The 225,500-nt window shown below is 40.0% G+C and overlaps 1 protein-coding gene and 1 long non-coding RNA gene across 4 annotated transcripts; both read right to left on the bottom strand.

Annotated features, from left to right (window-relative positions):
* Positions 1-9,302: 9,302 nt before the first annotated feature.
* Positions 9,303-13,688, bottom strand: LOC149318580 (uncharacterized). The gene is made up of 3 exons (XR_016279820.1): positions 13,454-13,688; positions 12,481-12,597; positions 9,303-11,778 (listed from the first exon to the last, which is right to left on the bottom strand). It is a non-coding gene; the product is annotated as an uncharacterized LOC149318580 (long non-coding RNA).
* A 1,491-nt stretch (positions 13,689-15,179) lies between these two features.
* Positions 15,180-222,148, bottom strand: TACC2 (transforming acidic coiled-coil containing protein 2). 3 transcript variants are annotated; one of them, XM_089510070.1, is made up of 22 exons: positions 222,054-222,148; positions 201,995-202,074; positions 187,484-187,671; positions 184,423-184,551; positions 171,617-177,223; positions 123,601-123,741; positions 78,124-78,272; positions 68,708-70,022; positions 59,447-59,507; positions 56,683-56,890; positions 50,979-51,040; positions 50,609-50,724; positions 47,599-47,770; positions 46,575-46,715; positions 45,033-45,122; positions 34,988-35,131; positions 33,937-34,013; positions 30,449-30,492; positions 20,021-20,181; positions 19,169-19,275; positions 18,040-18,160; positions 15,180-15,693 (listed from the first exon to the last, which is right to left on the bottom strand). In XM_089510070.1, exons 2-22 carry the CDS (start codon positions 202,025-202,027, stop codon positions 15,628-15,630), a joined length of 9,132 nt encoding a protein of 3,043 aa, XP_089366196.1. In that variant the 5' UTR covers positions 202,028-202,074; positions 222,054-222,148; the 3' UTR covers positions 15,180-15,627. The 3 variants fall into 3 exon arrangements, with proteins under 3 accessions (XP_089366196.1, XP_089366197.1, XP_089366198.1); XM_089510071.1 differs by lacking the exon at positions 45,033-45,122; XM_089510072.1 differs by lacking the exons at positions 123,601-123,741; positions 171,617-177,223; positions 184,423-184,551; ... (1 more) ...; positions 201,995-202,074; positions 222,054-222,148 and adding an exon at positions 104,225-104,516.
* Positions 222,149-225,500: the final 3,352 nt, after the last annotated feature.

The raw sequence follows: 225,500 nt of genomic DNA, 5'->3' as shown, positions 1-225,500 counted from the left end.
CGACCAGAACACTTAATGTTCCTCAGCACTGAATGGGGATGGTTTGGCATTGGGGGATTGAATGGGGGCCCTTTTGAGGACAATTTGCTGTGTGATAAAATCTGTTTTTTCCCGGTCATGCACGTCCCCGAGAGTTCCCATAACGGGGAAAAAAAGGTGTGCGATAAACTTCTAACTTTCTCTAAAAACTGGGACTCAAGGTGACTTATCAAGATTAAAAACAGGTACACATAAAAATATGAAAATTATCTCATGTTAAAACAAAATTAGACAAATTATAATATTAAAATAGTAGAAATAAAAACAATGAAAAACAGACTGGGTTAAGATGCACTGCACATACTTGTTGTAACCCCATTCCTTTGTTGCCAGTTTCTAAGAGCCCTCCCAAAGAAAAAGGCCTTTGCTTGCCAGTGGAAGGGTAACACAGAGGCTGGTGCCACCCTACAGAAATAAAACAGTTTGATACCACTTTAACTGCTATGACTCAATGCTATGGAATTCTGGGATTTGTAGTTTTGTGAGATATTTAGTGTTCCTTGTCAGAGAGCTCTGATACCAATGGCAGCACTAGGGCTGGCATCACCCAGTGTGGTAACTCATGGTTTCACCCCCATCCCATTGACCTACTCCCATATCGAACCATACAGAAGCCTTAGTAATGTTTTTGTACTAATGTTACTCATAGATTGTCATTCCCATATATATCAATGAATATAATGCTAATAATTGTGACATAAAAACGAGCAAAATTTAAAATCTTTAAATTACAATATCATACACACAACCTAAATGTATTCACATGTACATAGTTTCATGTGGTTAGAGTGAAAATTTGGGAAGATGTGATGTTTAAAAGAAAAATTTAAAAGTATTTAAAACAATTAAATAAAAAAATATTTTTTTTAAAAAACAAACAACCTGGGGCTTGTCCTTTGTCCTCCCACTGGACTTTGCCACATTCAGACAATCTCTTCAACATTTTAAAGGGACACAAGTGACCTCTGCAGCCTGTTTCTGCCCAAAGGTTGTTTGAGAAGCAGTGGTGTCACCTCTGCCCTTTGGGTGTCACCTGGTGTGAGCAGAACCCACCACACCTAGTGATGCCCCTGTCTGATACTACACCAAACTACAAATCCAAGAATTCTATAGCATTGAACCATGGTTATTAAAATGGTGTTAAATTGTTGTATTTGTGCAGTGTGGCAGCAACCAAAATGGGGGCAAGCTAGCTTCCCTTGGAACGGAGTTCCACTGCTATGCAGGAGCCACTGAAAAGGCTCTTTCTTATATTTGCATGAAATATGCCTCTGAAGGTGAAAACAGGGTAATCAGATGTCATAACGGCAAAGGAGGACAAGGTACTGTGAAATGGAGGACATTCAAGAAAAAATGTAGGATACAACCAAAAAAACCTAAATGCACTAATATAAATATAAATTCATGCTTCTTGGTCATGCTCATAATGGAGGACATTTTGGGTTCCCTCCTGGACAGACAGCTGAAACGTAGGACATGTCCTGGAAAAGAAAGCCATCTGGTCACCTTGGGTGAAGAGCTGAAGAGAAAGGACTTTCTCAAAAATTTCACAGCTCAGGTAGGCTCCTGTGGGAGAATATAGTTCAAGAGGGAGAAGAACTTTTCCCCTTTTCACCTTTGGCCATGGTGGCTGGAGCTTATAGGAACTGTTGTCAACGCATTTGAAGGTCAGGGGAGATGTACTGCCCAATTTGTTTCCTTGTTGTAGTTCTTGGTGTGTGTATGATATGTATGTAAGCTGGTTTATTTGCTTGTTGCTTAAAATCTGTAGCTTATTTGTGACATGTGTTTGCTCTGTATGTGTAGTTTACCTGGGTTGAGGATATTTTTTTTATGTGTGTGTGTGTGTATGTGTGGGTGATATGAATAAATGTATATTTTGCTTGTAAGAATGTTCTTCACTCGGCAACATTAATTTCTTTATTGCAAAATGGGCATTTTGGTGTGTTGTCATATATGATATAATGTGATATGTTTGATTTATATGCAATTTGACTTTTGGGATTTGACTCCATCTCTGCCTTGTGCTCACTTGCTTGACCAAGATAGTTGTCTCTGAGCTTTATCAGCAGGATTTTTGGGAAATATGTGCTGGAACACAAACCTGATTCAAAAGAATGGTTTTGTTTCCCCCCACTGCCCCTTGCGCTTACATTCTTAGGCAAGCAACCTTCCTTTTAGTGCCCCCTGCTTGTATTCCAGGAATAAATGTTTTGTACCCAATGTGACAGCCATTTTTGAGAGCATCCATAACACACACTCAGTATTCCATGTACACTTGCAAGCAGTGATGGAGACAGATGGGAGTTTCAGGTAGACCTTCATGGCAAATCTAGGGAAAGAGGTTCAGCTGCAGTAGCTTGTTGTTGTTTGCCTTCAAGTCATTTCCAACATATGGTGACCCTTAAGCAAACCTATCACAGGGGTTTCTTGGCAAGATTTGTTCAGAGGAGGTTTGCCATTGTCTTCTCCTGAGGCTGAGAGCATGTGACTTGCCAAAGGTCACTCAGTGGCACTGGGGCCTAAGGCAGGAAGAGACATCTGGGGTGGGTTGTTGGACGTTTGTGTGTGTGGAGTAGACCTGAGCTGATGAATTTTAAATATTGGCTGCAAGTCTTTAGTATGACAGTGATTGTCTGTGATCCTCCCCTTAAATTTGTACGTTAAGTTGCTCAGATTTTAATGTCTTTAAAATACCTAAGCCTGTGTACCTGTGGAAATAGCACAGCCCAGTCTGCACTCCTTGGATGTTGCTTAAGTTGTTACACCTACCTTTGCTATCTCCTTCTCATTTGGTGAAAGTCCCCCCAGAGATACAAAGGGAGCTGACAGCAGATAACTGGAGATTTAGAAAGACATGATCATTATTAAATATGTGAAGGAAGAACATGAAGGGGGGGAAATCACTGTAAAATGTTCTTGTATTATCTCCCTTTCAAAATGGTGTCTAATTCTTTTCTGACATGGACATTTTGAAAAACAGAAAAATAAATGACAGTTTAGCTTTTCATATGTTTATATATGGGCCTAAAAATCAAGATATTCTTGCCAACTTGAATAGCCATAAAGAATCAATGTGAACTTGGTAAATCAACATTATGAATCATTCCATTGATTCAGCTGGTCTACTCTGAACCAAGAAGTAGATGTAGGCCATTATGGGTCAGTACAAGCTGACAAAAAGAGCTGGCTTCCTCGCGGTTTGGGGCCGTGGCATCCGCACGTTGCATGCCCCAACTCTGCCCCCAAGCTGGCAACACACAGCCTGCCTGCCCACTGCCCACCCAACCAGGCGGCAAGTAGCATTGCGGCAGCACAGCATTTAAAGGCTGCACACTGCCAAAATGTGGAAAAACCGCCACCACAGTGGCAAAGGCACCTTTTTCCTGGCACAAAAAGGAGTGGCTTTCTGTTGCTTCTTTTTGTGTCAGGAAAATGCCAGATCAGGGTTTTGGAGTGTGGCCGCCACAACCCTGATCCAGCACTCAATGGGGTGGCGTTAAGCCACCCATTTACCACCATCTGTTTTCAGCCTATGTTAAAAGTGTACCTTGGCATTGCAAATTATTTTCTTTTTTTTATTTGTGTGTAAGCATACGGGGACCCCATCTGCCTTAAGCCCACTACACACATGCAAGGAAGGCTTAAACCCCACCCACCCCAGTTTTTTTTTACCTACTGCCCAACGTTTTACAGATGGAAACCAGAACATGTTTGAGAAAGCAACACCAGAGTGTGATTGAGATAGCAAAAATTATTGATGAGGAAGAAGCATAAGCTAGGAGAGGCCACAGCAATTTGTTTTTGCCTGTGTCTGCAGGAAAGGGCAAGATTTTGTCCTCCCACTCGTTAACTATTTTTGCATTTCAAACTCAATTTGTACCAAATGAGGTAAACTGAGAAAAAAGAGGGAAAGTGGGAGAAGGAGAAAGAAACTGGAACATTTTAAAAGCATATGAAAAAAATGGAACAATGGAAGATTAATTTGGACTATCCCAGCCCAACAGACAGTTGGAGGATATGCTTATATAAACAGTAGGAGCTAAAGCAGGGAGGAGGAGAGAATTTTGGCACCAACTGAGCATCATTTCCCCATCTAGGTAAATTTAGCTTTAAAAACATGTTAGGGAAGGTTAACTGTTCCGTACCTACATCAGGCCTGATCCAGTTTGGGATGCCTGTGTGTTTGTGAGTTAAAAAGAAACAACTTTCAGCTGTGTGTCACAATTCACTGTAGTGTGGGGTTTAATCCTAATTTTTTAATCCTTTGGCAGCTCTACTCAAGGTGGTAGTCCAAGGACTGGTACCAGTACCTAGAGAGTTTTCAGGGATGAAAGAAGCAGTTTTAGTCAATGGACTGAAAGAATGTACTGGTCCCTGGCACACTGGTGAAAAAAACTGCTGGTTGGCTACATCAGTTAGCTTATGAAACATTGCCATAGCAAGTAGGGATAGTAAGTTATTAGTAACTATAAGAAACTGAAGTAAATAGAAAAATCCTTATAAGGAACAAGGACTTTATAAGGGTGTCATATACATTTAGAATCCTTTGTTTCCCCCCTTCCTTTAAGATCACAGCCCCTTTCTTATGGAATGCCTGGAAGCTACACTGTAGGCTGTGGATTCTACAGATCTCCAGTTTCTAGAAGCAAACAAAGATTCATCTTTATTAGCAAAAGTGTCTTTCTTTCCCTGCATCACCCATTTGCCCATTCCAAAATATATAACTAAAAACATGAGCAGTTACTTACAGGTGTGCTGTGTTTTCTAAAGAGTGTTTTTCAGTAGGAAGAAAAGAAGTAAGTGGAACTAAGTCTAGGGAATTTCGAGTTCTTGCATGGAGTCGCTTGTAGCGGGCCATGTTGGTGGCATTCAGAAATGGTGCACTGGCTTAAACCAGTACTCTGTTGAAGATGAATAGGGATTGGTAAAGGAAAGCTTACAGGCCCCTTCCCATTCCCCCCTCTGCTTTTCTCCTAGAAATAAAACATGACTTCAGGCCTCTCTGGCAGCAAGAAATGGTGATGTGTGCATAGAAAGGGCACTGTGATGTCATTTTTCCTCTGACTATGTCATCACAATGCAGTCTCTCCATACTCCAAGATCCCTTCATTTCAAAGCCAGAAGAGAGTATGAATGCACAGATGTATCATGCAGAACAAAATGTGCAACTAGTCCTAGCTATGCAAGCTGTTCTTTTCATTTGTTTGTTTTCTGCTGAAAAATAATACAAAATGTAATCACTGTATAGAAAACCATAGTGATAAAATGGCAGTGTACATTCAACTCCTAAGATCTATTAAGGCCCTATGCTGATGAGTTAGTCACACTTCTGTTTTAATGAGATCAGGGAAACTTTAAAAAGTCATTGCTGGAGTGCTGCAATGGGAGCCAAACAAAAATAAGTTCAGATGGATTCCAGCTATTGTGAGTTGTTGTTGTTGTTATTATTATTATTATTATTATTATTATTATTATTATATTTATACCCCACCCTTCAGCCCTAATGGCTCTCAGAGCTGTTTACAATTATTATTTTTAATTGGACGGTTCCCTGCCCCCAGGCTTACAATCTAAAAGACACAACACAAAAGGAGAAGGGAATGGTGGTGGGAAAGGGGATGAGGTCCACTGGTTATTCTCTCTCTCTGAGACCTGGACCAAGGCAGATGGACTGGAGGGAGGGTTCTTCTTCTTCAGGCTAGCCCTGGTAGAGCTGGGCCTGCCTGGTCACTCCCTCACAGGCTGAAGGATGACAGTTATCATGGCGGGAGAGCTCTTCTTCTTCAGGTTAGCCCTGGTGGAGCTGGGCCTCCTGTTCACTCCCTTGCAGGCTGGAGGATGGCAGTTATGGAGGGAGGGCTCTTAACTGTCATATGGTATAAGTGAATCTACTCAAATGGATTGAAATCAAAATCAGTACAGTTTCTTATTTCAGTTAAAAAATAAGAACAGAGAATGTGAATGGTCTCATTTACATATACATTATCAAATTCAATTTAGCCCATGAAATTCATTTTGACTGCCCTGGGGGGCACTCTGTATTTGTACAGAGTAGTGGGGCATCTTACCACAACTGTGAACAAAAAAATAAAGGTTCTGTTTCTACCTCATGAAGAAATGGCTGGCATTTGGATGGTATGTGATGAACACAACATTCATGTTGACTGTGTCAGGGGGGTGGACTATCTAATTATTTTTTAAATCACATAGTAGAGTGTGGTGGCTTCTTGGGGAAAGCATGCTCCAGAGCAAATGAGAATGATATGTAACACAAGGAACATTGGAGCACACACAGAATCTTCCAGAGCAGCTGAAACTAAGCAATCATTAATTATGGTTAGTGCTGTCTCCCAGTCTTTGTCTGATCCAACTCTATAGTCCTTTTGTGATTTCAAGTTTTGGCCCTGAGATTTTAGGGAATGGGATGCTGCTGAGTTGGCAATTCTCTGCAGGCTCAATCTGTAGTCCCAAGTGCATCTCCCACTGGAAGCAATGACTGGCACAACAGTTACAATCATAGATGTGTTCTTCTGCTGGAACGGTCCTTTCTTTTATGATGAAGATGATTTTGAGTCTCCTGGATTAAAAAATTCCTGACCAAATTAGCCTATAAAGGATGATTTCATTGTTGGAAGGACGTCAACTAGCTAATCCACATAGAATCTGAGTGGGTGGCCAAAAGCACTAGATTGAATAATGCATACAATTATTATCATTTCAAGTTCAGAAATAGTACAGCAATACTACATTTTCATATATAGAATGCATTTATTTCCATTGCAAAAGAAATATACTGTAAGGCTGCAGTGTCATCTATACTTATATGGGAATTAGTTTCACTGGTATAAATAAGGTTTGAGAGTAAACCAGCATAGATTTCTTTATTTATACACACACACATACACACACACAATGATCTGAGTACAGATTTCCTCTATAGGGATTTATGAGAGATGCTTAAGGCTGCTAAATGCATTGCTATGTAGAAATGCTAAACTACCAAATAGCTACACAGGAGTCAGCAAGTACAAACATGAGTGGTAAATAGCTATGGGATGAAAATATGTGTGAAATATTCAGTCAGGATTTTGATTCTGTGCACTGTTAATGAGTTATGAAAAGAAAGCAAGGGAACTTGTATATACCACTTTGTGAAGGATCACAAATCAGATTGGTAATTTTTGCCAGTACTATCAAGCCCAGGGCCTACACATGGCCAACATCTTAACACAGCTTCCCCTCAGTTGTCTCCCTCCAGATGTGTTAGCTGTCTGGAATGATGACAGTTTTGGTCTAACACATCTGGAGGGCATCAAACTGGAGAAAGGCTGCCTTGATGGTAGACAGGGCAGGCAGCTTTCTGCATGTGTAAACTTGACAGTTTAAGAAACATTGCAAGAACAATAAATTAATCCAATGGATTTATTATCTGTATCAGGTTCAGGGGGTTTAACTGATTTCTTCAAGATATTTGATCAATTAAACTTGTAAATATTTTAAAACAGGTATGTGTTGGAACTTATTGTCACAGGTCTACTGAGTTCCATTGGAATGAAGGCTAGGTTGGACCAGAAAAATCTATATTAAATGCTAAAGGCATCAGTTGTTCTGTTACAGAATGCTGAGCACCTGCTGTTCCTGACATGTCAAAAGCACCTGTAGGATCTAATAAATAAAGTAATTGTTTCTTTATAAATAAATTGGGACCACTGTTTAAGAAACCCACACCTAGTCCAGGCTAAGTCTGCAAGTCTGGAAATCTCTGCATTTTTACTGGGAAATTACATAAAACACCAAAGGACTTTCAGCTAGACATAACTAGGATTTCACTGTAAGACTGCAGTCTCATTTATTTTTACAGGGAAATTATTTCCATTAGTAGCAATAAGGGTTACTTGAGAGTAAACCAGCATAGATTTTGTGCTGTAAGAGGTAATGAAAAAAAAGTTCAAGCTCCAATTCTGTTATTAGTGGTTTGTAAAATTAGTATGGTACATCAAAACACACATGGCTGTTAACGTATGTGTAGAGAACTGAATAATTTAAACAAGGGTGCAGGAACAAAGCTCAGATATGCTAACATATATCATGTACTTTCTGTCTGATTCTTGACTTTCAGTTGACTATACAGTCGGCCCTCTTTATCCACGAATTTTTTATCCATGGATTCAAGCAACCATGGCTTGAAAATATTCCCCCAAAAAATTCCAAATAGCAAACCTTGATTTTTTCCATTTTATATAAGGAACATCATTTTACTATGCCATTTTATTTAATGGGACTCGAGAATCCACTTATTTTGTTATCCATGGGATTTCCTGGAATCAAACCCCAGCAGATAACAAGGATCCATTGTATTTTGTTTCTTCTTAATCCAGAATAATTTATTAACATTCTACAACATACTTGAGAAATAAAGAGGCTTGAAGAAGCTTGAAGCTTCCAGGGCTGGATTAAACCATGCAGAGGTCATAATCACTTAAAAGATTTTGGTGCCTCCATATATATCTTAACTCAAAATATAAACAATAGTAAACTGTAAAATAAAATTTTATTTTTTGAACTGAACCAGTCTATGATAAAATGGATTACCAAATTCTAATTTTGTTGTATTCTCAAGATTAATGTATATCATTAACCTCTATTATTACTATTGTATTATTTTTGTTGTTGTTGTTGTTATTGTTGTTGTTATTATTATTATTATTATTATTATTATTATGTGCGTGTATGTATTTCATTTATTGTGGAAAATCTTTTTTGTTTGGAACCTGGTTCAGCTGAACTTTTTCAGTTTTGCACTATATGGTCCATGGTAAGTCCGACAATGGAAAATTTCTATGGTGCTCTCCTTCCCTTGATGCCTTAAGCATGTGCTTATTTTGCTTAATGATTAATCCAGCCCTGGCAGCCTCCTAGAATCTGTAAAGCGGGAATGGGGAATCTTTGTCCTTTTAAATGTTTAGCAATACAGCTTCCATCAGCCTCGCCCAGGAAGGCTAATAATAACAAACTATAAGAGAGAACATCTAGAGGCCCAAATGGTCTCATGAAACCTGATATAAAATATACATGCTTTTTCTGAGTGGGACTTGTGCTTTGGCAAATGTAATTTGTGTAATCCATATTAGGTTTTGACTGAGATTGCTCCCATGAATCAGTCTTCACAATGTAAATCTAAACTGTCATTATGTATATGCACATTTCAGAATATGTATCTGAAATATCTGAAAAAATCTGAAATACAAAACACTTCTGGGCCAAAGCATTTTGGATAAGGGAGACTCATCCTGTACAAATGCCTAAAAACCAGCTTGTTTGGAAGATCAGACTGAAGAAATTGGGACAATTTCACCTTGTATATGAATTTGCAGGCAGAGGTGGGCAACATATATCTTTCCAGATATTGCTGAACTTCAAATGCCATCATCCATTACAACTGGGTATACTGATGTGGGCTTAGGAAAACTGCAGTTTATTCATGACATAAGTATCCACTGTTTATATGACTGATGCACAGGACATTTCGATAAGCAGACTGTCTTGCTGAAATGAATTTGATTAGGAAGACCTTGAAAGTAATTATCTTATTCAAATATGGATAGTTAGGAACATCAGGTTAAGTTGATGGTTATGTAGGTTAAACTTAAGATGGGAATTTAAGATGGGAATTAAGAACACAACCTTGTCTCTACTCATATGAAAGTCCCCTTGAGTTCAGTAAGACTTATACCACCTTACTCTGGGAAAGGACTGCAACCTAAATCTACCATCTGGAAATGGTATGATTGCTTAATCTTGTTTTGCGGCTACAACTGCAGGTACTATCGTACACAAAATGATACTTCTTCCTCAACTATGTTTGTAATGAAACACACTCAGTACAAGAAGATCATTTCCAAATTCCTGAATTAACAACACTCTAAATACCGTGCTGTTAGTTATGCAGAACTATGCCAAAGTTGCAGAACCGTACACTGTGAAACCAAGATACGTAACTAAATAATCCAGCTCTAATTTATCTTCTAAATTACTGGATTGCTTGCTATTCCTCCCTGAAACATAATGAACTGGCTTCCCCTGCTCCTCTTTGTCCACACTTAGAGCACAAATGTCTACAGCACAGAAGTCTTCATGCACACAGCTGAAAGCATTTGTCCAGCATTGGAATCTGCACTGTGTAGGTTCCAGATTACATGGATGCTTTCATGCATGCAACTCGAATCTAGATTAGGGGTGAGGGGAAAGTATGGCCTGTGGATCACATGTGGCTCATGGATTCCACTTTTGTGGCCCTGAAACCTATCACAAGTCCCCCTTTAAAACAATTTTAGTGTCATTTTCAGATGACTTTTGCCCTCAAACTATACAGAAATCCATCAAACCCTACAATAACACACACTCCCCCTCTTAGTTCCTCCAGTTTCACTGGAGAACTTCTCAAAAAGGTGACAGGAAGTGACAAGACACCACATCTGCTCATCATTCTGAGAGGGACTGAATAAAAACGGAGGTATTTTGGTGTGCTAGGAAGGTGCATCCCACAAAGGAGTAGTGTGGGGAATTAGCCCTTGGCACCCATGCAGTTACCCACCCTAATCTAGATGCACAATGGCTTCCTCAATGCAGATGTTTGAGGTACAGACACATATGTCAAGGATGGGACTAATCAGTACATTCTCACTTCCCATTCATGACTTGCATTAACACATCAACATTTTTGTTTGAATTAACAGGTCTTCATTTTCTTAGGACTCCTCCAGATGGAGATGTGTGTCAGGAGTTTGCTGGAGTTTGCAGCATTTCTTGTTATAGTTGTCTTTTCTTTAGAAAAAAATAACCGAACAATGTTTCTGTTGTACCAGACCATTTTCTGGCCATTCCTGCAACAAACCCATCCTTAAGTGGTTTTCTTTCTAGTTCCAAGACATAACTTAACAAAAAAACTCTTCCCCTCCCTCTTTTTAATTTTTTTTAGATTTATATTGTAACAATTAAATGGCTCTTTTGCACTATAACACTATAAATCTAAGAAGAAAATTGAAAATTGAGAGGAGAAAATTTGTCTCATGTCATAGCATTGCCTTAGAACTCCCCACTACATATGGTCCCCCCAAAGGGGCACATTGTCACAGAACAAACAGGTGCAGAGGTGACAACAGCCAGTACAACTGGAAAAAACTCAAGATGATACCATGGGAGAATACCTACTTCTTAAGAGACCAATTTGGAAGGGTCCTTAATTTGATCACATTTTTTCATTTAGTGAACAGTACAGGCTTTATGAGAAGCAACCGTACAATGTCATTTGCCAGTTACTTAAATCCCTGTATGCAGACACAGAAGCTTAAAATTATTTTCAGCATGCAGATGTACTTTTTTCTCCCTGTTCCTCACCAACATCTGATGGCACTGATTTCTGTGCTATGTTCACAAGAAAGTTTGATCTACCCTCACCCGGATTGTTTGAAATTACACTTTATAAGCTCTGGATTAACAGCTTTTGCTCCATCCTACCCAGTTCATGTTTCACTCTGCGTTAAAAAAACAACTGCCAGAGGATGGCAGAGAAAAGTAGACAGAGGGAGCCGGTAGAGAGAACGTTTCTTGAGCCCAGGCCTTTGGCATTGCAGTTGTTTGAGTAGCAGCAGTGAACACGTACTCCTGGTGCACGGGAACCTTCCCTCCGTGCCCGTTCACAGAACGACTTGTAGGAACAAGACTTCATAATGCCACCTAGAATAGATTCAGAGGCAAATCCAAAACATGTTACGCCATTCATGCTTATCTACTTCATCTTATTAGCTTGAATTGGAACATCTAGGCTCACTTCCTCAAACCTCTTACCCCTAGGCAAAAGAGATGGACATCTTAAGAAACAAACCACTTTTGATTTGGCTATATGATAACATTTTGCCCTCCGTCTTTTTATTTATGGCAAATCAAGCAGTAATGTAGAGCTAGGTACCCCTGCACCTGCTAAATGTATTATTTTTGCCTAAGTACTGTCTACAGCATATTTACGACTTGGCTGCTGAAACTAGAATATCACCCCAACTTCTCACTGGAGTCTTGTGGAATGGCATTTGCACATAGATCTTTGAGAACACAAGTTTATTTCACTCCCAAATAAAGGGAAAGAATAGAAGACATCCATCATACCCAGGATTCAAGCGGTCCCCAAAATGCAGGGAAGAATTTTTTTCAATGTTTGTTGACAATTAAAAATTCAGTGGTTATATATAACTGCCTACACAAAAGTAGATGGAAATACAAGTGATAGGTCATGCTAAAAATTCAATATTGTTCCCCGATCTATAATTTTTGATCCACGTTTTTTCTTTTTTGAACATGACAACAAAAGCCTTCTCAAAACCTTCTTCCTATAAAAGCAGCCAGCCAAACCCTTTAGATTACTACTGTTTTATAGGCACTTACTTGACTGTCCTCTGATGATTGCACATGCATCCGAATAGCCTGGACATTGCTCCGTTCCTTGTCTGTTACATTCTTCATCACTTGTGCCTACACATGTATAGCACTGCAGCGCTTCACCTGTCATCATTTAAAAATGAATGAAGGACTTACTTGCAGAAAATTAATATTATCTCTGATCCCATCTTAACAAGGAGGTCATTTTTAATTACACTACACATAGACTTTTCCAGATGATCATAAAAAATATATCCAATTATGAGTAAGTTCATTATGTTTCGGTCATGTGAATACCTATGTAGAAAGGAAAGCCAGCCCATGAACACTGCATTTTTCTTCATATTTATTTTGTATGTAAGAGAATTAATATTTTTGAAGTTTTATTTCCTCTTTGCCTTCCAATAAAAGCGAGCTCTTGCAAGAAACCTTAGAAATGATAATATACAGTTTTTCTTAACTTTATTGGAACATTGTCAGCCGTAAGAAATAAAAATATTAATTCCTAATCCTTTAAATTTCTGAATCTCAACAAGAACCTGAATTTCCTTACCCTTCCTTGGAAGCTGAATTCTGGGAATGGACAACAGATATTCAGAATCTAATGGGGGAATACTGCAGAGTATAAGACTTCTAAGCTTTGCTCTGAGTAGTAAGGATATTTGCTGGGGTGTGTGAGTTAAGGCTGCAATTAAGCAACAGTCATACTGTTCTTAATGTTAAAATGCATAAAAAAGATAAATCACGCTGCCCTTGTGAGCTCTGGTAATGTACCAATTGAAATCCCTGTAACGCACATTAAAGAACTGACCATAAACAGCAATATCTTAAACTAACCCCAAACTAGTGTTAGTGGTTCCATACCCAGCAAATGTTTGATATTAATGAAACCATTAGAATTATACACAACTGATGAGATTAAATGCTAAATATGCTAATTTTGCCACAACAGTGAGACAGAATGAAGAAAATTACTCACTTTGGATGGCGAAAAGCAAGCTGAGCAGGACCAAGCTGGTGAATGGCTTCATCATGCAGAGCCAAGAAATGTATCATTAGACAAAGCAACTGTTTGTCATTAAAGCTCTAATGCTTATTCAGCATAGCTAATCCTCTATAGAGGATGATGCAGAGGATAAAGAGGTGTGCAGAATGCTACTTATCTAGCTTTTTATGGCTATCTTTCCAGTCTGATGTACCTCCCCATCTTCACAACATTCTCAGGAAATGCTTTAAATCGTCATCTAAAAGAAATTTTCTCAGAGCAAGTTAATAAATAAATACATCTCTTAAGAGAAACTATTTGATGCCAGTTGGCACCTGATACCATTTGACATAGATTTCAAGTCCTTCAGATTAAACATGGGCCTTAATCCTGCAAGGGACTAAGTGTTCATCCTCATTTCAGTAATATCTCTCCACAAGCATGACATTAGTTTTTGCTGTTAACTTTTTTGGAAAACAGTGGCTAAAAAAAGTAGCTCCCACCATGATGAATAGGCCTACTCCAAACATTATGTTTTTTATTGCTTTGTGGAACTCACCATCTATTCCATACACATTCTACAGACTGGGGAATGGCCAACAATGGTTTTTCAATAGCTAGTTTTAAATAACTAATTTTTAAATGCTACTTTGTTTTTGTTGCTGTGTGCCTTCAAGACATTTCCGAGTTATGGTGACCCCAAGGCTCACCTATCATAGGGTTTTCTGGGGTTGAGAATGTGTGACTTGTCCAACAACACCCAGCAGGTTTCCTTGGCCCATCAGAGAATCAAACTCCAATATCAAGAGTTCTAGTCCTATGCTCAAACCACTATACCATGCTAGATCTGAAATCCTGTGTACAGTAATTAAAATGACCATAATGTAATGCAGTCTCCTTCCTTAGAGATCTTTAAACAGAGGCTGGATGACCATCTGTCGGGGATGCTTGAAGAGGAAGGTCTTCATCTGTTGGCGGAAGGCCATCAAGGAAGGGGCCATTCTGGCCTCCCTGGGCAGGGAAATCCAAAGCCTAGGGGCAACCACAGAAAAGGCCACAGTAGGCTGCACTACAAGTGGGTTGATTCGATCCAGGAAGCCATGGCCCTGAGTTTACAAGACCTGAGAAGGGCAGCTGATGACTGATTCATAGATTTTCTGTACGTCAAAGTCAACCTGATAGCAAATAACAAGAATAAGAACATCATCATCATCATCAACAACAACAACAACAACAAAAACATCTCTGTAATCTGGAAAGCAGTGAGCAGGCACTCATCATGACATTGTCTATAGCCATAACCATAGAAAGAATAAAAAAAAAATACAAGCAGCTGCATTGATCCATAGTAACAAAATACTTCTAGCTGTTTTTATCCCCATAGGGAGCAGGCCTTTTGTATAGCTATTGAGTCTAAAAAGCTCATTCAAAAGAAGCCACGTCAAAATTCTTTGCTTTGTTTGGAACTGCTCATAATAATATACTGTTGCTGGGATCCCTTTAGGGCCTATCACAGTGGAAATGGTAGATCCATTCTTTGTTTTACTACCACTCCTCCTGCAGCTGCTCTGAATTTAACAGGAGCTTTGCTTGTGCCAAACCTCTGAAACGACAGTGTCTAAGAAAAAGAAGCAGATAGTGAAAGGAAGCCAAGTGATACTTGCATCTACAGTGGAAAGCAAAATGTATTTACCAAAAAGATGAGAAAAGACAGGAACACTAATTTTCCAAGTTTTGATTTTATTTTACAAATCAGTAAATGCAGATCAAATTTACACTCCTTAAGGCAAGAGTCCCCATGCAAGTAATACACATTTATATTAAATCCAAAAAAAGACATCCAACATGGGAACTCATGTACAAAGGGAAGGGCTAGGATGAGCAACTGTAATTTTTATTAACGAAATTGACAAATCTCCCTGATACAGGAACTTTTGAGATCAACTTGCTATGGATTATACTAGGAAAAAAATTGCAAACAATAGCAAGGAATTTTGATAGTCTTCTTAGTACTGCATACAATCAAATCAACATTATTTAGAAAGGGGAAAATACAGTAGTGCATACAAAAAAGTGAAAATAGAATCCTGTTCACATCAAAGTGTGGACATCAGTGTGCCAATGGTCATATTGCACTCAAGGTTGAACTCCAGGATTTTGGTTAAAAGTTAGCTTTTCCCCATTTTGGCAATCAGTTCATCACAAATCTTTGTCAGTTCTTCTATTTCTTTATTCTGAAAAAGAAGACACGGAAGAGAGTAAACATTTGTTAGTGTACAAATGTATTTAATCTTTTAGGCAACAGTACAACAAACAGCTCTCTGATCCTGTGTATAGCTGTACCAGTAGACAAGTTATAGTATTGGGGATATAGTTCTAAAAGTGAGAGGTGGGCAGAATCCTTATGTAATTGTTATTGAGATTCCATTTATGTGCCAATACTGAAGCAGTAGTATCCATTAGTACTGTTGTAGAAGTGTGACCTTTCAAATCTCCAAGGATTCTAGGCTGAACTAACACTCAGCAGCTGTCATCATTTGCATACATTTGGATTTTTACTTAGAGATAAGAGGCAGTTCAGAGTTGCAATGACAAGGTGGGTCACAGCTAAGAAACTCAGAAAACAGTTTACAGCTTTATGAGGTTTTGTACTTGCAAAAGGAGAATTCTACAAATTTTAAATGAACGATGAACTTTGCTTAACCCTGTCTCTAGAAAATGAGGTGTATGCCAACCAGCTGTTTGCATAAATGAAGTTTCAGACTATACTTTGGATCCAGACTTAGCCCCGTTACAGAGTGCCCAAGAAGGGTGCTCTGCCGCCACCGCCGGTTGCTGCGTCTGCGAACCGCAGCGGCTAAACCGCGCGGTTCCCAGATGCAGCCGAAAAGAAGCGCTGAAATGGCACTTCTAACTGCGCTCCAGAAGTGGCGCCACGAGGCGCTAGTCACGCACTTGCGGCATCACTTCCGCCGTTATGCGTCCGCGACGTCAAAATGGCAGCCCCCGTGTGGAACGGGCACCACCATTTTGTACAGACTCGGTCCGTATTAGGGTTAGGGGCATCCGGAAGTGACACCCCTTTCTAACCCTAGTACGGACCCAGTCCGTACTATAGGCCCGTCTGTAATGGGCCTTAGTCTGAATAGGATTACTGAACTCACTAGGTCTATTCCAAGTGTGACATAGGCGCGTTACAGACTGCCTAAAACGGGCGGTCTGCTGCCGCCGCCATTTGCAGCGCGGAGGAGCCCCAGCGTACAAACTGTGTGGTTCCTCTGTGCTGCAAAAAGAAGCCCCAAAATGGCAGTTCTCTTTGCGGCGCGGTTATGACGCCGCGAGACACCAATGGTGCACTCGCGGCGTCATTTGCGCCACGCGATGTGCATCCGCAATGCGTCCGCTACGTCAAGATGGCGGCCCCCATGTGGACGGGCGCTGCCATTTTGTACGGACTCGGTCCGTGCTAGGGTTGAGGGGCGTCCGGAAGTGATGCCCCTTCTCAACCCTACTACGCCCCTTCCTAACCCTAATACACCCCTTCGACATGTCTGTAACGCGCCATAGTCCCAATACAGATGGGCAAAAATGCTGTCCTGGGGCCTAAATTAGGGCTTGGGAGAGTGGAGCGTCCGCATGCTCCGCGCTCTCTGGATGCCATTTTGGTGTGCGTGCGTCCACACGGCATGCACACTGATGACGTCTCTTGTGTGCTGTGTCTAAATGGGGCAGCGCACAACAGACATCACCACGCCGCTCCAGGGTGCTAATGGTGCCTTGGCAGCAGTGCAGAAAGGAGCTGCATTCCTTTCTGCACTGCTGCCAAGGCACCATTAGCACCCTGGAGCAGCGTGGTGATGTCTGTTGTGCGCTGCCCCATTTGGACACAGCACACAAGAGACGTCATCAATGTGCATGCCGTGTGGACGCACGCACACCAAAATGGCATCCAGAGAGCGCGGAGCATGCGGACGCTCCACTCTCCACTTTTTGGACTGGATTGTTGTTGCGCCTGTGCGGTTGCTGCCACAATGATCCAAGGGAGAAAGGGGCAGCATCTCACAGCCCCTTCCTGCCCCTCTGTACAGGCCCTTAGTCTAGCTATCTGTGTAAGCTAACTGTTGTGCCCATAATGTGGAGCACCCACCAAAAGAAAGCTCTTACCATCAGCTCCCATTAGGTATTCATAATATGCCTACCACATTTAATATTAATCCGGGACAATTTTTGCATCCAATTGTTAGTGCTAATGTGAAAGGGTAGAAGTCACCAGAGATGCTGCTTTGCCTGCTCACTATTCCCTGGTCTCAATACTAGGCACTCCTGCAGATCTACCTGAGGGTGTTCCATAATTCACAATGGTGAGACGCTGATGCTACTGGAATATTAACTCACTCTACTCTTGATAGGTGAATCATGAAGTGTGACTTGCATTTACTTCAGAAATAGTTATATAATCAAAGAATGAACCTGAATTCTCCTGTTAGAGATTTGCTTTAGGCAAGTATTCATTGTGTTTGATTCAGGACTCAAAGATACCTTCTACAAGCAGCTTTAAGGTACAATTCACACCAAGTCACCTTTTGTTCCAGTGTTCTTTCCAACGCATCCACTTTCAGCTGTTCTTTACGGAGGCTGGCTTGGTAAGCTGCTTGTTCTTGCTGAGCCTTGCCACGGACTTGTGCAATTTCAGCATTGGCTCTGTGAAAAGACAAATCGCTGGAGTGAATGCCAAGGACAGATTGTCTTGCTTTTGGTATATACTAATAACTTGAAATCTTGGATGAGGGGGAGTAGGGAAATTTGATTGCTTGGACTAGACCCTAAGGAAAGCTGGATTTGAGAGCTATTAGCTGTTAGGATATATTTCAGCTATATTATTTATATGTGTGTGTGTGTGTGAGAGAGAGTGTGTGTGTGTATTTTACCTTACTGAAATACCGTGACAAGCAACCATTATTTTATTTGAAAAGCATTATAAATTAGGCATAAATTTAGGTGATATTGTACAATTACTGTATACTATGCCAGTACCAAATTTGATGCTGATTGATACTTGATGTGGAATTTTGCCAGAACTGTCAGGTATTGGCTGGTAGCATGTTATTGGCATTAAATCAAGATACACAAGTGTGGTGATGTATTCTGATGACATTAATAGAAACAGAGAGATATATCCAGCAACCCTCTGCATTATGCACAGCAGTTGCATATTGTGGCTGTGCATTACACATTGCCTAACAGCACCCAACTATTTACAGGGGTTGTACAGTACAATGTTGATAATCTGCATGGGGGTCATGTAGTGCTGCTGTTACTTATCTCTGATTGACATTTATGAAACGAGATTGGATTGTAACCATCATTTAAAAAACAGCAACAACAAAACACCCTGTTTCTAGGTTGGGAAAATAGTCTTCCCTAGTATGGTGATACATAAAGAAGGGAAGGATGGAGAACAACTGAGTAGGATTCCCAGGGATTCAGTTGCATATGCAACTCCCTACCCTTCTCCTCATGACTAGCAGAACATATAATGCGAATTCAGAAAATAGATGCCAGTTAATTTAATGAGAAAAGATTGTACTCTTTACACAATCTGCTTCTCTTGGCACAGAGAAGCCTCTGATGGGATCAAAGTTTAGAGAATTATACAGAATCTTGTGGTTGTAATTACAAGGCCCAAGCTCCCACCCACTGGTCAAATACCTGTCCAGTTTTTCCTCTGCATGAACTTTGAGGGCCTGATATCTTTGCTCTTCTTTTTTCACTCGTGATAGATATTCTTGTGCACATTTCTTTAGTACTTCTTCATTCTTCAATGGAAAAATTAAGGACAGTTAATTACCAGTGGAGGCAAGAAAGCATTTACAGCATGCTGGTCAAATTCAATGGGTTTAAATGTCTTTATTTCTTTATAATATTTGTATGCTGCTTGGTAACTGTGAGACTTCTAGGTAGTTCACAATATAGACAGACAGACAGGACAAACAGAAAGTACAGAAAACAGAAAATACGACTAATATTTAACACACCACAGTTAATGTGCAGTCTGGATATTCCTGTTTTACAACAGTCATTCTACAGAAATTATTGCTTCTGCATGTACATCTAGTAACTTAGAACATGTATCAAATACAACAAAATCCTAGTTTAAGAAAGTTGTTTTGGATCATACAAACCTTCTTGTTAAGTAATCACTTCGGGCTACTTCTAGCTGAGGCTAACATAAAGGCATCTTACAAGCTGTTCAGCTAATGAGCAAGTCTGACCCCGAAGCTTTCATATGTGATACAATTCTGGCAAATAGACCATACATGGTTACAATTCAAAGTGTTTCACAAACAAGAATGTATAACCACCCAGTTATGGTCTACTGGTGTAAGGAGGCTGCCTTGACTGGTCTCACTACAGTTATCTACTCTGACTAAAGGTGGATAGTGGTTATTAATATTCTTCAAGTTACCAGAGGTCTATTCAACAGATCCAAATGTGCACCTGAACATGAATGAACCTCTGGGTTAAGCATAAGCCTACAAACATTTCTTCGCAGGGACTTACCTTCCTAAATCCCTCAAGAACTTCTTTCATTTTTTCATATCTTCTAAAGAGATCTGCTAGTGATTTTTCCACAGAATTAAGGTCTGCTAATGCTTGCTCTTTTTCGATAATCAGCTGCTGGACAGTATGATGGGACACAGATTTTTCTCTCTGCTCATCCTCTGTGGGAGACAATTATACAAGGGACTCTGTTAAAATATTTTAATTAGTATTTTCTAGTGTGTCTTATATAGGATATTAAGCATCGGAATGAGTTTGGCCTCTCCTTCTGTATACAGAAGCAGACACCAAAATTTCTATGAAGAAATGAACTTTTCTGCCAGTGTTTAGGCCATTTCCAGATATTTGCTTACTTTGTGCAGGTCTGAATTCAGCAAAATTGGGATTCATAAAAATGAAAAATGAGTCAGAAAAGCTGGAAGACTAAACAAAGCAATCAGTGTCAGAAAAGCCTTGCATCATGCTTCCTAGCATCATGCTTCCCTGCAGTGCCCAATGAGATACCTATGGGAAATCTCACAGTAAGACACAAAGGCAACACCACCTCTTTTTTCTTTCCTTCCTCAGTGACTCACATTTAGAGCTTTATTGCTTCTGATCTGGAGTCAGTATATAGTCATTTTCTATGTTGGGGTAGGCAAAGTGCAGCCCATGGGCCACATGTGACCCCTAGACCACACTTTGGTGGCCTCTCAAACCCCCAGCCACTCCCTCTAACCTACCCATTAAAAAAATCAATGTGATTTTCTGGTACTTTTTGCCCCTAAACCACACAGAGAACCCCAAACATTTGAAAATACATTAAAAGAACCCAACCCAACTTCCAAATAACTTCAATTTCCTCTGTAGTGCAGTTCAAAATGGTGACAGGAAGCAATGAGAGGGACTGCAAGGAAAATGGAGGGATCTGGGCTTGCTTTGTGGGAGGTTCGGCCCATGGGAGGGTTCGGGGGGAATCCATCACGGCCATCGTGCAGTTGCCCACCTCGGCCTGTACAGCAATTGGATTTTCTTATTTTCCATGAATTTTGTCTAACTCACTTTTAAAGCAGTCTAGTTGGTCAGTCACCACATTTTGAGGTAGAAAATTCCATAATTCAGCAGTGCAAAGAAGCCCTTTTGTCTTTTTAAAAATTTCACTAGACAACCCTTTTCTAGTGACTGTGACAAAGAGTTATTCTTCCTATCCCCCTTCTCCAAACTATCTATATTTTTATATCTCTCTATCACATCCCCCTCTTTCCTGTTCTTTTCTTTAAACTAGAAAAGCCACCAAAGTTGCAGTCTTTCTGTTCTTACCAAGCATTTACTTGGCGAGCAATCCACACCTCCCTTGTGGTTATCTCGGTATAATACACACATTGGTAATATATGCTTTCATGTTTATACATTGCAAGTCTGTGCTCACATGCAAATCTTTTAAGTCCAACCTTTAAAAGGTAACATGAAGCAGTACCACCTGTACTGTAAATCAAACAATTACCTATTTTTTAAAAAATAAAGGATCCCTAAGTAACAGAGGATGCATTTGCACAGCAAAAATGAAGTAGTCTGACACCACTTTAACAGTCATGGCTCAATGTACAGAAATCTAGGATTTGTAGTTTGTTGTGGCACCAGAGCTCTCTGACAAAGAGGATTAAATAAATAAAACTACAAATTCCATAATTCCATAATATTGAGCCATGACAATTAAAGCGGTGTCAGATTGCATCGTTTCTGCAGTAGAGATTAGCACAGAGTCTACTGAGAATGTCAATAGAAATACTAAGAGCAAAGGCCTGCAATTTTCTCAGATTTTCCTAACAGTAAGAAAATGAAGGAACATGCAACCTGCTGGCAGTGCCTATGTAAAACATATGAAGGACACCATACCCAGCCTTTCTCTGCATCCAAAATGCATGTTTTTAACTCTCAGGAGCACCCCTTCAGCCACTACCGGAGTGTGCCACACTCCCAATTTACTATTGTAAGTTTCCGTCTGCAAATATCTCTCTGAAGCAAGGTAAGGTAGCTGTTGTCCTCCAGATGTTTTTTAGCTTATAATTGCAAGCAGCCCTAATCTACACTGGCAATGGGAACTGCAGTCTAAAAGGATTGTGGTATATTGCTATAAAAATGTGTTGCCAAGATTTATAGCTAGAATACACATGTCTTGTGTGAGGAATTTTAAAGTCATCACTTCATACATTGCATGAAAAGATCACAAGGAAGTAATTTGTTCACCCATTTTTAGTGCTCCCTCAACCACAGTAAACCCACTGAAGGAATGGGATTTCCATAAATGTTCACTTTGCACTCGGTAACTGATTCAATAGTTGGAACTCACAAATGGATTAAAAACTCAGAAACTAAGAAGTTTAGACCATGGGAGGGAAGCATTCACACCCCACGGATAAAAAGCGGGATTGGTTTCGGACAACATCCCCCAAAATCACCATTATCCCGCATTTAACCTATTAATTAAAGTGCGGGATTTGCCCGCTTTTGGCCACATTTTATTTTCAGGAAAGGCCCGAAAGTAAAAAGCAGTGTGTTTTGCCCACATTATTCACGGGTTAAATGTGGGATAATGGCGACGTTAGGGGACATTGTCTGAAAACAATTCCGCTTTTGCAGGATATTCCTGGATTTAATTCCTGCTTATCCACTTGTTCTGAGTGCTTTGCCTCCATGTCATAAACTAGTAAGACTGAACAGGAAAATCCTTCATGAAAATTTTAAATCCCACCCTAAACAGAATTAGTTGGAAATAATTCTCAGTGCGTTCAGTGGGATTTACTCCCAAATTAGAGAATAGGATAACATTGTTAAAAACACCAGCCCTTGTATAATTTATTAATTAACAAAAAGTAATACATGCAAGGACTATGTTTTCCTATTACAGTTGGTCCTCCATATCCATGGGACCTATCCATGGATTCAACCATCTATGGTTTTAAAATATTTTACTATGGCCTGTTACAGACATCCAAAATAAAGCTGCTTCGAGTCACAGTGGAGGTATGGTGTTTCAATGATGCATGCGTCCTAAGAGTCCAGAAGCCACACCAAAGCCACACTCCAGTGCTTAGGGCTGGAGCGTGGCTTTGGTGCAACTTCTGGACTCTTAGGACGCATGCATCATTGAAACATCATCCCTCCACTGTGACTCGAGCAGCTTTATTTTGGCTGTCTGTAACAGGCCTATGTCACTGTATTTAATGGAACTTGAGCACCAACAGATTTTGGTATCCATGGGGGGTCCTGTAACTAAATCCCTTGTGGATTCCAAGGGCTTACTGTAATTTAATTTCACTTTTCATAGTAAAGCATTTATTTGATTAGGATTTCTTAAGAAACCCCTGATAGAAAAGGATGTCAAAAGCCCATATCCTAACTGTGCAGCATAAACTACAGGTACAATATTGAACTGGAAATGTTTCTCTAGCTTTCATTTTTAATCTTACACAACCTTAATTGTGAGCTAAAATTAAGATGTAGTCAATACTGCATAGCATAAAATATTTATATACACTTGTGCAAATTATTAGGAAAACAGCAACATTTATACATTTCATTGTGCAGAGTAATTGCTAGAGACAAGCGACAGGGTAAAAAGCTGACAGTGTTGTCTGGATTTTAGATTTGGAGATAAGATGAAGAATGATTAACAACTTCCCACATTGTCATTTTTAGTAGTCATATTAATTTAGCCATAAAAATTACACTGAACTTTTAAAAATTTAAATTCTGATCTTCAATGTGCTTTTAAAAAGCTTCAGGGCAGCTAACAACAACAAACCACATACCACTCCCTGTCAACAAACATCATTAAGAAAAGGTGGTTGAAGACAGAGGCAGGGAGAAAATCTCTGTGATAATTTCTTCTCCTAAATTTTTGCAGTAAGGTCTTCCTTGTAGGGAGGTCAGCAGCTTTCTTGAGCAGCAGCAGATCTAATCAGCAGATTCCAGGAAAGGATACCTGGCATGATCTATCTGATCTATCTTATGATAGGAGTCTCTAGACCAACAGTTCCAAATGTGATCTGAGTAGGTTGTAAGGTGAAAATAGCTATGCAATTTTTTTTTTAATCCCACATGGCTAAAATCAGCAGGGAGTGAATGAGCAACTATCCTAAACATGTAAGCCTTTTTAACTGTTTCATATAACACTGAAAACTACACATCCATCCTAAGAGAATCTTCCCAGTTTCCTCCTAGCAGCAGCCTCTAACATCTCATGAGATGTCACTCCTGTGGGGAGCTACTACACCCCTGTGTGCAAATGGAGCACCACCTTTCCACACTTGGGATTTCAGACCATGCTGACAGTTTGTGTGGGTTTTCTGAACAGGAAGATGTATAATTGGGATTCGTAAAGCTTGGTCTCTTATTTTTCATCTGTATTTTATTGTGATCTCAGCCATTTTAGGATGGAATTTCACCACACCTTTCTGATCATAATTACCTCTTATAACCCCTACATGTACTGTAACCTTCTAGCAATTAATCAACTCAAAATTGAGGATTTTTTTTTGATACAAAGTGATAAAAATCAAAACCTGCCCAGATACCACACTGAACAACTATGGATATCATGCCGAACTGGTAAAAAAAGTCCACATTCAAAACTCAAATACTTTTTGTGCAATAAAATGGATGGGTTGTCTGCATAAATGAAGTTGGGGGTCGGATTTTTGGTTTAGACCAAAAACAGATTATTACTGCTTTATTAAAACGTGCATGGAAGAAGATATTGGGAAACTGGATATCAATGGAAGAAATTACTCCTGTCGACACAGTTTATAATGCAGAATTATTAATGCAAAAGCTTTGGAAACAATTAGAAATCATAGTTAGCCATTAATAATGCTATACCATAATTAAGGAGGTAAAAGAGAACAATGAATCTCACTATCTAGAATTTGCCACTGCTTTCCAAATGTATTGGGTATTAATGTCTTGTATTCCTATGAGGATACAGCAAATACAAAGAATACAAGCAAAAGAAAAAATGCAATATGCAGGTGCCAAAGTCGGCAAAAGCATTACTTACCAGGCTTGCCTTTGTTTTGGATTTGCAAGCAAAGAACAAGAAGCAACAAAAATGGAAGCAAAATAGAAAAATCAGGGAATTTATCAAGGAAGCAGAAAAAACTTAAATGCAACAGTCTGTAATGCAAAGAGCACAATATTCCTTTCATTCTGTGATGGTGACCTAAATAGCAAAATTGTCTTGTATGAATGAATTTGGTTTTGGCCGACAAATATAGGGATGATAAGCAAGCATATGAATGAATGGTTGAGTGAAGGCAGGGAATCAGGTTGTAAATATGGAAACTGTGAAAAATGGGAATGCTATATATGGAATTTACCCTCACAAAATATCTGGGACAAAGGGAGCATTCAAAGGGAACCTGCATAATGTGTGGAGCATTTGTTTATCAGAACAAATGGTATTTCACTCTATAATCTTTACCATCAGTCTATGTTTTTTAAAAATATGTCTCTGACAGTGGATGGCACTCCAAGCTACAGTGTGACAAACACACGGGCACAGCCAAAAACCAGTTTAATTATGTAATGCAAAAAGCATGCAACAGAGAGGAAAAGTGGAAAGATTCTAACAAAGGAAATAATTTGAAGATGGATAATAACTGAAGAATACATGCCAAAGGATACTGGCAGCCATACACAGACATAGTCAGATGAAGCTCCTGCCTCACAGCTCACATTCAGATCTTTTTGCATCTGTGTCACAGCTATTGGCAAGAGTACTGAGTCCTGTTTTACTTAAGCCACTTCTTTAAAGCCTTATCATGACTATTTGACCCAATTCAATGTTCCATCAAAAGAGATTAGCAGAATACATTCAGCTGCAGGCTTATGAAGCGCTCAGAAGGATCTCTCCAAGTTATATGTGAAAACCAGTATGATATTTTCATTATTCTTTTCCTGTGGGATTTCAACATTGGTATACCACACATATAATATATTTTATATACATGCACACCATATGGGACTCCCACATATCTAATCAGGCAGTATAGGCTGATATATGAGGATTAGAAGAAGCCCACTAAGTATATAAAATCTTTTTCTTTTATAAGTGGAACTTGAAATCCCATTGTTAACATACAAAGCATCAGGCTATTCAAACATTTAAACCATGCAAACTGAACTTTAGTAATTCTGACTTTTATGTACCAAGTCTTAAAGCTGGTGTAGGTCTAGCAACCCAAACTGTACAAGACACCTTTTGAAGACCAAAACCATTTGGAATTGTTGCCAATGTCCCATGGGCTCCGCTTCTCCAGATTCAGTCCTTCTACATAAAAGATGTATATACCCCTTTGTGTCTCAAACCTCTCCTATCTGAGAGAACTCAATCAGAGAAGAATTCCATGCTTTCTGAAGGAAAAGAATGGTGTCAGTACAACCTTCTATTATGTTTATTTTGTGGCAGGAAACAGAGGGGAGCCAGCATGATGTAGTGGTTTGAGTGTAAGATTTAGGAAAACTACTCTTCAAATCCCCACTCAGCTTTGGAAATCCACTGTGTGACCATGAGCAAGTCACACTCTCTTAGCCTAAGATGAAGGTGATGGTAAACCTCCTTTGAATAAATATTGTTAAAAACCCACCCCTATGGTAGTGTCAGCAAAAGTCTGTGCTGACATGAAGGCACATGACAATAACAAAGGGAAGGAGCACATACTGACTTCTGCCATGTGGCAAATCAGCCAATACCTCTGTCTCCAATTGGTTGCTTCTTGAAAACAGCAGCCAAGCATGCTCTGGGTGACCTTCCTAAAGGTTTCACCAACATTAGTAACTTTGTCAAAGAGCATGAATCTTTGACAAAGCTGTAGGAAACTATGAGTGTAGTCCTAGGCACACCGATAATATGGAATTGTGCCCGACTAAAGCCTAGTGGGAATTACCTCTAGGTACACATGCATAAAGTTGCACTGTTGTGTTGCCCTCTTAAATTGAGTTTAAATGCTGGCCGTATGTGAGTGCCAGGGATGGGAGTGGGGTTTAATTTTGTTAGCTTGTCAAATAAATTATACAGAAGGTTACTCTAGCAGTTGATCACAACAAAAACACTTAAGACATGGTTTAGGGGTTGGATCAGTGCCATCAGATGGACTGTCTCTGGAGACTAATTGGGAGAAAGTGCCTCACCCCAAATACCTTCCTTTTCCCTGAAACGCCTTTGCTTGACATCATCCAGTGCCATTTCCCTTTTATCCATATATAGAGAGATTGTTCTCTCCATGCTTCTCTTTGCATGGATAAAGGCAACTGATAAATGTGAGGATGAGTGGCTGCTTGAAGTGCAGTTCCTCCAGGTCCAGACTGAATTGGGAGCCAACTTTCCTTTCCCAAACAAGGAACAAAGATGATGGGTCCTGTGTGAAGGAGTTATCTTTTAGACTATGGCCCACTTGCTGCTCTGTCTTCCTTGTATGAGGGACTGTGGCTTTTAAGGCAGCACCTGGATTGGCCTGCTATAGCTATCTAGCTGTGCTACAGATTTGGGGTTACCCATTCTTGCCTATAAGATACTGCAGCGAAATCATAACCATTTATGCTGAAGTTGTATCAGCACTGAATTGTTCCAGGATTTGTCATTCCTGTTATCAACAGTGAAATCAACACTGTGTTTACAGGTTAGCCTGGAGCTATATTAACACATTTTACTACAAAATTTTAAGTGGTTTTGGTCCTAAAGAGTGCCATTTAGGGATATCGTTTGAAGATTATATCTAAGGTGCTATAAGAGTAGCAGAAGAGCAGCAAAAAGATCAAAGTAGTGTTTTGTATGAAAAAAAATGTTCCAGAGCTGAAGGGAGGAAAAGGGGAATGCAGAATGGAATAAATATTAGGTAGAACTGGAACTGTCAGCATGATGTATTCATTTCAGTTTTGGACTATGACTTTGGGAACCAATGTTGAAATCCCCACCCGGTCATGGAAACCTAACAGGTACCCAGGACAAGTTACACTCTCTTAGCTTTGAAGGCAAAGGCAATTTCCCTCTGAACTAATTCTTAAAAAAACAAAACAAAAACAAACAAACAAACAAAACATGACAGATTCGCCTTAGGGTTACATTAAGGGTTATATGAGTCAGAAACAACAACAAGAACTATCAAAAGTACTGTATGTTCCTTTCTCCCCCTAAAAGAATAGCTAACTTATAGCACTAAAAAGCAAAGGAATATTTCTAGGCAAATTTTAAAGTAGGTTCCTCTCTTGTACTACCGAAATGACCCCAGAAACAGACACACATATATTGAATGTATCGGAAAGTGTTCACTGTAAATTATTATACTGGTACTGAATACATTTGACAGAGGTGATATAAATACTGACAAAAGAAAAAGAGAAGATGAGCTTCAAGATAAACAATAAAACAATACATAAATACACTGTATCCTTGATCCAGTGACACTACAAAAGTGGTGGGTAACTGTGGTAAGTCGGTGGGAGGGAGAAGATCCTCAAGGAACAGTATGGACTGCCAAAACTACCCCAAAATGAAAGAAGCAAAAGCAGACATGGCTGTAGTCCACTTCTGGCTTTGAAAAATGTGTAGTTTGTGTAGTTTTTGATGTTAAACAGTGCAATGAGCCCTGGAAATCATTTAAAAGTTGAATTGCTACAATTCATCTCTCTCTCTCTCTCTCTTGGTTTTTGGCCAGAGAAAAGCAATCTGGGAGGTCTGGAGGGCTTGAGAGCTCCAACAAAAGGCTAGGAAGGGTAACATGTGGTCCCACAGCTGCACTGTGCCTATCTCTCATCTAGAGTGTGATGATTAACACTGAACTCTCCAGATGGTTTTGCAAGCACTTTAACATTTGCAAAGTTACTTGGGGGCACATAAAAATCAAAATCATATTGCTTTCCACAGCACCATACATATTTCAAACTCTTCAAAGTGATGCTCCTTTATGAGGCTTTGTTCCGTCACTCTTCACATTCCAATGAAAGCTGACGTAAAGTTTTATTTTCTAACCTTTCAAATGATATATTTGAAGGTATTGACAGACTAATCCCAAAAGCACTGTAGTGACTAATCTGTAGATGGTAAGCTTTTATCAAGTATAGCTGATCTCAATTAACACAATGAGTCTGTTAATGGTGCTACTAGACACAAACATTCAATGCTATAAGCACTTTTGTCTATTTGAAACTGGCAGTAGACAAATGTGTTCCATCAGGCCGCTGCTGATCCACAGAGTTTCAATATCTTGCAATAAACCAGTGATTAACAGCCAAACTAATTATGAAGAGAATCTTAAAAAGAAGCTTAGCATAGTAATGTGGCTAGCTTTGCAACCCAACATGTCCAGGAGCTCTGTAGCATTTCCATATCAAACATGTTTTACATTTTTAATTACTGAATATTTATCTAGATTATCTGATGACAAAATAGCAATAATTTAAACTTTCAAATACTGACTTGCAATCAGAAAAAAGGGATTCCTTTCTTCAAGTGTGAGGAAGCTGAAACCCAAAGGGAAAAATTGCTCTGGATCTCCACCCCCCCCCCCCCTTTTCCATAGTGAAATTAATTTGGGTAGCCAGTTGTATTGTCACCATTTCATCTTCTTCTTTCTATTTTCCTATTTACAATTTCCTAGCATGGCTGACTGAAATCATATTCTGCTTCTCTTCACAACATATGAGCAGCAACTCTCCTCATTTCTTTGGAAGTACATTTCACTGTAGTAAGTGAAACCGGTTTTCAATTGAATAACTATGCTCAAGGGGGCTGTAGGAATATGCAAGGATTTGCACAAATGCAGAGGGTTTCTGTCTCCTCTAAGAAGGGTTTTTGCACTGCATCACAGACTCCTTTTGAAATCTCCCAGAGTGAAGTGATACCAAAACCCTTGCTGTGCACACTGTACTGTGCACACCTGTACTCTGCCCTGGATTGTGATCAAAGTATTTAGGATCAGATTACCAGTTGCTAAAGATTTGAGTACCTACCACTCCATGGGCTGGGAGCTGTGCTAATATACATATACACATATGTAATAAGTTCCTTAATAGATTTTCCATGGAGAATTAAAGAAACCATCCATTGGCACCAGAGATTACACTGAGAGCCATCCATTGGCACCAGAGATTACACTGAGAGCCATAATAAGAAGTGTGTTAAATCTAACTATTTAACAACAAATTCTACCCAGGATGCGATGGTTGTACAGAATCGGATATCCGCTTTAACTAGCCTTCTCTAAATTTTCCAAATCTCACTTTCATGAATTTACCATAACTAATGCATTTCCCTCAGATATCATCACAATTCATGCTGATTTTTAAAATGAATATTAAGGACAACTGTATTTTAAGATCACAAGTGCAACCCAGCTTTAAACATGTTCTCATTAGAACAAGAAGTCTGTGTTCCATAACAACGGCACCTACCTATCATCTGAGCAATCGTCTTCTCATACTCTGAAACTATTTTCCTATAAAAAAAAGGGGGGGGGGGGTAGAGAGAGAGAGAGAACAATTAATGTGTCTATATAAGTTACTTTTTACAATATCATCAAAACAGCTTCAGAATGCATAATGTGGGAAATAACAGCTGAGATATAATATAGACATTCACTCTGAATCTGGAGAAGAGGAATGCATGGTCCACAGATATTAATGGACTGGAATTTCCTGCATATTTTACTATTGGTTATGCTGTCTAAGGCTGATGGGACTTCTAGTCAGGCAACATCTGGAAAGGTAAAATCTCACCACCCCTGCATACTCAACTCATAGTGAATTTTATTTATAATATACTGTATGATAGAACTATTAAACTTATACTTTTTGATCCACAACATGTAACCTGTCACCCAATTCTTGTGGCATATCTAAGGCTAGATACAACTCCTGCCACGGTCCATATGGACCTAGATGCACAAGAAGCGTTTTAATCAAGTACACATTGACTATAAGTTTGATTAACAAGTAGTGTGGGATTTCTCATACATAGCTTTGAAAACTGGAAGCAATTTACAAACTGATTTTGGTTAAAAAATGTTAAAGTCATTACCATGGGTAGACAACATGTATGGATTTGATTGATGGAGTTCCATGGGCACAATAGGTATATCATACCTCTGGAACTCCTACTATCTAAACCACACAGGTCTTCTCAGCTAAACAGACTAGAAGGCCTGAATTGATAATATATCAAAGGTCCAAAACATACTGCAGAAATAATCCAGTTTGAGACTGGTTTAACTGCCCTGGCTCAATGCTAGGGAATTCTGGGAAGTGATGTTTTGTGAGACATTTAGCCTCCTCTATCAGAGAGCTCTGGTGCCAAAATAAACTACAGTTCCCAGGATTCCCTAGCACTGAGCCAGGGCAGTTAAAGTGGTCCCAAACTGGATTATTTCTGCAGTGTGTTTTGGACCAAAGATGTCATAATTTAAAGTCTTCTCTTGAGACTACTAGAAATTATTGAGGTTTTGTCAGTGACTTGAGTAGACAACAGATTTTTTTTCTTTTTTGCTATTCCATATGCCCTACCAGTTAATTCTTGTAGGTGGAATGCTTTGCTAATTTTGGCAGGAAACCAGGATTGCAAGAAGGAAGGGTGTTGATTTTCCTCCTCATGTAACTGATCTGATACATTAAAAATAGTTAGCAGTTGTATTCTTGTTTGGATAAATAAAAAACATAGGTAATACTTGCATGTCCCAGTTTTAAGACAAAACTATAAACCTTCAAGCAATTCTAATGCTTTGCCCTCACTTTAAAACACACATACTCAACATCCTATTTTGAATTTGTTCTCAAAAAGAGGCTAGCTAGAATAAGGAGATTAAAAGCGATTTAAGGAGCTCATCCATGTCTTTCCAGAGTGAAATCAGGCTAATGAAATGTGACTAGCCTTGATCCGTGGTATTTGAGTGGTGAGTCACAATTTGCAAAGGGAATATTCAAAATAGTCAGCATGTGCTGCCTTGCTTTACTTCCCAGTGAGAAGTGTGTACTTTAAGAAGGCCAAGTACCACATGAAACCTTACACACTACGGTGTTTATCACACGGTTTTTGCAGCTCAGATCCGGGGTGACTCCTGGTTCAGCTACGCAAATTCATGTTATAACGTGAATGTTTTATCACACCTGGTTGCCCTTCTATTGTCCTTCCGAATCGAGGGGGAATCGAATCCAAGGCAAGTTACATGATGCGGATTCAAGCAAAGCGGACTGAGCGCAAATTATATTACCACAACAGTGGGATTCAACGATTCAAATTGGCACCCTTGCACATGCTCAGTGGGGGTCTGAACGCATTGTGACCTTTTACGTTTCCGGGGTGAAAAGGGGCGCAAGTTCTTGTTCCCTGTTTTGCATGATTGTGTAAATATTTGCCTCGTGAATATTTCTGTGTCTTCTTCATCCCCCTTTTTTTATTTTCCCTTCCATTTCAGCAATTTCAACAGACACATAGATAGATAGATAGATAGATAGATAGATAGATAGATAGACAGACAGACAGACATATCTGTATATTCACATTCATGCACATACACACAAAAATAAAATAAAATGAGTTGCCCTGAAAGTGAAAGGACCACTGAAAGGAAATGGGGGGAAATTGCAGCGCCGCATCATGGGAAATTTGCAACCTGGGGGGGGGGGGGGGTTGCGGTGGTGTACCAGAGCAGAAGCAAAGTTGCATTCCACACCAGGCCAATTCAGAGTGAAATCGAAGTGAGTTTGAAAGCGAATTCTGTGAATTCACTTTTTTCCGAATTCATCAAAATGAGGAGTCACTTTGGATTCACTGCAGAAGCGCCATGGAAGGAGCTCCCATAGAAAGGAATTGCATCTGATAAAACATTCATGTTATAATGTGAATTCACATCATTGGACCCGTAGTCACCCCAGATCTGAGCTGCAAAAAGCTGCAAAAACCTCAGTGTGATAAACTTCTTTGGAGGCTCTGCTCAATGTGTCCTTTCTGCCATTGGTATGCTGAATTGCTAGAGAGAACAGGGTCTTTTTGACAGTGACTTTTAGTAGCTATTTTTTTTTCTGTAGCCAATTCTCCTCACTCCTGTCCCAACTGTGTCATTTTTCCAAAATGATCTTTGGAGTTTCATCTCTGTTTTATTGACACACTGCAAAAAGGCTAACTGATTTTATATTATTTTATCATTGTTGTTTCAGATTTTTACCAACATTTTAATGATGTTTTTGTTAGCTACTTTGTGGGTTATTTAATATAAAGAGGCAAGACAGAAATGCTTTAATAAATTAAAATTCAAATAAAAGCAAATAACTTCCAAACCTGCTAGTAGACTATGTCCAATGCACTCAGAATTGGAATAATTATCTTACTCCATTCATGGCTCCCAGAATACGGCTTTTGTTTTAAATGAGCTAGTCATTTTTGGCCATTAGATTACCTTTGTCAAAACCAGGGAAGTGGGAGGCTTAAGCATTGACAGCTTGCTTCTGCATTAACTAAAAATACTAACAGCTGCTTCTTGGTTTCATTCAGAATTACTGAGGCAGTTTTTAAAGGGAGAAGAGATCTAGAGAACAATTTCATGTTGGGAGGAATAATTGAGTTGAGTTCATAAAGACTCCCACAGCCATTTCAAGTACACCTATAATCCTTCCTTCTTTAATGCATAAATATCACATATTATTTATAACACTGGATGAGCTAATATAGTTCAATCTCAGTTTCACTCTAATTTTAGAGGAACTAATATAGTTCAGTCTCAGTCTCAGTTTCTCTCCACCCACTTATTTTATTGCCTGTTTAAACATCAGTAAGGACACAATAACAAAAGTTAAAAGAAGTCACAAATGCATTAACAGTTTTGTAGAGCAGTAAAGCACAAGTGCCCTTTCTTATCTAAAAGCACTGATTTAGAAAGATAAAAACACACCTCATTTCCATGACTTCCCTTCTGCTTTCCTCATATTTCTCTTTCCATTCTGATACCTCTCTTTCCTTAGCTACAATCTGTTATGAAAGAAGAAAGAAACAAGTTTTATCATCTTAAAGACACAAAGAGTCAATCCAAAAGAAAGATAACAGAGTAGGATAAGATTTTAAAATGAAAATGTGTTGGCATTTCTATTTCTTCTATTTTAAAACAAAGTTAAAGCTAGGGAAAAATAAAAAGGATAAAATCCCCAGTTAAGGCTACGGAAAAATAAAGAGGGTAAAAATAAAGAAACTAATCCCTGACACACATACAATATGATTCAATTGAATTTTCTAGGATTTTCTTCCCTTGCCACAAAACCCCAAACAAACAAACAAAAACAAAGCCATACTCCATAGTATCAAACATGCTAAAATTGTTGCTGATACTCTCATTTCCACATGTGCAACACTGATGTGAACATCACACTTATGAAGCATGCCAAAATCTGACCAAAGACTTCTAAGCTTTATACACTCAATAAATTAATACATATGGTGCACATGTGTGTTCTTTTGTGGTCTATTCAAAACAGCTGTGTTGAAATCCATAGTGCAAGCAAGATTTTTTCTCTCTCCAAACAATTATCATTATAAATAGACTGGCTATATGAAATAATTGCCTAAATGAAAGAAAATCATGTACAATGCAAAACTGTTTACAACTGAGGGCCAAAGCAACCATTATTCTAGCTATTCCTTAGTTTAAATCAAGAAGTAAAATGCTGAGTTGGGAGCACATCATGATTAAAGATAACCATGGAATATATTGCTGAACTATGGCTAAAGGTGGCAAGGGAGAATTCATTCTTCAGTGGGGAATGAATTGTTCCTTGCCTTATCATCTACCACTTATGGTTATGAGCTGAGTAGATGTTGCTTGTGTTGGCTCAAAATTACAGCACCATAACTTGTTCTGCTTAAAAGTGGACCAAACAAGCCTTAGAACAGCTGCTTTTGTGAGAACCAACAAAGCGGGACAACTTTTAAAATTCAAGATTAAAAATTACCTCCTCTCTGGCAACTCTCAAGGCAGAGTCCAAATCTTGCTGTTGATAAAGCAAACTGGAAGTATTTTCTCCCTCAGAGCTGCTTATCCGAGAATACAGTGCACTTTTAGAGATGGAAATATCAGTGGAAACTGCAGAGTCTCTCTGTTTATTAAAAAACCCAAAAGAAGGTAACAATGAACAAATTGCCACAAGAGTATTTCAGTCAACCATCTTAAGATGAGCAGGGAAGGAAGTGGGCAAGGGAGAACAAACAAAGGAATGGTGCAGTTATGATGGATGGAAAGCAGTCATCTGTATCTACCTTTGATGATATCATACAGATGGCAGTATGAATGAATCTTAAAAAGTAGAAAATGTATAATACAGCTTAAAGAACTATGACTAAATAAAACACAGAAAGCAGAGAATCAGAGAGAACGGAAGTAACAACAAAAGCAACCATGATTCAGGACTTGTTCCCTCATAATTTTATTTTTTTAAAAGCATGCTTGTTTTTGACAAAGACCCAAGGAACAATGATCTGGTCTAACAGGGATTATATACAAAACCATAGAGATACTACTTGGAATCCTAATCTTTCTGCTTCAGCACTAAAATATTAGTACCGCATAGGCTCCTTTTGCTCAGACTGAGGGAGACCTCAGTCTCATGCACTGACACAGCTAGAGGGAGAGGCTGTGATTTATGTCTACTTGCCCAGATACTTGAGCCGACTCCTCACCAAAGTCTTCCCTAATCTTCACCAAAGATTCTAATTATTTATGCTTCCAAATTTGTAGCAAGCAGAGCAAACCCGACACAGGACGCAGTCTGGCACCTGCTGAACTCTTATTAACAGTACAGTGGTTTATTGACACTAGTAGTATCTAACAAAAAATAACACGGCAATGAACAAACAGATGTAATAAAAACCATATCAAAAACATCCACATATGGAAATAGGTTAAGGCCACATGAAGAATTATCTCTGCTGTCTCTGCTGTTCCATCCAACTACATACATCTTTTTACATTTTCCTGCTTCTCCAGATGAAAACATTGGCAAGGTTGTTAACAGTGTAGGGAAGGGTGTTTTTAAGGTTGTGAGTGGAAAACTTAAAACAGGACAGAAGGAATTCTTCTTTCCTGTGCCCACCTGGCCTGTGCCCACCTGGCAGGCCACAGTAGCATATTTCAATGTGTCAAAAGTGTCATAATGTCACTTCTAATTGCTATTATGGCCAATTTTCAATTGTTGATATTTTTGCCAGTTTTAACAACTTAGTGGAGCAAACTGTTGCCTTTTAAGGCAATTTTGGAATGGATTGCAGATTTAAAAAATGACAAAAAAATCATCCTGAAAAAGTTTTCAAAAAGATTGCAGGTATCTGGGGAATACAGTGGGTCCCGCAGGCTGCATTTAGAGGTCCCAAGGGACACATTTTGCCTGCCCCTGTGCTAAAGCATGCCTGGAATGTTGCAGAAGTCCAAAACAAGACACATCCAAAAGTAAGTACTGTCAGTCATACAAAACTATCAAAAGACCATCCAAGGAAGCTTGCCTCACTGCTCCTGATTTTAGATTATTTCACTTGAACTATCCACTTGCCTCATATTCTTCTGATAAAAATCCAGAGATCAAATACTGGGCTACACAGGGCAACAACATAAGCAAGATCTTTGTACTGAGAAGCTCATGCAACATAAACATGACAAACTGCTTTGATAAGAGCCACTGAGAGTAGTATGAAAGTTTCTGATTTCAGTATTATAAATGCACAGAATTGCCTACACCTTTCCAGAAAGAAAGAAAAAGCAAGGCCAAGCATGTAAGACACATTGTCAGCCTGTCTCTCATTTCTGCATACACATGCACACTCTGACTAGTTGAAGAGTGACTGTGGACCACTTTATATTCTTTCTGGCAAACCTGACTGAAACTTGCAACTTCCCTCCTGCCCATCTCATGTGTTAGAGCTTCTGAAAAGTGTGCAGGCCTCTAGGAGAGAGACTGGCACATGGAAGGAGAAAATATGGTGGCTCCCTAACATGTCTGGCTGTGCCACAGTTTCACAAAACCAGCATTTTAAGAGAAGTCTGGGCACAGAGCTTGCCAGAATCTTCCATTGATAAGCTTCTTCCACTGACTACAAGAAGTATTCAAAAATTGCTTATGGTACTATTACATTTATACTACATTATGGAGATCAAACTTACAATTAGATATACGTGGGTAGAGCAATCAAGCTGGTTTAGAACTACCAGAGATTATATAAAGAACCTTTGAATGAGGCAGATTATTTTAGATTATTTATTGTCATATTTCAACAAAAGCATAATTTGTTATCTATCTAAAGCCCTAGAGAATTCTAGTCTTGTTCAACATATCTCAGTACACTATCCTGAATAGGGGATAAGTTTGATATGTGGTAACTTGCCATAGAGCAGTGATGGTGAACCTTTTACAGACCGAGTGACCAAACTGTAACCCAGACCCCACTTATTTCCTGCAAAGTGCCACATCCCTCTGGCTTTCTAGTAAGAAACTCTGGCAAACTCTATGCTAGGGTGACAGCATGTGTGCCCACAGAGAGGGCTCTGAGTGCCACCTCTGGCACGCGTGCCATAGGTTCGCCATCACTGCCATAGAGCACATGCAAGTGCTTGGGTTGACATCCACTACTGCCTTAGTGGAAGTCCAGATGGAATTTTCCTCCCCTCATCACTATAGTCTTCTGTGCTGCTCATGACGAGATGTGCAGGGTTTCCTAGCCCTCCAGATCTATTCTTAGGAATGTACTATAGGGACTTGTAGGATGGGAGTTCAGATGAAGGGGCTATAGGGTGGATCGTCCTCATTCCATAGTTCCATCAGATAACACCTCCATCTCCAGATCCTTATCTCAGTAAGTATTGTTCTAGGAAGAAGCTTTCACTTTTCTCCAATATACTGGTACAATGGTAATAAAATTCACTTTCATGTGTGGTGAGGGAATTCAGGTTACAAACTAACAAACACTCTGCTAAGTTCCTACATAATAAATTATCAACTGTCTTCACCCACAGCCATTTAAACAACCACTATTATAGTTACATTTCTTCATTTCTATTTTGGTTGCTAATCTTAGTATCACTAACAGTACGAAAAATCAGAAGTCTAAGTAAAATTCCAAAGGGACGGTAACTATCACACAACACATCAAAAACTGCTGTTATAGACACAGCTTTATATGAAACTGATCACATCATGTAATGGGTAATTTACACTTCATGTCAAAAAATAACTTCTGTGAGTTATACAGTTGTGTTAGATTAATACACAATAATTAAGGCTGATTATGAAGCACATAAGTAAACAAGTACCAGTCTAATGTTTGGCAAGGTCAGTTTGATAGTCTACCAACTACCAACTTCGTTATTATCAGGCTTAGCTTCTTTTAGCCTTTTTGTAAACTGTACCATGGCAGGAGAAAGGTGGCATATAAAATACATGTTGTTGTTGTTGTTGTGTGCCTCCACGTCATTTCTGACTTACAGCAACCCTAAAGTGAACCAATCATGGGGTTTTCTCAGCAAATTTCTTCAAAGGGGGTTTACTATCATCATACTCTGAGGCTGAGAGTGTGTGATTTTACTAAGGTCACCCAGTTGGTTTCTATGGCCAAGCCAGGATTCAAACCCTGGTCTCGAGAGTCCTAGTCCAATGTTCAAACCACTACACCATGCTGGCTCCCATAAAATATATACATGCATATATAAATGTATAATAGCAGAGCCTTACAATTTGGGTTATTTTCTTTCCTTAAGATTGAAAGAATTCAAAATGCTTACTTTGGCTTTATTGGGGGAGCAGGGATGACACATTTCTAATGGCCATCTTTCTGGGCCCACAACTTGTGAAATCCATTGATTAAGCAGATCTGGTGACAGCACTATGTATGTCAGGAGTGCAAAATGTAACCAAAGACCTATTAAACCTGTAACTACTATATTGTTCCTTGGAACTAACTACCACCCTTATTCATATGATCTGCCAATAAGACAGTTTGAGGATTTTGTTACAAATGAACCACCTTATTACAAACCATCCAAGCCAGTCAGGTGGCTTCCGTATCAGTGGTATAGCAAATCCACTCTGAGTTTTATTCCAGACATTAGAGGAACAAGTCAACATGCTGGAGGTAACCTAACAAACATCATCAGCATCTGGATAACTCCTTTAAAATCAAGAACAAACGTCAGAACAGATTCCCCATGCCACTGACAAATCAGGAAACTGAATTGGTCCAGTGTTTCCCTAGAAAAACATTATATTATGTGGCCAAAATAAATTGACATGCTTAACTCTAATTGATAGTTCCAAACAGAACAGTCTGATTGAATTGATACCTGAATGGTATTAGCACTTTTGTATATCCCACTGATTCAATGAGTCTACTCTAGTAAGGATTAGTTATTAGATTTAAGCAACAATAATATTACCACTTGAGATTAGCACACTCAGGGTTTCAGCTTCATCCTGAATGTCAGGCTTGCAATTTAATTTAGGAAGAACAGCAGAAATGATAACAGGAGTTTTTATTTTTGGATGAAATAAACCAAGACACATAGGTGAATTATATTCAGAAGTACTCTATCAAGATGGATTAAAGTTGCTATATAGTCTCCAGCAGATCCTATTATAACTAATCGGCACTTATTCCTTAGCTACTGTAAATCACTGTGTCTTCCTGAAGATTTACCTATTGTTTGTTTAGCTGACCTTGGCAATTGCTTCTCAGAGTGGAAAGTTAATGAGGGAACAGTGTACTTTCCAACCTGAGATGACACCAGGAGAACACACCAGGCTTTGATGAAATGTAAGGATTGCCCTTATGCCAAATTTTCTGTATTGTCCATCAAAGAATCAGAAAAACCTAATCTCTTGAATGCTAATGGGCTCATTCACACTTAGGGCTAAATCGAGTTCTTAGCTGGATCGTACTGAATTGATGATGCGATTAGGAATCAAAGCAAGGGTCACACTATGTTTGCAACTATAGAATTTCTCCGTGTTCCCATTGTAGTTCACATTAGAGTGGTGACAGGACCCAATATCCAGGAGGAAGGAGCAAGTGGCCAGATGGTGGGCAGAGGGGTGGGACATATTCAAAGGTGCTTCCTACCCACCATTTTCATGTCAGTGCAGGCAGCGGTTCTGTGATTTTTTTCCCCTGGGGACTCAAAGTACCCCCTTTGAATCCTTGTGCAGCTGTTTTGTTCTAAGGCCAGTCTGTTGGTGCCCCTTTCCACTTTGCCCCGATGTCAGGACAGTCCATCGAGGGTGGGCAGGTTGCGGGCATGGTGGTGTGTGTTGGTTTTTTTTTTTTTTTAAACTAAAGTAGGTGCGCAGAGTCACATTTGTGTGGAAACAGGAGACATGGAAATCTGACCGACACACATTTGTCTGTGGGAGAGATCGCGGGAGGTGTGCCCTGGCAAGAAATGGCTCTGTGGGTGCCCTCATATGAATTGTTTCATGCCTCCATAGGTGTCCATGATTTAACTATGCCATGCCACTTTTTAAAAAATCTCCAGCCAGCGCCGAGAGAGGACAAGAATTTTGGGGAGGGTAACTTCAAGACCTCTGCCCACTCTGTGTCCACCTTCAGAAGCCCTGATGGTGCAGTGGTTAAATGCCTGTACTGCAGCCACTCACTCACAAACCATCAGGTTACGAGTTCACTACCAGTCAGGGCTCAAGCTCGACTCAGGCTTGCATCCATCCGAGGTCACTATAATGAGTACCCAGCTTGTTGGGGGCAATTAGCTTACAGTTGTAAATCGCTTAGACACTGCTTAGGCAGTATGAAGCAGTATATAAATGAAGCTGCTATTGCTATTGCTCTGTCTTTTGGACCCCCCTCCTGGGTGACCAAATGTGATTGTTCATATTTGTGCCAAACTGCATCTTTTCAAGAGATCCTTATCAAATTGGTCTGGGTCAAAAGGGCTTGTGCCAGTTCAACCTATTCACCCTGGACACAGTCAGGGCCAAAATCAGTTCCAGTCTAAATGATGCACATTTGAACCAGTTTGCAGACCGGTTTAAATCATAGTGTGAAGGAGTCCAATAATAGTTTTGTGCAATTAGAATACATGTATTTTACAAGCAACTCAAGCCTCTGTCCAATGTCTTGCTGTTCCACTTAGGAAAAACTATCTCTGCACCCTCTGTACAATTTATTGATTAAACAATTTAAATATGTTATAAAAATATTTACGTAGCTTAAAACATTCACTATATGTAAACTAATGTTCTTTATTATTAGATCTGATATTGAACAACATTATATGAATAAATTTGAATTCCAATCTTTAATTGGTAGATTATTAAAGATTGCACTTCTTGAACTAACTGGAAGCTTGTTTCAAAAAGGTTTGCATGCTGAAATTTTTGTGCACATGTAAATCTAATTAAATGAGTGTAAAACAGATTGTTAATCAATTGAAATTGCTTATTTGTTCAGCTGTAAACACATTTACAGCCCAAAACCCCCACAAAAACACATTTCATTGTAGGCATTTTTCTAATGGTAGATACTTAAATATGTGAAGCAACAGCATATTCCAAAACTGTGGCTTACATTCTGCATCTTACATCGGAAAAACAATACTAGTGCAATCTAAGTGGAAATTTCTTTTTAAAAGATCCAATTAAAATACAACCTTCTTTAACATGAATTATGGGATGACCACCATCATGTTTCATGCAATCAAAATTCAGATATACAGGAATGCTGAATCACATTGATAGATATAGATAAATATCCAAATAGGAGATGTCCTTTCTAGCCTACTAACTGGAAAGATTCTGCCATAATCTGGTATTTTGTTTATTTATTTTTTTTAAAAAAAACATAGTCCTGTCATTTTGCAAAATCATCTCCATCTGTGGTAAATTTCTTTTTCTTTTTGTTTAATGCCACTGAATGCACCAACAAAATGATACCCTTCAAGAAAAATGTGGGAAAGACACACTCTCTCCCTCTGTGCCTATTAGTGTGTGTGTATGTGAATTATGTAGCTGATCTAAATGACTGCTTATCAGTTCCTCTGCTGCCACCTTTCTTCCATGGAGAATACAACATTGTCAATGTTTTCTGAGTTCAACAGCATGAAGGTAAAACGACCCATATTATCACCTTCTAACTCCCTTAAAACTGTCCTTTCTTGAATCATCTACTTCTGTTTCTATCTCACCAACTTGGATTTTAACATGTGTCCCCATGAAAGTGAACAGACACGTTTATCAGCCTCTTTACATAAAGAGGATCAGTTCTCTTGCATATGTAGTTCCCTAACTAACAACAATTTTAAAAATCTGTCCATTGCAGTTGATAAAACAGGTGGAAACAGCCCCATTATAAAGCAATGGAAAATCTCCTATTGGCTAGAAGGAGGGGGATTATATTCATTGTGTTCCTTCATTTAGCAACTGGATTTCAGACTATCTAATGAGGGCAAACTGTTCACAAAGGCGGGTTACAGACCGCCATTTAGGACGCACTCCACGTGTCCTAGGGTTAGGAAGGGGTGTCCTAGGGTTAGGAAGGGTTGCTCCTTCCTAACCGGCCCTGTTTCCAACATGCGCGGAGCGCATCCTAAATGGCAGCGCCCATTCACATGGGCGCTGCCATTTTTACGTCTTGGACGTACAGCGTCCAGATGTGGCGCACCGGAAGTGACGCTGTGAGTGTGCGCTTTGCGGCGCCACTTCCAGGGGCCAAAAAGGAGCACCATTTTGGCGCTCCTTTTTCGCTGCGGCCAGAAGCCTCGTGGTCTGGCCGCTGGGGCTTCCCGCTGCAGCTAATGGCGGCGGCAGCAGACCGCCCACTTTAAGGCGGTCTGTAACACACCAAAAAAAGAAAAAGAAAGTAGATTTTGCTTTTCTGAATTAACTTGCTCTCAAACAAAAGTAGATGTCCAGTCAAAGTTGCTCAGAATGCCATTATGGTGCTGTGACGTAAAGGTTTTTAAAGACCATAAAAATCACCATCAGCTCAGATGGAGCACCTATCTTGAATACAGAAAAATAAGTTCCAGAAGTACATCCTCGTAGCATTTGCTCAGTTTGGAAATGAATGTTGCTTTTGTTTCAAAACACTGTACTATAACCAGTTGTACTTTATAGTTATCAGCATTAGAAAAGAAACAAAACCAAACCCCAAGGCACAACCCCCCTTTCAAGTAAAACCCCATGAGCTGTGACCTTTGCATTAACACCACCACAAGGGACCCTCTAGAGCAGCTGCACACATCAAAGCACTACTTAAGAACCAACATTTCACTCTAGTTTAGACCACATGCATCACAGACACAACTTCACACCAACACGGCAATAGCCAGCATGCTGTAGGCGTATCAGGAAGGAAATACTTTAGATCTTAAAAGAAGAAAGCGTATTTGTATAGTAAGGGTTCAGTCAGTTTCCTCTCCAAGTTGTTTTATCCTTATCTGTTAGATGCTTGAGATGTGGGTTGATTGAACATCTAAGCTTGGAATATATACAGTGAAACTGGTTTAGATATCACATTTATAATCGTTCCTGAAAGGGCAAAATGTTCATCTTTGCAGAACTAGTAACACATTATAGCTAGAGCCTGGAGTGTTACTATTAAATAAGGGAATCAATTCCTTTATTTTACAACTCACTTTAGTTCCCAAAAGAATGAATACTTAAAACAACCATTTCATAGAGCAAAAGCAAGGTGTTTCATTGCTCATTACATTTCCCATTTCATTTACTGTTTTGGGAAAGACAGGGGAGAGTGTTCTTGCTCACCTTAAATAGTTAGGGTATGTATAACACCCCCCTCCAAGATATGATAAACAAGCATTACTTGGTGTGGGCAAGCACCACAGTTGATTATACATTAAAATATAATCCATGCGTTCATTAGCTAGAATAACAATTTACTACACTTCCAAGTCCTGTCTTTAACTAACTGATGACTAATATTTAGAGTTTCCTGCATTCACTGTCTACACAGCTTACACATAAAATTCTGATTTGATAAACTAGGCCACATGTTGTCCTCAGGGTTCAGTCTGATTGTAGATATTCTGCCTATGACACCATAGCTACTCATCCTATAGTAACCCAATGAGTTGAATCCTGAGTTTTCTCCACCATCTGGAAGGGTATCTATGGGAGTTCTGCACAGGATGCTCTGAACTGCTAAAATGGGATATGTATATGAACTTTGCTGATTTTCCTTTCCTCTTGCAGTCCACAGTGCCACTTTCCACACTTTCCCGAGGGTCCCACATCCCACAAAAGATAATTATTTGAGAGATGCAGGGAGAGGGTGAATTTGTAAAGATCAATCCCTCTCTTGGTGCAGATTTCTGAGAGAAGCAAGGGACTGCGCTGTGGACAGAAACATTTACAAATACTGCTGCTTTCTCTTTTCTACCAACTGAAAGGCTCCACTGGATCAGAGACTTTCCATGGCTGGAAACAGCCCAGCTAACTGTAGAAAGCAGATTCTGCATCCAAGCCAATGAATTCTTAAATTAATATTTAACCTGAAGTGTCATCTGTCAAAAATACAGGCTCATGTTATGTTCCCAGCTAACACTAACACAAATTTTGACCAAATTTTAGACTCTCCTTAACTTACATATTGTACCATTAGGAATACTCAAAGAGAAATTACTATCCTAATTTAAAAAATTCAGAACTGCACTGAAATATTATACTAGTGAAAGGATTGAGCAATCCATTAATTTGTGAAAAGCAAAGCAGTGCTGTACAATTCACTGACAGCCAAAGTTGCACCTTTGACCAAAAACATGTGATTGTAATTTCTGAAATATATCTGCAAGTGGAGATGACAGCATTTGAGAGTATAAGTAGATCCCTGGCATGCTCACCGAAGTTCTAAATATAAAGGTGCCAAAAACATCAAGCATCACCACTCAGAGAAACGTTGGTTAACTTGCTGTTAAAGAGAAAAGCAGTATTTGGATTCCTTAAGCTGTGATCAATCACACACAAACTACAGGCATATAAGAGATACCTCAGTATCTAAGGAGCTGAAAGAAGACAGGGTAATTTGTCTGGCTAGCTTCAGGGCTTCTATCCTCATTGCAGCAAACTCTAACTCCTCCTGCCAGTGGGATGGTTGGTGATTGCGAGCGATGCACAAGGAAAACTCATTAAAAACATGGTGTTAAAATGAATACCTACATTCACAGAATGAATGCCATACATCAATCCATTATGACCACTATTTTAGGACAACATACTCTTATGTTCATTCAGCATTCCTTGGAGGATTAAGGGGCAAACTACATGCAGCCTGCATCTATACCTCCACTTTTTCTTTGATTAGAGATCTTAGGTAGGGTGGTGGATTTCTTTTGAGTATTATCCTTACCATTCCTACTCACAACTTGCTGAATTTCCCCTTCTCACACACTGCTGGGAACATTAGGGAAAAAACTACCACTGGTGTTGATGGGATTTCCCCTCCCTTTATGTTTCAAGCAGTGTGCCGGGTAATGGAAGGAATTTGGAGGAGCTGCAGCTGAGGAGATAAGAAATAAACCTTTCTCCTGTTTGGACCATTATTACTTTAAGAAAGTAAGCCAAGCCAATATTAACTATTAAGATTAGCATATGAACCTGTTATTTTTCATAATATGGAGGCAAGGAAAAATACTCAGTTTTGCTTGTTTTAAAAAAGAAGCATTTGAAATTGTACAAATCCTCCCTCCCCCAGAAGTAAAACAGGAGTGAAATCATTTATTGTTTTTAACTGTATTTAATTATTTTCTCATTAATTGGATGTTATTTTATTTTATTAGTTATTTCTAATTCAGCTATACCTCCTTGCAAAGGGAAAATAAGCATTGTGCCAATGGGGAAAAATCAACTTAAAGCAACTATTTAAGTCCATCCAATCCAGTGCTTTACTAGAAAGTATTGGCTTGAACTTTAATTGAACCAGTTGTGCAATACAATGTTTTACATGTTCACTCAGAAGATGAATTCCAACTGTGTGCACTAAGAACTTCCCTCACTAAAGAATAGTTGCCATTGTAATTAGGATCAGTTTCCACAGAATGGTCACAATGCACATAATTTTTTTCTTGTGTATATTCTCCCCATTGCTGTGTGGAGAAAGTCACACCCAGTGTATACAGAGTATATGCATGATGGATGGAGATATCATATGGGTTCTGGTGCAGCATAAACAGGTATCCATGTATACATATGATTCACATGCTGGGTTTGAAAAGACATGTGCATGTACGTGTGTGTGAGAGCGAGAGAGAGAGCGAGAGAGAGAGAGAGTGTGTGTAACTGTGAGAAAGACTTACTAAAACTGAGAATTAGCCTTAAGAGAATCAGGGAACAGACTAATTTATTGAATACAAACATGGCTTCAATTTTGTATTTATTAAAATACAAAAATTGTATTTATTAAATACAAATATTCATGGTAGAGTTTGGGATGGGAGCAGTGTTTTGTTACATGAAGCCTGTCCCTTCTAGCAATACTGGTGTGCACAAACACTGAGCCAAAAAAACACCAACAGACTCTTCCATTACAAACCTGAAGTTTCTGAGCAAATATTGGGGGATTCTTTTCTGCTAAGTCAGGCTCTAGATAATGAAGCTGATCACACACTGAAGGTGGATGAGATATCCTATTGAGAAGAGCATCAGCAGAGACAAAGGGGTCCTCAGGTGTGTTCTGAAGAGCAAGGAGGATACAGAACAAGTAACAAAATTTGGCAGAATGGCCCATGGTTAAAACCACTCATCAGCCCCTGTAAATATATGTTCAATGCCTACAGTAGCACCAATTTAAGCTGCAGTAAACTATGTTTTCTTGACAAGGAAAAAAAAGGAGCAATTAGGAAGATGAAGGTTGCTATATTCAGTTCTATTTAAGACTTTAACATGAAAAAGTTAAAATACCTTAACTGAAAGAGATTGAAAAGACTACTGTTTATACTCATAGACCAATATAATGATTTTTTTTTATTATAAACCTTTAAACCAGGAGTCGGAATCATGCAGTCCTCCAGATGTTGTTGGACTATAAGTTAGCCTTAACCAACATAGCCAAGGACCAGGAATGCCAGGAACTACAGTTCAGAAATATTTTGGAGGGCTTCATGATTCCTACTCCACTTTAAACTGATGCACTACTTTCATTTTACATGGCAGTGACTCTAAGCTCAAGTTAGGTGAGAAACAGACCTCCTCTTTGCACTGCCGTCCGGGCGGCTTCAGAGTATGGCGTTTTGATGCCGCATGCTCTGAAGCTGCCCAGAAGCTGGCTTCACACTGCCCAATTGCCCACACACGGGCCAGCTACAGCGCTCTGGTTGTGCGGCATTCAGACACTGCAGGAGTGCCATAAAGCTGTGGCAGAGCAGGGAAAGCTGGCTTTTTGCCATAGCAAAAAGGAGGGGCAATTTGCTGCTTCTTTTTGCACTGACAAAAGGGCAGACTGGGGCCATGGCATGTGGTTGCCACAACCCCAGTCCGGCTTGCTCAGCTGCCCCTTCAGGGCGGTCTGTTTCACAAGTCAGTTACCCAAAGCGGAGCATTCTCAAAGAGGGACTTACTATGTCAATGTTGTTTGAAGGGGTTCCTAAAGTCATAGACTCCAGATCTTTTGTTTTTGACTTGTCAGAGGGCTGTATTGATGACTCTTGGTTTACAATCAGAGATCGTGAAGCTGGATGTTGTAATTTCATTCCAGAGGGCAACTGAGTTTCCGTTTCTTCCAGGCTCGATCTGCAGTAAGAAACAGAGAGGTGTACTTTCAATGGGACCTTTGATAATACATGGACTTTGATACTACTTTGGTACATTGACTGTCAAAGAGCTGGTACTGCCTACAACTTGGCATATACCTTGGCATAACATCAGATTCTAATCTTTAAGACCTTGATAAACAGTGATCAATTAAACCATTACTTTCTAATCATGAACTGATCATTGTGTTTGTCTGCTGTCTTATAATGAACCAATTGTAAACAGTGAACTTATAATATTGTGTTTGTTATTGCTTTAAAAATAATTTTAAAAAACCCTTCTGCACAACGATTGCTACTGTCGGGTTGTTTGGTCCCATAACATTTGAACAGGAAATGATACAGATCAGGAGAATGACATTACTTTCAAAAAACCAAAACCAGTAAGCACCAGGGAGACAGAATTGTAGCTTTGGAATTCTCTCTTGATATCTGAATTAGAAGATTTGCATTCTCTGAATCACACTGTCTGTATGCATTTATGAGGTAGATGGGAGCTAACAGACTGAAGTTGAACCCTGACAAGATAAAGCTTTTGTCTTCCCTTTGAAAGAACAGGCATGTTGCTTGCAAGTGATCGTGGAGCAGTCTCTGTCATGGAAGCCTCAGTGGCCAGAGCACTCAATACCATCCAACTAGTGCACTGACTATGTCCATTCCTAGATATGGATAGCCTTGCTACTATGATTCAGGCACTGGAAACCTTGTGATTATGCATCTCTGTCCTTGAGCCTGTTTTAGAAACTGCTGCTGGTTCAGAATGCGGTATCTAGGATGCTCGGTGGAATACCAAGTTATGCATATGTTATATTTGTACTGAAATAACTGCTCTGGTTGCCTATTAGTTACCAAGCAATGTTTAATTTTTTTTTGGGGGGGGGGGGAATTTGTTATTGTAGCAATATTGGAACGCCTGAGAGAGTTGGGAATTGCTGGCTCTGCCTTACAGTGGCTACGTTCCTACCTCTCGGGCAGATTCCAGATGGTGATGCTGGGGGACAGCTGCTCCTCTACGAGAGAGCTGACATCTGGCATCCCTCAGGGTGCCATTCTGTCCCCCATGCTGTTTAACATTTACTTGAAGCCGCTGGGTGAGATCATCCAGAGATATGGGGCGGGGTGTTATCAGTATGCTGATGACACCCAAATTTATTTCTCTATGTCTTGGGCTGCTTCAGTGACCAAGGAGGGCATCTCCCCCCAGAATGACTGCCTGAAGTCGGTAAAGGATTGGATGAGGGAAAATAGACTTAAGCTGAATCCAAATAAAACAGAGGTACTCATGATAGCTAACCCCAATCCGGGTATGGATAAGTTCACCAGTTCTAGATGGGGTTACACTTCCCCTGAAAGACTGCGTTCGCAGCTTGAGGGTGCTCCTGAATTCGTCGCTTCAGCTGTCTTCTCAGATTGATGCGACAGCCAGGAGTGCCTGTTATCAGCTTCGGCTGATATGCCAGTTGTGGCCCTACCTGGAGCAGCGGGACCTAGAAACGGTCGTACATGCTCTAGTAACCTCTCGCCTTGATTTCTGCAATGCGCTCTACATGGGGCAACCTTTGTGCCACGTCTGGAAGCTCCAATTGATTCAAAACATAGCAGCCAGACTGGTTGCCGGAAAATCCAAGTTCGACCATATTACACCTATTTTAAAATCACTACATTGGCTGTCTATTAGCTTCCAGGCACAGTACAAGGTGTTGGTTATCACCTCTAAAGCCCTTCATGGCCTGGGTCCAGTCTACTTGAAGGAACGCCTCCTCCCATACAAACCTTCCTGTACACTCTGATCCTCCTGGATAACCTCTTACAATCTAGAAAGACCAGACTGGCAGTGACCAGAGGTCCTTCTCTGCCACCGCTCCAAAAACGTGGAATGACCTGCCAGAAGAGATTCACCAATTATCCTCACTCGAGGCTTTTAAAAAGGTGACAGAAACCTTTCTCTTCTGGCAAGCCTTCCCTGATTGATAATGTCCAGAACCAATCGAATCCCCCTTTTATTATTTTTCTTACTTGTGATTTGTTTTTAACTTTGATGTATTGTTATGTATTTTTTTAACATTTTTTTTTACTGTTTAATTTTATAGTTGGGAGGGAGGGTTGGGTCGGGGTTTTGTAGGGCTTGTTGTTTTTATTGTTGTATATTGTATTTTCTTTGTTGTTACCTGCCTTGATCCTCAATCGAAAGAGGCGGGATATAAATTATTATTATTATTATTATTATTATTATTATTATTATTATTATTATTGTGTCCATTCAAGTCATTTCCAACCTATGGCAACCTTAAGTAAACCTATCCCAGGATTTTCTTGGCAGAATTTGTTCACAGGGATTTTGCCCTTGTGTTCCTCTGAGGCTTACCATTCTGGCCTTCACAGTCAAAGCTTTCTTTGGCATCATTAGGACTAGAATCAGAAGCAAGTGCCATGCAATGTTTACAAAGTATCTTCATGGTGGTATAAACTGGCTATACTCAAAAATTATATACTGTCATTCATTGTGCTCTTGCTTCCCTCCTGTGTGGAAATGAACTTTGCTTGTTAACTTTTCCAATACCATTTATAAAAATGCACAGTAGAATTGACTACATTATGTGCATGATTGTGCTTATAAAGATTATGTTTATACATTTTATACTCTGGTTTCTCTTCAGATCGTATCAATTTTTTGCCTTTTAATAAAGATTACGTTTACAGCCCTCAAATGTAGTAGAATGGGAGGGGGCAGCAGAATGAAAAGAACTCCTGTTTCTAATTGTGATTACTGCACAATTCTTTAGAAATATTTTTTTTAAAAAAAGAAGTAATAAAATACCCAGAACAAGGTGTTGTGGAATCAGATAATCGAACTGGAGGAGACTTGACTGGACTCTCCTGCTGTGCATCAAACATAAGGTACAAAGACTGTTTTGTCTGAGCATCATCATCTTGCTGTCAAAAGAAAAGAAGAATAAAGATTATTTTGCATCCTCTGCGGGAACAAAAACCCCCTCCATTCCACCCCCCAAAAAAGGAATGAAATGATTATATCTGAATAGTGGGAGAGAAAGTATATAAAAACAATTGCATCACATATTGGGTCTTCAATTTAAAACAAACCACTTAATTGTGCCCACAGTGTTCATATCATACATCATTTCTAGTGTTCAAAGGAATTAATGAGAAATCCACAAATGGAAACTTACAGGAATGGAGGAGCCTATTTTCTCCATATATTCTATTTCATACGAGTTGCCATATTCCAGCTCTGTAATACATAGGAAAATGTGCTCAGTGCATTAGAAGATATTCTTCCTAAAAATACATAGGCCCAGAAGCATTGTAGCTGAGGCTTTCTTAATGAACCCCCAAAATCAAAGTTCAGACAGCGCATACCATGATGATGTCCCTTTGGCGTAGCGCCCAAACGGCACTGCACCAAACGGGCATGATCAAGCTGCCTGGCAGCGGCTATGACACCACTTCGCAAGCACAGAAAGGAGCTGGAAAAACTGGCTCCTTTTTGTGCTCTGCAGAGGCCAGATGAATGCCATGGTGTGCATTTGCTGTGGCACAGATCCGGGGCAGAAAGGGGCATTTGTACAGGGCCTTAATCTTTATCATACCAGATGAAACATTTCCTGAAATCTTAGATGTTAACACAGCTGTCACTAAATCATTAAAGATCTGAGGACATAATATCTTTCAGAAAACTTCAGAGATAATCTAACAGTATTATTATTATTATTATTATTATTATTATTATTATTAACCTTTATTTACAAAGCGCTGTACATACAATCTTTTTAATTGGACGGTTCCCTGCCCTCAGGCTTACAATCTTAAAAGACATGACACAAAGGGAGTGGTGGTGGGGAAGAGGCATCTCTAGTAGGATAATACATATAAAATACATAGCAATACAGGAAATGATTCAATAAAACAGACAACAAAAGAACATCAAATAGCAAGTGACAATTATGCAATGCCTGGGAACGCTGCCCTGAACAGGATGGTCTTCAATTCCGTTTTGAAGCTGGTTAAAGAAGTGATGGCTCTTGCTCGCAGGGGAAGAAGGTTCCAGGAGTGAGGGGCAGTGAGTGAAAAGGGATGAATCCTAGATGGGGCAGAGGAAATCCTGGGCTGGGACAGCAGACCTTGACTACCAGAATGGAGAACAGTAACATCCAGATACTTGACAAAATGTTTTCCATGGTGTCAACCAATTAAATCATTCCAAATATAAATGCACTTCCCTGATAGTTAAAATATAAAAATAATGACAGAAATATAATAAAAATAAAAATGAAAGCAGATACTATTCCAAAAACAACTTTAAAAGATTTAAAAATGACAATGGGACTCTGAAGTAAATTTTACGGGTTGATCAGCCTTTTAAGAACAACAACGCTTTATTTGAAGCTTCTTCTAAATTGCCTTTGGCTAGAAAGAGATGAGCAAAAATGACACAGCTTCAGGCTGGGTTGGGGGCATGTCGTATACATGACACATACTCCGAATATAGCCTGAAGTTGCGCTGGGGCCACACCAACAAAAAAGAACCGGGCCAAAAAGAAGCCAATATAATCCATTCCTGCTGGTGGCCCAGTTTGGGACTATGGCGGAAGCCTAGATTAGAACTGTCCTGTGCTGTCTGCACTGTCCCAGTGCAATTGGTGCTGGAGTGGCCTTGCGCTGTTCCTTTGGGCCTGTCTGCATGACCCCTTTGTTGTTTGTTACTGTAGGCAGCAGATACTGCAATTACATTTGCTTTATCCTATTACAATTAGTGTTGCTGATCAAATCTGAGTTAAGGACTGAGAGTTATTTAACCTCCAGTTGATTCCCAACACAGGGTAGAAATTCCCAGATTAGAACAAAAGGAATAGTGCATCCCATTATAGAATGACCTTTTGTCTTGGAGCCTCTACATGGTTCAAAAACTGAGTAGCAGGATAAGGAGAATTCCAATGAATTATCAAAGAAACTGATTTAATCACCACATTCCTATTCCTTTCCTGATCCGTTGGCACTTCCCTTATCTTGCCAGTCAAACAGATTTTGGTAACAGGACAATGTTCAAAGCAGAAATAAGAGTGGCACAGATGACTGTTTCAGAAAATAGCCTTTAATTACTCTGAAATTTCCCAAGGCACCACAAAGAGGACTCCAGAGGGAAAGTGTGAGTATATTTAAATGATCTCAATAGAGGAAACATTACTGGTTATAATTAATAGTTAATCTAAACCACATGTTATCCAGTAGACCTAAGGGGCAGGTAGATTAGTATTTATAGCCACTTTGGGTGCCAGTCTATGATAAGTTTAGGTAGTGTGTTAAATAATTATAATAATGTGCTGCTGACTGAATATCCTTTGAGAACAACTTTTGATCTAATTGGGGTTTTTTTAAAATGTACTCCAAATTACATCTTGCATCCAATAAGAAATTCACCCTACCATAATTTTAGTGTATTACACTGAGATAATTTTTCAAGGTGTTCAAGGCAACATTTACGGACCTCTTTCACACACCTTGGCATTTTATATTCAGGACCACTTTTTCAAATATATAAGTCCCCCAAAAAAGTGAGTGGCCTAAGATCACCAAAGATCACCGAAGTAACTTGAGAGATGAACAAGGAATTGAATTCAGATCAGCCTTGTCCCTTTCCTAACACTCTTATACAGTACCACTACAAAATACTTGCATTCCTTGAAGACTACATGCTTATGCCATTAAAGATTAGATTATCTTTCTTTCACATGGTTACCCTTCATATGGAAACCCTTCTTGGAGAGGACAACAAGGTTTAATCCCTTTTATGAGGCTAATTAGAACTGATCTTTCAGAAGATATTTAGGGCTTAGAGATGTGAATAAAATTAATTTTAATTGTGACTCTTAATGCTGCTTTATGCTAATTGTTGTAAATGACCTTCTTTACTTTTATTGTTCATTCCTAGTAGAGTGAGTTGCTCTTCAGGCTATCAGGAACTAAACAGTAGGGTAGAAACGGAACAACAAAAAATAAATAATGACAAAATGTAGGCATTTGATAAACAAGTTCATAAAGAAGAAAGCTGTCCTGTTCCCAGAAAAGGAAGCTGCGTGGATCAGAGTAGAACCTGTAGAGATAGTATGCTTACAGTACCTATCTAAAAGAGTGTGCAACTCATTTGGCAAGGTTTTGTTTAATAGGGTGGATCCAGCCTTCCCAAATACCCATTATCAGACAGAAAAGAATAACCTTTTGTTACACTGTCTGTTAAATTTTCTGTAAGATCATGTCTTATTTTATAGAAAGAAATGGCAATTGAAACTGACTAAAAGAAGCTGATAAAGCAGGGGTGGGCTGCATTAAAGCTGTTTATGACCCCAGCCCCATCCTGACATTGGGAGAAAAACTGGCAAGAAAACACAAAAAGCACATTAGGGAAATACCACTCCCACTTCACTTCATTGTTAAAGTTTTGTTTGTCCTAGGCAAAAACTTGCCTGTTGCCTCCTCCTGCATGACGAAATGCCCCCAAACATTGTAAGGGGTGTGGCAAACATTTTTAACAGAAAATATTTTTAGAATTTTTTTTTTAAGTGGGCAGATGATGGTGTGGAGCTGTGTCTGTCCAAGCTCTTGGGGGGGGGGAGTCCCCCATCAGGTAACCACCCTGCTATAAAATCATGGGTTGCTTTATTTATAAAATACAAATGCAAACATTAGTTGTATACATACACTTCCCCAGTAAAACCAACAAAAAAAGAAGAAATATTGAATGTTACCGTCTGTTCTCATTCACATTGCAAATAAGCTGACATTTATATTTCACTTTTAATTGTGGGTGTACAGGATAAAAACAATGAGTGTGTGTGCATCCAAAAGTAAAAGAAGTTCCACTATATATTACAAGAGAGTCTCTTTAGATCAGAGATGATTCACTCATGACCCTAGGAATCTGCCAACTCTACAGCTTTTTATTTGTGCTCCCCCCCTCCAGTTCTCTGGACCACTGTTTATCTGGCCAGAATACTGAGATAATTATGCCTGAAATCTTTTTCATCTTTTAAACATGATACAGTAGCTCTTGCACTATTTAGTATTAAGATTATTTGCTTTTCAAAACCAGTAACTTCTAGCCATTTCTAGTTCTATTTTGTTTTGATTTTGGGGTGGGAATTTGGAAAGTCTGCATACTCCCTCAGAAGGCCCCAGGAGCAAAACAATTGCTCACCCTTGCCCTAGGGCAACATGTGGCCCTCTGTCTGGGGCTTTTCTACACCACACAATTATAGCACTATGATTCTACTTTTACTGCATGGCACTCTCCTATGGAATACTGGTAAAAATGTTGTCCAAGACCAGGGTGGGTGGATGACCATAGAATGGTGGAGAGACTTTTGGAAAGTGGTGTGGGCAGGCTGGGAACCAGAAAGGAGATATGTTAACTGGCTAAGAGCATCCAGTGTTTTAATACTTGTAGTTGGACTAGAGTTTGCGAATATACCTTAATTCTGCTTTTTCTCTTTTCAGTCTTCCTATTTATTCAAGGTTCAAGGACCACAGTCATGAGGTCAGAGATGGAATGCTACACTTCTTTTGCACAGTTAGTTTCAAAGGTGCTGTTAGATTTCTTTGCATAACTGTATAGTGTGAAAGAGCTCCATATCTACTGTGGCCCTTATCCTAACTTCCAATACTCTTTACAAGTTACAAGGAGCCCTGGTGGCGTAGTGGTTAAATGCCTGTACTGCAGCCTCTCACTCAAAACCACAAGGTTGCGAGTTGAAGACCAGCAAAAGGGCTCAAACTTGATTCAGGCTTGCATCCTTGCGAGGTCGCTAAAATGAGTACCTAGATTGTTGGGGGCAAATTAGCTTACAGTTGTAAACCTTAGACACTGCTTAGGCAATATGAAGCGGTATATAAATGAAGCTTGTTTTTTGTTTTTACCAGCCCATGTCTGGAAAATTATCTGCTCCTCTCCCGCCAGCCCACTAGATGAGGGAAAGCAATCGAAACAGAATAAGACAGGACAGTGAAAGAGAAAACAAGGGGAAAGGGAGTGAAAGGGCCAGATTCACTTACTTTTGTCTCTGGTCCTATCTATCACTGGCTTGCGGCTCCTGTTAAATTATCCATGAGGAAATCTAGCCCTCAACAGAAAGAAGATTCTCTGCCACAAGATCCAGATTTTCACCCTAATCTGAAAGTGCTTAATTGCTTCCCCACCGACAAAAAACCCTGATCTTCAAACACATCACTGAAACAAATGGGTTGGAATCTCTCTCAATCTCTCTGGCAGTAATTTTTAAAGATATTTTAAATTATTTGTCTGATAATTGATGCCTACAATCAGTAACAGAAGACTCTTACAGCAAAAGCATTTAATGCATTGGTGACACCAAAAGGAGACTCTGAACATGGGAGTTTCCACAGAGATCCAGGGGGCTATACATGGGGTGGGGGGAGGTGAACTCTCCCTGGAAGCCAAGACAACGAAACTGAGACTGCTGTACTTTGGCCACATCTTGAGAAGGCACAACTCACTACAAAAGATAACGATGTTGGGGAAGGTAGACAGCAGTAGAAAGAAATGAAGACCACATGCCAGATAGTCTCAATCAGAGAGACCATGGTCCTGAGCCTACAGAGCCTAAGCATAGAGGTGGAGAATGGTGGGGCCTGAAGACGTCTCATTCACAGGGTTGCCATGAGTCAAGGTTGACTTGAAGGTAGCTAACAATAACAAACAAATATTATCACCACTGAAGACAGTATTTACTAAATTCACTCAATTCAATGTATCATTCATTTCACTTATTTTCTGTATCAGGAACATGTTTTGACCTCTTACTTGCCTCAACTTCCCCAGGTGATGTAAAACAGTAATTACATCCACCTCTCCCAACCTACCTTCTGTGGGAGAACTAAACTTTGTTTCATTCACAAACGTTGATAGATCCGATGGCTGAGGATAATCCTGTTTATCCGAATCTAGATCCACTGTCATACAAGTCCATTTCTGGTTGCCCACTGATGATGCAAGTTTCTCCTCATCTGTTGCATGAACCACAGTGGACACAACAGAAGTTGTTTCAGCAATAGGTAATGATGTGGACTCCTGAGAGGAAAATAAACATCAAGTAACAGGTGTGTTATAAAGAAAGAAACAATTGCCCCCTCTCTTGTATCTGGCTTCCTTTTATACTTCTATCTTTTTATCTGGCTTTCTTTTATATTTCTTTCTTTTTTATCTCCATGCCATTTATTCAAGCTTCACAAACAGAGCCTGAGACCTTCAGTCCTTAACAGAAGTGAATGGAACTTTGTCTATGAAGCATTGCCTTAATTAATACAATAATAATGAGAGGTGAGATGATAAGTTGTTTTTGTTATTTGTCCAACTATGTTTTGAATTAATCTGTACACAAATTTTCTTAAGAAACCTCTATTTTAGCACCATACAGTGTATCTATATTATATAATTACAAAGCATGGAAGTAACAAGTTACAAATAATGCTGTTACCTGTAGCTAGTTATTTTGGAGGGTAGTGAGGGTGTAACAAAGCCATATTTTAAAAATAATGTAATAAGCAAGAGTCAATTAACTTTACTGATGTAATGGTTTCTTCTCAGTTTCAAAAGCTACTTTTAAAAGACATGTTTCACAAGAATCTTTCATGTTCTGCGGCCATTCTCCTACCAATTCTCGAGGGGTGTGTGTGTCCCCTCAAAACAGCAACAGAAAAAGTAATGAAACAAGAATGGATAATGAGGCATATGATATTACAAGTGCTTGTTTCCATCAGTGTAAGGAGTGCCAGTGAAGAGATAATTTTTAAACATGGTAATGAATAAAAGAATGAATTACTTATAAAAAGTAACTTTCTTGGTTCTGCACAATTACAGCAATTTGGTAGCACATTTAACTGCTAAGGCTGTATACTACAGAATACTGGTACAGTTGGCCCTTCTTATACACAGATTTTGTATGCACAGATTCAAGCATCCATGGTTTGAAAATGTTCAAATTTCAAATATAAAATCTTGATTTTCCATTTTTTATAAGGGACACCATTTTGCTATGTTATTATATTTAATGAGACTTCAGCATACACAGATTTTGTTATACATGGGGATCTTGGAACCAAACCTCAGTTTATAACAAGGGTCCACTGTATTTGTACTTTGATCAAGTTACTTAGAATTCTCAGTAAGAGAGCACAAGTGAGGGTTCTAGAACCCCGTGATAGAGACTTCTAAGTGCTTCACTAAACTACAGATCCCAGCAACATAGGATGGATCCCATGGCTGTTAATGTGTTATATAACTGTTCTCACTTTACGGTGCAGATACATATTTCAGAGTTTATCACATGAAGGAGATTGGGAGTTTATCCCGTGAATATCCTGGAAAAATCAGGTAATTACGCAAAACGTTTTCACACAACATTGCACAAAACCCTCCATTAAAGTAGTCACAAAGAAGCATTAAACTTTCAGGATTTCAGCAACAATGCATTTCTTATATCACTTTATTTGCGCAATTGCGTGTGATAATCATTCACGTAATTACTTGCCATTTTCGCTTTATTTGCAGGATGCTTTAAATACACTTTAATTTCTCTTTATTGCCAAAATTAGTCCCAGTGTAATAAAACCCATAGACTACTTCATACATGGCAGCATTGTAATTAGTTAGGATGGAATAAAGCTAAGGCTCCTCCTTGCAGCTCACCAAGTAATTCCAGGGTATTCTGCAATGCCACAAAAAATCACCATAGTGGCATGGTAAAACCTGTCTTGTAAAACAGATTGCATTAAAAATGGCCAGAGCCTGCACTGTGAATTTAGTAACCCAAGATGCATGGACAGATTACACTGGTCACAGAGGCCTAAGCAATTTTAAAAGACTTTTTCTCCCCTTAGGATGATCCAGCTTCCAAATCCTGCATTGACCGAATTTGACTTGAGGATTATATAATCCTCCTCCATGCTATTTTCTCCAAAAGTATTATTTCATAGAAAAAGAAATATATAAAATGAATTTTAAAATGGGAACTAATTGGTTTGTAATTATCTATTCTCTAATTTACCAGGGAGTCAAGGGTAGAAAGATGTATTGTAATGCAACTCATCAATTTTTTTCTTTCTGGATCTATATCTGGCTAAAATAAAGTTGTCATCATCTTTGTAGGAAAGGTTACCTGATGACTCCAACAAGCAGGACAATTTGTAATCAAATTAACTTTTTCTTCCTGCTAAATACATTCAGGTTTACATAGTTTTAGCTTTTTAATGTCACTTTTTTCTGTGTTCTAGTTTACTGGATTAACACCAGCTGCCCTGTTACGCAATAACATTCATTTCTTTCTTTTTTTTCATGTCTGCTTTGAATGCTTATGTTTGAAGAAAAGTTCAAAAGCTTGGCTCATAGGTTTTGCACACTAATTGGTCTGGTAAAAGACATTCTCTTATCAAAAACATGTACCCAAATACCTAAGATAAAATGTAAGGCCAATGATTGCGTTTGAAGATACTGGTTCATTATTCCTATTCTAGAGAATTCCTTGATGACTGTAATGGAGTTGTTATATAATTATCATTAACTGGTACTGGACTAATATGGGGTGGGGACAGAAGTAATTAAAGTAAAAAGGTTGTCAGAACTCTTTACCTGTGAAGGTGCATCTGACAGAGGAGATCTTTTTGGTGACTTTTTCACCCTGAAAGTATCACTGAAAATTAGATAGGAGACACTGTGAATATGACAGGCAGAGAAAATAACGGACACATGAAAGCATCAATCTAAAGCAGTGAGTGGTTCATCAACTCTAGTCCTCCAGATGTTTTAGACTTTGGCTCCCAGAATTCCTAACTCTTGGCCAAGCTGGCGGTGGTTTCTGGGAACTGGAGTCCAAAAATCTGGTGGCCCAAAATTCCAGAACCACTGACCTAAAGAAAAATGTCACCTTGGAAGGCTTTCTGGATTCTCAAAGCTCAGCATATAAACATCATGGAAAAGCATGCCATGACTTTTGCTTTTGTATCATGCACTTTCAGACAGAAGCACTGCAACAAGAACACAATGAGTAAAGTATAACAGAATTACATGGGACTGTAACATAGGGAAGAATAATCAATCCAAACAATGAGGAACAGATTTGCTTATTTTGCCACTGAGGATGAAGAAAGGTTAATATGGTTAAGTCAACATTACATGCATACATTTGAGCCAAATGTTACTCTGTATAGTGTCACAATAATGGGAACAGGGACCTTCCAAGACAGATGGATTTTATTAAGCAATCAGTAAAGATTCATGATTTGCCAACACAACAATTCTGCCTAACACCCACCATTTGATCAAACAACAGGAAAGACCACCATGTAAATCTTTCAGCAAAGAGTCCAGGGAAAAAGGAGTAACAGTTATCCAGTGAAGCATTCTCCACTAACAAAGCTATATTTGGTCCTTTCCTGAAAACTGTCTTCTGTGCTGCTAGCAGTTATCCCAAGTGGAATGATTATAATAAACATGTATATAACTTGCTAGAAAAACACTTATTTCCAGCCAGAAATAACTTACTGTGCTGCCTTTTCCTTCCTCTCATCAGCAAGCCATACACAGACACTCACAGGCTTCAAAAGTACTGATCAGGATTTGATGACCAACCATGAAATAATGAGTCCAGACACTATACATTGGATTAAACAAGGGCCATTTATCTGACCTAAAGAACCTATTTAACAAATGAAACCTGGGGGAGCTCAAGAAGCATCCTGATGTGGGTCCAGCTGAAGCCAGGTGTCACCCTGTGACCACCCCCTCAGCCTTCCCTTGGGTGAAACACCAGACTCCTGTTTTGGAAGGCACACGCCCCCAAACTCCCATGACTTTGTAAGAGAGAGCAAACCCCCAAGTCAGCTCCAAGACAAGCTGCTTCCCAACCTCCAGATTCCTTGACCTGTTGAGGCCATTCCAGAGCCCAACCCTTCATCAAAAGGCTGCCAAGGTGTACAGTGAACTCTTATATCCCCCCCCCACACACACACATTACTTGCCAAATAACAGCTTATTTAAAGACCCACTCTAGCCAACTGACAAAGTCCCACAGATATAGTGTGGGATAGGCGCACACACACGCACGCGCGCACACACACAAACTGGAAAAGGGGAGAAAATTCCTCTCCAGCCTCGAAATGACCAGCAATGTTCACACTGCACAGAGGGCAAGTGGGGGTGGGTGGGTCACATCCAAATTGAAGAAGGGATAATGTGGGGGCAGCTGAGACTTAAATCAATCATCTCTGGCTCTGCCCCCCTGACATGTGCCTCAGCTCAGTGTACACCAAGCCACACTTTAACCCTAGCCTCTAATCATGGAGGCCATAAAAAGCACTCCCCCTGCAGCATTGGGATGCCATCCTTGTCCAGGTACACAAAACCTTGGGTACCTAACACGGCATTCCAACATAGCTAATATACCCACATGAAAATGTCTAGGAACCGTCAGGCTATTTCCTCCCATCTGCAAGACTGGAGCAATTTCCTTGGGACAACAGAGGCAGGAGTCTTCTCACTTTCCAGATTTTTTTGTTGGGGGGGATCAGGGCAGTCCCTCCACATCTCCCACACAAATGAATGAATAAATTCTTCCATCCACTTCTGTGGAGTGAGGGTGGGTGTGAGAAGCGAACAGAAGTCAAAGAAAGAAAGAATGTGAATACAGAGTGCAGGTACCCACCTACACAGAAATGAAGAGGGACTCTCATCTCCAAGAGTAGCCACTTTGTACTAATGCTCAGGCCATTTTTCCTCCCAAAATTCCAAATGCATAAAATTGAGAACATGACTTACAAGCTCTTCCACATTGCAGAAATAAAGCAGTTTGACACCACTTCAACTGTCACAGCCCTATCCTGTGGAATCCTGAGATTTGTAGTTTGGTAAGGTATTCAACCTGGTCTGTCAGAGCACTTGGGTGCATCATCAAATCTCATCAAACATCAAATCCCATGATTCTGTAGGACAGAGTCATGGCAGGTAAAGTGATGTTAAACTGCTTTATTTCTGCAGTGTAGGTACACCCTCAGTCAGAATCCAAAGCTTGGAAAAGTTATTATTTTAGACTATAACTCTCAGAACCTCCTTTGGGGAGATTCTGGAAACTTTAGTCTAAAAAAGTACACTGCAGGCCCACAGGTTCTACTAGAACCTAATTCTTTGAGTGAGAGCAGTGCTCAAGATATAGTTCTTAAAGTCAGAATTCACAAGGGTAAGAGAAAAGAAGTGAAACGAGCTAAGAGTTATGGAATAGCGTTGAATCCTAACACCAGTGTCTGAGTAGAGAAATTTCCAGTTATCAACAGTAACCCAGACAGTGAGTGGCAAAACAAGAAGAGAGAACAACAGAAACAACAGTTTATGTGGAGCGAATAAACATCTTGCCCAGTTCGGGTCATGGCAGATCTAATATGCTGGCTGGCTATGTACTGTTTATTGACCAAATTACTATACATCACTTTCGTATAAAGAAAGAAGATAGGTTTCCACTTTTAAAAGTGTCTCTCTGTGTGTTTCTTAATGTAACATGAATGGTGCAATTGCCATGGCTGCTTGCCTTGGCTCCCAGAATCAAAATAAGCTACACTGGTGGCTTGCAGCAGACAGGCAGAGGAAGTGGGCACTGCTTTTCAATCTTTTTTCTTTTTTTAAAAAAAGGCTGTTGTATGGCAATCTATTGGCGATCTGTTGACTGTACAGTAGACAAAATATTCATGCTTAAATTGGGAATATGAAATTGGAAAAGAAAAATATGTGGACATAGTGAATGGAAATAATAGTTTTGCCCAAGCAGATCCAGAAACATGCAGTTTCCCATAATATATTAACTCTGGCATAAAGCTACTAACATCGCTTTGCAGATATACAAAGCAGCATGCTCACCAATGCTAGAGGGAACTTCCCCACACAAACTGGCATAAATGGAGAGGTAGGGGGATGGGGGAGGCATGGGGGATTTCTGTCCATATAACAAGCATGTTTCGTGAAAAATTACTTACAACAGAGAACATACAGACATCACATCTTCAACCATCCTAAGACAAATAAGACAAAAAGAGAGAGAAAGAGAAAGAAAGAGACAGACAGAAAGCACTGACTGACACAAAGGAGACATTCCATTAATTGCATTAGCAAAGCATCACCATGTAGTGCTGTTCCTTTAGGAAATCCCCATCTTCCTAAAATAGCAGGCACAATTGTGAGGAAGTTAGGCATTCCAATGTCCCATTGAAAGTAGCTGAACTAAAGCACATTGTTTAACACTTAGATTCAACCAGGGAAACTTATCTTGTTGATTTGTGCCCACTGTCTTTATTTTGGGACTGAGGGGAAGAATCACAGAGATGAAGTGGGGGAAATTAAGCCACTTTTTCTCCATCTAATCAGTCTGCTCTCTTCTTCCATAAAAGCTACTTTTCAAAGCTGATGACTATCTCCCCCAGTTTAAACATTATCAGGGGATTAACGCTCCATGATAGTAGCCATCTGCTTTCTTATCTTGAGGGGCTTAGATGATTAATGTACAATATGCCTAAGTGCAGCAAAAGAAATCAGAAAGGGGTGTGTTTAAGGTGCAGAGGGAACAACTGTGATGTTTAGTTGCTATGGACTCTATCTAGATTTTATACATTATCACAATTAACTTTCTCTAAGGTGCTTAAACTTCCCCCAGTTTTTCTAATTAAGAGTGCCACCCACTAGTCCCACCACTCAGGGGTGTAGTTTAGGGGCAAAATGAGGGCATTGTCCCCCTACTTAAAATTATTTCCCCAAAATGAATTTCCTTCTTCAGTCCTCAAATTTCTAGCATTGCAGAGTGAGACACTGAAAATTGTTCACACTTAGAACTCTCGCTGTGTTTGCATTCCTTTAATAACTTTGTCTGCACCTTTTCTTTGGAGACCTAACCTGTATTTCTAAATGTTTAGCTGAGGTTTTAAATTACTACAAAGCTAAACATTTGTGGAGTGAAGTAAAATGTAATGTGGTGGGGGACGAATTCTTATTTGGGAGAGGGATGCACTTATTTTGCACCCCTGTGAAGTGCCACCACTAGTATTTCTTCTGCTAGGGAAAACAGGATCTCTCCAGGCAGAATAGACAAGGATTTTCAGTGATAAAGAATCCCAGGGCAAAAAGGTTAAAGACTTTTTTCCAGTCTCCCTCTGATACTCAACCATCACTTCCTCTAACTGCTTCTTCTTTAAAAAAAACCCAGTAAACCCAAACCATTAACATAGAGTTCTATGCGCTGAAAGCTAAGTTCCTGTGATATATAGTCCAATTGTTATAATTATGGCTGCAGGAACACCAAAAATGTCTTAGCTCTGCAGTTTTAAAAAATAATTGTACATAAATGCAACAAACACCTAAAGGTCTTCTGCATCTGCCTTCCCCCAACCTGTTGCCCTGGAGATACGGATCCTATTTGGGGAGAAAGATGGGGTTATAATAAAAAATAATGAATATATTCAATTACCATCATCTGCCCCAACTAGCAAAGAAGGCTGTTCTAAATTTTCACAGGTGGGGCTACTGACAATTTTAGAATCTTAACAGCTCCTTCAGTTTTATAAATAGTTGTAATGCCTTTTTCTCAGAAAAGGTGAGAAAATATCTTTAGCCACTTTAAGCCCTTGTCAGCTTAAATGGCATTTCTTTTGTGGAGAAGGACTTTGAATAGGGACACATTTCACACCAAAATATATACCTTTTGTGACATTTTACCGCCATCAAAATAAATTGCTAAGACACAGATCTAAAACAACTGCCAGTTTAGTTCAGGGTAAGCGTACAAGTATATGGCTAACTTTATCACACAAAATGCAATTTTAAAGAACTCTTTAAACCAAAAGAGAAAGCATCACAATAATAGAAAGGATCTCAACAATCAGGAGACAAATGCTAGTGACTGGGATATACTGTACTACTTATTCTTTTGAATCTCAACAAACACACCCAAATGTACTACTGCAGCAAAGTCTGGTGGCACAAAATGTAGCTATTATATTAAAACTAAGCAGGTGCAGGTCTAGTCTGAATAATACCTTGAGTTCCATGATGGAAGAAAGGCAGAATATAAATGGAAGAAGTAAATAAAGTAGAAAAGGGGATTCATGTTTCATGACTTCCTAGGCAAGCACACCTTGCATTTAGAAAATATAGGTGGGGTACAAACCGCCCAGAAGAGGTGCCTGAATTGGTTGAAGTCTGGATAAAATGGGTTGATTATGAAGTCATGTAAGAGGCCATGGCCATAAGAAAATAAGCAGTACCACAAATGACTGTTTCACTTCTCATTACTAAATGTGTTTGCTACTCTACTTGAGGTATTCTCAGTTATAAAGCATTTTTATTTGTATTTATTTGTTACTAGGACCCTGGCTTATTGTTCACAAACAGCATTATTATGAATGTTGTCTCCTCTTTTCAGTTTGGCTCATGCTCCCAGTAGAAGTAACTGAAATAGTCAGGAACTAACTAGAAAGTGAAAGCACTCCTGTAACCTGTGAAAATCTGAAACCAGGAATTGCAGTCCCTGACTTGTGAAGTTGAAGGCTTTCACAGCCAGAATCCATAGGTTTTTTTTTTTTTTTTTTTTTTTTTTGCAGAGTTTTCGGGCTATGTGGCTATATTCTGGAAGAGTTTATTCCTGACATTTCACCAGCATCTGTGGCTGGCATCTTCAGAGAATGCTGGCATGGAAGTGAGTGGAGTCACACAGTACACATACCCCCCCCACACACACCCCACTCACTCCCATGCCAGCATTCTCTGAAGATGCCACCCAGAGATGCTGGTGAAACGTGAGAAATAAACTGTTCCAGAACATGCCACATAGCCCGAAAACCCCACAAAAAACTGTGGCCTGTTACAGACTGCCAAAATAAAGCTGCTTCAGGTCTCTTTGGTGGTATGCTGTTTAAATGATGCATGGGTCCTAAGAGCCCGGAGGTCGCGCCAAAGCCACACTCCATTTCTAAGCACTGGAATGCAGCTTTGGTGCAGCTTCCGGATTCTTAGGGTGCATGCATCATTTAAACAGCATACCTCCAAAGAGACCCGAAGCAGCTTTATTTTGGCAGTCTGTAACAGGCCTATGAGTCCCTGACTTGTTTGGGAGGAAAAAGCCAGGAGTTCCAGTCAGAAGGGAACACTCAACTTTTCCCTCCTGGCTAATTTATGATTACTTGGCTCCTATACAAAGAAGATGAGCCAAATAGGAACAGTTGGGCAATCTGCATAAAGATCTTGCTTTTGAGCAAGAAGCCATGGTTCTTTGGCTTATCACTATGTGCAAATGTAGCCAATGGCCTGAAACAGATGGGCCAAAAAGTACAGCTTCCAGTTGCTTTGGGGCTATAGTGTGCAGATGATGCACACACACACACACACCAGATTTGGATGAAGGTTGTGCTGAAGCCATGAGTAAAAGGAGCAGGGAAAATCCACTCCTTGCCAGTGGCTTGCTTTCAGAGCAGGCCGTTCGGCCACCATGGTCCCTGGCTGATCACGGGGCAATTGTGGCTGGAGAGGCCAGAGGCTGCTTGCTCTAAGCCACCTGTCCCAATGTCTATGCTGTGTTTAAACTTTTCTTTTTCTTTGTCAAACATGTGTATTTTTAAAAAATGTAGAATCCACTATTAGAACTCAAAGGAAGGTTTACAGAGAAAGCAATCATGCTATGTTTTCAAATAAGTAACACAAAAAAAACCTCTAATACAGGTTGAGTAGCCCTTATCTAAAATGCTTGAGGCCAGAAGCATTTGGATAGGTTTTTGGAGGGGGATTTTGGAATAAAAAGGTAGCACAGTACTTACCTGTACTGTTTTTGTGAGGCTGGAGAGAGAGCCAAGAATCTGTGAAATGTCAGGAGGTGTGGATTTGGACTGTGCACTATGTTTGGATTCCTGCCACTTCAGAGATCCTCAGCCTCTCTCCAGCCCTGTATCCTTTTGCCACCTGCTTCTGCCTTTGAGGCAACCACTGCAGCACTCCTGCTTGTCTGTCTCTCTCCAGCCTTGCATCTTTGTTCATTCACTTCTTGTGCTGTGTATGAGATGTGAGGCTGGATAAAGACTGAGGATCTGAGAGACACATGAATAGGCATGCCACAGCCGCTGTTGGAAAGGTGGAACAAGGGTGGCTGGCAAGAAGAAAAATAAGTTTTTGGAGGTTTTAGGGGCGTTCAACCTGTATTAAGGAGCTGGGATGGAGCTAAAATCTACAAAGATGAATAGTTGTTAATGGCATAACAGATAATTTTTGGTTGACCTAGCCAGAAAGAATTTAATTCCTCCTCTCTCTCTGTCTCTCTCTTATACTGCATCTGCACTGTAGAAATAATCCAGTTTGACATCACTTGCCTTGGCCCAATGCTACAGAGTCCTGGAATTTGTAGTTTGTTGTGGCACCAGAGCTCCCTGACAGAGAAGACATTGTCTCACAAAATTACAATTCCCAGAATTCCATAACACTGAACCGTGGCAGTTAAATTGGTGTCAAACTGGATTATTTCTGCAGTGCAGATGCAGTAAAAAAAATCTTCTGAATGCTCATATAGGAAATCAACTTTTAAAGTTGTAGGTTTTCCCAAAATGTGAATAATATAGAATAGGCAATATGAAATACTGCTTTCTCAAAAAATCACCAAGTGCATAACTTTCATATGAAATGCACGATAGCATTTTTTCTATGGAAGAAATCCATAGTGAGCACCAAAAAATTGGCAGTCAGTGGCAATAAACCCTTCTGTTAATCCCAAGTAGAATAAACCTACTGAATCAATGTGATTCACCACAAAATTGACTCACTATTCAGCAACTGAGCCAACGGATCTCCTCTAACTGGAAGTAACCAATAGGATTCTGGCTTTTATGTTACAGGGCATATATTGTATAGATTCATTTTAACAACAAGAAGAACAACAAGAACATACTACAAAGTACTACTTTTTGTTTCATATTTCATTAACAAAATTAAAATGGATCAGTCTTACTACCATTTAAGTGAAACCTCCAGGCAACCATTTTCCTTGCCACTCCTTTGCCACTCCCCCATGAACCAACAAAACAAAAACAAACTCACTTCTGTAGCATTTGAGTCTTGGTTAGATGATACATCCCACAGAAGAGGTAAGCCACTGAAATGGAACAGAATTACTCTGGACTAGAGAAAGACTGGCTTCTGCTTATGTGAACGGCTCCATTAATGTTAAAAATTGCATAAATTGTATGCACATGACTAAGGCTTTGCAGATTAGCCCCTAATCCTGACAACCTTGTTTGGCTGAACTCACTGAATCAATTAGCTGAATCACATATACTAGCTCATACTGGCTACAAAATAGCATGTTTTATTTATTTATTTATTTTAAAAAACAAGGTTTTTACTCATTATAATTGCTATACATTTTGTCAGTGGGATTTCTCAAGTACCAAAATTATTATTTAAAAATAATTTTAAAAGATTCCTTTTTAAATGGAGGATTAGGGTGCTACTCGCCATTCATCTAACTTCTGCAAAACTTTTAAAATTATCACTTGAAGTAGACAGAGGATGCCTAAACAGCTAACCTCTGACATGAAAGAAACATATTACACTTGTCTAAGTTGAAGCCTACTTTCTAAATGGTGAAAAAGGAGTGGTTGAGTTGCTAGGTTGGTTCTCAAAGCCAAAAAAGAGGTTAGAAAAAGAAGAAGAGAAGAAACATGATGCTCTCAACTCCCCAGTAATTTCTGAAAAAGCAAACATTGAAACAATGTTGTATCCTATTGTAATGTAACAGTGTGTCTACCTAAATGTAAAAATATGCAACCACTTATTACAGCAGGGGAAAATGTGCACAAATTTTTCTGCATGTTAACTTACGTCTTTAGTGGTGTCTTCTTCTTTTTTGCAGGTTTGCTAAGGCCATCTCCTTCTGTTCCATTGATTTCATTGGCATTAGCTGGTATTTCAAAAGAGGCTGGGGATTTGGTGGGAGAACTGGCTACCTTTGAGGAAGGCTTGAAAGGGTCAATTGAGTCCTCACACATGTCTGGATCGAAAGTGTAGGCTGCTGTCGTTTGCTGAGGCAGTTTAGGAGAATCTTGCATTTTGCAAGTGGAAGAAAATGGGTTGAAGTTGGGGTCATCCCATTTGTCAATATCAAATGTATAAGAGCCTTTGGGAACAGGGATCTCATTTGAGTCAGAAGGGGTCTTGGTGGGGGTGGGGGGAACACTGTCAAGCTTCTCCCCAGTCTTTTTAGTCTTTGGCCTCCTGAGTGGCATTTTGGCACCAGGCTTTTTGCCCACTTTTTTGGGCAGAGGGGGGCTTTCTTGCTGCTCTCCGCCACTTCCTTTTTCCTCAGAATAATCAAATTCCAGCCTCACAGCTTTTACTGGAGGATCTTCAGGTCCCCCAGTGTCCGAAGGTGTTACCTCCACGGCTTCTGGTGCCGTTGTAAGAGGGAGAACTTTCTTGCTGGCCGGGGGAGAGTTCTGCACCTTCTTATTTCCAGCAACAGACGTGCTTATCTCTTCAAAGCTATTTGGGTCAAATGGATCGTCTGCTGTTGATAGAGTAGGAGTCTCCTGTTGTTCAATGGCACTTTGGGAAGGCTCAGTGCATTCACTTTCATTGGGTTCCAACCTCTCTTCAGACACTTTTCCTTCACTCTCGGCAGCAGAATCTTGCTTGATGTCAGATGGTTCTGGCTCTTTGACTGGTGGAACTTCCAGAGACTTTTTTGCCAACTGTTTTTTCTTCAAGGAAGCTGGCCTTGGTTTCTTTGTGCGCTTAAGAGTGCTAGAGGCACTACTTGAACCAGTACTGAATGTTTCTGTTGCTGAACCTCCTGTTTCATTATTACCAAGAAAAGATGTTCCATCAAAATCACCAGCTTGCAAGCTAAGGGATCGAGACAAAGTAGACCTGGAAATAGGAACAGAATCTGTGGATTTTCTTCTAACATGTGACTTGGTGTCACGATTTCTTGTGTCCACAGAACCAGGATCTATGGCTTGCAAAGAATCTACCACCTCAATGCTATCAAAGTCTAAGTTGTAAGTCCCACTGCTTGCAATGGGCTTGTCCTCATCAAAAACAGTAGAAAATGAGTGGGAAGGAGGCTGGAATGGAGTTTCTTCAACTGATTCACTATGTGGAACATCAGCTATCAATACTGTATCACAACAAAATCCTGTGAAATCAAGAAAGAGAGTGATCAGTTAGGAATGCTCAAGTTAAAATAAACAGAAGGAGAAAAAACAAATTAAGCAGACATGCAGCATTATCTGAAATGGCAGAAAATAAATGTCATCCTCTTTTAAAATGGATGGTTCCTTTGTGAACTTTAAAAATGTCAATATAATATTTTTCACTGTGTTCCTCTCCCTTTTTGTGTGAACATTAAAAATTATTCTGGGTCAAAATAGAAAGCAGAAAAACACAGTCTAATAACAATTATTTTGTTAAAAAAATAATAAAAGGAAATAAGAGTAAAATAAATTATTAGGAATCTTAGAAATAGAATTACAAAGAATGAAATATACTCTAAGCAGATTTCAGTTAAAGGCTTTTTGGAACAAATTTACATGGCAAAAAATATGAAAATGGTTTGTTATCTTCTAGGAAGCCACAAGTCATTAGTAGACATGCAGAATGATCTCAAATGGTAGAAATTATTTTTAAAAATGTGCCCTTGTTTTTTTAAAATGCTATGGTCATGAACTAAACCTCAGAATCTAGGAAACAGGGATAATATGTTCAGTTCCAAACTCTATACATGCATACATGTATAACTTTTTTACAATTGAATTCTAGGATTGGTTTCAGACAGCTTTAGTAATCTTTAAGGAGTCTTTTAAAACATGTTTTTATTTTTGTATTGTTTTAATTGATTTTTATTCATCTATCACTTAAGGAGCCCTTGTGGCCTGGAAGGTGATATGATACAGAAATATTGTTTATAATTTATAAATAAATAAAGCTCCGAGAAGAGGGAGTTGTCAATATATTTTCCCACACTCTCCCCACCAAGGGAGATAGTATTTACCTCCCACTCCAGCCTCATTTTCCAGTTGTGAAGAGAGAAAAGAGCAGGGGGCCTTGTTGGGATCACTGCCTCTCAGACTCTGTCTTGGTCACCTCAGTTAGGACTCAAGAAATGTGTCTGAGCAGGACTGGGTATGGCCCCTTAAAGAGCTTTTCTTGGCCTGGCAGTGCCACCAGGCCTCATCTGACGTAGCACAAAGGCAGTACTCCAACAGAAGAGCTTGCGCACCTGAACAAAGGAGATCCTGATTTTGGATTTACGACAAGGCCCCAACCCCATTAACCCAGGCTTGCATAGGAAATGTATCATTAACATGGTATATAATATTATAGATATGGTTATGAAATATCCATATATGCCCTTCCTTGAACTTGTTCACGTTCTCTTTTAATGCTTCATTAAATGAGACCGGGTTAAATGAGGCTCAAACCAGCCTGGAGCTTAAAATATGAGCAAGTCAGCATTTCACAAAGACATACATTTCATACGTTCTTATTTTCATTTCCCAACAATTAACATTCTGATCCTTTCTTTTGCTTGGTGTGGGAAGCAGATGCTCTCAAGAAGCAAATGAGAATTATTAAAAACTCAGTGCTTATAATGGTAATTAATTTTTCCACAATATATAAATTTCCACATATTATTTCATAATTGTCTTGATGTTTGAAGGTGTACTAGTCTACCTTATGCTGGAGAAAATACCTTCTGCTAGGGCAAAGGCAGTACTTTTGTGGGAGAGACAGAGAGAATGTAAAGGGCCTGCCTGTTCCCTACAGTAAGATATTTCCCCATAAAACATAAGATATTTATCCCCATAATACACTAAAGATAGAACTATGCAGCATGGAAATAACACAGCAGTTACTGAATTAAGTTACTCAGAACAACTGTATGATACTTGTCCTCAAAGAAACCCTGGACAATAGTGTGGCCTAAGAATAATCCTGCCAAACAGATTAGATAAAGAGATAGCAGTTTGCTCAAAGATATCTAGTATGCAATCACATGAGCAACTGAGGGTGGGTTTCTGACTTCTCTGCCCATTCATTAATCATACTGATTAATTTGGATGGTCACCATTATCTCTTGCACACTCATACATTGTACTTTGCCACCCTTAGGCAGAAACAATTACATTTTTATTTTACCACCAAGCTGGAAATAAGGTATACATGATGAAGACTGAAACTGAAAACAATTTACATCATTATTACTAGCTGTCAGCATTCATCTTCCAGTGAATGAGATGTCTTAGCCTTTTTTTCTCCTGACAATTATTTTACTCTGCATGTGGTCTAATACAATCCCATGTAAGGGCCAAGACAAGAGTGTTTTCACAGTCGATTTCAATATTCCAACAAGAAATTGGGCTTGCCTGACCATAATTGCAGATTAAACTGGCGGGCTGATTTGTTTACATGGGAAGGATTATAAATTAAAACATTTTGAAGAGTTAATAATATATTTTAATGCCACACAAATAAAAGAAAGGACACACTCCTATAGCTAACTGCCTGCTAAACTTCTTTCTAAATTATTTTAGCATTCATAGTACTTGGCAGTTTCACACATGTGTTTTATATACTAACTGCTCCTTTTCTGAAAGTAAGCTGTCCAATTAACTAGCATATAAATCAACAAACATCTAAAACACATGTTACTGAATGTAAACACATGTTTCAGAAGTAGATTGGAGGTATGCTTTAATGTGTGGTGGGAAGCAGCACACCTACCAAATGTCTTTATTGTATTTTGCATGTATGTATGTCTTTCAAGTCACATATCAATTTACGATGACCCCATTAATTTTATAGGGTTTTCTATAACCACCCTTTAAATCTGGAACTTTGGCTCTTTAGATATTTCAAGGAATTTCAAGCATTTTCAGGACTGCAGCAGTAAACTGAGGCATAAATCACCCCTCACAGATTACACATACCCAGCACCATCATAGTACTTATAAGCCTTTGTCACAAACGATGTTATTTGTATGTATGCATATATGCTTAGAAATGTGCAAAAATGCATTTTACATCATGCCTAGTTTGGCCTTCAAACCTCACTAGAACAGAGGGCAGTAAGTGTGAAGCTTCAGATGATTTGGGCCTAGAGCTCCAGTCAACATCACCAATGACATATTATGAAAGCTGTAGTCTAAAAACAACTAGATAGCCCCAGTTGCACACACCTGCACTAGAGAGAACCTAAATGTTTAGCTCCTGCTCCCTTTCCCTATACTTCTACCTTCTGGAACCTAACCAAATGCCAGCCTGGTTTGGGTGAAACCTGCTTCTGGCTTTGAAACCTGCTTTGAATGCTGCTTCTGAAAGCTCAGATTCCCAGATCTCTCTGAACCTGACCCCTTCTTTCTGGCCTTCAGGGCAGCAGGAGAAACCTCACGGCGAGAGCTGTGCCTTGAAAATAATATCCTTTTGTTATCGTGTGCTACAAGTTGCTCCAAAGAGGTTATTGTAGATCCTTGGGAGTGGAGTGCATGACCACTTCTTACTCTTTTCGTCCTTTCAAAATTTCACACCAGAGCTCAATGGGAAGGGGCAGTCATTATTCAACAAGTTACGACTGTTTTGTGCACATTTGGGAACAGGCCAGAAAGGAGGGCAATAGGCAACTGCTCCCACTATAAAAAAAGGAAGGAGTCTTGTGACTTATTTATTTCTTTATTTCAGCATAAGCTGTCACGGACTCCTGCCAACTATGAATAAATCACTTAAAGGTGCCAAAGTGTCACAAGACTTCTTCCTTCTTCTTATACTGATACAGACTAACATAACTATCTAATTTGAAAATCTCCTCATTGTGTATTTCAACTCAGATATTGAGAATACTTAGTCAAGGTCTATAAATATCTGTGCTGGGCATCCTATGAGGCACAGAGTCAATAATGAATCTTTGAAGTAGCTCAGGGGAAATCATAACACATTTGATTGGAATGTTTAGGAAAAGACTTACCAAGTAGATAAAATAGAGCTAATTTCAACCTTTAAAAAAGACCTAATCCTTATGTGCATAACATTTTAGAATTTGGGTGGGTAATGTCCTGCTTTTCAAAAGATGTCAAAATTTCCTGTGCATGAAAAGCTTGTACATTATAAAGGATGTTTACAGACAACACCTCTCCCAGATATGCTATTTTCCCATGGTTTAAATGAAATGTTTGGGTTTTCATTGTGTTGGTTGTCACAACATGCTAACCATCTATGTGCCATGCTCACTTTTCAGATCAAACTTTTTTGTGTGTGAACACATACATACATAGAGGGGGAGGTGAGAATTCAGCATTTTTATTCCTGTCTTGGGGGATATAACATCTGTACAGTGCAATCCAATATTGTGAAAGATTTTGCTGTAAGTAGATACCAAATTCTGGGTAAAGAAAAATGGGCCTAGCTAGACAAGAAATGAGACAGCTATCAGCTGAATTTTTCATGTATGGTGTGTGTACCATAGTTCAACTTACTTTAAACACAAAGAAAACCAAATACTAACAATATTAAAAAAAACCTTGATGGAACGGTGTTTTCCACTCTTAGTTGTGTTTGGATTTACTCTGGTTCCATAGTTACTCTTGCCAGCTCAGTAACCCAATGAGCACAGTCAAGCTCCTCTTAAGAAGACACCGTACTATATGGATGCAGTGCCTAAATTTAAACTGACAATAACGTGTAACATTATTAGTTTCAACAGTATGCACTAATAGGTTCAATGTGGTTCACTTCCTAGTAAGCATGCAGTGATTTGCAGCCATGCAACACAACCTTATAAACGCTTGTTGAGAAGTAACATCTCTGATAGTGTATGTCCCAATCTGCAGACTTAGTGGCTCTCTAGACTACCCCTACTGGCCAGATTGGGGCCGCAGCAACCCCACGCTGTGACCCTGATCCGGCCTCTAGAGAGTGCAAAAAGAAGCCGCAAAAAGCAGCTCCTTTTTGCAAACTCCAAGGGGTGCCATAGCCGTGGCAGTGTGGGTTTATGACACCCCTTTAGTGCTGCACCATGTGGATGCAACGCCAGAGGTGCGTCATGATGGCAAGCACCATATGGATCAGCGCACATCAAAATGGCACCATAGGGGCTGAGTTAGGGCATCCAGCATGAGGATAGGCCCTTGGTTTGCAGTCATAAATACACCCATGTAGAAGTACATTGAATCAACTTTTAAAGGACATACTTCAAAGTAGACATGCTTTCATCACCCCAAGCTAGTAAGTCCAAAACATTATAACCTTTCTTCAGGAGAGTCCCTTCATTGTTTTTGTTTCTGCATTTTTTCAGCTCAGCAGTATCCTTTATAGTATGAGAGAACAGAGTGAGTGACAGGTTACTAGAGGCAGGGGGCTGCAATGGGCCAGAAGGTTACACCTGCCCCATTTTCAGGTGACCTGCACCCTGTCATTTCCATAAATCTGAAAACGATCTTCCAATAATTTATGCTTGCAATTTTGGGCTATTTCAGGTCTCTCCCTCCTTGTGTAATATTGGAGATAACACCTCCCCCCGCTTCTGATCTTTTTGTTTGGTTTGGTTTTTTGATCTTTTTGTTTGGGGTGACAAACACTATTTATTCAGCTTATTTAGAACAGTAGATGTTTGTTAGCAGATCACTACAAACCCTATTCTGCCTCATACCTTATCAAAATTAATTTATCTCCTTGGAGTCAGAAATGCTTGGAGAAACTTCCAATGAAGATAATGAGGAGATTCTCATGTAAGGGTTTTTCTAAATAGCAGCTTTCTCAGTGACAGAAGTTTCTTAATAAGAGTTACCTATTAACAAGGAGATTTGTCATCACTAGTTTGTACCACAGATTCTGTGACATAGTAATAATTTTGTCAGTCCATTCAGACATCACCATGGATCAGTGGATCAAACACGTGCACATCCAAACCCTTGGAAATGGATTAGTTCTTCCAAAAAGCAAATTTTATCCTGAACTTATTCAATTTCTTTACATAGAATATGCCTGTTATGGACCTTTTATTTTCCAGTAGGCTTATTAGTAAAAAGAATACCTCACCTCTGCAATTCTGTAGCTAATTTACTTAACTAAATTAGAGGAACTAATTGTGTATTTTGGGTACAATGCATTCAAGGCTTGGAAAACTCACTCTTTATAAGGGACAACATCATGACATTACTGTAAAAGTCCTGCTACATCTATTAATATGATGAAAAAAAATCAGCTAGTCCCAGGAAGACAATGCATCTTTGTAGCTGCAGAAAGCTTCTTTAGATCCTGCCCTTTTGACATCCAAAATGAGTCAGAAATGAAAGGAATGTTGCCCTTTCACTTCAAAGCAGTCTTGACAAAGGGATTTCACTACACTTGACATTTAATTACAGGGGCCGGACTTTTGTACTTACATTAAAAAAACATATATGTTCTGCACTCAACAGCCCCTCAAAGATAGTATTTACACTTAAATGACATATTTTGATACTACACTCTGTAATGCCTTCTTGTATCAACCTTGTCCTAAAATGTCTTCAATATGTGTTTCCAAATACAGTTGGCCCTCTATACCCACAGATTCTTTATTGACAGATTCAACCATCCGTGGCTTGAAATATATATATTCCATAAAGCAAACCTTGATTTTGCCATTTGCTATAAGGGACACTATTTTATTGTGCCATTGTACATTTAGACTGTGCATATGATACTGTAATTTAAAAGTATAATTTTAATTTTGCTAGTTGTTGATGTCACAATTATATGGAAAATACAATTTATGAGTAACATTAGTACAAAAACCATTACTGAGGATTTTCTATGGTGTGGGCAGGGAGGAGGTCAATGGGGCGTGACATTTTAGGGATGCCACTGACTGGTAGCTATCTAATGGTCAGTATGCAATACAGCAATGCAGAGACCCTACAAATAGGCTGAGGAGAAGGTAAATGGTAATGGACAAAACAAGTAGAAGCATCCAGTTCAAGATCTTTGGAACTGACGCCCAGTTATCATCTTGTCTGAGTAGCATTTCATGTGTGTATTATTGTCTTCTGATCTTTCTGTACATCACATCTAGTCTTTATGAATAAGTACATATGGGCGGGATACAAACCGCCGCTTTGCGGCGCTTCCCCGCTGCCGCCGTTTGCTCCGCACGGGAGCTGCAGCAGCCAAACTGCGCGGTTCCCACGCAGAGCAAAAAAGAAGCTCCATTTCGGAGCTTCTTTTTGCGGCGCCTCTATGAGGTCGCGAGGCGCCGCTGGCGCATTCGCGACGTCATAGGCGCCGTGACACGTCTGGACGCTATGCGTCCAGTACGTAAAGATGGCGGCGCCCATGTGGAAGGGGCGCCGCCATCTTGTACGTATAGGATACGTACTAGGGTTAGGGGGGTGCGGAAGCACCGCCCCTTCCTAACCCTAGTACATATCCTATACGTACTATATGGCGGTTTGTATCCCGCCATAGTAATTGTGGAATCAATTGTCCTATGCTTGCAATTACATACTATATTGTGTTCTGCATATCTTTTTTGTGACACCAACAAAAAGTCACTTTTGATGTTTCTATAGTTATGATTATTATACAGTGACCTTTTGTGGTATACTTTACAAACAATATATATACTTATATTATACAGTGCTACCTCGGGTTACGAAATTAATTCGTTCCGCGGCGCCGTTCGTAACCCGATACATTTCGCAACCCGAAAAGGCTTTCCGTTAGCGCTGGAAAGCCGCTAGCCGCGCTTCACATTTGAATTTCGCGCCGAAACGCGCCGAAATGATTTTCGTAACCCGAAAAATCTTTCGTTACCCGGAACAGTTTTTTCCAATCTAACTTTTTCGTACCCCGGAAATTTCGTAACGCGATCAATTCGTATCCCGGGGTACCATTGTATTCTTCTATCTACTGGAGGAATAGTCTGTTAGAAGGTTGAGTGCTGGAGTTTCCCCTATATAGAACAGAGGTTATAACAACTTCCCTGAAACAAGAAGAATACCAACGTAAGTAGTTATAGGAACTCTATGACAGATAACAAGGCCTGTGTCAGACAATCATCTCACAGCCATTCTCCAAGATCTCTGTCAATCTCCCGAACCTTACCTACAGATACCATTTACAGAAGAAAGGCTTTCTAAAAGCAAATCACATGTTCTACTGGTGTGGGTCCAATCACTACCTTGTCTGCAATGAGCACTAAAGAAATAAAAATGAATATCCAATGTCCTCCTCCATTTGTACTTCAGAAACCCATCAGTGATTACCTATGTCATCTGATGGAAGTTGAGCTTGTACTTCCTGTTCCTCTGTGTCAAATGCTGCAACTTCAGGTGGTGGCAGGGGTAGCGGTGGTGCAGCCTTCACGGGAGTGGTAGATTCTGGTGTTTCAAATGCTTCTTCAGAGTCTGAACTCCTGAGCACATACATAAACACACACAAAAGAAAAGTGAGGGAGAGTGTCATATTAACAAACAACTTTCACAATCAAAAGAGATAAACAGTTTGCTATGCATATAAAATACAGAGCTTTTCTATTTGAGGAGGCCAGAATACCTCTGCATTTCTTGGACAGGTTGTGTTTAACAAACTGAAACAGAAAATAAAAACGCTACAGCTATACAGAATGCAAGTGAAGCAAACCATATGCCTTGAAAACTTTAGCTGGTCAAATGTCAGCTTTTCCTTCTGGTCTTTTGACAAAAAGAAATTTAATGGTGTGACACTTTCCTGAATGACAGGACTGACTTGCCTATTTCCAGTGATTCGCTGCATGGCTCGGAGACTGTAGTCTCCACTGTTTCTCACACCTGGCCACTTCCAATGTGCCCACTGCATGGGGGACAAAATTTGCCATGAGATGAAAGCCATTTCCTCTTGAGGAAGCAGTCAGTAAGCCTATCTGATGCAGTAGATAAGATGAAGGGATTCCCTGGCTTTGCCAGACTCAGAAAAGAATGTGTCTTTTTACAAATATTAAATTGTCTCCTAAGCAATGAAGTGCAATTGCTGGATTTGTATTCTTACTGCCATTCACTTAAAAACATCTTCTATGAGAAAAAGGTGTGTGGGCTGTTGGTGAAAAGCCCCCAGTGTTGCTCCTGACAGCTCAAGTGGTTTGATGGACTGGACTCCATTTTTTATATATCTGCAGAATGCCAATGAGGTTTTTAGTCTTCCTGCTTATATTATTATCTGCTTACATGCAGCTGTTATAGTATGGAACCTGCCATTCTCTCCAGAAATTATTTGTTCTGGAGAACTTACCGTATGTAAAATTATAAGATTTCTAGTAAATGCTGTTCCTGTTCTAATCCCCCCCCCTTTTTTTGGGGGGGGGGAATAAAAGCTTGCTGTAAATAAAGTTACCTCAAGCCTAGGGAAAACACACACACACACACACACACACACACACACACAACATATGCTTTTATTTGAAATGCTTTCATTGCCCATGATTGTTTCCCATAACATGTCCTCTGTTTCCAGGTCAATCCAGGTTTGTGCAGCATACAAAGCAGAGGCTGCAGCTTTCAATGTTATTATTCTTTCTAACCTGTGCCTAGCTCCTCTCTGCAACCCCCTCTCACATCCCAGTACATTACTCTGAATCATGGTAAACAAAGAGCTTGTATAAAAGAAAAATAAAGTCAAGGCACTGAACAAAGAACTCTTGCCAGGGCACTTGGACTTTTTGAAATATCCTGTGTGAAAACTATGTTGATTATGACTTCACTCACACACACACACCCTCATGCTTAGATCAGGAAAAAGAAAATAAACATACGAATTGCTGTCTTCAGAAATAACAATTTTATGTTGAAAATTAAAGCACAGTTTATCCCACTTCATAAAATGCATCCTTTGTTTGGACCACTTGACATATTGTTTTGTTTCCAACATATGGTGACCCTTAAGTGAACCTATCATGGAATTTTCTTGGCAAGATTTGTTCAGAGGTAGTTTGCCATTGCCTTCTCCTGAGGCTGAGAGCATGTGACTTGCCCAAGGTCACCCAGTGGGTTTCACGGCTGAGCAAGGAGTCAGAGCCTGGTCTCCAGAGTCGTAGTCTAGCATTCAAACCACTATGCCACATTGTTCCAGGAGTAAACACTTGTCCTAAAATCTGGTTTAAATACCAGTGACATGGGAATCCAAACTGGCATGCTTATCTTTCATTAGTAATTATGTTTTATATATGTTTTCTATCATGGATTATAAAATAATATTGTTATTTTGTAAGCTAAGATTTTACCTGAACCTTGTTTTAAATTATTATAAGCCACCCTGAATCCCATCTCAGGAAGAAAGCAAAGTATAATGCAATATGTCAATAAATAAAATTAATATAGGTATACCTGTGGCATGTATTAGATGTGTTACTTCAAAAATTTCCAAGTTTCTAAACGTTTGAGAATTCTTATCCCCTAAAGCAGGGATAACCTCATTTTAGAGGCAATCTTATGAAGAGAGAAGGTGAAGCTATTGCCTCAGATGTCAAAATGCCCCATGAGGCACAAATCTACCAGAAAAAAGATGGTGAGAGTTGGACTGTGAAGAAAGCAGATAGAAAGAACATAAACTCATGTGAAATGTGGTCCTGGAGAAGAGTGCTGAGAATACCATGGGCATCCAGAAAATCAAACAAATGAGTACTAGAGCAGACCAGGTCAGAGGTCACACTAGAAGACAAGATGACCAAATTGAAGCTGACATACTTTGGTCGTATCATGAGAAGATATGTCTTACTGGAAAAGACAATAATGCTAAGAAAGGTGTAGGGTAGTAGAATGAAAGAAAAGTCACATATAGATGTATATATTCAATCAAGTAGACCATGGTCCTGAGCCGAGCAGTTGAGGACAGGAGGACTTGGAGGTGTCTCACTGAGTTGAAGTTGACTCAAGGTCAACTAACAACCACAACCACCATCAAATCCCTAGAAATTAAACAGGCACTGCATAAGAACATTAGTGAGTAATATGATGACGGAGAAGCACTTGTACTACAAGTAGCATATTTATAACAGGTTTTTTTTTGAAAATATATTTTAAATATTATTTAAAATATTTGAATGTAGCCCTTCATCAAAATTCATTCTTCAGTGATTTACAATATAAACCCACACTAGAAATGAGCCACAAATAAATAATCCAGATGAACATTTTTAAAAGAAGTACTTAAAGTGCCTCAGTAAATTTAAAAGGTGGTGGTGGAGGGGTATTTTATTTTTTGCCTGGCACCTTAAAGATAACAATGTTGGCCCCAAGGGTAACTCTCTGCAGATAAAATTCCACAAATGGCACATCATGGCCCTGTCCCAAGTTGCTATCAACTTCAACTCTAATCCTGAAGAATGTGGGCAAGTGTGATAGAAAATAACCACAAAATTCAGGGACATTAACTATGGAAACAAATATACTTTCAGATATCTAGTTTCAGCTCTACTCAGAAACTTAAAAGGAAAACTTCAGCACTTTAAAATAGGCAGTAAGCAAACACACTGCCAGTGAAGTTGTTTTATAACTGATTAAATCTTATTTGTAGAAGCTTTCTCATTTAATGTCCTGTGTGAACTTTTTTTCCTAAACTAATTGGACCTTGGAAACAATGATTCCACTTTAAAATTGCCATGGTTCATCCTATGGAATCCTGGGATTTTCAATTTTATGAGGGGTGTTTAGAATTCTTATCCCAAGAGATCTAGTGCCTCATCAAACTACAAGCCCTAGAATTCTATAGAACACAGCCATGGTAGTTAAAAATACAATACTAGTGCTATAATTGTGTAGTGTGAAAAGGCCCCAGGAGCAGTTGCAACTGGCAAATCTGTCATGGTTTGGAAAAGGTTGTTTGTTCCAAAAATTCTGACTCCTAGTGACAGATCTGGATGCTGGAAAAACCCAAGTTACAAAACCTCTCTTTCAGATGAAGTTTGAAGCCTGCTCCAAAACAGATAGTATGCAGACATAGGACATGGGACAGCTTTCATAGCTGACATGTGGAACATTCAGAAGATTTAAAATGATGGTGGGAGATAAGTTCTAAAGGAAGAGATCCCATATCCTTCCATTTTAAGTTATGTTCCAAGATTTATGCATATTAAGCAATATTATTTCATCATGTTGTGCTAGCAATGCCCTAACACACACACAAACACTTGTGTGAATAGTTTTTTGTGGGTTTTTCAGGCTATGTGGCCATGTTCTAGAAGAGTTTCTTCCTGATGTTTCACCAGCACCTGTGGCTGGCATCTTCAGAGAATGTTTGCCTGGAAAAAGTGGGTGTATGTATACTGTGGCAAGCATTCTCTGAAGATGCCAGCCACAGATGCTGGTGAAACATCAGGAAGAAACTCTTCTAGAACATGGCCACATAGCCTGAAAAACCTACAAAAAACTATGGATGTTGGCCATGAAAGCATTCGACTTCACTTGTGTGCATGTGCGTGCATGCGTGTGTGATTGAGAGAGAGAACGGATTGAGAGAGAGAACAGGGGAGCACTGGTTCTTAAAATATATCTGTTTACAGGAATGAAAATTAGACTCTTCTAAAAATTAAAGTGAGCACGGAAGATTTATTAACATAATACTTCTATTTCCCCTGCTTCCCATATCTTTATCTTTACAACCAAATGCTTTACATCATCTGTATGTATTGCCAAATTGGACTGATTTGGATCTTAGCCCCTTCATCCCACATTCTCTCAAGGGAGAGATCATGAACAGACCTCAAATTTACAAGCTTCCTCTGCTCTAACGCCATTCAAACTTTTCCCACAGTCAGAAAATATGAATGCCCCACTAACAGTTCACATTTTTGGATATCTGAACACAGGATTATTTTGACTACTGAAGATTTAACACATGCTCTATCCTTACCTCTCCTTGGAAAACAAATGGCTGAGGAAAAAAGATCCATCTAGGCTGTATGAGATGATATGGCTTACTCACAGTAAAGTTTCAGGGGTGGTCCGTGTCATCTTTCTTCCTGAGGCAAGACAAGACTCTGCATGCCATGTACAGGAGCAAATTGGAATTTTACTTCAACACTGGTGATGAGTAAGTGTCCTTCACTTCTTCTAAGAGGAGCTAGCTTGGACGGGCTGTGTAAAATACCCCACTCTGTTTGCTGGTAGCTGTCCATGACCTCCATATCACTAGTGTGATGAATCCCCTCTTTTATTCCAGACCTTAAAGCAGCTATCTAAGGTGCTGAGCACTATGCCCAGTACCTTGGATAGCTCCTTTAAAAGTCTAGAATAAACAGCAAAGGGGATTTTCTACAGCCCTGACATCGAAGCCTCCATCATACTGTATTCAAACAATGAGAAATGGCCAAGGATGCTACTGCTGCCCATATGCCACTTGCCAGCTGCCCTGATCTGTCTAATGGTAGAGACAGCTATGTAAGCAATAAACCTAGAATATGAATTTGAAGGGCTCCAAGCACTTGCAAGCACTATGCAGATTTTCAGTATGGTTATTTCCCATGAGGGAAGAAATCATTTTTTCAAAATCTTTTTTTTCATTTGAATAATCTTAGATTTTAAAACTCTGGAAATTAATGTGAGGGAGCAGAAAGCAAGGAGTTGTCCAAGTTAAATATGGATGTTCAGGGGGTAGCAACCAAAATTCCAGAAAGGTCTGGAAGCTATGCCCTATGAGGAAAGTGAGGGGACTGGTTATATTTAGCCTGGAGAAGAGAAAGTAAAGAGGTGACATGATAACCATGGTTAAATATTTGAAAGGATGTCATATTGAATATGGAGCAACCTCGTTTTCTGTTGCTCCAAAGACTAGAACATGGAGCATTGGATTCAAACTACAGGAAAAGAGATTACACCTAAACATTAGGAAGAGCTTCCTGATGCTAAGAGGTGTTTGAAGTGGAACAGCTCTGCCTTGGAGAGTGATGGAGTCTCCTCCTTTGGGGATTTTTAAACAGAGGCTAGATGGCCATCTGATGGGAGTGCTTTGTGCATTCTTCCATCACTGGGAGTTGGACCTGTGGTCTTTCCCAACTTTACATTTCAATGCAAAATGAAAGATAACTTTGGCCTGGTACAGATGGGTGCGATAGGGTGCCCTCGTCATGTGCGAGGGGCAGCACTTCTAGACGTCCCTTGTCCCTCACACGTGACGAGGGTGTCAAAATGGCGGTGCCCTGTACAGATGGGTGCCTCCATCATTACATGATGGATGCCTAGTGTCTGCACGTCTCAACGCCACTGTGATAATGGCGCCGCAAGAAGAACCTGCTTTTTGTGGGTTCTTTTTGGTCTGCGGGGAAGTCCCGCAGTCTGGAGGCTGCGGCTTCCCCGTGGACCAAAGCTGGGTGCCAGGAGACCGTCCTTTTTGGATGGTCTGTCCCGTGCCTTTGTTTCCTGAATTCCCAGTTCCCACTGCCTTGGCCCTGTGCTGAGTAATCTGATACTTCTCCTCTCATCCACCAAAGGAACCATGTGTCTTTAACAGTATTTTGAGTAAGTGAAAGCTTTTTCTCTGAAGCAATGATGAGCAACTGCTAGGGGCCTGAGGGAACCAAGAGGGCTACACGCTCTGCATTTATGATCTCTTAATTTAGTTTACAAAAGTTAGTGTGGTGTAGTGATTTGAGCGTTGAACTATGACTCTGAGGACCAGGGTTCAAATCCCCATTTGGCCATGGAAACCCATTGGGTGACCTTGGGTAAGCCATAGCCTCAGAAGGAGGTAAGGACAAACTCCTTCTGAACAAATCTTGCCAAGATATCCTTGTGATAGAATCACCTTAGAGTTGCCATAAGTCAGAAATGACGTGAAGGCACACAACAACAACAATTTGATTTACGAAAAAAATGCTCCTTAACATCCCCCAAAGGCTTTCAGACCATTTTTGGCTGAAAATAAATCCTCTCCAAAAATGTGTGGTGTGTGGGGTCACTTAGGGCCAGAAAAATGGCCTGGGGAGTTGCATGTCGATCACAAGCCACTTTTCCCCCACTTCAGGGATGGAGAAAGGCAATTGATTCTGTAGGCCTTGAGGTGAAACCTGATAACACCAGACTACAAACCATCTCTTCCAGTTTGCAGTCTCCATTTTGGGACTCTAACTACAGACTCCATGGCTTTAACATCTAGTCAGGATGATTTCTGATTTTTTTTCTATTGTCCACTAATCCAGCCTTGTAATGAAACACTTTAAAGAACTCTATTTTTTTATTTGTACTCAAGATCTACACATCTAATAATTTTTCTTAATTCCTATATTGAAACTTCTCCATTTCTCTCTCACACAGCTATTGTACAACTAGTAAAAGTATCAGCCCTTTAATTGCAAGAGACATAGTTATTCTTTGTCTCAGAAGTAATTACTGGCTTACCAGACGCCTGTCCTAGGTTTTTTCCATTGTACACTCAGTTTGTGGAACATTATAATTATTGCCAATACCCTATTGAGCCTATTAATCTGTTGAAACACACAGAACCCTGTGCTCATGCACCAGAGGACCTAATTGTATGGTGCTTTGGGCCACTGAAGTCAATAAAAATTAGGTCATTGACTCAAGTGGTCAGGATAGCAGCCTCTTCAAAAACAAAGCAGCATGCAGCAGAAAGAGTAGGTAAATGAGAAATCAGGCTACATTGCTGAAACTTACTTTGAAGAATAATGTTAACTTCATAATAAAAAAGTGCATTAATAAAATGTTTCCCAAAGTACTTTAAAGTGCCTTATCGGGAAGCTATGCCCTCAATTCTTCTCATCTAATCATTTTTATTTCATTTTAAAATATTAAGGTCAGGAATATTAGCATGAGCACTGAGAAATTAATGCAAGCATTTTAGTACCCTGCTAAAGCTGAATGAATTAAGCCAGGCAATATAGAACAGAAAGCCTCTTAGAGCATGACACATAAGATATTCTTCCAGTTTTCAAAAATACTGTCACAACCACCTCCTACACTTTTTATGCAAAAAAGGGGGAGGTGGCAACATCCTGATATGCAAAAATTGGATCCATCTCTCTGTCATGAAGTAGGTTGCTCCAAGTATCAATTTGTTCTTTAAATAGTTTTAGGAAGTCAATGTTTTCAGGTAGACATGAATACTTTAAGAATGTTTTTTTATATATTTTAGAGGCTGGTGGTGCCAAACTTTTCATGTTGGGGGTCACAACCATATATATAAACTATATGGTAGAGCGTAACACAAAAGAGAGGAACAATGCAGTGCTTAAACAATTATAGTCTTAGTTCTTGCTACTATACCATCACAGCATTGCTTTAAAAAAGTAAACCAATGCTTACCCACACTCTTTTCACACCCTGTTTTTTTTAATGAGAACAAGGCAAGAAAGTATTAGTCCTCATTTTGAAAATCATTTCTCTCAAGGTAATGCTGAATTTCATAAAGTACAGTTTTAATAAAGGCTTTACAAAATGGAAACATAATAATAAAGATCCGCAACAGTGAAAGAAAAAAAGCCAAACACATGAAATGAACTGAGTTAGATTTAACCTACATATACACCTCTTTATTTTAAAAAATCTATTCCCTGCTTCTGTGTAACTGCACTGATCTCAAACTAGCTTGGAGCTGGTTCTCTCCCAAGACAGGGGCTGGTACAGGCCAGAGTTTACACCTCCTGTCAGTCAATTGGGGTCCGTAACCTTCCTTCCCAGTCATAAGTATCACTGTATCTTGAAAAGCACCTATGTCCCTTACTGAGACCCACCAGCATGCCTGTTGCTGTAACACAAATCAACCATGATAGTTGAAGATCATGCAGTGCCAATGTCAACTTGAGGAAGCTGACAAACTTGAGTACCATGCCTCTTGTGCCAAATTTTCTGTTAAGAAGTAATGTTCTTTTATTGACTGAGATATACCTGTATGGACATAATGGTGGAAGAGGAAATAGTGAAGGAAGATGCAGGAGGAACAGCAGAGGCAGAGTATATTTGTGGGACTGAACTGCTTCTCCTTAACTGTAAATAAATACATCATGCTTCTAAGACACACCTTTCTCTTATGAACTCTAGTCCAGACATGGGGAAAAACTGGATCATGGACCATGGCCAACAGAGCATTGTCCATCTGGTGCTCCAACTTCTTTCCCAGGTCTTTCACTTTTCTCCAGGCAAGGAAAAGCTCTTGACTCCAATCAGAAACTTTTATACAATTTCCTTGGGTAATTAAATGCTTAAAGTGCAGGAAGAAGTAACATTGCATGGGGAAGGGAGATGATTGTCTCAATGGACTTCACAGCAGTATCTATTCTGGCTCCAATATTCTGGCTCCAATAAATGTCTACCTATTTCCTCTCCAGACACTTCCAGCACATTTGGGACAGGAAAACAATGCAGTCCATAAATACCAGAATCACAAGTGCATGAGACCTTCTAGAATATAGCATCCTCTTCTTTCCACTAATAACCCTCTACATCAGACATTAAAAAACTGAGGAAAGAAGGGAAGGATACCTATGTCAGCCATACTCCAATCATTCCCAGCATGCTGGTTTGAAAAGATAGGAATTACAGGAGAGTTGTAACTGCTATCTAACACAGTGGCCCACAAACTGTGCTCTTTAAGGAATTTTGGACTTCAGCTCCCAGAATCCCAGACTATTGGCCAACATGGCTGAGGCTTCTGGGAGCTGAAATTCAAAATCTCTTAAAGAGCACAATTTGGGGACCACTGATTCTAATGCATCAGGATGACGGATCAGATCAGAGTTGTGCTGAGCCAGAATTTAGGACGACATGGAATTGGAACACTGGAACTTGAACTCACATTGTCCCTCACTCCTGACCTCTAGCTCAGAAGTAAGGAGGAAGATTTCAGGAGCTCGCTTCCTTTGTTGTCTGCATACAGACAAATCATGCTAGTAAGACAAACAAACTGTGGTTCATTTTAATTACAGTTTATTTCAGGAAAGTCAATATATATTGTAGATTGCAAAGTAGCTCCTCTTGCCCATATGGAAGGGGACTTGTTCAAGCCAAGACTCAGTTTAGCTTGTTCAAGCCTGATGTTGGAATGTGGTCTCACTAGTCAGGGAATGGTAATCTTCTTGCTGAGATGGTCCCAATTAGAGCAGATCCACTTGGTCAATGTGATTTACACACATTTATTATTCAGCAACTGAGCCAACAGATCTACCTTCTTTGGGACTAGGAATTCCATTTAGGCTACAAGTGCCATAAAAGTGTCTTCCTTCTTAGCTCCACATATGGATTTGAGATGCTTATTACACTGGCCATCCCTTAGTCATCATAGCATATAGATATCCAGTTAATTGTAGAATATATCCTGTAATCCAAAGGGCCTTGCAAGAAAGAAGACACAGGCAGTGAATTATGTGGCTTAATTACAGGGTAGTGTCTATTGCCCACATCTGCTGCATCTATTTTGTGTCCCCACAGTGCAGTAAACTGTCCACAGCAGCTGCATCATAGAATTAGACTATAATTTAAGTTTATATTTATGGGATTCTTTTGTCAGGCATAGGGCTAAAAAAAGAGAACCTTTTAATGTTTCCAATAGTACCCAAAGTGTATTAATACTGGCCTTTCCTACAACTCAAGAGACACACAAATGATAAATGTATTAAATTTGATAGTCTTATCCTCATTCATCATATTTGGACTCAATTCTTCGTAAAGATTCCCATGCATAAATTAAAAACTGCCTTCTAGGATGCAATATGAACACAATTCTAAAAATGTTGTCACCATCAGACGCAGTTGGTGAAAGATGCAGAAATGGCCATCGCTAAGAAATCCGAACATCTAGGAAAAATTACCAATGTCACATAACAAAGAATTAAAAATGTACAATTGCCATTGTTGATTAGAGCACCTTATTTACTCTTGCATGCAATACCATTATTTTAATTGAGCTGTTTCAAAGGTGTATTTGTTTGCTTGTTCATACCATTGGCTTAGACTCTCCAACTTCAAAGGGTGATGGACACCCAAAAGGTAGGCACACAAATATTTTTGCTTGGGATACCTAATGGAACAAAACAAATGAATATCCTACCCTTGCATCCTCTCACAATGGTAATGCTATAACCATTCACAGAGTAGCATTCTGCTACCATCCCCCCATGTTTTACAATGACCTATCTACTGATATTTTTGTACATGGTTGAAGAAAAGGACTGACCTTAGTTTGACCTATAGGAACTGAGAGGTCAGTAATTTATCAGGTACCATTTAAAGCCATCTGATTAACCCATTCCCTTTCTTTCATAGAGAGCCATTGCAGAACCATTGCTTCCAGGCCAAAGGCAAGACAGTATATACATGTTCCTGTTAGGTCCTAGGAATCCATTTGCCAGATAGGTCCTTTGGGGCATTTTTTTTACTATTAACTATTAATGGCCTGCTATTATATCCTTGTAAGACTTTTCAGTGACAAGATCCTTTAACCATCATAATAAGCTCACACTGGGAGGAGACAGATCTGCAAAGCCAGTCACAATGTCTAGACAATGGTGGATAGGATGTATGTATGGAGAAGGGGGAGAGGCAGTGAGGTAACAAAAGGTATCTTGGCTGAGCATGATAGTAAAAGAATCCCCCTGCACCCTATATCATTAATGCTGATGCCATTCTGCTGTCACAGAAACCACAACCACTGCTTGTTTTTATACACGTGAATGCATCAACAGACATCTTTGCCCATGGGTGTTCTTTCAAAATAGACATGTATCTCCTTGGCTGCCAATGGCAGAAAACAACAGATCATTCTCTGTGTTAGTTTGTTTTATTGTATTAACACAGCGTTCAAGCTACTCATATCTGCCCAATACAGAAACAGCTTTACCCAAGCAGTCACTATCTTTATGGTCAGATTTTTTTTTTAAAGTAATTGCTAAGGCATTTGATTTCCATTAGACAAAAGGATTTAGGGCATTTGTTGTCATCTAGAAGTCATGAGCAAAGAGAACTGGTCATGTAGGGAAAAGGCTTAAACAGCTACAAGGTGATATTCCATTGTTAGTACCATGATTGCACCAGATGACCCAGCCTCTGATGGGAATCATATTGTAGACAATAGTATGCATTGCACCTTCCTTCCAGAACCAGGCAGCAACTGTGTTTATAGCTTGCGTTCTTACCAGTTTAATTGTCAAAAAGCAACTGTGGCTGATCTTATCAGTGAACTATTTCATTATAGTTTAATCTGGTGAGTGGGTTGTTCTCCATGCATTAAATAAAGCACTCTCATTTTAACAATCCTCTGTAGAATTTCTCAGCTTGTATTTTCGTCAGAAAATAATATGAGCTAAACCTATCTGCATCCTGTAAGCATCCCATTTCTAAGAATTGCTACATTAGTACAAGAGATCTTTACAAAACATATCAGGTAAAATACCCTCGAAAGTATAATAAATTATCTTGGTGTGGTTTTTTTCTTCTTTTAAATCTAGTTCTTTGTATTTAAAAAAAATTCTATTACATTTCAGAAATGTATTTCAAAATGCAAGAGATTTAAGAGGCTTATTGTGGTGAAGCTAAATAATGCAAAGCTCTCCTGTCTCTAGTTGGTTCCTTGTTCATTTGTCCAATAAAAATAAATAATCAAGTCTGTATCAGTAAACCTAGGATTAGAACCTGGCACCACTAAGGCAAGGTGCAAGCACTTCCATTTCACAAAGTTTCCTCCTTGTTCTTCTACACATTAGATTTCTAGATTTGTCACTCCTTTGCTTGTATTCCCAGCCACACACACATACATACACTAAGATTAGAATTTGTACTGCTTTACACCAATGAAATGGAACAGAAAGGAGAGGGACAGACATTTTTCACATTGCAATCTTGCTGGGTGGCTAAAGGGTATTACACGGTAATAAATTCTCCAATACCAGACACAATGAGGATATATTTTGCTCCCCCTTTCTTTGAGACAGGAAACAGTCCTTCAATTATAGTGTGTATATATTCAAGTTGCCTGTCAACTTAGGGTAACCCTATGAATTTAATTGAATTTTCCTAGGCAAGTAATACTCAAATGTGGTTTTGTCATTATTAGCAGAGATTAACATGCATTTTATTTAATTCCCAGGTATTATAAATATGGGAAACACCTGACCATTTTAACAATCTGCCATAGATTCTTAAATACCTTCATAATCTGGGTTCCAAAGTTCATGTTACACAAAGTATATGATCACTCTTACTACCCTCGTTTGTTTTGGGGTTGTTTTTTTTAGGAAGAAGACAACAACCATAGCAGAGGCAATCAAGATCTATGCCGTGATGACAGAAGGAGAGACATTAACTCTTCATTCCTGTGCTCCACTTTTCACTTCAAAGAAAATCCCAGCAAGTGTTATTTGCTACGTTCTTCTAACTTTATTCAAGCATATCTCTATGTTTCTCGCTTGTAAACACCATGCATTTTGCAGCTTACATGGTTTGGTTTTGTCAACCAAGGGGCTTGTACCCACGTACATTTAAACCAGTTTGGGATTCACCTTCACTTCGTGTTGGTAAATCGATTCTGTGGATCTTTTCATTATCCCCTTGTAATCGCTTCTTTTTTGACATGATTGTTGTCTCCACTAGTTTGCACCGCTTCAAAATGCATGTCAATCATCTGTGCATCATCAGTGATGTAAGCGGCAGCCCAGCTTGGGAACTATATGTGTGTGTGTGTGTGTGTGTATAAAAATTGATAGAAGATTCAATGCATTGGTTTTGCAACTACAGTCGGCCCTTCTTATACACGGATTTTTTATACACGGATTTAAGCATACACGGTTTGAAAATGTTCCAAAAAAGTATACATTTACCTTGATGTTCCATTTTTTATTAGGGACACCATTTTGCTATGTCATTATACTTAATGGGACTTGAGCATACACAGATTTTGTTATACACGGGGGATCTTGGAACCAAACCCCAGCGTATAACAAGGATCCACTGTACGTACCTTAGTGGTACTATCACATCGCCTGGGTAATTGCAAATAGTTGCAAAACCAATTAATCTTATCTTCTATCAATTTTATTTTGTTTAAAAAAATCATACATCCATAGGTGACACCACAAGCACAAAGGCAGCACTGGGGGGGGGGGGGGGTTGATCTACCATAAAATTGAGGAGGGATGGTAATCTGCTATTAGTCCCTCCCCTCTGGAATGATGCAATTCAGATCCTTCGTTCTCACTTGTTGAACACACTTCGGAATCAATTTTTTTCCCAAAGAACCGCCAAAGTGTCAGGAAAGAGCAGTTTTTTTTTGTGAGTTTAGCTCACTTCATCACAATTGAAACTGATCACAGTAGTATTGAAACCTATTTCAAATAGGAATGATGGTCATATAACCCAATCAACAATTTGCTTTAAATCATTGTGGGAATGCGGCCTCAGTTGATTTGTCTGGCTCTATCTAAAACCTATGTCCATGTCTGTAATATATCAGCTCTGCATTACAAAGATGTTATTCTGAATAATAAATCCACTTGCATGCATGTATATGCAGTTACCAACATGGAATTAGATTCTCCTAGAGACTGCACTGAATTTCTAATTAGATAATTACTAATTTATCTACCTTTGGACTCCCCTCTATGCTTAGACATTGCCGGACATTTTGATATTAATTGTAGCAACCCAAATCCCAAAATTCTATTAAATTGTCTCACCATTTTGATGACATTGTATGCATAACTTCCATTTCTATTATGAAAAAGGTAGTTCCAGCGGATGATTCTTGATCCTATAATGTCTATAATAAATTAAGTTTCTGGAAGCTAGTAATACAAGAAACTTATTTCTATTCCTTCTTCTTCAGAACCTGCTGGATAATGATGGCATATTTTCTACAAAGACCAAAAGGAAACATTCCAAAAAACTCTTTTAGAATGAGTTCCTTTTAGGAAGTACGTTCGTACAGAAGCATGTAGCTTTTATCTTTTTTTAACAACTGCCTTCAACACTGAACTATCTTTGCTATGGAAGCAGTCAAGCAATTTGTTTATTTGAGATAAGGACTAACGGAGTGCCTCTTCCTTGTTTGTTCATTAATTCCCCGAGTGTAGCATGCAGCTGCATTGTTCCTGCAGCAAAAAGCATGGTGGTGTCAGCTGAAATGCAGGGCTTGCACTTTTTTGCCTTGAAAAGAGGAGGTAAGGCTTCTTTAAATAAATCGCATTTCACTCAGGTATGAAGCTATTTTACTATAGTTCATGAAATATTGGATTTCATGTGCTCACAAAGCAACACAGGCATTTATCTCCAGAGAGGGATTCCAAGATGAATAATAGTATAATAATAATTCATAATGATGATGATTGGGATTGATCATGTCCACCACTCTGGCCATTTCACCATTCCAGAGGTTGGTCAGGACTTCAACAGGATCACCTGTCAAACCAGCAGGAAATTTCCAAAGAGCCATCAGAAATCCATCCAGATCCATCAGCCTCCTGGGGCAGACCATCTTAATAGCTCCCTCATCCCTATAGAGGTTCTGAGTCTCACCAAGTTTAGACCCTATAATATACCTGTAACACTTAAGGATAGGGCCTAAATACCCTAAGGGCACTAGACCCCATATGAGCTTGGAAGCTAGGCAGGATCAGACCTGGTTAGTACTTAGATGGGAGACTGCCAACAAACATATAGAATCATAGAGTAGGAACAAGCCACAAGTGCCATCCCATCCAGCTCTGTGACATGCAGGAATGCAAAATCAAAGCATTCAACAGTTGACTGTCCAGCCTGTTTAAAAACCTCCAAAGAAGGAGACTCCCCCACTCTCTGAGGAAACATATTCCACTGTCAAACAGCTCTTACTGTCAAGAAGTTCTTCCTAATATTGTGGTAGAATCTTTTTCTTGTAGTTTTAATCCATTGCTCTCTGGAGCAGCAGAAATCAAGCTTGCTCCTTCTTCAATATAACATCCTTTCAAATATTTAAATATGACTATCATGTCACCTCTTAACCTTCTCTTCTCCAGAGTAAACATACCGAGCTCCCTAAGCCATTCCTCCTCTGGGGACTGTAGGCTATATTAATGGGATCACCATAAGTTGACAGGTGACTTGAAGGACCACCTGCACATGCGCGCGCGCGCACACACACACACACACACAGAGCTCTCTTTTGGCAAATTGCCTGTTGATTTCTGGCAATCCCATGAATTCTATAGGGTTTTCTTAGACAAAGAATGCTCAAAGGTGGTTTTGCCAATTTCTTCTTCTGAAATACAACCTATAGCACCTGGTATTGCTGGCAGCCTCCCATCCAAGTACTAACCACAGTTAAACCTGTTGAGCTACCAAGATCAGTGATGATCTGATGACTTTAGGGTATTGGAATGAATAAAGATGCAGCCAGAGGAATTTTGCCTTCCATGAATTCTGAATAGGAAGGATCATACCTCATCTTTGCATGCGGGAATTCCAGTTCATGCCAGTGATGAATGATGAAAATATCCTTAAAGCCATAACAAGTGGAATCAGATAATGTCTCTACAAACACATGGTCCCAACACTGCTTTCTCAGGGGCTCAGCAGAAGTCATGTGAAGGATGGGGGGGAGATGTGAACCCATGGATTCTTCCCCTGCAAATGCCCATAGGTGATTTTTCATCCCTGCCAGGTTCAGGTCTGTCCTTGAAGCCTAGGTAGAGGATAGATATCAGACTGCAATATATTCTAAATGGGACTGCCTTTAAACCATGTTGAAAATTTCAGCTGATTTACAATGCTGCAGGCAGGCTGTTAAGAAGGAACAGTTATGAAATTTCATAATTGAGAGGCTAGCCTTACTACCACAGCTCAGTGATGGGAAAAGCACTTTATGAACTACAAGTCCCAGAATCTCCCAGTCAATATGGCAACTAAAAATAAAGTCTAAAAACAACTTTTGCGTACTTTGTCACAGCCACAGTAATTGCAAGTCTGTTTTCAGGAAAAATTCAATATGCTGGTTATAACTTATAAAGACTTAGATGGCTTAGGGGGGCCCAGACTACTTGAAAAACCATTTTCTCCTGTATGAGGTGCTTTTTCAAATTTCTTGCATTTGTAAAAGATGCAACAAGAACAGATATTTCCTTTTCAAAAACATAGCTCTTCTCTGTTTTATGTATTATATGAACATTCAAAATAAAAATGTTCCAGTCTAAAATGAATTCTTAAGGTTTCTATGTGCATAATGTCTTTTTTGTGCTGATATCACATCAGTGTAGAAAAAGATGCCAGAACTATGAAAATATTTGCCTGTTCGTATATATTTTTATTGCTATCCCAGTCCACCAGCAGTCAGGCAATTTACAGCAAATAAAAACAGATAAATGTTGCCTAATCCTGTTTTATGATCCCAGATACACAGTCTTATTCCATGTATGCTGAATGCCTAAAATATATCTCTATCATCTATACACATGGATGTGTGTATGTGTACACACATGTGCAAGTTATAAGGAGATATTAGTAAGCTTTATCTGTTTCTTGAAAATGGAACTACCTTGATCATGGTTTTCTTGGTGAAAATGTAATGCTTAATTATTGTAAATGCTAATTATGAGAGAGCCAGCATGGTGCAGTGGTTTGAGTATTGGACTATGACTTGAGTGCTGGACTATGAATACCTGCTTGGCTGTGGAAACCTATTGAATGATCTTGGGCAGGTCACATTCTCTCAGCTTCAGAGGAAGCCAAACGCAATCCCAATCTGAACATATTCTGCCATGAAAACCCCATGATAGATTTGCTTTGGGGTCACCATAAGTCAGAAATTACTTGAAGGCACACCTCATCATCATCAACAACAACAACCATAGTTTACAGTTGCGCATCAAGTTTCTTTATGGCATACTGAGTATAGATTGAAGACCTATTGCTAGAAGAAACTCCCAGTTCACAGTGCAGAACTGCAGTTTTCCCTATTGCCTTGGATGCGCTGTGTCATAAAAAACGAAAGACACAGATAATTTAATCAACAGACATTCATCTTGATGGCAGAGTGTCAAAAGCTGCAACAATGGACCACTAAATAATCATCTCTCTGTAAAATATGCAGCACATCTGCAGAAGTCTCTTAAGAGATGGGAGGAAATAACCAAGCTATATTTAGAATGTGCACCAGTGTCCAAAGGAAGAAAATACTCATCAGGAGGATTCTTAATATTGTTTTAACTGCTTGTTCTCCATATCTGTGCAAAGATTACATTCAAGGGCAATTTGTTCACAGTAGTATTCTGTTAAAATAATTGCAATAATGAGCCATGCATCCCTTTAGTATCTGTCCTGTTATTTTGGGTTCTAACATGAATTGCCAGATGGGTCTTCTGAATCCCATAATGTTTCTGAAAGATGAGAATCCCCTCAAGCTGAAAAAGTTCAAACCTTTCACTAGATGTAAATACAGTAAATCAACTAATTTATATTTCTTTTTAAAAAGCTGTGTCTTCTATTGACAACTCTGAATCATTTATACCTTATACTAGCAACTTTCTAAGATATCCAAATCAATTGCATTATTCAAGGCCAAAGTAGAACACCTGTCCATGGCATAAGCACTACAATGCAGTGTTTCATATCCTAATTTAAATTTCCCAGCCTCTTTTGTCACTATATACATATGGTTATGCTGAGGGGACAGTATGATATATAGTCTAAAAGTAACTTTTCCTAGGGAAATAAATTATAGGAGTCAGATGTGACAACAGGTTCCCTTTAGACCAGTTTAAGGGGAAAGTGCAGGCTTTGACAAAATATCCTGCCTTAATCAAAGAGTTATCTGCTACATATACATTCTGATGTGAGGACTTCAGCAGAGGTATCTTGATCACCAGATGATCACCAGATGCAGAAGATAAACAGCAGATGGGTTCAGTAACCTTGTCTTCCTTGTGAATCTCTCTGGAACATTTGGTTGGCCGCAATCAGAAACAGAAAGATGTTCATTTGTCTGACTCAGCATTTAGCTGCTATTCACATACTACTTACATGAAATAGCACCTTTTCCTCTCTGGGCCGCAAATATGTGTTTCCTGATTCAGAGTGATCCATAAAGGGACCCAGAGACATTACTAAAAAACAAAAAAATACCCACTGCGTGTTATTAGTATTAATTGTGATTAGTAAATTCCTGATACAAGTTGACCTCCATAAAGGTGAAATAATTTTCCACTTTCATTCAGAATGCTAGCTTTGCCTCTTTTATCCACCTTCAGTCTCCCCCTTGTTTCCTTAACTTATGTTTCCTTAACTTAAGGGCACTCAAGCCCCAAGCCCTTAAAGCAGGAGAGAACAATTCCATGCAACAGAGCCAATTTTTTCCCTGAGTACTCCCCAGCATGGCATAGTAGTTTGAGCACTGGACTGCGACTCTGGAGACCAGGGCACAAATTCCACTTGGCCATGAAACCCACAGGTGACCTTAGGCAAATCATGTGCTCTCAGCCTCAGGGGAAGGCTATGGCAAACCTCCTCTGAACAAATCTTGCCAAGAAAATCCCATCATAGGGTCACCATATGTCAGAAACAATTTGAAGGCACACAACACACACACTCCTCACTGGCCATACAAGAATGTCATGGCACACCAGAAGAGATACACCACTTCCTATCACTATATTTGGTCTGTTTCTGCCCCAAGACACAGGTGTTTTAGAGAGGAATGTTCAGAGAAGAGCTAAGCAGCCTTGTCTCTGAATGGTTTTCATGCATTTTTTGTGGTTTACATCCAAACAACACTTTTAAAAAGGGATTTGAGAGTTTCAGGGAAGTGTCAGGAGCCTTTGAAGGCTGAAAAACTGGGGTTCATGGGCTGCATGTGATCTATAGGCTGGACTTTCCCCATCATTTAAAGAACAGATGAAAGAAGCTACAGGGCTGTGCAGGCTACATCTGTCTGCCCACCATTGAGGCATGCTTTGGCCATTGCCCACAATGTTATTGAGGAGATGCTTCCTTGCTGCCCAGGCATTTAAACAGCATGAAAGAGGGCATTCTAAACATACTGATGTATACATGCAATTTCTAAACCATGATTTTGGCCAGAGATGTCCTTGTGCCAGTATGTCAGTATGAATAGAGCTCCAATTTCCAAGTCATCTGAAAAATGTGATTTCCATTGCATGTGGTTTCCTGGACACAGTGTGGATCAGAGCTGTAGGCAGGTCTAGCTCCAGCAGCTGCACATCCATGTTAATGCATTCTTTCAACAAGTGAATGCTGGTAGTATCAAATGAATCTCCCACTTGCCACATATTAAATGGCAGGAGAAAGGAATGAAGTTCTTCTGGAACAGGAGGTGACACTATTATGAACATCTGGTTTTCTACTCCCAACTGCATCAGTAAGATACCAACCATGAGCATAGGGAAGGACAGGGGAAGAAACATCACTCCTGCTGTCAAAAATGAAAAAGCACACTGCAGAGCTTAGGCAGGGGTTTCATTCCCACAGAGGAGACTGCTGTTTCTGCAACAGACAGAGTGAACCTGAGTTTCCTACTCATTTATTTACAAATATTTATAGAACATTTAGATCTCAACATTCAAAGCAGTGTGCAGTACTGTAATTTCAAAGTGACATTTTCAGGATCTTATACATTTTTGTGGAAAACACAGCATGTATGTGTGCCCAATAAAAGCCATTCATAAAGTCAGCTTATAATGCACATTTTTCACCTGTGGAAAATGTCAAATTTCACATACAAAAATACTATGAATTCTTCCTTTTATATCACTCATGAATATGGAAAATGTAATCACGACCCACAAGTGATATACTTAATGTATCATGGAATGTAAGAAGCGGTGTTTGCAGGTTGTTTCCTGCATAGAAACACATTCCAATTTATTTACCAATGCTCCTTGACTAGGTCTGGTGTAACAAAATAATTAGCAAGCTTGATAATGGCTGCTGTTTTTACTCGAGTAGATGAAAGCCCACAAGCAAGGGTTTTCTTTGAAGCTAACTACTTTTGAATTTCAAACTAAACCTCATTGTATTTACTGCTAGGGATCTTGTCATGCTGCTACAGAAGCTTAAAACTCCCACAGTAGGGAATAGCTCCAATTTCAGAATTCATTACTGATTTTTTATTATTCACAGAGAAGCTTAAAAATGGGAAAAGATGTGCCTTATTATTATGGTTGCCAAGAGGTCCCTTATATTCTAAAATATCACACACAATTCTGTGGAATAAGGATGTTGAATCTTTGGCACTATAAATGGTTTATTCCTAGACGCTCTAGCTAATACAGTCAGTTATGGAAGTTGTAGTCTAAACCACATCTGTGAGGGACCTAAACATTCAACATCCCTGCTATAGGGGAGGGGGACACTATAAATCCTGCTTTGTTGAATCAACACTTGCTGGACAACTTCTACAAACTTCAAACTATCAAACTAAAATGTTAAAAAAAATGAAAATGTTTCCTCATAAACGGTTTCTAATTTTGATATCTGATGTCTAGTCAAAATGTACTTGAATTTTATGGCTCACATTAACTTCCATTGACATCACACATCAACCATAACTATTATACTATACAGGCAGAAATTGACCCTCTAAACGAATCACATCATTATACCAGAGAAAAAGAATAATAACCTAGGGCCTTTACAGCCCAGCCTGAAAGGCCAGCCTGGGGGCAGAGTTGGGGCACACCATCCTGATAACACACTCCACTCTGTCCCCCAGGGTTCCATGATGCTGTGCGCTACCCCAGATGGCACACAGTGTCATGATGTGCCTTTGGCGCTGCATCCATATGAAGCAGTGCCAAAGGGGTGCCATATAGTCATGCTGCCGTGGCTATGGTGCTCGTTTGAGGATGCAAAAAGGAGCCTTTTTTGCAGCTCCTTTTTGCACCCTCAGAAGGCAAAATAGGGGCCACGGTGTGAGGTTGCTGCGGCCCTGATCTGACACAAAGATGGGAGGTCTATAGAGACTCTTATTCTTTGAAACCCATGAATATCAGAATATGATTAATCATTCCGTTGACTGCTGGAAGATTAACTGAAGTAGTTAAATAAACTTCAGAGCATGAGATAGTAGCCTCACTAGACCATCCATGAGTTTGTTGTCTAACCCAGCCCACCCAAAATCCCTATGTTTTGGACTTCTACTGTCATGATCCTTCACTAGTACCTGTGTTAACGGGGGCCAATGTAAGGTGTTGTCCCTCCCTCCCTCCCTTTGATGTTGTTGTCACAACTTTTCTTTTTGGGAAGGTAGCATAGGTAATGATCTGGTGGGCTTGATATCCAGGGCTGCATAGCACTGGATTGGGAGTCTTTTGTGACCCAGGAGCACTGAGGGCATGCGGTGGGGCCATTGTGGGGGCCACATCAATTCAGCAGCTCCTGGTGTTGCATGTCTTATCCAGGGTGCTTTTTGTGGCCCCTATGTCATCCCAAAGCTTGGCTGTGACCAAGCCAATCGGTTCATTGACCAATTGGGTTGGCTGATGATCCAGATCCAGACCTCATGCTTTGGGCCAGCCCTACCCTGTGCTGTTTGGTTAATAAAGTTGTGGCTTTTCTTCCATTCAGTGTCTTGGTCTTTTGTGGCAGCCTCCCTCCTCAGCAAAATGGCTTTCCTCAAAACAGCAATATACTATCTTAAAGGATTAATAGCAATTGCAGCTTCATTTATAAACCACTTCATACTGCTTAAGCAGTCTCTAAGCAGTTTAAACCTGTAAGCTAATTGCCCCCAACAGGCTGGGTACTCATTTTAGCGACCTCAGAAAGATGCAAGCCTGAGTTGAGCCTGAACCCCTGGCTGGTACTGAACTCGCAACCTTATGTTTTCTGAGTGAATGACTGCAGTACAGGCATCTAGCCACTGCGCCACGAGGACTCCAATAGCATTAATTCAATATAGTGGAAACTTATAAAAGAATGAATTAAGCTCTCCTCTAATGTAACCATGAGGAAAGGATCAATATCATAGGGAAAAGCTTATTTATTGTTTAGGCTCATTGTCATAATAACAACGGCAATACAGCATTCAGAGGATTTCCATTGTCTTCTGTTAGAGGAAAATAAATATGTATAAATAGGAAAGGCCTATGCAAGTTTGGGGTGAGGCAGATGGGCAAGAAGGAATGGCCAGAAGCCACTCCCAGCCCAAATGCCTCAGGGCCACGGTGAACACACACCGTGGCCCAAGGGTGCCATGGCCCCGAAAGGAGCAGAAAAGACCCACTCTTTCTGAAGCCAGTTTTGGGTCACCTTCTGAATGTTTTGGAGGCACATATCTTGTAAACGCCATGTCCCCAGATCGACCGGAAGCTGCCCCAATCTGCCTGTCTGTTTCAGGCCTTGGTTATTATTATTGTGTGCCCTTAGGTTGTTTCAAATGTACAATGACCCCAACCAGGTTTGCCTTTCTCTGAGCTGAGAGAACTTGCCCAAGGTCACCCAGTGGGTTTCCATGGCTGATCTAGGATTCTAATCCTGGTCTCCAGAATCACAGTCCAGCACTTAAAGCACTACACCACACTGGCTACCTATATATGTAAGCAAGCCTAAATTACAAACTGTTTCTACACAAGCTCTCTGGGATGCCAAACCACTACATAAATATTGAGATTTTTATCTACACCAATCTTTAAAAAAATCTGAAAACCAAAAAAGCAACCACTGAAATCATATATTCATATACACTGGAATTGCCATTGTCTGAGGCACAAACTTCTGGGAACTTTTCTAACACAACTCCAATTCATTTCAATCAGTGACTCCCAAACTCTGGTCTTTTTGAACTTCACTTCTCATAAGTCTCAGCCATCTTGGCCAATAGGCAGGCATTGGGGAGCTGAAGTCCAAAAAACATGGAAGACAGGAATTTGGGAATTGCTGATTTAAATGCATCTCCAAGAAGATAATTTCCTAGATGAGAATGCTTTTAATTTCTCTATAAGCTGCCATGTTGTTCAGGAATTTGCACGCTGTAAAATCAGCGACATAGTCCTTATTGTGCAAGGTGGCCTAAAGACAAAGAAAGCAATGGTACAGGGTAAAGCTAAAGAAACTAAGGGGGAAACACTCACCTTTCCCCCATTTTGCACAAAGACTGATGTAAACTTGGACAATGTGTCTTATTCCACATCAATCAGGAACATTAAGCATGTGTGCTACTGAATGGCCTTTACAGAAGGCTCAGGAAGGTGGACAAGTGTTCCCACTTGCTGTACACAAACAAATACTGATGTAAAGCAAGAGAATCCCACAACAGATATACTGGATAATGGATATGTTCAATTGTCTCTCAAGAAAGACAGTTCTTGTGTTCCTAATGTATTGTATCACTAATAAATATTGACCATTCCACCACCACCACCGCTGAACTAATTCCCTGTTTATTTTATTGAAAATGAATGGCACAGCTTGACTGAAGCACATGTAATTCTATATGTTTTTTAAAGCTTTTCTAGAGTTTACAAAATGAGGGAATTGTATTCTCAAAATACAATTTTGAGCCAACCTAAACAATTAAATAAACCTTGTGTTCTTAGTGAATCAGAAATGCATATTGCTTTACCATAGAAAAGTATCTTAGGAAGGTCCCTAAGAGGGACCAAACACATCCAGGTTTAGAACTGACTGTCCTCAGCTCTTCCACTACATTTCTTGCTTTAGCATCACAAACTCTAGTTGTGACAGTAAATAGCCTTTTAGTATGAAGTTGCATGACAGCCATCAGCACATGTCTTTGTTTTCAATATATAACAAGTCAGGTGCTTATTGGAACATCTGTGCAAATACTGTATTAATAGAAGAGTAATAATTTCATTTCTGTTCTCATGTTGTGTTCATTTCTGTTCTCATGTTATTCATTGGTTTCTTCTCTAAAATGATATTAAATAGTGGAGTTTTAGTATGTAATTATACAAGAATACTCCTTCCATCAATATGGTCAGATGAACCCCCCCCCCCCCCGCTGCCCATGCCAAAATTATGGATAAATATGAGGAAAAAATTGTCCATGATTCAGTCTTTAGACTGCTCAACAATGGCTTGAAATAGAAAAAAATGACAAGATTTTCAAAAGTAATATGACACGTGATCGGATGATGAAATATTTTATTACACATTAACATCAAATAATTATTATTATGCTGAATTATGCAAAGTAAAAGAAACAATACAGTGGATTTTTTTTTACTACCTCCATTTTCCAGGATTGTATTAGCAACAAAACCATCTTTTCCAGTGACACTGAACTTCTTGAATAGATAATAATATACTGGTGTGATATGGCATTTCTGTGAAGATGCAACTGTCTATTCACTTTAAGTCTAAATAGATTCTCAATGAGTACACAGTGAAAAAGGAATAAGTTCTATGAGCAGCTTTAAAAAATTATGGATAAAGGATTGTCAAATGAAAATGAATAGATTTATTTTATCTTTGATTCCTGGTTTTGTATTCATCAGGATTCATGGCTGGGGTGACTTTAAGAGTCACACACACACACACACACAGATGGATCAAAGCAATCTCTTGTCTCTTGAATACATCCTGATTGCTATATAAGTATATCCTAATACCACAGGCTATGTAAAACATGAAGAAAAGGCCATTATAAGAAACCCAGGTAAAAACCATGTTCTAGTATACATGTTCTACTACACTTGGTTAGCAGTGTGCAAGTACTGAGAAGAGAGAGACTTGGCCTAAAGAATGAACAAATGGATACAAGCACACTTTGAATGAAAGATGACAAATCATTTTAAAAAAAATCTAAGGGGCTAGCTAGCATATTCAACACCATGTATGAAATGGTCCATTTTGTTTATGCTGAGCCAGAATAAGGCATTATCTTGAAAGGATGCTTTGAAACATTACTGTTAATTTATTGTTTAAATTTCATTTACATGAGAGCACTTGATGGAGATAAGTGGGATGTGAATAGGGAGAAAAAATGGGGGGGGGGTGCAGGCAGAGAGGCAGGAGGAAAGCCCTAGAAAAACAGTGAAATCAATTTACATGCTGTGCATTTTGAATAGAATCAGAGACATCTTTCACAGAAGATGGTGATGGTCTTGATTGATTATGTCTACAGGATGCGTTAAAAAAAAACAACACCAAATGGTACACACAGTTACTGCCCTGAATGATACAAAGGAAATGAAAATGCCTTCTCCAACCAAAATTCCCACATGCAATGGAAGTATTTTTAAAAATATATATATTATTTAAAAAAAAAACAAAAATCAGTGTGTGTTTGATAAAACCCTAAGTATCTCTTGAACTGTCGACAGTGAATCGTACACAAAGACTGTCACATACGTCATCTTATCTAAATGGACCCTCCAGCTTCCTCATCCCTGTTTCAATCTTCTCTGTACACAAGGAGGGAAAAGGAGGAAAGCAACCCCATACTTACATTGCCTCTGATGGTTCCCGGATCAGGCTACTTGTCTGTGCCTGCTGCAGAGACTGCGACCCTCCCATCCTCAGTGTGCCCTGGTGCGGGAGCTAGCAGCAAGCCGGGCCAGCTTCCCTTGTTAATTCCACCAGCAAGAAGCCCAGTGAGATCGGATGTAAAAGCTGCAATACTGCAGTGCAGATGAAAACAGCTGCTTGCATCAGGGGCAGCAACAACTGAGACACTTTTGACGGCAGCTTCTCTGCTCTGAACTGTTGCCAGGTTCTTTCCCCAACCTCCCCCCTCCCAGCCCCCCTTGGTTTTCTTTCCTTCCCTTTCACTCAAATTTAAATGGATTTAAACCAAATAAAGGTACCGGCTATTGTGTCAGATTCTGTGACAGCCAGCAGCATTAAGCCAAGGTACCAGGCAAGTAAGTGCCTTTGCAAGGCTGTTGGCTATTCCAAGTGGCTTCGGGATGGGGGGAGCACAGAGGAAAAGCAAAATTAAGACCCTCCCTTTAAGCACACATTGTCAGCTACTGTGGATCCCTAAGGACCGTCAAGCAGGACCACTACATTGTGTTGACTCAGCTGATTTGAAATGCAAATAGATTTGCATATACCATGTCCCCCGCATGTGCTCTTTATTTTGACAGCATGCGCAGAATGCATTTTAGTACAGTAAACAATAGAGGAGATTAATGTATAGTGCATTTTAAAGCCCTGCTTCCCTCCCCCTCTACTTTTCAAACAAAAGAGCTTATCCCTCTTTCAGGAATGGAATCTTCCAAAAGGAAAGTAGGGAGAATGTCATGAAAAGCCAAGGTAAACAAGGCAATGTGTGAATAAACAGGGGAGCAGCTTGGTACTGAGCTATTATTATACATTATCTTGTGTAAAGGCAAGGTGACAGGCTGATTGAGGAAAGTGGAGAAGAAAGAAAGAAAGAAAGAGAGAGAGAGAGAGAGAGAGAGATGACATTTTCCCTTCCTTGCACTAACCAATGTACCAGCTGGATAGTCAGAAGTCAATGACAGCTGGGGATATTAAGAATACAGCATTATTTCACTGAGAACTTGACTCTGTATCATTTCCATGCTTCTGCAATACTACCTAGGGAAATTTCAGCTGGGAGCTTAGAAGGGAAGGTGCCATCACAGCATTCTCACTGCAATATTCAGTAGATCAGATTTTCAAATATTCTCCAGTACCTATGTATCAGATCCAAAACCACGTTTAACAAGAAAGTGGACCAAAACACACATGTGGAGTGATGTTTGGTTTAATTTCATTGTTAAAGCTATTATTCTGCCTCCAGAGGCTGCTGCACCACTGAGGCAAGACTGAATTGAGGGTAACTTGGCTAAGACAGAACAGAAACTGAAAGCATAGCACTGGGCTTTAAAAATAGGTCTTGTCTAGCTGAAAATACATTCAACCTTGCAAACACTACAGGTTGAGTCTCTCTTATTTGGAATTCCAAAATACAAAATACTTTAAAATCCAAACTTGTCCACATGGGTGGCTGAGATTGTGACACTTTTGCTTTCTGATAGTTCAGTGTACACAAACTTGTGTGTAAAATTACCTTCAAGCTATGTGTACTAGGTGTATACAAAACATAAATAAATGTCACATTTAGACTTGGGTTGCATCTCCAAGATATATCATTACGCAATATGCAAATATTGCAAAATTCAAAACATTTCTGGTCCAAGCATTTTGGATAAGGGTCAACTTGTATTACCATTTTAAATGCCAGTGTGAAGTAGGAATCCTGTTGAAGAGGAAAGAGATCTCCAGACTCTACTGCATTATCCTTCTCATTCTTTGATATCCTCCATAAAGTTAGCAATATATGCAAGTCCTCTTATCATCTTGTTCATGTTCTGGAACAAGGAGTGATCTTCATTTACTACACTGGAAGATGACATCCATCACCCTGTCCTCCATTTTGTATAAAACTTGTCCTACATTTGAAAATATTGTCCTACATTTGTCCCGGTTTGGAGGTCCTGACTTATGGCAACCCTACCTGTAGGCCATGACTTAAGAACTGAGTAACCACAAGGTACCAGAGGGTTGCCTAGTTTGATGGCTTCTGTTCAAAATGACTTCTGCTGAACCATGACCAGCAAATAAGAAACATGAATGAGTAAAAATATTGAGAAATACTGCAGACCCAGCAGTCCGACTGCCAATATTTGAGATGGTCTACTTAATTTCAGCTTTTGATTTCTGCTTAGCATTCTTAAATGGTTTGGCCAAGTGATTTTCACTTTGATCATCAGTCAAATATAGCTGACTTGCCTTCCCCAATCTAGTGCCCTCCAGACATCCAAAATACCTTATCATTTGGTTATGTTTGCTGCAGAAAATAGGAGCTGTTACAGAACAGCTGGCAAATATCAAATTGGGGGAAGCCTTCACAGATTAATATGCATATTCACATTTGTTATCACATGATACTGAAAATGCTTCCATTTCTTCTAAGTGGTATGTTAGCTATGTCTGATATCAAGTAAACTAAGACTGATGTGTATTTCTTTCCAAAACAGGAGCAATGGAGATGTCTGGACCAAAACCTTTCTGGAACACCACTAGAACGTAGTACATTCTGGACTGTTTCTGAATCCTACAGTCAACCATTCTGGATGTGCCAAAATTTCTCACAGAGGAAACACATTCTAGAAGGCCCATGGCTCAAGGACATAGCACATGCTTCATATAACTTGGCTATAGAAGACCTCTGTCTGATCCCTTTGGGGGGCACTACAGGTTACAGTAGACAAAACTAGAATAAATGGACCAATACTTTGATTTAGTATACACATGCCTCAGTTAACAATGTCTCTGACAAAGCACCTTCTTTTTACAGAGTTTTTTTTTTACATAAGCCAAGCCAAGCCCCCCTCCCTTTCTTGATTTCTGTCTAGCTGGAGTTTTTTTTTTGTTTTTTTGTTTTGATACCATTGGCATTGGGAAGATGGTGAAAGAGGGCTAGAGGAAAACAAGACTTTCAGTGCTGGGTAGCAGAAACATGTCTGCTATTAAAAAAAAAAAAGGGGGGGGGGGCACAAGAAAGCTTGACCTGGAAAAGAATGGGATTCAACTCGAGGTAATCCTAGGGTAGTTGTGTATGCTTATAAAATAAACAGCTGCCTTCAGAATCGCTTACTAAGAATGGGTGAAAAGGAAAACAGAAAGAAAAGGAGGAAACAGATTTGCGTCCCTCAACAGCTATGCCGACATTTTGAAAAAGCATAGATTTATGTTTTTTGCCACCAAAATGGAAATCATAAGAAAAGTGGAGAAAGAAAGGGGGAAAAAATCCTGTGATACATTTTGGAAGAAGCTTTCAAATAGTCTCTAGAAGATTCAGAATGCTTCTGTTTAATTAAGCAAGGCTTACCTGACCTGGTTGTTTCATTTCACATGTGCATAATGTTAGCTTTGAATAAAGAGTTTACTGAAACATGTGGAAGTGCTCTTCTTTGTTGTGTAGGAACCTACAGTATACCTATTCTTTCCATCTGATTTCTACCTCTCACACCAAAGCTTTTGTTAAAGGAGTAAATCTCAGGAACACATCTATTTTGTTAACTGAGGTATACCTGTATAACACACGTTAATATATTTCATTCTTCACACATATATGTATCACCATGTGATTTCAAGTGTTATTAGAACGATAATGCCTGGCATAACATGTCTGTCATATTAAAAGGTTACATATAGATCTAGCAACTGCGACAAACTCAGCGTGATGACAGAAAAGGTTCTACAACAGGTCTTTAAATGGTTGATCTATGAGCATTTAGAAAATAATGCTGTAATTACTAATCAAAACTGTATACATTTCTTAATGGTATCAACTTTGGTTGATATGCCAACTGCACCCCTACCTAGACCGAAAGGACCTTGAAGGAGTGGTACATGCTCTAGTAATCTCTCATCTTGATTTCTGTAATGCACTCTACATGGACCTACCCTTGTACCAAGTTCGAAAACTTCAATTACAGTGGACCCTTGTTATATGCTGTTGTTTGGTTCCAAGATCCCCCGTGGATAACAAATCTGTGGATGCTCACGTCTCATTAAATATAATGACATATAAAAATGATGTCCCTTATAAAAAATTGAAAATCAAGATTTGATATTTAAAATTTATACTTTTTTTTAACATTTTCAAACCGTGAATGCTTGAATCTGTGTATAAAAAATCAGTGCATAAGAAGGGCCAACTGTAGTTCAAAATATGGCAGCCAGAATGGTCACCGGTTCTTCAAGGTTTGACCAGATACCACCTATCCTAAAAGATCTTCACTGGCTGCCGATTAGCTTCCGGGCACAATACAAAGTGTTGGTTATTACCTTTAAAGCCCTATATGGCTTGGGCCCAAGTTACTTGCAGGAACGCCTCTCCCTACATAATCCGCCCTGCACTCTCAGGACTTCTGGAAATAATTTACTGGAATTACAAACAACCAGACTAACTTCAACTTCCCAAAGAGCGTATACTACAGTCGCTCCAAAATTGTGGAACAATTTCCCAGAAGAGATCCGTCTCACTACCTCCTTGGAGGCTTTCTAGAGGGCAATTAAGACGGATCTCTTACAGCGAGCTTATCCACCTAATCTCGTATAAGAAATACTGTTTCATCTCTTTGACTAGGACTGGAGTTTTTCCATCATACCACCGCTTTGATCTGTTTTTAATTGTTAACTATTTATGTATTTTATTGTTGGGTTTTTTGTCTGTATTTTTACATTGGGTTGTAATCCTGCCTTGATCCACCAGGGAGAGGTGCGAAAACATAAATAAAAATTATTATTATTATTATTATTATTATTATTATTAAAACAAGTCACACTAGATTTATTTTATTTTATTTATTTTATTTTATTAGTTTTGTTAGTTGCAAGATCAGGGGAATGCTGTTGATGTAGAGCAGGCCTACACAACATACAGCCTTGAGGTCACATAGGGTCTGCCAAAGGATTTTGGGCAGCCCACAAAGATGTGGAACAACTTCAAGGCTCCTTTGCTGCTCAGCCTTCGTTTGAGGAAGCGCCATGTGAAGGAGGAGGAAGAAGGGTGGATGCTTGCTCTACCAAGCTCCTCTGCTGCTCAGCTTTCTCCCAAGGAGAAAGCCAGGCAGCGGAAGAGGAGGATGGGCAAACGCTTGCCATGCAAAGTTCTTCTGCTGATTGGCTTTCTCCCAAGGAGAGGTTTGCATGGAGGAAGAGGAAAGGCAAATGCTCACCCTGCAATGCTCCTCCTACACATGACTTTCTCCTGAGGGCAGCGGAGGAGGAAGAGGGGAAAATGCTCACCCACATGTCTTCTCTGTTGCTCAGCCTTCTCTGGAGGAGAAGTCCAGATAGAGAAGGAGGAGGATGGGCAAGGCTCCTCCACTGATCGGCTTTCTCCCGAGGAGAGGGCCAGGCAGATGAAGAGGACAGAATTAATATTGATAATATTAATCATTATTAATAATTAATTAATATTTAATTAAAACCTATCTGTGTCCTGAAGAAGTTTAATGTATTTTAACTTTGGCTCCTTCCTACTGATGTAGAGTATCATGATTTCAATAAGGCTTTTGATAATGTCTCCTATGATATTCTTGAGACAAGCTGGTAAAATGTCAGCCAGATGATGCTACTATTATGTGGTTATATATCTGGTTTATGAATATGCATTAGATATACAAATAGAACAGAGAAACATCTTTCAGCATACCTTTATTTGGACATATGCAAAAACAAGTTACATCTTCCATTATTCATGTTCACGTATGGCTCATGACCAAAAGATTGCTATCTTTTGCACTCTATTACACTTCTTGTCCACTAATTACTGCTTCTTCTCCATTCCGGTATAATCACTAGCTAATGGTTCTGCCAAACCATTATGGTGAATATTACCAACATATTGTTATGAACAGTTTTCTTGAAGGTTACATCTTGTATGCAGTGTGCCAAAGAACAATAATTGATCTCCTCTGCTTTTGTACCAACCTTCTAAATACTTAAAATACCGTATTTTTCAGCATTTAAGACAACTTTTTAGCCCAGGAAAATCTTCCCCAAAGTCAGGGGTCGTCTTATACACCAGGAAAAAAAGGCCTTGACACAGCCAGTTGGGTCCTAAAGAGAGCCTGCGGCAGCAAGGCTTTCTCCTGAGGCAGAGGACATGCCATGCGGCTCCTCCTCCTCGGGAAAAGGCCTTGCCGCCATGGACTCTCTTTAGGACTCAACTGGCTGGCAAGGCCTTCTCCGAGACAGAGGCCTTCTCCCAAAGCGTCTCGCATGGTGCGTCCTCTGCCTCGGAGAAGGCCTTGCCAGCTGATTGGGTCCTAAAGAGAGCCCGTGGCGGCAAGGTCTTCTCCGAGGCGGAGGACATGTCTCGCGGCTCCTCTGCCTTGGGAGAAGGCAGCAGCTAGCTGAGTTCTTTCTCCTCCTCTTCTTTCCCTCTTCCCCTCTTCTTTTTCTTCTCCTCCTCCTCCACTTCTTCTTTTTCTTCCCCTCTTACTCTTATTCTTTCTCCTCCTCCTCCTCCTCCTCCTCCTCTTCTTCCCCTTCCTCTTCCACTTCTTCCCCCTTCCTCCTCTTCTTTTTATCCTCTTTTTCCTATTCTTCTTCTTCTTTCTCTTCCTTTTCTTCTTTCTCCTTCTCCTTTTTTCTCCTCCCCCCTCTTCCTCCTCTGCCACTGTTGTTGTTGTGTGTCTTCAGCTCCTTTCTGACTTATTGTGGAAAAGAGGGGTAGTCTTATACGGTGAGTATATCTGAAACTCTGTATTTTAAGTTGTAAAGCTGGGGGTTGTCTTATATGCCCAGTCGTCTTATATGCTGGAAAATACGGTACTATTTAAATGCAGAACTTTTCCAACCATGTAGAAAATAAGATGGACCGTTCCAGTTTTAAAGGAGCTGTGATAGTACACACTTTTAGAATTGGATGTGCAGTTGACCCTCTCCATCTGCAGCTTACCACAGGAATTGGTGTGTTAGGAATAGGCTATCAAGACTGGAGGCTAGGAGGCTGCAGCAATTTTCAGATAAATTTCAGGATAAGTCTCTGGAAGGTTTTTGGAGCTTGATACAACCCAGAAGCCATCTGAACCATAGTAGGTCTGAAAACCATTTATGTGATATTTCAGTTTCAAGCCAAGAACCAAGTTGAACCTTATCTGTTGGAGTTCCCCAGGGCTCTGTTCTGGGTCCCCTTCTGTTTTCTCTCTACACACTGTCCTTAGGAAAACTCATCAGCTCTTTTGGCTTTTCCTACCATCTGTATGCCGATGACACCCAGCTGTATCTTTCTGCCCCTGACCTTTCTCCAAGGCTTGAACAGCAAGTTTCGTCTTGCCTCACAGCTGTCTCGCAGTGGATGTGCCATCGGCGTTTGAAGCTCAACATGTCCAAGACGGAGCTTCTTGTCTTTCCTCCTAAGCCCACCCTTCAACACTCCTTTTCTGTCTCTGTGGACAACATTTCTATTCAACCAGTCCAACAAGCCCGCAGTCTTGGTTTTATCTTTGATTCTTCTCTGTCGTGTATCCCTCAAATCCAGACCACAGCCAAGGCTTGTAGATTCTTTCTATACAATATTGCCAAAATCCGACCATATCTCTCCGCCTCTACTGCCAAGATCCTGGTCCATGCCCTAGTGATCTCACGACTTGATTACTGTAATGTCCTCCTGGCTGGGCTTCCTCTTTCTCACCTCCGTCCTTTAATCTCTGTTCAGCATTCAGCTGCACGCATTATCACTTCCACCCACCGCTCTGACCACATCTCTCCTGTGTTGGCATCCCTTCACTGGCTCCCCCTCCCTTTCCGCATTCAGTATAAGCTCCTGCTGTCCATGTTTAAAGCCCTCCATGGACTGGCCCCTCCCTACTTATCAGACCTCTTTCTCCTCACCTTCCCACTCGGGCCCTCCGTTCTAGTAGTCAAGGTCTGCTGTCTCAGCCCAGGATTTCCTCTGCCCCATCCCGGATTCGCCCCTTTTCACTCGCTGCCCCTCACTCCTGGAACCTTCTTCCCCCACAAGCAAGAGCCATCACTTCTTTTACCAGCTTCAAAACGGAGTTGAAAACCATCCTGTTCAGAGAAGCGTTCCCAGGCATTGCATAATTGTCGCTTACGATTTGATGTTCTTGTGGTGCCTGTTTATTGAACCATTTCCTGTATTGCTATGTACTGTATATGTATTATCCTACTTGAGAGTATGTATTTTCCCTGAAAAATGATTAACCATCCATTATGAAGCCTCCCCCTCCCTCCAGTCCATCTGCCTTGGTCCAGGCCTTGGAGGTAGAGAGGAACTGCTGGACCTCTTACCCTTTCCCTCCACCACTCCCTTCTCCTTCTCCTTCTGTGTCATGTGTTTTTAGATTGTAAGCCCGAGGGCAGGGAATCGTCTAACTAAAAGATTGTATGTACAGCGCTGTGTAAATTTACAGCGCTTCATAAATAAAGGTTAATAATAATAATAATAATACGTTTTATGAACTAAATCCAAAATATATGCTCTATGTGTGAGCGAACTTTTTCTTTCTTCTTCTTTCCTCCCTCATAGTACAGGGATAATATGACTAACTGAGAAGGAAAGGACAAATATGGATTGTCCAGGTATGTATACTTTTAAAAAAAACAACAAAAAAGAATGGTAAGATACAGGCCAGAATTACAATCCATCTGATATGGGGGACAGGAAGGATTTTTTCCCCAGTGGATCAGGGACCAACATTATATTTGTGCCCATTGGCTACAATTGTTTCTTTCCTGGAAACTCTCCATAGATAAGCAGCTAATGACTCACAGACCAACACCAGTCCACAGACTATCATTTTGAGTAGAACTAATGTAGGCTATATGTCCCATGATGTACAAACCAATTTCTTTCTTCCATTGCTATCTCAGATGAAACAGAGTTTAAGGAAATGCCTAAAGAACCCCTTAAAAAACATGTTTACTGCTGATGAGTGTGAACAGAGGGAGCAGTGATGCAAGTGATCCTTCATATAGTCTTCAAATCTCCAGGGAGAAATCCTTATTGTCTGTCTTCAGAGAGCACTAAGCGAATCCAACTCAAGTGAGAGATCAATTGATTTTAAAAGCTGTGTAAGAAATTTACACTTTGCAATTCCCTGTGTCCCAACTTCATTGCAAAGTAAACAAACACATCACATGAAAATGATTCATTCTGGGACAATACCTATGGCTTTAGGATTTCAAGGGCATTCCCCTAATTCAATGGCATCACTAGGGTCCAGTGCGGTAATTCATGATATCACCCCCTCAATCGACCTTTTTCATACTACACTATACAGAATCCTTAGTAATGTTTTTGTATTAATGTTACTCATAAATTGTAATTCCAATATATCACTGAATGTTATGGTAATAGTTGTGATATAATCAACTTGCAAAATTAAAATTATACTTTTAAATTACAGTATCATATGGACAGTCTAAATGTATTTATATATACATAGTTTCATGTGGTTAAAGTGAAAATTTGGTAAAATGTGATGTTAATGGAAAATAAATTTTTTAAAATTTAAAAGAAACCTGGAGCCTTTCCTTTCCCCTCCCACCGAGCCTCATCCCACTCACACTATCTCTTCAGTGTTTGAAAGGGACATGGATGAATGCCACAGCCCATGGTTGCCAAAAAGCAAATATCTGAGGAACAGTGGTGTCAACCCCTACAAGGGAATCACCTGGTGCAGTCCACACATCTCGCATCCCCTGGTGATGCCACTGCCCTACTTTATTAGCTAAAGCTAGGGAGGAAAAATAGTGGAAAAAAGAGCAATACCTGCCAGGGTCTCACAGCAGAATCCTATTAAGCTTATTCGGGAAAAGAAGTATCAGCATTTTCAGTGGAAACTGGGGACCTTTCAGTTATAGAGCCATGATTCCACTTTAACTGTCATGGTACCATCCTATGGAATCCTGGGATTTGTACTTTAGGAAGGTATATCTATAATTCTGAGTCAGAGGGCTCTTGGTTCCTCACCCAACTACAAACTCTGGTATTCCATAGAATGCAGTCATGGTAGTTATAGTGGAGTCATAGTACTATGACTGTGTACTATAAAAAGCTGCTGGTATATACCAAAAGGGACTTAATGAAAATCAAAAAATTACACAATGTTATCTTTCAGTACCTACTTTCTGTGCCTTCCCAATCACCACTGGTTCCACCCATCCTTCGTCTTCCAGTCTAGCATGCTTGATGCAAAAGGCAGAGAAGAAAAAATAATCTCTGAAGCAGCTTTTAGGATTTAACACTCAAGATAAAAACTGAATAAACAAGAAATTATTAAAAATGTGAGTGAAAGCATACTAACAGTGTAATTCTCCCGTCTATTCAGAAACTTATTCTCAGGTTAGCAAGTCTGAGTGACAATAAATCACACTGCGTAAAATACTAATTTGTTGTTGTTGTGTGCCTTTAAGTCATTTCTGACTTATGGAGACCCTAAGGTGAACGAACCTATAATGGAGTTTTCTGGGGCTGAGAGAGTGTGACTCGCGCAAGATCAACCAGTGGGTTTTCATGGCTGAGCAGTGAATTGAATCCTGATCTCCACAGTCCAAGTCCTATGCTCAGATCACTGTACCATGTAAAAAATACTACGTATCGGTAATTAATATTAAGCAACTAACCAATATCTTCTTGGTTGCTAGCAAAATTACCCAGATGCATTTTGAGATGTGACATGCAGAGGAGGATGAGTTTTTCTTTATTGTTTCATTAAACTAGATCAGGGAACATTGGGGATTATGGGAATTGTTCCTGAGCTGTTTGAAACTGTTTTTATGGCTATCAGGGGCTCTGTATTTCAAAAGGAAATATGATCAGGCAGATAGCTCCCTCAGTTACGCTATCCTTCTATGCAAAAAGACTGGCTTTTACAATGTCAGTTTCTCAGAATAGTGAATAATTTCCCAGACAGAGGATCTTCTGCTAACGTTATTAGTTCAACATGCCCATTTCCCATGATGTTCTTTTGTCTTCAGAATGGCCAATATCCTGGGCTTGCACAGAAGGGTGTGTGTGCAGATTACACATGATAGTTTTTGGTGCTATGCTACCTGAAATCTGTCACCCGACATGGGCTGCTTCATACTCCAAAAAGCACTTGCCAAATACCTATCTATTGTTGCCACAAGTTAGATAAAAGCATTAATGCCATCATTTTCCTTAGCATGTAATTATGTTTTTACACACACACACACACACACACACACACACACACACACACACAGCTTACCACACACATTCTGGAGAACTGTTATGAAACAAGCTTATTGGTTTCACTTTGAACAAATCAAGACAAGAGATGGTTTATAGAAGACAAAATAAGCTCTACAGAAATGCTTACCTGTTTATTTCATAGTGCATGCACATGGCAGAATGCCATTGTCAGTCATCACTTCATGCCAAATACAAATAAAAGTACATATGCATTTCTCACAATTTCTATCAAAACGAAAGTATGAACATTCTACAGGGATAAGCTTGCTTGGTACTACTACTAAGTGGGAGAGTTGCATTTGAACCTCAGTCTTAAAAAATGCAATGAAAACCTGACCCCATTTGGACAAACAGAGAAACATCTGGCTATATCACAGCTAACACAACTCTGATTAAACCTCTAAAGCCATACTAATCACAAGGCCATTCGTATATGGGCAAATAGAGCAAGTTTCTATATATGGGAAAGTTCGCACACAGTATATATCGGGTGCCATGAATTCCTGTAATATTTCCAGACTATTTTTGACAAGAGATGAGACATCACATATATATCATATAGGCTTAGTGCATGTAAACACCAACCCTTTACATATCACTATCTGGCCCTTTATAATCATTATAATGACATGTTGACACCAAATGAACAGTATTAGGATTATTATCTGGGTCCCAGAGTGTCATCCTACCATCTTACAATTATGTATGGCTTCAGCACATATTCTTTCTCTTTAAAGACCTATCTAAAACCAAATTGTTGGGAGGGGAAAGAGGGAACTACAGATACAGGTTGAGTCTCCTTTATCCGAAATGCTTAGGACCACAGGTGTTCTGGATTTTGGTTGTTTTTTTCTTCAGAATCTAGAATACCTGAATTTGCATATATGTACATAATGTGATATCTTGGAGATGGGACCCAAGTCTATACCAAAAAAATCTTTATGTTTCATATACACCTTATACACATAGCTTGAAGCTGATTTTATACAAATTTAAAAATGATTCTGTGCATGAAGTATAAGTTATGCACACTTTACCATCAGAAAGCAAAGTAACCTATGGAAAAATGTTTTTTTTTTTAATCCTTCAGATTTTGTAATCCCAGATAGGGGAGACTCAAGCTGCACCACTGTAAGCTCCTAGGAGAAACAGAGGAATCTAAGTGTACAGTCAGGTCTCCATATCCACGGATTTTTTATCCATGGAATCAAGCATCCAAGGCTTGAAAATATTTTTAATATGTATAAATTCCAAAAGCAAACCCTGATTTTGCCACCATATAGAAGGAATACCATTTTAGTATCATTTGTATTTAATGGGACTTGAGCATCCACAAATTTTGCTATCTATGGGGGGTTCCTGGAACCAAACCCCAGTGGATACCAAGGGCCAACTGTAATAAGTAAACAAAGAGAACAAGGGGTGGCATGATCAACATATCTTACTCCTAACCCCTACCTTACCACCCCCGGTTTGAAGCAAAAGGTTACTGTTTAAATGGACATAAACTAAGAGTGGGTGAAACTCTAAATTCACTGCATAGCCAAAGTTAATAAATGAATATATGAATGTTGGCTCAAACCTACCTGTAAAACTGCTATCACTATAGATAAAAGATGAGAATGAAATGCCATGAGCATTTTCTCTGCAGAATGTAAAGCACTTTGCAAAAGGTTAGGCTTTTCACATATAGCTTGAAACGTGAACCATCTATTTTGTATGTGATTACTTTGTATTGCTTATTTGACAGGAGGTGACATATTTTCACATTTTTCTTTGAACTGTAGAAACTTTACAAGGCAATTTTGATTGCAATGACAAATAATCATTAGACTGCAATATGTTTACTTTTCATGATAGTGCACAAATGTTACTTGCTATTTTGCCCTCTAGGAAAGCCTCCTGGGAAATACTGTAGTTCTTATCTATTCTCTGTCTTTCTCACCCTCTCTCGCACTCCCAGCAAAAAAATTCATTCTCACTAGTAACAGTTTGGTTCACGGAAGAAAGCAGGGCAATAGTTTTGCTCATTCAAAGGATTACCCCTGGTTTGGCCCTTATTGCACTGAAAAGGATATGTGCCTCTTTCTAATATGCATGGAGAGACAGTAAAATAATTGGCCAGGGATCTACAGGATGTCCAGCTTGTCAATAACAATGTGACCATACATGCTGTTCAATTATGCTTGCTTGCAATGGGAGCAGCTAAACAATCTATGCAACTCTGCCGTTGGTTCATGTCATCTGGGAGCTTCTCTTCTTTGGTATGTTCCCAGTGAACAAACCAGAGAAAGAAACACAAACAATTCCTGGATTCTTCTCTGATGATCAAACTAGACATGAAACTAACATATTCTCTTCATGTTAACACTCGTACAACATAATTCCTCGGAGACACATTACTCAGCAATCTGACATGCAAATTGAACCTGTGTGCTTGCCTTCATGAGCAATCACAAACAAAGCATGTTAAATGCAAGACACACAGGTGAGGAAAATCACAAACAGATGTCTTTCACCAGTGGGAGAGTTCATCAGAGAAATGTGCTAAATTATCATCTATTTTGCTGCTGATTAGGAGGGGACAAACCAGACAGGGAAAGCTACCCATTACAAATTGAAGTTCTGTGGCCATGTAGATGCATATTTACATATTAAAACTCCTGCAGATCCTTGCATTGCCATGTCATAGAAATATGACCAATAAGGGAAAAATCACTAATAGACAAACAAGAGATCCATTTTAGGCTAATACAATGCAACAATTTGTTTTACACAGCTTGCATTCTGCTGGCGAAGTTTACAAGACTGGGTGGGGAGAGAATACTGTAAGCAACAGCCAATATTAGAGATAAAATACTTAAATGATCTGCTCTGGCAGACAAATTTGTAAAGTGAGCTAGTTAAATAGGCTGAAAAGCTCTGCCATACCTGCCTAGAAAGAAGTTTTATTAAATAGCAATAGCAAGTACATTTCTATACTGCTTATCAGCGCACTTAAGCACTGTCTCTTGCTGCTCAACAAGTAAATTGGCAAACAGTGTCAGCTTGCCACAAGGGACTTGTGGTGAGCATCACAGAAACTTCCAGAGAGATTGCTATTTTACTGGTATTGATTACTGCAATGTTTTATTGCCTGGTCTTCTGGTTTTCCATTTCAGTCTACTTATAAAAACACAAAAAGTTTAATGAGCATGAAGAAAATATTACCCCCCTCCCCTTATGCTCATTATTCTTTATGCTCAATGATCCATTACTTGCCCAAGCCACCCAAACCTAATTGCTTGGTTGGTAAGCAGTTTACGGGAAAAGAAGAGATGTTCATAAGGCTGCTATATGTTGCCATAATCCTGTAAAATAACTCAAAAAGTAAACAAATAAAATACATTTATTTCTGGACTTATCCACCCCTTCAATCCATCTTGTTCAGTGTTCCTCCTCTCTTTCCACTGGTTTCATAGAGTATTCCATATATGACACTGTATATTATATTTAATATACAGCAGAATACTGATGATTCTTTCTTCTTTCCTTCATGATTTCACTTGGCCTAATCTCTTTTCACAGTTGCCAGCTTGGACTCTTCATTCTGCTGATATCATTATACCCTTTCAGCAACCTATTTCATATTCTCTCTTTTGCTATTCTTTATGCCTGAAGTTTCCTTCACCTACTGTTTGTGTCTCTGTTTATTTTCCTACTGAAAACACTTTTCATCTTTTCATTCTGTTAGTGCAGTGAAATGTCATACATACATATCAACTCAGAAGCAAGCCTGACTGACTTGGATGAATCCTACTCCCAGGTAAGTATGCACAGGACTGGAGTCTTATCCTTCTTCATTTAGATCAGGGATCGGCAACCTCCGGCCCGTGGGCCGGATGCAGCCCGTGGAGGCCGTTGGAGCGGCCCCCAGCTGCTGCTGCTGCCGCCGCCGCCACCAGCAGCAGTCGCGGCATTTTGCTGCTCTGCACGCCGCCATTTTTTCGTCCAAAATGGCGGCAAAGTCTCGTGCGACCTTCTCTGAGGTCTCGCGAGACTTCACCGCCATTTTGGGCAAAAAATGGCAGTGCCCAGAGGCGAAGTCTCGCGCGACCACAGAAAAGGTCGCGCGAGACTTCGGCCTTCAGGAGGCCCGCTGCAGCCGCTGGAGCCCTCGAATAGGGCTCCGGCGGCGGCAGCGGGCCTCTGGGAGGCCCGGTGCCGTCGCTGGCGCCGGCGGGCGGGCTGCCAGAGCCAAGGTGCCCCTCTGCAGCGAGGTCTTGGCCCTGGCCGGCTCTCTCCGCCAGCGGGAGGGCTGCCAGGGCCAAGGAGCCCCTCTGCACCGAGGTCTCCTTGGCCCTGGCCGGCTCTCTCCGCCGGCGGGAGGGCTGCCAGAGCCAAGGAGCCCCTCTGCACCAAGGTCTCCTTGGCCCTGGCCGCTCTCTCCGCCGGCGGGAGGGCTGCCAGGGCCAAGGAGCCCCTCTGCACCGAGGTCTCCTTGGCCCTGGCCGGCTCTCTCCACCGGCGGGAGGGCTGCCAGGGCCAAGGAGCCCCTCTGCACCGAGGTCTCCTTGGCCCTGCCCCGCTTTCTCCAGGCAGGGAAGGAAGGGGCGGGGGAGGAGGAGGAGGAAGGAGGAAGAGGAGGAGGAGGGAGGAGGGAGGAGGAAGAGGAGGGAGGAGGAGGAAGGAAAGAAGGAGGAGGAAGAGGAGGAGGGAGGGAGGAAGAGAAGTAGGGAGGAAGAAGAGGAGGAGGAGGGAGAAAGAAGAGGAGGAAGGAGGAAGAGAAGGAGGAAGAAAGGGGAGGGAGGAAGGAAGGAAGGAGGAGTGCATTTCTGTGTATTTTCAGTGCATTTAATGCTAAAAGGTCTGCTGTAACAATGATAGTGGTGGTGGTGGTCGTGGTGATGGTGATGATGATGAGTGAGCTTGAGAGGCAGGCAACTACTGTTTCTGAAGCTGAGAGAGTGTCACTTTCCAAAGTGTGTTTTGTGTGCTTTTAATGGTAACAAGTCTCCCTTGCTTTGACAATGATAGTGTGGTGATGATGATGAGTGAGCTTGAGAGGCAGGCAACTACTGTTTCTGAAGCTGAGAGAGTGTCACTTTCCAAAGTGTGTTTTGTGTGCTTTTAATGGTAACAAGTCTCCCTTGCTTTGACAATGATAGTGTGGTGATGGTGATGATGATGAGTGAGCTTGAGAGGCAGGCAACTACTGTTTCTGAAGCTGAGAGAGTGTCACCTTCCAAAGTGTGTTTTGTGTGCTTTTAATGGTAACAAGTCTCCCTTGCTTTGACAATGATAGTGTGGTGATGGTGATGATGATGAGTGAGCTTGAGAGGCAGGCAACTACTGTTTCTGAAGCTGAGAGAGTGTCACCTTCCAAAGTGTGAAATGCACAAATGTGCTGTTGTGTGTGTTTTGGAATGCAGGTTGGGGGTGTTTGTCCAGAAAGGGACTGAGGAGGAGAGGGTGGGCACACGCCTCCTCCTCCTTGCGGGGCTTCAGTGGAGGCTCCGCCCCTGGAGGGTGGCTCCGCCCCTGGAGGGTGGAAGCTCTGCCCCAGCATGAAGCCACACCCCCAGAGGGTGGAAGCTCCACCCCTCAGCTTCGGCCCCCCAACTTGTCTGAGGGACAGCAACCCGGCCCCTGGTTCCAAAAGGTTGCCTACCCCTGATTTAGATAGTCCAATGTCTTGTGCCTTTTCTTGTTCCCAACAGCTTTTTCTTTATGTCTTACTTAGAATGTATTCGCTCATGCAGGTGTGTGTGCTTTTTTTTTTTTTTTACAAAATTGTATGTATTAATACATATATTAAGAAATAAATAAATATAAAAGCTTCCTTTAAGCCTAAATGAACAGCACATCCTACCAACGCCTGATGAAATGTTTAATTCTGCTACCTCTTGAGTTAATCAAAATCTTCTTGTCCTGCCTGCATATATGCTTTAGATCTCAAACTGAAACTGATGTAAATCAAAGTCCTTAGAAAGACATACATATAGAGTATTACCATTAATCAATTTCCTGTGGAAAAACTACACTGGTGATCAGTTATTAGAACTCCCATGCTACTGCTGCTACTGTTGCTACACTCTTTCTGTTAATGTAAGACAATGTTAAGCCTAACATCCAAAACAGATTACTGATGTTTTAGGACTTCTGTAACACATTTCAGAGGACAGTTTAATGCATGCTTCATGCATTCTCGTTCCTGCATCCCTGAGACAACTGACCTCCTACTGTTATCTGCTGAAGTGGAAGTAACAACAACATATGTATCACATTTTTTGCCATTTCCATTTGTGCTAATTGATGCATGATAGATGCCTGCACTTCTTGTGAATTCTGGTAATGCATAGAGCAGTTCTCACAAGCTGCCAGATTGAATTGGTGGGGTGGAGGAAAACAAGTCCCCCAGGGAATGCATGGTTCAATATTCTCAGTTCCATAGTATGACCTTTCCATTAACGGGGTGTAAATTCATAAGTCATATGAGCCATTAATCAGAATCAAAACAGATCCCCCTCCGCATTTTGCACCCAACATAGACGTGAGTGTGGGTCTCATTTCAGCAGGGTTACAGACTGGGGAGGGAGGGAAAAATTATAGTCAAAGCGAATCCCTTTGGTTCCAAATTAGAAAATCTTTTGACAACCCATGATTTATAGCTGGCTTTTGTGATCACAAAAACATCCAGCAAGGGTATCATGGCAACAAAATGAATGGCCACATCTGCAGTTAGCATGATGTATAACACTGAAGTCTTGTGTGTCTGGGCCACAGAGAAACAGAAGCATTTCAATGACATTGGTTTTAGATGAAATAATGGAAACCATCTCAGATATCATCTGCATGATATGCAAAGCTTAGAACTAGAGTTCTCTGGATCAGCCAGCCACCAAGGCCAATGTCTAGAAGAGGGTTTCCCAACCTGGGGTGCCCACACCCCTAGGAGGTGTGACATGGAATTTCAAGGAGTGTGACAGAGTGGCTTGTGTCTCTGAGTGATGAGTCATGAGTCATCACTCAACCAGCTCCCAGTGTACCTTGAAAAGTGGTAATAGGTGGCTGTGTTGCATAGATAGTAGTCACATTATTTATTTAATCAAAAGGAGAGAACTGTACAAATTACTGCAGTTTACCATTTTTTTCCAAATTAATTAGAATCTAACTGATCAATTTAGATTGGCATTTTATATAAAAGCTTTTTTTTAAAAGTTCAGTTTGTTCACCCACAGTATTGTATGTGGTTCAATTTGCAGTTCAGAGATTAGACTTCTTCATCTTCAAATATTAGTTTTATAGGGGTGTGAACATTAACCAAACTTTTCCTAAGAGTGGGGGCATGGAATAGGTTGGAATCCACTGGTCTCGAAGTTGTAGTTTAAAAAACTTTTGCCAAGCTGTGATGATATATCATGAATGGAGTTGTTAGGCAAAGGTTTTGGCTTTCACTTGATCAAATTAAATAGATTTTCACTTCCTTCTTAACTATATTAAAGGAGGGAAATACTTTACCTTAGTTTGTTAAACAGAAAGATTAAGAAAGGCTTTATTTTAGGCAACTTTAGTATATGGAATATTTTGTATAATAATAACACCCTGAAAACAAACAAGATCCCATCAGTGTAATGGATCATATAATGTTAATGAGGTACAAATTTAGCTTGAATGGAAGGAACAGAAAAATATCTTCGTAATCCTCAGTGGCCTCATTTCTAAATCTGGGTTATTTGGGGCGGGGGGGAGGGTGACTAGACTACCATCTTTAACTTTATTTTTTCATCAAATTTGATGAGAGGAAAAGGAAGGAGTCAGCACATTTGTGAAACCAATGTTTCCTTCAGTCTCAATTCTGCTGATTAAACTTTGTCTCTACGTTAATTTGTACCTCACATTTTTATTTAATAGTCCCACAACTGTATCAGTTGCAATACTGAATTTTAGACTGAAACCTTCACTGTGTGAGAGAAAGAATCCATCCCTCCACTGTCTACTGACTTAAGTAATTAACTAACTCATATAACAGCAGGCAAATGTTTGCAATGCAAGAGCAACAAAATACTTCTATTAACATCAAGATATGATGAAAGACAAAAATTTGTTTTGACAAATGACATGTACAGTACCTCTTTGCTTCCACTGTCAGTCTCTTGTTCTCCTGGTCAGGTTGCTCTACCTCAGTAGGTGCTTGAGGAGTCACAGATCTCAAGTCAGGAAGAGATAAGTCACTATTTCCAGTATCTTGGCAACCATCAGACACAGAAATGCTGCAAAATAATAGATCATTATTGTAAAATACTAATATCTGTAAAACAAAATAAGTACACGTTTTATGTGTGGCATATTACTGCACAGATGCTAGACCTGCCTTCATTTTCCTGGTGCCCTGTAGATGTTTGAGCTTCAGTCCCCAACACCCCCACTTAGAATAAACAGTGGCCAAGGATCTTAGGACCTGTAGCCAAAAACATCTGAAGGGCATCAGATTGGGGAAGGCTGGGCTAGACTATGGAGCTTATTGCATGAACTTTAAAACTGGCTCAAGCCTCCTGGGCTGCAGCTGGGACACAGGATGGAGGTGAGGATTTTTGCATGTTAAATTGTTATCTAACCACCGGCTGCCATCAACTCAGGTCTCAGCCGTGCTCTGCCAGCACTTTTTAGAAGCCGGAAAGCTTCCAGCTTCGAAAAACTGCTGGCGGAGCACGGCTGGGACCCAGGCTGATGGCAGGTGGCAATTAGGCGGCAATTTAGCACGCCTCCAACCCATGTCCCTGCTGCAGTCCAGGAGGCTTGAGCCAGTTTTAAAGTTCATGTGATAAGCTCCTATTGTTGACTAGACAAATGGCATCTGGTAAAACATCTAAAACTTATGCTGCACCACTGGTGAAGATAAAAAGGTGGTGAATTGACCAGAGACATCATGGCACAGCTGTCACACTACAGCTGAAAATTATTTGTTTATTTATTTATCTACAGGTTTTCTCCTGATATAGGGATTCAAGGTGGTTAACAGCAAATTAAAAATCATACAAACTAAAAACAATACAAAACATTTAAAAGTATAAATGTAACATTTAAAAAATATTAAACAATGTATAAAGTTAAAAACATTAAACATGAAAATAATAAAAAATGTATTTTTAAAAAATTCCATAAAAACCTTAAAATCTGAATCATACAGCACTTAAAAGTATGAAAAACCCTCATCAGTGTGAAAAAGCCTGATGGCACAAAAATGTTTTTACCTGTTGCTGAAAGGAAAACAGAAAGGAGCTAGCTTTAACTGTGCAAAAGCACTCCCGAGAAGCCTATACTCACCAATGAAATATACATTGGGACGGTTAGAGAGGAAGTCTTCTAAAGCTGATCTTAGAATCTGAACAGATTCATGTGCATAAAATATCTCCTTTAGACACTGGGTTCCCAGATCATTAATGCCTTAAAGATTAACTATAACACTTGAACTCAGCTCAGAAACCAAATGACAACCAGCAGAGATGTACAAACAGACATATATCTGTTTAAAAAGTACAACTATTCCTGAGCATTACTTCTTTAATAGATAATTTGGTATCAGAGGCAGAAATAATATAGGAAGAATATGAGTATACCACAGAAAAGAAGAGCAATTTAATATGTTTCAGCAAACTATGTACACTGGTGCCTCGGGTTACGAAATTAATTCGTTCCGCCATTCCTTTCGTAACCCGAAAATTTCGTAACCCGAAAAATAATCCGTTAGCACTGGAAAGCCTATAGCTGCACTTTGCAGCATTTGAATTTCGCGCCGAAATGAATTTCGTAACCCGAAAAATATTTCGTAACCCGAAACAGTTTTTGCCAATCCAACTTTTTCGTATCCCGGAAATTTCGTAACCCGATCATTTCGTATCCCGAGGCACCAGTGTATTCAGACCTAACAATACACACATGTGAAATGAAACAAACAGATCAAATAGGCTTTGTATGAGTAAACAAAACACTTTAAGCCTTCTACAGATCAACTGAGGACTTCTTCCAAAATTCATGGATGTCTGCCTTGTTTTCCTTTCATCATCCACTAGCCACATAGCAAATTCACTTTCTTAACATCACTGTACAATTACGCATGATGGATTTCTAAGTATACAATGTACTGAAAACCTACTAACAATTACACTTACCTATATGACTCCAGCTTCCACCCAGAACATGCTACCAAATCTACTGCTTACAGCCAAGCCCTCTGATACAACCGCATCTGCTCAGACCCACAGGATAGTGGCTCAGAGTCTTGGGTCCACAGCAGAATTTTCTCAGATTACAATACCCACTTAAGGGAGTGAAAAATCAAAGGAATAAGGCAAGAGTGGTATCTTGAAACAATCTACTGAAGAACAAACCAAAACCAGAAAATCGTTCACAGGGAAGCCAGGAGGATTGCATGATGGAAACATAGCAGGAAGCCTCAATTACACTTTAGAAGCATCACGGATGATCACATCCCTGGCGCTTCCACAACATTTCTGCCACATTTGGACATTTGCATGATGTTTCGCCCTGCATCTGATAAGGTCCTATGACTCAGCCATGAAACCTACTAGGTTTCCCATATAGACAATTCACATGCATTCAGCCTCAGGGGAAAGCAATGGCAAACTTCTTATGAACAAATCTTGCCAAGAAAACCCCTTAATAGGTTTGCCTTAGGATCACCATAAGTTGGAAATAACTTGAAGGCACACAACAACAACAACAACAACAACAACAACAACAACAAGCACTGTCAGCGTATTAGCAGCACGCTCCCCTATAGACCTATATACCCAAAGGAACTAGGCAGCCAGTCCGAGCAGATAAGGATGGTACATGATAAACTATACTGTATGCCGTATCCTTCCTACAACTTAGTGTCCAATCAATATGTTAAGCCACAACTTGGCTGGCAATGCTGAGAATTGCAGCCTGACACATCTAGAGGGCACCAGCTGGAAAGGCTGGACTGTATTAATATACTAAAATCTAACAGATTTTGACTGTTTTGACTGTGCAATTTCAGTTTCCTGTTAATAATCTCAAACACAGGAATCAAACATTTTCAGAGTTCCAGTATAATGCAGAAACAACAATATTGTTTTACTTTGCTCTGACATAATTTCTTGTGCCAGTTATCAAACATGTAAACTCTGTAAGTGATGTGTTCTAAGTAAATTTTAACATTTTAGATCATGAATTCTGAATGTATGAAAACATCTCTAATGTGAATCACTGAACAGGTGAAGAAAGGAGGTAAAACCATCATGTGTATTTTTGTTATTGGAGTGCCCTCTATTGATCAGAAACAAAATAGCAATGGAAATGTTTCCCTGTACTCAAACAGGTTGAAAAGAAGAAGAAAAAGTACACACAAAATAATAATCTTTTCCCATTCACCTTCAGAGCAAACACTATGAATGGTAACACACTAAGGCTTTTTTTCAAAATGCAGAAGGATCCAGAGTAGCAGGTTCTTTCCCCATTATGTTTATGGAGCTCAGGTTTGTGGGATTCTTAAGGAAATGTGTTAGCAATAATATGGCCAAACCAATGTTGATGTATACCACCTCCACATGTGAGTTTTCCGTCACACATGACATCTAGGTCAACTGGCCCCAACTTCTGGCTCTAGAATATAATGTGTCATTCCAGAAGCAGAGCATTACTTACTCTGCAGTAACTGGAAAAGAAAGAAAGAAAAGAGAGTGTTGTGACACCCTTAAAAGCTAAATATGGAGTTTCCTTGATGGAATGAGCAGGCCCGGGCAAACATTGCTTGCTTCTCATTACAAATCATTCAGGAATTTGAAGTGAGCAAGAAGAGGGCACTAAAAGAAGCCCATTTAATTCTTTAGAGGATCTGTACTATCAGCACCATGATTTATGTTCTGGAAGTGACATATGAAGAAGTTTATAGCATGCCTTTAAAACATGCAAACCATCATACTGGTACATAGAGCAGATAGAATCAGACAGTGGAGAAAAAATGGACTCTCATTTTAATAATCACTCACCACCCCAGTACATCTGTGCCTAGGTAAACACTGCATCAACTCTAATAGCAAACTGACCAGGATTTGCTTAACATTCAACCTCAGTATATTGCCATCCTGGTCTGTATTCTCCCTCGAGTTTGCAAACTGTACCATTCTCTTCTCTCGGCAAGACAAGAACTCTGTTTTTTCTATAAAGTCTCTTCCCCCACCCCATTTTGCCATCTCCCAAAATGGGCACACGCTGCATAAGTAGGGGTGAGATAATGTGATTTCTATTCTTTCATCATAGATTTTATGAGCACTAATGCTCAGTGTCCATTCCTAGATCAGCTTTTATTTGGATGTTTACACTAAATGAATATAGGTACGCTTTAAAAGATACACAATAATATATTTGTAGTGGTGGTGGTGATTTATAACAGATGGTAGAAATTCCACACGTTCAGATTAATGTATCTGTATAATGTCTTTTTTTGTCATTGTTGTTCAACTGACTGCACTGAAGATTTCCTGTGTACAAACAACATGGAATATTGTCTTACAAAAGGGAGAGAATGGGAGAGTAATGGGCATTACTTCTCCCTCTCAACAGGAGAGCTAGTATCGTGCTTTCGGGGGTGGATCAAATTTGGGGCTCTCTTCAGATGGCATAATTACATCTTAATTCAATTTATGCCAAAATTACATTGCAGAAGCCTCTTTCAAATATACATGATATACACTCACGGTTTCACTTTTGAAAGTACAGCATACCTTGACCTCTTTGAATGAAGCAGAGAAAACAGAACAGGCAAAAGTAGAGAGCAAGCCACATAAGACAGAAAAACAATATTAATATTTCAGGTGAAAAGACAAAGGCTTTTCTATATCATATCTTTCCCTGTTATTCACACATGAAGTTGGAGTCTCTTCAAAGAGGACAGAAGAGGCTTCTCAAATATATTTTCCTCATTCTGATACCTTAGGGTGTGCTATAGGAATGAATACCCTAAAGACATGAGACCCAAGGGTTTCCCAGATATCCAGACCACATCTTGGTGGTGCAGAGTAGGGGTAAGGAGGAATAATCTCTTCCTTGATCCACTGAAAGCAATTTTCCAATGGCATATGTACACAACTGAATCCTGGCCCGACATATTCCAGTTTTAAACTAAAACTAACTACAATTCCCCATTACATCTGAACTTTAAGAATTCTGTGAAGTTTAATCAAGAAAAGATCAAACCATGGTTTATGAACTTGCTATATTCATTTTCAGAATAGAATATAAATGAGCCAGACTTTCTAGATTTTGACTATAACAGGGAACTATGAGTAGTTTAAAATGGAAAGTGGAAGCACATGAGAAGGATAGGAAATGAATGGACCAAATGTTCACTGCAACTCACTCATGTAAGGGAAACTACATTTTCCTGTGGGAGTGCTCAATGTGTGGACAATACTGGTGACACCTCAGGGGAGGGGGGAACAACCAGTTGCGGCAGCAACTTGCTCCCTTCCCTGCTTAAAGCGAAGGAGAAGGTCTGACTTCTGGTTTCTCAGGGATGACATTTTGTTTGGGAGGGAGGAAATGGAGGGGTGGATTAGCAGAACCTTGAAGAAGTGCTCACAGGAGGAGGCATGTCTTGTCTTTTGAGGCTGCCTGCACCAATGGCACTCATAGGTGTGGCCTTGGTGCCAGCAGATAGGGCTGACAGAGCAGGAATGGCATGCCTTTGGGGAGGCATGTTGCGGGTCTATAGTGGTGGAGGCTGCTGCTTCATTGTTCGCTGGTTGCTTCCATAATGCTGCCTGCCTTCTGGCCAGCTGGGCCCAGCAAATGGAGGTGGGACATGGTTCCTCTGAGGAAGGGTACTCCATTCCTCCTTCCTTTGGGTTCATTCCGCAGGGCTGCACCTTTGGACTCCCTCACCTTGCAACCTGTGTCTGTGTCTGGGAGGGGAGGCAGAAAGGGAGGCAAATGAGGGTGTATCCCAGTGCCCTCCTGAGTTCTTCTTGCTTCATTCTTACAAAGTTTGAGGGATACCAGGGAAGAGCCTCTTCTGCTGACCCAGGATTCTGGGGCCTGTCAGCTGGGAAGGAGCTAGGGAAAGTGGCGGCAGGGAACTTCTGGGTGACATTGGGGTTCAGAGTCCTGTGGATTTGGAGACAACATTGCCCTCTGACTTAGCTTTGCCTTCTTTGCCCATGGGTCAGGGATGTGCACCTAGAATTTGCCCCCAAACTCACAAAACAGTGATAACAGGTATCAATGTTTTGAGGATTTTGGTTGTTACTGTAGCTTGCTACATGGCCAACACAGCTTTCTGGGTAACACCTTCTGTACCAGCTAACACCCTAGCTAGTGCTGTCACTGTTCCTGTTACATATAAAGCACAATCTCTGAAACACAGAGGAATTTCCTTAAAGAAAGACGTTTGGTTCCCACTCAACAAGCTAAATACAGTAATCTCAAAGATATTATTCCTCTCATTGACCTTTACTGAACCTACATGTGATCCCAAGAACATTTGTTCCCTAACTATTATCAAGTTCCATAATAAGACCTTAAAGATATTTCTGCAATTAAGCCTAATGATTAGGTAATGCACACAGCCACATTATAATCATAGAAACATACAAGTATTCTCCTTACCATTTTACCAACTGCCTATTTCTTAGCTTCCTTTGAGTGAGTTTTTCCCCTTGGCTAATTTTTCCATTGACCTTATAAGGTAATATGAAATATCAAGTAAATAGCTACATGCCATCTATGTAACAGCAACACTGGAATAACTTCAGGCACAAGATACAAACACACTGTGGAAAACAATTTGTGAGAAAAAAACAGGGCATCACAAAACCAAGCAGAAATGTTTGTATCCCTGTAAATGAAATTATGGGCTGATATCCCTTTATGTATTTTTTACAAAGGATACCTATTTCTAATAACAGAAAAATAAGTTTATGGAGAAATAAAGGCTGTTAACTGAAGATCAACATGTATGTTGTGACCTTTTCTCAGAAAGATGGAAGGCAGGGATACTACTACACATTAACATTGCAGCCAGTTTGACCTCTACCCCAGATGACTTTGCAACCTAAATTGTGGTTTAGTTCATACATTCTGTCAACAACCAGTTCCTGTTAATTATAAAGACATTAATAAAAGAAAAAGAGGACAGCTGAAAGAAAGCACACAAATTAATGTTTTCACTCAGGAAGGAAACTAGGCCCACCAGGCACAGAATAGGTGGCTAAGTTTACAAGTGAGGGTGGGTAAAGGATACTGTAATGTTAGAGATGTGATGCTTAAATTATCTGATCCAAGAAAGTATGCTTAAACATTCCTGTGGGTGGCATGCATGTAACCATGTAAAAGAAGATGGAATCTTATCAACCACCTGTTTGGCATCATTGGGAGTGAATCTAACATTCCTTCTCAAGCTGCTAATCAGCAGGAATCATGTTTTTTAAAGGGTGGTGGTTTCAGAAATGAGGGGGAACTTGATTCATTTTTGTATAGCAATGGCAAGTACATTTCTATACCGCTTACCAGTACACTTAAGCACTCCCTACGTGGTTTACAAAGTGTAAGCTAATTGCCCCCAACAATCTAGTTACTCATTTTAGTACAGAACTGCAACTTCATAAAAGCTTTATCAAAACAATAACAACACTCCACTGCAGGAATACTCCATTGCACAAATTCTGTTAAAACACAATATGTCTAATACCGTATACGCTCATGTATAAGTCTAAAATTTTAGTCACAAATTAACCCAAAAAACCTAAGTCAATTTATCCACGGGTCAGTGTAAGTACTGTATTTTGAGCCTTGACAGACTGGCCATAAAGGCTGGCATTGAGGGGGAGTGGGGGTGTGGCATCTACACGATGCATGCCCCAGCTCTATCCCATGCTGGCGTGATGCCATGTGCCCCACCACATAGCAGGTGACATCGCGCGCTCCTCTGGCGCTGCATCCAGATGATGCAGCACCAAAGGAGCGCTGAAAAGCCGTGGTGCCGTAGCTATGGCATCCTTTCCACGGCTGCAAGGGAGGCCTGTTCAGCCCCTCTGACTCTTATAAAAAAAATAACGATTCCCTGATGAAAGGCAAGAGTGATATCTGTCCTGGAATCACTGACTCCTCTCTACTCCATCAACCATTCAGCTTTTAGTGTGAGCGTAAACAGTTATGCCTGCTGGAATTTTGTAATTTCTTTGGCATTGTTTTCCTTTGTTTCATCCTTCAGATCCTTTGTTACATGCCCCTAAGTTTTAACCTTGACTTATCATGGGTCATATCAAAATCTGTAATTTTGCCCCCTAAACCTGCCTTCGACGTATAATTGAGTATATATGGTAATTATTCAAAATGCTGTCTTTTGCAATATGGAAGTATTTTTAGATTACGATTTCCATTATCCTCAGATAGGATGATCAGTAAGCATCAAGCTTCAAAGCCTAGAAATGGCCACTAAGAAATCCTAACTAGAGTTGGTGTGCCAGACATCAGGAAGGCACCATGTTAGGAAAGTCTGTAATTAAGTTGCATTGGGCAAGTTTAAAAATAAGCAAATAATGAGGTTTATTTGTAACTTTAACAGATAAGCGCTGGTGGCATTCATGTTAAATGTGAGTCCTGGCACAGTTGGCTACTGTAGTCTAAATGCCCTTAAACAACAGACAAATCTGGTGTGGGAGCGTGGGCTGAGAAAGGAATGCAGTATATGCTCATAGACTCAAAGACACATGATAACCACTTCAGAACAGTTGCTCTTATGCTCAAGTGGAGTGGATAGAGGCATTTCTTCAACAGGATACTGAAGCTGACACCCTTTATTGCCCAGATATTCCTTGCTACTTAGCTTACATCTGATGTTTAGGTATTCTCTTTACAATATCTTATTTTAAAAATGTTTCAAAGCCATTAGAGAAATATGACCTAGCACAGATTCAAAGTATATAGTAGAAAGAAAGCAGGACTGTCATATGGGTAATGGATTACTAAAAATATGGCTAAGGTAAATAGAGAAATGGTGCAGACCTTAAAAATCTGCTAAAACAAAGGACAAAACAACCAATGTGCAGAGCAGGGAGAGAGGAGGAGGAGGCAGTTTGGTCATCTGGGGAGAACAGTCAGTGTCGGTTGCTTCAAAACTGTTTTTCAGAGAACTTGAGTGACCTAGGAAATAGCCCTCCTGCATTTGCTGCCAAGTGACTCATTGGTCAATGGAATAAAAGCCATTCAACCAGAACTTGATATAAGTAACCTGAGGACTGGATATAGAGGACTTGGGGTGACCTGAGATGTATATGTATATGTGTATGTGGTATAAGCCTCTCCCATGTCAGTTCTTTGTGAAAATAAGGGATTCAACCTGTGTTGGATGGGGTCAATCTTCCCCTGAAGACTTAGTTTTGCTTTATTTCTGAATGCTTAAGTTTTTGCAATGGCCAGCAGCCATTTGTGTTTGCACAACTATAGCTGGTGTACAAACTATGCCTTCTCCTGGAGATGCTGAACACAGTGACACATGTTTCTGATGCATTTTACTTGGACCACTGTAACATAGCATATCTGGGAATACCTTTGAAAAGTGTCCAGGAACTTCCATTAGACCAGAATGCTGTGGACAGGTGGTGCTGATTTCCATGTAACAACTTCACTGGCTATCAGTCTATAATTGCGCACCATTCAAAGAGCTGATTATGAGACAGAATGTCCTGTACAGCTTTGGACCAAGCAATTTAAAAGATGACATTATCCCCTTCAAGCCCCTCTAGGGCTTTATATATTTTTATGCTTTTACCACCATCAGAATCACATCTGATGGGGACATGTGAGAGGGATTTCTTGGTGGCCACTACTAGGTTTTGAAGCTTGCTGCTAAGGCAGATTAGGCTGGCTCCTTTGCTATTGTCCCACACAGACACAGACATAGTCTTCAGATGAATCTTAAATGGGGCAAGTTACAGAGACCACACAATGCCCCTGTTGAAACAGCTCAACTGGGTGCCAGTTTATTTCCAGGCACAATTAAAAGGGCTGGTGTGTGTATGTTTTTAATTATATTGTTCTTTTAAATTGTGAGCTGCTTTGAGACCCAAATTTGGGAGGAAAGCATGATATAAATATAATAGTCACCACCGCGACCATTAGAAATTAAGCTGCTGGTGTTGTTGATGAAGGGGGCTTGATGTGCTTATGTGCTATTTGGTTTTTTTAAAAAAAACAACAACAATGTGTTTCAATTTTTAAAAATGTGTTTCTGTTTTAATTGTATTTCTGTCTTTATTTGAACTGCATCACTGTTATTTATAATAGATAAACATATACATAAAAGTACCACACAAATTTTGGAACATTTTCTCCCCACAACTGCTTATGTGTCAAAACACAAGGTGGCATACAGCATATAAAAACAAACCTAAACCAAGAGAGCAAAATAAGATCACCCAAACAAAGTGTCATTAAACACACACACAGCACAGCACAGATTAGAAAGAAAAAGCAAAGTGGTCAGTGCTTTTTTAAAAAAAAATCAGATTAAAAGCAAGTATAAAGAAGACTGCAGAGATGAGTTCTGTTTCATCAGCACCAAGAATACTACCAGAAAGGAACCAGTACTGGATCCCTACCAATCAAATAACTCAATTTAATTGTGGAATAAAACCCCACTGGAATTGGTGATGCTTACTATTGAGTAGACATGCATGAGACTGACTAGGTTTTGAATCTGTGGATCAATTAGGGGAAAGTGATGTATATACCTGTGAATGTTGGCCCAGTGAGCATGCTGCTTGAGGGTGCATCTACGTAGTAGAAATAATGCAGTTTGAAACCAATTTAATGGTCATGGCTCCATGCTACAGAACCTGGGGTTTGTAGTTTTGTGAGGGAGCAGCACTCTTTGGATTAAAGACCTTGTAAAACTACAAATCCCAGAATTCTATATATTGGAGCTACAGCAGTTAAAGTGGCATAAAAATACAGTATTTCTACCATGGAGATGCACTCTCTGATGGCAGATGGTAACAGTGGGGAGCACCCAGACCTGTGCAAGCTATAAAGCCTGCTGTGTACCCTTATCCTAACCAGACCCTCTCTGATACTGTAAAAAATATAGTCCCATCGTCAGTGATGAAGAAAAATTCTGCAGAGAGTCTGGATGCTTTTGTACATGAAGGAGAGGAGAGAGGGCAATTATTATCTTATCCTTTCTGTCAAGTAGCAATATGTCTTGGGCCAGCCCCATTTGAGTAATGCACATTGCATTAGAGTCAGCTTCTTCTTCTTCCTCCCTTTCAAGTCAGGCAAGGATGGTGAGTTAGTAAAGCTCAAGCCAGGTAAGAGAATGGAAGTGTGAGAGGGAAAATGGGGCACATCCACAGATTTTGATGAACAAGAGTATACATGGGGTCTCTCTGCATCAAGCCCTGGTCATGCAGGATATTAAAGAAAGGTAACCCTCTGCTCACCTTGTTCACAGTCCAGAAAAATACTCCCATCTATCTTTCGTTATATGAGATGAGGTTTTGCTGGCTTCTGGCCTGCCATCATATCCAAAAGTTACAAGAGAGTGCTTATATTTAGCATTGCTAGCACTGACCTACCATACATCTTCACAATGTCTAATCAATATTTGAGTTTACAGATATGCCCTGTCATACAAGACTGTCCTTTATTCAAGGACACTACAGCTTCAGAGGACACAGTGGCCTCTTTTCCACAAAAGAGCCACTGAAAATATGCCCCAGAAAACAGAGTCCTGTAAACTTCTCCTTCTTCAGTTTAATATGGAGATTATCACACACCCAAATAAAGCATACTTTGCCAATGGTATAAGGTCATGTTAGGGGGTTGTTATCGCACAAAACCATTCATTATCTCATGTGTATGGGAGTATATACATGTACATATGTATGTTAAAAAAAAAGATGATGAGTGTGACTCTGTGTGTGTGTGAGAGAGAGAGAGAGAGAGAGAGAGAGAGAGAGAGAGAGAGAGAGACCACACCTTAGACACACTGGACTGAGCAGGTACATTGGTTGAGGCTGCAGCAGCATCTTGTCTTAAGAATCAGGACAAGATGGGTGAGGGAATTAAAAGCAACATCTCAGGATGGGCCCTGCCAGAGGCCATGATCCAACAAGCTTCCCCATTCTCTTCCTTCTCCTCTTCTCTGAGGCAGAGGTGGCTACTCCAAGTGCCCTGCTTGTTTTCTCTTCTCCTCCAAAACAGTAAAGGTTTGAGAAGAGGGAGAGGAAGGGTGGTGGTCAGGGCTTCTAAGCCTCATGCTCCCCTTAAGCAACTCTTATGCCCCCCCAGGGTCCTGGCCCAAAATTTGAGAACCACTCGTTTAGGACATTTAGGCCCTAAATTCCATGCTTACTGAATGTTAACACAATAGCTGGTAAAGTCTTAAAGTTTTTGAATGGACAGTACCAATCCAGGATGCCAATGAAGTATATCAATTCACAGTTCTCCACTCTCCAAGTTGTTTATGAACAAACTTCATATAATTGGTGGGAAAAGTCTAGCAGAGTTCATTCCCATATCTTCTAATATAGGTTGTTTTGTTTTTAAATGTAATATAACATTCAAAACCATTATTTTCCTCACCTTCAGGCTGCAGCAGGATAAGCACTGTCCTGCATGTGTAAATGTTGCTAGCGAATGTCTTGAAATTTCTGTTCTTTAGAATCACAGAACTAGAAGGGACCACAAGGATTATCTATTTCAATAACCTCTCACGTAGAAATCTACAGCTAAAGTATCCATGAGAGGTGGGAATACAACCTCTGTTCAAAAATCTTCAGACTCTTGGTAGGCATTCCACAGTTCTAGAAGTGATTACTCTTTAACACTGTGCAGATCACAAAAAGCTATGGAAGTCTTTCAAAGACATGGGAGTGCCACTATGTCTGATAGCCCTGGAGAGAAATCTGTACCAAGGACAAGAAGCTACAAAGAATGGTTCCCAACTGGCAAAGGGGTGCACCCCATGTGTTCAACCTATATGCTGAAAACATTATTTAAAAATGAAAGCAGGGTTAGACTCAGGAGAAGGAGTGATGATAGGAGGAAAGAATCTAAGATTGTTTGGGGGACCATTTAGAGAGAAATTGGAATATATACTGTTTTTTACCAGTACCTCTAGAACAGTGCTTGTTACAGTCTCTGATGTGACGGGCTGGCAGGGTTTTTCCCAATATGCAAGGCAACAGCACCATATCTGTGCCCATTGACAACTGTTTCCTTCTTTCCTGGAACTTTGCCATGTTCTAACCATCATGGCCTGGCACTGGTTCACTGACCACCACTTTGAATAGCACTGCTCTAGAACACATATTTCTTAGTATTTATTGAAAGTGACAAAAGCAACATTTTATGCTTGCACCCCATCACATTATGTAATTTTTAAATTTTATTTATTTATAGTAATTTTGTTTACAATATATATTTCTATTACATATTTATGTCAAATTTCTAAAATTATATCCATATACCCTCCTCCAAACGGTCTAAGAATAGTTAATATCCATTTCCTTTATGTATATTATTGTAATAATAATAGGCCTGTTACAGACTGCCAAAATAAAGCTGCTTCGGGTCTCTTTGGAGGTATGCTATTTAAATGATGCATGGGTCCTAAGAGTCTGGAGGTCGCGCCAAAGCCACACTCCATTCCTAAGCACTGGAGTGCAGCTTTGGTGCAGCTTCTGGATTCTTAGGACCCGTGCATCATTTAAACAGCATACCTCCAAAGAGACCCGAAGCAGCTTTATTTTGGCAGTCTGTAACAAGGCAATAATAATAATAATAATAATAATAATAATAATATTTATTTATTTATACTCCACCTCTCCAATGAGATTGAGGCAGCCTACAATGCTCATTCACGTCCTTGCACCCCTTGCCTTCAAGCTCCCCACCCCCACCCTGCAAGCTTTCAGGAATTATTGCAAAAAGTTGCTAACAGCAAAAAGGCCAACCCAACATGTCCAAGACAAAATACCTCCCTGTGAAAGTACTTTCTGTGAGGAGAGGCTTGAGCTATTAGCCTTCTTCCGAGCCTTTACTGCTGATCTGCATGGGTCACCTGGTCTGGCTACCCAAGCTTATGGACAATCAGTCTGAAGCAGTGTAATCTGCAGCAAATAGTTTCAATTTGCACAGGGGAATGCTGTGGGAATTTCCTCAGAAAAAGCACCCCTTGGAAATGCATGAACCATGCATACCATGCTGATCCAGCACACATACACACCCAGCTGCTCTTAGTTAAAAAAGGAGGAGATCCCTAAGTGTTTGATTCAAATATTTGGGCAATATCACATCTATTTTGACTCGATGACATCAGAATGGGGATGGGAGGGGACTGTGCTTAGAAATGAAGATCTGTATCTAGCTTGGTGGCTATGGAGAGGGTGGTACTTGTTCTAGGAGATTCACATTCAGAATAGCATCATTGGTTTGATAATGTAAGTTGCCTTGGGGAAAATGCATGAAAGAAAAAGAAACTGAGTATGCACAAATTAACTTTTTCTGACAGCTCAGAAGATTCTCTCCCAATGGTCAAGGAAAGGGGCCTAACACACTTTGTTTTTTACTACTTGTTTCTCTGGTGTTTAAAAATAAAACAAATAAGCCAATATTTCTACTTTGCAAATATATTTATGCATATATGATTCTGAGACATTAAATTACTTGTTTAACTTAATGTAGAGAGATCTTGCAATACCTCTGAGACTAACTGAAAAAAGTTGGCAGCATGAACATTTGTAGACTTTAATCTACTTCCTCAGATGCATTTGGCATTCACCATATGCATCTGACAAAGTAGACTTTAGCTTACAAAAATTCATGCTGGCAACTTCTTTCAATTAGTCTCAAAGGTGGCATAAGACCTCTCTACATAATGATTCTACAGACTAACATGGCAATATGTTGTTTAATTTAATGAAGACGGGGGAAAGAGTGGAGAACTCTGGTGAAGTTCTCAACACTTAAGTGAAGGCATCTATCTATTCATGTCATGTCTACGTTGTAAACTCTATAAAGCCCTCTTCAGGCATCTTTCCAAATGTGTGAAAGATGGGGACATGGGAAGGAATGCAAGCTCTGTTTGCAAACACCCCAGCAATGCTAGATACTTTTGTACACTGATCACAAAAGACTGTAGTGGGGTCCTGTAACAGCAGAACATTAGTGACAGAGCTCCCCTAAGTGAAAGCTCTTAGTAGGGAGAATGGGAGCATTGTAAACATGTTCAACTAACCATGGATACAGAGTGCTCTGCAAAACTTTGTGCTCAACAAATGAAGGTCTCGCAAACTGCCTGGGAGGGAATCTCTGTGAATGTAATTTTGTTTTATTTGCTCATAGTCCCCCATCTCTTCCCCATACTTATTCATTGTTCAAATGAACAAAAATGGGCCAAAGATAAAGCTAAATTAAAACCATAAGTGACAAAAAAGAAACTAAACCAAACCCAATATAGACCACTGTGGTTGAAGGCTTTGAGGTGATTCATTGCTCCTCCAAGTCTCCAACAGAGGTTCCTCAAACCTGGGATAGAAAATGAAAAAGATGACTCTCATGGCCTAACACTCAGAGTCCCCCATCATGCTGAGCAGTCTGTTATCACAAGGGTTGGGGGATGGAGTAATAGGCTTGTGACAGCTGCCCTTGAGAGTCAGTAACAAAGATATAGTATCTTGACTGGACAGATGGAGGGACAGAATCTGAGCTCCTATTACATACTGCCATCTGGAAGACATTTGGCACTAAATGACCCAATTTTTCTTACACGCACATAATCAGAAGTACAGGCCATCTTTTATGGACAAGCATTATCCAACAGCAAGGTAAGCTAGCTAAGGGTGTTGCAAAAGGCTTGGAATTTGTTTTAAGGAAGCAAAAAATTAGACATTACTGAAGAATCAGCCGTGCTGGTCTGAAAGGGTTGGCTAACTGTCTTAACACAGTCAGCAGAGACAAGAGGAAGAAATGCAAAGGAAGCACTGCATGTAGAAAGTATTCCACATTCTTAACCCAAGCTGTCACAAAACAGCTGTTGGATATTTCTGTGTAACTACAAAAACAAACAAAGATAAGTCTTAGTGTATGACAAAAAGACAGTGTAACTGTGCATGATCATCACTCCAGCAAAATAAAATTTTGTTGCAGTGCCATGTGTTTAAAAAAACTGCATATTTGTATCCACTAAAACCCATTTCTCCACAGCCTTGTTCTGGTCCTCTCAATCAATTGGTCCTGTTTGCAATTTCAATTATGCAGAAGCTGATATTACACAGTGTAGTTTTCCTTCACAGATTTCATTATAACATAGAGAAAAAATTGTAACCCATGTAACCATATCTTCTTTACTGCATGCTAACAAAATGGGCAAATACAATTTACTTATACTAATAGTTAACTCATCTCTTGTGAAGCTAAATGTTGGCTTATCCTTCAAAATTAATACTCTGCAACTCTGAAAGTTCAAAACAAGGCTGGCAGTTCTCAGGTCATCACTCCTTCCATTCTTTGCCACTCTAGCATAAGTGTATTTATTGGGTAAGAAGGGCATTACGTAACTCCCTACATGCACCATCTGCTAAGGGTGCTTTTAAAATATCCATCTGGAAATGCAGTATTGCTCAGTCTGATGACTGATATGTTAGGATAAATAGAGAACTGACCCATCCCCAATTGCCTCTCTCCTTCTACAACTCACTTAATATTTATTTTTCATCAGAGAACACTGTTAATTGGCAACATAGGTAAGGCATAAGACCACAGTTATTTTCTCTAGAAAGCAACTCTAAAAGCATATACAGATGAAATAGTACCATGTTCATATTCGAGAAGCAAAGCTAACATCTTTATCTCATACAGACACAAGAAGGAATCACAGGGGTGGAACAGACAAGCCAAACAAAGCAGTTTCTAACTGCTTTGAAGGCGAAGAGTTTAGATGACACACGCCTCCAAAGCAAGTGGAAGCCAGACAGAAGCTGCACTCCAGGGCTAAAAACCAGAGCAAACAGAACCCAGGATAGTTCAGCTTTAGTGCAGAAGATCCAGCCCAAAACTGGCTTGAAAGGAGTGGGAAAATCTGCTCCTTTTTGGTGGGCTAGTTGGGGACTGTGGTGTCAGCCCAAATGAGGGCTGGGTGCATGTGGCTACCATGGCCCTGATGAAAACAGTCCCTTCATGGTCCTGGGGAGGCCCTTTTGGGCTATCTGTTTTGCCCCATAGTCTCTGCTGTGAATCAAAATAATCCAGAACAATAATAATATAATAATAATAAAATGTATTTATATCCCACAAGAAAAACAAATAAAAAACCCAAACAAATCTGAAATGATATCTGATAGCCAACTGTAAAAAAAATCACAGAATACCTAACCAAAAGTGAAGAGTAATCAGCATTCATTACTAAAATGCAGAATGCAAGAAATGCCATGGTTCTTAACCGACACATAGGGTTTTAAAAAAAAGGTCTACCAAGAAAGATAAAAAAGGTCTAACCAATATGAAGCCAATTTATCCCCATTCTCCTATGCATGCAAAAATGGCAGTTCTCAGTTATCCCAGTATAATTCATGCCAATTCAGCTCAAATAAAATTTGCATGAGAAGTGCTTTCCCAAGACTGAAGCCTACCTTTATGGCCTAAACCAGGGGTAGGCAACCTGCGGCCCGCGGGCCGGATGCGGCCCGGCAAGGCCTTGGGACTGGCCCCAGCCCGGTCCTGCCGCCAATTGCCGCCGGAGCCTTTGGCCTCTCGCGTGAGGATGTGGGGCCTTTAGCCTATCAGGAGGAGGCGGGCAAGGGGGGGCATGCGGCAGGCAAGGGGGTCAATTGTCTATAGAAGCCTCAGAAACATGCATTTATATTAACATTTTTTAAAAAATCAGCAAATTTTTTCATGTGCCCTCCATTTTTTAAAAAGTGTCCTCCATCTGAAAATTTTGTCCAACATTTGTCCTGGTTTATTTCTTTATTTAATTTTTTAAAATTATTTAATTATTTATTTTTTGGCTTCGGCCCCCCAGTTGTCTGAGGGACAGCAACCCGGCCCCCAGCTCAAAAAGGTTGCCTACCCCTGGCCTAAACTAACAGATTTAATATATATGTATCTTTTTCAACTTCATTCCAGGGAGACCCCTTCTCATTGCTGTTCAGACATTTCCTGTTATTTGATAGTCCACAACTGGTGGCCACTGCATAACTGGAACAGCCCAATGGGTATGCGCTGCAAATAAAAAAACACTATGTATTTACCTGAGGTAACACTTGTCTAAGAATCTCTAGGTCTTCCAGCGCAACTCTATGGTCAACAATTGGCAGATGTTGACCATAGAATAATGCTGGATGACCTACAAATGCCTAGTGAAGTGTTTTCTCTAGTAATCTCTAAGCCCTTCAGCACAACTCTACGGTCAATTTCCAGCAGAGTTGCACTGGAGGATTTAGAGATGTTACCAGCATTGGTGCCTTAAAATCCTAAATGTGTATGACTTTTCTTCTGATGACCCTATGCAGAGTGCCTGATGGGATACCTGACGTAGAGTTCTCCATCACTGCAAGACGGACAGGTCACGTAGGCTATTGAAACATAGATCAAAGAGGCCCAGATAGGAGTTGCCAACAGAAAAGAGTCATTTACACCTTTGAGGCAGATTTATGGCCAGGATGCCTTGCCAGGCCAGAACCATTCTCACCTTGAAGACCTCTATAGATCAAGCAATCTTTAATATGTAGATTTGGCTTTGCTTTGAAATGTGGAAACAACTCTTCGCCTGAGGCAAGATTTTGTCTATTTAAGGTCCCTCAAATCTTTTGTCTATGTTCCATGTTAGAATTCAGACAGGCTTCATGTCAGTCTGAGTTCTGATATAGTTCCAGTCCACTCCCCCTCCTTCCTTCCCCTCCGTGTTGCTGAGTCTTCATCAATCTGGACCTGGAGCACCGCCAATACAGGTGAATATTCTCATTAGAAGGCCTCATGTTATCTATCCAGTGCTAACTTACTATATTCCTGAGTTCTTGGATGATTGTGTGAGTGTATGATTGTCTTATGTGTGAATGAATAATAAACAGTATTCAGTTTTCATAAAACTTGTCTCTGTTGACCTATTACCTTGGCTACCTTCGTATACATAGGATAGAGACCGCTCCTCTGTTTGAGCTAATGATAAATTCCCCAGACCAAGGTCTCCTTATTTACAGAGATTCCTAGAGGAAACATATTGATCAAATCCACAAATAGTAAAATCCGCAAAATCAAAGCCACAAATGGAGAGGGCTGACTGTATATTAAATCTGAAGTGTGTTTTAAATATTCAAATGTTCTGGGGGGAAATGCAGGGAAAGTTTTGTAAAAAAAATTGACAGATAATAAACAGATGGCGAATACATTGTGCAGTCAGAATTATCTGAACACAGTAGTATCTAAGTAACTGTGTCTGAGAAGTGATGACTGAGGAAACCCTTTCCTATCTACTATATAAATTCTTAGGCAACACAATGGAAGGGAAAAACTGCTACCATACTGTGCACAAGACTGTGCATTTGGAGTATTTCACAGTTTAGCTGCCAGCTGCTTAACAACAGCTGCAAGTAGCAGACACCAAATACATTCAAAACACCCATGGGCTCAGCCTGCAAATCAAGTAAATGTTGTGAGTAACACTTTGATCAACAACTGTGTGCTGCCTTCTCAAGTGCTACAGTTTGCAGGTATTTGGGTCAAGCTTGGAGAGAGCATGTATCTGAAGTTTTATTTTAAATATCTGGATCAGCTCTGTTGAAAGAAGCAGGAAACATAAGGATTTTTTAGCATTTGAAGTTAGCAAATAAAAGCAACTACAGGGAAGCACATAGACAAGAAGTTACTCAATGTGATTAATTTAAGACAGCATTTGAGAAGTGTCCCCAAAATGTCTCAGCACGTCAAATATACTGTACAATCTCAGTGTATAGAAACTGGGAGTACTATTTCAATGCATCCAGCTGTAAATACAAAACACAACATTTTAAGCTTGATTATCCTATATCACGCAATAGTTTAAGGACCAGTGCAGGATGCAATAAAGGCTGCACTTTTAATAACCAGCTTCCTGAGCTAACCACAAGGAAATCTTAGGAGGAACATCTGAATACATCCTGGCCTTTCCCCACAGGATACGCTAACTTGTGTGTTACAGTTCTGGATAAGGAACACTTGAAAACTAAATATGTCACATCCCATTAACAAACTACCAATACAATGAAACCTGTGCTATTGCTATAGACTGCTGACTAGAGAGAATAACCTGGATATAATTGTCCCATATAATTCAGTTATTACTGAAAGCATCTGGTATTTTAAAATGAAGCACTTTTAGAAAGTGAGTGTCTTGCCTTTTTCACTTCTGTACTGAAATCCATTACAGTCAAAGAATCAATTGATTTCTATTCAATGATTCATAAACAACTGCTTTCAGCATAACCTGAGATGAGGTTAAGCTCTCAGGACAAGATCTTACTTTGCTTTGCCAGACCTACCACAAGGCTGAGTTAGGCCATTGTCTAACACAGCAGGATACTGCAGGTGGGTAATTCACTGCTCCCTTGTCCTAGCAGAGACCTCACACTACTTTCAACTGCTGTGGCTCAATGCTATGGAATCCTAGGATTTGTAATCTGTTGTGGGACCAGAGCTCTTTGACAGAGAAGGTTGAATATCTCACAAAAGTGCAAACCCCAGAATTCTATAGCATTGAAGCCATCGCCTCCCAAAAATAGTATTCTACAGTGAACTCACCATGGGTCAGCATAAGAAGGACGCTCCAAAGAAGAGATACAAGGACTCCCTGAAACAACATCTCATGCTTGGCCAAATTGATCACCAACAATGGTCCACCGTGGCCTCTCATCAGGAGACATGGAGACGCACTATCCACAGTGCTGCAGCCTTTTTTGAAAGCTCACACCAAATGAGTCTTGAAGAGAAATGACAATGCAGAAAGAACCACAATCCAGAAACATCACCCAAGGAGACTTTGTGCTGTGCTTTCTGCAACCAGGCTTGTTTATCTCGGATTGGCCTTTTTAGTCATCAACGCACTTGCAGAAAGTGTGGGATGAGTCCTTCCTGAATCTTCGTTTGCAAAGAAAAGCCGGGGGGTGGTGGTGGTGGTGGTGGAAGGTTATAGTGCTGTCAAACCATTATTTTTGCAGTGCAGATGCAGCCTAATAGCTCGCAGTGACAGCAAATTTAAGGGACCTCAGGGTCCTTTCATTTTCACCTCCTCCTCCTATTATTTTTGAGGAAAGTCAATGGTGTCCTCCACCATTGCATCTTCATTTTCCTCTTTTGATGGATAGTGACACTGCATCATCTCCCTCACTTGTGGCATGGACAGGATGGCCTGCTAGGGACAGAGGCCAAAACATGGGCTTGGTGAATCTCCTGACTCTTGGGAGTAGAGTTACTCTTTTGCTCAAGGTGGGGTGATAAATAGGTGTAGGACATATAATCCAACTCTAGTTCAGTTGGAAAAACTAGATGGCTGTTTGGTTTTTACCTGAAAATCTACAGCAGCAGCCCTCCCACCCTCCACCCCCTAGTATGGAATACTCTCAATGATTTTCTCTCAAAAGTGCCTCCTCAATGAGAAAGGCAGAATGGCAGAGCCCCCTCATGTGAATGACAGCCTACAAAGACCTAGCTGCCTCCACTATAATATGTGTGTGATGTGTTCTGTCTGCTCTCGAGTCGTTTCTGATGCATGGCAACCCTAAGTCAAAGCTATCATGGGGTTGTACAGCCTCAAGAAATGCTATAAGATGTACTTCATTCAACTGATGGTGCAAATTATATGGAATTTTAAAGTGAAAAGCAGTATGGAAATGCCTTAATATTTTTAAAAGAAGATATGACAGGTATGGGCAGGAACTAATTTTTATGTGAACTGATTTTTCAAGCTCATTCACCAGAATCTTCTGAAATCCTTGCCAAAGGATTCCTCAGCCAAGGAAAAATTTCCCTGAAAGCAGTAGTCCAGAAAAAGATTGTTTTAAGTGAACTGCACATATGAGACACATTTGAATATCATACTAACACAGTCTAGGGTGACATGGGAAACTGTAGCAAGCCCGGTTTCAAGATGACATGTTTTAAAATAACTCCCATTTGTTAATTCAGATAAAATGACAAATGGCAGTTAAAACAGAAGTGAAAAACTTCTTAACTCCTCCTGCTGGATGCCCAGAAGGTGGGAATGTGAGGTGGATGAGGGGAGTGTGAGACCCCATGGCTTGCTGCAGCTTGATCTTATTATAGGACACATGGCCTTTAAATTACTCCATTGACTGTAATAAACTGTTAAGACCCATATTGAGAAAGAGACAGAATATGTAGAACTAAAAACTATTTAGAACACTTCTATATATACACTGAACATCAGGGGTAGGCAACCTTTTTGACCCGGGGACCAGGTTGCTGTCCCTCAGACAACTGGGGGGCCGAAGCCAAAAAAATAATTAATTAAATAATACACACACACACACACACACTGGGACAAATGTAGGACAAAATTTTCAAATGGAGGACACTTTTAAAAATGGAGGACACGTGAAAAAATTTGCTGATTTTTAAAAAAATGTTAATATAAATGCATGTTTCTGAGGCTTCTATAGACAATTGCCCCCCTTGCCCCCTTGCCCGCTGCTTGCCCCCCCTTGCCTGCCGCTTGCCTGCCTCCTCCTGATAGGCCAAAGGCCCTGCACCCTCACGCGAGAGGCCAAAGGCCCCGGCGGCAATCAGTGTCAGGACCGGGCTGGGGCCGGTCCCAAGGGCTCACCGGGCCGGATCCAGCCCGCGGGCCGTAGGTTGCCTACCCCTGCTGTACATTATATATTGTACATACACCACATATATATGTATAGGCTTGCCATATCCCGCCTGGGGGCGGGACTTTCCCGGTTTGGGGCGGGGCCACACGGTCCCGCCCCAGTTTAGCCCCTCCCCCGGGACCTCCCCCCCCCAGCAAGGCCCTGGAGGCAGCTCCAGCCCTCCCCATGGCTGTGTGCCACCCTCCCCGCCTCCCTGCCTGACTTAGCCTAGAGAGCAGGTCTTAAAGACATCTGCCACTCAGAGCTATTGCCAGCCCACTTGGTATATATACCCTGCAAGAGGCATTACTTTCAGGTTACAGTGAGCAAAGAAAAAAAGGCCATCAATCGTTCCTGTTTCCCTGGGAGTCTAAATGCCTCCTCATCTTTTAAATGTCTACCACTCAGTATTGTTGTAATTCTTTATCACAGGGTCGTTTTTGAGGCCCTAAACACCTTTCCTTGTAATATGCAAATTTCTCCCAAAGCTGACCAATGGGAAAGAAGCAATCAGCCCCCCTTTGGGTTGGTTTTCAATGGCTTGGTGAAGGAAGAGATTTTGCCTTGCAAGTTGCTGGTAAATAAAGAAGGCTTTGGGGTAGCAAAGGCTGCAGAAATAGTTTGACCCCCCCCCCCCTTAAACATCCATGGCTCAGTGCTATGGGATTCTGGGAATTGTAGTTTCTTGTGGCACCAGAGCTCTTTTGACAAAAGGAAGCTGAATGGTCCACAGAGGAGGCGGGGGCAGAGCCTCTTGCCAGCAGTCTTCGGTGGAAGAGAGGAGGCTGATGGTCCTGGCCACCTCCCTTGGCTCCCTCCCTCCTCCTCCTCCTCCTCCTCCTCCTCCTCCTCCTCTCAGAGCTCATTCACTCTCCCTGGCTTTTCTCTCCCCCCCCCACTCTCTGCACTTTGAGACCCCTTTAACTGCCAAAGCTCAATGCCACAATAAACTACAATTCCCAGGATTCCATAGCACTGAGCCCTGGCAGTCCAAGCAGTGTGTTTTGGACACAGAGATCCTCCAAATGAATCCAGTCCCTAGCTTTTATATCTCTCACACACACTGCAGGAATAATAACCCACTTTGAGACTGCTTTAACTCAGTGCTAGGGAATCCTGGGAATGCTAGTGTTTGGGAGACAGTGATGGCTCTGAGGCCACAATAGACTACAATTCCCAGGATTCCCCAGCACTGAGCAGTCTCAAACTGGACCATTTCCTCAGTGTGGATGCACCTGGGGAGGAATTCTGGGCACTGCAGTTCAACTACGTTTGGAGGGTTATGGGATTCCCTGTCAGAGATAGCTCTGGGGCCACAATGTACCACAATTCCCAGCATTCCCCAGCACTAACCCAGGACAGTTAAGTCACTCTCAAACTGGATTATTTCCTCAGTGTGGAACTCTGGGCATTTCAGTCCAGCATTGCTTTATTTCTGCAGTGTATTTTGGACCAGAGACAAGGTGACCAGGCATCCTCCTCCTTTTCCAGGACATGTCCTCTTCTGTCACATTTCAAAATGTCCTCCATTTGGATCATGGCTAAGAAGCATGGATTTATAATTACATGGGTGTTTTTAGCTTTAATTTTGGCCATGTCCTACATATTTTTGCTTGGGTGCCCTACATTTTGGGGTGAGGGCATTGGTCACCTTGGTCAGAGAGCTTTCCAGGGGTTAACTGCCATTCTGCTTTGGTGCTGGAACAAACCACCATTCCCAGAATTCCATAGCATTCAGGCAAGACAGTTAAAGTGGTCTCAAACCAGATTATTTCTCCAGTGTAGATGCAGCCCAAGCCTTTTGCCTCTCTTATGCCTGAGATTTCAAAGCCCAGCCTTGGCACCACAACAAACTACAAATCCCAGGATTCCATAGGATGGAGTGATGAGAGTGAAAGCAGTGTGGCAGCAGCCTAAGTGTGCTTAATGCAGGTCTTAACATGGTGCACCTCTTGCCTACAGAGTCTCACAAGACTTTTTTGTTGAACAACTTGTACCCATTAACTCCATTTCATGTCTCCTTTATTTAGTGGGGAGGAATACAGACAAAACAAGCCAAAATGAGGAAAAACCAAAGTCTCTTGACCAAAGGGTTTGGTTGTGGAATAAGCCTCTGAAATATGCAAGAGGCAATGTTAAAATAAAGCCATGTTCAATGCCCAAATGTGCTGTTTGGAATGGGGAGAGGGGGGTGGCCAGAAAGGGAAGTACATTTCCGTGATCTGTCTACAATAATATCAAAATGTCCTCCATTTTGATCATGCCTAAGAAACATGCATTTATATTAACATTTAAAAAAAAAAGCCTCAATTTTTTGAGTGTCCTCCATTTTTATAAAATGTGTCCTACATTTGAAAATGTTGTCCTGCATTTGTCCTACATTTGTCCCGGTTTGGAGGTCCTCACTTATGGCAACCCTATATATGTATGAAAGCTATCCAAATGTTAGCGTAAACTCCTACTTCATATGAATTCACTTCAGGTGAACAAGTCAGATCTCACAAAAATATATCTTTTTTCCATTCAAAAGAAAACTTGACATGTTATTTCTGAAATTCCTGGATCCAGGTAACAAAACTGACAGTCCAAGAGCAGCATCAACTCCTTCCTTCCTTCTTCTACTCGCTTGTCCTTTCTCATTCCATATAAACAGAGAGAGCATTACCATAAGTTGCTGCTGTACTCCAGGGCACACAGTCAGAAAGCATCACACTGACACCTCTCACCAAAAGAATAATTTAAATAATGTTATGGGGCAGAGAGGAGGAACAACATGCCTGGCTGCAATGTGTATTTACACTGGAAGATTTTTTACAGCATTCAGAATCAGTGCTTCCTTTTGAAAAACAAACAGAAATTGGTAATCATTATGTACATATCAGGTTGTTACAGGCACAGGTACATGGCTGGTAAAGAAAGGTCATGATCCTATCCAGAAAAAGACTGTCCATTCCTAATATGTATAGAAAAATAAGGACTGGAAGGAGGCATTGAAAGCCATGCTTAAACCTAAAGAAGACATTGGAGTTTATCACATGAAGGAAATTGGGAGTTTATCCCTTGAATATCCTGGAAAAATCATGTAATTATGCAAAATGATTTCACACGACGTCACACAAAACCCACCATTAAAGTGGTCACAAAGAAGCATTAACACACATCTTTTTACTTTGGGGATTTCAGCGACAATGCATTTCCGATATCACTTTATTTGTACAACTGCCTGTGATAATCATTCATTCAATTACTCGCCATTTTTGCTGCACTTTAATCTGTCTTTAATGCCAAAATTAGCCCCAGTGTGATAAACTCCACTTAGGAAAAGGTACAGTCTGAAAAACATGAGTAGAGCTGTTGATGATAGGGTGATTTAGAGGTCCCTCATTCATAGGGTTGTCATAAGTCAAAGCTGATGATGGCATTTAACAACACTCTTCCTTCTTCCTGTCTCCTCTGTTATAATCCACCTTAAGTGTTCCTTCTGAGTAAGCATTGTCCCTAGGTACCCATATAGGCTATTGCCATGAAATCATATTCTGTTTCCAACACATTTCCAATAAACTTGGCTTTAAAGTCAAAAGGAAAAGAAAAAGTTACCATGAAGAACCTGATTATCAAAAGATACTATGACAGGAAGCTCCATAGTGCCTCTTTACCATGTAACTACAACACATGTAGCTGGGATGAAAGCAGCAAGAAAACAATCAAATAGTGTTTCTATGTGATTATTATTATTTTTATAGCACACCTCTGGAATCTTGGCAAGCTAGGAAGATATTTTGCCAGATGAGATTAGTCAGAAAATACACAATTTAGGGGCCAGGACCCCACCCTTATATTACCCATTCCATGCACATTGCACACACCTTAAATTGTTAAGGACTTATTCATCCCATTTCAAGCTAAGAGCAAGGATGGAGGCAAACAGAACCTCAAGATAAGTCATTTGAATGTAAAAGAAAAGACTAGTATACAGAATGACGCTCACACATGCTGTAACATGGAGCCTATTCACACAACATAGTTACAATACTATGATTCCACTTGGGGTTTATAGTTTGTTGAGGTCTTATAGTTCCCTAGCTGAACATTCTAAATATGCCTCACTAACCTGTAAATCTCATGATTCCATAGGACAGAATAATAGGAGTTAAAGTGGAATCACAGTGATATAACTGTGTATTGTGAAAGGGAACCTGGTCCAAACTATTCTGCCTGAGCTCCAGCTGGCTAAAAATAAATAAATAAATAAATGGATAACAATCAATGTTTGCAGTAAAACATTTGATGGCCATGGAAGTCACCAAACAAGTTAAACTAAACCACAAGTCACAAATGCTAAGATCTGACAAGAGTTCGGGATGATTCTAAGACAGAGATCAAGAGTATAAGCAAGTCTACTATAGATAAGGCCTTCCACCATCAATCATATCAACATGGTACTGTTGTAACTAATGTCTTAACTTTGGCCATAAGGACTTTTGTTAAATATACTGCTTAGTCCAAATAAAGGCTTTGGGACAAGTGACCTTATCTGAGTCCAGCTTTCATAGGGTTGTTTAGAGGACAGCATGAGATAAGAACATGTTGAAACTTAAAGACCACTTTTTTCTCTCTTCCGCCTTCACAACAAAAATATATGGCATGAAAGTGCAAGGTGACTCTATAAATCAGGTTTAGCCTCATCGTTGAAAACACTTCCTATAACCAGCTCACTCAAACATTAGTGCTACTGAGTTGATGAGGCACTTATTCCAAGTACATCCAAAATTCTGAGCATGTAAGTCACAATTAAATGAAATTAGCAGCAATTAAAGTGTAACAGAATGTCATGTAACAGCATGATCCAATGTATATTTATGTGAAAATAAATTCTAATGAATGTACAAGATGTGCTCACAGGTACATGGCCTAAATATCCTAAAGGCACCAAATCCTGTCTGACATTAAAAGTTAGGCACAGTCAGCCCTGGTTAGCATTTGGATGGGAGACCACCAAGAAATATTACCGTAGGTGCCTTAGGCTATACGTCAGGGGAAAGAACTGGCAAAACCACCTAGTGAGTATTCTTTGCCTAAGAAAACCCTATGAAATGCATGGGGTTGTCTTAAATCAACAGGAAGCAATGTACATACACACACACGTGCAAATGAATAAGATTGCATCCTACAGCTACAATCCTAAACACCTTTATCAGGCAGTAAATTTAGAGGAAATCACCTCCAAGTAGACTGGGCTTGTTAGCACTGCTGTACAAATGTGCATATGATCTGGACTGTTAACCTTGTCACATTGGAAATGGCATTCAGGCAACTTTAATGGCCATATTTGGGCTCCCAACCCGATATAAGTTCCTTTAAAAAAAAAAGTATTGGAGTGACCCATCATTCAATCCAAGATAATTGCATGAAAAGATGCACTCCATGCGTCTGAGGCAACAGACCAAGAAAGTTTATGCTACAATATCTTTCACCCAGTTAGTCTCAAAAGTGCCGCACGATCCTTCTGCATAATGAAAAGTTAGGGGAAAAGCAAGCATAATAAAAAGTTATGCAAAAAGCTATGCATAATAAAAAGTTATGATAGTCACAGGAAGCCTAATGCATTCACTGCCCCCTTCTTTCCTATCACAATAAACAGAAAAGCCTTGTTGAACCTCAACTATATCTGCTCATTAACAGAAGCTAGGAAAGCACTTGTTCTTCCTTGGGCCTTAACTAGCCTGCCTTCCTCCTCATTTTTGAAAGCCTCCAATTTACAGCTCATAAAAACCTAAAGCCAGAAGTTTCTGTGCGCACCACCACCAACCAACCCACAGCGTCTCCATGGAACTGGAAAGTAAACACAGCCCAGGAGCCAGAGAAAGGCAGGCACATTGCAGAGCAATGTGCACAACCCGCCTTCAGCTGCCAGCATACGAAGATGTTTTTGTCCTCCCTTTCATTTGTGGCGTGGGGTTGTTTGGTTTTCGAAAGACCACCTGGGCACAGCAGGACCGTTGGACAGACACAATGTAGTATCAGTTCAAAGATATATAGCTGTGTTAGTCTGTAGAATCAGTACGCAGAGAAGATCTTGTAGCACCTTTGAGACTCACTGAAAGAAAGAAGTTGGCAGCATGAGCTTTCGCAGACTTCAGTCCAAATGCATCTGAGGAAGTAGACTGGAGTCTACGAAAGCTCATGCTGCCAACTTCTTTCTTTCAGTGAGGCTCAAAGGTGCCACAAAATGAGATCAAGTCCTCTTTGATCTTTGGGGGGGGGGGGGAGATACCCATAAATATAATAATAATAAGCACAGAACTACTTTGTGGCCAGTGTTCCTTATGCTGAAAGAAGATGCCTATGTAATAACTTGGAAGTTTAGGATACATATTTTATTGCACTGGTCAGATTAGAGAAGCCAAAATCTATCCATTCTTAAGCAAGGTGAAAGGAAGGTCAGCTATAGGATTTGAACCCTCTCTGTAAAAAGGGTCAGTCAAGAGTCAAGCAACTTCTATGTTTCTTGAAGGGGTTAGGGTTTTATTTGGGGAATCTGGTGACAGGTATATTTTGACTGAAGGCTGACATTTTGGGACCGGAATAAATTATGACTAAATATAAGAAGAAGAAGAATCTTAATTAATTTAAACTGTATTTTACTACATTGCCATTGTTAAGTTGTCATGATGATGTGGGTTTGCTTTGAGGAGGGAGAGAGAGTGGGATTTATATTTTATTGTACCATATGGTTTCCACTGATGTAAGCCACCTTGATCTTGTTGAAGAAATACATTTTATTATTATTATTATTATTATTATTATTATTAAGGAGGAGGAGGAGGAGGAGGAGGAGAGGAAGAGGAAGGAGCCAGTGTGATGTAGTAGCTTGAGAGCTGGACTCTGGAGAGCTGGGTTGGAATCCCAGCTCAGCCAGGAAAGGCCCAATGAGTGACCTTGGGCAAAGTCACACTCTCTCAGCCTCAGGGAATGGCCAAGAGAACCCCCATGAGAGGGTTTCCCCAGGTCAGAAACGACTTGAAGGCACATAACAAGACAACTAAAAGTAGAAGGAAGTTTGGAGAGACGAAAAGAGGTTACATTTCAAAGCAGGGCCCTTTGTCTCTCCAGCTGGGACACTTCTTTCCCAGACTCTGAAGACAATCCCCACTTACCAGAGAGAGCAGAGGAACTGGATCTCGCGGGCTCTGCCTCAGCGTTACAAGGAAATCAAACATAGGCATTAAGGGAGAAAAAGCCATCCCTTCCCCATGGCAGCAGCAGAGTCCAGTCGGGAAGGAGGCTGGGGGAGAGGGGCCCTTGGTCTCCAAAGCCAGGCGTCAGCTGGAAAATCCAGGAAGAGTCCAGCTCTTCTTCTTCAGTCTTCTCCCTCTTCTTGGGGAGTGGAAAGGGAGAAGGAAACTCCTCCCAAAGAACAGAGACCCAGAAGGAAGCCTCCGCAGCCTTGGAAAGTGGAGGCACACAAAGGGCCAAAGCAGGGCTACTTTTGGAAAGGGGATTCGGAGCCCTTCAGAGGAGCCTGGCTGCAGAGGCCCTGCCCTCCTCCCTCCCTCCCTCCCCAGAAGGAAAAAGGGAGAAGCCACCAAGGAAGGAGCCGGGGCAAAGGCATCCAAGGAGGCTGCTGCTGCTGCCTGTTGTTGTTGGGGGCGGGAATGCCGGCCCGCCTCTCTCTGCCCGCCTTTCCCCAAACCCTGCTTCTGAGGAAGAGGAGGAGGAGAAGCAGCCCAGAGGGAGACCCAAGCAGCCCTCCTCAGCAGCCCCTGGGCTCCTTCCCCTGCTTCGCCCCCTTCCTGCCCTCAACTCTTGCCTTCTGGGGGGCTTTCCATGATGAATGGAAGCAGTTGATGGAGCATTTTATAATATGGAATTTTATAAAGGTTTATAAAGACCCTTTAAAAGCCTTTATAAAGTCTGGAAAGGCAGGGTGCCAAGGGGTCTGGCAGGACCTTTGTTATTATATTATAATTATGACATGATAATTATTATATTATTATAATATATATAAAATATTATATATATTATATCATGTATTATAATATATCATATATCATATATATCATATTATATATATAATTATATTATTATTATTATTATTATTATATAATATTCTGCAGTATATTTTGGACCTCACTGGAAGGAAGAATAATATTATAATAATATAATATAATAACATAATATATATATATTATAATATATTATGATATATATAATATAATTATAATATAATGATATAATAATAATATTCTGCAGGGTATTTTGGACCTCACTGGAAGGAAGAATAGTATTATAATAATATAATATAATTATAATGTAATAATTACTATTAAATGATATTCTGCAGTGCATTTTGGAACTCACTGGAAGGAAGAAGAATATTATATATATATATATATATATATATATAAATTAGAATTAGAATATAATAATTACTATTATAATATAATAATAATAATATTCTGCAGTGTATTCTGGACCTCACTGGAAGGAAGAGAAGAAGTTGGAAGCATGAGTTTTTGTGCCAATTTCAGGCTCCTCAGATTTCTCCAGTATGCTTTGATGTTTTAAAACAGAAATTTTTAAGACTTGTGATGATAATAATAATAATAATAATAATAATAATCTATTATTATTATTATATCTGCTTGGAGAGGTGGGATATAAATAATTTTACTATATAATAATAACAATAATAATATTTATATCCTGCCTCTCCAAGCAGGTCAAAGTGGCTAACAATAATAAAACAACATTAAAATACAGGAAAACATCATAACCTATAAACCCTCCCATCTACAATAAAAATATATTTTAATTATCAACTAAGCAAGAACAATTGATGGGAGGCCACTGAGGGACTAGTCTGGGACTCTGGACAGCTGACAACATTAGAAAACACCCTACAGTTAAAAATAGTACAAAAATAGTATATTAGAACTGAATTACTACCGTAATTAAAACAAATTCCATGCTAAAATCAAGTGTAAAAAGATTAACATACATTAAAACAATATGACTACACCCAATCACATGCCTTGAAAACTTTCTGTTTTAAAAGCTCAAACCATGCTGGAGACATCTGAGGAGACTGAAGTGGGCTCCCAACATCTTTCTTTCTTCATCCAGAAACCATCCAGCTTGAAACCGCTTTAACTGCCTTGGCTCAATGATAGGGAAGCCTGGGCACTGTAGTTTACTGTGGCATCAAGCATCAGTGAAGGTAGATGTCTCACAAAACTACAATTCCCAGAATTCCCTAGTACTGAGCCATGACAGTTAAAAGTGGTGTCAAACCGGATGGTGTCTGCACTGCGGATGCAGCCTCAGGAACTTGATGGAACTTATTTTAATGATTCCTTTTAGTCAAGTGTGGTCCAAAACACACTGCAGAAATAATCCAGTTTGAGACCGTTTTAACTGCCCTGGCTCAATGCTAGACAATCCTAGGAATGGTAGTCTATTGTGGCACCAGAGCTCTCTGACAGAAGGCTCAATGCCTCACAAAACTACAGTTCCCAGAATTCCATAGCACTGAACCAGGACAGTTAAACTGGAGTTAAACTGGATTATCTCCCCAGTGTGGATGCAACCTAAGAGAAGGCAACTGAATGACAGGAGGATCGATGTAGATATATATAGATATAGATATAGCTCTTTAAGGGCTTTTGGACTTCAGCTCCCAGAATCCCAGGCTATTGGCCAACATGGCTGAGGCTTCTGGGAGCTGAAGTCCAGGATCCTTTAAAGGGCACAGTTTGGGGACCACTGGGATAGATGTAGATGTGGATGAATTGGATCAGGGCTCTGACACGGAGGACCCTTTGAATTTGGCTGCCAGGGATGGGAAAGTAGAAGGGAGGAAGAAAAAAGGGGCAGCTGTCATTCAGGTGAGGCTAGCATTCGCATGAAAGTGGAGCCAGGCTCCCTTCTTAGCCCTGGAAGTGCAAAGGTTCAGGATGCCTTCAGGGCCCCACTGAGCATGTGCAAGGGTCCCAATTCGAATCATTGAATCCCCATGGTATGCACCGGTGTGGAAATACAATTTGCACTCACTCCGCTTTGCCTGAATCCGCATCACGTGACTTCCTTCGATTCGATTCCCGCTAGTTCGGAAGGGCAACAGAACAGCAACCAGGTATGAAAATACATTCTTGTTATCACGTGAATGCGAATCGCCCGATCCGCAGAAGCCCCGGCGGATCTGAGCTGCAGAGACCCCATCTGATAAACGCCTTAGTCTCCAAGGTGCTAGAAGAGCCTTTTTTGCATACTGAGTATGTGTTTGTAAGAGAAAACATGGTCAGGGAACTCAAATATGCTTTCTTTCCTTGTTGTTGTTATTATTACTACTACCCAATCCTGCTTCCAAGAGTTGCTTTCCAGGACTTTCTGAGTCATGACAGGCAGTCGAGTGGCTGTTTTAGATTTCCAGAACACTTTCCACTCCAGCTGGCAATTCGGCTCTTATACAACCTTGGCCGGACAGTGAAAAAAGCCTCAATAGGAAGAAAAGTGACTCATTGCAGATGGGGTGCTGGAGAAAAAGTATTGAGAAGGCAGGGTGACCAGATGGCCTAACTGCAAAGGCACTGCAAAATGCAGGACATTCAAGAAAAAAAGAGGGCATAAAAAGAATAATAAGAAGCTAAAAACACTAATATAAATATGAACCGTACTGGAGCTGGTGAGGCTTACTACTGAGTAGATATGCCCGGGACTGATTAAGTTCTGAATCTGTGGATCAATTGAGGAAAAGTGATATAAATGCCTCTGAATGGCAAAGTTGGCCCAGTGAGCCTGCCACCTGAGGGTGCATCTGCAGTCTTCATGGTAGAAATAACACAGTTTGACACCACTTGAACTCCTATGGCTCCATCCTACAGGACCCTGGGATTTGTAGTTTTGTGAGGCACCAACACTCTTTGGCAGGGAAGGCTAAAGGTCTTGTAAAACTACAAATCCCAGGATTCCATAGGCTGGAGCTACAGCACAGTCTCAATTCTCCCTAGAAGCTAAGATGACTGACTGAAAGTGTTGTAGTTTGGACCGCATGAGAAGACACAACTCACTACTAGAAAAGACAATAATGCTTGGTAAAGTAGAAGGCAGTAGGAAAAGAGGAAGATGGCATCACAGTGCTCAGGAGGGTTGTTGATGACATAGTGAATTTGAGGTCTCTCATTCAAGGGGTTAACATAAGTTGAAGCTGACTTAAGGGCAGTTAACAGCAACAAACATTTAGAACTCCAAGACAGAAAGCTCTAGTGCCTCCCTGCCATAAGTACAACCATGGTAGAATCATACGACTGACATTGTGCAGCACTAAAGGGTCCATAAAACCACGGGATATTGGATTCACATCATGGCTAAAGTGGCTCTTTAGTTCTTTAGAAAAGCCCAAGAGCGCAATCCTATAATGTGTACTCAAAAGTAAATGCCATTTATTTCACTAAGTCCCTATTCCCTGTATAAGATTTCAGTTTAGTACCACAGTTATTTTCTAGCCTTTGGTTTTAGAATATGTCCCATTTTATAAAAAAAAAAGTATGTTACTGAGTGAAAGTGTGATAGATTAAAATGAGAGCTGGCTTGTGCTGGAAAGATTGAGTTCAAATCCACATCTAGTCTCTATCTAAAACACAGTATGTAGACCAGCCAATTTTTTGCGTCTCAAAACTGGTATGAGGATTTAATAGGATAAACCACATGGGCAACTCCATGTGGAGTTAGGAGAAAAGTCTGAGAAATGCATGCATGAATGCAAGTACAAACACACACAAATATATGAGGGCAGGCAAGGAAATTGCCCAAACTCCCAAGCACACTGAAGAAATAATCCAGTTTGAAACTGCTTTAACTGCTGTGCCTCAGTACTAGGGAATCCTGAACATTGTAGTTTATTGTGGCATCAGAGCTCTCTGACAGAGAAGGCTAAATGTCTCACAAAATTTCCCAGAATTTCCTAACATTGAGCCAGGGTAGTTAAAGCAGTCTCAAACTGGATTATTTCTGCAGTGTGTTTTGCACCCAAGAGACATGGAAGCAGCACAATTTTTTAAAATGTATTCCTCTCAATATGCTACTCCAGGCAGCTGTTGTAGCCAGAGCTGGAAAACTCCAACTAGGGCTGATACGCTCTAGCATGATCCCTGAAGTGATTTTTGAACCTAATCCCCTTTCCCAATCAAAACAAAAAGTTTCAAGTTTCAGTGTACCCTCTTTTTTTTTTTTTTGGGGGGGGGGGGGGAGGGATAAGCACAACCTTTTATCACATTACAACTGACAAGACAAGAACCAGAGCTCCTGAAAGAGGAAACCAGCTACTGCTGCTGGAAAATACAATTCCCTCACTTTCCCTAACACCAAGAGGCACCCAGAAATGAGGGCAGGGGGGAATGTTTTATTCTACTCCAGCCTTTGTTTGGTATTTCTGGGGAACTGAGCTGCATCAGTTTGGAGCCAGGAGGTACAATTAGAAAAACACGGGGCCCTTTGTCCTGTGTACCATTGCTTCTGCTGAAGTCAGAATAGGGTACCTGTGCGATCAATAAGGAAGGGTCAGTGCAACCCCTTATTTGTTGACCACACAGTAGGGCACCCCCTTCTGACTTCAGCACAAGCAATGGGAAGTCTCTCACAAGGAGCTGCTTGGCTGGTGATGCTTCAGTAGCAACAGCACTAAGTGACCATGAGCCAGTGGGGCCAATGTAGCGTTGGCCCAGCTGACCCATATGCACTATGAAACACTGTTGCCATCATGGTCAGTCCAGAGCATAATGCTCTGGACCAGTTCCAGATTAAGTGGCCAGCACAGATGCACCCAGTGCCTCTAGTATACACACAGTCATTTTTCTGTCCTACAATGGGCTCTAATTAAATTTGTTATAGCAGCTCCTGTATCTTAAAAGACAAATGAATGGGTTCTAGATCAAATTAGGCCTCATTTCTCCCTAGAAGCCAAAATGACTGAACAGAGAGCATCACATCTAGATATATCATGAGATAACCTGATTCACTGGAAAAGAGTAAAATGCTTAGGAAAATGGAAAGCAATTGAAAAAGAGGAAAACTGCAGAACAAGTGGATTTGGTCAAGAAAGCCAGAACCCTAAGTTTGTAAGATATGAACAGAGCAGCTAAAGACCACGGCTCTTGGGGTCACTCATTCATAGGTTCCACATAAATCAAAGTTGACTTGTAGCCAAATAACAACAAAGTATTTCAAGAAACAGCCAATATTAAGAAAAGGGTATACCTTAGCTCTAGCCTTCAGGATCAGCCAGCATTGAGTGGTGGCTTTTGTGTCAGAGGAGCAGTGAATCCACACCAAGCTTTTATCTTTAACTTTTGAACTATCTAAAGTTCTGCATCCTATCTCCAAACTAAGGTCAGCACCATGGATAGTTCATTCTTGGAGTGGAATCACAGCTCCCACTGATATGGGTGTTACCAGCTACTAGGATAGGCATCATAGGGGTAGCTATGTGGAGAGGCAAGAACCTTTTAGTTTTTGTGATACTGTGGGCCCTTGGTATCTGCTGAGTTTTTGTTCCAAAACCCCTCATGGATGCCAAAATCTGTGGATGTTCAATTCCCATTAAATTCAATGGCATAGTGAAATGGTGTTCCTTATATGAAATGGCAAAATCAATGCTTTTTGGAATTTATATATTTTTAAAATATTTTCAAGCTGTGGATGGTTGAATATGTGGATAAAAAGTCCATGATAAGGAGGGCTGACTGTACAATGGATCTGGGGAAATGCCCTCTAGCCCCTGAATATGTAAACCACAATATAGATGTTACCAGTCATCTTCACAGTATTACAGGACTCTTCTTTTTGTAATATCATTGGCTTCCAGAACAAATTTTAAAGTTTTTCTAAATTTCTGGAGCTTGCCCAAAATGGAGACAGTTCTGAGCTCACAGTTGGATATTATATTCTCAGAAGAAGAGGGTCTTCTTTGTGCTCTTTCTTGTCTGAAATATACCTAGGATTTACTCTAGGTGAAACCTAAAACCATCAGATCACCCAAGAGATCCTCATTTGAATGTCTGCAGACTCTCATTCTGGAATATCATGCAGACAACATGACTTCAAATTCAAGTCATTTCCCCCTCCTCCCAACATCTGTTTTTTATAACATTTTGTCACATTTTGGTATTTTTTTGTTATAGCCAACACATAAGGTGTACCTCTGCTTTTTGTATCCTAGAAGTGAAACTGACGAGCCAAAAAACAAAACAAAAACTGCCTAGTTCACCTGCACATTTTTTTCACTCACTGACATGAATGAGATTAAAGCTAATTGGTAAAATGAAAAGAAAAAAATATCTGTGTTTTCAAGGTATCAAGGGCTAGTGCTGCCCACATGGCCCATATAAATTATTTTCTGTATGCAGCATGAGATTAAGGAACAATGTAAATCTCACATTTGAAACCATGAACAAAACTTCCTTTACGTCCAAAACACACTACAGAAATAATCCAGTTTGAGACTGCTTTAACTGCCCTGGCTCAGTACTAGGGAATACTGAAAATTGTAGTTTATTGTGACACCAGAACTCTCTGACAAAGAAGGCTAAACGTCTCACAAACTATAGTTCCCAGAATTCCCTAGCACTGAGCCAGGGCAATTTAAAGCAGTCTCAACCTGGATTATTTCTGCAGTGTGTTTTGGACCTGTGTGGTTCATTCTGTCTATAAAGTTCTCATAGACTACTCTTTTTCTATTTTTTTCAATATTTTACTTTATTTACAAAATTCTAAATAAAATATTTGATTCTTCAAGTGTTTAGTATTCATCAGCTATAAGTCGTCAGTGTGTTTTTAAAGATCCACAAAATGACTCAGCTGGGCCTGTATTGAGCATTTTTATTCAGAAATAAATTCCATCAAGTTACTGAGGCTGCATCCACACTGCAGGAATAATCCAGTTTTACACCACTTTAACTGTTGTGGCTCAATGCTATGGAAATCTGGGAATTGTAGTTTTGTGAGACATTTAGCATTCTCTGTCAGAAAACTCTGGTGCCAAAACAAACTACAGTTCCCAGAACTCCATAGCATTGAGCCATGGAAGTTAAAGTGGTATCATACTGGATTATCTCTGCAGTGTGGCTGCAGCCTAAGACTAACATGTTCACTTTTATCTCAATAAATTGGCTCAGCACAGATATCAATTTTCCAGTAAGTATTTATTTAACTAAATAACTAAACAAGAACCGGATATTTAAAACCACTTCCTACACATGAATCTAAAACTCATGGAAATTATTTGTGGTGGCTGAAAATTAAAGCTGTTCACAGATCAACAGTCTTGATATATGACTTGGAGCTTGGTAAGAATTTTTTTCTTTACATTCCAATTTGTATTTGGAGATTCAAAACCCCATCTATAAACCTTTGATAGTCTAAGCAATGGAAATGTTCAGAGAAGCCACCAAAGCTCAGCCGATTGGGTCCCAACACTATGAAATCATGACACTTTGCATAGTTTCCAGCTGAAAACAAAAGTTGGCCCAAGAGATCTTGAATGTCAGCCAGAACTGGTGGAAAGAGTCCCAAAAACCAAGGAATCTATCTGCTGCTTACTTGGGTTCAGTGACAAGATCTAAGAAAAGGTTCCTGCATTCCATTTAGATGTTGTCTATTGCTTAAAAACATTAACATTTTAAAACAGCATAACCCCTGACATGTTGCTTATAACGTATGTATTTTTTATTGAGCACAGGATGACACCTCCTTGATACAGCATTTGGCTTGAATTCATGCCTTTAGTCCTTGGTATGATCGTTCTACCTCTGCATTTCTAATTATTCCCTCAGTCCCTTTTGTCTCATGCTTTGGTGTTGTTTTTTTCTACTTCCACTTTAACATTTGTGTTTGGAATAATGGTCCCACTGACCAGCTGCACATTGTAGAAGAACATTTGTACAACCAAACCAGACACAGTACAGACAGCCCCCTGCTTTGGTTTACAACTGGATCATAATCACCATCTGCTCATATTAACAAGGGCCCAAGGACGTCTTCCTGTCTGGTCCCTGCAAAGTATTCCAAGTTCATTTCTGCTCTCTGGTAAACTGTTGTGCCCATTTTGATTTCTGCCTTCCATTAAAAATAGGAAGCATATCACAGAATCCCACAGAATTTCAGTTCGCTTTTGCCTAAACAGCAACTGGACTCTTCACTTCAGCTTCTTGATGTTTTAAGTTTTCTGGCTTATTGAACTGCAGAAAGAACCATGGTCTCAAGAGCCATGTACTCTCAACTGCTCAAGCCTGACTCAAAATCTAATTTGGGTCATCATCCTAGAAGTTGCCCCCAGTCCAAAACTATGTTACCAGCTTTGTGGTTACAGCATCTGCTTGTAAATGAACCACAACATTTGAGACTGGCATTCCAATCTGTCTGTACTCCTATTTTGGGAGAAAGGCAAGATATAAATCCCATAAATAAATAAATATTTAAACATTGTCTTTGTAAGGCAAGCCTATTTTTTTGTTTTAGAAATGTTTCTTTCAGAACTGAAGACACATTTTCCATGCATGTTCTGGAAGGTATTTTTAACCAAGCCACTTTTTAGGAGAAGGGAGTGTCTAACAATCTTATCAGTGTAATAAATCCCCCAAAAACATTGCTAAAGGCCCTTTCACACTATGTAATTATTATGCTATGATTCTAGTTTAAGTGCCACAGCAACATCTAATGAAATACTGACATTTTAGTTAGGGGAGAGTATTAAGAATTCTCAGCCAGAGAGCTCCATTGCCTCAGCAAATTGCAAATCCCAGGATTCATGGCAGTTAAAGTGGCATCATAATACTGTAACTGTGTAGTGTGAAAGGGTTCTTGAAAATAATGTGGTATCTCAACTAAAAAGGCATTGTATTAATAATTCTCATCACATATAGGACTTATGTAGGGAAATAATTTAACTGAAGGAGGCAAAATCAGGTGAATTCCTTATATGATTAAGCAGTAAAGTACATGTGGAAATCATGGAATCCTTCAAGAGTTGTTGGACTTCAACTACTAGGAGCCCTGAACAGCACAACCAATTTAGAGGTATACTGGGCAGTACAGTCCAACAACATCTAGAGGACTGCATGATTCCTCTCCTGATGTAAAGTAAGCTCATAATATTATTCCAATGTTCATCATACTGGCAGAACACCTACAAAAGGAGACGTAAGCCACTTTGGAGAACCTTGCAAGAGGACTATATATACTACATAAATGGAATAGCTGTATATAAATAATAATAATAATAATAATAATAATAATAATTATTATTATTATTATTATCTGCAGTCCCTTGGCTCCATTCATGGCAAAGTCTGTGGCAGTGCTGGAAAAGCTGTTGTCTTTCAGATGTCAGTGGATTTCAGTTCAGTAGCCCAAATCAGTCTGGACAATTGTCAGGGATAACAGGGGTTGTAATTCCACCACATGTGGAGGGCAGCAGCTCCCCATTCTAGACATGGTAAGCCTGTCTTTCATTCCACTGTGCTCAGTGGGCACCAGCCATAATTTGGGAGGAGAAATCCCTATCTTTACACATCACATATTTGCCAGATTATCCTAGGTAATGTGAAGACAAAGACGTTAGCATCATGCCTGGAAGTGACCCCATTCTTCACACATGGGGAAGGGGGGAGTGTTTGAAATGTTTTAAAGCATTCCTTTCTTCCTATGCAAAACAAACACAAAAATGAAGTCATTGTTTGAAAAAGAACCTGCTTTCATTTTATGTTTCTTAATTACCTTGACAACTGATGAAACAAGAATAGCATACAGAAGAACGTTTCCACCTGGCGAGCATAAATGCAAATATCTCTAGTGCCATTGTTGAATAACTAGCTGCTATGATTTATTTGCTACCCAATTCAGTTGTTTAGATTTCCAGGTAATATCCTGATGCAAACCAGTTTTCAGTCATTTCTGGCAGGCCTTACAATGCTGTGTAGCTTCCAACAATTCCAGTGTCTTCCAGATGTGTTGGACCAGAGCTTTAATTGGCTGGGGATTGATAGGAGCTGCAGTCCAACATGCATGTACCACAGCATGAAGTAATGCATTACAAGAAGTGATGCTATCTGTAAACACATGGGGTGATACATAGCAGCATTACCTTTGCAAGTAATGTAACAACTTGAGTTTTTTTGTGAGTGGGAAGATGTTTTTAGGGATCACTTTGAGGGGATTTTTTCCCAAAAGCTATTTACTTTTTATGTGAATTCCTCATGCTCTGACCTAAAAAGTAACACATAATAATTAATACTGTCTGACTAATTCAGCCATAATAGCAATTTACTAAGGATGGGATTCTTTATAATGAGTTACACAATGAATACCTTTAAAAAAAAGAAAAACAAGTTTCCAAACTCTGGTAAAGAAACCACCAAATTGAACAAAGCCCATATAATACTAATATGGACTACATCATTACTACATCCTTAGACTCACTGGAAATTAGCATAATTGAATTCAATTGAACTTTTTGAGTTTTGAGTAGTTAGTATATGTATGGGGCAGATAAAAACATACACCTCAACGGAGATTTCATGTAATTAAAGGAAGTGAGAGCCGTTTTCACATTGTGTTCTTAAAGACATGGGAAGACTTCAACTCCCACATTGGCTGGGACTTAAATGAATAATGTATGAACTGATTTTCAGCCAACACAGAGAATCACCATTTACCAGAAGCAGACTGATAGGATATATCCAAACTGTATTTGCAGCTCTTGGCTTCTCACACTACTCTTTATTGTCTTTCACTGCTTTTCTCTCCCTGGGCCAGGATCATTTACACTGATATCAGTATCAATCTGAGACCTCCAGTCTCCAAAAAATAAGTGATGTCAGTGGCATCTGTGCATAATAGCTTCCTTATGCCTGTCAGAGGGATTATCCAGAAGGGGGGGGGGGAAAGTCCATGGATGGGACTTTCCAGAAAAGGAGAGGGGGAGCTTATCCGGAAAGGAAAAAAAGTTGTTGTTGTTGTTGTTGTTGTTGTTATGTTACCTGCATATTCATGGTTTCCCATCCGAATTGAAATATCCTAGGGGCTTTTTTTCTCCCCCTCCCATGCATCACCTGTCATGCCTAAATTCAGACAATGCTTCAGAAATTGACTTTTACTAATTTTAACTGGGCTCTTTTTAATTATTATTTAGAAGTTATAGCTGAAGTGCTTTAGCAATATTATTCCAGGTAAGCATTAGAATCATTTTCTTTTATTGTTAGCATTCCCTTTTCCATCTCTATTGAATTTATTGTCCTGGGAACAGCCACTTGTTTCTTGGTGGTGGCTATCTTAGCTAGTTCTGGTACAGGATGAGTCTCATTTGTCTGCAATGGACATGACCAGAAGTGTTTCAGAATTTGGTTTGGTTTCTCTCTCTCCAGATTTTGGAATATCTGCATATACCTAATGTGATATCTTGAAGATAGGGTCCAAGTCTAAACACAAAATTCATTTATGTCCCATATACACTTAATACACATAGCCCAAATAGAAACAGGAAGAGAAATAACATATTCACTAACTCCAGTCCATCAACAGTGGGTTGAACAAAGACAATGGCTTCCTGACACACTACATATACTATAACACGGGATGCTCTTGGACAGTTTAACATATCTCCTTCTGGTTCCCAGCTTGCCCACACCACATTCAAAAATTCCCTCTTACCATTTCATACAGACACCTGGCCATAGCCAACATCTTCCCTCCTGCCTCAATGACCATCATTAAAAGCAGAACTTGTCACCTCATCACCATAAATTTTTGTACTTCCATAGGTATTCATAAACTTTAATTATAAAATTCCTGACTGAGCATCATTTTACTCAATGCATCTAAGGAAGTAGACCAAGTCTACGAAAGGTTATGTTACAACTTTTTCTATAGAGTTAGTCTCAAAGGTACTACAGGATCCCTTTGCATACCGACATAGCCAAAAGGTATTTTTATACAATATTTTTAATAATTTTGTGCATGAAACCAAGTTTGTGTACACTGAACCATTAGAAAGCTAAGGTGTAACTATTTCAGCCATCTATGAAAAAAGTGTCACATTTTGGAATATTTCAGGTTTCAGATTTTTGGATAAGGGATTTTCAGCTTGTATAACACAGATAGACAGCCATGGAGAGGTATATTTAATTTTGAGAAACACTGGATTAATTTAAATTGACCTAGGGAGTAGGACTAAAAAGTACTAACAGTTCCCTGGGAATGCTTCAGGATGGGGAAAATGTCACAAAGAGCTCTAAAAATACTGGAAAGGATTTGAACAAAACTAGGGGACTTTTGGTTTTTCCAGTCCATCTGGAGACTGCATGTGAGTGGAGGCAGGGTTCATAGTAGAAGGCTATGTACAACACTCTGCGTGGGGATGCCTTTGGAAACTGTTCAGAAACTTCAGTGGCTCCAAAAGTTTGAGATCAGAGTGGTACTAGTTACAAGGATTGTATGTCCCTTGGTGAAACAGTTTCACTGGATACCAGTTGATTTCCAGGCACAATTCAATGTTCTGGTTATGACCTATGCAGTTTAGGGTCAGGGCCAGCCTATATGAAAGAGTGCCTCTCTTTATATGAACTTTCTCTCAGTCCTAGGAACTTCACAACTACATTTGGTGAGGACACTGTAGAGAGCCTTCTCAGTGTCTGTTCCCAGGCTGTGGAAATCCCTTCCATAGGAGGCTAGGCTGGCCCCCTCTTTACTCCCTTTCTTCCAGTAAGCAAACACATTTTTATTAAAACAGCCATTTGATGGTTAAGTGGTTGCAGGGAGCATTTGCGGAGCTTGCTGTTTTTAATGTGTTGTTTTTTAAATGATTTTATACCTGTTAAAATTAATAGCATTTTAACATGATAGCGGGTTTGTGTTTTAACTTTGCTATCATCAAGATTTTAGCTTTATTTTGTTTTAGTCTTCATTTTAAGTCGACCTCTGTCACATATCTAGATAAATAAATTAAATTAATTGATAAACACTCAGTACCCCATCCCCTTCACTCACCTATGTAAAAGAAAAGATATTAGGTCTCTGAATCTCTTTCTCTCTACAGGCACCAAAACAAAACAAAAACGAGCACCATGAGGAAGGGAGTATAAATTGAAAAATAGCCAGATGGAGAAGAATTAAGCAGCCTCGCCATGTCTGCCTTTCTCCTGACCAGGGACAAGTGGCAGGCAGATACACAGAATTCTGAGTAATATGTATTTTGAGTTTTTAAAAGGTAAAGTTTTCCTTGAATCAGACAATCTAATTATTCTTTTGAGTCTTTCATTGCCTGAGTTGTTGGGAACTATTTGTTCTGTAGGTGTGCCTTATATTTTGGACAAAACCCAAGTTTGGAAATGCTATAGCAGCCAAAACACAGCAGCTAGACTGTGTTTGAGCAGGCCCAACAAGCCACCCACCAGATGTTTTATAATGCCCAAACTTTAGAAAGTGACCAGTTTTGTCCACACAGCTAAAAGGAACTTCATTTCCCAAATCTGTAAGATTATTGCTGCAAGATAGAAAAAACTGATCTGAAAAGGTAGAGGACTTAGAAAAGAGGAGAGCCAACCTTGCAAGATTACTGTGCCCACAATGCTTCAGTTCTCATACTCCTAAGAATGAGTGGTACAAGGGACTATAAAACAGGGATAGGCAATCTAGTAACACATATATTATCTATTCCTCCTGTAATTATACATTCCTGAAATAAGCAAGTCTAAACAAAGGCCATATTCCTTGTTAACTGCCTTGGGAAGCCCTCTGTTCTTGTATTTGTGCTTCACATTGTTCTGTATTCCTATGCAACATGTATATATCCAGAGGCATGCAGCTAAAAAAAGTAAGCTGTTCTGCACAAAGCAGCAGCTGCTGCCACTTGGAAGAAATATTTAGACAGGAAAAACAGGTGATAAAAATTCCTCAAGCATATTCAAGCCTAAAGATATAGTTATGCATTAGCAGCTGCTCCTCAAGACACCACCCCACTTATCACAGGTATCAAAATATGTCACCTATTATTATTTTCCAAATTATTCATGCTCTTTTCCTCTCTCCAAATCTCTCAGGAGATCTGCAACTGACAATTTCATTCAGAAAGAACATGTCCCTTTGCTAATAGTACAGTAAAGAAAGCAAAGACAGAAAAATCAGGTCTCTGAAGACCTCTTTTCTGAGGTAATGTAAATTTGTGTTCTTGAAAACACTTTTTGCTCTCATGAGCAATGACAGCTTTTCCTCCAACAGAAAAAGATCATAACTGGCATTTTGATTTGCAGTCAGCAAGGCAGCATATTCCATGTATACCACCTGCTTAATATGCAGTCATGTATTCTAGGCATCACTAAAATAACACTTCCTCCGCCCTTAACTTCACCATGTGGCAACAACAATTGTTTAAGTTATCAGCTTCACATGTATTCACATTAATATGATGTGAAACACAGATTACAAGTAGTCCTTAAAGTGGTATGAGATACTACAGTTTAAGGGCCCGTTCACACTGCATAATCATGGTGCTATGATTCCAGTTTAAGTAGCATCCTATGAATTCTTGGGATTTGCAATTTAGGAAGGTGAATATATAAAAAAAATTGTCTGCCAGAGTGTTAATTCCTCCCCAAACAACAGTTCCTAGGAGTCTATAGGATGCAGCCATGGCAGTTAAAGTGGACTCATGGCACTACAATTGTGTAGTCTGAAAGGGCTCTAAGTCCATTTCGAAGCACAGTTGCCATTTCCCCCTCTCTAGACAAAACTCTTGTGCACGTAGCCTCTTTTAGACTCACAGCCAGTATCTCATTGTCAAGTAAACTTTATTCTACTACACCTTTGCATGATAGCTAGTTACTAAAAGCCATGAAAATAAAATGAAAGTCCTGGAAGGACTTTGCCCTAATTCTAGATGTATCAAAAATATTGTGCTTACTCATGAAAGGAAAGGAAAGAGCAACTCTCTATTATTAACTGCCCCAGTGCTGAGACATAACACTGAGAACAGACTCCCATGTGAAACAATGCTGGCTCAAATGAAGCACTGATTATAAGTTGGAGGAATGATTCCGTTTCCTTCCATATCATTATTGTAGTTAAGCTAAAACCAAGCTGGAGTTTAAGTGTCAAATTCATTTTCATGCCCTAGAAAGAATGATTCTGAAACAAGAGCAGAAGTATCCTTTGAAACAGTTAATGCTTTCCACTGTAACTTTCTACTCTGATGTCAGCTCTCACCTCATCTGAGGTGTCTTTGGCTGCTACCGCTATAGTGTCCTTCTCAGGTACAGCAAGGAGAGAATGACAAAGCTCAGGGAAATTGCTGAGGTTATAGAAAAAGCAGGAGCATCATTAGTTAGAGGACAAGGTCTAAATTTATAGGCTTCAGAATAATTCATACAGAGTGTGTCCTGAAATTCCTGAAAAGTAGTGATTTTTAAAAAAACTGCAGAATATATTTCAAAAGGGTGCGAGAAAGGCAAATAAGAGATCTGCTAAACCTCATGACTACTCAATTAATGCAAAATAGTATCAACTTGTAATTGAACATTTTGTTTTTTGTTTGTTTGTTTGTTTGTTTGTTTTAACCTTGATTACTAGAGACAGGTTTAAGACTTCTCCACTCATCTCTAGTTTGGAAGGACAAAACAGGGTAGAAGAGGAGGGAGGGAGAATAGAGGGAGGCAACCTGTTGAACTGCTTTCTAGCCTGGTGGTCTTAAATTAGGAAGGTGCTTTCTTTGTGGGAGAACCAAACAGGGCATCCAAATCTCAGGTTTACAGTCCCAGACATATGAAAACTTAACCTGAATGCAGGAACATAACATACTAATTGCAACCTCAATGTGCCAACACTGACTACAAAGACAGTGGTGCATTTCAGAACTGCGGTCAACATTTGAAGACAAGCCTGAAATATGTAGGTTAATTTTACAGTAAGTAGCAGAATAAAGCCTCTGGTCAAACTTTTCAGATCTGTAAACATAGGCATAATAATTGAGTCTGTTCGTCAAAATAATTGAAGAGCTGCCTGATTTTTAGATACTAGGGATCATCTGAATTACCACTGACCAATGAGAGACCATGGCTGCATCTGCACTGCATAAATAATGCAGTTTGACACCATATCAACTGCCATGGTCTCATTTGTCACTGCCTTGACTCAGTGCTTTGGAATTGTGGGATTTGTAGTTTGAAGAGATAGTTAGCCTTCTCTGTCAAAGAGCTCTGGTGCCACAACAAACTACACATTTCATAATTCCATATCATTGAGCCAAGGCAGATAAATAGTGTCAAACTACATTGTTTTTTGTGGGTTTTTCGGGCTATGTGGCCATGTTCTATAAGAGTTTGTTCCTGATGTTTCGACAGCATCTGTGGCTGGCATCATGCAAACCACAGATGCTGTTGAAATGTCAGGAAGAAACTCTTCTAGAACATGGCCACATAGCCTGAAAAACCCACAAAAAACTATGGATGCTGGCCATGAAAACCTTCAACTTCAGATTCAAACTACATTCTTTCTGCAGTGCAGATGCAGCCCATAATGCTATAAATATGAAATCCCTCAGATGTCTACTCAGAAGAAAGCCTTACTGATTTTAAAGAGACTTAAACCCAGGAAAATATATACAGGATTACAGTCTAAGGGCTGTGCAGACTGCCCCTAAAGGGGCAGCCTACAGCTGCCTCCATCTTCTCCAGATCTGGTCTTTCCAGGGCACAAAAAGGAGCCGCAAAAGTGGAAAGAATGTGATAGCCGTGGCGCCATGGCTTTAAGGTGCTCCTTTGAGGCTGCATTGTGTAAATGCAGTGGCAGAGGAGTACCATGTCTTCACATATTGTGTGAAGCAGTGCACGGCATCACGGCACCATAGGGGTGGAGTTGGGGCATGCGTCGTATGGACGCCATGCCATGACTCTGCCCCCAGGCCAGACATAATGGCCAGTCTGTACAGCCCCTAGGTTACACAGCTAATAATACATAAAATGGGCAGGGGAAGTTCTAAGTTTATACAGATCCCAGACTACATTATTATTGCCTACATCAAACCATGAACCTTTTCCTTAAAGAAGATCAGATTCCACTGGGGGGTCCATTTTTCCTCTAGTTAGTCAAGTAATTATTTTACACTAAGCAGCTCAACTTAACAAGAAATTGATCCATCTTTACTGTATGCAGTCTTATTTGAACTTCAGTATAATAGCAAATCTCTGTTACATATAAGTGTAAAAAGTACCTTTTAGCTGGTAAGCCATCCATGGCCACGTTAAGAGATGAACTAGGGAGGCTTTGTTCAGATTCAAGAAGTGAAGTGGTTGATTCCTTTTTCTGGACATCTAGAAGGGGCTTCTCAAGTCCCAAATTCTGTTCTCCAGATTGATTTGGAGAAGGCACATCAGTAAACAATTTTGGCTCCATCTTTTGAATGGTTTCTGAAATCTTTTTTGAATCCATTCCCTGATCACATATGCTAGACTGCAAGGGTGAGACACAGTCAGCAGTGAATAATGTACTGGCGATACCTGTTTTAGGGGTGTCAACAGAAATATGTTCTTCTGCTTCTGCTATGCTGAACATGATGTCATTTACTTCTTCCCCACACCCGTCATTGGGTTTGCAGTCACCTGGAGAATCATCTTCAAGGCTTACTTCATTTTTTAAGTAATCTATTAGTCCATGTATTGCTATGTCTTGAGTTTTCTCTTCTTTTTGGCTATCTATTAACACTGACAAGGATGTTGTACTTTCAAAGGCTTTCTCCTGAAGTGTATTTTCATCTAAAAGGTTGCAGCAAGTAGATTTCTTCTTATTTTCATCAGGCAATTTACTGGACTGCTCCATTTGTTCATTGTACACACAAAGACCATGTAGAAGATGGGGCAATGCTGAAGTGTTCCCTAGGTCAGTGACATTCTCTTTGGTTCCCTTGTCTACACTTGGCATTGAGTTGTGACACTGGTTTTCAGATGAACCTGGCTCTGCACTACCTAGACTAATTAAACTGCCTTCCCCCACTTCTGCCATGGTCATTCTGCCAAAATCACTCATTGAAACAAATTTATTCAATGACGTAATCATTAAAGACAGCTCACTGTCAGAAGAGGGAGGTAAATCCTCCGTCTCCGAGCTATATGAATTTGCTGGTTGCAGCTTTTCTGTTTCGAGGCTCATCCCATTCGCACTGTTATCATTACTTACAGCACTTGCACATTCATTTGCCTCTCCCTTCACCCTGATGCTGCTTGAACTGTCTACTTGACTGTCTAACTTTGGCAAACTTGTGAGCACTTCTTCACTTGCAGAATATTTTTTTATTGGGATATTTTCTGAAAAAGCATCAGACAAACAATACTCTGGTGAGTTTGTCAATGGCTTTTCTTCCTGTACTATTTTCTGTTTAGTAGCTCTATCTAAAACCTCAGCCTCTAAGAGGAATACACCTCCTTCTGCTTTCTGATCAGCACTCCCAATCACTCCATCAGCTTCTTCCAGTCCTGATTTACACTGAGGTATTACTTTGGCTGATGGACTGTCTCTCTCATCTGCTCTGTTTTCAGCTGAATGGTGAGGCACCTCTGTAGTGAGAGTACTTGGAACTGTCTTCTCAAATATTTTGCTAATATGCTTCCTGAAATCAAAAAAACCAATACCAAAGGTCCTGGAAGATTGATCATCGTGCTGTTTTTCAGAGGTCTCTGCAGATTTAGGAGTACTTATTTCCATCTTCGGGATACTGAAATTCTCAGCAAATGCACCTTGGTTTTTTTCTGCATTGTCTATATTTTGCACACTCTCACTGTGCTTGTCATCCACACAAGCGATGTTTGTTGCAGTGTCCTCATTACAGTCTGTTTGCTTACCAAAAGATGAAAGGCTCAGAAGCTTCTCTTCTAAGCTTGAAAGGCTGAAAACAGATTCTACCGAGCTGTCAAACTGCTGGGCTTTGAAGTTTACATCACTTTTTGCTCCTTTTGTTTTAATTGCCGAGATCTCAGTCTGCAGTTTCTTGAAATTAAATGGTGACAAATTACCTTCCAACTGTCCTTGCTCAGAAGAGTCCTGTGAGGTGAAGACACTCTCTTCCTTGCCTTGGCTTGGAATCACAGAGTCCTTCTCAGGGACTGACTCTAAAGGAATGGTATCTGAATTTAGTACTTCGGTCATCCTTTGATCTGCTGTGCTTTTCTCTGCTGAAGTATCACCCGAATGTACAGGTGTAGCAGCTGGAGCAACAATCTGAAAATTGGGAGTGGCACCTAAGAAGCCTTGGTACGCTGTAATTTCTAGCTCATCCTTTTGTAATCCATCCACAATGCCGTCATTCATACATTTTGTTGGTTGCTGGCTCACTCCGGTGTGCTGATTATCTGAAAATGCAGGTACAGAAAGAGTTGATAGATCTGCCTGGGAGTCAGCTGGTAGGAACTCTGTCTTTTGAATGCTGTCTGTTTTACTCAAAACATTGCTGGAAACCATGTCTGTGAGTTCAGGTAATAAAGGACTATGTGACTGTATTGATTCCTGTATTCCTGCATTTTCAGCTCCTGTGACAATCAAGTCCCTTTCATAATTTATTTCCCCAGGTTCATATTTCTTGGTGGTTTCATCCACTAAACTTGTCTTCTCTTCTATTTCTGTATGGGATCTTTTTTCTGCCAATTCTGTTACTTTAAGGTTGGACTCATTACTTTTATAGCCATCATCAGCACAAGTCATTTTGATATCTGTTGGCAAAGTCTGTGGCAGTTCAACATTAGGAGAGATTGTTTTCTGCACTGTTGGATCACATTCTGTAATACCAGTGGTACTTTCACCTGTGTAGTCTGTCAGTCCATGTAAGCCATCCGATTGCATGCTTATGACAGGCTCTTCAGCATCACTGTGATCTGCTCCTTCACAAAGATCACTTAAAATCAGAGAATCAGAAACATCCTGGTTTAACTTACTTATGGCTTGTTGGTCAAGACAACTTTCTTCCACTTGACTGCTTGCTAGAGTTTTCAGGTTGCTTACTTCTACAATCTGTGCCACAGATTCAGAAATATTTGGCAAAGGTGCATTTTCATCTGCAACAGCTGTTGAATCATTTGATTTCACCTGTAGCTCAATTTGGGGTTTATGTATATCATCTATTACTTTTATTTCACTTTCACATGGTGGTTGAAAGCCACTGGGATCCTCTGAGTCCTGTGAATGGGCCCTTTCAGGCAGAGTTTCATTAAGCTGTTGTTCATTGGAACTTCTTAGTGCTGTAAGACTGGCATGATCCACCTTTTCAAGTTCTGTTTTTGAAAGGTGGTGTTGATTACTGCAAATAAAGTGAAAGGACTCCAGACTATCTTTCATTTCTACTTGTGGAAATGGCATGAAAATGTCCACCATCTGTTGCACGTCTGCAGCCTTTCTGTGAAGAGTTTCCAAAGATGTTTCTCCATCACTGCTCTCTAGTGCATCATTATGCTCTCTTATGCTGCAATCTTGTAAATCTCCCAGTTTCGTCTGCTGGAAATCAGCCTTTACAGTGTTTGATGTTAGTTGTAGGCTGCCAGAATAATCCTCTCTCATACTTGGGTTATGTTCTTCAGTCACTTGTTCCTGTTGTACTTGCTGCAGGGAGTCCAATTTGCTTTTAGCTTTCTGTGCCACATTTGTGTTGGTCACCTGACTTTTCATGTCAATTTTATATTCCTCTTGACCAGTGTCATTACTTTCTCTCTGACCCACAGGGTTGCTTTGCTCAGCAACTGTCACAGGTACACAGGCAGCTTCACTGCAAGTCAGCATCTGTGGTTTGCTTTCAAAACAGGTTACATCCTCCTGGATTTTTGTTTTTACTCCTGTAATGCATCCAGCAATCCTCGCCTGTTCATTTAAGTCCTGATGCTCGGGTTCTGCTTTAGGAGCTGGTATTATTTCTGCAAATGCTGTGTTGCCTTCAGATGTTATTTCATGCATAGCTTGGCCTTCCAGCTCCCATTCAGTTCTTTGAGAAAGTGTATGCTCCCAGGATCCATCTCGCTCATTTTGCATAACAGCATTGTCCTCCGAGTGCAGCATCAGTGAACCATGTGTGTCTACTAAACAAATTTTCTCTGCCATTTCACAGGCTGTAAAGCTGAGCTGTGTGTCTTCTGTTAAAAGATCACAGCTCTGTGGGCACTTTTTCTCTTGTAAATGTAGTGCTTCCACAGACAGAAGGCTTTTATCCTCCTCCTCATGGGGGGCTGTTTTTTCTCTCTCTGATCTCCTATTTAATTCAGGTAAATGCTCTTCAGGTACATTCAGAATATGTTCTGAACAGAAATCCTTTTCCAAAACTTTGCCACCGGCATCACTTTGAACACTGTTTGCCAGAAAGCTCCAGTAATCACCTGAGTTGGTGTTAGGGCTCTCTTCCATTTTGTTAATATCAAAGTTTAGCAAGGTCCCTTGAGAAAGGTTTACCTCTTCCTGTACAAGAGGACTTGTTAAAACTGGCCTCTCTTGACTTCCAACCTCTCCCAAAGAAATGTCTTTGTTTTCCTGAGATACTAGACTGTCTTTTTTAATGAGCTCGGTAAGCTCACTCTCACTTGTGAAGTCTTTTACATTTCCCAACGGGGACAATCTTTTATCTACAATGGAATCTTCTCTCACAAAATACACAAGATTTTCTGGGTCAGCGAGAGCAATGTTTCCCTCACTCACACACTCAGCTTGTGTGATTTCTTTGCGGCTGGCATGCTCTGCTCTCTTCTCAGAGGCAGCAGTACTTGCTTTCTGTTTTTCATTTTCCTCAGGCAACAAGAACACACCAGGAGGCTCAGGGCTCACTAGTAAATTCCCACTGCGATTTTCTCTTTTGGTAAGAAAGAGGGTTTCTGGTTTACTTGTGGTTTGATCTGGGCATTCTCTTTCAGGTGGGCAGCCCCTGTTTTTTTCTTCAGTCATGGTTATCAGAGACAAATCACAAGGACTGAAGGGCAAACTGTGCAGGGCAGAAATGAGACCAGAGTGCTCGCTATTCTCTTCAGGAAAAATATGGTAAGGGTCATCTCTTTTGCTTGTTGCTGTGTCATTGCTACTTTCACTGATGGAGGCAATGGGGCTGACAAAACTTTGACCCTCAACAACTGCTCTGTGTTTTTCAGAGTCTGAACCTCCTGCTGTGGGACAATTTAGGATTAAAGTTTCTTTTTTCATTACCAGGCTGTTTGAGCCATCTGTGTTCTGTCCACCTAGTTTTAGTACAGTTTGCTCCCCATGGCCCCCTTCCAAAGATTCTCCTGGTTGGCTGGTCCCTTGAGGGATACAGTAATCCAGCCCTTCTTCACTCATAGGTAATGGGACAACATGTACATTTTGCTTATCATTCAGCTGTTCACTCTGTTGTAATGAATCTGATTCACTGGAAATGGTTTGTTCAGTCCCAGCTCCTGGCATCCAAGTGGCATCTGACAAAGGAATAAGTGCTGAGCTAAAATCATCTGGAGTTTTCTCATCCTTTATTGCAAAGGTGGCAACAGGTGGTAGAGTATCTGAATCACTGCTGAGAGATGGATCGGGAATAGTTCTTGTGGTTTTGTCATTCACAGTGTTTGGGTACGACAGTAGACCAGGTAACTCTCCATAGGTATCCTCAAGACTCACAGCAGCATGCTCCTTGACACACTCCACCAGAGGCATTGGCAGAACTTGGCTTTTGTCTTTGTTTCCTTCACTAGCCCACTCTGAGAAGTCAGACACTGCTTGCTCTTGTTGGTGCAGAAAATCCTCCAGTGCTGTCACCTCTGGAGATACTGCAAATATGTTTGCACCAAGTGATTCTTCACCGGCATTGCTGCACAGGCCTTCGTTACTAAGGCTGCCAACAATGGAAATGTATATTCAGTTCAGTTTAGCAATACAGTGGAACACAAAAAATAAAATTAAATTAAAAGCCACAAAGTTTCAAAGCCATGCAGGCACATGCACTAAAAAGCTGGCTGTTTGCTTTCATGAGGCAAGCTACCAGAGGCTCAAACATCATAAAAATTCTGAGGGATTCATTACATGGAGATATATTTCTACAGCCTACCATGTTAGATATGTGGATTAACTTTCTATGGATCATTTTAAATAATTTATTGTTCTGCATGCTGTTTCTCTCCTTTTGCACCATAATACACATAAAATAAAGCCTAAGACAAATGCCAAACATGGAAAACTCATCAGAATGGGATTGAATTTCAGATGGAAAATTTTAGTATGGAGGGATCATATTGTTTCTGACTGTAAAAGGCCACAAAGTTCAATGTTACTCTAGTTTTACTTTTTATTACATACATCTGTGTTTCCCTAAATCATGACTACAATCCTAACACAATTTACAACTGAGTATGACCCAACAAATGTTCTTATGAGTAAACATGTATAAGTTAAATCTAAGTGAAGTACTGATAGCATCCTAGATATACTACTAAAAGTGAAGTACCATATGTTACAGGCCACACTGAAATGGCCACTCATTTCTGCGCACAATGCTGAAACTCTTGGGCCTACTGTTTTCCTACCATTATCCCACTTAACTCTGTGACTTATTAATCTACATCACCGGTTCTCAACCTGTGGGCCATGACTCCTTTGGGGGTCGAACAACCCTTTCACAGGGGTCGCCTAAGACCATTGGAAAATACATATTTCTGATGGTCTTAGGAACCGAGGCAAAAATAATTTTATGGTTGGGGGGGTCACCACAACATGAGCAACTGTATTAAAGGGTCGCAGCATTAGGAAGGTTGAGAATCACTGATCTACATGCATCTCTACTGTTGGTATAAGTACACAGTCTACACTCATCTTTCCATCATGCTTGCTAATGAATACCAGACCACAGATTCAGACTGGCCACTGCTTTTTGCCTTTTCATGTCAGCTATGATAGGCAGCTGCTGCCTTTGCTTTCTACCGTTATCTGGCTCCTTTGCCTAGATCATTTGTGTGCAAGTAAAATGGACATCAGTTGTTGAGAATGCAAGCTTTCTCCCAGCACCAACCAGTGGTGCAAATTATAGTTGGCCCACCATTTTCATGTATTCTTTATCCAGTGTTTCAACCATCCACAGCTTGAAAACATTAAATATATATATAAATTCCAGAAAGAAAACCTTGATTTTGCTATTATATAAGGGACATAATTTTACTTTGCCATTGTATTTAACAGAACTTGAGCATCCATTGATTTTGATATACACAAGGGTCCTGGAACCAAACTCCAGTGGATACCAAGGGCCCACTGTAACAAGCTTTCTACTTTAGATGGCACTAGTGCTCAGATAACCATCCACTTTGAATTCAAACGTGTTTTGAGGCATCATACTGAATGCACAGCACTAGCCACGGATAGCAGCAGAAACTGTATAAACCTCTGTTTACACTGCCTTCTTGGGACTGCAAAATCAGCAGGGGAGACTGTAATTGGCAAGTAGATGGTAATGCTGGTTCAGTGAGTCCCAAGCTGTGCAAGAGTGATCTAGGCAATACCTTTACAGGATTACAGGAGTGATCTAGCCAATACGGCTACCCCAGAATATGTTTCCTAGAAATCAAAATATCTTAAATTCGCCACATGTGGGAATCAGGGCAATCAGATCCTTGAAAACTCTATACAGGTGGAGCATTTCTTATTCAGCATTCCAAAATACAAAATACTCCAAAAATGTCTACTTGAGATTGTGACACCTTTGCTTTCTGACGGCTCAATGTACACAATATTATTAAAATATTGTGTGTAAAATTACTTTAAGGCTATGTGTATAAGGTGCATATAAAACAGAAATGAATTTCATGTTTAGACTAGAGTCCCATCTCCAAGATATCTCATTATTTTTGTGCAAATATTCCAGAATCTGAAAAACTCCAAAATCCCAAACAACTTCTAGTCGCAAGCATTTTGGAAAAAGAAAGACTCAACCTATACTGCTTTGTTCAGAGAAGGGGCACATGTAGCAGTGAGCCCAGCATTTGGGAGCACATGTTCCTTATTTCTGAGCTTTCGTAGGTCATGACGAACTGTGTTGAAATATGTTTTAAAGTCAAAAAATGTGCCTCATGAGAACAAAGACAATATTTGCTGCACATAAAGCTTAAATTGTCATGCAATCATGCTTTGCATTTAAAATATTGGATGCATTACTATATACGAAAAAAGTATGTATTGCAATCTCAAGGCTTTTTCACAGGATTTTGGGTAATCTCACTACTGGAGACAAAGCATGCTATCAAGATCTGAAGAGTTCTTCTACCCATAAAAGCTCAAATACACTGGCACAATAACAGGTAATGACAACATTACTTATACATTTGCTATGCCAGGGGCAGGGGCTAACTCATCCTGAGCACTCCCACTAGGTTTCACTACTATGTTTTTCTTAAACCCAACATGACATTATATTAGTTCAAGTTTTGGTTTCATCCAATTTTCAGTTAGTTTGGAGGGTTGTGTGGGTGAGGAAAGCTAAAACACCACAGCTAGGTCTCATCTTCATACACCTCAGAGGAAAAGTCTGGATGACCAAGTTATCAGGGCAGCTATAGATAGATGGTAAAGAGAATGGGAAAGAGAGAAAAGAGCCACACAGAACCCCGTATCATGACCCTCAAAAATGATCTTCGTCTTCAGGTAACAATCATCCAAGCATGACTGTTAAACAATGCCTCTCACAGACAATCTTTCCAGAAAGCTATAGCTGATGATATTGAAAGCTAGTGAAAGGCCCAAGAGTATCAATAGGATGAATCCCCTTTGTTTTTGTCTTTACAAAGATCACCCCAAGGCAATTTATGCCATATCCTTCCTGAAACAAGGCCTGAAAGTGATCCATACCAGGGGAAATACAGCCTGTGCGGTCCATGTAGCTCCCAAGGTTGTTTTATGGTTCTTTGAGATCCCATGCCTGCAGTCCCCATGACTGGTCATTGCCAAACAAGCCTCTGCAATTTCTCCCCGGGCAGCACTCTTAAGCCTGTACAGTGACTCCTGTTTAAAGAAAAGGACCATATAGGCCTAAAACAGGTGAGGGAAGTGCTATAATGCCTGCGGATGCAGCAAAATGTCATTAGAACCCTACAGAGGCTTGGGGGCACTACTGTGAAATGGGAGACACATTTGGAGACACATATTTTGGAGAAAATGGACCAAAAATATTGGGGATGAAAAGGGAGGTATTTCTCTTCAAGGTACTGTGAAATGTAGCCTAATCTCGTGCCCTCCGATATTTGACAGATGAAATCTGGAATGCCAGACGGGCCTTGTTTCAGGAAGGATATGGCATAAATTGCCTTGGGGTGATCAAGACTACAAATGAACTGTTTGTTTTCTCTCTACTAATGCCATAGGCATCTCGCAAATGAAACAAAGTTATGTATGGACAGATGGCCAAGTGAATTTGAGTAACATATTTGCAAGACTTTGTTACCCCTATGTTTCTTAGCTGCTTTATATTTTACAAGTCAAACACAATGTCCATAGTTATGAGAAAATGAGAATGGCAAAATCTAGATGAGACATTTATTTTGTTTTAAAAAGGTACATCTTTCCTTTAAGGGTAAAAACTATCAAGAAGTTTTCCAAAGTAAAACACAATAACTGTAAAGTGTAAAAAAAAACCTAGCAATAACATAAAGTGATAAAGGCATGAATGCTAATGAGTTTATGTTGTTAACTGCAAATCTTCCTAAGGCTCTGATCCTAGTCATCAGGGCTTACTTTCACATAAATGTGCCTCCAGCTGAGTTACAAGGCTTTCCAAATAGAATGAACCATTACATTGCTGCTCCTAACTGTATGTATCTACCTTGTGTAAAATCTGCCACTACTAACACCTTAGGAGTGGCAACATGTTCTTGAACCTGGATTTACAAGTTCATGACCTGTCTGGCCCCATGCTGATAGCAATTTGGTAGAGTTAGCTTAGCAGACTCATTTACCAGAGGAGATTTCCAGTTGGTGGTGAGGAATCCTATGTATTAAACCATTTACCCCTTTTCATTAATTACAACACATTTAAGAATGTGTGGACATCCCCTTTACATCAAAATTAGATTAAGTTCTCCTCGATCTTCTTACTTGACTGAATGTAGCAACCATCCAGGGCCTAACTGTCAAGACTTAATTGATTTTATCCAATTTGTACATAGGCTATGGTCGACATTATTGTAACTAGTTTTAAACTGTCCAGTTTTAAGTGATAAATAATTTAATATGTTTTTAGTTTTTTTAATTATTGTTATTGTTGTTTATTGTCCTCAGTTATTGTACACTGTCCTTAGTGCATCAGATATAAGGCAGGATATAAAGCCAGTGTGTAATAGTGGTTTCAGTGTTACAGTATTACTGGAGATCAGGGTTTGAATCCTTGCTTGGCCATGAAAACCCCCTGGGTGGCCTTGGGCAAGTCACACTCTCTCAGCTTCAGAGGATGGCAAGGCAACCCCCCTCTGAACAAAACCTGCCAAGAAACTATGTGATAGGTTTGCCTTAGGGTTGCCATAAGTTGGAGGTGACTTGAAGATACACAACAACAATAAACTTTTTTAATAAATAAAAACACTATATTTGACACCTGTCATATCTGTTTTTTAAGATTATGTGACCAGTTATATAAAGCCACTTCACTCTTTGTTTATCTAAATTTTTTTCTGCTCCACTATATAAATGTGTTCTTGAAGCAATGGAAATGTATCTGTAGTACGATGGTATTAAGAAATCTTCCCTTGAAATATAATTAAGAAGGAACAAAACACATAATGCTGTGTACAGTTGTGCTTACACTTACCCTCTGCCCTAAATTTTTGATCCAGAAAATGAAAACTCAAAGAGGTTCCACTGTAAACTATGGCAAAATGAGCAAACACATAAATTTTACCTGCAGTTGATCACAGCTAATGTTTCTCACCTAAGAGACCGTAAACAGAAGGAGCTCCAGTTGCAGAAGAACAAGTTCCCACTCACAGAAATTGCCCTCTCATGACAACAACTGTCTTCTCATTCTTAAAGCAAAAAACCTATTGGAACATCCTTCAATTCACTGGAGCAGATGGAATGGATAGGGTCATGTTAGACTCTACCAGTTAGAGGGAAAATCTAGTTCTGTTTTCCTGTAAAGGAAGAACAATCTCTTCTGCTAATATATGCACACCGTTAGATACAACACAGGCATGGTAACAGGTCAAAAACACACTGCAGAAATAATCCAGTTTGGAACCACTTTAACTGCTAGGGAATTATAGGAACTATAGTTTTGTGAGACATTTAGCCTTCTCTGTCAGAGAGTTCTGATGCTACAATAAACTATAATTCTTAGGATTCCCTAGCACTGAGCCAGGACAGTTAAAGTGGATTATTTTTGCAGTGTGTTCTGGATCATAGGCCTGGTACAGACGGGCACATTGCAGTGATATCAGGGCTCAATAGTGCTGGCTGTCCAGATGCGCCCAGCCCTAGTGACATAACAGGTGCACGCACCCGTCTACACAGCAGACGCCACAGCTACACAGCTGTGGCACCACGTACAGACAGCTGTCAGCAGAAATGGCATCATAGGGCTGCATTGCAGCCCTTATGACGGTGGAAAAAAGGAGCTGCATAGAGTGGCTCCTTTTTGAGTGCGCATCTGTGCAGCCACATATGGATACAGCAAAGAGGGGCAACATTTCACCACCTGCGTGTACTGGGCCATAATTAGCATTCCCACATCCCAGGGCCTGGTCTCTGTTCCCTAGTCTTCAGGGCAAGGAGGTATAATCTTACATGGCTGCTGCAGGCTACTTTCAAGTGGCTACCACAGACTGTTTTCCATCCAAAGTAGAACTTGGAAAACTTTATTTGGTTAGACTATAATTTCCACTTGTTTCAAAAAGCAGTGCTTACTAGGAGATTAAACGCAGTACTGGGGAAACGTCAGGAAGAAATTCTTCTAGAACATGATCACATAGCCCGAAAAACCCACAAAAAACTATAGTACTGGGGAAGTGTGCTAAGCTTGGAAAACTTTATTTCCAACCAGAGAACTGTTTTCTTACTTGTTAGACTTGGTTTTTACTATTTGAATTACATACTTTGAGCAACTGTGATTGATACTTAATGAATTATGCTTAATAACATCAGCAGGGCTTTACATCTATGTAAGACATCAACAGCTGTGTCCCTAGGTCTCACATTTCAGCACTGAAATCTTAGGGCTGGCATGCTCCTGGATTGGCAACTATAAACATTTTATAACACACACAAATACATCCCACTATACATATAAATATGCAGTACTCAAGCAACACATTTCCACCAACACGAGCTTGGAAATACTGCTTTAGTATGACATTAAAAATAATCGGTTGCCAGTACAGTACTCAAAAATATTAAAAGTAATGTATTACATTATTCTCAAGTAACATGTCATTAGTGTTGCTTTTCATTTTTTTTAAAGCTTAATTTTAAATTAAAAAATTTAAAATGGCACCAAAGGCTTGAAACTAAGCCCTCCAAAGCAAAATCTTGAAGTAGCAAGTTGCTCACTACTCTTAAATCGTTCAACATCACAGCATTAAAATGATTAACAGTAATATCAATGGAAGCTGTTACTCGAAATGAAACAAAGAAAAATGTAACAGCATTCATTTCAGCTAGTTATTTCTAAGTCCTGGTTGTTGTTGTTGTGTTCCTTTGAGTCATTTCTGAATTATGACAGCCCCAAAGTGAACCTATCACAGTGTTTTCTTAGCAGAATTTATTCAAAAGGTGTTTGCCTTTACCTTCCTCTCAGGCTGAGTGAGTGTGACTTCCCAAATGGGTTTCCAAGGTGAAACGGGGCCTAGTCCAACAATCAAACCATTTTGCCATGCTGGCTTTCCCAAAGACCATACAGAATTACATAAATTGTGTTTTTAAAAGCAAATCTAAGCCAGTATTCATCTAAGGATACTAGAAGCCACAAGCTCTCAGGAGACACAAACAACATTAATGTGCATGCCCACAAAACACTAGCAGGTGCATTTTCACTAATCATTTACAGCAGCGCATACTAGATACCTGCTTGTGACTGGCATTTGAGATCTTGACTCTTCATTTACATCAAACCCAGTAAAAAGAAGATTATGTGGGACAAGGGATTGGTAGGACTCGCTTGTCTCACGTTCAGACATTAAAGGCCAGCTCCCTCTGTCAGAACAATGTTGAGGGGAAGAGAGAAAAAGAAAGAAAGATTTCCTGAAACCCATTTTAAAAAAAGAAAAATCAGACTGGCATGCCACAAATCACACTCTGTCATTTAGTACCTTTAGTATCTTTGTGATTTCTATCTATGCACTCATATTTGTCTTTAGCAAGTTAACAAATGCTCATTTCATCTCAAAAGAACTTCCCAGGATATATGTGTGTATGTGTGCCTCCAAGTTACCTGTCAACTTACGGTGACCCCATGAATTTCATAGCTCTACAGTCTGCCCTCTGTATCCACAGATTTTTTTATCCATGGATTCAAGCATCCATGGCTTGAAAATATTAAAAAATATATACATTCCAAAAATCAAACCTTGATTTTCCTATTTTATATAATGGACGTCATTTTACTATGCCATTGTATTTAATGAACTTGAACATCTATGGGTTTTGGTATCCATAGCGGTCCTGGAACCAAACCCCAGTGGTTGCCAATGGCCCGCTGTACTTTCTTACAAATAGGATCAACCCTATTTTTGTAGCATGTTTGAGACTGACTGAAAGAAATTTGTAGCATAAACTTTTGTAGACACAATCAATTTCACTGAATAATTGAACCTTTGAAAGCTTAATGCTCCAAACTTCTTTCTCTCAGGAGATTATCAGATGGGGGTAAAAAGGGGAAGAAAAAGCCATAATCCTAGTTAAAATGGATAATTGTGCAGAAGATTTTCAGATGACGTCACACTCATCCAGGACTTATCCTGGGAAGAACCAGGAATGCTACAGCAACAAATCATTCATGGGGAAATCCCGTGAATGGCTTCTCAATAGCACGTTTGAAGCATGATTGCCAGTGTGTGAAAGCTAATCATGTTTCATTTGCACTATTGGGGAAGCAACCCAGGACCTTAAAGTTTAAAGGCTCTGCATTTTGGCACAGGCAATTCATTCCATTGTCAGGATTGGATTTGCAGTGGATTTCAGGTCCAAAACACACTACAGAAATAATCCCGTTTGAGACCATTTTAACTACCCTGGCTCAGTGCTAGGGAATCCTGGAATTTCTAGTTTCTTGTGGCACCAGAGCTCTCTCTGACAGAGAAGTCTGAATGTCTCACAAAACTACAGTTCTCAGGATTCCCTAGCATTGAGACAGGGAAGTTAATGCGGCCTCAGACTGGATTATTTCTGCAGTGTGTTCTGGGCCTCAGTCTTGTTTGAGGTGTAGGGCATGATTTTGTTTACACTGGATGAAAATACTATGGTGAAGTAATAAATTTTATTTTATTGTTTTTTACTCTGTGCATGATTTGAAGACATTCACTGAAATGGCACGTGCACAAAACTACAATTCCAATACACAAATGATTCATTCACAGATATATGTGGAAAGCAATCGCGCTATTCTTTGGGTTTTATATCACCTTATCATGCGATTGCACCAGTATGCGAAGATATTAAGCACTATAGCGCTATTGTTGCTTTTTGTTTTCACTACCACAATAATTGCTGAATTGGCCCTGGTGTGATAATCTCCTCAGTTAGGTTCTATCCATACTGGAAAAGTATAGCTGTTTGCTCCCACTTTAACTGCCATGGTGCCATCCTGTGGAACTGTGGGATTTGTGAGGGATTTAGAGATTTCTACTTCACTCCCCCCATCTCCAGGGCTAGAGCTTTCTAGTAGAGAATCCTAAATCTTTCTCTAAACTATAAATCCCAACATTTAATACAGTGGAGCTATGGCAATAAAAATGGGATCAATCTGCTGTAATTGTGCAGCACAGATGCATCTGAGTGTTACAAGATCCCTTAGTATATTGATACAGACTAACACAACTTAAATGTACTGTACTAAAGAAACTGAAGGTCAAACTGAGGTTATTTCCACACTGCAGAGCTAATGCAGTTTGGCACCACTTCAACTGTCATGGCTCCATCCTATGGAATCATGGGATTTATAGTTTTTTGTGGCACCAAAGCTCTCTGACAAATACAAAAATACAAATCTCAGAATTTCATAGCACTGAGCACTCACAGTTAAAGCAGTGACAAACTGCATCAGTTCTGTAGTGCAGATGCTACTCTGAATAATATTAAAAGCCAGGATGTGTTATTTTAAAATTGACAGCTGAGAGGGAGAGCATGCAGCGTAGGGGATTATTTTCACTTTCACAGCAGTTGCAAGTGAAAACCTCTCCAACCCTCTCCGCTTTATTTCCCCGAGAGGTAAGCTACTAACAGTGAAATGGCAACTTCAAATGGTGGGTGGGATTTACCTTGAGGTAAGGGTTAATTCCATGGTCCTAATCCTGTTTGGCTGCTATTTAGCATTTTAAAAAAAATAGATCAAAGAATTGTGTTCATGCATTTTATGAGAATCCTACTTGGATCTCAAACACTGACAGAAATTATTAGATTCCTGTGTGTCACTTTGCTACTCATGTTTCCTTCCTGGAGGGGAAACCATACTGCACATAAAGAAAAACAAACCACACACTAAGGAAGTTGTAGGAATACAGTAAATTGCACATTACAAAATATGCAAGCTTAGCTAACTGCCAGATTGCCCACTAGAAAAGTCATTAATTTTGAAGGTGCATTGCAACTGTTAGAAAGGTTTTGTGGCATTACATACACAAGGGCATCAGATCCTTGTAGTATGTGCTAATCTAAAATAATCACTCCTGATTTTAAATTCTCAGTCACTAAAGTGGATTAAACTTTTTCACCATAAATACATATCAAATTAGAACAAAAATCTATTACCATGCTGCCCATAAATACAAGAGGATGGTTAGTAAGGTATTAAATTACTTTTCAGTTTGTAGCATTAAATGGGTTATCGTAGTAGAAATTCCCTTGGGTAACAGCCTACTTTGTTAGATGCATTCTTTCATTAGCAAAGGAAGAAGTATCTTGTGCCTACCTGGCATCTCCTGCGGCTAAGGAAGGCTCATTATCTGGCAGCAAATGTGAAACAGCAGAATCTACAGGTGAGCTATCAAAATCATTCTCCTCAACAGTTCTGTCTTTATTCTTTCTCCTCTGCTTTTTCTTTTTTGCTTCTCTCTCATTACTAGGTGGCTGGATTGATTCTGGAACAGACTGAATATCCTGGAGGGGGAAAGTAAAAGATAGGTGTGGAGTTAAAAAGAAAGCAGATACTTAAAAATAAGTGGAGCTTTAATTCAGTTTGCTGTTTTCCCTCTCCCTATTTTGCCCTGATCAGAGCAGGAACAGTTGAGCTAGCCACAAATCCTAGCAGAGGGCGAGGAAAACAACTGTTCTTAAGCCAGGTATGATGTTCTTAGCTGGCCCCTAGAGGGTATTCTTATCTCATCATCCTGCCCAGTAGATGTTTCCCTTTGCTCAGCAAATGCACCACAGTTCCTAAGAGAGATATAATTTTACTAGATTCAGAATAGAACGATAAAGAACTAAATCATCAAGAGGTAAGAAACTCCATACACGACACAAAACAAGTTACCCACCCTAAACATTGTGAAACCAGGGCTACAGCAGCCTTGCCATGTTTATTTATGTGTTTATAGAAACACATGACAAGAGTCTTACAGTACCTTAAAGACCAGCAAGTGTAGTCTAAATATAAATGTAAGCAAATACAGAGTCAATCTCTACTTTTCTTGATTACTGATAGTTATAGGATGAATATTGCAACCAATTTTAAAAAAAAAAGGAAATGCATGAGGCTGAAGCATCGTTTGTAACTTTCACCCTGGGTATTTCCAGATGGACAGTTCCTAGTACTTTTTGTTATGTGCCTTCAAGTCAAATCTGACCTACAGCAACCCTATCATAGCGGTTTCTTGACCAGATTTATTCTGGTGATTTGCTATTGCCTTCCTTCAAGGCTGAGAGAATGGGAGTTACCCAAGGATACCCAATAGGTTTCTATGGCTGGATGGCGATTCGGACCCTGGTCTCCTGGAGTCCTAATCCAACACTCAACTTTCAATTCTAATTCATGCTGTCTCTCAGTGCAAACTCTCCTAGCTCTATCAGTCAAAATATCCTGGTGCAGTAACACCATCATTTCCTGCTGAACAGATTTGGCATAAAGAAACTAGAGGAAAAAAGCAACATAGGAGTGTATTTGCATAAGTTAAAGTAGGGCTTCATGGCTTTTCATGAATAAGCAGTGAGTTGTGTTCTGATTTGCTGGTCAGAAAGATAACTGGGAAGGGAAGCTGTCTACAGCAGGATGAGGCAATAAATGAGGGAAGGGGGAAGTGCCACTTGTAGGCCACATATGGATTCAAGCCATTCCCCCCCCCCCCCAACACACCAGATTTAAAAAAAAAATTGGGGGGAGCAACCATCTGAAAGCAGTAAATTGTCACTCCCCACACAGGCAAGTTGTTTAAATCCAATGTGAAGTCAACGGCTTTCATGGCCAGCATCCATAGTTTTTTGTGGGTTTTTCGGGCTATGTGGCCATATTCTAGAAGAGTTCCCTCCTGACGTTTCGCCAGCATCTGTGGCTGGCATCTTCAGAGAATGCTTGCCTGGAAAGGAGTTGTGAACCTGGGAAGGCAGGAAGAATTTGCATGTGTATTTTTCAGGCCCAGAAAAACCCAGAGGAGGGAAGACAAACAACCACTCAAAGGGAAGGTATTTTTACTATACATCAAAAGAGTCACTGACAGAATAGGGAAACTGGTGAGGAAACACAACCTTCAAATGGTTTACAGACCTACAAAGAAAATCCAGCACATGCTTTGCTCAGCCAAGGACCAGAGAGACCCTCTCACGGCCGCAGGAGTTTACCACATACCATGCAGCTGCAGACAAGACTACATAGGGACCACCAAACGCAGTGTGCAAACAAGAATCAAGGAACACAAGAGACACTGCAGACTGGGCCAGCCAGAAGTCAGCAGTAGCAGAACATGCCACAAACCATCCTGGGCATAAAATATTGTTTGAAAACACTGAAATTCTGGACCATGCCAACCACTACCATGTCAGGATGCACAGGGAAGCCATTGAAATCCACAAACATCTGGATAATTTCAACTGGAAAGAAGAAACCCTTAAAGTGAACAAAATTTGGCTACCCGTCCTGAGGAATAGCAAATGCAAATGGGAAACCACTCAGAGTCAGGGGCTTTCCCAGCAGATAATGATCACCAATTAGCAGACATTAATCCTCTTTTGCATTAGCCTCCCAGCCTGAGGCCAGCCATCAGCATAGAACAATACACATGCAAATCACTCCTGCATTCCCAGGCTCACACAGTATATATAGACCCAACTCCTTTCCAGGCAAACATTCTCTGAAGATGCCAGCCACAGATGCTGGCAAAACATCAGGAAGAAACTCTTCTAGAACATGGCCACATAGCCTGAAAAACCCACAAAAAACTATGTTTAAATCCCCCATAAATTTTCTAACAACCTGGAAGCTGGAAAGGAAAGTGACTTCCATTTCTGAATGATGGCTGGAAATGTGGTGTTCAGGCCCACTGCAGGTACATGGTGTACAAAGTGCCCCCTGTTTCCACTGCACTTGCCCAGTCCTGTGATAACTCAGCTGTGGAGTGAAGCTCCAGGGTTTGTTGACTGATGAGAAATGGACAGCAGCACACTGCAGCTCATTCATGCCAGACAAAGATGCCAGAGATCTCACTTGTCCTGCCATGCAAATGTACTTAAATGAGGGCTGCAAGCAGGAAATTATTCTGTCTAAACTCCCCTCACCACACCCATAAGACTCTATGAAAAAGGCAGGGTGATTGTACAATAAAAAGCCACTTCTGAAAACATCCATTGACAATTCCTTTAGCATACCTAATCAGTATAATTAAATTCTAACAACTTAATAGTATAGTTGCCACCAATCTTCTTTTAACTGAACCCCCCCAAAAAACCACATCAAAATTCTTCTATAAACAATATAATCTTAGCAATATAATATAATAATTCACTAATTTGTTTCTATTATTTTTATCTCTGCTGTTAAAAACTTAAGCTCAGTTTTTTCTCTCTTTCTTCTATTATACATATTCTCCTTTTTCTTATATTTCATGACACCGTGACATAAATTCTTTATTTAATATACGCTGTACCAAAACCCGATCCTCAAAATAATTTTCCACAACCATTTAGCCAAATAGCTTAAACAATTATTTTCTTATTCTTAACATTTAATATTCCCACCATTTAACAAAAAAGAGAGAATAACCCTAGAGGAAAAAAATCAAGACAACACATATCATCACACTAGTTTTAAGTATGTCCATTCTTTTTCTTCACATATAAAAACCTCCTCCTGGAACTTCTCTTTGCTTGTTGTCCATCAAAATATTGTACGAAATTCTTCTTCTTCTCTTTGTCCCATTTAACATTTTTTCCTGTCTTTCCAAATTTCTTCATATCTTCTTGCAGATGACCATCTTTACCAATGCTTCCAGTTTCCAATGTCATCTCTAAATTTTTATTTTTACAAACTTTATTAACCCTTAAGTCTTCTTATTACTCACATTTTACTTCAAATCAATTTATTTTATAGTTGACTGTACCATTTCACTGACTGATTTATTGTATGCTTGAATGCTTGCACTTCTTCTGTTCTCATTGGTTTAAGATCATTCTTCAAATCTGAAAACATCTGCATCATCTCCATTTTCATCTTGTAAATATGAAACAGGAGCATCTATACACAGTTTGGATGCAGATTATTTAAAGAACCATATCTCCCTTTATGATCCCACCAGAGCATTGAGATCATCCAGGGAGCCCCTTCTCTCTGTCCCACCACCCCCTCAAACTCATTTAGTGGGAACAAGGGAGAGGGACTTCTTGGTGGATACTCCCAGGCTTTGGATATCCTTCCCCAGAGGGCAGGATGCCCCCATCCCTTTTCTCCTATCAGCAGCCTATAAAAACATTTTTGTGCCATCAGGCTTTTTAAACTGATCAAAGCTTTTAAATGCTGTGCAAGTGAGATCAATTTTTATATAGTTTTTAATACATTTTAACATATACAGTGCACCCTTTTTTATGCAGGGGATCCATTCCGGACATCCCTCCAGGTAAATAAAACAACACTTATGCTCGAGCCTCATTGAAAATAATGGGTGGTTTTTAATCTTTATATTTATATTTTAATGCATTTATTTTTAAATTGTGTTGTTTTAAATTTACTGTTAGCCACCTTGAGTCCCTGTATTGGGAGAAAGACAGCGTACAAGGAAAGAAATCAAAGAGATAGCCATGTTGGTCTGTAGAATCATCATGCAGAAAGATCTAGTATCACTTTTGAGACTAACTGAAAGAAAGAAAGCTTTCTTTCTTTCAGTCAGAGGCTTGACAGATCAGCAGTTTATTCTGGCCTATGTGCACAGTAAGGCTGTGGTAGAGCTGAGTGTTCACACGCTCCAAGCCCTTCTTTCTCCTCTGGGGCGCCATGATGATGGCTGTGTGGCAGAGCACCTAAACGGTGCTCCACGGAAGGGGCATCATCATGGTGCACAAGCACACCTGTGATGCCCATTCCAGGACACAGGAAGTGGGTTCTTTTTGGTCCTTCCGGAGGCCGTGGAGTCTGGTTGCTGCGCCTCCATCCAGGCCTCAAAGGGGTGGCGCTGAACCACCCATATGTAGGGGCCTTCAGTCTCAAAGGTGCTACAAGATTTCTCAGCGTATAAGTAAATACAATCATCATCATCTGTTTCTCATCATGTTGGCAGGTGAATCACAATAAACAAAAGCCATTTCTACTGTAGCAGCATGCTTTTAAACAATAAAGTTCTTTCAGGTGTATTTTATCCCCTTAGCCAGTAGCTGTTGCTCCCGCCCGCCCCACCTCCACACACACAATTAAATCTCAAAGTATCATAAGTTAAAACAGAGATCAGTACTTCTTTATGCAGAGAAGATGTCCTTGAATTCTTCTCTGTACATAAACAATGAATTTCATTTCTTATGCCAATTCCATTTGTTATGCTCTTTTTCAGGTGGGAATTGCTGAACTCACCAGTCCAACCTTCAAACTCCAATAATAATAAATGCTTATATGCCACCAATGAAGCAGAAATCCCAGATTAGAGCTCTGTTGGTTGAACCGGAATTGTATGCTGCTGATCTTATATTGATGAATTCAAATGCATCTGTGTGTGTGTGTGGGGGGGGGGGGGTTGTGGGGGGGCATGAATGCTAGATTGGGGGCCCAACTCCAAGGGTGACCTTTACAACAACAACAAAAAATTACTCCCCAAAACTGGCTGGAAGATAAATCTCTGTTTTGCTTTATGCAGATGATGCAATAATACTTTCAAGAACACATATTGGACTCAAAAAAGCACTGAAAACACTAAAACAGTACTAGAAGAACCAGTTAGAACTTAATTATCAGAAAACTAAAATCATAGCATTTACCAAAATATCCAAAAGTTTCATTTTACTGGTAGTAAGAAAGCTCATAGGGACTATGGCCATATGCAGGCCGGCACTTTGGGTCAGCCTGGGGGCAGAGTTGGGGCATAGCATTTACACAACGCATGCTCCAGCTCTGCCCCCAGGGTGCCGTGATGCCACGTACTGCACCACACAATGCATGGCATCATGGCGCTCCTCCACCACTGCATGCACACAATGCATCACTGAAGGAGTGCCATATAGCCATGGCCCCGTGGTCATCACACGCTTTCCAGGGTGCAAAAAGGAGCCACTTTTTGCTGCTCCTTTTTGTGCCTCGAAAGACCAGACTGGGGCCAAAGCATGCAGTTGCCGCAGCCCCAATCCAACTGAAGAAGGGGCGGCACGGCTGGAGAACACCTCTTTGGGGCTGTTTATGTAGCCCCTATGTTGTTGCTAATGCACAGAGGAGAACACAGCCATTCTTAACTTTCTTAAGACAAGAGGAAGCCACTATATACCTGCAGCTCTTAAAATGTTTGAAGCCAAATCAATAGCACAACATCTGTATGGTGCCCAGCTGAATCTCTTCTCCAACTGAGCATCATTAGAATTGGTACAATTTAAATTTTTAAGTTCCGCCTTTCAAGTTCAAGCTTGGAGTCAAGCTTCATGAAAGTGGAGGCTAGAGTGTGGGTAACCATCCTTAACTATTGGCTTAGATTATCCATTATTCCCATTGGCCTTGCTCCACTAACTTTGAGTGATGATTTGCAGTCTATGTGGAAACAGGCAGTGATAAATAAAATCTCACCACTGGGTTTTTCATCAGATTTTCTACTCGATATAAGATATGATCAAGTCAAAGCAGCCATCCAAAAATATGTAGCAGACAGAGAGTGTAAATCAGATCTTGAACTTTTATTGTTAGTGAGCCTAACTGGCACTTCACCTCCTCTATGGCATATTTAATTAACCTAGAAGTACCTAAATATTGGAAAGCCTTTACTCTAGCATGATGACATGCTCTTTCCTCAGCTATCCTTGAAGGCTGATATAGGAAGATCCCTTATTTGGAGAGACAATAACCTTGTGAGTCTGGTCGTATAGAAACAATAGAACATGTGTTACTCCAATGTCTAGAGAGAGATGTAGAAACATTAGCCTCATTTCATCCTTACTGTGTAAATATCCTTGCACAGGACAGTTTTATACTTCCCTATTGCTTTCAGGCATTAAGCTTGATATAACAATGTTGCTAGGTTCTGTGCAGCAGTGCTTAAAATTTGTTGGATGATGACCAGTGTCACAGACCAGACCTAATGAACATTGCTCTGAAAACAGATGGTTAGGATGCACCATATGCTATTTTAATGTTTTAAATATTTTCTGTATCCATTTTATGTTTTAAACAGATTATGTTTTATTTTTGTGTTTTAATTGAATGTACCCTACTGCCTTGTGTTGTGAACTTGGATTGTTGTTGTTGTTACTGGAGAAATTTCAAACTTTTCTCAAGAGTCCTGCAAATCTCAGAGAAGCAGGGAGCAACAGGAATATTTTCCACTAGCACCATCTTGCTTATTCACTGGTTCATCTCTTTTCACTATTTCCAAAGCTGTGAAGGAAGAAGAGGAAAATGACAGCTTGCAAAGAGGCTTCTGAAAGCAGAAAACTCTCCCTAAGGTGCCAACTCACTGCAATGAAGGCTTATTAGCATGCTCAAAAAGCCTAAATTGCTCTCATTGTTTGTCAATGGATCAGGATAAAATTTTCAAACAAAATTCTCAGAGGTCCAGTTCAATAATGCAGGCTTTGAGCATGCTTAATATCTTTAGTATACATAGAGGAACAGTTTGGAAACAACACATGGCTACCATTTCCCCCTTCCCCTCACCCTCCCTTTTAAAGTTTGGAAATATGTCTAGGTGAAAGTGAAAAAAGGATAGAAACTGAGACATCAGAGAGCTGTCACTGAGCCATGCTGTGGGGCTCCCAAAGCAGAAAAAAATGGTTTTGAAATTGTTCTGTCTTGGTTTCTGGTAGACAGTTGTAACAAAACAAGATGTAGGATTCTGTATGGCTTTGGCCTGATCCAGCTGGGCTTTTCTTATGTTCTTATGACTTTAATGACAGCTTTGGCATTAATATGATCTCACTCATTGCCCCTAAGCTGAAAACCAGTTTCTGACAACATAGCATTGAACACAAGCGAAGATTCTTGAAATTTCCACCACCATCATTCTGGTATGCAAACAATCCATGGGAAGAAAGGGACCATATAATTCCTCCCTCCCTGGCAGTTTTACTGGAGGGGAAATTAGAGGTGCCTTCTTTACAAGAACGATTCCTGTCCTAGAATCATAGAATCATGGAGTTGAAAGAGACCGCAAGGGCCATCCAGTCCAACCCCCTGCCATGCAGAAAATCACAATCAAAGCATCCCCAACAGATGGCCATCCAACCTCTGTTTAAAGACCTCTAAGGAAGGAGACTTCACTACACTTTGAGGGGGTTTGTTTCACTGTCGAACAGCCCTTACTGTCAGGAAGTTCCTCCTAATGTTGAGGTGGAATCAATATCCTAAATCAATGCAAAGAGTTGGATGACTACAGCAACTTGTTGGCATCCAAATTTACTATGCAGAAATCTGCAGCAAGGCAGTCTTCATTCCTGCAGTTCCCTGAAAGTGTTAATTCAATGCACAAGGAGTTCTTGTGAAAGGAGCTTGTGCAATGACCTAAATTTACAACATTGTTAAAAATAATACTTTACAAACCATCAGTCATCTTTCTGTCTTTAAAAGATACTAGATATTTTACTGTGTTGATGTCACACACAAAATATAAAGCGGAGATCCTCCCATAGAAACAATTTACACCAAGTTGTTTTTTTTAAAAAAAACAGAACAAAACAAAACCCTGAACCCTGAAAAAAATATCAAATGCCAATTTCTTAAATAACTTCACGTGCAGTTCAGTTAGTATCCATTGCACATAATCCTGGGACATAAAATAAATAAGTTGCCACACTCTTTAAGTCCTCCTTTTTGGTGTAACAATGAAGAAAGGATCTTCAATTTAGTTTTAGCATGTAGGCATCAAACACAACCAAATCCAAACTATCATTGTTTCCTTTAAACAAGAGCTAATGACAAGAGTTCTGCTCATCAATCATCTGTTATAAAAAAAAAAAAGCCTAGAGGGAAAAAAAGTGAAGGACACATCATTAAAATCTATTAGGGGAAGATAGCCAATGTGCTGTAGTTGTTTGGGGATTGGATCACAACTCTGGAGGCCAGAGTTCGAATCCCAGCTCGGTCACAGGAACCCACTGTGTGACCTTGGTAAGTCATGCTCTTTTAGCCTCAAAGGATGGCAATGGCAAACCCCCTCTGAAGAAACTTACCAAGAAAACCCTGCAATAAGTTCATCATAGGATTTTGAAATGATTTGAAGGCACCACCACCAACAAACATCAAAGCAACTGCTATGAAAAATGGTCATTAGGGTCACACTAGGGTAGGATTCTTCTCCAGGCAGACCCTGCAATAGTGAGGTTTGCAATTTCAGCTTGAAAGTGCTAGCAAAGTTCTTAAAACCTGGCCCCAGGAATGGGTTGCAAATATTCCAGGCTGTTTGAATGGAAGCTTCCTGGTTAATCGCCAAATGCTTAATGAAGCATCAATGATATGCATGAGCCTTATTGTACATGGCAGAGTGGTTTGAGCACTGGACTATGACTCTGGTGGACAGGGTTCGAATGCCACTTAGCCATGAAACCTTTCTGTCTTTAAACAATACCGGACCATGGACAAGTCACACCTTCTCGGCCTCAGGAAAGGCACTGGCAAACATCCTCTGTGGAAATCTTTCCAAGAAAAACCCATAATATATTCGCCTTAGAGTCAACATAAGTTGGAAGTGACTTGAAGGCACACAAAACACATACACAAGGTTTCAGATTCCAGAACCACACTTTGAAAGCTATGCGGGGGGGGGGGGGGGAATACAAGCAAAGGGATCTTGCAGTACCTTTGAGACTAACTGAAAGAGAAAAGTTGGTAGCATGGGCTCATGCTACCAACTTTTCTTTCAGTTAGTCTCAAGGTGCTGCAAGATCCCCTTGCATCCTGATTTTCCAGACGAACACAGCTAGGTCTCTGAATTCAACAAGCAACTGATTGATTTAAGCTTCAGGGAATCCCAGCCCTTTCCTCCCTTCCATCCCCCTTCTTCTTCCTCTGGTCATTTCCCTATAAAAACCTTAGCCTTTTAAGGCAGCAGTCGCACTATGCCATCATCCTTCTGAGTTCTGGCTCCAAGTCAGCGCTGCAGCTTTACGCAAAAGTTTCCATTCCCAGTAATTCTTGTGTTTACAGGGAGAAAAGAGGGCTGGAATCAATCTCTTTGGAGGAGCACAATCATGCTGGGTGTCTTTACCTTCCACTCTCATGGCATCAGCCCTTGCACTTTTCATATGTGTGCATGTGGAGGTGGGGAAAAAACACACAGAGAGCGAAAGCAAGGAAGCCAATCTGGCAGAGGCTGGAAAATTTGGTCTGCTAGACACATCAGAGTGTGCTCTCTTTCAAGGCAGGCATTTCCTCCATAAGGAGCTTAGGAGGGCCCTGGCTGCAGGTGAAAGCTGGGAAGTGGACCAAAGGTCATCCCCATGGCATCAGGAATCAGATTTCAGAAACGCCTGCCAAAGGAGATCAATGGACAGAGAGCCAAAGTGGGAAGGATGAACTCAGGCAGGCTGCTAGAGGCTGCCCAAAGCAGATCAAGCAGCTTGTGTTTTGCAAAGGGGGAGGCAAAGTGCTTGTCCACCTGCAGTGGCGCAGGCTGAGTGCAAAATAACTGCGCATCTAATGGTCTGGAAAATAGTGGCTCAAGGAAGTTATTAGTCACTCGTTACAGCAGCCAGATGTGTGTGTGTCTGTTGTGTGCCTTCAAGTCCTTTCCAACTTATGGGAACCCTAAGGCAACTCTATCATGGGGTTTTCTTGCCAAGATTGGTTTGCCATTGCCTTTTTCTGAGGCTGAGAGAGGGTGACTTGCCCAAGATTTGTTCAGTGGGTTCCCATGGCCAAGCTGGGAATCAAATTTTGGTCTCCAGTGTTGTAGCCAAACTACTATACACTCTGGCTCCCATGTTACAAAGTACAATAATAGTCCAAATCCACAAAGCAGAGATACCTTTATTGCTGTTGCTGTATGCCTTCAAGTCATTTCTGACTTATGGACTACAACTCTGGAGACCAAGGTTCAAATCCCCACTCAGCCATGGAAATCCACTCAGTGACCTTGGGCAAGTCACAGTCTCTCATCCGCAGAGGAATGCAAAGGCAAGCCTTCTCTGAATAAGTCATGCCAAGTAAGCCCTGTGATAGGTACCTTAGGGTCACCATAAGTTAGAAATGACTTGGAGGTACACAACACGAGCATGCACTCAGTTACAGTATGTGTTTATTTATCTATTTCTAAAGAGCAGACACATACTGTATATGTAAACTGGGCAAAAAAGTGGATGTGTAGTTTAGCTCTTAATTAATGTGCATTATATGTATAACAGGATGAAAAACAGAAGATGTGTCTTTTATCTTCCAACCTCTGGTAAAGCAAACATGTTTCACCAAATGAAGAAGGGGCTCACAGTGTGAAATAAAGGGTAACAACAAAGCCACTTCTGTGACAACAGATACATCCCAGTTGATTTTATTTTAAATACCCTTCAAAACTGCAGTTCTCTGCACTGTAGAACTAGAGGGATGACTGTGTTCCAGATGCAGCAGCTCTCCCATCTGTTTCTGTTTATGGTCTTTCAGTGTGTTGCAATATCTCCTTCCAAGAATTTCAAAATGTTTATCTTCCAACAGGTGCTGAACAAGCAGAACAGAGTGTTTATCCTCCAAACAGGTGGAAAACAAGCCTCCCCACAACAGTCATAAAGAGCATGGTCCTGATGAAAAGTGCACAGTTGATATTTCAAGGCAGCTGGGACAATTATGTCACCTTTAATAACCATGGGCCAGTTCCTTCTGTTTCATTCTCCATCTTGCCCAGAAGGTGCAGGACAACCTTTACAGCAGGGATGAAGAACTTGTTTGGTGCTGAGAACCATAAATAATAATAATAATAACTACTATTACTACTACTTCTTTATTATAACCAGTTTTTCTGTTACAAAAAACAATCAAAGCAGCTTACATTTTTAAAATCCATACAATATACAATAGATAGTACATATAATATCTCCATATCCCCCTCCCTTAAAAAGAATTAAACACATATGTGCAGCTAGAACAATACACAGACATGAACACACACTCAGAAAAAGACAGGAGGCACTAGAGCTCTTCTCAACACACTGGGAAGCATGGAGAGAATGTTCATTGAGGAAAGAGTGATCTATATGAGGATTTGTGAAAGTATGGATTCTCTTTGCATCTTACACAGTAGTTCTGATACAGACCACTCTTTTCACACTGCTGTATAAAACTATGCATGGGATGGGGAAAGATCTGTAAATAAGAGAGACATCTCTAAAGGCACCAGATCCTGACTGAACTTGGCTGTTAAGCAGGGTCAGGTCTGGTTAGTATTTGGATGGGGAACCACCAAGGAACTTCAAGTGCTATAGGTTATATTTCAGAGGAGGGCAATGGCAAATCACTTCTGAGAATTCCTTGCCTAAAGAAATGCTATGAAATTCATGAGGTTGCCACAAATTGATAGGGAAATGGAAGAAGGGATGTATGCACACAACCAGCCCCTGAACCATAAAGTGTGCACCCCATGCTTGTTTCATCAGTGGAGAATGGAGCACTGGGTTCATTTGTATCTGCACTATTCCACTTCTCTGTAAATCAGCTTTGTGTGGCTAAGGGGCAAACAGACACCAGTCAGATTAAGCTTTTAGACTCCAGAACATTGCCAGAATCCTAAAAATCTAAAACAGGTCTGTGCCTGAGAAGTATGCAACTGATTTGTTTACCCTCAGTTTTCAGAAACCACATAGGATTTAAAGACTTTCAGTTGTCTGAACAAAGTCCATTCTCTCATCAAACTTGTTCATGCCTTTAGGCACCTGTTCTTCTCACACCCATGCAATATGCATGTCCTTTCCTCCCTCCCTCCCGCAAATTTTAGCATTTATATGAAATATCTCATTAGAATGGCACATTTTTCTCTGGCAATGTGTTGAAGGGGAATGGAAGCACCGAAATGTTTGGGACTCTGTGGTTACAGATATGGGCACCTGTTGTAGTATGTAGTTCTTGAATAATGGAAATGTGCTTTACAAACTGTTGTAATTTATATGGAAAAGACAGGCACATAACATACAGCAACTTACAAATGTAGAGAATATTCCTAGAAGCATAAAATGTCAATACAACAGTGTCCTACTCCTCACAAAGATGGTAAAATCCATGACTGGATACAATTTCAGACCAAATTGGTTATGAAAACATTCCACAGAATTAGAAATTATATGCTTTTTTAAAGGATATACCAGGCATGGGGATCCAGAATAGGAGTGGAGGAGGTTGGCTTTAACCTTTTTTTTTTTTTAAATATCTCACAGTAGATCTCAGTCTGGATCAGGGAATGTATACCTACTGTTTTCACTGACAAGAAAGCTTCCATTGGAACAGGTGGGAGCTCCCCCAGACCATGCAAATACCATGTTTGTAGGGGCAATATGGATCAGGGCTTTAGCCAAAAGTGATGGGTTAAAGCTTCTTTTCTCCTTTTCCTTTTTCTCCTCTTCATCACCATGCTAGTGTACACACCTGCTTTGACTTAAAAAATACATTTGTGCCTACTTTCATCTATGACTAGTTTGGCCAAGTGAGTTCCTTCATATAAAACATTAAAATAAACATCATCTAAGGACACCGAAACATTGTAGGAAACAGCATACCTAGAAAATTTAACTCCAACATTTATCTCTTCATTTATCTCTTATTCTTTACCACTGATAAAATGTCAGCATTCAGGTCTAGCTGTGAAACCAGGAGAACCACAACCTGTTAATGTAATTTTTATTTTACCTAGAAAATTACACTCCTATCCATAATGTATGTCTCATCCAGCTTGTTAGCAAGCAACTTTCTGGACATTGCTCATCAGCCATTCAGAATGGCAAACAGTTGCCCTGACATTAATTTCAGTACACAACCCCTTGGTGGCTTCCATGTCATCAGACAGCGAATTCACTCTAGTCTGAACTTCTTGGAAGCTATCCAAACTTCATGGGTGCTATCTATTCCCCCAGTAGGCTCAGAACCTTGGATAGCTCCTCAGTCTAAAACCCAGAGCAGATTTCTCACTCCATGAACAAAGGAGCCTATGTAGCTGCCACTACAGTGGGACCTTGATATCTGCGGACTTGCCAACTGCATATTTGAGCTTCTGCGGATTGCAAGCCTGCGTTGTCCCCAATGGTGGTGTTTGCACATGGCCATGCTGCCCTTAGGGACAGTCCCGTTGTCCCCAGTGGTGGCATATGTAAGCAGCCACGTCACCATTAGGGACAATAGGACTTCATCTGTTGTCCTTAATGGTGGTGCAGCCATGTGCACGCACTGCTACTGGGGACAATGGAACTTGAGTATCCACAGATTTTGGTATGCATAGGGGAGGGTGAATGAATTCTCCATGGATACCGAGGTCCCGTTGTATTTTATTATGTCCCCTAGTCTTTGCTTGTTTTTCATCTAGTTGTCTGTACCTGTCCTGGTGCCTCTTCTCTTCCTCATCCCTTCTAGCCCAGTCTCATTTGGTAGACTGGTCTGCTGAAATCAATACTCATATCAGCTGGTTTATGATTTCACCTAATTGAATTAATTGCCAAAAGTGAGTCTCCCTGGAGACTATCAATCTGGGTTTCAGATTATTCCTCTAAGAACCTTCTCCTGGAAAGGCCAATCTGTCAAATAGGATTGTCACCAACCAATTACCTGCTCTGAGTCATGAAAATCCCAACCTTAAACTTTTGAAAAAAACAGTAATGTTCTGAAAAGCTATCTTGAATAGACCATCAGACTTACCTGACTTTCTGGGCTGCTGTTTTCATTGCCCATTTTGACAAGAAGGTTTCAGGATCACGCTATTACATTCAGAAGGCCAGCTGGGGGAAAAATCAGAAATTATCAGACATCTGTGAAAGCTTTGTGGAATAATAGCATTCAAGAAGAAAAGGCCAGCTGTGTATCTCCTTGAATGACTCCTAGGAAAAACAGTACTTGATAGCCCAAGGCTAGCAGCGTTCCTTGCAAATAGTTTAGTATGACAGAACTAAATTGTGTGTTGAAAACTTTAGGTCAAATCATAGCTTTGGAACCCCAGTTCATTCATTCTCACACAGCAGGATAGAGAAACTGCCTTCGGGCAGCACCATAAGGAATTGGGAGAGACAGATGAAGATAGGAGCTGGTATATGAATGATGCAATAATAAATAATGAATGGTTAATTATGGAAATTCCAATTCCTAGACCATACACATTATTCTCTGTTAGCAATACACATTATTGTCTATTCCTTGTTGGTAAGTATAAATAATTGTGAATGTCCTTTGTTAGGAACCTAATAGACAATAATCTAAATGATGCAGAAGGACTGTAAAATTTCAACCTTAGTGGGGAAAGGGAAGCCAATTGTGTTTAGGTAGCAAAAGGTCATCATTGTTCCTCCCACCATATGTGCGCGCACACACACACACTTACCATTCATACATTTTACCTCTGTGTCTAAGTAATTCAACAAAATTACTTTAATCATCTTGACACAAGGTGTCAAGTCATCTTGACGTAAGGAAGCAATTACATAAATGATACACTTGTCTCACTGTATGTTAATAATGTAATTTTCATTGTCAAGAGTTTGTACAATTAATTTCTCCCTGGCATATCTTTCCACAACTGAGGTACTCTCCCTCTCATGTGCACACCCTCTTTCTGTCTGTACACATTTGTTGTTCTTGTTATGTGCCTTTGAGTTGAATACAACTTATGATGGCCCTCTCCTAGAGTTTTCTTGGCAAGATACTCAGAAGACATCGACCACTGCCTTCCTCTAAGACTGAGAGAATATAGTAAGTGTAAATTTTTTTTACAAATCCACGTAACAGTATAACAATTTCACACTATTACAAATGCGCTCTAATAATAATAATAATAATAATAATAATAATAATATCCAATGAAATTTCAGTAATATTATGTTTTGATAACAGAATCTGTTTTCAAGGACATGAGCAAAAACTGAAATATACAGTACTAAGTCTGAGACTAGTATAATGAAAATTCTAATACGTAAAAGATTGTTCATTTGACATCTTGAACCAGTCTTGGTTGTGTGTGTGTTGCTATGTGTGCAACAGATTGTCATAGCTTTTCCTTTTCCTGTTAACTTCCCTATTACAGTTTTTATTTGTTGAAAAACGATTACGTGAATTATTCCAACCAGAACTAAAGCACTGGTAATGTGAAATTTAGTTCTCTTGTGGTATGTACATATTATGCACAGCTAAATAGAAATAATCTCTTAATGTCTACTTTACTTTACATCATTGAAGAGGCTGTGCTGTTAATATAAAGCTTTTCAGCTTTACTTTTGGGAGGAATTCAGAGGCTTACAGTGAAATAATCCTGTGCATGTTTACATAGAAATGACTCCAATTAAGAACATTCAAGAATCAGATAATTTATTATAGGTTGCTGTTCTATTACATGGCAGCTAATCAATTGGTTTGTTTTATGTCCTGGTTAATCAACTGGGGTTAAACCACAGTTTCCTATTTCTGAAATGGTTTAAACCAGCCATGATAGAAGCACTAAAACTGACACATGAGAGAAGGAGGGAATACTTGATGCTTGCTCTTGATTTAATAAATCAAGATTTATTAAAATGTTACCTTTTCATTTTGCATTATTAATTCCTATAGTTAGATGGTATGAAATCTGACTTCCTCAAACCAGTAATCTATGCTGTCAAATCATGATCATATAAAGTTTATATTCTAAACCCTTTTCATTTGTAGACTGGGTCTAACCAGTGAAAAGTGACAATATCCAATTGCATGCTGACCTCTAGGAAAATCTCCACCAATTTCTTTTTTGGACTACTTCTCCCAGAATCTGCAAGATATAGGGCAAAAAGTTACTTTTCACATCCAAGTACTCCAGAAAAGAATGGTAGATTTTCCAAGCTCTGACCTCCAGAGCTGGTCAAAGGCCTTTCAAAACACACACACACACACACACACACACACACTAAAAATAGCTAGTAGTGCATCATCTTATAAAATCCTTACCAGAATACTGTGCTGCTTTAGGTCTTCCTGTCCTTTGGCTACCCAAGTCTTTCACTAGCCCCATTTCCCTGCAGACTTCCAGGGAATGGAGGAAGAGGGGGACTCCAGTAGCAAATATGCCAGTGTATAGAGGCCTGAGTACCTTAAGGGCACCAGATTCCATCTGATCTGGGAAGCTAAACAGGGGCAAATATGTTTTGTACTTGGATGGGAAACCAGCAACAAATACCAGGAGCTGTAGGTTGTATTTCAGAGGAAGGAACTGGCAAAACCACCTCTGAGTATTCCTTGTTTAAGGAAGCCCTATGAAATTCATGGGGTCACCATAAACTGACAAGTGACTTAAAGGTACATGCACATACATGCATGCACACACAGAACACTTTCTCCTTTTTTTTAAAAAAAATAGTTATTTCTAGATAACGTAACATACCCATACAATAATACACATTTCACACAAATGAAGACAAAAATATAAACATGTATTCAAACATTTATACCTCCTCCTAATCAGAATGGAAAACAGCATGTGAAGCCAGCCAGGTTCTCTGGTGGTCTTTGCAATTGCTGGCTGAAGGTGCTTTGCTCCTCCTTCCCCCTCTGTAGTATTAGGTAGGGAGAGCAAAGCCATCTACTCTCAGCCAATATTTCCCAAGTGGGAAGACAGGCTTCACATGATGCTTTGATAAATCTCATTGGCCCACCAGAGGGCTGTAGTGGGACACCAACCCCTTATCATTGGTGTCACTAGGGGATGCGGGATGCAGACTGCATCAGGTGACACCCTAAGGGGAATGACACCACTATTCCTCTAACAGAATTAGCCTGTATCTATTTAAAATGCTGAAGAGATGGTGTGGGGGAGATGAAGCTCACTGGGAGGAGAAAGGAGAGGCCCCAGATTATTTTTAAAACAATAAAAACGTTAAATTTTACATTTTTTTTAAAAAAATAATAATATTTTAATATTTTCTTTAAAAGCATCGCATTTTATCAAATTTTCACTTTAGCCACATGGAACTATACATATTATGTAAACACATTTATTCTGTGATTGTGATATTGTGATTAAAAGGTATAATTTTAATTTTACTAGTTGTTTATGTCACAACTATTACCATTATGTTCAGTGATATATGGGAATTACAATTTATACGTAAATTAGTACAAAAACATTACTAAAGATATGGGTGTGATATGGGAGGCGGTCAATGGGTTACCACACCAAGTGACACCAACCGTAGTGATGCCACTGGTCCTTATCCCAAAAAAATGGTTTCTCATCCCAGGCTTTGGACTACATGGCAAATCTAATTGAATTCAGATAGGTACATTTGTGAGTAAACATGATCATGTTGTAAATGCTAACATTTACAACAGAAACAACTGTAGTCCACTTTTCAACAGGCTTGCTTTAATGTTTTACCCAGCTAGTTAATCCCTCCACTGCACTGTGAAGCCATTTACGTGTTGCAGCTCACATTTCAGTATGCTAACATCAGCAAAGCATGAAGTATATCAGTAAATTGTCTCTCTAGACTCTTCATTAATACACAAAGCTTTTTATTAAGACATTCTTCAGATTAAAACATAACCCCAAGCATTACATTAGTAAACATAACAACCTGTAAAATGTTTTATGAAATCAAGTAGGATTTAGTCCTCTACACTGTACAAGATTTTCATAATGATGTTATGCTAAAAATAAAAATAAAAAATCAGTTATTATTTTGCTTCCCGCATTCTTTCTGGATAAGAGGCTTTTAAAGCATTCTGCTTTTGTTCATGAAAACCACTGAAGCAGAACTGTGTTTCAGGAAAAAAGTGCTCATATCAGTCTGGTGTAGTTGACTAATTAGAGACCATTTGGTTGTAGGAAACCAAAATGTTTTTTACCTAACAATATTAGGGGGGGGGGGGGGGGAATCTTGTAGACTTACATTCCAAGAAGAAGAAAAAATCTGGGTGCTCTGAACGTCTTTTGGCTCTTTAGGAAAAGTCTTTGACAACTCACTCTTCTCAGCAACAGCACCTCACAAGTCTCTGCCTTTGTTTTCCTTTAGTGCCTTCCCTTCCTCTGAATCACATGAATGTTACCTTCATTTAAATGACCCACCTTCAATTAAGCATAACCAGTTAAACAAATAACTTTGACTCCACCCAAGGCACAGGATAGAACCATGCTCATTCTCTCACTTGCTACTTAAGAAGGAGAAAAAAATCCCTGGAGAATTGAGACAAGCCAGAATCTATCACAGAATGAACATTTTGCTAACATTTGCTTTGGATTTAACAGAGAGAAGACATCTTTTGATCTGTTGTGCACGGCCTTTTCAGAAAGAAAGCCCATAGGGCCTAAGAGTGCTAACTAGCCATGCCAGCATACAGTTTTGAATGCTTTGGGATACTTCAGTTATGAGCAGACATTAGCAGGACCAATACGAGCCTGAAAGGATCTGTAGAGTCTCTAACAATCTAGGACATACATAGCTGTGTAGCACAACAGCAGCATCACTAGATTGACGTCACCCAGTGTGGTAACTCATGGTGCCACCCTTCCATTGACCTCCTACCTTCCCAAACCACACAGAATCTTTAGTAATAGTTTTTGCACTACTGTTACACATTAATCATGAGTCCTGCATATCACTGAATAGGGTAATAGCTGTGACATAAACAACTAGCAAAATTAAAATTATACCTTTAAATTACAATATCATACACATAGACTTAATGCATTGACATATACATAGTTTCATGTGGTTGAAGTTAAAATTGTTAATATGTGATGTTTTTAAAGATTTTTTTAAAAATTATACTTTTAATTTTTTTTTAAATTTAAATTTTAAAATTTAAAATCTGAGGCCTCTCCTTTCTCATCCCAATAAGCATCATCCCATCTCTTCAGCATTTTAAAGGGTCACAGACCAGTGCTACAGCCTGTTTCTGTCAAAAGGCAAATGTTTGAGGAACAGTAGTATCACCCCCCCTTAAGGTGTCACCTGGTGCAATCTGCACTTCCCGCACCCCCTTTGATGCTACTGAAGATTCCAGTTCAATAATATACCACCAAATTGTCAAATAGTGGGGACTGATGGATCTATATCACAGATGGGGATGTTTTGAATGCTGCTCCTGCTGCAATAATTCTGACTTGTATAAGACATCCAGCTATTAGACCTTATTCCTAACAGAGATTGAGTACCCCCTGTAAAACCCAGAGCTGCTGCATGATGAGTAACTTTAAAACATAGAGTAGTTCCCATAAAATCAGATCCACTGCCTGTCTTGGGCTGACCAAATTCAGAGGTTTTACTGGTGAATTTCTAGATTTGTTGTTGTTTTGTGCCTTCCAGTCATTTCAAACTTATGATGATCCTAAGGCAAACCTATCACAACGTTTTTTGGGGCTGAGAGTGTGTGAGTCCCACGAGGTTACCCAGTAAGTTTCCATGGCTGAGCCAATAAATCAACCCTAATTTCTAGAATACACCCCCCCCCCAAAAAAAAAGCAGAGCTGTACATGACAGTGAGCAAAATGAATCTTCTCCCTGTAATGTTTAATCTGGAGCACCTTGGGGTCTTTGTCTGATGAACAAGCATATGTGAACTCACATATGCTAAAGGGATAGGCACATCTTTTCAATTTATAGCTTTATTTTTTTAAAATCTTTTTATTCTTAACTGTCAAATTCTTCTTCTAACATGAGACTCAGAGTAGCTTCTTACAATATTAAAAGCTGGGACAGCTACAATCCAGATGATCTGAAAGTTTGTAAGGAATGAAATAAGCTAGCATATTAAAATATCATTAATTTCAACTAGTATAAAATAATTTTAAAATAATACAAGCACATCATACACACTCATTTAAAAAAGAAAACCCTACGGCACCACCAGTTAGTCATCTAATGCCTCTTTAAATTAAAAGGTCTTAATCTTCTGGCAGAAGGACATGAGACAGGGGGGTAAACTGTTCTCCCATAGAAGAGAATTCCACAACCTGGGAGCAGCCACCAAGAAGGCTCTTTCATGTGTCCCTATCAGACAGGCCTGCAACAGTTGTTTGACTGAGAGAAAACCCTCTCCTGAGGATCTCAGAACTGCCTTTGGCAGAAAAAGACTTCACCTCATCAGTGAAAGATGTATGTACTGATGGTGCATCACTTTGAAATCACTATAATTAACATATGCCAGAAAGTAAATCATACTTTTACTCAGAAAACATCCATGTATATTAACCTACTGAATGAGGCACTAATAGAAGCAGCCATAGTGCCTTTTCCCAGCTTTACTATTATTTGACAATACCCTTCCCCGTGGTAGCTCTCTGAGGATTTTTTAAAATTAGGATGATGATATAATCTGCCACACCTCTCATGTTTCTTAGTTCTCAGTTTAGCTAGAATCTCCATGGGAGGGGTCTGAATGGATTTTCCCAGCAATAATGTATTGCTATGGTATATCCCTGTTGTACCTGTAGTACAAAATATATGGTGCCATGGCCTTGAATGGATAGTTAAGAACCATCAACTTTACAAAAGGTCTTAGTGGTGATGAAAACTGCTAGAACTAGTTTGTTGGTACTGATAAGACACAGGTTCCTGCCTTTTGGACTCTCCTTGGTATGGGACTGTCACATACTTTAAAATTTACCATTACACTACACGGCACACAATACTCTGGCACATAGCAGGAAACATGGCACATCCGAAAATGTACAGTTTGCAGAACATCTAGAATCCTGTTCATGCATTGGAGTCACAGAACAAGAGTCCTACTCATTACAATATGGGGCAGTGGTAAAAGGTGGCTCCCATGTCAGTAGGACAATAGACCCACTTTGGGTTTTAATCCAGATTTTAAGGGAGGCATCTAAACTGCTGAACCTGATCTCTCCAATATGTTCAGTACTTTGAATAGTTCCTCCAGATTTGGACTAAATCCTGGAGAGGAATTGTTTCCCTCTGACATGGGAGCTACCACAGGGAGGGCTATGTGTCAGATAATAAAGCCAGAAGAAGGTACTATAGCTGTTTCTGTTAGTGCCATCAAGAGGTTAAGATATTTGCAGATTGCTGAGCTGCTGTCACAGCTAGGAGTGATCTACCCTCCAACAACCATGGTTGAAGGGCAAATACAAGAGAGGAAGTACACTCAAGACTTGGACCATATTAGATCAAGTTTCAACTCTGTGTGGAGGTTTGTCTGCCATTAAAACACAGAAAGACAGTCTGTAATAAGAAGTGGCCACTCTATTTCTGCTTTAAACAGGCAGATCCTTAAGATCATGCATGGATTTATGAGTGCTTTTATCTAGTGTTCCTTTTTGCCTGGGTTGTTTTCCTGTTATATTTGGAGAGTGCATGATGTCCAGTGCCTGAGCAACAATTTCTCAGTGATTCATACTGTAGAGGTGGAGTCCCATAAACAGAAACTCTTTTAAATGTGCTGATGCAAGAAGCATGGCACCCATTCATCCACTGAGTCAATTGCTATTATTATTAACTCGACTAACAACACACTTTGGCTGACAAAGCTTTGGCTGACAAAGCCTGCTTGGAGAAACAGCCAACAGAGCCAGTGTGATGCAGTGTTGGGGTAGGATTTAGGAGATCCAGTTTCTAGTCCCCACGGAGCCATGATTCTCACTGGGGAACCTAGAAGACATTCTGTCTTTAGCTAACCCTCTTCACAGATAAAAAGCAGCAGCACCAACTGTAATATCAAATGGCTACAATTGCATACAGACTGAGTATTCCAAAATCCAAACTACTCCAAAATCCAAAATTGTCCACATGGATGGCTTGTGGATATACACATGGATGGTCTTTGTTTACTGTTTGTTCAGTCAGGGACGTAGCCAGGATTTTAGGAAGGGGGGGTCCAGACTAAGTGCCACCATTATAATGCGGCTTGGGCACAGCGGTGCAGCAGCGCATGCCATTCACTTTTCTAATGGAAGGGGGGGGTCTGGACCCCTCGGACACCCCCCCCCCTTGGCTACGTCCCTGGTTCAGTGTATACAAACTTTGTTTAATGCACACAATTATTTAAAATACTGTATATAAAATTACCCTCAGATTATGGGTGTATACAAAACATAAAAGAATTTCATGTTTAGATTTGGGTCCTATCTCTAAGATATGTCATGTATATGCAAATATTCCAATATCTAAACTCTGACATCCAAAACACTTCTAGTCTCAGGGAGGAACAGAACAGGAGACACTTCATAGAAATAGTCTGTATCATCATCCTTGGCATGGTACTCCTGCCACATTCTGTAATGGTGATGCTATCATTCAGTTGTAGCACCACCCTTAGAGACAGGTAGGTTGCATGTTCTGAACATACAAGTCCCGGTACTTAATCCCTGTTTAAAATGCTTTTTAATGTGACCAATGTTTAATCCATCACAAACCAGCGTGCAGAAATTAAGGAAGATCAAGAAGAAATTAAGAAGATCAAGCTTTTCACATCTCTTTGTGCCTCTGCCAAGAAAAGGCTTAACTTGCTTAACTTTTGCATGTTGGGCTGTCATTTCAAAAAGCAGCATGACCAGTTGAGGTTTTTAAGATTCTAGTTAAGGTGGAACTGTATTTATCTCATATACCAGGCAGTTCCTGAGAGGGTGAAGAACTGTTGCCAGGACAAACAATAGCTGAACTGTTCCAGATACTGTTCATCATACAGTTCATATCTTGGAAATTGCAATGAAAATGAGAGGTCTCCAAATACTGTTCAACTACAAAGTTCAGCAGCCTTGGCCATCACAGCCAATGTTTATAGCTACCTTGAGTCCTGTACCGAGAGGAAGGTGGGATATAAATAAACAGAATAATAATAATAATAATAATAATAATGAATGTGGTGAGTTGCCATTCAACAAAATCTGGATCATGAGATAGTAAAATAAGGGAGTAAATTCTTCTTTGATTATTGACACAGAAATGAAGACAGTTCCCATTGCTTCAGATGATGCAAATCCTCAGTGCTTCAGATCAGAGAATGCAACACTTCATTTGTGTCTCCTAATGGCACATCTAAGTTTATCTGCTTTGCCAGGATGGCCCAGGCACTATTTATACGCTATGCTATCCTTTTTCACTCATAAAAACAAGCTGCTTAGCAGTGTCAGGCTCTCTCAGCAGTTAGAGGTACTTAGATTTAAAGATGGCTGTTTTGTTTTTTCTCCAGTGAAATTTCACAACAATTGTAAACACTTTAGAGAGCTTAGAGAGTGCAAGAAACCATGTCGCTTTGCATTTTGTTTGAAGGACCTTTATCTTTTCAGTCTTGTTGGCAATAAGGTTGTTTTTTCATATATGCTAAACTCTGGGCATTAAGAACAGAGCGTGGAACATTTTTTAAAACTATTCTATTGACATAACCATGACTTTAAAACAGAAACAGAATGCTTAGCATTACTTAGTACTTATCACTCTGCAATCTGTTATTTGCACTTTAAAAAAAAACCTTTTAAATTTAGTTTATGTAGTTTGACACCTCTGTAACTGCCATGGCTCAGTGCTGTGGAATTCTGGGATTTGTAGTTGTGTGAGCTATTTAGCCTTCTCTGTCAGAGAGCTCTGGTGCAAAAAAAAAAACCCTGCAAATTCCTAGATTCCATAGGATGGAATCATGTCTAATAAAGCAGTATCAAACTACATTAATTCTGCAGTGTGGCAGCAGCCTAGGTGTCTCAATGTATAGATAAACTATGCATGTATATCTATCTATCTACAAATCTATCTACAGTGAGATTAACAAGAAGTAGAGCTGAATCTGGAGCCCTCTATGCTAACAATGTTTGGGGGTGTTGTCTATCTGGTATGACTATTTCTTGATGTGTTTCAACAGTGCCTACACCCATAGTCAGTCTTTATGTTTGCAAATATTGGACTATTGAAACATACTGTGTGGGAGGTGATGTTTTGACTTGGTTGAGAAGCTGTGAATAATGCAAAATGCAGTAGTTATGCTATTTAGTGAGCTTTTTAATACACATATAGGAAAACTGTGCAGAAAGGTCTGCACTAGTTCCCAATTGGCCAGGTTTAAGCAAAGGACCAGGTCATCTGGGAGATCACTGCACCTTTGAGAGAGAGAGAGCTTCTGCTTACTATACCATAAGGGTTTCATTGGTTGTAATGCAGAGGAGGGCACTCTCTGTTGTGGCACCCATTATGTGGAATTTTTGAGACTGGGATTATATGGACTCCCAACTGTTAGTTTCTGCCACAATCAACTAAAACTCTAGTGGCAATTCCCTGAGGTATGGAGATCACATATGCCTCTTGCAGGACCGTGGAATGCCACTCCCCACCATCTTTTTTAAACCTTAAATACTAGTTTGTTATTATTCACATCCTCACATCTTTCAAGGGCATGAGGCAATTTTACTGTGTCTTCCACCCTCCTATTTTAGGCCCAAGAAAGAGATGTTTTCGAAACCTAGATATCAACTGTCTTGGACTTAAAAGAGCCCAGGAGTGTATAGAAGACTTTTTTTAGTCATTGTCTTTCACTTTACCCACCTCTGAGTTTACGAGTTTGCCAAAGTATTTTCTTTATTATTTTCCACGCTGATAATGACAAAATGTTGTCAGTTACCCCTGTTTATTTTGTTTTAATAAATACACCACTGTTTTAGTATCACTTAATGCTTATTTTTTAGCACTAGGTTTTATTATAAACCACTTTGAGATATTTTAAAATGAAAAGTGTTCTAAAGAAACAAGAAAAACAACACCAGCTTCCAGTGAGCTCATCCCCAAAGAAACTACACGTCTCAAATATGTACTGTTCCCTTGGAACGTGTCATCACTCAGAATGTAACTGTATAATATGCTGTGGTGCTGCATCCCACAAGTTGCACACCCCTATTAGAGGGGCAGCTTTTAGTTCAGAAGCTTTCCCTTCTGTTTTCCTCACTTCTTCCATGCCTTATCAGCTCTGACCTGAAATGGCCTCATCAAGCCCTGATATCTGGTTCAGAAAGAGATTGTTGATAATGTAACCACAATGCAAATGCTAATTTTTGTATGTCTGAGTGGCAGATTATGCTACTCTTCCCTGTAAGAAAGTCCAAAAAAGCCTCACCCCCATCCCACAGCCTAGAATACTCTCTGCTGTATTGGAACTGGTCTGAGAATGCAGAAACCCTATCCTTAGCCAGTTAGTCCTCACTGTTTGGATCTGGAGAGAAGCCAAAGGCTGGCCAGACTCATCGGCTCCAGTTCTAAAAATATCTGCACACATGGAACCCCAATTTGCAAATGAGACTCAGACACCATAAGTGCTAGGAGAACTGAGGCTCATCTGCCTAGCCTTGGATCCTTGATTGAGTTGCTATTGACAGAAAGGAAGTGAATTCATTGTAACATAAAGGAATCCACCAAAAGATATCTTGCCCTCGGCTTTTTGGGGACAGCCAAAATACCTAGACAACAGGATGGCTACATGAAAAAGAGGACAAAGCTCTTATAGCAATGATTCCCAAACTCTGTTCTTCTAGATGTTTTGGACTTCAGCTCCCCAAAGCTTTAGTTATCTCAGTCAATGGTAGGGGATTCTGGGAGCCAAAGTCCAAAACATTTAAAAGGCCTATAACTTTGATAGTTCTTTGGAAGAAGAAATTCCAGCAGGTGTAGCTTTCCACTCTGTGAAATTCCCTCTTCTACACAACCATGAAAGGTAGAACTCTGTTGTCTGGTTGAGATAGCCCCCACCCTATGAGCCTTGTGTCCCCCCAAACTGAACCCCTATCATATCTATATTGCTGGTTGTACCAGACCATCAGATTGTACCATACCAGGGATAGTGTGAAATGTACATAAGAAATAAAAGCCTGACTTCTGTGTGGGTCCTTTGTACAGCAGATACCTAATTCTTCACACAGCTGCTTTTTGCCACCCATAGGGTACAAAAGTGATAAACAGGAAGAAAGCTCTGGCTGGGATCCTGTTAGATAGTCCTAGAGTAGGTCCATTCATTTTGATGAGCCAACATGTAGCTAGATCCTATTGATCCAATGGGTCTACCTAGGCAAGGCTGACAACAGGATTTAGGCCTTTGTCTGGGAGAAATGAACTGCTTTAGAATTGCAGTTTCCTTTCTATAGCTAACATAAGAAGCATGGGACCATGTCTCTGTAGTTTCTCTCTCTCTCTCTCTCTCTCTCTCTCTCTCTCTCTCTCTCTCTGTGTGTGTGTGTGTGTGTGTGTGTCTTTAGAGATGTTAAGTTAGAAACTATAGCAGGACAGTTTTGATGGGAGTCAGTTTCACACAGCCATTGCATTTCCAAATCCTACATGTACCAGTCATGTTGCTATCAACTTTATAAACAAGAGTGTATCAATATATACATCCTTCTTAAAATAATAATAACTTGGTACACTGCAGTCTTTGAAAGTCTGGAGACTGTACCTACTCTACACTCCAGCATTCTACCTGTTGTTTTGCAGGTCCCAGCAGCCCCAGCCGGCATAACCAATAGTAAGAAATGCTGGGGCTTGCAATCCAATACATTTTGGAGGGCTGCATGATTCCTACCCTTACTATAGTAGAGACTGAGCTAGCTCTGGTGTTGTGATACAGATCAAGAAAGCTAAGTGCAGAGATTGCTACAACACTGCACTACTTTTGTGTTTTATTTAGGAGCCTAAAGCAACTTTGTGAAATTGTGGGTTTTATATTTGCATCAACAGAAATGTTGAGCATTGCTGTGGTTACAAGGCTGACTGCAAGCTGCTGCATGGAAATTTTGTAATTAGAACATTGTAAACTAAGGTTAGAAAATTTTGAAGCCTGCCTGAATAGAATATAAACTATCTGTTAAGGCTGAAAGAGTTACCTTTACTTTTATCAAACAAAAAAATAGCCCTGTGTTGAATTGCTCAAGTTTTTGACAAAAAAACAAAGCAAATGACAACCAAAACAGTTTCATAAACCGCAACTTCATGGTACATTTTGACTCTAGATGTTTGGATAACAGCAACTGTTCTCACAAAAAGTGGCTAAATGTAGTTAGTCATCAGCTTAGAGTTTGGAAGGACTTGGAAACAGTGTCTCACAGGCAGCTTTTTCCAATACATTTCTCCCCTTTCTCTAATACTTGTTTTGCATAAGAAGATAACTCAAACCATCTGTACAAACTACTTCACTTCCACTGATATTTAACTACTCCACTTTTCTCCAATGTGTATTTCATGCTGTATAAAATAGTTACGTTTTCCTCCTCTCTTTCACCATGCAATGAGGGCGAGTCCACATTAACTTGCTTATCAAGCCATGACCACATTATCAGCTACACTTAGGGAACAGAGACAACTATACCATCAGACTAAACTGACACCACTAAGCATCTCCTTAAAAAAATTAAGATGATGATGATGATGATGATGATGATGATGATGATGATGATGATGATGATGATGATATGCTGTATATCCCACCTTTTCCCAGTTCAGGACCCAAGGCAATTTATAACAGATTTTTTAAAAAACAAACAAACCCATAGTTAAAAATTCACAAACTATATAAAATAATTAAAACTTGTTTCAAACATGAACCATTAAAAAAACTCAGCACAAAACAATAAAAGACAGAACATCCAGCACATTGTACTAGGACCATTCTGCCTAAACAATCAGTCCATAGATATGTGTTGAAACAGAAAAGCCTTTGCCTATTTATAGAAAGAGAGTAGGGAGAGTGCCAGTCTATCCTCTCTGAGAAGGGAGTTCTAGAGCTTGGGAGCACCTACTGAGAAGGCTCCTCTCATGTCCCCACCAAATGTACCTGTGACCATGGTGAGACAGAGATAAGGGGCTCCCCAGATCTCAAAACACAGGCCGGCTCATATTAGGAGATAAAGTTCTTTATATAATCTGAACTATACAGGGCTTTGTATGCCATAAACAGCACTTTTGCCTTTTAGACCATGGAAGCTAGCTTCTCCTAACCTCGCATCCTCCAGATGTGTTGGACTGTAATTCCCATTGTCTGGGGCCAGGAATTGGTTGGGAATGATGGGAGTTGTCATTGTGACTCATTATCATCTTGAGGAAGGCAGTACAATCCCAAAATCAATTTTAATGACAGGTAGACAAAGTTGTTTTAAATGGAATAAAATTAGATGGATGGATAGATAGATAGATAGATAGATAGATAGATAGATAGATAGATAGACGTGAACATACCCAACCCACTGACACCTATTTGGGCACAAAAAGTCAGAAACCATCTCCTGCATAACCAGTGTTGCCAATTTCGCGACTTTCACACGAAAACGGGGACTTTTCAGTGCTTTTCGTGTGATTTTTGCGCTTGGCTCTTTTTCAGTGCCTTTTCCGCGCCTTTGGCCCATTTCAGCTCCAGACTGCTGCAGAGCAACCAACCCTTTGGAGTGTAACAGTTTTCAGCCAAGAGGGCTGGAGAAAAAACTCTCTCTCTCTAATGACTCCCTCTGAGAGCCAGGACGGAGCAAGCCCAACCAACCCCAACTGTTTGGAGGAATAGTTCAGCCAATCAGAGAGAGGACAGTGATTGCCCCCCCCCCCCTCAGGCATTCTCAGGCTCCAGGGGAAAGCACAGTGGCTGCAGTGCTGGAGAGAGAGAGGCAGGGAGTGAGGGGTCTTGGCTGGCTTAATCCCAATTGCCTTGGATTTCCAAGTAAGACATAGGTTTTAAGGCACACAAAGGCCATACTTGATCATGGTATCATGGCTTGATGTTGTGGACTTCTGTGTCTGCCTGAGAGTGACATTTGAATTTCTGAATTCCTGAGCTTCGGCAGAGTGCCCCAAGCCTACCTCTCAGGGTCGTTGTTGTACTGTGAGGACCATTTGGGTTGTGTGATGTGAATGTGATGTCCCTGAGTGTGTGTGTGTGTGTTAGTGATTAAATATGTCTCTGAGCATGGGCAGAGCACTTGGTCAGTTGGCATCCCTGCTGCCCTGTCTTCCCAGAATTTTGTTTTGTGGCTCTCTTTTTCATTCTCTTTTCCATTGCCATCCATACTGCAGAAATAATCCAGTTTGGCACTGCTTCTAACTGCAAGGCTCCCTGCGACGATGGGATTCTGGGCACAACAAACCACCAAGCCCAGAATTTCATGCATGGAGCCCTGGCTGCCGGTAAAAGCAGTGTCTCAACATGTCACAAGAAACTACAATTCCCAGGATTCCCTGGTTGAACAAGGGAATTGCCTCCACGCTTCCAGATCACAGCCCCAGAGAATGAGTCTACAGGATATCAGTGTTGCCAATTTAAGTCCAGTTCTTCAGCTGCATTTGGATTTAATAATGATAATAATGGTGATGATGATAGAGAGATCTTGTAGCACCTTTGAGTCTCACTGAAAGAAAAGTTGGCAGCATGAGCTTTCCTAGACTTAAGCGTATTTCCTCAGATGCTTGGGAATTGTAGTTCATTGTGGCACCAGAGCTCTTTCTCACAAAACTACAATTCCAAGGGTTCTCTAGCACTGAGCCAGGGCAGTTAAAGCAGTCTCAAACGGGATTATTTCTGCAGTGTATCTTGGACCCAACTCAAGCTGCATCTTCACTCATGTTTTAATTGCCATGGCCCAGTGCTATTAAATCCTGGGAACTGTAATTTGTCACACCAGAGTTTGCTGAGAGAGAAGGTTAAATGTCTCACAAAACTACACTTCCCAGGGTTCCCTAGCACTGAGCCAGGGCAGTTAAAGCAGTCTCAAACTGGTTTATTTCTGCAGTGTGTCTTGGACCCAACTCAGGCTGCATCTTCACTCCAGACTCCAGAGACAATCCAGTTTCATACCGTTTTTACTGCCATGGCCCAGTGCTATGAAATCCTGGGAATTGTAGTTTGTTCTCACACCAGAGTTTGCTGAGAGAGAAGGTTAAATGTCTCCGAACACTAGAATTCCCAGGATTCCCTAGCACTGAGCCATGGCAATTAAAAGGGTGTCAAACTGGATTTATTTCTGCAGTGCGGTTGCATCCGAACACATTTCTATTTGGCACAAAGCTTCCTGAACCCCCTTCATGTCAAAATAAATATCTTAAAAGGACTGAAAGATTCTTTGTTTGATTCAATGGTGATTTTGAGAGTTGAAATAAGTTACAATTATTTTTATTCAATTATGTTTACGTTTATTTGCAAAACATCTGTCATTTTAACATTATGGGAATTTTCCGGGAATTGTGACTGAATATTCCGTGTGATCTGGGGGGATTCAGCGGGTTTTGGACAAACATTTCCGGGAATTATCTCCGAGGCTTGTTGGCAACACTGTGCATAACTCATATGCAGCCACAGTGAAATGTTGGAAGAACTCATTCAGCAATGGGGAGAACATAGGCAGAATAGTGTGGACTTTCCTGTGGGGTTTCCCCTGCATCAGCCTATTCCATGTAACTGCAAGACCAGAAACCTATGTGCAGCTTTCAGCTGGGTTCCCAAGTTCCCGAACAGGGTTGATGAAATCTTGCTGAGAAGACAAGGCTAACATGTTAGCGTCTGTCTTAATTGTACTTGTTAAAAGCCCGGGCACAGAACTGTGCTTGTCGAGTCCAGACTTGCATGTTATGAAAATTTTAATTAGTCAAAGAATGTATTTGTGTGAGGTTTCAGATATGCTGAGTAGTGCACTTGTAAATATGCCATGATTGCTAACACATTTGTTTCAAAGTAAAACAGCTCGATGAGCAGAGTCTAGAACAAAAAAGATTTTAGGTTCTTTTATAGTTTCATTATAATAGTTAATTTCCATTACAGCAACAAAACTGAGAAGTAATATTTGCCTTTCATTGTAAAGTAATTAGAATGGATACTTTTCAGCTGCAGTCTTTCCCCATCAGAATGCTGTAAGTTGTTGGCAGGGTATGGTACAAAACAGACCAAACTAGTCAGGGCACATACATCCTGCCTAAAGACATCAGAGGGTTGTTGTGATGATAAAAAGGAGGATGGGAAAGATCCATAGCTACAAGTTATGATGGCAATAAAATCCTCCAGATTCAGGGACAAAATTCCTCTGAATACCAGGTGCAGGGGACAACAGTGAGAGCGTTCTGTCATCCATCTGTCTTGCTTGTGGGCTTTCTATGGGATACAGGATGCCACACTAGAAAGGCCTTTGACCTCATCCAGTGGTGTCACTAGGGTTTGCGTCTCCCAGCATGGTAACTCATAGTGTTACCCCCCTCCCACTGACCTTCTCCCGTACCACAGCATATGGATGCTTTAGTAATTTTTTTTTGTAGTAATGTTACTCATAAATCCTAATTCCCATATATCACTGAATGAAATGGCAATAGTTGTTACATAAATAACAAAACTAAAATTATACTAAAAATATAAACTTATACCTTGCAATATCATACACGTAGCCTAAATGTATTTACATGTACATAGTTTCATGTGGTTAAATTAAATTTTTGTAAGATGTGGTTATTAAAAAAAACTTTTAAAGAATTTTAAATTTTAATTTCTTTTTACAATTATTTTTTTAAAAAATAAAATTTAAATGTATTATTATATAAATATATATATTTATAAAAAAAAACTGGGCCCTCTTCTTTCTCTTCCCACTGAGCCTTGTGCCTCTCACAGCATCGCCACAGCCCGTTTCTGCCAAAAGGCAGATGTTTGGAAAGCTGTGGTGTACTTCCTTTAGGACATCATCTGGTGCAGCCTATATCCCCCACAACCCCCTAGTGAGACCCATGATCTCATCCCACAAGTCTTTTCCTACACTTTTATGTAACCATGCTGATTTTTTTTTATTTAAAACATTTATTAATATTAAAATAAAACTCTACATTCGTATAAGATGAAACAAACAAATACAAACAAGGAGGTTTATCACCACATATATCATTTAAAACAAACACATTTTCTACCCCAACACATATTAAATCAAAACAGTATTAAATCTAGTTAATCAAGTTGGCGAGGGAAATCTTGCCTACTTCATCTTTCTTTTCTATCAACTCAGTATCTTCCCTTGTTCCCTTCACTATTAATATCCTCAACATTATCACTCATCCCTAACTCCTTCCTTTCTTCTTTCATTCTTCTTCTCACTACAGCCTTTCTTAACTCTCTCTTCTTTCATGACTTCTAATTTTTCTCCAATCGAGTTTCTCATCACTTTCGTCTCTCCTCCCAATTCACTTACTCTCATCAGCAAACACTTACTTGTGCTCTCTACATTCATACATTACTTCCTTCCCATCATCAGCTAATTTATCTCTCTCTCTATTAATGACTTTCTGTCACTATTGTCTAATGTAAATCACATCTGCATAAATTGTTTTATTTCCAATTTGGTTTTTGAAAGCTCACTCCTTTATAACGTTAAAATGTTTGTAATATTAAGTTAGTATTGTTGTTACAGTTACATTATTTCCAGTCCTAATGATCTAGAGTATATATATCCTTGTTCACTTATATCATCACTTGGGGGAGATATGTTTACTATGTAATTTGCAATCTATATAACATTTCTAAGTACTAAATACTAGGTACTTTACTTTGCATATTCGCTGGTTTATGCAGTTATCTAGCATACAATTGTATTTACCTATCGAGTTTGTCCATTTCCATAGTATCAAATACTTTCAATAGCCATTTGTCTTTATCAGGAATAGACTCAGATTTCCATTTTTGTGCTAGGGTTAACCGTGCCATAGTAATCATGTAAAAAAGAATTTTTCCAAATTTCTCTTCCAATTCCTTATCCATCATATTCAATAGATATGTTTTGTGTTTCAATTGGATATTAATATCTAAGATGTCCCTTATCGTGTTATTCACCATTAGCCAGAACTTTTTAACTTTACTACAGGTCCACCAAAAATGTTCATGCTGATTGAACTCCTTGAAGAAGTGAGATACTAATGTAATGCAAAATAAATAGTTCACATGATGGATTTGACAAAGACAAATCATGGGCCAATCATTTACTTCTTGTATACTGACAAAGTTGTTCACAAAGCATGTACTGTAATTAATTGTTTTTTAAAAAATAATTAATTAAATTTTAATGAACTTCTGAGGATGAATATATTTAGCATCTGAGTAGTTATTATGAAAAATCACCCTTCAGTTAACATTTATAAGACTGGGAACAGATAAGATGGGCTTAAACTGTGGCCCTGTGTGTATTTTGGTAAAGATCTATGGAGATTATAGTAATATGTCAGTTGTGTTTGTGATACCCAAGGTGAGAAAAGTTCTTACACATTTGTTCAGAATAATGTTTAACTGACTAAAAGTACATAGTACTGGAGTGGTGTGTGTGTGTGTGTGTGTGTGTAACATAATATAAATTGAGTTAATAAATTGTCCATGCCACTTCAAAGTTAACAAAATTGCATTTTCAAAGTTGTATAAAGAGAGGAAATATGTAAAGCATCACAAATTACAGTACATTTATCTCCATCTTTTTCAAGAGTCTTTTTATTTCTTTTTATTTTATTTTTATTTATTACCTCCCTATTCAGGCTTCTCAACACATACCAAGTTTGATTCCGGCATCCTAGAAAAAGAAAATCTCTCACTCCTTTTCTAGTGATGTGGGTTCAGAACAAATTATATTAATGTAGATGAAATGAATGCATCAGTAAATAAAGAAAATAAAAGCACACATCCTTTTTGTATAACCCCAAGCAAACTGTGCCATAGTACGACATAAAGAGCTAGTAACACAGAATAAGGAAACACCTTTCTAACAACATATTTGTAAGCTTCCTGCTGTCAAGAGGATTGATAAAAGTCTGTTTTAGGATGTACTTACCTAGTCTTCCTCAAATATAAACTCTATTGAGTATATAAATCTTCTTCCCCTGATCTTACAGTGTCCTTTGTTGCCTTTTACTCCTTCTCTATGTTGGGATCCCCTTCCCCCTGGATCACATGAAAGTGTTCTATTAATGTGAATTGGCTTAGGTTTGAGAACACTATGCTGGATAGCAGTGAAGTGTGAGGAATCTGACCTCGGGAGCTCTAAGCTGCAACACATCACTTGTCTGCAGGAATTCTCAGTTACTGGATAGGAAAACAGCATAAAGGGAAATGCAATACCTATGAGCACACCTTCCCAGGTGCTGCAAACTGGATGCCAAATGTTTTATTGCTTGGTTAGTGAATGGGAGTTTTATTCTTCATGCCTGACTCCAGACATACCTAAAAGTAAGGCATAACACCTCTCTGCCTTCACAGAAGGTCAAGATCAGACCAGAATCAAATGAATCCCTGCCTAGAAACCTAAAGACTGGTATCCTGCTGAGGACTAACAGTTCCTATGCATAGGATTTTTTTAAAAAAATCTACCTTTGGACATTATCACATAGGGCAGCAAGGATCGCCCCTGTCCTTACCCCATCCTTATCGCATCCGTGTTTATCCCGTCCTTCTCCCGTTAGTGGCACCCATCATTGTATTAACGCGGGTTTCTGCTAATACAATGAAGGAGCCATACTAATTCAGGGATGCGATAAGTGCGATGTCATCCGAAAATCTTATTGCGATCGTGTGATAAGAATAGGTAAGAACAGGCTTGGCTGCTTGAGCACTAGACTATGACTCTAGAGACCAGGGTTCAAATTTCCATTCAGCCATGAAAACCCACTGGATTACCTTAGGGTTGCCATAAGTTGGAAATGACACAAAGGCACACAACCACAAGACATTACTAGTACTGTATTTAAACAGCACTTCTCTGCCAAAAAAGGTGTTGTGCTAAAACTGAACAGATAGAAGCTTCATGCATATTAAATAATTTCCCCTTTCTTGCCTAGTTTGTGTACAAACTAAGAGGTCAGAGGAGAGGATGGTAGTGGAGAGACCACTTTTTTGTGGTGGGGGGGGGGAACACAACCTGTAAATCCCCCAAAGACTTAAAAAGAGCAGCATTATTTCCCCATGTCCAAAGAAACACCATCAGAGTCCATTCTACACTTGAAAGAAGACAATGAGCTAAAGTTGGCAGGATACCCGCTAGAATTTCTCTTAACATCAGTAGCAGCAACAGCTCCTGCCAGTCCATAGGCATTCAAGTAAATACTGTATGTGTTTGAGGAAGTATGTTGCTTCACAACCACAATTTAGGAGCATACTACATGAAGGGGAGGAAGGGATAACTGTGCAACATAGCACCTATATAGTTTCCTGAGCAGAAGAACTGCAGAGAACATGCAGCCTTTCTGAAATAAGGGATGAGTTTGGGGTCAAAGAACACATTAAGCAGAATGTAGATTCCTTGTGGGGGCAAGATAAGCTGAGCCCCTGGGACTTAGGACTGTACAGTACCCCTGTAAAGAGGGTTTGAGGATCGTTGTGAAGGTATAGAATGAGGGCTTGCCTACTTGCTTTATCTCAGCTTCACCAGCAAGTCACCTGGAACCATCTGTGAAAGCTAGCTTGCTACCTCTTCACAGGGCTAAGAGAAATCTATGCAGGTGATCAAACTGGACCAAAGGAGAGCATTTGGGTAAAAATAAATGGAGAAATAAATAAAAGCAATACTGTGGTAGGAGTTTACTACAGGCCACTAAACCAAGATGGGTGATTAAAAAAAAAATAATTCAGAAATCTCCAGGAAGCAAGAACTGGTAGTTTTGGAGGGCTTCAGTTATCCTGACATCTGCTGAGAGAGTAGTTCTGCTAAGCATAGACACTCCAACAAATTCCTGATATGCCTTGCAGCAGTTAATTTCCTCTTTCAAAAGGTGGAGGAAGGAACAAGTGGATCAGCAATTCTGTACATAGAAGAGCTGATAACTAAAATTAAAGCAGTTGGTACTTCAGCGGGGAGTGACTATATAATGCTAGAATTCATGACTGTGGGACAGGTTGAAGAAGAGTATAGTCAAATATGAACCTTGGATTTCAGGAAATCTGATTTTATCGAGCTCAGGAAAATATTAGGCAAAATCCAATGATTAGAGGTGCCAAAGAAACCCAGCATGGGATTTCATGAATAATGAACAGCTAACAGCACAATCACAATAAATTCTGTGGAAAAACAAAAATGGGAAACATCTGAAAAAAGTACCGGTAAATGTGGTTGCACTGAAGAGGAAGCGAAAAAGAAAAAGAGCATGCATAAAGAATGGAAGGAAGGGCAAATCACCAAGGACGAGTACAGATGTGTACCCCAAGTTTGCAGGAATAGTGCAAGTAAAACACAAAATGAGCTGAGATAGATTAGAGGAGGAAGGAGCAAATAAAAGGCTTCTTTCGAATATGCTCAAAGCAAGAGAAGGATGAAAGAAATGGTGGAATCACTTCTCAGGAAGGATAGTAAAATGCTAATAGATTACAACGAAAAGGCAGAACTGCTGAATACATATTTTGTTTCAGTTTATTTCCTGCTGTGATTCCAGGCATCAGCAGAGACCTTGGCAAGGAATCCAGGTTGCAAATACTTGATAAGGAGCTTGATAATTAGCTTACAGTTGTAAACCGCTTAGACACTGCTAGTTTGGTATGATGCGGTATATAAATGAAGCTTTTTGTTTGTTTGTTTGTTTGTTTGATCTGGGAATTAACTATTTAACCTAAATGAGTTCACATCCTCAGGGCCAGATGAACTGAATCTCTGAGCACTGAATGAACTTGCTAACAAACATTCAGAACCACTTGCCATCATTTTTGAGAAATCTTAGAGAATAGGTGAGGTGCCTATGGATTGGAGATGGCAAACATCATCTCTATCTTTTTTTAAAAAAATGTGTGTGTGGGGGAGAATATCCAAGAAAGTATTGGTTCAGTCTCCCATATCCAGAATTCAAAAATCCAAAATACTACAAAATCCAAAATTGTCTACATGGGTGGCTAAGAGAGTGACAACTTTGCTTTCTGATGCTCCAGTGTACACCAACTTTGTTTCATGCAGAAAATTATTTAAAATTTTATGAATATAATTACATTCAGGCTATGTTTATAAGGTGTATACAAACATAAATGAATTTCAAGTTTAGACTTGAGTCCCATCTCCAAGATTATGTATATGCAAATATTCCAAAATTTGGGGGGGGGGGGGAATATTCAAAATTTCAAGAATTTTGGAAAGGGAGACTCAACCTGTACAGGCCAATCAGCAAGACCTCAGTACCAGGATTTTTATTTTTATTATTTTTTTTTACAATGGATTGTACAGGAATTTACAAGTATCTTGGTGACAATACAGTGATTAGCAGGAGGCAGCATGGGTTTGTCAAGAACAATCCTGCCATGCAGT

The sequence above is a fragment of the Sceloporus occidentalis genome, unplaced genomic scaffold (genome assembly GCF_023333645.1).
Source record: "Sceloporus occidentalis isolate IW3139 unplaced genomic scaffold, rSceOcc1.0.p SCAF_2, whole genome shotgun sequence".
Lineage (NCBI taxonomy): Eukaryota > Metazoa > Chordata > Lepidosauria > Squamata > Phrynosomatidae > Sceloporus > Sceloporus occidentalis.
Note: the sequence above shows the minus strand (reverse complement) of the source record. Positions and strands in the feature narration are given on the sequence as shown.

Excerpts from the sequence above, each read along its gene's own strand:
- TACC2 (XM_089510070.1), bottom strand. The coding sequence starts at position 202,027 with ATGGGCAATGAAAACAGCAGCCCAGAAAGTCAG. Across the intron at positions 187,672-201,994 it reads ACAGCAGCCCAGAAAGTCAG|GATATTCAGTCTGTTCCAGA; the intron begins GTAAGTCTGATG and ends TTCCCCCTCCAG. Across the intron at positions 51,041-56,682 it reads GTTTAGTTCTCCCACAGAAG|AGCTGGAATATGGCAACTCG; the intron begins GTAGGTTGGGAG and ends TATGTATTACAG.